General features: G+C 31.6%; 9 protein-coding genes and 1 long non-coding RNA gene across 22 annotated transcripts; 4 read left to right on the top strand and 6 right to left on the bottom strand.

Annotated features, from left to right (window-relative positions):
• Positions 1 to 1,800: 1,800 nt before the first annotated feature.
• LOC126736263 (PHD finger protein 14) lies at positions 1,801 to 48,035 on the top strand. 2 transcript variants are annotated; one of them, XM_050440532.1, is made up of 16 exons: positions 1,801 to 1,962; positions 11,156 to 11,317; positions 11,453 to 11,604; positions 11,659 to 11,807; positions 11,866 to 12,023; positions 23,921 to 24,092; positions 24,150 to 24,424; positions 24,495 to 24,799; positions 24,966 to 25,236; positions 33,397 to 33,822; positions 33,882 to 34,068; positions 43,835 to 43,949; positions 44,004 to 44,188; positions 44,249 to 44,446; positions 47,724 to 47,832; positions 47,891 to 48,035. In XM_050440532.1, exons 1-16 carry the CDS (start codon positions 1,902 to 1,904, stop codon positions 47,900 to 47,902), a joined length of 2,937 nt encoding a protein of 978 aa, XP_050296489.1. In that variant the 5' UTR covers positions 1,801 to 1,901; the 3' UTR covers positions 47,903 to 48,035. The 2 variants fall into 2 exon arrangements, with proteins under 2 accessions (XP_050296489.1, XP_050296490.1); XM_050440533.1 differs by lacking the exon at positions 1,801 to 1,962 and adding an exon at positions 2,041 to 2,174.
• A 16,030-nt stretch (positions 48,036 to 64,065) lies between these two features.
• Positions 64,066 to 75,077, bottom strand: LOC126736266 (uncharacterized). The gene is made up of 11 exons (XM_050440539.1): positions 74,935 to 75,077; positions 74,519 to 74,747; positions 68,155 to 68,334; positions 67,855 to 68,038; positions 67,660 to 67,796; positions 67,381 to 67,546; positions 67,227 to 67,323; positions 67,124 to 67,168; positions 66,911 to 67,019; positions 66,739 to 66,857; positions 64,066 to 64,452 (listed from the first exon to the last, which is right to left on the bottom strand). Exons 1-11 carry the CDS (start codon positions 75,057 to 75,059, stop codon positions 64,089 to 64,091), a joined length of 1,755 nt encoding a protein of 584 aa, XP_050296496.1. The 5' UTR covers positions 75,060 to 75,077; the 3' UTR covers positions 64,066 to 64,088.
• A 466-nt stretch (positions 75,078 to 75,543) lies between these two features.
• Positions 75,544 to 93,029, bottom strand: LOC126736264 (uncharacterized). 5 transcript variants are annotated; one of them, XM_050440535.1, is made up of 13 exons: positions 92,861 to 93,029; positions 92,604 to 92,776; positions 90,558 to 90,750; positions 90,246 to 90,482; positions 89,965 to 90,193; positions 89,709 to 89,891; positions 87,698 to 87,881; positions 87,427 to 87,563; positions 87,204 to 87,372; positions 87,028 to 87,142; positions 86,862 to 86,970; positions 82,268 to 82,386; positions 75,544 to 82,193 (listed from the first exon to the last, which is right to left on the bottom strand). In XM_050440535.1, exons 4-13 carry the CDS (start codon positions 90,464 to 90,466, stop codon positions 81,803 to 81,805), a joined length of 1,857 nt encoding a protein of 618 aa, XP_050296492.1. In that variant the 5' UTR covers positions 90,467 to 90,482; positions 90,558 to 90,750; positions 92,604 to 92,776; positions 92,861 to 93,029; the 3' UTR covers positions 75,544 to 81,802. The 5 variants fall into 5 exon arrangements, with proteins under 5 accessions (XP_050296492.1, XP_050296495.1, XP_050296491.1 ...); XM_050440538.1 differs by lacking the exon at positions 90,558 to 90,750 and having other exon boundaries at positions 92,695 to 92,776; XM_050440534.1 differs by lacking the exon at positions 90,558 to 90,750.
• Positions 93,030 to 98,411: 5,382 nt separating this feature from the next.
• Positions 98,412 to 162,218, top strand: LOC126736267 (AN1-type zinc finger protein 6). 6 transcript variants are annotated; one of them, XM_050440544.1, is made up of 6 exons: positions 98,427 to 98,560; positions 116,129 to 116,264; positions 150,977 to 151,151; positions 153,248 to 153,376; positions 156,721 to 156,952; positions 161,406 to 162,218. In XM_050440544.1, the coding sequence occupies exons 3-6, from the start codon at positions 151,053 to 151,055 to the stop codon at positions 161,552 to 161,554; spliced, it is 609 nt and encodes a 202-aa protein (XP_050296501.1). In that variant the 5' UTR covers positions 98,427 to 98,560; positions 116,129 to 116,264; positions 150,977 to 151,052; the 3' UTR covers positions 161,555 to 162,218. The 6 variants fall into 6 exon arrangements, with proteins under 6 accessions (XP_050296499.1, XP_050296497.1, XP_050296501.1 ...); XM_050440542.1 differs by lacking the exon at positions 116,129 to 116,264 and having other exon boundaries at positions 98,412 to 98,560; XM_050440541.1 differs by lacking the exons at positions 98,427 to 98,560; positions 116,129 to 116,264 and adding an exon at positions 136,825 to 137,290.
• Positions 162,219 to 179,677: 17,459 nt separating this feature from the next.
• LOC126736309 (cation-independent mannose-6-phosphate receptor-like) lies at positions 179,678 to 210,473 on the bottom strand. Of its 2 annotated transcripts, XM_050440603.1 has the most exons (17): positions 210,235 to 210,473; positions 209,994 to 210,157; positions 203,283 to 203,443; positions 202,344 to 202,429; positions 198,631 to 198,976; positions 198,414 to 198,571; positions 198,184 to 198,337; positions 198,016 to 198,129; positions 197,808 to 197,962; positions 197,542 to 197,756; positions 187,993 to 188,125; positions 187,732 to 187,938; positions 187,564 to 187,675; positions 187,353 to 187,408; positions 185,280 to 185,376; positions 182,203 to 182,318; positions 179,678 to 182,147 (listed from the first exon to the last, which is right to left on the bottom strand). In XM_050440603.1, the coding sequence occupies exons 2-17, from the start codon at positions 210,137 to 210,139 to the stop codon at positions 182,133 to 182,135; spliced, it is 2,271 nt and encodes a 756-aa protein (XP_050296560.1). In that variant the 5' UTR covers positions 210,140 to 210,157; positions 210,235 to 210,473; the 3' UTR covers positions 179,678 to 182,132. The 2 variants fall into 2 exon arrangements, with proteins under 2 accessions (XP_050296560.1, XP_050296559.1); XM_050440602.1 differs by having other exon boundaries at positions 209,994 to 210,473.
• Positions 210,474 to 222,192: 11,719 nt separating this feature from the next.
• LOC126736097 (eukaryotic translation initiation factor 4B) lies at positions 222,193 to 239,377 on the top strand. The gene is made up of 11 exons (XM_050440307.1): positions 222,193 to 222,243; positions 222,468 to 222,599; positions 226,197 to 226,372; positions 226,872 to 226,994; positions 227,052 to 227,332; positions 227,391 to 227,446; positions 233,429 to 233,578; positions 233,659 to 233,903; positions 234,459 to 234,564; positions 238,893 to 239,004; positions 239,063 to 239,377. The coding sequence occupies exons 1-11, from the start codon at positions 222,234 to 222,236 to the stop codon at positions 239,169 to 239,171; spliced, it is 1,500 nt and encodes a 499-aa protein (XP_050296264.1). The 5' UTR covers positions 222,193 to 222,233; the 3' UTR covers positions 239,172 to 239,377.
• Positions 239,261 to 253,653, bottom strand: LOC126736098 (transmembrane protein 138). The gene is made up of 4 exons (XM_050440308.1): positions 253,372 to 253,653; positions 250,322 to 250,394; positions 249,119 to 249,290; positions 239,261 to 239,517 (listed from the first exon to the last, which is right to left on the bottom strand). Exons 1-4 carry the CDS (start codon positions 253,500 to 253,502, stop codon positions 239,399 to 239,401), a joined length of 495 nt encoding a protein of 164 aa, XP_050296265.1. The 5' UTR covers positions 253,503 to 253,653; the 3' UTR covers positions 239,261 to 239,398.
• Positions 240,846 to 244,221, bottom strand: LOC126736096 (general transcription factor 3C polypeptide 3). Its single transcript, XM_050440306.1, has one exon. It carries the CDS (start codon positions 244,054 to 244,056, stop codon positions 241,762 to 241,764), a length of 2,295 nt encoding a protein of 764 aa, XP_050296263.1. The 5' UTR covers positions 244,057 to 244,221; the 3' UTR covers positions 240,846 to 241,761.
• A 7,023-nt stretch (positions 253,654 to 260,676) lies between the features above and the next one.
• On the top strand, positions 260,677 to 263,220 carry LOC126736522 (uncharacterized). Its single transcript, XR_007660685.1, has 3 exons — positions 260,677 to 260,846; positions 261,317 to 261,560; positions 261,659 to 263,220. It is a non-coding gene; the product is annotated as an uncharacterized LOC126736522 (long non-coding RNA).
• Positions 263,221 to 264,419: 1,199 nt separating this feature from the next.
• On the bottom strand, positions 264,420 to 282,620 carry LOC126736376 (importin subunit alpha-7). Of its 2 annotated transcripts, none has more exons than XM_050440702.1 (7): positions 282,479 to 282,620; positions 281,692 to 282,081; positions 281,503 to 281,628; positions 271,858 to 271,952; positions 271,168 to 271,770; positions 270,931 to 271,106; positions 264,420 to 267,921 (listed from the first exon to the last, which is right to left on the bottom strand). In XM_050440702.1, the coding sequence occupies exons 2-7, from the start codon at positions 282,079 to 282,081 to the stop codon at positions 267,731 to 267,733; spliced, it is 1,581 nt and encodes a 526-aa protein (XP_050296659.1). In that variant the 5' UTR covers positions 282,479 to 282,620; the 3' UTR covers positions 264,420 to 267,730. The 2 variants fall into 2 exon arrangements, with proteins under 2 accessions (XP_050296659.1, XP_050296660.1); XM_050440703.1 differs by having other exon boundaries at positions 282,415 to 282,547.
• Between the last annotated feature and the right edge of the window lie 5,738 nt (positions 282,621 to 288,358).

Genomic DNA, 288,358 nt, shown 5'->3' on the forward strand with positions numbered 1-288,358 from the left:
GTACTTTTTCCTTAATATTATATTTAAGTTTCGCATTTTCCATAATATAGAAAAGACCTATAATTACCTTTAAAAAAGACGTCTTACTAAAGACATATTTAGCATATTGTTTTTGTGTTATTAAAAGGTAATATTTTAAATAAATCATTTATTAATTATTAAATTGCATATAGAAAGGCAGCACATAAATAAAAAAAAATATATTTTTTATTTTGATTTACTCGCCCTGAAGGAGCCAATAAGTAGAAATACGCGATGGTAGCCACCTACATTAACAGTTTTTCCCAATTTTTCTTTTGTTAGTGGAAGCCTATTTATAGCGCTTCCATTTCTTTATAAATCGATTATTTCTCTTTCAAAGTTCAAAAATAAAACTGATCAACTTTTACAAAAAAAGTTTTTAAAATGTACTATATTATATTTTTAAATTCTCAAAATTTTAATATCAATATCGTTTTCATCCCAAAAATATCCGTTTTGAGTTTTAATCATTCAGGCATAAAAAAGGCTTTAAAATATGTTTTAAGATTAGCAAACGCTTAAGTTTTAACATTTATACCTGCCCTTATCAACAGGCCATAATAATGGAATTATAGGATTATATGGTACTCTGTAGCTTTGAAAAAAATATTATATACTCTTATATAAAATAATACATCACTTATATATTTTCCTAATACGCAGTAGATGGTAAATAGTAGGTTGTTTCAAGACATAAAAATATTGTAAGTGTATCTTTTCCGTAATTATTAAACTAAAATGCGAAAAAATTCTCGAGCCACTCCTGTACTATCATATATTCATGTGGTGTTGTATATTTCAATCAACAGTATAAAGACAGAGCAACTTTTGTTAAACTATTGCTCGTTTCGAAGATGTAAGCAAAAATTTTTGTATGTAGCTAAACACATTTACCTTTTCTATAATTTGACAGAAACTGCCGTTTATTCGATAATGCAATCCGAAATAAATATATTGTCAATGTCAAGCAATGGTAGCCACGATTTGTACTATATTCAATTAACCAATAGAGTTGGAAGTATTCAAGATATCATATCATCGGTTATACTTGTTTACTCATTTTTCGTATTTAGAAAACAGTAATGCAATTGAACGTATTTTTTGTTGATTAAGACAAACCTCGGACATCTTATGATCATTGCATCCGACTATTCACAATCTTACAAGAGCGACTCCATGCCAAGACCCAGCTTAAAAAATCAAAAGGCAGCTCTACAAGAAACAAAAAAGTAAAACTGCAGATAAGCCAAGGAGGCGTTATCGGACTCCTCTAGAGCTAAATTGTCTTGTTGATGTCAGAAGTAATATTCGAGGAGTAATAAAGAATAACGTGGGTCCTTTACGCGCGGTAGTAGAAAACAAAATTTATAGCAATAAAAAAACACTAAGAAACATTAGCCCGTGACAATACCTTAGTATATTTTTAATATTTGTGGCCATAAGTAAATAGGATCATAGTAGTTCGTATACAACATAAATATTCATTAGATTCGTCCAAGGATTTTTTACTGTAGTATAATGATATAGAGTAAACTTCCTAAAAATATCAAAAAAACCAGCCAAAACAAGCCAGAACCCGTTTGGTCGTAAATTACTCAATAAATAGATAAATGCTTTTATCCACATACATGTTATTATATAAACAGAGATCTTAACGAAAAAATATTCTAATAAAGGAAAAAGCCTAGGACGAATACATGCGAAACCCCAAAATTAGCGCAATTAATTTAATGCACCGCTAAAGTACGGTCCTGTGCATCTCAGCTTCTTCAGCGAAAATACGTCCGGGTTTTGGTAGGGCACCAGGCAGGTAAATTTTGGACAACAATCGCCACAAAAAAAAACAAATCCGGGGTTGATTTAACCACCTGGGTGCAAAAATGAAGTTAGCTCCCTTATTAGAAAAAGCCAAAGATGTGGACTTTATCGTTAAAACTGCGAGTAAGTAAGAAAAAATTAAAATGAATTTATATCTACCTTAAATTTCACGTTGGTTTATAAAATACCAAACAAAACATGGGGATTTCGACTAAAGCCGGAACTGTGTGGCGGCTGACGCGTAGAAATTAGTTAGGTTATGTTTTACGTCAGCTTAATAAAATAATCAACAAAAGGGCTGTAAAAAAGTGGTTTTATAGAAAATATGAGTTCTGGTAAGAAAGTTTTTTGGTGTTTTGCTAAAGTTGGGCGGCTATCCATAAAAGCTTTTGTCTTTTTTGCATTGTGATCTTGCGTATTTTTTTTGTGGCTGCACTTGTGGACCAAAGAAGGAAAAAGCATCTCTAATCAATACTTTTAAGTAAATAGGACCAATCACGTAATTTCTTGTTTTGTTTGTCTTGCTTGAGTTTTTTTACAGATAAGTGGAAAAGAGCTTATTTATCTTTGAATTGATTAAAAGGGTAGTTGTAAGCAAAAAAAAGAAAATGATTGATCAACAAGTCCCGGACCAGAATTATTTCTGCAATAAATGATAATTTTACATTTCATTTTGTACAGGAGTACCTATCTGTTCAGGATGTCCCCTATATGCTCTACAAGGAATACAAGTAAATAATATATTTTTAAAAAACCTAATATCAGAGGATCATTTGTACCTACCTCAATAGCTTAAATATCAAACCTGATATTATACTTGGCACAAACTGAGCGAATGGAAAAGTAATGATTTTACAGATCATAGGTTTAATAATAGTATTAAATCTAACAGTAGACACATAACCATAAATAAAATATACACAGTCCAGCGTAGGAAAAAAGAAACTTACTGCTTGAATTTATAACTACAGTACTGCCATCCTTAGTTAGAACATCTTAACTTGCAAATCGATAAAGCTGAGCAAATTGAGATTTTATGAAAACTAATATGAGGTATACATAAATATTTTGAAATACTTACCTGATTCTTTTTATATGCTTAGAAATTTGTTTTTTACATTTGTGGGTAAAGTTTAGTAAAAGACTAGATTCAAAATTTGGTGAAATTTTAGAAAAAAAAGTTAGATAGGACTTTTTAACTTTTCAAATTAACATTATAACTAAATTACTAACTAATAAAACATTAGAACAATAAAAACAGTATGAAAGTAAATCATGAAATCATTATGAATGGATATCAGTTACTCAAAAAGTGCTTTACTCTTACTGGACATCTACATTTTCTTTATTGTAAGTATCATTACTTTGGGACACCACTAATTCTTCCCAGAATATCATTCAGTTCGCCAGAATAATAGGAGGTAGCTTAGAAATCAAATTTACATTTCTCTCCAATTTTAACACCTCTACATTGTGTTCGGCAAAAAGATTTTGGTAACTCATCTTTATAATACTTAGCACTTAAAAAGTTCAAGAGCTTAAATTCTTCTGAAAAGGCATTTTTGTAGTAGAACACATTTTCTCCCCTTTTAAAGTGCAAATGTACCATATTCTGCAAGGAAGGTTTGGGAACAATTTTTTGAAGCTTAAACTTGGATGAACAATCTTTCCATTCAAAAAAGTTTTGTGTTGTTCATCTCTTTTACATGGACCTTAGATGAGGTTGTCTTTTCTACAGCCAAATTAAAATCATTAAAATCGAATACTTTTTCGTGCCTTTTCAATGATGTTCTACCTGGTGATGGAACGAGTCCACGGACATAAAATAAAACTGTGACCAGATTGAAAGTATTTACTTCCAAATTCTCCAGTTCAGTCCCAGAAGAGTTTACAATGTAAACAAAATAAGGCCCAATTTTTGTTTTGAGCTGCACAGTTATCAAGCCAGATCATAAAATTACGCATGTCTCAGTTATATAAAAAAAATTCAAAAAAAGTTGAAATTAAATCTTTCTTATTTCGACCTGCAACCCCTTCATCCTACTTAGGACATTTTAACTTAGAAAAAGATAGATAGGACATTTTAATTTGAGATTATCATCTTTTCTGCACATAGGACAATATATTTAGGTGAATTTAAGGCATAAAAAATGTATTTAGGACTTTCTAATTTAGCCAAGGAGGTAGATACCATTTGATAGGTTAATAAAATGTAATAAGCCAAAAAAAGAGAATTTTGTAGTTAGGACATTTTAACTAAGGAGGGCAGAGTAGATGTCTTAAAGCCTCAGATAAGTAATCTAACAATTATTTTACAACAAATTCTAAATAAAATGATAGAACTTTCTATAAAAGTAAGTGGTGTTAAATTCTGCAAGCTTTATTTAAATGTGCAGCATGATGATCTTGAAAAAAACAAAAAAAATTATATTTTTTTTACTTCATAAGAAAAAAGTGGCAGTATTCCATGTGGAAGGTTAAAAAAATAATATACTACCTAAAGGAGCTCTCAGTTTTCCCTTGGTTCTCAGCCAAGGCAAAACAAAAACTTATAGTAATAATAATTTGGTAAACTACAATTAACCAATAGTTGATCAACAAAACACAATAGACATTCTTATCAGATCTAATATATCAAAGTCAAATATCTTATTTAAAAACCTGTATGCCAACAAAATAATTGAATAAATTAAGCATCATACAAAAAACTTATGTTTTGCCTGACTTAAAGTCAGATAAATAATTTTAAATCTATTATATTTTTTATATAAAAAATAAATAAAAGCTTATTTATAATAATTACAACTAATAACATTAATAAATCAAAGTACACTAAGTTAAAAATATGAATAGATGACTTTAAAGATTTTAAATAAGACATGCATTAAACCAATAAGTATTAACCAACTTTTTAAAACACCAACTGGAATCTACAATCTTAAAAGTCTTAAACTGTATATTAGGTTTCTTGTGAGCGGGGGACCTTGTGTCCCTCCACTATGATCCTAGGTCTATTGTGGCTGTCTATGGTTTAAATCAATTAAGTTTTTTTTTAAACATTTAACACAAGAATAAGTGAGTCCCCGTTCTGTTGCAGTGAATCTCTAAGTTGGTGAGTTTAATGAGACAAATTGTTAAGAAAGTTGAGCTGATGATTACATGTAGTCCATGTAATCCTGTAGTTATAAAGAAAGTGGATCCATAGACTCTATCTGAAATAGTAAATGGGGCTTCTATGTATTCAAATCCTTGAAGGATTGTGAAATAAAATCCTAAAATAACAGTAATAGCAAGACTCATAATAGCTTGATTATAATTATTTTCTATAATTGAGTGGTGGGATCAAGAAATAGTGATTCCTGAGGAAAGGAGGATTATTGTATTAAGAAAGGGAATTTCTAATGGATTAAAGGTAATGATTTGTTTTGGAAGTCAGTTTAATCCTAATTCAATTCTAGGTGAAAGCCTAGCATGAAAAAATGCTCAAAAGAAAGCAAAGAAGAAAAATACTTCAGAGGTAATAAATAAAATTTTTCCTCATCGTAGACCTAAAGTTACCTTTAAAGTATGAAGGCCTTGAAATGTACCTTCTCGGGTAACATCTCGTCATCATTGGTACATAATTATAATATTAGTTAATATTCTAAAAACGATTTAATAAGACCTATTATTATTGAAAAGGTTCTTAGTGAGCCTAGTAAAGGTCATGGACTTTGGTCAGCTAAATGAAATGGGTGATTTTTATGTATCAACGCTGAGTGAGTTTTATGTAAATTGGGGTTTGCATAATAGGGAAGGAATATTGTGGTCATTTATACTCTAGAAATTTATTTATATTTTTGAATAGAAACATCAAGCAAAGAGCATACAATTCAGCAAGTGTGAGAAGCTGAAGATTTCTAAATATTCCTCTGCACATGAGTATTTTCCTAAGATTGAATATGGCCATGGTATAGATTGAACAAATGCTTGGTTTGCATCTGTACTCCTGCCCCAGAATTATGCCATACCTGAGCACCAAGTAAATTCTTGGAAAATGGCCACTAAATAATAAATGTTAAATACATCAACATTAGCTTTAAGGAGTAACACACTGTGCCGACTCCTCTGCAAATACTCATAAAATGCTCATTTCAGTTCAGATGCTGATTGATATGAATGCCTAAGAATTTTGTACTTTTTGCCAGCTATACAACTTATTAATTAAAACCTAATGAAGAATCCCTCTGTTTCTTTGTATGATACCAAAACAGACAAAGTTGTTTTGTCATTGTCATAACCAGTTTGATTTTGAAAAACTAGTCTCTGCTGATTTTAATCTATCCCTAGAGATGTCAGGAAGTTCTGAGATAGTTGCCGCTATTGCCAAAGGTTTGAGTCATCAGGAAAATTTACAAATTGTGATTGATCATTTAGTATCTTACTGGCTACATTATTTATATAAATGAAAAAAAGTGGTCCCATGACACTGAAAAAATGAATGAAAATTTGTTCCTCTGAAAAGAACTTCCTTCCATCCCTCAAAATAACCATCTTTTGTGGCCTGTCAAATATACAGGACTATCTATGTAAAAGCTGGACCTGATAGCCCATAGCTCTCCAATTTGTCTGGTAATTAAATGGTTTATGCTACTAAACACCTGAATTAAATAGTTTATGCTATTAAACGCCTTGGACAAATGTTAAAAATATATCCATGGAGATGTTTCCATCTTCCCAGCTCTTTTTTCACTTTCACTTTTTGTTCAGATTTTCTCACCAAAATTATATGTGCCTGTCTGAACAGATGTTCCACTGAGGTGACCATGTTGAGATTTACTTATTAGCTTCTTAGCAAAGGAAGAGTGAGTCAATAGTGTGCACATAGAAATCTTAAATATTTTAAAAAACATTGGTAGTAAACTGGGTCTGTAGTTTTGAAGACAAGACTTATACCTTCTTTATACAAAAGTCTTACCAAAGCTAATTTTAACTCATGAGGGAAAGTGCCATACTTAAAGGAGTTTTTAATTATGTGACACAATGGCTCTACATCCTCATAGCACAAAAGTAGCTGAATTCTCATTACAACCTGCCCTACTCTTGTTTCTTCATGTGCCATCACTGGTGTTAAAATGAAAGATTTGTTGTTAAATGGAATGTTACAGGAAAAGGTTTTTTTGTTCTTGAATATTTAATAAATTTATTGTTGCCTTACTAATTAAGTCCTAATGATTAAGTACTAATCTATTGGAATCAGACCAAATTTTACTGGTTCTGGTCAATTCTTTCTGTACCTGTACTACTGATTTTTTTAGCAGTTTGCTGAACACATTTTGATTTGTTCTCACTATTAGGTACTAATGAAAATTCTACAAAGTGATTTCCTTTTATTCCGTTCAATCGATATTTTTAGATCTATAAGCCTGCCATTAACCCCACTAAAAGCAACAAAACATCAAGTTCTTTCTTGCAAGCAATAACTTGTGGACTTTCAGATTTTATCTTGCATTTCGACTTGTTTTCTTTGAACTGGAAAACATTTATCCCAAGCAGATCCAAAGAGTCTCATAAATACTTACCATACCCACTGCCGGTTATAATAGTTAATTAAATATAAATAATTATTTGACTAATGTCATTAACAATAATCCATATGATATACTCCAAATTAGTCCCAAAAAAAATATGATAACTTATTTTTTACTTAAATATCAGCAGTATTGCTACTAACTCCCCTTTTTCTCATCTCAGTAAAGTTTTTTTAATTCCAAATTCTCTTTTTCCTACAGCTCTTATATGGTCTGGTAATGCATTCTAAAATTGGATGCAAAAGTAGTCTGTATCTCTTCTAGTTCTTGTGAACCTTGGCTCCTAAAAACCTGCAAGTTTGCAGCTACATTGAGCAACTGAATATATCTAATGATGAAAAAGTTAATATTTACAAATCACAAAATGATTTTTGGAAGTTTTCATTACAGTGCAAGCATACAAATGCACAGCATATAGCTGTCATATCCTATAATGGCCAATACAGTTATGGATAAGGCACACTGAGAAAGATATCAGACAAGATAGATCACCTTTGGAAGCATAGAAGAAAGTTTTGTAATGTGCTCCTTCAAAGATGCAAGCTAAAATTAAGATTTTGTGTTTTTTTTCCAATTAAGGCTTAATTTATTTACAGTAAACCAATCAAAGCTGACTCTGTGGGTTTTATTTTGTATGATATTTCCTCATGTGCAAAGACAGAGGGTACTTGATTATACCGTTTGTGTTGTTTGCAATGAAAACCAATTTAAAGTCAGACATGTAGAACAAAAATAAAGGACCCAGTATTGAACCCTGGTTTACTTCATGTTTAATTAAATTGAAATCAAATACATTATTGTCATAACATACATATTAATATCTGTTTTTAAAGAAGATCTGAGTATTTAAAGACGGCCAGTCAAAGACTTTAGTGATATGGGTCTATGGCTCCAGATATGCTACTTGCTGAAGGATTTATTGCCAGATTTGTGGAACGTTGGTTTTAAAATCCATGCTGATTTTGAATAAAATAATTTTGTGCATCAAAAAAGTCTGTTAGTTGACTTTTCAAATGGTACACAAATATTTTTCAAAGAATGGGTCTGTAAAAATGAAATTTATTTATTGAGCTCTTATTGTTTAACACTCTTTATTGTTAAGACTCTTTTTTTAAAACGTCAGAAAACAAACCTTCCTCAACCTCTAACACAGATGTTGATTAGACTTGTGAGAAATATTAGTAAATTCTTTCAAGATCATGCTTAAATTTTTAGCATCCTGTATGATAAAGACTCTAAAATAATAAATATAGATAGCTTGAACTTTAAAATAAAGAAGAAAAGGCACTCTTGTTCATTATTAATAAAATGAACGTTTTGGAGAAAAAAATAATTAAGGAATTAATTTTATTAAGATTACAAAGAACCATATTCAAGTTCTTTTTTTCAGTGATGTGACAGTTATTCAAACAACAGAAGTTCCATTTTAAGTCGTTTAATCTAAAAAAGTACATGTTTTTAAAAATGCAGTGTGGTTCTTAGAGAGCACCTTAATGAAATTGTTTTAAAAAAATGTAAACCTATGTTTTTCTTGAAACGAAAAAACAAACTGAAAAAAAAATTAATAAATAAACAAGCTAATAATGTGAAACAATTAATTAAAAGCTTCGTAAGTATGTTCAACTTGGGCTCTTAGATTAGAACCCTGGATTGTTCACAATGAATCCTGATTATCTGTAAAAGTATGAACAGGAGTTGAATACACCAAGGTTTTGAGGTGACCCCATAGGTAAGAATCCAGTGGCGTTAGATTGGGAAACCAAGGAGACCAGGCAATGTATCCTCCCCTACCTATTCAACAGTTTGGAAAAACGTTATTAGGGTGGTTACTTACAGCAAGGCTGAAATGAGGTGGGGCTCCATCATGTATAAAATACATGTTTCGGCGGATTGCAAGTGGCAAATGCTCTATTAAATCCAGAAGATTGTTCTGAAGGAACTCCGGTAAAGGTAATACGAATGGCCCAATCAAAAAATTGCTAATGATTTGTGCCCAGATATTAATTGATTGGACCTGATGTTGATGATGAGAAACAACAGAAGCATAAGAAGCATAATTTACAATACCATTTTTGGTAAACCATCTAATAGCCAGTTCGCGAACTTTATTCTATGAGGTAAATCTTCAGGAGTTAGTTCATATACTTTTTGTAGATGATATGAGTATAACAGCTGTTCTTGAAGTACTTTATGTATTATTGTTTTTCATGTAATAAGCTAAGCAGCTAATTTTCGAGTGCTCATTGAAGGAGTATCGGCTACAGCATCCAAAATATTTTCCTCCAATTGTACCGTACGTAGTCTTGTTCTTTGACTAGAATCAGTACTTTTTCTCCAAAACTTCCTAAAACTACAATAAATAGAGTCAATAATATCACCTTAATAAGTGGAATCGCCTACCAGTTTCCCTTAGACGTTGGTCATTTCGTTAAATGTCCTTTCTTCCAGCGGCGTCTTTAAAGGGCTGTATCTTTGTATGGAGTAAGTTTTTTTTATAAGAAATAACTTTTTTATAGGAAAGTTCTATAATATTTTCTTATTTTCTACCTGAATCAACATTTTCCGGGACACTCTATATATGGTAAACCATATGGATATGAGAAAGAGTATGGAGAGATATGGAGTCTCTCACATGTCTCAATTTTCAGCAGAAAACCAATTCAGCTTCTCCAAGATGCCCATACAAACTGGGTCTTCGGGGAGAAACAATAGTTGACAGTTTCCATTATAGTATTAATAAATAGATCAAAACGGACATTTCATTAAAAGAAAAGAAATGTCATAATAGTTCTCTATTTGTAATCTTCTAAGTGAAGGACTCAAAAAGGGTAAAATATTCGTTTTTCAGATAATTGATTTTATGTTTGTTTAAAGATGATTCCTTGGATAATATGTAATTCCTTCCATATATGTGTCTTTTGTATGGTATTTTTTGGAAGTAGTATCAGATTGTTTTAAATATTTGTTAGTTATAAGTTTTGAATTCTTCGTGTTGTTTTTACGATTTTAACTGGACGAGACAATAATTAGCGGACTAATTTGGTATTTTATAAGTAAATATTTATTTTGTATATTCTCATAAAATATTAATTTTAACTTAAAATTAATAAATGCTTTTAGCAATTATGTGCTAAAACTACTCTTAACAAACATTATTATTGACTCTAATGTTAATGCATTCACTTTCAATAAAATGTACATATGTATTTTAACGGAATAATAGAATTTGTTGGTTAAATTGACTTAAATCTGCATCCATTATAATTAGAGTGAAAACACCATACTTTAAATTTTTATACAATCCCATTGAAAATAAAATTTATATTAATACAAACGGTAGTAATGTAACATCCTGGCTATCCTTGAATGATATGAAAACTATGTTTTAATTGTGATAAAGTCTTTTATATTCGTTTAGTCATTTTGTAGATAATAACTATTCTATACTAGTTTTCAAAATTTTAAGTGATTTTCTGTAGGTTTCTAAAATTCAATAAGAAACTTTTTCATTCTATTACAAAAAATAAATAGTATTTTAAAAAATTATTATGTAGACAGAAGTATTATGTACTTAAATTTTCTTTGTAATAGTAATGAAGAAATAGGAAGCATAGACTTAAGTTTTAATTCTTCACATACAAAAATGACGCTTAACATTGAAAAGTGCATATTTTTAAATGTATTTCAATTTTTCATAAATCTTCATCCTTAAATAGCAATTTTGTATCGACACATTTTTAAATTAGTTGAAAGAGATCCGAAGAAGCGTCGGGTGAAACCAATAGAGCAACCATGCGTCATAGATTTTGATGAGGAAAGTAGCGACGATTCGGATTTTCGAATTGAAGACCATCCAGATGTTAGCGATGACGATATTGACTCTTTAGACAGCGGTGGCGGCGACAATGGTAAGTCAAAACCAATAAAAATCTTTGGTTAGTCTGTAGACAAAACTGTTTAAATATGTTGCTACTATTTTGTGCTTGCTGCTTGATGTAAATATGAGATAAAAGCTTAAATAAAAGAAACACTTTCTTTTCCAGACAATGACAGCAGTAACAATAGCGAAGCTGAATCAGATGATTCTGAGTTGGATAAACTCGACGAGTTGCGGAATCTGAACCCTATAAGTACTAATGGCCTGTCTTCAGTTGGAAGTGTACTTGAACAAGCCAAGCGTCAGTCAAAACTGAATGTATGTTACTTATGCTAGGTTTTATAATTACTTTTTATGTTCACTTTTTTCTAGTATAATGAAAAAGATGCAGATCTCTTGATCTGCTGTGGTTGTTTAGGGGACCACAGCGACGGCATTAACGAAATAGTTGAGTGCGACAGTTGTGGTGTGACTGTTCATGAAGCTTGCTATGGAATATCTGATTCCAGTAGTTTAGCAAGGTATGTATAAGTGTATAGTTCATAAGTGAAGAACATAAACTCATTGCCTATATTTTAGTACTAACTCTCTATCACCAACAGCACCATGGTTCTGTGAAGCCTGTAAAGCAGGTGTGAAGGAACCTGTATGTGAACTTTGTCCAAACTCTGGTGGAATTTTCAAAGAAACTGACGTAGGAAAATGGGTTCATTTGATTTGCGCTTTATATGTTCCAGGTACGAACATTTTTAAATATTGTACTATAATTAGTATCCTTATAGTAAATGTTGTTGCTTTAGTCTTCCTATTAAAAGACTGCCAACTTGTCAACTTTATTGAAGCCTCGAATAGAAAAGATTATATCCATTAGAGCATATTAAACAACTCTTAAATAACCAATAACCCAATATATAAAAACTTTACTATTATATACCCATGCCTGTTCTGCCACCCTAACATGAAAGGTCCTATCTGCAAAATGTAGTTTTTTGGGAAATCAGTTTTTTGTTTGTTTTCATTATACAAGAAGAGGTATTTTAGCAAACTCCTCATGGTTTATTTTATATATTAAGTCGGAAAACAGGATCTAATTGGTAAAAATAATTTTGAGATACCTCTTACGAATTATTAGATTTTTGATTATATTGTCACTTAGGACAATATAGCCTAGTATATGAAATAGATATTGTTAATATTTTACTTAGGAAAACTGTCCTAAATGAAACTAATATTCTAATTTACTAAACAATTTTATTTATTATTCCAATTTTTATAAACTTATTACGTATAATAGGTATATAACGAAATGAACATACTAAAAAAATAGAAATATTAATCCATTTCTTCCTCAAAACCGTCTTCGCTAACCGGCAGATCTTCCCAAAATTTCATACGATTTTTAGGAATGTGCGCTTTTAATTTGGATGTAAGATTATTTTTTCAAGCCACACCGCGACATACATTACGAGATTGCGGTTGCGTTAGCGTGCCCTTAACATACTTCATTATGAAAATGTCTTTCAAGTCAGTAAAATCGTTCTCAAATTCTGTTTTGTAAGAAAAAAAGTAATTTGCTCTTTTAAAAAGAAGACAAACCTTATCTTTTAAGTAAACGCGAGAAATAAGCCTTTGTAACTTATATTTGGAGGTATAGTCGGTAAAGTTAAAAAATTAAGCAAGTTGCATTTTTATTACATTAACTTTTGACGAATTGGCTTGTTTTACCACTTCACAAAAATCGTCAAAATCGTGTACTTTTTTTTTCCTTTTGAGGGCAAGCTCAACTTGGTGATGAAACGAATCGGCTGTCATAAAATTATGGCCTGGCTCAAAAAACTTAATAGTTATGTTTTCTACAGCAACTTCTAAACTGTTAACCAAATACATAAAGAAACTAAAAAGGGACCAATTTTTTATTTTGGCTCGAACAATTATCAAGCCAAATTGTTATATGTTTAATGTCCTTATTTGCCTGAAAAAACGCATAGAAAGTAGAAATGATATCATCTTTGGATCTGCCAGCGATTCCCTCATGCCAAGGGTTACAACACAGCCAAAGGGTACGTACTGGATTTCTTACCAAGCAAAATGAAGCTCTCATTGTATGCTACTATACGTGGCGTGAAAATAATTTCCTTGAATGTTTCCAATCGGGGAAGCATGATCACCTGAAAATTAACAAAACTGTGTTTAAGTAATTATATGCAAATTCTTAAATAAACATTTTACCTTTTGCAAATCAGCAGCTACATAAATTTCATCATCTTGTTTTATTTTCTCTGCATCTTCCTGATAATTTTTTCTCACGTTAGTGGCCTTTACTTTATGAATTTTCAATTTTTTGCACACATCACAGTTGGCAACGTTTTTCGCATCAGCTTCGTGAGATGTGGCTTTTTTGTGTATATTAAATTCTTCGCAGTCCCAGCATTCTTCATTTTCTAGGTTCGCGAAGGATATATTTTAGGTCATTAGTAACAATTTTTCGGTATAATTCGTAAGGAAATTCGGTATTTGGATATTTCTGTCGAAAATCCTTGTACATCAAGGTTATATTTATATCACTGGGAAGGTATTTTCTAAGAGGAGCGTGCTCTCTTCTGTAATGAGATATTGTGGGGTTGAATGAATTAACATGCCAATAATTGTGTCCCTGTCTACTTTGTGTGGGTGTGATCGTTTTCTTCCATCTTTTTTAGGTACTATCAATTTTGAATCCGTTTTACGAATGTTTTTCAACATTCTGTCATTATCTTTCTCATAGCCCAATGTCGCTAACAAAAATATCTTGCAAACACACACCTTTTCGGCTTTCTCTGATATTAAATTATATTTATAGGAATAAACTCTTGGTGAAGTTTGCTTTTTAGTTGTATTTCGTTTTTTTTTTACTTGGTTCTACGCAGCTCAAAACAAACTGCTTTTGTTGTTCTTTTGGCAATACCCAGTATTGTTTATTAATGTCTTTTTGCCTACTATACGAGATTTTCCTGGAGCAATTGAGTTTGCATTAACATGATCTTTTAACTTCATGAGCTCTTACGACTCTTACTACTCTCTATTTCTTGTTTCTTCCTTTCAACCAGTAGTTCTTCAAATTATTTATCTTTTTCTTATTTCTCCAGTTTTTGTATAACGTTTACACTCAGCTTTATCAATGGCTGTATTTATAATATCTTGTAAAATATTATCCCGAATGAAATCCTGAACAGAGTTAAGTTCATTCTCTTCTGGTTCTATATTTGATAGATTCTCTTTACGTTCTTCTACTTCGATATTCGAATAACTTAAAGTACTTAAGGTTACCTGATTGGAACATCTGGGGGATAGCAAAACATTGGACAATATGCGTATTTTTTTGCTTGGGGGCTGTATTCGCAACTAGAATCCGACTTATTTTTACTTACATTTTGGTCGTAATCATTGGACAGTCCTGGCACATAATCCGGATCTTTATCACCTTTTTTGGCTTTATTCTGTTTAGATTTTCTGACAACATTTAATTTTTCTTTGAGTTGGTTATTTGAAGCAAGAAATAGCATACGTTTACACCTACTATTGCTGTTCTGGATACCAGATGCACTACGGCTACTACAAACCAGAATTACAATCAATTATTGTTTAAATATAAGGTGACATTGTTAAACTTACCCTGCATCCATTTCTCGCAATATTAGTTTGCTTAAAAATGCAAAAAACTCACAAAGTCTGACAAATAACTGTATAACAACACGCCTTTTATTATCAATAATTTAAGGTTATGTTACACCAGGTGCTTTTGTCATGCTACGCTTAATAATAATTGTCCTTACTGATATCGTTTAACACAAAATGCTAGCTTAAATAGTCCTAACTGCATTTTTCAAGTAAAAACGGACATATTTTCTTAGTATATTTGAGATCGGACAATTTATCTTAGCAAACCTGGGAATTTATTCAGTTAGGATAAAACATTTAGGCATTAAATAAAGCACTTAAAACGCATATAGGACAATTTGACTTTGTACACGTATAAATAACTCGTGTCCAAATACTATGAGCCAAAAAAGTGAATTTGCCAAATTTTGCAGATAGGACCTTTCTTGTTAGCAGCGCAGTGTTACCTAATATCTTTATTGATCCTTCAACTAATGTACTGATAACATTTCTTGTTAATACCCCTTTTTAATTTAATTTCTTTAACTAATTTTATCGATAAAAAAATCTAAAAAAAATATAATAATTAATTAGATTGATTATACTAATCGAGATATACTTTCGATATACTCCACCTTTATTATCATTTTTTTTTGGCTAATGAATGCAGTAAACATTATCTGTATGTACATTCGCATCTTCAGTAGGCGAAGTACGTTCTCGTTAGTGTGTCAATTTTTTAAAATAAGAAGACATTTGTTGAACAATGGTCTTCAGTTTTCGTCTAGGTTCGTTCTAGTAGAGTCGCCTTTAACGAGTGGGTAATTTTTAATTTTGTTTGGTTACAATTTGTATCCTGTAAAGAAATAAGCGGGAATTTCAATTTTAACGATTTTAAACTGTTAGCGTTTTTACGAGTCTTACCCCTGATGAGATGGCCTACGGCCGAAAGCACTAGGCTGATATTAATATATTTCTTACGCTGAATACGTGTTGGTGTTCTATTTTATTCTCCTGATAGTCAATTACAGCGTACAACTGACGAAATTTAATAAAGGGCTATTATTTCTATCTAAGCAAATCGGAAATTCAGTCATTAGTTTAAGCATCTTTTAACAACACAAACGAAAAAAAAAATTTTTAAAAGCCAAAACTAGATACCAAAAAAGAACAATAGAAAGATGACTGTTGGTATTTAATATGAGTATCTTAATAAAAGCTATTAAAATATTCATATAAATTATTTTATCTATATAGTATTTCTTACTTTCAAATGCCTCATATCCCATATTGATGTTTTGGACCATTACCTTTTCTGTGATTGTTTATATTGTGAAGATGCTTTAAAGATAATAAATAGTCCTTGAGTGATCTCAATATAATTCACATAAACATATATGTATTATTAATAAAAACGTTGATGGTCTGTTGGCTTATTTTGAAACTTTTAAATTTAGTTTTGATTTTATTGGCATTTCAGAAACGTATAAAAGCATAAGGGGTAGAAAAGTTTGAAATACCGGGATATGACTTTCTTCCTAACGAGAGATTTATAAATAAATGAGATGTTTTATTCTATACAGAGTGTCCCAGCGAAAACGAAACAGAGGTATTTTTGGCTCTTCGAGGGGGTGGGATCACCCCTAAAATCTTAAATAGAAAGAGGGGTCGTGCGTTGCCATTAAGAAAAAAAGTACATTCATCTGAAAAGCAATTGTTGTAAATAAGACGCAGATTAACAGTTATCATATCACTAAGCGATTCACAAAATTGCACTCGTCTGTCAAAATCGTCCTCATTCAGTTCTTGCACCAGATGAATTTTGTAAGCATGGAATTTATTATGCTTAAGTATCCTATGAACACTACTTTTGCTTACTCCTGTACTCGTTGCAAATTTTCTGACACTTATTCCTGGCTCGGCATGAAGTTGACCTAGGACAGTTATTTGCATTGCTTCATTGACAACAACAGCATTTTGAACCTCACGCTTTTTATTTAAGACACTGCCAGATTCCCTAAATTTAGCAACTATTTCTAGAACGTATTTTCTGTTGACTCGTTTTTCTGGATGAAGGTCATTAAATTCTTGTACCGTTCTATTGGCACAATTGTTATGCCGAAAGAAAAACTCTATCATCTCAACTTTTTCTGCAGTAGAATAAACCATTGCTAACAGTGTTTCAACACGTAAAAGACTGGGTAATAATTTAAAACTATTTATATAAATGCTGAAAAAAGTACCAATGATATTTAGCAAGCTAAATAAATTCTTCAGATATTTGTGTTTGCATTTTATTTGGTATTTTGTTTTTATTTATGATATGCTGATAAGGTGTAGTAACAATAATATTAACAATACTAATAAATTTTTAATCATGTTTTAATGATTCAATAAAAAAATTGAAAGAAAGGGTTTCAGGCATAAAGGTTTATTTAAAGCATTTTTTCCAGAATTTTATTTGGCTTTCATATCCAGAAGAAATCCATCAGTCACTCAGAAGTCACCATTTAAATTTAAAGTGAAAACGCTTTCAACATAAGGTATAACACGATCCCTCTTTCTGTTTAAGATTTAAGGGGTGCTTTCAACCCCTCGTAAAGGATTCCAGGTATTAGGTGGCCTCTTAATTAATAAGTGACCCCTTCGAAAATAGGATTTCCTTGTTCTTTTAAAAATATTTATCATTTTATATTTTCATTTTCGCTGTTTCCGCAATTTTGACAAGCTGTTTTATCCAGAGAAATAATTTTAGCCACTTCAAATTTGGCAGTTATATTCAGAATTAAAAGACCTTTAAAATAAGGTATCATACGACCCCTCTTTCCATTTAGGATTTTAGGGGTGATTCCATCCCCTCGAAGGGGGTTGCTGGTATGAGGGTGCCTTGGTAAGGAAAAGTTGTCCCCCTCAAAAATAAAATCGACGTGTCCGAGATTTTTGAAAAAAAATTTTTTTTTCATACTGAAAATAGCTCTGTTTCGTTTTCGCTGGGACACCCATGTTCAAGCCAATATTCTTAGAGAATGTTTGGTGATTACAATAGATGGCGCTAAATGTGTAAGGATCATATTAAATAAAAACAATAATACAATAGGATTAATAGGGTACTATCGACATCCATCATTAAACAAAGATGATTATATAATCCAACTGAACAATTTTTTTAGGAATACCATTACAAATGTTTTTGGTATAGAAGTTTTTTTGGGAGAAACTAATATTAACATAATGCAAACAAGTAAGGATGAAGTTATGCAGTATTTAAATCTATTGGGTAGTTTCGGTTAAGAGTGTGTTGTATGTAAGCCCACTAGAGCGCAAAAAGAACAACATTCGTCTTATGACCACTTTTTTGTAAAACATATAAAGGATACTGGCATTTAATTGCAAATTATGTATGTTGTATTTTTCCCCATTGTGTTAAATATTAAATTAAATCAATTCAAAGAAAAAATTAACAATAAATTAATTAAAAATTTAAATCATAAAAAACTTTACTTAAAAGCTTAAAACATTAGATACCACTAATCAAAGCAACAAAGAATAGGTATTATTCCGAAAAATTTAATATTATATTATAAAGAATAACATTAAACAAACATGCAAACTAATAAAACAGGCAACCAATGAGAAAGGAGCAAGATTAATAACTATAATGTTATTACTGATGAGAAGAAAGAGTTAAAAGTACGAATTCGGCAAATGCCATAAAAATTAAGAAAACTATTTAATTCAAATCTGAAATCAAAAGTCTGGACAGATCCATGTATTTAAAACCAATAAGTAACAAAGAACTTGTACTACAAATTCGCCCACTTAAAGATCAGGTCTCTCCAGGTAGTGATCGGCTTTCTGTAGAAGTTATTAGGGATAATCATTTGCATACAGTCAAATCACTAATTCATTTCGCTAATCTAATAGTTAAAAAAGCCAACACCAACAAGTATTTAAACATGGCATCATTTCCCCAGTATATTAATCTGGAAACAAGGTAAAAAAAAACAACCTAGCTGTTCTGTTGAGTTTGGTATGCTGCAAGGTACAGTTCTAAGCCCAGTGTTATTTACCATATACAGCGCTTTCATTTTAAAACGAACCATCATTAAAAACTGCTAAAAAAAACGTCAATTTAGATATACAGGGGGACGTTTAATTTTATATTTGACAAAGTTCTGTCAATCACCTCCTCACCTCCATCTAACCTCACTTTGATATGTCAAATGGGAACCCCCATCGTGTAATAATATATCATTGTAAGCAGCATTAAAATGTCTATTCAACAGTGCCAAAAAAAATTAAATTGGTTGACGTACCAACAAATAATGCCCACAAATGTCCAAAAAGAATGGATAATTTATCGAACTTAATCTTTTGTTTCAAATGGAGTATTTTAAACGGCATACAATCTCCTATCTAACCAAACTGAAAAAAAAAACAAAATCGGTAGACGCGATCAGCGAATAGTAAGCAAAAATGTGTCGTAATAAAAGACATTTTATCAACTTAAACTTTGGTAGGTCAAATGGTGGCCTCATAGTGTCACATTATTTTCAATGGCAAACAATTTTCCATCTTACTTCGTCAAAAAAATTGTCGCAAGTTGAAGCGATTTACCAATAAAAATGTATGGTAATAAACATTTCATTGAGTCCAAATATTTTTTTTAATATACGTCAAAATTAACGCATAATTTAGCAAATTGTTTTGAAATATTTTTTATTTATGAAATCATAGAAGTACATGTATTGTAAAAACTGGACTATTGACGTTTGATTTTCGATGAATTGTAAACAAACGCAAACTTCTTTGCTGGCAAAAAACGATCAAAATAAGAAGTCTTTTTGTTGATATGTCTCAATAATTTTTAGAATTTCGTGCGTCTTACTTCAGTAGAGTTTCGATATTCGACGTGATTTTAACTTTACATATTGAGTTCTTCTTGCAAAACGACTCCTCCGCAATGAGAAAACCGCAATTCCGCAGCTAGAGTTATTTCTCTTCACGAAAAAGGGTATACCCAAATTCAGTCAACTAACTCCAGAGTTTTGAATCGGCTTTGCACAAAGTGGTAGCAACACTAAAAGACCAGGCCAGCGTCGTGGAAGTCTTTACAAAACGAGTTCCTGGAGCGTTACAATTTTAGAATAGCGTAGTGCAATATAGTGGGAACCGTTAGTTATTATGGCGCGTCAGTAATGGTGTGGGACAGGATTAATATGAAGGGCCGCACAGAATTAGTACCAGTATAAAGAGGACGGCTTACTGCACAGAGGTACATTACGGACATTTTAGAAGATCATGCGATCCTATTCGCCCCTATGTTGGAGATAATTTCCTGCTTATGCACGATAATGCGCCTCGATAAAACCTCGGTGGTATAGGAGTACCTTGAAGAAGTCTAAATCGCTACCATGAAGTGGCCACCCAGAAGCTCGGATATGAATCCAATTGAGCACATGTATCATGGGGAGACGACTGCGACAGTTGCCAAGACCCCCAAGCCTTTATTTGATATTTGTAGTAATTAGGGGTCAGATAGACCAACATCAATGAAGGACCCTAATTATCAGTATGAGGGAATGATCCTTATACTAGTTAGCCGTCAAGCCGTTATAAACGCCAGAGGAGGAAATACCCGTTATTCATTTTTTTTTATGTCACAATTTATATATTTTGTAATACAATTATTTGAGTTATTTTTTGGTATAAAATTTTTAAAACACATTGTGTATTTTTATTTTTATTATTTATATGCAGTAACTATAGCATTTTTAATACGTTTTAAAACCAGTTGATTATTATTGTTAACATTGTGATTCTGACGCTCAGTTAAAAATTAAGAAGTCCGAATAATTTAAAATGGTGTATACGCTAGCCGAAAGAATAGAAATTATTTTTCTTTATAGCGCTGAAGATCGGTGCGCTCGTAGAAAAGCCAGGGCATTTAATGACAGACATCAAGACAAAAAAGAAGGCCATAAATATGTACTAGAATTGGTAAGGAATTTTGAGGAAACCGGGTCTGTTTCCAATAAAAAGTGTACTGAGGAAAGGGTTGTTAATGAAGCATGCCAAATGGGTCTCATCTATCCCCAAAGTCGCAGAGTTAACTACGTCAACAGGTTCTGTACACAAAATTTTGAAGGAAAAAAGTTTTTTCCCTACAAAATTCAAATCCTTCAACAACTAGGAGAAGACGGTTTTGATAGGAGAATTGAATTTTGCGAACAGAAGTGCCAGCGAATTGACGAGGAGACCCCCCATTTAGTAAAGAACATCTGCTTCAGGGACGAGTCAACTTTTTTTTTATAAATGGACTAGTAAACCCGCATAACTGTAGATACTGGGATAAAGGAAATCCACACCTTTTTCGAGAGGATCATACTTAGTGTCCTGAAAAAATTAATGTATAGACAGGAATTTAGGGTAAGAAAATCATCGAGCCATTTTTCTTGGAAGAAAATTTAACTGAGCAAATTCATTTAGACTTCCTCGGAAATATAGTAGATTCTTCAATCGTCCAATCTTTGGAAAACCAAATGGATAAGAATGGTGTTTGGATATAAACGAAAATAATTTGTATTTCCAACCAGATGGAGCTTCCCCGCACTACGCTTTGACAGTTTGAGAGTGGCTTAATGAACAGTTTCCAGGAATGTGGATTGGCAGGTGTGGCCCACACAGTCACCAGACTTAACACCACTAGATTTCCTCCTTTGGGAATTATTCGTGAATGTGGAGATATTAGCGGACTAACACTTCTCGCGAATAACGAGCATTTAATAAAATAAATTCTATGAACTGATTAAATTGTTTATTTTTTAAACACCTTTTTTACACCCTTACTGGTTATATGTCTATAAACTTACATTTTTTAAACACTGTTGGGTGGTACATTGCCATATGATATACCAAAGTATAACACCCATAAAATATTATCATCAGACTATGTTATTTCTATGTTATTATGTTAGCTTTATATACAATGATGTGTCACACGATGGGGTTCCCATTTGACATATCAAAGTAACGTAGCTAGGAGGTGATTGTCAGAACCTTGTCAAATATAAAATTAACCGTCCTCTTGTATATCTAAATTGACGTATTTTTTTAAAGAAGTTATTAAGGGTGGTACTTAGCCAGTGTAGAATCGATCCTAAATTATTGCATTTTGGAGTGAGGAGCATCACGTCCTGAACCTATAATCCAAAACTATATATTGAAGATAATAAATAAAAAAAATAAATATTTTCCGACTTCTGAGATCTTTAAAGAAACAAAGATTCTACAGATTAATCAGATCTATTATTTTAACACCGAAGAAGTCGTCAAAAGAAGTTTTTGTACCAAAAATCATTTATATAAAAGTTGCATAATAAGCGAGTTACTCCACATTATTGCGAAATATTTTTTTTTAATTTTTATTAAATTAAAGAGTTGCCGTTTTTTACAAAAATTGTTCAAAATTGTCCCCATTTGTTCGATTAACACACAATCTTGATCGGCGAATCCATGACTCTACAAGTTTCGAAAATAAAATCCTGTTTCAAGAAGCCCTACAGAAAAAAATCGCAAGGCTTTAAATCTGGGGAGCGAGGAGGCCAAGAAATAAGTCAAATGCGCCCTATCCATCTATTAGGCAACTCATTATAACTTAAATAGTTAGTTGTAAAACATTGTAGAATATTACTTAGTTAATATTATTCGAAGCACACATGTACACATACAGAGCCATGTGCTCTATTGTATACTGTTCTTGGAAAAATGTATTTGTATATGTAACTTTTTGAAATTAACATCTTGACATAAGAGTTAAGTTATATCTAAAACTTTAGAAAAATCTAAAACTCAGAAAAATCATTATAATGAGGCTGGTTAAAATGATGGTCGACAACTGCCGTATTATCCGTTTTATTACGTAAATGGGACAATCATACTGAAACTTATATATTATTTATTTTAAATATTGCCATGCCTGCCCTGGTGGTTTTTAATTAAGGTTACTTATGAAAGGGAACTTCTTATCTTTGAATTATAGAATGTCTATTTGATTGAACGGTTAACTTTCATTATAGTTACCCTTAATATATCTGAAAGACCCTGCATAGTTTATCTGAATAATTTGAGTAATAATCCCATTAACTAGACATCTGTGGTTAGTTATTTTTTTGACATAACTAAGTTGTAATCCGTAATAATAAAAGTTGGACCGCTAACATGATATTAAATGGCAAATATTTTATGAGTCGAAAAAACAAAGTAGAAAGCTAAATATTACACGTAGTCATGATCGAATTATTAAGTAGTAGTATATATATAGTTTTGAGATATTATAATAGTGCACTAGTTGGTCTATGTTATGTTTTGAACTGGCTAAATTATTTTTGTAATCAGCAATGTGTCTTAAACATGCAATTCTGTTATTAATGTTAAATTGTTAATATGTTACGAGAACCGGGCTTTCTGGATTGCAAATGGTCAATCCATCCAGTTGTTGAAATTAAACATTTCTAAACGCCAAATATGTTTTATTTGGCATAAATAGGGTCAAAAATCGTTCAATCAAAATTATTAAAGTAAAATGTTGATGCGAACTGCAAGTATCCCATGTAAAGGTCAATATATGTCAGCATCAATATAATTGTAACCGTATTAACAGAAAAGGTAAAGCATCATTTTAACCAGTGTTATGTCAAAAGTAACCAATAACTAAAGAACAGATACTAATAAATTAAGTATTTATTCCCATACCCAAGTTCTTTCGTATTTCGAAGCCATTGTTTGAATGTAAGGACTATATCGCCATGTAGTGTTTTAGATACATAGATATACAGTTGTATCAAACTCGATTTATTGCTTGTATTTTTATTTGTAACAATATATTTTAATGATATATTTAGTATTTTAATGTGCTCTGTTCTATTTTGTCGTGTACTTGTGAATATTAACGCAACATATATTATTTTAAATATTTTCTTTTATAATTTTGTTTTAGGTGTGGCGTTTGGGGAAGTAGACAAGCTAACAAGTGTAACCCTGTTTGAAATGCAATATAGCAAATGGGGTGCCAAGACTTGCAGTCTTTGTCCAGACGGCCGATTTGCTAGAACTGGAGTCTGTATTGGATGTGATGCTGGAATGTGTAGAACTTATTTCCACGTTACTTGGTAGGTAATTTGCATAACGTATTCCTAGATGTTATCTTAATTTTAACTTTATTTAAGTGCTCAAAGAGAGGGCTTTTTGTCAGAAGCTCACTGTGAAGAGGCAGACCAAGCAGATCCTTTCTATGCGCATTGCAAGTTACATTCTGATAAAACTTTAGTAAAAAGAAGAAAAAGAAATTATTTAGCACTGCAGCTAAGAAATGAATATCGTAGGATAAAATTTCAAAAAGAGGGCCATATGGAGACCCCTGAACAAGTCAGAATACAGAGGAAGCTCGCAAAGCAAAGAGTACATTATTTGGAGTATAAAAAGAAGAAAAATGCACCCTGGGGTAAGTTTAAGAGTTAAATGTGAATTTAATTTTAATTTAAATTTAAATAATTTAACCAATATTTTATCAGTCCCAACTCAGAAAATGCCAAGGCTAATAACAACCAGTGCTTCAGCTTGTCGGAAATTATTACGTAAAGCAGAACAAATGGGGATTGATACCTCAGAGTTGGAGATGCATGATGCCCAGATAGCAACATTGGCTGATATAAGGAAAAAATGGCACATTCCTCCAGCTTTTACTGTAGAATTTATTGCCTATTATCTAGATCGAAATGAAAGACTCAGGGGCATGAAAGCTACTCTTGAACAGTTTATGGAAGAAAACAAGGTGCTTTTAGATGAGCAGCAAAAACTAAGAACACAATATGATGAAGTAAGTAGTGCCGCGAACTTACCTACTAATCAAAGTAACGCAAGTAAATGTACTGTCCTGTATCCATCAATGTGTAATTATTTTGAAAATGAAAAAAAATATAAGTTCACAATCATATGAAACCAATTTATTACAATGAAGGTAACCATTAACATGGATCTTCTAGGTTCTTAAAAGGAGCAATGAAGTGACATCAAAAAATGCAGATTTGAAAGCCAGTATACAAAAATATCATTCAGCAATATTAAGCGCGTGTCCAACGAAAAATCTGCCGAATATCGATGATATTGGCAAGCCTCCTGCCCCCAAGCCGATCCAGCAAACCATGGCAGTACCTACGGCAGCAGCACTGAAAATGGGTGTTGGGTTTCCACTAAAAAATATACCTTTAAGGGAGAGAGAGGATCGAGTTCTTAGTAGTCAAGCGAAACCGACAGGTAAGTAATGAGCCAATAGTGGTCATATTTTTAAAAAATTCCTGCGTAAGGTACTACACATTCTCTAGCTTATCTTTTTAATGCAGTTAATAAAGTAGTTCTTTTTAGGCACTAGTGCTTAAAAAGTCAATCTGAATAATTTGTTAAAAATAGCAGAAGCATAAAATTACCTTTAATTTTATTGTGGACTGCGATTTGCGGTAGCGGAGGTACTTAGAATCGACGCTTTAAATAAATCAAAATATAAATTAAAAAAACAAGAAATAAAAACTATATACCATTCGCTGTGCTCTAAAAATTACTTTTCAGTTTCCTTGGGGTAGTTATTATGCTATCCTATTTGCATGAGTTCAATCGGCTTAATGTTATTTAAACTTTTTTATTATTTTTTTGCAATATTTCTACCAGAATTGACTGAATTCTGACCAGAATTTGGTTTTATAATATCAACATTATATATTTTTTACTATATTATATATTGAATTAATTTATTTTAAATGTCTTATTTGAGACTCAGATCTCAGATATGAGCAATTGCATAAGGAAGTAATATTTTTCCAAAGATCGTCAAGTAAAATGCGCAAATGACTTTCATCTAAGAAGAAAACTTATTTAAAAACAAGTAAAGCACCAAAAATAAAACTCGATTATTACTGTCGCTGCAACAATTATTTCCCGCGTCTAAAGTTAAATTTTTATATTTATACATTGCAATACTTGGTTGGCACCTGGATGCGCAGACGACTTAGCAGTCTTGCGATTGAAGCGCCACCAGTCGTCTCTCTCTCTCCAAGTATATTAAAAAAGTAATTCTCAAAAGTTAGTTCTTCGCAAGTTCTTTTTCGCAAAGGTCTACATTGTTTTTAAGAAAATCTAATCTAAGTAAATGCTAATGTAAATGTAAATGAAACAAGCAGAATCCAGTCAAGTTCTCCAGAGGAAATCAGGGATCCCTGCGACACTCACATCCAGAAATTCCAAAGGTAAGGTGCCATTCATCATTTTTATTGCCAAAGTATACCCTTTTCACGTCGAATCTCAATAAAAAATTTGTCTTTTAATAGGAACCACCTTTTCGCGACATTTTCTGGTCCTTCGAGCCAAATTTTCATTTGCATAAAAATTAAAATATTCATGTAATAATTCCTGATTAATCCATTTGACTTTTCATATTCCACCATAACAGCCATTTTTTAAATCATTCGTGTCCGTCGGCTCTCATCGTATTTAAAAACGTGTAAGCCGTTCAATTTTCGCTATATATATTAAAAAATCGACCATCTGACCGTCTTTACACAGGTGAACAGTATTTGACCCATCACCTTGAAAATCTATTTTTGGTAATTTGAAATTTTTATAAATAATAAAGAATAAAGCCTAATACGGCTGAGACGTTGACGGCGCGACGGGTTTGTTTATATTTTTTGAACCTAAAAGTATATCGTTCGGTTGTGGTTCGCGTAATATTAGGATGCATAAACATTTAAACCTAAATTTAAACCTAAAAGTAATTCATTTTTTGGGCTGATCAGATTGTAGCTAATTATTTAAAAAGAAAAATGTCTTCAAAACATAAAGTTGCTCAAAAACGAAATGTTTCTGTTAAGCGTATAACCGACATTTATATTTTTGCCGAAAAAACTGTAAATAATCGTCACGATATTCCATTATTTAAATCTATGTATGAAAGTTTAGATGACGTTTATACCGTGTTTAAAAAATTTCATAATGATGTGGTTGATTTCTTAGAGAATGATGAAGAATTCGTTGTCGAGGATGTTATTAGACAGCAAGTGGATTTAAATTATTTTAAAGGCAAAACAATTTATTCACAAGTGTGTCCACCTGAAGAAAATAGTTTTTCGCTAAGCACTAATGTAGCTCCCATAGTAGCAAATCACACTGATCTAAATGCTAAGTTACCAAAATTAACCGTACCTAGTTTTGATGGTAATTTGAAGTCATGGCCTGTTTTTTTTTATATGTTTAAGTCAATAGTTCACGAAAATATAACTCTGACCAACATACAAAAATTTCAATATTTGATTTCTCTTCTAAAAGGTGAACCATTAAATCTGATTAAGTCCATACCCACTATTGAAGCAAACTATGAAATTGCGTTTCAAACATTGTTAGATCACTACCAAAATAAAAGAATTTTAGCAACCACATATTGGAACGCTTTAAATACTGCTCCGTTTTTAAAATCAAATTTTCTTGAAGGACCTACGCAATTTGTTAGACTGTTTTAATGAAAATACTGCAGCTCTGCATATTTTAGGCTTTCCAACTGATCAGTGGTGTTTTGTTTTATTCAATATGTTGCTTCAAAGGCTCGATAATCAAACCAGAACTACTTTTGAAATGGAGTATAGTAAGGTAGAATTACCCACTTACAAAAATTTAGTTGAATTTCTGCATAATCATTGTAAAGCCTTAGAATCTGTTCAGATTATGCCTTCCCCTCGACACCAAAAAATACCCGCGTCATCCTCGAATAATTTCAAAAGTCAAAATAGTTCATTTCATAGTCCCAAAAATTATTCTCAAACTTTTGTCGTTAATATTCCTAGTAACAATCTTAACCCTTCAGCATTAGCTAGTTCTTCAAATAATATAGGTTCAACAGTTTCTTCATTCGCTGAAAAATTGCAAAAGTGTCGCCTTTGCAATCAATCTACACATAATTTGTCGCAACGTTCTTTATTTCTTGCTAAATCCCCGCATGATCGTTTTGCTTATATTAAACAGAATAATGCCTGTATAAACTGCTTAAGGTTTACGCATATGTTAAAGAACTGCCCTTGGACATTTAACTGTCGCAACTGCCGATCTCGCCATCATACCTTGGTTCATTTTTCGCCAAATTCCAGACATAATAATTCAGTGCAATCCAACGTTTCCAGACCTTCTACTTTAATAATTCATGAGCTCCCGATTTCATCTCATCTCGATAATATTTCGCAATCACACTCGAACCAACAATTGTCAAATCAATCTGAAGAAGTGACACAGGTTAACTGCGCATGTGCCTGTCTAAAATCTGTTATACCTAAAAGCACAGTACTTCTATCTACCACTTATGTGGACGTTATCGACGTACGAAGAAACATTCAAAAGGTTCGCGTACTCCTAGATTCTGCTAGTCAAGCTAATTTCATAACAGAGTCTTGCCTAAATCGATTGGGCCTTCCAAAAAAGAACTACGTTATCCCTCTTGTGGGAATTAGTCAATCAGCGAGTACTACTAGTGGAATTTCCAGTTGTACAATTAAACCTGTTGATGCGTCATCACCATTGTTTACTATTGAGGTTTTTGTTTTACCAAAGATTTGCTCAGATATACCCTCTTTTAAGATTATGTCTCCACATTGGAACGATATTTCAAATTTAAAAGTATCCTCTTCTACTTCCCCGTACTCATCGACTTACTGACCTTTTAATTGTAAATATTCATAAAGAACATTTTCACCCTGGATTTAATACTATTTTGTATTTACTTCGTCAACAGTATTGGATACTTTCAGCTCGCAGGGCCATCCAGTCTGTTTTACCAAATGGATTCGCTGCTATTGCCGACTTAAACCAAAATCGTATACCCCCTATATGGGAGATCTATCCTTTTTCGTATTTCACAATTGAAGTGTTTTTCACATGTCACCTTAGACTATGCAGGTCGCATTAACATATCTTTAGGAAGATATCTTGGTTCCAAGTTGTCTAAGGCCTATATTTGCCTTTTTGTCTGCCTGTGCTGTAAAAGCAGTACACATTGAGTTAGTATCCGACATGTCTTCTGAGGCTTTTATAGCGGCTTTTCGGCGTTTTGTCGCCAGGCGTGGTCGTTGCTCCGATATCTACAGCGATTGCGGTACCAATTTTATTGGTGCTAATACCCAATTGCATGACTTGTCCAAACAAGCATCTGAGCAATTAAAAATCACTTGGCATTTCAATCCCCCCGCTGCACCTCATTTTAATGGACTGAGTGAAGCTGCAGTAAAATCTGTAAAGTATCATTTGTTCCGTGTTATTGGAGATCAAATCTAAACCTATGAGGAGTTAAATACTTTTCTTATACAAATCGAATCGCTCTTAAATTCTCGTCCGCTTTGTCCTCAAAGTTCGGACCCCAACGATCTGGTTTCATTGACCCCCGGTCATTTTCTGACCTTAGAACCCCTTACTACTTGTCCCAGTCCAGACATGTCTTCTCTTAAATTGAACCGTCTCTCTAGATGGCAGCTAATTCAGCGTATGAATACCGATTTCTGGGTTCGGTGGAAGAACGAGTATTTGCATACATTACAACAGCGTTCTAAGTGGGTCCAAAAACCAAGTGAAATTAAAATAAATGCTTTGGTTCTCATAAAAAATGAAACCAAGAATCCAATGAATTGGTTACTTGGTAGAATGGTAGAAGTACATCCCGGTAATGATGGCCATATACGAGTAGTTACGGTGCGAACACAGAACGGATTGTTCAAACGGCCCATCGTAAAATTGTGTCCCTTGCCGATAGATTAGCTTCATACATTCATACATTTAAATACCACTTTTAGTTTATAGTTTTAGGTTTAGAAATTAGTATTAAAATTGTTAATTTGGGATTTTTTTTTCTCTCTCTTTATTTATTTTTTTTTTGTACTACTTGGATAGAAAATGGTGAAATGTTAAAGTGGTAAATAAATGATTAATTTTCGCAATTTTTATTTTCTATTTAAAATTTTTTGTAATATAAAGAAAAACGTCCGTTTTGGTGGGCGGAAAATGTCGCTGCAACAATTATTTCCCGCGTCTAAAGTTAAATTTCTATATTTATACATTGGCAATACTTGGATGGCACCTGGATGCGCAGACGACTTAGCACTCTTGCGATTGAAGCGCCACCAGTCGTCTCTCTCTCCAAGTATATTAAAAAAGTAATTTTAAAAAGGTAGTTCTTCGCAAGTTCTTTTTCGCAAAAGTCTACATTGTTTTTAAGAAAATCTAATCTGTGAATGCTTTGAAACAAGCAGAATCCAGTCAAGTTCTCCAGAGGAAATCAGGGATCCCTGCGACACTCACATCCAGAAATTCCAAAGGTAAGGTGCCATTCATCATTTTTATTGCCAAAGTATACCCTTTTCACGTCAAATCTCAACAAAAAAATTGTCTTTTAATAGGAACCACCTTTTCGCGACAATTACAAAGAAAATTGGGATTTAACCGGTATTATCATTATATATATATATCATGGATGTATACATAATGATATATCATGGATATTTGGCAATGGCAGTCAATTAATTTTTGTCATTTTTGTCAATATTTTTTATTGAAAAAAAAAAGGACAGCAAATGTGCCTTGGGATGGAATATGCAGAAACAAACACAGAATATTTTTTTTTAAATCTTCAATATAAAAATCTCTGATATCATATACAGTGGTGGAAAAATGTATGGCACCTTTTTATTTTGACAAGTATATTTCTTTCTAGAATACGATTTCTAACTATATTTATTTATGTTTTCATATAAAATAACGATTATTCATATTAATTATTTTAAATTATAGCTAATTTTCGTGTAACAGTTGGAAATAAGTATGAAAATTTCTACTATTTTATAAAAAAACGGTATTATACTTTGTAGAATACCCGTCAGCATCTAAGCTGCCTGACATCGTCTAGAGATATAATTGACCAATTTTTGAAAAGTTTCGAATGCACTCGAATACGACGATCCAAGATGTCTCAAAGATGTTCAATGGGGTTCAAGTCTGGGGATTGAGACGGCCATTGAAGAACAGTTATTTTTTCTCACGAAACCAATATTTTGCTAATTTGACGAATGTTTCGGATCATTGTCTTGTTAAAATATCCAACGCAATGGCATACCTAACATCCCCAGACAATTATGTTCTTGCCTCCATGCTTCACAGTTGGAATTTGGTACTTTGCTTTGAATCTTGCACGCACTAGTCTCCTTACAGATTTCCTGCCATCAGATCCAAATAGAGAAAATTTGCTTTCATCACTAAATAGAACGGTATTCCATTTTTCCACGATCTTCCATTAGTGTTAAACCAACAATATTGCTTTGAAAGATATAAAATTTTTCTATATTTTTCTTGATTCATATTTCCTTTACATACTATGATAAAATTAATTATTCTCATTTCTTAACAACAATAAGTTTGACTTTATTCATTTTACCTATACAGGGTGTTTCAGAACTATGGGATCAAACTTTAGGGGTTGTTCAGTGCAACAGTAGAATCCATTTGAGTATAGGAACCCATGTCCGGAAATGTGTCACTACGCCACTACGGCCCTAAGACGTTTAAATTTAGAAAAAATAAGCCAAACATCCATGAACGGAATAAATAAGACCAAGAGAGATAAGCTTTGGGAAACTTGTTCCGAGGCTTTCTATTTTTCTTTGATAAAAGTGGCTTTTTAACAACAACTCTCTCAAAAAGACCTCTATCAAGTAGACGGTTTCTTACAGTTCTACTTGTCACGTTAACACCAAATTGCTCCGAGATTTCATTTCTAATTTGTGTGGAGGTTTTTCTAGGATTAAGTTTTGAGATCCTTAAAATAGTTTTATCCAATCGAGGAGTAGTTTTACGACGTCTTTCTGACTTGGCGCATTTCTTACATCACCACGGCTATCGAACTTTTGTATTATGTTTCTTACAGCAGTTTTAGAAATATTCAAAAATATAGCAATAAACGACTTTTTTCTAGCCATTATAAATGAATACACAAGTTTTTGTCTAAGATCACATGAAAAATAATGGCCTTTTGGCGTGATAAATTAATATTTTACACATATTGCACTGAAAAACTAAAAATATTTGCGCTGAAGAGCTTAAGACTGAATATTTTAAACACAGAATAAAAATAGATTTAAATTTTGTTTTATCCGGAAATTCCTTTTTGCCGAGAAAATATAATCCAAATATCTTGTTGAATTATTAAGCCCAATAATTTGTATATCAGTGGCGTTTCTATAATTTACCAAAATTTAAAAAGCAAAAATTTAGTATGAAATAATACAAGTATTATTAAGAGTTTTAATAAATTTTTCCACTACTGTATATAATATCTACTATACTCAAATTGCATCAATCTTGAGTCATGTTTTATTTTTTATCAGCAGACCCAAATGCTAATATTTTAAATTATTTTGCTGTTAGTTTATAAAAAAATTAATATGATACATTAGCTTTTTCGAATTCTCTCTAAATTTCACGTCATCTGTAGTGAAAAAACTCCTTAAAAGTTAAAGGTACAACTATAAGTTAATATAGGCCAGCATGAGGTAATATCAAAAATATATTGACAGTTTTTTTCTCTTAGTATTTATAACTGCAAAACTATTTTCTTCAAAAATCAATCAGCAGCTAGCATCACAAATAATAAATGTTTACTAATTTTAATCAAAAGACTACATTTTCCAAAATTGGAATGACCGCGATTCCCGTTGGCCTGAATTGCCACATACCCCACTCTTAAATGGTATAGAGACAGCCGTATTTTGGTGTTCAAAATGTTTAGACATGTTTTGTGTCTATTTATTCTCTTCGGTAGTAGAAAAATTTAGTTATATGTGTATAAAAAAATTTTTCCTTTTTTATTCTTGACGATAGTCGCGTTCACCTACGGCTCATATGGAAATAAACGCTAAACTATTTTGAAAAATATCGACGTTATCATCATTTTCTTACATAACTAATAGAATGGAATTTTTTTCTGCCAAAACGTATAGTTTTTTGTATTTTATAATTTCTAATTATTACAGCAAATAAAAATGCTACCTAATAGACTAGGTATGTATACAGTATTATAAAAAGAAATAATAATTTAACATAAATTTAAAAGAAAGCAGAATAAAACGAAATATCTACCCTAAATATGTCTTGCCCCCATTTAAATTAGAAGACTCTTTTTAAATGAGAATACGATTTACTTATAAATTAAGTGTATCTTCCAAACAATTATTTTGCTTTTCACAAAAGCAAGACAAATTTAGTCTACGTTAAATTGGTAATTCATATCATATTAGTAACGTTTTTCAGGTTATATTAGTTTTTTCTATGGCATGCAAAAAATCACATTCATTCATTAAAGTATTTTTTTCCGAATTTTATACATAAATTACTCTTTTCCAGAACCTTTACAGCTGAATGAATGTGGTATCTGTCGTCAAAGAAGAGACCAGCATCTATTAGCTAAATGTGACACCTGCCACCTATATTATCACACTGATTGCCTAAATCCTCCGTTAGCTCGTTTGCCTAAAAAATCGAAACTTTACGGATGGCAGTGCTCTGAATGTGACAAAAGCTCTGATTCAGAAGTAGAACATGTTAAGGCACCTCGTAGAAGTCGTAGCATATACAGCAGAGATCGTTCGGAAAACGAAATCGGAAATGTTCCCGCTATCACCCCAAAGCTAATAATTAAACCAGTGGATGATCCTGAAGTGGCAACCATATGTAAGGCAGCGGAGACAAGTCAGAAGGAGGGCAAAAAGGAAAGACGACATTCACACAATGACAAATCCAAAACGGGAAATGGTCATCAAGCGAAGAAAGGTTTGGTTAAAAAACTTGGTTTGCGACAAAATAATAACATCTTGATTCTTTGATAATAGCGCGAAAACATTCTTCTGCTAGTGACACAAATATGGTAAATGAGCATGCAGACCAAAGTACGGCAGATCTTTTAGCAGATCTCGGCAGCAATGAAGATATCGAAGTTATAATGGAAAACAACGTGCCTGTAGATGGACATGAGGGACACAAATCTAAAAAAAGGCGTAGGGATAAACATAGAAATAGGTGAGTTAAAAATTATTGACATACTTTTGTTTAACCAAAAACACAATATGCAAATGCTTCAATCTAAATTCATAGTCATATTTATTTATTTTATAGCCCAACAAATAAAAATATCAATAGAGCTTATGCAAAAAGTGTAACAAAATAATAAGAAAACAACACAGCTGATATTATATTACAAATATCATTATCATATATCTATACCAATTCGAATGAATCTAGAATAAGGCAAACTTAAATCAGTTTGGTTTGAAAACTTCTTAACCCTTAACTCCAGCTCAAAAAAGCTAGATTTAAAAAAATCGTAATATAATGATATATTTTAATAACAAAGCACCACTAATTTGCATATATTATCTATTCAAAAAGAAAAAACTAAGTTATAAGTGTTGAAATAAATGTATACATTACCATTACCAAAAATTATAATTTTTTTAAATTTTAATATGAATTTTATAACAAAATAATGTAAACTTTGTGTAAACTGGATATATTTTATATAAAATGTATAAAAAAACACCAAAACAAAAGTTCTACAGGAAATCTGCAAATAAACAAAATAATGTTCAAAATAGTTTATTCTCGTTCTTTCTTAGTGCAATGTATACACAACTTTCGGGAACATTGCAAGCAAATTGATTTCTCATAATACAAGTACATAAATATGAAGTCTTTCTCCTTAATTCTGATGGACATATGAAGCAATATTTTCGTATTTCGAGTTTTTCTTCATGTTCAACAACTGTTTTTGCGTGTAGGTAAAGAATGTTTCCTTATTAATTCTTTAGTTTGCTTTTGTAGCGTTGGCATTTGAAATCTTCAATGGAAATGTAAAGAAACCAGTTCACCTATTTTCCGGTAGAGAAGTAAACATAATGAACTAGTTTAACTCCACAAATATTTACTAATGCATAAAATACTGCCATGGGCTATCTACGTGTTCTGTGGCTGCATGAATATTTTACACAATATTTTTCGAGTCCACACCTCCTTTTGTTAAGTTAAAGAAAGAATTTATTTCTGGTAAATTAGTAAATTCTCTTGATCTACTTCTATGGAGTGATGCATTGAGGACATGATTATTAGAGCTCTGTTTTTTTTTTAGTGGCACGGGATAAAAGGGTTAATATTTTGTAAACCCATGTCAAAGGTGTCACCTTCATTACTATTTACTCGAGGGAGGAGCTAAGGAGATGTTTCCATGTTATTTTTCCTTATTATACCAACGTAAGCTAGTTTATTTTTTTGCAATTATTCTGTTATCTGAACCGAACTAAACCATTTGTCCTCAGTCACATTTCTATTGGAATCATAAATATGTTTTACTAGTTTTATAACTGCTTGGGAAGGTACACTCATTTTCTTTCCTTCATTTGAAAGACCAACTCCATCTGAACCTTTTCCAGCATTCCTTGCATCAGTCATGCAAAGAATCTTTATCCCGTATTTAGCAGGTTTGTTTACTTCCAACTTTATAAGATTCTTTTGCATTGCGGGTAAATTTATCGAAAAACTCTTGAATGGCAGCAGCTGAATTATCTTTTGCTCTTAGCGCTCTATTTGAGGCATCAAGGTCAGATAATCAGTTTTTTTTTAGCAAATTTTTTATACTCGGGTCGCATGGCAGCCAGTTTTTCATGTGTTCTTTTTACAACCAAACTAGTAGATGTCTGGCGTAAACATTTTATTAAAATAGTACACAGGGCTATTTGATTTTGCCAAATGTGACCGAGAATTATGTTGTACGCGGGCGATCGTACGTTTTTTGTAGGTTTCTTACTCCATTTAAAAACCTATTGCCTTAATAATAGTTATCAGAAGCGATAAACTTATCTGCCTCTTAACTAGATATTACTTCTACTTCATTTTTGTTCATTTGTTGTTCACAGTCCGTCAAAGAGTCACTTTCTCTGTAATATTCCACATCCACTTCTTTGTCACTATTTGCCTCATCATACCACTTTTGGCATCTTTCATAAAAATTTTCATCGAATGTCATGGCAGTCTTATGGAACCGATCCATTATATTATAACACTAATGACCTTGCATCTACTAGACTCCCGGACGTAAATATTTTGAAAATAGTAATATCTTCGGCGCTAGAAAGCATACTAAGGACTAGGAAGGTACACGGAACAGTGGTTCCTTGTGGTGGGGAGGGAGCACGCGTAAACGATTGCGTCTATCAGGTGCATGGTCACCATTTAAGAGCAATCATCAGCACGTGACTTTGCTCGATATGGATTTAACGCGCTAAAGGGTAGAATCAACCCTATAGATTGAAAAAAAATTTGTCTTACTTCCAGGTATGCCTAACACAATTAGTTAGCAATCAAAATATAAAAAATAAATTATAATAGTAATGTACTTTAATTACCAACAACATTACAAATTAATTTATAATGTACAGCCTCAAAAAAAATCTAAATAAAAATTACAAAATAAAGATAATAAAACACAAAATAAATTAATCATAACAAAAAATAACTATATGAGAAAAAACAGACACAACACAACACACATTTAAATGGAATAGTGGAGAGTCGAGTCATATTTTGTTTGAAAGGTCTTTCGATTCTCTCTACGGCTATACCTAGTTTAAAAAACTTTACTTTAGCGGTTCTCAAACTATTGACTATTTTAACATTTAATCCAATATTTTTAACAATAATACAGATTTTGTACAAATCGACGTCGCATATTTTGTAGCATATCAGGTGTTATCTGTTGGCTTTCAAATGTAATCCTTTTGCGCAATTCTTTTATTGAATCTGGTTGGGTAGCACAGATTTTACTCTTTAGATCAGGCGACTGCGCGGACCATTCAACAGAGCCTCTCCGTCCAATCTAGCGATCAGGATAGTTCTAATTTAAATAATTGCGGACAGCTATTACGTATTGAGGCAATAACACCTCTATAAAAGGACAAAGCGCTCCAAAAAATTTTGCTCGTGACGTCACACGTTTGGGCCATGCACTTCGGGTTGATTTTCGCGTGAATTCAGCTGTTGACGCTGCCGTTGTTCGTCCACAGAAGGCTGCCTGCAACGCTGCCAGACTTTGCAGATTGCCGTGAACGTTAGGATGATCTATTACTATCTTAAAATAATTAAATCTATATCTTTAACTGCTCTTACTTTACAATTTAGTTAAAAAAATAGTGCATCCTTATTTCTCTTTTTATAATTTAAACTTCCATTTTTTCAAATTTTATCATTTATCTAATACCACAGATGTAAATAGCTACTTGTCAATAGGAGTTCTTTCTATATAAATCTGACAACGGCACATCTACTAGTTGTGCCACCTGATGAAACGAGAGGTTAAGTTGTTTATATTTTTGTTCTGTGGTTGCCGGTATTTCTGACGAGATCCGCAGTAAACAATTTTGTGTTTTTTTCATTTTTTCACAGCTCATTTTTGTGTTTTTTTCTAAAATCAGATTTGTTTATTTCCGCGAAACGTGTATGTTATATTTATGTAAACTCTTCGCGTACTTTTAAATCGCAAAATCGTAATTTCGGACTAGAAAAATCCTCGGAAAAACCGGTTCTGGGTGGCGGTTTTATTTGTTTATATCAGACTTTAATACTTTAGTTCGTGTTTAATTTAATGTTTTTCTCCTAGTTCGGCTTGTAGTTAATACCAGAGTGTAAATATGCCTCAAAAGTGTTATGTTCCGGGTTGTAACGGAAACTATAAAAACGGACCTAAAGTACATGTCTTCGGTTTTCCTAAGGTACCTAAATCTAAGGGGAAAATGGGTAAAAGCCATACACAGAGATTACTTTGAGCCCACAAACAACACCAAAGTATGTGAAGCTCATTTTCCTGAAGGTAGTATAATAAGAGTACTTTATTATACATATTAAGTTCAAGATTCCAACACAGGTAAAATTTTTACAATAGAATTACTAAAACCACGGCTGAAACTTTTGAAACTTTTTTATATAGCGAGCCAGTTTGTGTTTTAACATCAAAATTTAAAACCCCATATACTTCTCTTCATATAGTTTAGATGATTTATATGCAATACTTTTAAAATAAATGCCTTTGGAGGAAAATGTTACCAATAATGGCAACCCCGATTGTGACTTAAATCCAAATACTGCTATACCGAGACTGCTACCAATACCCTTGGCAATACTATTCTCGATCATGCCAAACCATTAAATGACATAAATAAAATGAAAGGTGTGTTCGATTTTGTGTCAAACATACTAAAAAGTTTTAAAAACATTGAAGACAACAAAATAGTGCATTCTTTAGATTTTATTTGTGAACAATTAGCTTTGCTTACAACTGCAAAGGAAAGGTACAGATATTTAAGTAGTACAATAATTTTGACTTCTATAATCTATACTATTAGTCCTCATGCTTACAAGTATTTAAGAGATTACGGATCCCTAATTTTACCACATCCTCAAACTATAATGGGTATTTGTAACAAACACATGACCGATCCCCACATAGATGAAAAAAAAATGTTTTTAACTTATGCCCGAAATGTGTTTAGTTTACTAAAGGATCATGAGAGATTTGTGACACTACTTTTGATGAAATTCATATTGACCCTTACATGGACTATAAAGGCGGTAATATCACTGGAACATCAGTCAATAATAAGTCTCTAGCTTCCTCGGCATTTACTTTTATGATTACAAGTGTGTGTTCCAGCTTTAAGGAAGTAGTTCACATAGCTCCCATTTCCAAAATTACATCAGACATACTTTATAATTTTATTAAGACAATTATTGAAAATTTAGAGGAGATTGGGTACATAGTTTTTTAATAGTGTTATAATAATGCCATTAACGGGAAAGCCATTAGTCATTTTTCAACTGCAGACCAACTTAGCATTGTTTATCCTCATCCCATAAAAATTTTATTTTTCTGATTTTGACACCTCGAAGTAAAAATTTCCTTCATTTTCTTTTTAAAAAATTACATGTATATATATACATAGTATACCTAAGCTTTTTAAGCTTTTAAAGTCAATTTATGTGTATATAATAACATTTTTTACTACTTGATGGTATAAAAAAATAGCTAAATACATATGTTCAATTTTGGCGCAGATGTAGGGGAGTTGGGAGTCTGCATTTAATATTACACCATAATATTTAACCTGACATTCAACCAGAACTAAAACATACCTTTGAATGTTTCCTGAACTCTATTCTATTCCTAGCATTTTTTAAAATAAGCCAAATATTGAGATATTAGCATATGAAATCCCTTGGTTTTTAAAAATCGGTGGCCCACATCGATGACGTCACGCGCCAAGCACTAAGGCCCTGTCTTTGAGTGGCTGTTGATTGAGGGGACGCACCATCCTGCTGAAACATCAACTCGTCTTCAATTTATTGATTGTTATTGTCATTTTCAATCATGTTCGTGATTGCTAGGTCGATAGCTTCTTGTAATAACCTAAGGTTTAATTTTTAACCACACCAAAAGTTTAATTTTTGGGGATGTTAATTGTTAAAAAAAACCAAAATTCATCTGAGAAACAAAAGTAAACACATAATTGGGATTATTTAATTCTCTTTCACTAATTATCTCACAGAACTCCAAGCGCCGATTCTCATCGTCTTCATTTATTTTATGTACCAGATTTATTTTATAGGGGTGTAAATCATGAGTTTTTAGAATCCTACAAGGGATTCCCCGATTTTCCTCGAGCAAAAAATAGCTTCACTATTTCTATTTTTTTTTTTAGGGTATAAACCATTTTAACTATTACTTGTTTTAACACGATAAACTAAAAATTAATGATCCGATTTCACTCTGATTAAGTCGAATTGACCTTAAGTAATATTATTTATTGTTTATTTATATTTTGACATTCTTATTTTTTTTCCCTCCGAAACGTTAATGTAATATGTATATAACGATGACCATTTTCAGTATTTGTTGGACTAACGCTTATGTATAATTGTTATAAGTTCATAGTTTGATAAATTGCGATTTAATACAGTTTTTCCAAACACCCAACATTTAATACAGATTTTCCAAAAAACTATAATAAATGTTAAAATAATCAATAGTTTAAGAACCGCTGAAGTAAAATCCTTTAAATTAGGTGTAGCCGTAAAGAAAATCGAAAGACCTTTCAAACAAGGTATAACTCAACCCACTATTCCATTTAAAATTTCTGAGGTTAGTTCCACTCTGGCTAAGGGATGGATGGGGGTAGTATTATACTCTGAAAATGTTTCCACCTGGTAATTTAAATTGACGTGTCCGAGCGTTTTCTTTTTAAAATCTACGAGCCCGACATGGTCGCCGTCTCGTTTTCGTTTAGCCACCCTGTAAATACAGCTCTCGTCAAAGAGATGTAGAATGTTAATCACCTTTAAATATGCCTTAGACAGTTCTTAGGAATCAGAATACAAAAAATAAATTGTAGACACACGCGTGAGCTTCATCAAAGGGGGATAAAATAAACTTTTTTTTATTTTAAATTAATTGAACCCCAAAGTTGCAAATACAACATGCTATAACTTGAAAATTGATGTGTAGAAGGAAAATAATAAACAAAATAACATGTCTCAGAGACAATAATAACATGACACAAGACAATATTAAACAGTTATGTAAGTAATTATACAAAAATGAAAATTATAATATAACGAAGTAGTATATTAAAATAGAAAAACCAAACAAATGTAATATAAAAATTGCCATTTATAGCTCAAGTTCTAGATGGGTTTCGAATTTCCATGCCTCTATTATGCCTAGGATCTATGATTTCAGTCAGTAGACATTTAAAATAAAAAATCTTTAATTTTTCTCATCAATTTTTTCTTTCTAAAATGAATCATTTATTTTCATTTATATATAAATTGTAAAAGCAATGTGGCATTCTTACTACATATTTGCAGCCATTCTAGGCCTAAAGTGAGCCTTTTTTTGCTTCCGTTTTTTCGTTTAAAATAATAAACTTTTAATTTGCCTTTTTTTGTTTTTCCCATTTTTTTTTTAAATAAACATAAAAAACTTAATAGTATAAAGAACAACGTGCAAAAAATTGGAACACCTTCGCAATAAAATACTTCTAAGTGAACTCCCATTTTCAACATTTCAATTTTACATAATATAGAATTGCTGTTGACTAGTAGCCGATACGGCCGTTTGCACAGATCGGGCCGAACAAGCGTCGAGCGTTTCTTGATTTGATTCCCGCTAGCCCGGCCGTGTGTTGTTGCCAAATGATACTAAATTTATCGGCGGTTCAAGAAATTGTAAGAAAAATGCCTGAATTTTGTATTTCTATTCTCAAAGATTTATTATTAATTTTTTTGAAATGGTTTTTTAACATAATGTTTCTAAAATCGATGTATCTAGTGACGTATGGAAAGATTTTTTTATTTATCTTTTTGGTTTTTAAATTAAAAATCAAAATTTTGGAAATTAAAAAAACTAGCACCTATCAACTCTTGAAAAGCACTCTTGAAAAAAATAATATGTACATTTCACTAGTGAAAACCGCATTAAAAAATATTGTAAAATAAAAAAGTTTTCCAGGAAACAGGAATTTATGCGTGAATAATCCCCTTAAGGATATAGATCAGATTGCATATACTGGGGAAATATACCTAAAACCTAAAGTTTTATCTATCGACCTCTCAGCTGTTTCTTCTTTTCAATGCCCTTCCTAACTTTATTTTTTTAACAAAATTTAAAAAAAAAACAATTTTAAGAGTAGGAAATTCTAAATTAAATCAAAAATATTGCGAAATCTAGCACAGCTAGGGATCTAACTTACAAAAGTTTCATAAAATAATAAATAAGCCAAGTAATGCAGTCTGCAGGCGCTCGCAATGCTTTATGTTTCGATCAATTGGTTAGAGGTTGGATACGTCCAATGGGGAAATATAATATTAATAAATGTTATTTATTAATAATAAGAATAGTAGGATGTCCTAGTTTGGAGCCTTAGGGAACCCCCGAGGTGGTTTCGATTTTGAAAAGATTTAAAACCATTAAAAAAATCATTTAAAGCACTAAAAGTTTTCAGTTTTTAAAGTAATATATTAGACCTTTATTTAATAATATATATATTTAAACATATAACATATATTTAATAATTAATAGATAAACTAATTGTCTTTTGCTATGATACCTTTTATTTAATTTTATTCTATTGTAATAACTTTTTGATTTTTTTAAATTTATTTCCTTTTTTTCTGAATATTTCCTTGTTAGGGCCAAAAAAGAGAGTTGTTTATTACGTATTGAAATAGGGTCATTTTTATTGGCTATATTTTTTGCTGTATATTTAGAACAAAGGGATATTTAAAAGTGTTAGTAAATCCCAGTATTACCAAAATAATTTAAATTTTTTCTTCTAGTATATCTCTCAGCTAAGCTGTTTTCTATTTAAGATATGCTTATATATTTTCAACTAGATAAATTTAGCGTACAATACCTACAACCTACACCAATACAATAATCTTATAAATTTGCATCCAAACATTTATTTAATTGGGTGACGTTCCGACAACAAACTTATATCTTAATATTAAAATTAATATTAATTTAAAATTAGCCTAAGAGCTTCAACCTATACCGTACTAGAAGCAGGTTGTCCCATTGTTTAAAATGGAAAAATTTTGTAATTAATTATAGATCTTACTACCTTAATTTGCGTTTGATAGGACGTACGAAGAAGTTTGACTTATCTGAATGCGAACACAAATTTCTATCCAATTTAATCACAAGGGATTTATCAAGAAAAACCAATTTTGTAATAGATACTGATATGGAAAATACATACAAGATTACTCTTGTCTTGAACAGAATAATACAATGGACTTAATTAGCATTAAGCTTAGAAAGCTTTAGAAGAAGAGTGATAGTGAACTGTAACTTAGTCTTTTTTGCACACAACATGGAATGACAATGAAAACTGATAACTTTCTGATAGTTTGGTATTGCCAAGATTAAAGTATGGGAGCGTAATATGATATCCACAATATTAAGTATGTGTTAAAACCATAGAGTTTAGGTATTATTCACAGCAAGGGCATGATCATATATGATTATAGTTTTGGAAACCGGCGTATTATAACTTGTATATGTATGTTTAAAAAGTTTAAATTAGAAGCAATAAATTCAGAATATTTTTCAATGATTCCTTTCTTTATAAATAATGGAAATACATGGAAGAAAAATAAATATACCTGTATATAACAATTTACCCGCTTTGCAAAGTTTTAATGCAAATGCAGCATTTATACTTGTGATTTAAACAGTTTAAATAATTTTACAAAATAATTGAAGATATACTTTATGCTTATTAGAATCTGACCCAGTAGGAAGTTATTTATTTTTATTTGGTTTTATTTATATTACCAGAATATGAAGTTGTTTATTAGCACTTATAGGTTTTTTCTTCTAGAAGGTCATACATATGTATAATTTTGTCCTTTCTTAGTTTCTTTCTGAATATCTGATAGCTACTCTCTATCAAAAGCCTTTGTTATATCAATAAAACATGCATACTCATATATTAGCTGAAAGAATAGGTAGAAATTCAAGAGCCTTCTCTTTTACTTGTCTTAAAATAAAAAGTCATCAGTAGTCAATCTGTTCAGCCTGTCTGTTGCAAAAACATGTTGACCGGCCTCCTATTCAACAGTCATCATTGGCTCTGGCATAAAATATTACATCCAATTTCAATCCCAACAGTTTGACTCACTTTTTTTTCTTTAAGCTTATTGTTAAAAGGGAAACTGTAATCTAGTAAAAAAATTATAGATATAGTCCAGAACTTGGAATGTCGAGCAAAGAGCACAAACGCAAACGTAAGAAGAAGAGCGTAGAGATCGAAGAAAACTCATCAAACATTCCTCATCCCAGAATAACCATAAAGGTATTTTAACTGCCAGTTGTTTTTAGCATCTTGTTGTAATGCGGTTTCTTGTAGATAAAATCCATTCCTCTACCAGCTGGAGAAGTAGCCTCTGAATCTAATCCGCAGTGTTTTTATGTGCCCAACGAAGCAGACGATAATGCCCCGGCTCTGTCGGTAGTTTTAAAGTCCGATAAACAGCTAGAAAGTCGAAGAGTTTCATCTGATGGGACCATTTCAAAGAAAAATCGTGTTGTTAGGTAAGTGTGCAAGAATATTTAATCTTAATTTGTTGTTAACATATGTATTTATTATTTTAGGACTTCTGTGTCCGAGACTAGTGCTCCTAAAGATCCCTTGGCCTTAGATGATCCCCTTGAGATCCCAGTAATGCCATCTAGGTCGGGCAGGGGTAGCGCCTTCACTAGGTCTTCAGCACCAAAGCCTAGTGCTGTACCTGTGGAAAGTTTGTATTGTGACGTTTGTCAGCAAGAGGGCAGCAATACTACAGCTGTTAGGTAAGGATTACTTTCTCTTATGACTCTGATTACTGAATCTAATAGATGCCATATTGTATGTTACGGTTTTAGGAATACCACTTTCAGATCTATGACTAAGTACCTGCCGGTTCCAGTTTAAAATAATATTTTAATTAATACTGATATTGATTTGGGTCTTTCTCCGTTCTATGACATTCTTTATTACGACCTGCGTTGAGCACTTTTTCAGTTTGATTTACTAGAAAACTTCAGAGTCGAGTGATTAATAAAAAGAAACGGTCTTTTCAACAACTATTGACTGAAATGCCTCTTTCTCTAAAAAGTAATTTTAGAGAAAGAGGCAATCTGATATCCATTTTATGCCTTATATATGTGAACTTCTATCTTCGTTTTCTTTCTATGAGCATGCGCTAGTTTTAAAGATTTATCTGTACCGAAATACTATAATAACATGCCTGAACAATTTATTCGATTATACATGTATACAGGGTGTCAATTTGAAAAGGTGCCACTCTTATATTTCTGCCCATGTATAAAATTTCAAAATTTCCAAAAACACGTCAAATTTGTTTTTGAGGGGGACATTGTTTAGGTTAGTTTACAATCAGATTACAGCAGCCTTCTGCAGGGGCGGACATAACCTCTAAAATCTTAAATGTGTCGAGTGATTTTAAAGGTCTTTTAATTACCTTTTCAAATATACCACATACTTTATCTTTTTCTTAATAGTTTATAAGAAACAAATTAAAACCGTAAAGATTATTAATTTTGTTAAGTAATAACTATTGTAATAAAATAGAACATAAAAAAGTAATAAAAGGTAACTTAATTTATAAAATGTTCAAAATGTCCATTATTTTCTAAACAGTAATAAAGTCTGCTCTCAAACCTGTTTCTAACATTTTGGAAATCTTCTGCCTGGAATTCTCTACACGCAACTGTGATTCTTCTTTTTAAATCTTCCAAATTACTAGACTGTGTCTTAAAAACAATTTATTTTAAATGCCCAATAAAAAAATCTAAAGGTGATAAATGATAAAAAGATTGTGGTGGCCATTCAATTGCTCCCCGTCAACCAATCCATCTGCCAGGAAATCTATCATTTAACCACTCTCTAACCGGAAGAAAATAGTGTGGTGGAGCTCCATCTTGTCGGAAGTGTATTAAATTTTCTTGCAAAATCATATTACCCACTACATCAGTTTGATTTTTTAAGCTAGATGTTATTAAGGGGTCTATTGTGTCTTCCAACAGATTAAGCTTAGATTTTCTTCAATAAATAATGGTCCTAAAATAGAATTTCCAAGAATACTAGCCCAAACATTCATCTTCTCTGGATACTGCGTGTAACCTTAAAAAACTTCTAAAAATTCGCGGATTTTCATTATTCCAGTAGCGACAATTTTGTTTATTGACATTTCCATGTAAAAAAAATAAACATTCATTAGTAAAGCAAATATTCTGTAAAATATTTTGGTTTTCGTTTATAAAATTAGTCGTTATTTCACAAAATTCTTTTATCAAAATCGTCATCAAAAAGCTGTAGAAGAATTTGCATTTTATACGGGTGAAATTGATGTAATTTTAGTGCTTTTCTTACTGTTTCGTGAGACCTGGCGTGACACACTGCAAAGTGATGTAGAGAGCTCTGCAACTCGCCAGGGGGCTGTTGCAATTTGATTGAAAACTAACCTAAAAAATATCCCCCTCAAAAATAAATTTGACGTATTTTTGGAAATTTTTAAATTGTATACAGGGGCAGAAATATAGAGGGCGTATAGGAGACACCTTTTTAAATTGACACCCTGTATATTAAAATAGAGGATTTTTTCGATTTACCTTATTCGTAAGACTTGCTGATTTTTAGTGTCATGTATTGCAAAGTGTAAATTGAAATATTCTTCAGAACTTAATAGGATCCCACCGCTATTTCAAAAGGCCTATACAGGGTGACAATTCAAGAACTTGAAATAGCCATATCTTGGAAAGAAAAACTGAACAAAAAAATGCCGAAAAAGGTTTCTATAAAACGAAGGGGAAACAAAAGCATATTATCTTACCCTTATCTGCAACCCATGCACAGGGTGAGATACACCGGTTAAATCTTAAATAGAAAAGTGGATCGAGTGATACATCATCTTGAAGCTCTTTCAAAATGCTTTGTAATGATACCATAAAAAGCCATATATCAGAAAATTCTTCTGTATTCAATTAAATTTTAAAAATAATTTCCGTTATTTTAGAGACAATAATAAAGCCTACTTTCAAATTCTTCATGTACATTTACAAATGTTTCTCTGGATATAGCACAGCATTTCTTAAATATTGTGTTAGAGCTACTCCAGGGACTCAGGTTGCGTTTTAAAAACCACAGACTTTAGGTGACCCCGCAAAAAGAAGTCAAGAAGTGTTAAGTCCGAGGATCTAAGACTTTCAAGTTTTTAAATCTTCACCCCGTATACAATAATATTAGCCACATCAGACTCAAACTTAATTTTTCAGAAAAAAGGAAGGTCTTAATTTGATTTATAATTAAAAATACCCACTGAAATCACTCAAAATATCCGTTTAATACTAATAGTATACGAAAGGTCAAGAGAATATTTTTGAGAGAAATTTGCAGCACTGCCGTTCTGTGTAGAAATTTGGTGATTTAAAGAATCTAAATTAAAAATATTTATTTTATTAGTGATTTTTATAAATATAGTACAAAATAGTTTCACTTAATTAACGAATTTCACTCTTACTTTTGCTTTATAATAAAGAATGCAATTCAGTTTCTGCTATTATAATAATTTATTATATCACTTTATTTTTTCTGTTAAAATTGATTAATCACTGGCAGCATGGAATACTATGCATGTTTATCAACAAAATATCCCCTCTGCCTTCTGTGTAGATGTTGCGCTCAATCGAAAGCAAACAATGTTTATTCTAGGATATTCAGTGTTCTAAGAACTAATATCAAAATACTTTTCTTATAACACAAAAATTACATCCTAACAAAAATTTAATAGAAATGAGAGATCTTATGAAATATGTAAGTTCCAAATCATTTAATAGTAATATTAATAAAAGAGCAATTTCGCAAAAACAGTCTCTTATAATATCCTATTATTTGGTACTTTATGTCACTGTCACACTAATTACAATCAATTTTATACACGCCCGGTCAACGAATGAAGTCAATTTATTAAGTTGCTAATTTAAGTCAAGTTAAAAAACGATCGCGTTTTTTCTATTTTTTTGTAATAATTAATTCTCCCTTTTCCTAATTCAATTTATTTTCTTTTAGATGCGACGAATGCTTAAAGCTTTATCACTTCTCGTGTTTGGATCCACCCCTAAAATCTTCTCCAAAGAAAAGGGGATATTCTTGGCATTGTGCCGATTGTGACCCTACAGTAAGCATACCCTGATATTGCAGAGATTTTTTTCTAACATTTTACATATTTTTTTTAGGGGTCAGAGTAAATATGATACCAAGGTCTGTATTAAGGTACATGAGTTTTATTTAAAATGTTACGGCGTGCATAAGGTTTAATTTTGGTTACATTGATGTAATGAAATGGATTAGTTGCTAATAAAATTAGGTTAGACCCACAAAGACGTTTTAATTAAGCTTTTCACTAAAAAAAATTATTTTTGCTTACATTATCGAGGATTATTTTAAGTAGTAAATGAGTTTTGTACTAAAGAATTTGACTTTTTTATATCAGTTTTAAACATAGTTAAATCAATTGCTCTCATTGCGATACTAAATAATCTTACCTCTGTCTGCTGACTATTCTGAAGAAAGTTTCCATTGACAAAATCTGTTTGGAAATTTTTGGTCGTATCATATTGAGAGAACATGTTTGAACGGAAACTATGGAACTATTAATTTAGACACAACCAATTCAACGGTATAAAGAGATGTTTTTGGGACTGATTTTTTTTTCCATAGTTAGACTCCGTAAAGGTGTTGGAAGTTGAAAAAGATACCTGTTATTCCGACATTTGTGCATTGAAGGAACAGTTACAGATATCTAAATCTGTTTTTTATTAATTCTCCAACACAGCTACCAACTAGGCCAAATACTCCCGACGATAGTCGACCTCGGCTTCTCTTTGTTGGTGGAAATTGTAGCAGAGTGTTTCTAAAACATTTACGTTTGAAGTTTGAAGCTTACTACAAGGTCCAGTGTTTCCTGAAGCCGGGCAGTTCAAGCAGTGAAGTGATTAGGACAGCATCAAATTTAGTTAAGGACTTTACGAAAGAAGATTTTTTAATAGTAATGTTAAATGGAATATGTTTTTCATCTGATGTTTTAAAAAATTCAATTCAAAATCATGTTGATACAAACACTTTAGTGATGACAAGCCCTTATACTTATTTAAACCATAATGTTATCTATAATAGTAATAAGGTCCTTTATCGTATTTTCATGCAAATAATATTAATCTGTATGGGATTTTAGAGTCTAATCACGCCAGTAACTTTGGTTCAGACTTGGGACAGGCATCATTACATGCACATATTTTCAAATATTTTAAAATTAATATTTTATCGAATAAATTGTCTTTGAATCATCAAATTAATGAGTCTGAACTGATTACTGATCGTGAATTGAATTCTTCTTTTTTATAGACATGTCCACGAAGGTTGAATCTCATTCATGTTCATATTCTACTAGTAAGATTGAAATTAGCTCTTCGAAAAGCTTAAGTATCTTTATTCTTAATATACAATCCCTAAGAAACAAGATGGATGAGCTTCATCTTTTGCTGGACACATGTAATTTTCCAGATATTGACTTTCTGAGCACTGGTTAAGGCCTAGTGAATGTTTTTTAATATCTGATTATGTTCCTATATCAAATTTTTGTCGTCAACAATCTATACATGGTCCATGAATGGAACCATGATCTTGGCTAGACACACAATTGAAACGATTTTTTTGTAATATTGATAAGTATGATAATCTTCTGTTAGAGAATGTTTTTGAATTCTCTCTTTCTTTTTGTAAGCGTTTTAATTTATATATTCTTTGTGTTTATAGGCCACCTACAGGAGATATTGCTATGTTTTTGGACAAACTTGATTCTCTTTTATCCCAGTTGTCCCTACACTCTAAGGTTCTATTGGCTGGTGACTTTAATATCAACTACACTGATGAAACCTTGCCACGCACTTCTCTTTTAAGTATTTTAAATTCTTACGACTTGAAAATGCACGTTCTTTCTCCCACACGAATAACTTCTTCATCTGCAACTACAATTGACTATTTCTGCACAAATTTTGATGACGTTTTATGCACAGTACTCCCATCTGGTATTTCCGACCATGAAGCTATTCTTGCTAAAATGCCATATAATACTGTATTATCTTCATCTCATTATATGGGAAGAATTTTCAGCAGGAGAAATTTAAATGCTTTTTCTGCTGCTACAGCTTCGGTAAATTGGAATGCACTTGAAACGGCTTCTGACCCACTTACTTTATTTTTTCAAGTTCTGTGTGATAAGATCAATCAGTGCTTTCCTAAAATGAGGCTTAAAACTAAGAAACGAAAACCATGGGTTACAAGAGGCCTTAGAATTTCAGCTAAAAACCTCCGTTTTTTTACCAAATTGTGCAAATAAACCACTAATGAAAATATCCTTGTATATCATCAGAAATACCGTAGTCTGTACAGAAAGACAATTAAAGCAGCAAAATCTATTATAGGGATCGCTTAAATATGTCATCAAATGGGCAAAGAGAGTGTTGGTCGATTATTAATGATTTTAGACATTGCCATAGAAAAGTATCTGAACCGGAGTTAAGACCTGACATTTTAAACGACTATTATTGTGATATACCTAATATCTTGCTCAAGGGCATTCATAGTAACATTGATCCTTTACACTATCTTCAACAAGTGTCGGTTGAGCATTCATTTTTCTTTCATCCTGTCGATCTTTCCGAAGTAAAAAATGAAATCAAACGCCTAAAAAACCATAAATCATCTGGAGCTGATGGGATATCTTCGAGGTTGTTACTCTTTTTGCCTGATTCAGCCTTAAATGCTTTAGTTTCTGCCATAAACAATTCTCTACATATTGGCATTTTTCCTTCATGTTTAAAAGAGGTTGTGGTTATCCCTCTTCATAAAGGTGGAGATTTGGATCAGCCTTGTAATTTCCGTCCCATTTCTATTTTGTCTACCCTCGCTAAGATAGTTGAAAAACTTGCAAAAAGCAGAATTTTGTCCTTTTTACATCATAATGGCATTTTGTCTGCAAATCAGTTTGGATTTCAAGCCGGTAAAGGGACTCATGATGCTGTTTTTAGCTTTTTGGAGAGCGTCTATGTGTCCTTGAATTCTGGAGAGTCATCGGCGGCAGTGTTTTGTGATCTATCCAAAGCATTTGACTGTATGGATCATGGAATACTGTTATCTAAGCTCGATAAATATGGTTTTAGGGGCGTAGCGTTGCTTGGCTTGAGTCCTATCTATCAAATCGTACTCAGAAGGTTACAGTGTCTGGGCGTTTGTCTGCTTCTAGATCCCTAAAATGCGGCGTTCCCCAGGGTTCAGTGTTATTTTTACTGTATGTGGATGACTTGAGTTCATTGAAACTGCAGGGCAAGGTGGTTCAGTTTGCTGATGATACCACCATAATATGGAGCCATAAAAATTCTGATTATATTCAGACTTGTATCCTTGAAGACCTTCAGATTTTATCAGGGTGGTGTGCTTCCAACAGACTCGTGTTTAATGTAAGAAAGACGTCTATTATGGGGTTTAAGTGCGATGTTCAGGGTCTGAGGATGACGAAAATTCCCTCCTGCAGAATAAAGAGTGCTGCAAGTTCCTAGGAATTACCATTGATGGTCGCCTTCGGTTTGAAGATCATATTTTACATTTAGCTAGGAAATTATCTTCTGGATGTTTCGCAGTAAAAATGGCAAAACAAGAACTGGGAGGGGTGGTTGCACGTTCAGTGTAATTTTCACTTATTGAATCTCATATTCGGTATGGCTTGCCTTTTTGGGGTTTAACCAATAAGGGGCTACTTAACATTATCTTTGTTATTAAAAAAAAAAGCAGTTAGATACCTGTGTTCTGCTAAGTTAAGAGATTCTTGCAAACCCCTCTTCATTTCTGAAAAAATCCTAACTCTTTTTTCACTCTTTATCTTAGAAACAGCTGCTCTTATTCACAAAATTCCCAAACTACCCTCTGACACTGGCCATTTGACTCGTCGTGTAAATGATGTTCCCCTACCTATTCCTACGTCTTCCCTTACCAAAAACTCATTAATTTACATAAGTAAAAAAATTTACAATCATGTTCCTCTGTGTGTTAGACATATATCGGATGTTAAGAAATTTAAAAGGGAATTAAAGTCGCTTTTATTGGCTAAGGCATATTATAACCTGGATGACTTTTTTAATGATAGGTTTTAACCTTGGACATGTTGGAAAGTTTTCTTTTTTTCCTTTTTTCTACTCTAGTTTTGTCAACAAGTTTACCTTTATTTAGTAATTGATTGTTTTATTTAGTTATCTTTAATTTAAGTATGTTCAAAAAGTTTTGTCTTCTTGTGTTTAATTTTGTTCATTGTTTTGTCAATTTTTGAAATTGTATTTGTGTTTTGTTTTTTTAGCTTGTAGGATGCTTGTACACAAGATTATTCTTACGTAATACAGCACATTTTCTTTCTTTCTTTGTCTTTCTATTTGTAAAGTTAGCTGTTGAGATAGTTTCGAAATCAGACAAATCTATAAAGCATTTGTAGAATCAATAAGCAAAGTATGTACTTACCAAGGAAACTAGAGAGAGGAGACTGATCTGTACCCAAAAATGAACGAAAACTAGATTAATTTTTGTTGGCGGTGTTGGTCACAAGTGTACCTAACTCTGGCTGACTACCTTTTGATAATGTTATTGTTTTCGAAGTATTGTGATAATCTTATGGTACGTGTGCGAGTGTTTGCGGTTCCCAGCTGCCTAATAATAATCTGAGTAATCCTGTCAGACATGACAAAATTAATGAGACAAAATAATTTACATGAAATTATTTATGTTGTAATCTAGATGTATTTCAAGATTTCATTAACAGGTCACTGTTAATGAAATCTTGAAATCACTGTTTGATAAATATATGATAAGATATGAAATATTGATGAGAAAATAATTTATATAAAAATATTATAAATTTCATTAAATAATCATTTTCATTCGACAGTGAAAAGTATGAAATAACTTTTATAACAGGAATACATTAAATTCATGAAATAACATAAGATATATAATTATTTTCTTCAACACTAATTTTGATTTTTCATTTATTTAATATATTACATTACGAGAAATATTTATATTCACATTACAATTTTACCTGCATTTCTAAAATAATTAATTAAAATATATACTCTATGAAATTAATTTGGAATTCCTTCGTTGTTTTGTTTTTTTTTCGTGATTGGTTATTACGCCGGTTGAAACATTTAGCTAAAAAATAAAACCTCATCTTCAGGTACATGTCTATTGTTCAAATGCTGAACTCTTTGCAATGATTTTTCTATCCTATAATTGGAAAGTCAGTGAGATTGTCTGCGAATTTTTACATTACCTTTGTTCGCGGTGACAGTCCTGGGCAAGTTCAGAATTACTTGCATGTGCATTGTTAAAAAGAGCGTTCGCGGTGACCAGTCCTGAACTTTTAGTTCGAAATCCTGCTGTTCGCGGATGTTTTGTTACTTGTTCAGGACCAATCTGTAACTAGTTCAATCGATCCTTGGCTCCCATTAGAATTTTGAGTTCTGGACGTGCGCAATAGATTTTCAATGACATACTTGATCTTAGAACATTGAAAGACAACAAAGACCTTTTAATATTCTAAGTATTTGATGTATGTCGAGTATTTACTCTTTTTGTGTTTATTTTCTGATAAGTAATGATTATTTTATTTTTAAATTTAAAACCAATAATAGTTACTGTTACAAATAACAATTGTTTTTTATTACTTTTATGGGTAGTTTGTTGCTTAAATAGCAGTCCCTGTTTTAATTAAATCGATTTTGTTAGATTAGTTGCCCATGATAAATTTATCATGTCTGATCATTTAAGTTTCAGTGATGAGGACTTGGAGAACCTCTAAGAAGTTACCGTACCGTGCCAAAATTGGAAGACTTAGAAGTTCCCAAAGATGTTGGATATTTTGAAAACATTGTCTCACAATTTGATGATATTGATTTGATGAACCTGTATTTTCAACATTTTTGAATGGGCTCAGCACTGACGAATGAACTGGCAGATCATTTTGTTGCATTCTTATATTATAAAAAATAGGAAGGATACTCAGAAAAAATAACTCCATCGAAATTTATTACAGTATTTCTTGTCCATTTCTCTGCTTTATATATTTACCGTTTAAAGAAAAATAAACTCCTTACAAACCCTAAACAAAAAAACAGAACCTATACTAACCCAAACAAATTTAGATGTTGACAGTCCGTGGATCGTTCGCGGTTGAAATAAATTTCGAGCAGGTTATGAATCAGGCATGCGCATATCCTTAAAGAACGAAGAGTTCCCGACTGATGAGGGATGCATTTAGAACTGTCACCGCGAACAAAGCTATTACCTTGTCACAAATATCAAAAGTAATATTTTAATTTCCAACGACACTTAAAAATATTTACTTTAATGTGGAAAATAATTGTAGAACCGATGCGCTTCGTTGCGTGAGTCTTTTGTATTTTTCTACAATGTCAATAAACTCATTCCAAGGTTTTTTCTCATCCCTTTAAGGCTGCATAGATGAGATACAATTTGCACAAGTCTTGACATTTCTTATGCAAAATCCAAGAACATAGGTTAGAATTTCAATTGGCGAGATCTTCTATTCTATCCTGAGTTCGAAACGTAGAATGATGCTCGACAATTTGATCTCCTATATTTGTATCACTGCTTTAATTTTCATCAACATTTAATACTTCGTCTTCATCTGTTTTTGAGTGAGTAGCTGATTTTTGATTCATTTGTTTCTAGATAGCTGTTAACAAGCTTTTCAAGACTTTCCAACAACTGTTTTTAATTTTCCCAGTAGCACCTAACCTTTCCTTTGTGTTTATGAATGTTCTCAAAAGAGTCCGCGGACCCGAGGGTCTCTCGGGACCACTACTAACATTGTTACCTTTGTTTGTTTAATCAAAGAGTAACAACACAGTAATCGAAAAACATTGTTAATCGTGATGATCACTGCACCCGCACGCACATCTTAAGTCCAAAAAAGTGCTGTGATACAAGAAATATATTTATTAAAAGAAAAAAGCGACACATTAAAAATAATACCAGTTTTTAAAAAACCTTACAATTTGCAATGTTTTTATTATACTTTAAATTAGTATTTTTTAAGATTTTGTTTAACAATTGCGAATATTTCAAGTTAGAAAAGGTTATCATTATTTCTATTATTAAAAGGTTATCATATCTTCTGTTAATTCTATTATAGATAATCTGATTCGATAGAATGGAAAATTGCGAAAATTTGTATTAAAAGTTAAAAAAAATGTTTTGAAAACCGTAATAGGGAAAATTCCATCAGGTTTGAATTTTAGGAATTTGATTTCTCATCGGACTCGGTTAGGACTATATGAGCCACGTGATTAACAATTACATCCTCAACTTAAACATTAAAAATTTGATTGCCCATTACATTGCATTATTTTTGTTGGTATTGGGATCTTCTTCGAACAAAGAATCGTAGATTGCCTGAGACTTCGAGCTTTGCATTAGAATTTTTCTGGGTATTTTGCTCATCCTCATTCTGTAAATACTTTTTACTTATTTAGATTTTAAGATCATCCTGCATACCCAGTCCAAACAATCACAAATCATTCATCATCGCCTAGTATAAGAAATAATTCTCGCAGTAAGAAATGAATGTAAAAAAATTCTATGAAATTATTTGCAAAATTTGGCTTTAAAAGAAAACTAAATTAACAGGAAAAAAAGTTTTATTAGAAAAAAATGTTTAATGCTACTGTGAAAATAATTCAATATTCTATAAAATTGATTATTAACAAATTATTATTATTTAAAATATTATTATTACAAATTATTATATTATAAAATTGATTATAATCAAAAAATTACTGTATTCTATATGAGTTTTAATATTTATATATTTTTTATTCTTTTAATAAAAAAACAGGAGATACAACGATGACTTAGTATTTCCTGGTTCATTGAATGACGATTTTCGGTATTTTCAAATAATGGATATGCCATTCTTCGTAAAATTGTCTTCGTGTCTGGTAAGAATTTTATACTTCAGGTTTAATTACTTTAACGACATATCCTGATATTTTTTTCAAGAAAGTGCAATTCCCATACATGATCACCTTTTTTAATATAATCAAATACTCTCGCCACTTAATTTCATCCTGCACAAGCGAAACTGATGCGAAACAGTTTTTGGTATATTAAATTATATACTCTATATATAATTCATATACGTAGTATTCATATTTTAGTTATATAATAACGTACTGATCAGTGGAGTCTTAAAAAGAGTTAAAATCTTTCTTTTCTTTTTTCCCGATCAGAACGGGAGCCGCTCGTGCAACCGCGAACTTTAAAGCTCCTAATCCCCTTTGAAAATGAATTTAAAACGATTTTTTTATCAAAAATTCTCTTTTTGAAAAATTTTCTGCGGCACCCTTCATCCAGACAACACATTCCTTTCCAATTCCTCGTATTCCTTTCCTACCCTCTGCCGTTGGTGGCTGCTTCTAAATTTACGGCGATAGCCAGGCCGAATGATGCCGGACGCATCGGGGGACAGGCGACAACGTGCATTGAGAAGTTTTTTGGAGAACCCTTAATCTCACTACATGCGTGAGTGTAAAAGATTGAAATAGAACCTTTCGCTCAGTATACATCAGAGTTGCCAGATCCGTGAAAAGAAAAAGCGGGACATCGAAATTCACGTTAGTCTGTGTAAATGTAGAAAAAGGAATGGTCGGGTGGGAGCTTCGATTTTTTTAAATTTCATTTAACATTCTCTTCTTTTTAGCATTCCCTAAGAATTTTTTTGGTAGATCTCCCTAAAAAGTGTTGTTTCATCGATAATCATCCCAGCTCAATGATGAGGATTCATCATCAGGCGAAGCCTTTCAGCACATTTTATTCCTGTGCGAGTCTGATCTTCAGGGTATTGGTCAAAAACAACTGTCACGTTCGATGTATCGGGTATACAATTAAGAAAGATCGCCGGCCATGTCTCAGAAACTACTCATTGCACAACGAAAGGAAAAAATATATAAAAATATAATAATTTCATTTGTCATATAAAAATATGATAAATGAAAAAGTGTAGCCAATATAACACATATGCGATGCCAACATTATTGACTGAATATCCCTAGATGTAACTAAAATCGAAATGATTGAGAATCGCTACCAAATTCGAGTGTCATGACAGAGTCGCTTTGAAATTTCGACATCGAAATCATCGTTAACCCTTATAATATTATTGTTGATTGAATATTCAATCAACGATATTCTTCTATGATCAAAATGAAATAGAATCAACGCCCTGGTAAGAACATGTTGAACTTTTAACAACGGTTACTATCAAAAATGTCAAATGACATCACGGTTAAGGCTATCTATCGCTTTAGGTGCATTCATAATCAATCCGCGGTCCAAGTGCACTTTCAAGTGTAAATTCGGCATACTAAAAGACTTTCATAACAGATTTATATATTGTGAGTCTGGGCATTCTGTAATTCATCTATTTCGATTTTTATTATTATTTTGTTTACGTTTTTTTTCGGTTTGTGTGTACTTGTATTTTTATTTTATATATATTATTTAAGTTTTAAATGATAGGTGGTGAGGTAAGTTTTTGAGGAATTGCAAGTAATTTAACTTGTCCCGTCAAATTATTTATAAAAAAGCAGGTACGCCACTGTTTTTTTGAAAATAAAATTTTTTTCTAAATATTTTATTTATATCTCACAAAATACAGCCCTTGCATTTTTGCGGTCCGTCGCATCGTTTTGGTGAAAAAAAATAAAATCCATACCAGAGTTCTTTATTTTATAATTTTTATTTTATAAGTTTTTTTTTATTTCCCGAAAATTTTAGGCAGTTTATCTTGGTAATCTCCATAGAATAAATAATAATAATAACAAAGTGGAGATCGGATCGGAAGTCAATTTTTGCAGAAAATCAAGATACCATACCCAATTGCAAATATTGTTGTCAGAGAGAATATTAGAGATCAGACAGAACTCTGGTTCCAGCACGATGGCGGTCTAGCGCATTTCGCGAGTACTGTAAAGGCTTTCCTAGTTCAGAACTACAGCAACAGGTGGATTGGTAGAGGTGGTCCAGTCCCTTGGCCAGCAAGGTCACCTGATCTGACACCTGTAGACTTTTTTGTTTGGGGCGCCATGGAACAGCCTATGTACGCAACACCTGTAACCAACCGAGAAGACCTTGTTGCTAGAGTTGTGGTGGCTGCGGACTTTCTGAAGAAACGATCCCAGGTCTTTGCTCGCGTCTTAGGTCAACAGGTGCAGAAAATGTATGGAAATGCATGGAAGACACTTTAAGCATTTGGTTTAAATTGTTTTTTTGTTTAAATTCTTTTTTATTGCTTAAATTGTTTATTGTTTAGTTAAATTATTTACTACCACCAGACGCATTGGAATATGTACCAGATCTAAGGACAGATACTCATCAATTCTCATCAAAAATATAATATAGAGGAAATAATTGCTGATATCCACCAAAATACCATTTCAGATAAAGAGCAGGTTACCTTAGATAAAACTTCTCTAAATATTACACCATTCACTTAATATAATCATTTTACCTATATGTATAAATAATTCTGAAGGGATTAAGTAGCTTTGGCATATTAATTGAATTCTCTTTTTTAACCGCAAAAGTGCCAAGACAAAATATGCAGCACATATAATGCGTTCTCTCCTTTATCCATATTTTGTTTTATAAGCTTCAAACTTATTTTGTCGCACTCACTATTTACGGAACATGACAACAGGATAATTCTCAAGATTAAATTAAAACAAACATAAAATAACAGAAGAGTAATAACTGCGCATGCCGTAACTCGGCACGATTCAAAAAAGTTTGCAGCTTGCAAACAATTTTGTTCGCTCCAGCTGGCACACAAGCTAAAGTTGAATTTTATTGTGAATGGTCCTATTATTTATAACATACTTAGCATGCGTGTCCAAATGTCACTTTACCCACGGATTGATTGTGAACGCACCATAGATGGGATGCTTTAAAATTGCGGTCAATCGGTTATTTTACTTGTTTACATGTTTATTCTGCGGCGCTGTATTGTGTACATGGACGTTGTTCTTAAAACTTCATTATTTTTTTTAGATGGAATTTGAACAAAACCCACTTGTGGTTTTACAATTCGTAAAAAATATTGGGCCTAATACATTTTTGTCTATTTTGACAAGTATATTTATTATTATAAATATATATATCTTGACGGCCGGTCCATTCTATAATGTCAGTGTGTATGAACTGTAGTTTTGGTTTGTTTATACAATCCGTTTTCGATTTTTTTTATTTGTCACCTGTCAACCGCTATAACTTTCCTCCTAAGCAGGGTTGCTGGTGGTTAAAGCGGCTAGGCTAAGAGAGTAAAAAACATAAAAACTGGCGCAAATCAGAACTCAATATCTTATTTTATTCCAAAATTATTAATTTAAATGTTTTTGAACAATAAAATCCGTCGCCCCACTGCCATTATTGCATCACGGGTTAGTAGTTGGCTTTGAAAACAAATGAAAATTAATTAATATTTTCGGGGCCATGATAAAACGTTTATGATCGGTGTGAAATGTAACGTCAAAGACAGTTTTTGAAATCATTTAAGTTTTTAAAAAGGCCAAACGTAATTCCAAACGACATAGCTTTTGATATGCTAGAAGTGTATTTTGAGTTAATGCAAAATGCACGCATTGCAGCCCCTATATATGCCCAAAGATATTCTGACCGAAGACACTATAAATATAGAGTCTTTGCCGGTATAGCTACCAGGCTAAGAAATACTGGCAGTATTCGCGGCAATATTCATCGAAGACGAAGGCGAGGCCGCATAGAGGCAAGCGTTATAAATGTTGGCCTATATTGAAATAAACCCTCAAATAAGCATCCGAAATATTTCTAAGGAGTTAAGAATATCCCACGGTACAGTAGAAAATATTTTAAAAGAGCACCCTTTTTTTATTTGTTACAACACTAATGCTTCCTAATATCTTATATTTATTGTTTTTTACTTAGACTTCATCCATATCACGTGGTTCCGCACGAGGCGCTTCTCGAAAGAAACTTTGATGGCAGACTTAATTTATGTCATTGGCTATTAAACATGGTTAGAGAAGATCTCCGGTTTATCTCGAAGATATTTTCGACAGACGAGGCATCATTTAGCAGCGATGGTGGCGTAAACCTGCATAATCTGCATTATTGGGTCGAAGAAAATCCCCGCTGGATCCGTGAGATTCAACACCAAGGGAGATGGACTTTAAATGTGTGGTGCGGCATTATAGGCGGAAAAATTATTGGTCCTTTCTTTTTCAATCAAGCACTTTCTGGTAAAGTGTATTTAATTTTTTTGCAAAATGATCTCCCGAGGTTACTGAAAGATGTTGATTTGGAAACAAGAGGACAAATAATTTTTCAACATGATGGTTGCCCTGCACATTTTGCAGTTGAAGTTCGTCAATACTTAACCAGGCAGTATCGTGTGTGGATAGGAAGAGGAACTATATTTCCTTGGCCTACTCCATCCTCAGATCTGACTGTCCTAGAATTTTATCTGTAGAGAAGGATTAAAGATTTAGTTTTTGCCACCCCACCCACAAGTGACAAAACGACATGCAGGACCGAATACGCAATGCAATAAATTCCTTATCCACAGCAGAAATCCAAACAGCGGTTCTGTCAACGACACAACGACTTCGACGTGTATTGAAAATGAAGGAAAACAGTTTGAGCATCTAGGACACCATAAAAAATTAAAAACAATTTATTAATTACAAAAATTTGAGTGCTGGAGTTTTATTTTTATTGTTCAAAACGATTTTGATTAATAATTTCGGAATAAAATATCATATCAAGTTGCAGTTTGCGTCAGTTTTTATGTTTTTTCATACTCTTTTAGCCTAAATGAAAAAAATAAAAACAAAAATCGCTGAAAAAGTCCAAATTAACACAAACCGCTCTCTAGCGCTCAACAAAACAACTAAGTTGGCCAAGTAATTATACCACATAAAAGCCTAATAATTACCCTTTAAAACAAAAGCAAGTTCGTTAAAATTCGTTAGGCCAATCAAAAGTTATCAACAATTTTAGATATAAATATTAAACCCTTCCCCCATCTATTATTTGACAGATAAGAAAAAAAAATTGAAAATAAAAAATATTTAGAATTTATCATATTTTAAAATGGCATCATTCTTCTCTAGGATTTACTTTGAATATTTTCAATAAAACCAATTTTTTCCATTTCAATATTGTATTAGGCTCCCTAGCGGTCATCGTACGAACTTGTAAATAATTTCCAGCGTTTTCTCTTTGCCGCTTTTATGAGAAATATTTTTTCCTTTCGTTGTGTAATGAGTAGTTTCTGAGACATGGCCGGCGATCTTTCTTAATTGTATACCCGATACATCGAACGTGACAGTTGTTTTTGACCAATACCCTGAAGATCAGACTCGCACTGAAAGGCTTCGCCTGATGATGAATCCTCATCATTGAGCTGGGATGATTATCGATGAAACAACACTTTTTAGGGATATTTACCAAAAAAATTCTTAGGGAATGCTAAAAAGAAGAGAATGTTAAATGAAATTTAAAAAAATCGAAGCTCCCACCCGACCATTCCTTTTTCTACATTTACACAGACTAACGTGAATTTCGATGTCCCGCTTTTTCTTTTCACGGATCTGGCAACTCTGATGTATACTGAGCCAAAGGTTCTATTTCAATCTTTTACACTCACGTATGTAGTGAGATTAAGGGTTCTCCAAAAAACTTCTCAATGCACGTTGTCGCCTGTCCCCCGATGCGTCCGGCATCATCCGGCCTGGCTATCGCCGTAAATTTAGAAGCAGCCACGAACGGCAGAGGGTAGGAAAGGAATACGAGGAATTGGAAAGGAATGTGTTGTCTGGATGAAGGATGCCGCAGAAAATTTTTCAAAAAGAGAATTTTTGATAAAAAAATCGTTTTAAATTCATTTTCAAAGGGGATCAGGAGCTTTAAAGTTCGCGGTTGCACGAGCAGCTCCCGTTCTGATCGGGAAAAAAGAAAAGAAAGATTTTAACTCTTTTTAAGACTCCACTGATCAGTACGTTATTATATAACTAAAATATGAATACTACGTATATGAGTTATATATAGAGTATATAATTTAATATACCAAAAACTGTTTCGCATCAATTTCGTTGGTGCAGGATGAAATTAAGTGGCGAGAGTATTTGATTATATTAAAAAAGGTGATCATGTATGGGAATTGCACTTTCTTGAAAAAAATATCAGGATATGTCGTTAAAGTAATTAAACCTGAAGTATAAAATTCTTACCAGACACGAAGACAATTTTACGAAGAATGGCATATCCATTGTTTGAAAACACCGAAAATCGTCATTCAATGAACCAGGAAATACTAAGTCATCGTTGTATCTCCTGTTTTTTTATTAAAAGAACAAAAAATATATAAATATTAAAACTCATATAGAATACAGTAATTTTTTGATTATAATGAATTTTATAATATAATAATTTGTAATAATAATATTTCAAATAATAATAATTTGTTAATAATCAATTTTATAGAATATTGAATTATTTTCACAGTGGCTTTAAACATTTTTTTCTAATAAAACTTTTTTTCCTGTTAATTTAGTTTTCTTTTAAAGCTAAATTTTGCAAATAATTTAAAAGAATTTTTTTACATTCATTTCTACTGCGAGAATTATTTCTTATACTAGGCGATGATGAATGATTTGTGATTGTTTGGACTGGGTATGCAGGATGATCTTAAAATCTAAATAAGTAAAAAGTATTTACAGAATGAGGATGAGCAAAATACCCAGAAAAACTCTAATGCACAGCTCGAAGTCTCAGGCAATCTACGATTCTTTGTTCAAAGAAGATCTCAATACCAACGAAAAATAATGCAATGTAATGGGCAATAAAATTTTTAATGTTTAAGTTGAGGATGTAATTGTTAATCACGTGGCTCATATAGTCATTGGGGTACCAAGATGGCACTTTTTGCCTTGAGTGCAGCCAGTTCCGCACGAGCCATGGGAGGTCGTGCGGCTCTAGTTCCTATTCCGTAAGTAAAAAACATGGCGATTATTATTTGGGGAAGTTGATAAATAATTCATATAAGCAAAACTAAATTTTAAGGGAAGGTAACATAAAACATAACCTCAACTAAGAACAGCCAATTTTTGAATTTTTCCTCAAGGCTAAATCCAAAAACCATTGGCAATGCAACAGTGCGGTTTTTTACCTGAACCGAACCAGTGTCGGTGCCACAATTTTTTTTCCAATGGATTTCGCTATTATAGTACTAGGACTGAGTGAGAGAGAACTATCGGACTGTAGCGTTATAGGATGTAAATAAATAAATGTGTGTTAAATATGTTAATAAGTTAAATCAAATGTTAGTGTTACTGTTAGGACTTAAGGAATTAAAGAAAGTGTTGCTGTCGAATTTAGATTGTTCATTAATGCAAGTGTAAACCGGTGATTTAATGGCTTTATTTATTTCCAGGATTGTCAAAAGATCCGGTATCTCGGTATCCGCCTCAGGCTCGAACCTATGTCCAGTACCGATAATATGATTGGCGAAAGAAGAAAAGGTATTGGTTATAAATCGGTGTGTATTCTTTTCAATGAGTTTACTATGTTCTTTGTCTCTTGTTTCGATTCTCCTTTCGCTTTGTCCAATGTAGCACACATTGCAGTCAGGATGAGAACATTTTAGTCTGTAAACACCAGATCTGCGTGTTACGGGAATTTTATCTTTGATGTTGACTAGCGATTTAGACAAATTATTCAAGGTCCTGAAACAAACACGCAATCGCTCATTGGAATCCCTCGACAAACTCTTGGCAACTTGATGGGATATGTTTCCAAAATCTGATAAGCGACATCATATTTAAATGTTTGTAAAGATGTTTAAAATAACGAGAATTTATTATTTTGTCAGGATAACCATTGTTCCGAGCAATTTGAAAAATTCACTGGATGTCGTGCAATGTACCATTCAAGTATTATTTGTTATTGTTTAGAATTTGTGTGTGTCTTAAGTAACTCTGTAAGTATTTTACAATTTTGTCTGTATTTTTTTGTCACTTGTCAGGAAACAATGTTCGTAAATGTTTTTGAACTGTTTGTAATATATTTTAGAGTTTGATGATGGCAAGAACACTTGCCGAAATGCATCACTCTTAAAATTAGAGGATTAGCATTTTATTTGTGTATTATACATGCTTAAACTATATTAAATAGTCGGTAATTCCCAGTATTTGCCTAGTGCCCGATGATCTCCGTCCTCTAAAAACACAAAAACTTATTATTACTCAAAAGTATTTAAAAATTCTTTATTAATTAATAATCAGTAAAATGCAACATAGAAACATCACTTTTAAAGTACAAAATATCTTTATGGGCTTCTGGAATGATAATGTCATCGTCCGGAGTTATTTCAGTTTTGGCTACATAAATCTTAGCGGGGTGATCCTTAAATACGTTGAGTAAGTCCTGCAACTTATTTATTTGATGTCTATTGTACTTTGACACCATAATAGCGACGAAAATTATGTCATTGTTTCGTTTAAGGAGTTTCTCGAGCGGCCACAGTTGGGTTGAATGCTCGTAGTTGCATTTTATTACGACTCTTTCAAGTTTGGATTTTGTTACTTTGTTGAGTGCGGAGAATAAGCGGTCCAGGTCAATGTGGACGTTTTCGAATCTAAAAACAGAAGTTTTTACAAAAATTGGCGTTAAAAAAAAATAGAAATCAAGCAATTTTTCTTCTATTCGATAAATAGTGCATGAAACTCAAGAAAGAAAAAAATAGAGGAATTCAGTTATTTATTTGTTTTTTTATTTCATATTTTAAAATAGAAAAAGTGAAACTTAAAGACTTGAGAAATTATTTGTAGCATATTAACCAGAAACTATTCTAGAATCAAATAACTTTAAGAACAGTAAAAATAAATTGCATATTACATTCAGTACGGAATTTAATTTAATACAGTGATGTCAAATCTTTTCCTTAAATTATAAAATTATATTTACTTTTTTTTTTGCTTCTTTATAACCCAACCCAGCCTTCTGACTGTGTTTTAGAAAATATGTAAATCGAATGAAAGCAGTTTTTTTCCTGAAGTTTTGTCAGTTTTAAATAATACTTCAATCCAACGTTCTTCGCGACTACGACCGTAAAAGCGACTTCGATGAACCGATTTTTTTGTGATTCAGTGTAATAAATCTGCATTCATTATACCAACACCGTTGCATCAAATCACAAATCAGTTTTTCCACTCTCAAACTTTTCTCACTTACAAACTTATCTCAGTTTTAAACGATGATGCTAACATCGTAAGCGAAACACGTGTCGAGAATAAAATAAAGAGCTTTGGTTAGTGGTAAAACTGATTTGTGATTTGAGTGTCACACCATGGCAAAGGTTCCAACCGTAGGACAATACAGTTGCATGTTAGTTTCTAAGTCTTCTAATGGCTATGGTTTATTTGAAAGACTTAATGACTTAATAGAACTCCGTAAAAACCATCCAAGAGTGTTATGTAATAAAGATAGTATGTATTAAGCCGCGTGGGACATGGCACCATCTTGTTGAATAAATGCCATCCAAATCCATTACTTCTGCTTCGTAAAAAATCCGTCATTATCGTTCGACATCCTTCCCGTTGACTACCATATAAAAAATAAGGTTCAATGAGATCGGATAGTGAGTTTTTATGGATTGAAAGGCGTTTCAAAAGTCACGTGGAGCATCTTCAAAAATTAAAGTTTTGTTTTTTTTTTACATACATACATTTTCAAAATCGTTACCCTCAATAAAAACTTAAAAACTTCTAACAGTCGGTAAATCTGCTACAGTAAAAACTAATCGAGATTTAAAGTTCCATCGGGTTTGAGAAACTGTTGGAATCTTTCTCGAGTCAACTTGGTCTAAAACATTAGTGCGTTTGGGCGATGTTAAGAAAAAAGAGGCAAATCCGGATAAATTGGTAAAAAAAATACGACATTATTTAATTTTTTTACAAGTATCTTGAAGTACTAAATTGTGGTGCAATAGTTTTAATTTTTGCTTACAATGCAATAGATAGATAAGTAGAATAATAGATAGCATAACAATGACCTGATAATTTTGTTTAAAAAATCCAGAAAGGTATTGGAGTTGCTATTAAGCCTAATTGCCATCCTGGAGAGGTCAAAATTATATTGACACATTTGCTTTATTATCTATATTTGCTCTTACAGCAGTAATGGTATCATTTTAATTTTTTATCGTAAATGAAAAAACGAAACAAAAGCGAAATTTGGCGACGCATGCTTATCAGAAAATGTAACTTTTCTGTAATTAACATAAAGGACTAAAATAAATTGGTTAATAAAGATAACATTTGAATGTTATTATCTTTAAAAAAACCTTCAATAACTCTTTTATGATTTGAAAACATCTTATATAAATCTTAACAACTGTGAATGATAAAATTTTAGAATCAACTAAGGAAAAAAAAAGTCTATAACTACCTCATGAAATACAAAGAGCAGATAGATCTAGAAAATCTAATTTATGGTAAAGGATAAAACACAGCACATGCTGATAAAGAAAGGTTGTTTAAAAATGCTTCCGGTTGTGAACTTTTTTTTGGCTCCGTGTTTAAAAATTTGACGAAGACCCCATCAATTGGTCGGAGTAAAATCTAATAATGCCAGCTTACAGAGAAGAAAAAGTTGTAATAAGAAAGTCACTTGTTTCCAAAATTCTCTTCAAATAAAGCCGTGAAGTAATTACTGAATACCGGTTTTTGTCGAAGTTTTTTCCCTTTCTAAACAGCGTGACACATGAGATTTGACACCAAATTGTGCAACTTTATCTCTGTTAACTTCGTTTTTCTGACTGTTTCCCAGATCCCAATGATCTCCACGATGATTCGATAGAAAAATTTGAGGACTTTGGAACAAATAATAAAATAAATTTACAATAATAAACATTCTTTCTTACCTGAAGTCTCTTAAATGTTGAGCATAGTTTAAATGCGAATATAGGACCGAGTTGAGATCTTCATTAGGGTCTTTGCTTAATACTTTCAGTGATTGGAGTTCCGGGCATTTTAAGAAAACCTGAAAATCATTTTTTTAAATAAAATATACATGATGTGCATAGACCATATTACATCTTTAAGAGGAGTCCCGTTACAATATGCCGGAATTTCCAAAGATAAATTCGTGAGATTTCGTATATTTGAGATTTGTTCGTAAGCTCCTAGGATGGCTGAGCTATAACTAAAATAGTTTAATTTAAATAATAGCAGGGGTAAAAGTGGAATATAGGAAGTATGTAACTTGAGAAGTATATGAATATAGTTTCAAAACCTACTTGTACGTACCAAGGAACTTTGAAATTTTCACTTTCTATCTCCATTGGTTCCAAACTAAAAATGACTTAAATATGAATAAAAACAAAATTGAATCACAGTCATTCATACTTACTTTGTACACATCACAATTTCTAAATCAGATAAATGCTGGCAATTATTTATTATATGCCTAAAAACATTTTTCTTTTCAGCTTCATCTACAATATCCTCTAAAACATTAAATTTTCTAAATATTAAACTGCTAATAAGACGAATTTCTAAGTTACCCTGCAGTATACAAAACGTGAGACATAATCTTTTTAAGCTTCTACAATGTTTTGATAACAAAATGTCTATTGTTGAGTTAGTAAACGTGGCGTTGCACGTTCTTGTATGATAAAACGAGAGCTCTTTAAATTCAACATTCTTTATGCGTTTTGTTGTATCAATTTCCTGAAATTAAAAGTCTCCAATGCCGATAATATGTCTGACTGAGTGTTATTAGCTTTAATAAGAGCTTTTAAGGAACATTTATTAAGGTTAGTTAGTCATTATGGATTACTTACAGTCGACGTTTCAAAATTGCAAGGTGTTTCAGTTAAGAAAGAACGGATAGTGCTCCAAGATTTTTCTGTTCTGCTTTCAAATATCTCGGACAATGACGGCCGCTTAAGAGTTATAAGTTGTGGCAAATCAAATTTTACTACAAAGATGCATCTCTTTAACATTTCTTTTCTTACTGGTTATATGAATGCACGTACCATAGCCAATCATAGTAACGTTCTGTCGTCTCTTTTCAAAGGTTTTTAAAAGACCAAAAGGCTTATAATCAAGCAGTGTTAAATTACTTTTAGATTTGATGACCAATCTTTTAAGACACCTCAGGTTGCACACAATATAATCGTATCGTATGGATTGAGATTCTGTTTCGTCGGCATCATAGATCTAAAATTATAGATATCTGCATTTAAAAGAATATTATCAACTTCAGGCAGATAGCATAGGTTAATATCTAAGGGTAGTAAAAATCATAAATAGTGTAAACGAATTTAGTGTCTTACCCATAGCTCATCAAGCTTGCGTAATTCATTAAAAAACATATAATGTATTCTTCGGAAATCTGCTTTGTACTTTGAAACAAACTTTATACAGAGCGACTTCAATTGGGTAAAGTTTTCCCTATAGACCTCACGAGGTGACGTAAACTGGTCCGCTTCCACTGATACTGCTAATTTTCTTAACTACAAATTAGAAAATTTGCCACAGAACGATCACTATTGAACGCGATGATGTATTTAACATTATTAATATAATTTTATGCGGTTAAGTCAGAGAAGAAAAGTACAAAAAAAGTATAATTTTCAGGAGAAAACACTAAAAAAAATTGTTGTTTTTTTGTGACTCAAAAATCTTTTAAAATTTTAGGTTAAGAACAACAAGATATCGAGATACGGTTTTCACGAGCCTGTTTGGGCATCATCTAGCTACATTTTCATAAAAAAAATTAATACCAATGCATTTAATTTTTCCGAAAAAGCTTCAGATTGTCCTCTACTTTAAAGATCAAGTATTTTATTGTTAGGTTAATATATCTAAATTCACAAAAACTTTATTTGTGAATTTAGATATAGTATTATTTTCAATTTTATTATTCAATATTTTAAACCCCCATTTCTGAGTCAATCAACAATGTAAAAATTATTAACACCTACTTTATAGACTGTTGCAAAGCAAAGTTTATTTCGAAACCATGACTTCTTTTAAGTCTAATATTAAACGGGGAATTATCGATCAAGCCTTTATGTGAATAACCGTAAAATTCTCTGAATAAGATGTTCTACAGGGAAACTTTTTCGGATTCTTTTTTAAACATTTTTTTACAACTCAGGCTATTCTTCAATCTTATTCATTAAAGATTAATGAATGTCTCGAAATCAGTAATGTTTGGTAAAGATTCTTATAATACTCTAAATATTTTTATGGATGGTGACAAATACTTTCGAAAGAGAATTGTAAGAATTAGTATATGTAGTAGTGGATAAGAAACCTAAACACACATAACATCATTGTTAAGAAAAGCTTATGAATCTCTTAAACTAATTCAGTTTTTATTATTTCGCGCCGAAATCCCATCTCTCATTAAACTGTCAAATGTAGATTTATTTAAAAAAAAAATGCTTACTTACTTAAAAATAATTAAACTTAGTAACAAGTATCTTCATATCACAAAACAGTTTTGTCTATTGATTTAAGCTACTACCAAGTATCTCATAATACGCTTTGTTTTTGATGACCTAAATCATAGATACAACGTGACAAATTGTTTTATTTAAAATTGATCTGGTTAAGAAATATTCAAAAAGTGTTTCTCAGAAAATATGTTCCAGTTATTCAAAAGTCTGTATCCTCATTTGCTTCAGCTTGTAGTAGTTCTAAAAAAACTTCAAGACAATGATAGGTTAATTAACAAACTCAACTATTAATATGGAAAATGTAGCATTGATAGTTTCAAAATGTTTAATGCTCTTGCTGAGCAGAACCATATGCTGACTGGTCCATTGCGAAAATGCAACAACTAAAATGTTCAGTCACATAGGAGGAAGACATTTTGGAGCTACGGGAAGAGATTGGCATATTAAAAAATCCATCCATGACCACCAAAGTAATTCCCAGAAGATGACGCAGGTGATCTTTATTTTGAAATCCAGCTCTAGGTCAAACAATGTATTATTTTTTCTTCAACATGTGTAAAATTCTATCAACATGTGTAAAAAATAAGTGTCTTTTAAACAACTCTGAAATCGTATAAAAGCAGATTTAACTGTTTTGCAGCGCCATGAAATAAAAAAATGCATATGAAGAGCTCGAAGTCAGGTCTGCAAGAAAACTTGTGTGTCTATTACATTAATGGGATTCCCAGGGGCTTGAAGAATTCCAGCCACAAAAGAGAAAAACAGTCAAAAAAGTAAATATTTATTTTCAATGCGCTGGTGGTGTTCGCACAGAAATTACTCAATTGCGGCAGTGTTAAATCTTGCGTTTATGACATTTTAATGATTGTCGAGTCCTGGTTTACTGCTGATATTACCGATGTTGAATTGGGATTTCAAGTATAACATTTTTAGGAATAATCGTAATGCGATCATAACATGGAAGGCCAGAGGTCGTGGACAATGGTGGCGTTGAGAAAGTTTGAAATTAAAGTAAATAATTCCTCGGTTGAACAACTAATTGTGCAGATATCCTATGGTGGCAAAATGATAGTTTTAGCTGCAGTTTATATTCTACCGGCGCCTTCTATGTCTGTCTATGAGGGTTGGGCTCAGACTATGTTCGGGGTAGCCTATACTTGTCCGGAATGTGAAATATTGGTTTGTGGTGAATTTTGCCAATATGTCACAAATAAATAATATTCCTAAATCATACGAGAACTTTTTAGGCCTTGTGTGTCAACTACCTATGTTTACAGTGATCTCTGCTATTTTATTGAAATGTTTGTTTCAGTTTAGCATTATAAATGATCTAAATTTCCTCCCTGCTTCAGTAGTGAATTAAATTAATCATAGAGAAAAAAATAGCACATAAAAAATATAAAACTTCCAATTTCCAAGTGGATTACATGGTATTTTACACTTTAAGAAGTAGGTGCAAGGTTATACGTGATAATTGCTATTAATCTTACGTTACTAAAATAAATCATGATATAGCATAAAATACTTACCTTTGGAAACATGTAAACAACTTACGAAGATCAAACTCCTATGTGGTGCAGATATAGTTAATTTGTTTGCCCGTCATTTTCGCCAATTTACAAAAAACATAAAGGTACAGTTCCCAACTATAATTTTGGTTATAATCTTGATTTTAATTCTATTAACATATCTCTTACTGATGGTTTTAAAGCGATTGACAGCCTCAAAACTACATATTCTCATGGATCTGATGGCATACTATCATTCTAATTAAAAAAATGTATGTGTTACCTAATCAAGCCCCTACATTATCTGTTTTGCCATTCTTTTGATTCAGCATGTTTTCTAGAATTCTGGAAAACAAGTTTCTTGACTCCGATATATAAGAGTGGGGATAGATAGTGACATTGCTAACTTCAGGGGTGTAAGCATTCAATCCGAAATAACCAAAATTATTGACAGCCTTTTTGCCCAAGAGCTCTTACGGGCTAGTCGGAAGGTAATTATACATCAGCAACGCGGTTTTTCTGAGGGTAAGTCTACCGTAACTAATGTGCTTACATATCAGCAGTACTTGTTGGACGCCTTTGAAAACGATAGTCAGGTGGACAGTATTTTCACTGATCTATTTAAGCTGTTTGACAGAGTAAGCCATAGATATATCATTCAAAAAATGAAATTGTCAATGAGGATATGCGTAATCTTGGTTTTGTTGCGCGTAATTGTAATGAATTGTCTGTTTTTTGTTTCAAGATGCTCTACTTTTAATTGTTCGTTCGGGGCTATATGTCTGGCCTGTATGGTAACCTTTTTATTCTAACCATGTGGCAACAATTGAAACCGTTCAGAAAGCATTTTCCCTAGCTTTCAAGGCTGATATTCAAATTAACCAGAATTTTCATAGTAAAGTTAAGTAAAAGATAGTAGAGGATATACTAGGATTCGTTCGGATTTACTCACATTTTATAAAATATTAAATCGAATTTTTTATTACCCTGGTATTATGGAAAATGTACCATTTAATGTTAATATAAATAATAGATGTCAGAATCCTACTACGTTTCATTTGCATTTCCATCATGCTAATTACGGTTTCTTTTCTCCAATCAGCAGAATGATATGAACATTTAATGAACTTAATCTTGATCCCTTCGTAGATAAGTCCGCTAATTTATTACTAAAGTGCTGAAATTGTCTCTAAGGTTATGTTTTACGCTTTTTTTACATATTTTTTGCTCATTATCATTATGTAATCTTATTATATTCTTGTAAATTGGCTTTGCCTTTGAAATAAATAAATAAAATGACGCAGATGATGCGGATGTGTCTGTATCTTACCAATTATTTTTTTATATTTATCTTTTTGAAACTTTATTAGATTTTAGTAGCTCAAAGAAAATAAAAGCTTGGTTGTCATTTATTATGTTTGTTAATTATAATTATTTTTAGTTAGATTGAATTGGTTTGGCACATGATTCCCCTAGTTCTAGTACCTATAGTTCTTGCACTTAATTTGTTCATTCAATCAATCCATTTGTTCTCCTCTTATGAATGCTCAAGCTATCCCTATTGTTCATGTAATATTGTATACAACATTGCAAAAGAAAAATGGTTTACTTACTATTATTATTTGCGTTTTTTTTTAATTTTCAATTTTTTTTTTGAATATCTCATTTTTACGCTCTCTGGAATATTAGAAACATATTCATAGAATATTCAGAAGCACGTTCATGAAAGACTCTGCGAATTAATTGTTCAAACAATGTTTTATGTTAATCAGACTAAGAATAGCAATATCATGATATGCGGACGGTGAATGGTAGTATTTTTTTAGCATGTAGGAATGCGCTTAGTACTTCTTCAGAATCTTCTTAGCAGATGTTTGACGTATGAAGGAATTTTCTGAGAATATGATGACAATTAATTTGTATTTACTGTGTTGTCTGAGCACCAAATAGTGGAAATAAACAATTTATGCACCAAGATAAAGCTGAAAAAATACTATATTTTTAATGATTTAGCGAAAGCGTTCGAGACCGTCAATCATGAAAATTCACTTAAAAGATTGGAAATGACGATGACCTTACTAAAATTTTTAAATTTTTCAGCATTATTTTTTAACCGTTAACTATGAACAAAAGTTTATGTCTTTTGGTAGTCATAAAATTTGTTTTTAAAACAGGAAATAAATGTTTTACTACCTAAATTCTGATACGACAGTAATATCAAGATCAAAATATTTAGGACTAGTTTTAGATCCATATTTAAAATGGAATGAGCACAAAATATATTTCAAATAAGCTTAGATTTATGGCACGATAATTCAAATAATTGAACAAATATTTTGATATTATTCCATATCTGAGAACATATTGTATCTCTGTTATACGTCATCTTTCTTATGGTCTTTTAGTGTGAAGTGCAGTATTAGACATCTTAAACCCGTGGAAAACATCCAGAAATGGATAATAAAACTAAAATAAATCAAACCTAGGATGTGCCCTACAAATCTCATTTTTCCAGAAAGTAGAATCCAGAATATTAGAGAACTGTTTGTGCAAAGTACTTCGATTCCACAATGTATAAAACGTGATACATTATTATAACTCAAGACAAAACAAACTAAAACCGGCCTCCATCCTAAAAATAGAAAATCTATGTCCCAACGTTATTTTCTTAATATCAGCCCTTATCTGCACAAGAAACTTCCACCCAGTCTGAAGTATAATTTTTTTATCAAATCATAACTACAATCCTGGATTGTAGTTGTGGTCCTGACTTGACCAGGGTAGAAAAAAGATTTACGAAATTATAAACAAAGAATACACCAGATAAGATATAGTATTATTATTAGAGACAATATATTTCCCCTACTATGACATTTCCCAATGTTGACCTTTACTAACGATTAGTGAGATGTTTTTTCCTAACTTTCGACATAAATTCTTGGTTAAGTTATCGATGTGCGAAAGATATAATTAGGGTTTAGGAGATATAATAGGAAAGTATATATTATTATTATTTAATGAGTTCATTAGGTTCAGTTAAGTAAGACTAGATTAAAATTTTATCGCAATAACTTTTTAGAATAAAAAATAAAAAAAAAAATTTATGTTGGAAAAATTGAGGTGGTAACAACAAGTTTTTTTAAGTTTTCTAGTGGGTAGGTATTAACACTATAATTAGTGCACCGATAAGATTAATTTCTATGTTGTCAGTACTGTCTTTATTTATATATTTTTATTGTCTTTATTCTAATAGCCTGTATCTTAAACATGAATAAGCGTTTATTTTATTTTATATTATTCTTAATCATGGCATTGCGTTTTAAAGTATCCTGTCATAATACTCAAAAAATAAACAATATTTCACTTAATTAGAACTTAGTTCACTTAATTAAAAATCTCCATGACAAAGTCGCACATAATATATGAATACGATTTAAATACGACACACTTATCATATGGCTTCCAGGAAAAATTTAAATATTTATATCTATATTGTTTCCTTCTTTAAAAAAAAATATTGATTTTGAGAAATCAGTACTAGTACGTCTTAAATAATAATGTGCTACGAAATAATTTTCACTTAAATATATTAACTTTGTCAATTAAATTACAAAAAAAAAAGTTGTTATATTATAATTTTTTGAATTATCTTACGACCTTCTTCACTCTCAATTTCACCACGAATAGCCTTTAGCTTAAACGTTTTTCTTTTGTATATTACATACCTTCTTGTAAAGTAAAACATCTTCATCTCTCATTCCTATTATTGTGTCTAAGGCCCGCAATTCTTCCAGCTGAGGTAAGAGCCTGACAATATCTCTGATCTCATCCAGATCTAGCCAGTAGAGCTTATTAATATTCAAATATTTTATATACATATAACCGATTTCTTTGGAAATATATTTGTAAAGCGGCACTTTGTAAATTTGAAAGCAGCTGCCTAGATCAAATTTTCTAAAAACAAAATCTATTTAGTATACTACAAAATAAATTCGTTTCACTTAAAGTTGCAAGATTTTTTTCTATCAAAGTTATTGACTTAAGGTGTCAAGAATATGATATGAATATTAAATGATTCACGTCTATCAATTTTTAAGTGTCTTTCGTTGCATGTAAACATTTTTTTCTTAATGTCACTTACATCACAACATTCTTATCCTTCAACAGAAACGAAAACACCTCCGAACTGTTGCAAAAATTAATCAAGTCAATGGCTGGAAGATGTTTAACAATTTCCTCCCATATTTCATAGGGGAATATATCCATGTTAGCTAAAATTGCGAACTCGGAACTAGAGGTGATACTGCACACAACGTTACAGAAAATTTCCTGGTGTCGCTATTTTTGTACTCGGACGATTATAGAACGCATTTCAAGATCATTCGCCTACACGAATAGTATATGAGTTCGAAGTATTATAAATACGTTGTCGAATTAATTTGTTTATTGATGATATATAGTTATATTTTTTTATTTGGTAAGTGTGCGTTGTTGTTGTAAGTGTGTTGGTCTTTAACAGCAGACATTATAAATACAGGATAAATTTATAGTACCTGCTTATGACACGAAGTGTGCCGATAATCGAGTTTCAAAGTGAAACTTGTTATGAAATTAACAAATATTTTTAAAAATGAACTTTAAGCGTTAAGATATCTGTGGTTTAAATTATCTTACCTATCATCCAATATCTAAAATACAAAAGAGGGAAACTAGGAATATTTTCTAGCAAAGCTTTAGTAATAACCCGACATAATAAAAAAATAGTTTATTTTCAACATATCATAAATTATTATAATAAAATAAATAAAAACTCTAAATATGTATAGTTATAAAATAAAAACTAATTCTAGATATATTTAAACGAGCAAATTGCAAACATCTAATTTTCTACAATAATGAACACCACGATCAAGCAAAATACTGCTTTTTAGCTTACATCAATATTAAAAAAAGATAATTGTACAGAACAGGATAGCAACTGAAAGCAATTATTAAATAAGAAGTAGGAGGAAAACAGTCGAGCATTTACGGTACGTAAAATGTTTCACTACTTCAGTTCACTACTCCATTCTGACAAAATTGTTAATTCTCACCTCCTTAAAAAATACACAATTTTCTTTCTATTTTCCAATTTAAATAAGTTTGATAGATCTTCAGATTATTTTCTAGTCTAAAACTTAACCTTATATGGAATAATATAATAACCAACAGTAATATACCAACCCAAATCAGCTATGAAAATCTGGTAAATGAGAAAATATCTGAAGAAATGTTAAAAGCGCTAGCCCATGAAAAAAGTTATGAAAAAAGGTACTGAAACAAAATAAGAAAATAAAGAATAAATCAAATAAAAAAATGGTAAAGGCTTTGGATTATTAGATCTTTTCTAAATATGTAAATTTATGATTGCTCTGTAATGTATTGATTTATTAATATTAATTCCCTATTAATAATAATAACAGGTTCCTAAACCTTTTATAGAATTTGCAAGTTTTACTTAAATATTTCTTACATGCATCATATTTCTTTCTGAATTTGTATTTTGCGATTAACAATCGGAATAGTAAAATACTTAAACAAAATTTACAATGATTTGGTCGAATATTTGAACATAATACCAACTAAAATACTTTCTGGAAAATAATTGTCGATTTAGAACTGTGTTTCATTGAAGTAGTTAAACTACACGAGTTAATTTTTTTGTTAATACATATTATTTAATATTAAGGAAAAAGTCCATTCTGAAGTGGAGTCAATATAATATTGAAAAGTTAGTAGGGAAAGTCTTTTCTCCATAAATAAAATGCTAATCCTCTAATTTCAGGAACACTTGCCGAAATGCATCACTCCTGAAATTAGAGGATTAGCATTTTATTTGTGGAGAAAAGACGTTCCCTACTAACTTTTCAATACATATTATCTAATTTTAACATAGGATATCGTTTATAATAATCCATGAGACCTAATATAACAACATATTTATTTTCACTATTAAAGAACCTTTTAATTAATCAGATTTGCAATTGTCTATCTTCTTCTAATAATCCATTTATACCCTGCATGATATTTATTTTGCTATTTTGACTTATTTTAGCATTCCATAGTTCAGATTGGGAAACAGATGCTTGGAAAACTGCACAATTCTCATTAAAATCAGCAACAGATGCAATACCAAAAAGGGAACTTTATAGAGAAGGGAAGGTATATCGATTAAACGAACATTGGACAAATGATCAATGATAATACTGTTATAATGCTCCTAAATTACTTTTAAAGTTCTAGGTCAATGTAGGGGAGTGTAAGGCAAAACGGCATATCAGGCAAAATGATATACTTTCCCATTCTACGGAGATTTTAAATATATTCGGCAACACTGTTCCCAATTACTATAAGCTTACTCGCGGATGCGATTATTAGTAATGATCCGGCCAAACAGGGTTGTAGTGCTTGTCAAAAAAAGTTTTTGTTTACACGTGTTGGAGCAGGCAGAAAAGATTAAGGTATGTTATTACGTTTTTGTCGCTTTTTGGCTAAATATAAATAAAACTGTTCACATTTGCATATAGTTTTGCAACCATAATGTAGTGAAGTAGTTTTTTAATAGTGTTTTGTTTCAATAGATTATAATGAAATAATTTAAAAAATGTTACCAAGAGGCAAAATGACATAGTATGTCGTTTTGCCTTTCAGTGTGAATATGCCGCTGATTATTCATTAATACAGGAAATTTGTTTTAGAATGGTGTCTAACTACTCCAGAAAATCTAATCGCCAATCCTGGTCAACGGCAGACATGCATGAGGCAGTTCGAGAAAAAAAAGGAATGGGTTGGTTAAGGGCTTCTAAGGCATTCAATGTTCCACAGGCAACCCTGCGAAGGCATTATAATAACAAGAATTTGTACGCTCGTGAAGGGAAGAAAAGTCTGGGAAGATTTAGAAAATCCTTAAATGAAGAAATGGAAAAAGCTTTATTAAAGCACAATTTGGATTTAGAGTCAAAATTTTTTGAGTTAACACAAATAGAGCTCCGTACGGTTGCAAACGAGCTTGCCGATTGTAGTGGTATGCCACACCAGTTTAACAAAGTGAAAAAAATAGCTAGCAGAGGGTGGTTTCGTGATTTTATGTCAAGACATCCAATAATATCGCTCAGAAAGCCAGAAGCAACGTCGGCAGCACGGGCCCGGGCCTTCAATAAAGAAGAGGTAGCAAAATATTTTCAGAACTTGGAAAAAATAATTAAAAAGGAAAAAATAAACCCGACGATGATTTATAACATGGATGAAAGTGGAATAACCAATGTCCAAAAAACTCAAAAGATTGTTGCTCAAAAAGGCAAGAAGCAAGTAGGGTCACTAACAAGTGGAGAACGCGGATTTCATACAACTGCCGTGATTTGCGTAAGCAGCATTGGTAACTATATCCCTCCAGCTCTAATTTTTCCTACCAAAAAGAAAAATGAACTACTTTATGATGGAGCACCTCAAGGAACGCTTAAATTGTATAATAAACCTGCCTATATGATAATACCATTATTTTTTAAATGGATTAAACATTTTGTTCAATATGTTAGACCACTGTCGATAATAAAGCCCTGCTAATTTTGGATGGGCATACAAGTCACAAAGATTATAGTGCCCTAAAATATGCAAAAGAAAATTATGTAGTGGTTTTTTGTTTACCAGCACATTGTACCCATAGACTTCAACCACTAGTTGTGTCATTTTTTGGACCTCTGGGATCCTATTATGATCAAGAAGTAACGAACTGGTTAAAAGCAAATCCTGGGAGGATAGTGTCGATGTATCACATTTCTTCACTGTTTGAAAAGGCGTACAATAAAGCAGCCACTGTAGGAATTGCTGTTAGTGGCTTTAGAGCAACCGGTATTTGCCCACTAAATCCACAAATTTTTCCGGATCATCTTTTTGCCCCCAGTTTAGTAACATCGCTGGTTGAGGATACCGAAAACACGGATATTGAAAATGCAGGTAAAAACTCACCTAACAAACATAATGATGATAAGGATGACAATAACCAACCCGGATGCTCGAAGGACAGTGGCTGTTCAACTTTCGGTAAGGTCCCTACTTCGAATAATAACGGAAATAAAATGGCAAATATATCGAAAATAGATAAAATTTTAGAAGAAATACACCCCAAACCTGTAGCTAAGATAGCAATAAAAAATCAAGAAAGGAGTCTCAAAGTGTCTTAACAATTTCTCCATTGATTAACGAGTTAAAAGAATTCGAAATAAAAAAAGAGAAAGAGAAGTCAGGAAAAGTAATCGAGCCCGGGTTACCAAACAAGTTTTTTATGATTCAGATGAAGAACTTGAACCTTTTGGAAATGAATCAGAGGACGAGGATGATCCAGCGTACATCTACTGCAATGAAGTTTTCAGTAGATCTAGGTCGAAGGAGCAATTGATAAAATGCCAACTCTGCAAAATGTGGGCTCACACTGACTGCGCAGATGTGTCAAAAAAAACCAAGCAATTTATTTGCGATGCATGCAAAGATTAGTTTAAGCAAATGTATTTTTTAAAGAGTGGGATCTTTAGAATAATGTTTTCCTTTTGTTCTTTATGATTTTATTTGTTTTCATTAAAAGTTTACTTTATATACATTTGTTTAATAAATATTTTAAACCATACATATTTTTTGTTTTGAAATTTAATGTCATTATGAATATGTATGTCATTTTGCCTACCTGCCTATGTTATCTTGCCTACACAGTGGTGGGCAAAATGACACTTTGAGGTATTTGTTAAATATTTTATTTCTGGTGAACATGACCTGCTTTTAGTCTTAAACTTTTGTATATATAGTTTACATACACCAATAATATTTTAAACATTAGAATGCGTTTAACATTTTTTGAAAAAAAATTATGCGGTCTTAAACACAAAGTATGCCATTTTGTCTTACACTCCCCTTATATAACACGAAATTTACTTATACATACAACTGACCACATATTTGAAATTTGACAAAACAAGAAAAAAGGAATATCTCAATAGTAAGACTAAAGTGAACTAGTATCTACAAACTAGTGTAAGCTTCATTAAAACGTCAGTGGCTTTTGCGATAATCGAAAATAGTTAACCTAACTAAAATTTTGTTTTGTTTACACTTGATTTTTAATATTAAGTTATTTTAGTCTGTACTGTTATTTGTCTTCTCTTCCATGTAATTTCCTTTTTTCCTTGTCATGAAAATCTCTACGTTTGAAACATATCGTGTATGTACATAACTTTATATAAATTTCATTAAAATATAAGTGGTAAGAAATTTACTGTCTTTTATTTATCTTATAAATTTGGAGATTGTTTAATGAAGCATATCCAAAATACTATTGCATAGTCAACGGTAAGTACTTTGAACCTATTACATGTTAAAAATTTACAAAAAAGCGATCAAAAGTCCTTTCTATCCAAAGATAATAACTGCCTCTAGCTTTGAAGATTAAATAAAAAGCATATGCTACTTTAAATAGACTGATGATGAGCCCTTAGATTGATGTGTTCTGGCACCTTGTAGAAATAAAAAGAACACTATCACCCTTTCAAGGTTTTCTACGTATAACAATTTCTAATCGAATTTTCTTCGGAAAAATGTATCAAATTTTGTAACACCGAAATCGGACTGTATGATAAATTTTTTTTTGCCAAATATAATATTTACAGAGGAGGCTGCCTTTTCATTAAATGAGGAATTAATAAAAACCTTAATCATTGCTGATAAGGAAAGGAAATAAGAAAAATGATTAGATTATGGACAAAAACACGCATTACGCGTAAAAGGTATGGATGGACGAGGTTAATAGTAGATTTTTATGACCGCATTATTTAAAAAAAAAACCCAAATAGTAATCCCCATTTGGAATTTTTATCATTCGAATTGATTTCTGCATGCTATTCCAAATGGTAATGACCTGGATATTACACAATCACAAACATGGTTACAACAAGACGGTGTTCTGCCTTTTGAACGAAGTACACGGGAATATCTCAATAGTAAGACTAAAGTGAACAGCTAGAGGAGGTGCTGTGAATTGACCGACGGAATAAGATTCCTAAGCTATAGTTCTTTATACATTATTTTCCATGGGTTTCTTTTAAGGATCGCATATACAATTTCGTCTACAAAATTTAGAAGAATGACTAAGCGAATAAAATCTCTTGAAAGGGATATCTCTTGTGATAATATACAATCTAATATTTCTATAATCGATTCAGCTTTTGTCAAATTGTTTCTGGTGATCACTTCAAACATTTATTGAAATCAAACGTTTTTGCATTAGTTTTTTGCACTGAGGAAAAAATGTTAAGGATTTTTATTAAAAAAGATTGCAAGTAACCATGTTTATAATTTTTTACGGTAAAAAAATGTGCAACAAAAACATAAATTGCTTGGTTCTAGTCTTTTCTAAAAATATACACTTTGGTAAAGATAATGGCTATATTCTTTTCTTTACAAAGACTCCTGTATGTAAAATATATCCAGAAGATATTGTGATTAAGAATAACCATTAGATTCATCAGTGAAACCAGAAAAATATGGTCATTTAGCTGCATAAAAACAAGCTGCAATAAAATTTAAAAATCCAACCTTATAGAAATCTTCATGAAAATATATCAACAGAAAATAAAAAAAAAAACAAACAAAAAATTCTCATTTCCCAAAAATAAATCTCAAAAATTTAGTATAACTTTTGTGGTACAAGCAATTAGTTTTATGTTAATGCAATTAACAGTTACTTTTTTTCCTACTGATTGGACACTTACAAGTGCAAAAGATTTTAAAAGTAACCAAAATGGAAAATTTCGTATAAGTTTAAATGTAAGTAAATAAAAACGCAATTTCAAATTAACCTTAAAATTAACTTAGCCTTACATTAAATCACACTATATATTTTCACGACCTTAACACTCCACATAATATGCATCATCAGCAGAATAGTTCCCTTTTTATTGCTCCCCTGAATATTGGGAATCAGCCCTCTATTTGAAGGTATACATATCAATAGTGGAAACTTCACTATCATAAGTATACAGATCTTTATGAACCTCCATAAAAACAGTTTTACTATTTAACAATTCCGAGTTCTTTTTTACACGAAAGAACTTGGCGGGACGATCCTTCTGGAATGGATTTAATATTTCTTGCAACTGCTGTAAGTCTGTTCTCGATTTGTTTGCTAAGCCGACGAGCAGAAATAGCAGCTGCGGATTTCTTTCTATAAACTCTTGCAAAACAACACCAATATATTTAACATGACAACATTCTTTCACCATGTAGTCGCAACGCAGCACTATTCGTCTTAAATTGTTGCTGTTTATTTTCAGTAGGGATGAGAACACTTCTTTCAGGTGTACGTGTTTATTCTCGAAACTAATGGAAAATTAAAAAATAGTAAATAATTATGGTTTAAAAAATTAATTTACGTAAAAACGTGATATACTTACTGTAAATCTCTCAAAGCGGTGGCATGTGGGAGGGCGTGGCAAATATACCTGTTTAAATTCTCGTTAGTGTTGTAACTAATTATTCGAACAAATTGAAGGTTTTTGCACGTTTTAAACATCTACGGATAAAAATTTATATTAATCATCAGGTTTCCATTATAACTTAATGCAATACAAAGTGTGGTAAAGTAATTTTTGTTTGTTTGAGAGCAACTGAAGGAAGTATAAGCAATCTATGTGATATAGCTTAACATAATAAAAAGCGTATTTTTCTGGATATCCCTATTATTTTCATTAGATAAGACTATACATTGTAGTAGATTTATTAGACATTAATAACATTTTTTTTAATGTACATTAAATGTTGCAATAAAAAATAGCCAGTTTAAAAGCTGCCAAAAAGCTAGGTGTGGCAAGAAATGGGTACACCTTAATAAAGAAGTATACAGGGTGTTACAAAATTCGGTGTAAGTATTTTAAGATCTCATTGTTAGAGTCAAAATAAGACTTTTTTTCCTATAAGCATGTATCCTAAAATGCACACCTTCAGAGCTACAGCTCGCGCAAATTGCTTGAAGAAAATCTATTCTATTTCTATGGAACAGTGATTACAGTAAGTTATGCATTTAATCTTGGAAAATGTGCAAGTTCTCTCTTTTGTAGGGGTTCTTGACATTTTCCGTCCCAACATTCCAATTTTAGGGGAATATTTAAGGGCGCAATGATAGCCCATATCTATTTAAATTGCGGTAATTTCGTTTGGATTGTCCAATGCTCAAACATGTACATTGCGAAAATTCACAACCCCATCTCCCTTAAATTGGGCTTCGTCCGCGAAAAAGATACGGGATAAAAAATTAACATTCCTCGTGGATAGTGCCCAGTGCGAGAATTCCAAGGGTAGCGAAAAATCCTGAGGCAGCAAACCTTAGATGCGTTGGATGTGATAAGGGTACAAGCCGTATGGATACAAAAGCCTGCCGACACTTACTTGACAAATACCCAAACCCTGCGCTATTTGTCTAGTACTCAAGCCAGGATTGACGTGGATGGCATTCAAAATCTGCAACTCTGTCGCTGGGTTGCGGACTTCTCGTGGTCGCCTGGAAGTCTGAAAGCTCCCGTATTCTTGGAGGTGCCGATGAGAATTTCTAAAAGTTCGCTTATGAAGACACGGTGATTAGGAAATCTTATTGCGTACAACCATCATGCTTCCAGCGCACTACCATCAGCCACCCCATGTATTTTGTTTATAACAAAACGAATGTCAGCAAAATGTTCAAACGAATATGGTTTATTTTGCATTTTAATCTTATTAAACAGAAAAATGAAATTAAAACAAAAAACACAAAAATTTTTAACAATATCGTGACAACAACTAAAAACGCCTGTTTACCTATTTGACATAACACATCGAAAAAATTAGTGAACAAAAAGAAAAATTAACGCAGTCATGGCCTACTTCATTTTTTCTAATTTGATATTTTGACAGGGTTTAATAATGCTCCTTTTCCTTTTAACAAAAATTTTAGATTTTATCATGGCTAACTAAATGACGTTGTTAGGTTTTTAAATTTCTTATCGGAAACATAAGATAGAAGCCATCAGAAGGCTCTCTGAATCGTCCCCTAAAATTGCATTTACACAATGTTTGGGACAGAATATGAAAAGACCATCCAAAAAACGAGAACTTTTCTGAAGATTTGACGCATAACTGTGGTCACGCGAAATAATCAATTTTTGGATAGGAGTGGCATTAAAAGTTTTATAAAGTCAATTTTGCAAATACCTATAGCGGAAGTTTAAATTATTTTTCTAGTAATATCGGAGTAATCAGACACTTAAAGTATTCTTGCATTATCATTATGAAGATGAAAGTTTATATGCAAACTACGTATTTTTAGATAATTTCCGAATAATATTAATAAGAAAAATTGCTTAATTTTTCTATTTTCCCTTAAAAATAACGAATGTTAATATATATACATTTAATTTAATAGTATTAATTTATATAATAAAAATCTTATAAATATAAAACAACGAGAAAAGTAATAATAAAAAAAGTAATAAGCCTAAAAAATACAATGTAAGATATGTAATTAAATGTAGAATACAATGCGACAACGCACCTGATAATATTTAACTGTAGCTTGGCCGAAATTATAATTATGCCATTAGGTTAGATATCAGTTTATTTCTTAATATATATTTTTACCCTATTAATGTCATAAACTTTTTGTAATTATTTTTCCATGCAAAATCACTCCCTGAAGTTTGCTGCACTTATTCAGTAACAGTAAAGTTTAGTGAAAATTAGTTTTTGAAGCTTTTAGAATAATGTTCACTTATGCCTGACTGGTATTTTAACTGGGTTTTTTTACATATGATTGTAATAATTGCATCGGGATGTATGCGATTTACTTGCTTAAATCAATCATTTAAAGATTTTTTTTCCGTTTGTTTAACATTAATTTCAGGGTGTATTTTTGAAAAAGCACGTAGAGTTATAATATGGTGAAGAATAATCCTAGGAGTTGCATCCCATGCTGTATTTTGATTTTTTTTTAACTGCGTTTATTAGTGTAACTGATTTTACTAGTGCTAGATAAATCATAATAAGAATATTTTTACATAAATTTTCCACTTTGGATCTGAAAAGTGAATACTGTCAGGTTGAGTTGGCTCCTGAACATCAAGAAAAGACGGCTTTCCCGATGGATGCTGAATCTCTGCCACTTTTGAACGGATGATGGAAATGATTTAAACTGAACTGTTCTGGAAGACTTGCTTTGTTTACCTTGATGATATTATTGTGGTAGGAAAATCGTTTGAGGATCACATGAAAAATCTAGCAGAAGTGTTTTTGAGGCTACGAGATACTGGTTTAAAGATGAGCCCAAAGAAATGTCATCTGTTTTAAAAGACTGTGCAGTATCTGGGTCTCGTCGTAGTTTTCAGGCAAGAAGTAGCGCTTAACAAGGCAAAAGCCCAAACTGTCAAAGATTAGCCAGTTTTTAAAGACACATGAACTATACAGCTTCTTGGGATTATGCACTTATTGCAGATGCTATGTGAAGGGATTTGCCAAGATTGCCAAACTACTGACTAGACTGACAGAAGGAGAATAAAAGTTCCAATAGTCCAAGACTAACAGGAAGCTTTTAACCACCTAAAAGTGCTTATGCAGATGCTCTATCAAGAAGACCCCGTCTAGAGGAATGCAAACATTGTCAGTGGGCAGAGGAGACTACTCAGTTGTTAAAAACCACCAATGTCGATGATACTTGACAAAATGGGGATCTTATAAGAGACCAAGAGAAAGATCCCAATATCCAGAGAATCCTAATGAATCCTATGAATAAAGAAAGGGAAGAAGCCAACTTGTATTCCATTGTGCCCAATATCAACTCATATTGGGCACAATGGAACTCCCTATTTTTGGAAGATGAACTCTTGCGGCTGAAAATAGTTAACCACGACGGCAAAGACGAAAGAAGGGAAATCGTTGTGTCTAAATATCAGATTTCGGAGTTGTAGAAAAAATTCCATGACAATATGTCAGGATGACATCTTGGATTAACAAAGACCTTAGGAAAAGTGAAGGAAAATTTTTACTGAATCAAGAGCAAGACAGACGTAAAGGACTGGTATAGGAAATGTGTACCGCACATATAGCAGCAAGTAATGGGCCGCAGAGAAAGCAGAATCTGTCTGTCAGTGAAACTTCAAACATCGTGGGATGGGCTATACAAAGTGCTGGAAGCCATCAGCCATGTTCTTTGCCGCATACAAAAGGATAAGCGGATAAATTTTGAGTCATTTACTTTAACCGATTGGCTTCTCATTATGAAAACTATGAAGACGCTGAGCTGCGGCAAATCCAACCAGATTTGACATTCGATGAATTCATGACCCATCATTCTAATATCCGAAAGAGTCGGTATGGCGTGACCTGTAGTACATTGTGTGGCTAAGGATTTAAAAACGTCTGGAGGAATAGCTGAAGTTTTCCTTACAAAGTTCAGAAAAATTCAAGAGCTGCATCAGTCTAACCCCAGAGTTGGGTAAGCACTTAAGAACACCGATGAAGAGACCGGTAAAAAGATTTTCTACATGGTTGCCAAAGAGGCGTCACACCGAAAGCCAACGCTTTGTGTTCTCTTAAGGAGTAGTTGCTTGCCGAGTATCTGAAAAGCCTACCAATTCACAAACTCATGCAAACTCGATAACCTGGACTGGAGGACGATTCGCAGCATGTTAGAAGTGGTCTTCAGGTCTATAGGCTTGCAAGTTTGGGTGTGCTGTTAAACTTCGTTCTCTGGAGAAAACCGTTGATTGTTATTTCTACAAGAGATTCAGTTGTAAGAGGGGGAACCTTCTGCCGATATTGACATCCACTATCTTAGGAATCATTTCGGTACGATATTATCTTAAAAAGGCAGCAGCGACGATATTGGCAACGCCGCCATCCATCCGTTATTCCGGAATGATACAAGCAATATAATCAGTTAGGGAGTAAATCAGTTGACTATTTTTGTGTATCGAATATTTTAATTCAGACCTTAACGAACAGTAAAAACTCTACAATACTTACTTCTATGAGAAACTTGCCATCCAAATAGGATGGTACCTCCAAAGTAAATCTTTCCAGTTTAGTCCAGTTAGTTATGTAGGGATAAGCATTCAAAATTGTCACATTACAACTAAAATAATAAATATTTCAGTCCTGTTTCAAACACTACACTAATTATAGAAATAACCTGGAACACTGCATTAATTCTAGTGTAGTTAAATTGGGACAATTTTTTATTACTTCCACTATTCGGTATTTTCGTTCTAAACGTTCCACTGAATATCCCTTTGGGACAGGTGTACCTTAAAATAATATATAATACTACAAACGATTGTACTACTACAAACGATGGTAATGCCTTACGTTGCAAGATACAGGTTTTAGTACTGAGTTTCTTTAGCCTTTTACTATTCTTTGATCTTAAAAAGACCAAAGTTGCGTTTATATATTCCGGGGTACAAAAGCACTTATGATGGAAGAAATTGAGCTCCCTAAAGTTGACTTCTGTAATTTGCTTTGTCATATATATCACCTAGAAAATAATTAATTAAAACATTGTAATCAACTAATTTTATTTTATGTTTACCCGATGAGCTTCATCGTCATAAGGCATTTCTGATTTATATGTCCGCAACAAATCCCAAGCTTTTTCCAGTGTTGATTCAAACGGTTCAAATATTGATACATTTTTTAATGGAATAATTTGATCAGCTGGAAGACGCTCTAAAAAAAATTTTTAAATTCGTATGTAATCGGTGCCTTTTCTATTAAGATAAAGTTTGTTTGGCAAAAGTCAGGTTTTTTGTATTCAAATAAAGCAACTATGCCAAACAATCTTTAATCTTAAATAAAAATACCATATTTCATAACAATTGACTTAAAGCGTCTACTCTCGAAGTACTTCGCAAGCCCGAAGGCTTTGTAATCCAAAAAAGCAATGTTTGCTCTTGATTTAATGACCAACTTGTTCAAAAATTGCAGATGGACCACGAGTGCATCATATTTAATGGCGACAGTATTCATATCGTCCGTGTCACATATCTAAAAATGTATTAACACTTTGTTAAATATGTAGTTTTTTTTTAATATGCAAAATGCCGATGATTTGGAAAATATTTATTTAACATTGCTTAATGGAAACCCTACAAGTACTTCTTCCCTTAGTCCAGTCGCTCAGAATAACCTAATATAACATATTATATAAAATACATAAGACAATTAGATAGATATACTAAGACCTTAAAATAGTGGTATAAAAGTATACGGATTACATAAAACAGGTTTGGTTGGAATAGAAGATTTCACCGGTACGTCGTATCAATGGTACATACGTCCGAAAAAATGTATTTATTATTATTCATTCACACAGCTTAAACTATTTAAAATACAAATTACAATTTTGGATTATTTATAAAAGTCCACTTCTATGACATCTGTTAGTATCAATAGTACGGGATTTAAAACATAAACTTGCTTGGGTTGCAAGATCACATTTTAAATCTGTCCTTTAAATTTTATAAATAATCTTAGAGCATCTCTTAACGATTTTTTCTTCCTGAATATTAAGTACTTCATTGGCTTGGCAGTGAAAAATATCATCTCTTCCACCTTCTAGCAATGAAAAATGTCATTGAAGTAAAATGCCATGTATCAATTTGACAATACCGATTATCTATTACTATGGTTCCTAATATATTTTTCGGATCAAGTGGCCCTCTAACTACTCGAGGGAGTAGATTAGATATTAAAAGGATTTTATTTTTTATTGCTGATTTTCCGCGTTTTTTGTGCAGCTCACTTTTAACCCACAATTTTCCTGACGTAGAGTGGCAGATTTACCGAAAGGCAACATGGTCTGGGACGGCAAAATTCTGGGCAATTTAAGAATGGAAAAGTATTTATGGTAAAACCTTTTGTTGTATTGCATTGAGAATGTTTGTTTCAAATTTCTGTAGTGCTGAAAGATCATAGATGTTTTTTTTTCTTAAAACATGTTTAGGTTGAACATGTTTTAAGGACAACAGTTGGCAGTTGCACATTACTGTTAACAACGAAGATAAATGCTCTTGCGTTGTTGACAGTCATTGCGTCACAGATTTGTTGCTGTCAATAGATTATGTTGGAATTATCCATGATCTTGCAACTGAAAAATCAGTACACAGAAATGTGAATGTGTGTTGGAAAAAGAGGTTCATGACTTCGCTGTAATAATATAAATAAATTAAATGAGATGACGAGTAAATTAGATTTAGATAAAATGGATCATGATTTACTTAAAATAAAAAGCATGACTTTTGTATTTGATTTTTGTCTAGTTAAGGTATATAGTTCCATATAAAAAATCAAATTTGTTAAATTGGCGAAGTAAAACCATAACTCAATATTTTGTTGGAAAAACATATTTTACATTATAGCGGGTTGGGAAGGGCGGGAAGACTTTTCTCCACAAATGAAAATGCCAATCTTTTGTCAAGAGTTATGCATTTCGATGAGTTCAGTCATCATCATCATCAGACTGTAACACTACATAACTGTGATGTTTGCATGAAAAACAATATTTTTACATAATTATAATTATATATAAAACATTATCATAATTATTGTTTTTCATGTTCAAATGGAGTCAATGGAGTGACAAAAAAATCAATATTCTGGTACCCTGCTTCTATGACAATTGTATAATATGTCTATAGAGCAATGAGGCTCTAACATTAATATATACGCTGTCTACAAAAATATAACAAACACAAAAAAATACTACTAAAGTAAAAAAAGTAAAGAATATTTTTTTATGCTAATAATCAAGAGAACAAGTAACTAGGAGTTAGTGTATTAAATAGTTTTAGAAAAAACTTGAATTATACTTACCCACACTTCTTTAAGTGCCATAAGTTCAGGAAAAAGGGTGCACAATCCAGAAGTCACAGTTTTGTTCCTCGTAGGCACATGACAACACAGTCTCCTTAGCATATATAAATTATTTTTATAGTAGCTAATATCCATGTTATGCATAAAGTCTGCTATGTGAACTGATACTGCGAGAGTTGTTAACTAAAAAATAGAAATATGTTTTGAAAACTTTTATGTTTTGATTATTTTATTTCAATATTAAATAAGTGCTTACTTTCTTATATAAAACTATATCTTTTGGTTTAAAACTTAATTTTGTATTAAGGGCTAATAGTTCTTCTAAGTTTGGCAGTTTTTGAAGAACACTTCTAAGGACGTTCACTTCAACCCAATAAATTTTATTAATATTAAGATGTCTGATGTATGTGTATGAAACATGCTCATTTAGATATTTAAGCAGACTCTTTTCAATAAATAAATAATTGCCACTTATATCAAAATTCCTAAAAAAATCACTATTATTGAATACATATTTTTAAAAATATAGAAACTTACCTTATAATATTCTTGTCTCTTAAGAGAAAATATGTTTCTGGAAAAGCCTCACAAAAATTGATGACATCATTTGTTGTTAAGTAACTGAATATCTCTTCCCATACTTCTAATGACAGATCAACAGTCAATGAAGAATTTTCTTTTTCAGACACACAATCTTGGTTATTATTTGTATATAATGTTATAGGGTCCAGTTTTTTTGTTTCAGTCAGATTAGCCATTTGGAATTATGTATTTCTGTAAAAGATTTTTCTAAATGATGCATGGAAGCAGTTCAATTACCAAATTAGTTTAGTTTAGATTGATATTTACTTTTTATTTTATTCATTAAATTCCCATTACAAAATGTAATCTCTTGCACCAATTTTAATTTGGGTTCAAGTGTTCATTGAAGTTACATTATTCAAACTAGATTAATCAGTTAATAATTTTCAAAGCTTCATTAGCAGCTTTGAGACATGGATCTGGTGACTTTTTCAGGTTTAGGTTAGCAAAACCAACTGTCCTACATTAAATTTCTCAGATTAAGGATTGAAAGGTATCTGAATTTGAAATGAAATTAATAAGTTAAAATGTAAGAAGTAGAGTAACATTTTTTATGATGTTAAGTACATTATACATTAATAAATATGACATGGATACAGGGTTACTGCTCCTTCCAAATTCCCATAATAACATACATTGGACACTAACATTACTAAATGCTCTTCAAGAAAAGGAACAAATTTAAAAATCAAATAGGTTTTACATTTTAAAAACATACAGCTTATCACACTTTTTTTATCTGATAAAACGTGGTTTTAGTTAATAAATTAATTAATTTTGTTTGCAGATCATAGCAAATAAATTAAAACAAAAAATCTCAGGCTTTTCAGGACTTTAGGTCCTAAAAAAAGGAAAATTAGTTTTAGTGTCAGTTACTCCATGGGCCACCAAAAATGCATGGGAAGTCACCCATGCATTTATAACATAATATATCAACATAAATCACATACATTGTTGCAAGTAGTTCTTAATTTTAAATAAAGTTAAAATGATTCAGGATTTAATGCACAAAATGTGAGTTTATACAAAAATGTCAGATATCTTCTATAACCTACATAAGTATTATGTTGCTATTTAAATACATACCGATTTAGAAAATACTATCTCACATGCTCAATTATTGAAAAGAAGACGAAAATTAACTTATTCACATATTTATAAGAAATATAAACTTAATAGATTTTTTTTATATACCCATGAGCTAAGGTTTTTTCGCTGAGCTCATTTGTTCCTTTTAATATCCTACCTAATTTTATTTTTAATTAAAATAAAAAAGAACAAAAAAATTTGAACCAACATTTTATAATCAATATCAGATATACTTATTATCTAATCCTAATTACTAAGACAAGATATGAAAATATCAGTAATAACAATGCATATTTAATGAAAAATAACACTAATCATAAATAAAAACATAACTAATAGGTAAATCATAAAATATACATAATATGACATGACATAAAATATAAATATGACAAAAAAAAGTACTAGAGGTACATCAACTAAATAGATTTACAACATTATGTGACAATAATTTTTTTACATGATGAGGAGACATGTTAAAGAGGTTGACATCCAAATTCAAATTGACAAAGTTAAACCAAGCTATTCTGCATGCAAGCATATTCTGTATAAATGCTCTTTCTTTGCTAAATTTGTGATATATGTTTGAAAGTAAAAAATGTTTTGTCTTTTAGTATTAATTTAAGGCACAACAATGCTGATAGGAATTCTGGGCAGTTAATATCACCATTTCATAATGAAAAAAACAGGCAAACCAGCACAAATGGCTTCCTGATGAAGGAAAAGCATATTGAATCTGCTGGGTAACAAGTACCGATTGTATCCTTGTTCAGAGAACTCCTTAGAACATTGAATACTCTAAAATAAACACTGGCTGTTTTGGATTGAGCACATCTACACAGGCGGCAGAGGGGATATATTGTTGATAAACATGCTTAGTATTCCATGTTGCCAGTGATTATTCAATTTTAACAGAAGAAAACAAAGTGATATAATAAATTATTGTAATTAATAAAACCTAAACCATAATTTATTTAAGGTTCAACTCAAAACCTTCATTCTTAATGGGTTTTTCTGATATAATCATTGTTCTATCTCTGACAATCTTAAATGTTAATTATGAACCTCTAAAATTTATTACACTCCTTCTTCTCTACTTATAATTATTATAAATAAACTAATACAATACACTTTGTATGGCCCACATAGCTCTTGTTCTTGGCTTATACCTATAATTTATTTTTTTTTTATTTTGTAATATATCTCTTTTTAACAGTTAACATTTACCTTTATCTCTTTTTTGTAAATAAAAAAAAATCTATGGGGTACAATAGAACTGCAACAGAGCAGCCTGCAGTGTATGAAATCAATCACATACCATCCAATGGGTAAATTTTAATGAATAACTGGCATCAGAGTCCCACACTACTGGAGGTTCAGAAACTACTAATAGAGTATTTCTTCAATAAACAAAGAAAAAAAAATTAAAAAGAGCCTAATAATCAATGAGCTTTTAATTTAAAACAATAAATATTTACACTTACCACAATGACTGCTATTCAAAACAATATGAGGTGACTAGTAATTAATAATTGATAATTATTTCCTTCTATATTTGCAATTACTCTATTTTATTAATACTGAAATGGAAAGTTTTTATACATTTAATATTCCATCAAATTCCTTTGTTTATAGATATCATCTGATCTAATATCTGGTGACTGGTGGATCAAGACGGAATGACAGGAATTACGTACGACAAGTTTTAAGCCTCCTTTCCAACCCAGAGTAGAATTAATAGCATAGTGGCAAAATGCGTTTCTTTTTCAAGTTTCATTATTGATTGAACTACGTACGGCACATTTTTTTATGGCTGATACCACATTATCATTTTCTTATACAGTGTGGTGACTTTAACTGGAATAAATTTCAGTTAAAACTAATAAAAAATTATCTCGCAAAATTCTTGAGACCCGTCGATTTTTGTTTATTTTTTTTTCACATTTCAAGATAGTTTTTGTATTTTTTCACCTATAGGGGGGTCCAAATTAACCCCAACTTTTTTTTTCCAAATGGAAAGCCACTTTGTTTAGACTCTCATTGAAAAGAGCCCTTTTTCTTGATTAAATTGCCCTATTTACTTTTGTGATTATCTAAAGGAGAAATACGGAAAAAAAAGCCATTAAATTATTAAAAGTTGCATTTAATGTATAAGATGCTCAAAATGAGCACCATTTACTTGTTGGCAAAGCCCAAGACGATAATAAAATTCGTTTCTGACATTTTCTAACACTTCTGGAGATATTTGTCGGATTTCTTGCCTAATAAATTCTTTGAGTTCGTCTAGGTTTCCTGGTTTGCTCATATAAATTTGACTTTTCAAATGTCCCCACAGAAAAATTAAGTGGGGGTGAGATCGGGAGAACGTGCCGGCCACTCGATTGCACCCCTTCTACCAATCCATCTGTTTGGAAAATTGTCATCTAAATACTGGCGTACATTATGAGCATAATGTGGGGGAACACCATCTTGTTGCATCCAGATTCTTTCATCATACAAATCTGGATCGAACTGACTCGGATATAAGGCACGTAAGGCTGGAACTAGTTCATGTTCAAGAAATTCTAGATATCTTTCCCCAGTTAAAGTATCATTGAAGAATATGGGCCCTATAAGTTGCCTGCCAATTATGCCAGCCCAAACATTAGTTTTCTGGGGATATTGTGTATTAGTTTCCCTTACCCAGTGTGGGTTCTCGTCAGACCAGTACCGACAGTTCTGCTTATTAACATGGCCATTTAGGGTGAATGTAGCCTCATCAGAAAAAAGGATCTCTGTGATCTGGATCGTCTTCCAATAACTCTTGAACGGGTTGCATTTTATAAAGTCGTTTGTTTGCACTTTTTCAAAATTTTTAGCACAAATTTATGATGAATAGAGTTTTCGCGAGCTACTCTTCTGGCTGCAGTTACCGGAGTTTCTTTCATCACTGACAATACATTTAATTGGGTGTTTTCATCGATTTTAGACCTTTGTCTTGAAACATCCCTCACTTGCCCAACTTCTCGAAATCTGCTTTCGATTTTACTAACCGTACCTTGGTTAATAGGTGGCAAATCTGGATATTTCTGCCTGAATAAGTGGACAACCTCTAGCTAAGTACGACTTCTGTCCCCATAACCAATCATCATTAAGATTTCAATCTTGTGGGATTCGGATAAGTAAGGCATTTTTTCAATATAAGTTAACTTATTTAACAACTGGTTAAAATTCACTTTAACAGTGACACTACAACAATGTCAGGAAATATACCAATAAAATATTTCGAGACTTTTAATAATTTAATGGTTTTTATTTTTTTTTTCGTATTTCTCCTTTAGATAATCACAAAAGTAAATAGGGCAATTTAATCAGGAAAAAGGGCTCTTTTCAATGAGATTTTAAAAAAAGTGGCTTTCCATTTGAAAAAAAAAGTTTAGGTTAATTTGGACCCCCCCTGTAGGTGAAAAAATACAAAAACTATCTTGAAATGTGAAAAAAAATAAACAAAAATCGACGGGTCTCAGGAATTTTGCGAGATAAATTTTGATTAGTTTTAGCTGAATTTATTTCAGTTAAAGTCACCACACTGTATAAGAAAAACTAATAATAATGTAATCTTGTTGCCTGCACACCAGTACTTCGATATATACAGGGTGTTTCGTTGATCATGTTACAAACTTCTAGGCTAGATAGAAAACGTCAAAAAATAAAGAATAAAAAGTTCATAAAATAATAAAATATAATAAAATAACATAAAGTTGTATGAACATGTATCCGGAAATGCTTCTTTAGGGAGCTAGATCTCTTTGAAGATAACCTTCAAAAGCTATAGTTTTCGTGTTATATCTTTGGAACTAAATTTATACTGAGATACCGCAACCAATTTTGCGACATAAATTATTGTTAGTACGTTTATCCTTTTTACCCTATTAAACAAAAAATATTTTAACCAGGTTTGTGCGAACCAAGCGGGGTATTGGGTAAATTTAGCTTTTGCTGATACTTTTGTATAATCTTCCATTACTTAACCGTGATGAAAACGAAATTAGTACTGTGTAGAATCGGTTACTGACAATGAAAAATTTTAACAATGAATGTTATTCCATTTGCTAAAAAGGGAAAATAATAGGATGCATCCTAAAATACAAATCTTTTTACAGATTGTAGGTAGTTTCTAATCTAGGGCAATATTAAGAAAATTTAATTAAATATATTTATGCGTGATTTTACTAAATTTTAAATATGAAATTTTATAGGCGTTGAAGGAATTTTTGATAAGGTGGATATAAGTTCAGCAGAAAGTTAGACTTCAGTCCTGATTAATTCTCGAACCTTGTTAACATGATCTATGGATGGCTTTTTGGCAAATAAACTTTAGCATTATTAAATAGCGTTATAAAATAATTAATTCTGGTGCTGTATCTTCATTTACTTTTAGTAAATTTTTATCAAAACGGTGATACTTGTCCGTTAAGGAGATTGCCCAACCTGTATGGTTTAATTGCTTTATATATTTATAAGATAAATATCTAGGCTTATCGAGTATACTGAGAGTGGTGTTTCAAATTAGCAATCTTAGAGTTTATGAAGTATGAAATTCCATCTCAGACAGTATTCGTAATTAGAAGTTTTCTGAGGTAGAAAGCTTTAGGAATAAGAACTATTTAGGATTATGGCTTATTAATCACAAAACCATTGTCAAACGGATTTTGAGCAAATAAATTCTATTGAAGTGCTACATCTAAAGTAGTCTAATCTTATCTAAATATGATGTGCATCTTGAAACTAGTAGATTTGATTATACACTTAACAAAAAAATCTTAGATAAAAGGCCACATTACAAATGCGAATCATAAGCTTAAGCCTTGAATGACAAATGGTTTATTAATATCAATAAGAATTAATTAAATTAAATAGTTTCTTGTGTCATTACAATGTTGTTTACACTAGTCAAAAGAATTTTTTTTTAAATTATTACAGCTAGAAAATAAAAACTATTATAAATCTATATTTCAGATAATAACATATAGGAATGAATACTAATTTAAAAATACACATTAAAAATTAGGTTAAGAAATATATTAAAAAACGTAAAGAGGTATATACAATTACAGATTAAAACACTAATAGATATATTGTGGTGCCAAGACAGACACATGATTAAAACTGAAAATTTAGGAATTCTTCTAGGATATAGAATGGATTTTTTTTCAACAAAGTTTGTATAGCATTTTTACTCTTTTATATGTTTTTCTTTCACAGGATGAGGCAGCTTATTAAAAAGTTGAATACCTATATAATGTGATCTATTTCGACTTTTTCCTAATAGGCAATGCACTGGAAATAGTTAGTTATCATGTCTATCTTGATGAGTAACAAAACTTTCTTTTACCTTGATGTAAAATAGGGTTTCCAGAATATATTAACAAGGGAGTGTCAATATGCCTATTCGAGTAAAAGAACTTCGGCAGTCCCGTCTATCGCCTATACCAGACCAAATTCTAAGAGCTTTCCTCTACAAAGATCTTTACAAAGACCAAAGATTCTTTGCAAGTGAGGGAATCCTCCATACCAGCCCTCCATAAGCCTTGATACTTTGGAAGATGCTTAAGTACGCGATTCTTAAGGTATCAGCAAAAACACACCCATACAGATAATGTAAAAGAAAAATAGTGCTGCCAAGCCTCTTACACACACTTTCAATATAGATTTCCTATTTGAATGTTGGATCAAAGAAATTTTATTTGAATGTTGGATGCCAAGGAATTGAACTAATAGTGTTTTTATAGTTTTTGTTAATGTAAAGATAATATTTTCGGTCTGATCTTGATTCAACAAAAATCTGTTTGCCAGAAACCAATCCTCAACCTGCTGCCTTGCCTCACATAGTTTTGCAAGTACTTCTGCCTATGATTTATACAAATACAAATGCAGTGGTACCATCAGGAAAAATTACAAATCCCCATACCTGCCTTCCTAAGGGAAATGAAAATTAGAAAGAGAACCGGGCCTAGCACGAAGCCTTGAGATCCCACAAACTTTCGCTCGAGCAGAGACTTGACCATTGACTTGTACCTTCTGCCAGCGATCCTACACGTAATTTAATATCAGTTTTATGGTGTTTCCATCAAATTTATAATATTTAAGTTTTTTTAATAAGATTGCTTTAAGCGAATAGTTATTACTATTCGCTTAATGTGAACTTATAATAAATTTTTTAAATATTTTGCTAAGATCGCAAAATAAGGCAGAGAGATAAAGCTGGTCTTTATACTCATTCATAATGATATGCAAAATTTCGAACACAGCAAGTTCGGTGTTTTATCTTGCCTAAAGTCGAACTGGCAATTGGTAAATAAGTGATTGGACTTAAAAAAATTAATAATTTGAATAGCAATAACTTTTTCAATTTTTTTAGGGCAATTGATAGTAAAGGAATAGGTCTGTTAGTGATCCTGTAGGGAGATATAGGAAGTTTTTATCTCTTATTTTAAAAGGTGGGGAGACCAGAGCTTGCTAGTGATTACCACCACCATCAAATCATCGAGATAAATCAAATCTTGATAAAATAAAAGAATACAAAAACTTTAGAAATAAACTAAATAAATTGATTACACAAACCATAAATTGCTATTATGTAGAAAAAGTAAATCAAAATTCTATTAATTAAATCATTTTAGAAAAAGAAAACATATAATTGATGGATGTGATTTGTTCTTAATTTTGGTTTTAACTTAGTTGTTTATGTACATGATTAGGTTTGTTAGATTAAATATGTAATGTATTTATCATTTCGATATGTTCAAATGGATAATACTTTTTGTTTTGAATTAAATACAAAATACGAATTTATTAAGTTTTACTACCATGTATCATAAAACTGTCAATTAAAGTATTTAATTTAAAACATTTCTCGGAATTTTAACAAATTAGCGCATTTTTTAAAGAAACGATAGCTTTACGTGTAAGCGTCAACTCTATTACGCATAAGTCAAATTGCAATTGTACCTTAACTCACTTGTTGACAGGAGTGTTGCCGTCAATTAAACGTCACTTGTCACCGTTTTACGTCACGTGACCAATAAATTTTTGTGAGCAAGAAAAGGTGAAGTGAACGGCGTTTCGTGTCTGTGTTTTTTTTGTGGAGAAAATTGGGAAATTCTTGCCTTTCCCCAACAAATTTAATAATTACATACTTTCTGGTAAGTGGCCTTTTGATTTTAAACAAGTTATTTAGGTATAATTTGAGGTACTTAAAAATTTGGTGCTTTATTTAGTAATAAAGCATCCATCACAAAGATCCTTCATGGCGCCATTGCCTTCTACAAGATTATTTTTATCACTTGATTACTCTAAGCGGCAGATCATTTATTAGGGTAGAGTATAAAGTAAGAATTGTTACTGGAAATAATGATTTTTGGTAGGCAGATTCAAAAAAGAAACTGTCTTTTACAGTACTATATTCAAATAACATATTTTCCTGATTGTCATCCTGATATCCAATTAAATCTAGGCAATTGCCATGATCCACTTAACTTAAGCAATCACAATGCTTTTATTTGCCATATTTATATAGAATTCCTAAATATACCTATTGCAAGAATATTAAAATCCATTCTCATTAAATATTCAATAAAAAAAATTTATAATTTCAATGGAAAAGATTAAGTATTTGAGGTACAAAGTATGAATGTCTCAGGCAGAAGATGAAATTCATTTATTATGATCATGATACTACTGAATCCCTCACTGAAAATCACATATATGCATATTTGTTTATCAGGAAGTTTTGGATGATTTCAAGAAGTTTTATAGTAAATTTGAAAATTGTTTATGTATTAGCTAATACTCCCACCTTATTTTGTGACTTCTTTAGCTTCACCGACTTAATTTTGTTAATTTTTTTAAGACATTAATTTTGGAAAAAAATTATATTTTGAGATTGGCTGTGCAAATATATTTTTTTATTGAATATGTTTTTAAAAGTTATGTTTGTTCTTATTTTTTATATTTAATGTTACATGTTTAATGGTGATTTCCAGACCCAGGTTGTTAGTAAACCACAAACAATGGCTTTGTTATTGTTGTATGCCATTTACCACCAGAGTCTGATAATGTCTTTATAGGGCAAAAAATGTGATATTTGAAATAAAATCAAACAACTTTACTTTTGTGTTTAAATTAAGTTAATAACTTGATGAAGATGAATTTTTGAAGTAAATACAATAATGAATGATTCCATTGTTAGTGTTGAAATTTCAGAAATTACTAAAGTTGTGCTTTTAGCTTTGTTAGGGACTAAAACATTCTTTGTTTGGAATTCCTTTTCATTGGTTCCAATATAAGTATTTTAAGCCTTGCTTTAATAATGCAAATTGTTATGCTTTCTATGATAACTATTTTTCTTGCTTTTTAAATATTAAAAAAAAAAATCATATGTTATATTAAAAAAAAAAGAAAATTCATAAATAAAATATGATATTTGTTATAAAAGTAAAGTTATAAGATGGTAAGCAAAATTAAAAATATTTCTACATTCCCATTTTTTTGGAGTTATTTGGCAGATAGGTATACAAACTTGTAAGTTAATAACAATGACAAACATAATTTCTTTAGCAAGCAAATACTTTATAATTGTCTAAATATCATAAATGCATTTCTATAAGGATATAAGAAAGGCAAAGTCTAGCCATGTGGCTATTCTTACTAACCGACCTAACTCTTCTAAAGAGAAAACAATATATTTTATTAAATTTATGGAAATCCCCATTTTACAAAATAAATGTACAAAATAGATTATTACATAATAGATAACTTAACCAAGTGAGTTGATACAATGTAAATATATATATATATATATATATATACATATATATATATATATATATATATATATATATATATATATATACATATATATATATATATATATATATATATATATATATATATATATATATATATATATATATATACATATATATATATATACATATATATATATATATATATATATATATATATATATATATATATATATATATATATATATATATATATATATATATATATGAACTGAGTTGACACCATTACAGCCATAGTCTGCTCAAGCTATTCTTAAAAACAGACAGTGAACTACTACATAAATCAATGTTATGAGCGTTTAAGACAGTCAGAGATCTATCGATAGGAGAATGATGGCCATATTCAGTTCTGTGCATAGGAACATGATAGAGGTCAAAATTGCATAGAGTTCTATTTGGAACATTGAGACCCACATTAGGAAGAAGGTCAGGAGCATTAATCATGCTATTAAGCAGCTTAAAGATAAAACAAAGATCAGAGTTCACATGCCTTTTGGCCAATTTATCCAGGTTAAGTCTTACTCTCATGTCCTCACGATGGCACTCATCAAAGTTAATGCCCATTTTAAATGCAGCACACCGTAAAAATCAATCTTGCACTCTCTCAATCATATCTATTGAATTCTGATATAGAGGAGACCACACTACTGAAAGAAATTCAAGATTAGATCTAACCAGTGAGACATAAAGGAGTCTATAGGCTTGAAGAGAGAGATGAGAACTATACCTGTTTACAGCACCCAACACTCTTAGTCCCTTTAAAGTTATTTTAGAGATGTGATGAACAAATCTCAGATGCTCATCGAACCACACACCCAAATCCTTGACTACATTCACATGATACTTATACCTTAAGTATTACCTCAACATGCAAATCATTAATGTCATTTTGTCTTTAAAAAAAAATCTTTTCTTATTTAGAGTTAGTGAATTTATTGATATTAAACATTTTAAAATTATTTGGTATGAAATTATACTGCTGGTTGCATTATATGAAAAGGATCTTTTCTGGATAGGTATTTTATCTATGAATGCTTGTCCTTCACAGATTGACTGCATATAAGGCTACCATAGTTAAAACTTGATAGCACTAATGAATCCCATAGAGTTTTTTTAATATGTCAATTATTATATAATGATCTTAGTGGTTAAAAGTTTTTTCTTGATCTTCTAAATGTGTGAAGTAAACCTAAGATATTATCCTATAGTTAAACCAGAATTATTTACTATTTATACAAATTTTAATTTGTTGTGATTTACTTGAAATTATTGTTAATAGTTTAATTTTACTTATAATACATAAGAGTCTAACTTTGTCAAAATTTAATTTTAGGTTTAGTTAAGCAAAAATTGTATTAATGGTACAAATTATAAAGAGTAGAGGGGATAAAATTACTTCTTGCATTATCAGGAAAGTCAAAATGAAATCTATTTTCTTGTGGTATATAGGTAAAATAGAATATCCAAAGTATCCAACATGATAATTATAGGCTAGCTTTTGTGACTGGTTGCTTACAAATAAATTTAATACTTAAGTTTTTGTTATGAACCCTTAACTTATTTCTGTCACCCAGAAGATGACCTAAAATACACTGAAATGTTGACATAAAAAAAAAGTTTGGAGGTTATTTTCAGAGTATATATTATAGACTATGTTCAATTAATGTTATTTTAGTGACATTAGTTTTTTAGGGTTAGTTGAATATGGTACCAAAATAACCTCCAAACTTTTAAAAAATTTCTTTATGTCAACATTTCAGTGTATTTAGTAACATTTCAGGGTAACAGAAATAAGTTAAGGGTTCATTACAAAAACTTGATGAAACCATAAAATTTCAGCTTAGGCAATAGGAGATAGAGATTAAAAATATCAATGGCTTTTGAAAAATCTAGAAATACCAAAATATGTATATATCCTTCATTTCTGAAAATATTATCAAGAACAGATGATGTACTAAAATTTGAAGTTTTATTAATAGTAAAATAGATCAATATTTGATTAAATATAAAGCATTCACTTAGAAGTCTTTGAGAGTGTGGAAAGAATACTTGATTCTTAACTCAGAAAAATGGGACAGCTGACAACTATTCTAGCTTGTTTGTTTTCTGTAGCCTTATTAATAATGTGTAAAGAAAATTAAAAGTGAATTTAGGACGAATATTTAGAGTGTTTGATAAAGATGTAAAATAACTTAATTCCATTAGAGTTTGAGATGTTACCAGTTTTTCTATATTTTTGACAATGATTGCTTATCTTTTAAGACTTAGATGGAGACTCACCATTTAAGCAAGGATCTTTTGGCCAAGGTGCATGTTTAATAAAAATTTCTATAATGGATAGATTGAATTGTTTTAGTTTAGTTTCTAAGCATTTTTTCCATAAATTTTAAAATGATCTTATTTGAAATTTCATTGATTAACATTTGTAAATAGTTAAAAACATTTTAGGAAGTAGTTTTTGATATTAGGGATGTATGCTAAAGGTATGGTCATGAATTTCTTGATTTTATAACTTATCAATAAATGCTTTTCTAGAGCCACTTTAAATGAATCTAAATTTTCAATAGCTCTAATCAGTGGTAGTTAGAGATTATATTTGTTTAGGCCATTAAAAAATAATGAATTTTGAGTATGAAACTTTGATTAATAAATATTGAGGTGCTTGCCCAATTTTAATTTGGTGAATAAAAGTAAGTGTGTTCAAGCCATAAATGTTCTTTAACTAGCAACCAATTTAAAGTTTGCACTATTTCTTTAGTAGGAGTAAATCTTTTATCTAAAATCACATGCAGTGCTCTTTTTTTATATTTTTTGAAGCTTATAGATAAATTATTTTGTTTTAAAAGAAATAATATGTTGTACAGGAATTGAAATGTGGTACTATAACTAACATATTTATAATAGTGTATATAACTAACATAAAATGAACCTGCTTTCTGCCATCTTTATATTTATATCTATTGCCAGCAATAGGTTTGTCCCTCACCACAAACCTATTGCCAGCTGCCTATAAAATGCTTAATTAGTTTTTGTGATATTGACCTTTAGGTCAATATGGCTGCACCAACTGATTATACTGACTGATACTGACATAATTTGATTTTATGTTTTTTGAATGGAAGAACATCTGAAGATCATTTGAAGAAAGGTAGCTTGTGCAATTATTAACATCATGTAATTGAGTGATTTATATATCTAATAAATGCAATATGATTGAAATGCAATAAGCTATGATTATATTTACTACTACTTTAATAATTTCCCAATTTTAAAGACTACATATTATGTATTGCCATATTTATGTTAATAATTTAATGTTTTAGGGTAAATTCACTCTCAGCATTTCATTTTCATGTGTTGTATGATAGGTTTATTTATAAAGTATAAATGTTTATAAATAGAGTAACTAACAAAAGAGTTCCCTGAAACATATTCTTCAATACTGACACCCTTTTACTTCAGCACATTTCTAGTATTAAAACATTGTTTCAGTGAATCCATGCTACTAAACTAACTCTTTTCAAACCAATGGCTGAATTAGAATTGCTTGACCTTACTGCATTACATATAGCAGCAATACATGGACAACAAGACACCATAAGGAATTTGGTAGAGGCTGGAGCAGTCATAGATGCAACTGCAGAAGATGGATGGACTCCACTTCATCTGGCTGCTCGCTATGGCCATAACAGTGCAGTTGTTGAATTGCTTGATAATGGTTCCAATATGTATTTAAAGAGATTTATTGATCTTACACCTTTTCATGAGGCTGCAAAGTGGGGGCACCTAGAAGTGGTTAAAACTTTTGTAAATAGGGGAATGGATTGCAATGTTAAAAACTGTATGGGTACCACCCCTTTACATGAAGCAGTTGCCAATAACCATAAAGATGTTGCACTTTATCTCTTAGAAATTGGTGCAGATGTTAATGTTACCTGTTCTCTAGATTTTACACCTTTATATTTTGCTGCCCAGGAAGGCAATATTAGTATAGTAAAGGCTTTGATTTGGAGAGGAGCTGATGTAACTTTGAACAATACTTTATATGTAGCCTCTTGCGAGGGACATGTCAATGTTGTTGCTGAACTTCTGAGCTCGGGTGCATTGGTAAATGGTAAAAATGAGATATCTCGCACACCATTACATGCAGCTGCAGTTAATGGCCATTGTTCAGTTATGCAGTTGCTTTTAGAATATGGTTCAGAGGTTAATTTAGTGGATAATAGTGGATTATCAGCTTTACATCTTGCAGCATCAAAGGGCCATGCCCATGCTGTATCAATGTTACTGAAAAACCATGCTAAAGTGAACTTGGTTGACATAAACAATCAATCTGCATTGCATTTTGTAGCCATAGGTGGTTGCTATAAAACTTATGTATACCTAATAGACTTTAGTGCTTGTGTAAATATATCTGACATAAATTTATTTACCCCTTTGCACTTAGCTTGTAAGCATGGACATGTAGATATTGTAAAAGGTCTCATAAGTCATGGTGCCTTGGTAAATAGTACTAATAGAGATTTGCATACTCCGTTGCATATTGCTGCTGAAAATAATCAAGTAAAGGTCATGGAGATTTTGGTAAAAAGCACTGATTTAGATGTGTTAAATATTGATGGCAGAACTGCTTTACACATTGCATCATTAAAAGGCTATTGTTCTGTAGTAGAAACATTAATTTCTGCTGGAGCTGATTTAAGTTTATGTGATAAAGATGGCAATACAGCCCTTCATCTAGGCTCTAAGCATTTAAGTATCATAACTGCCCTTATTAACAAAGAGGTCAATATAGATTGTAGAAATGCTGATGATCAAACTCCACTACATTTGGCTTCAATACAAGGATATGTTGGTGGTGTTAATGCTTTACTTGAGAAAGGTGCAAAAGTTAATGTAACAGACTCCCATCAAAACACAAGTTTACACTATGCAGTTAAATATAATCAATTTGGTATTGTTAAGGCTCTAATAGAGCATGATGCTCAGTTAGGACTACTGAATAGTGATGGAAATTCACCTTTGCTTTTAGCAACCAGCAAAGGGCTACGGAAAGTTGCAAATCTTTTATTAAGTCATGGTGCAGATTAAGTTTTAGTTTGTGAGACTAATCAACCTATATTATAATTTTAGATATAATTTCTCAGTTATCTGAATAAATTTAAAACAAAAGTTTAGTGAAATTTTTCTCATTTGATTTTAACTAACCCCTCATGTATAGAAAATGACCTAGAACCCTTACATTTGGCTTTCAATTCAATTTAACTGTAAAATATAGTAAATTGCTTTGTTGTTACTACATAAGAAATAAGTTGTTCTAAAGACAATAGTAAAGACATTAACTAAACAAATGACAGAAAGGTATGAAACACATAAACACTAAAGTCACATCACATAAATAATATGATTTACTGGTCAGAAATTTGTTTGTTTCCATAGGTAGTCTTTTTCCAGTCTCAATTATAATTTAATAAATATTTTTGTTATCCTGATATGTAATAGAGCCACAAAAAAGTTCTGAAGATGGAATAGGCAACATCAGCATGAATTTCTCATACTGAAATTTTCTAAAAACTAACAGATCATTTCCAAAATATAAACTTAAATTTCAATGGGTTTCAATGGATCCTGAGGTTTGGTTCCATGTGAATATCTAATAGGTCTTTTCTGCAGTAGAAAATACTGATAACTCAACTGATACTAATAAATAAATGAACGTGTACATTGGGCAAGTTAAGCACACCTGTTATTCCCAATAACACTTGAGAAGCAGAGTAACCAGACAAGATTTTAAAGTTGAAGAAGTAGTCATTCTTGCAGTGGAGTTAATAGATCAATGGGTAACTAAAAGTGTTTCGGTCATCCTTCACTAAATTTATTTAAAAAAGATAAATCATCATCAGGGATAACAAATTAAGGGGCTTTGTCAATTCATTTTACAACTTCTAGTGCCTCAGACAAGGTTAAAATACACTTAAATACATGAGAAAGGGACATAACTATTCAATAGTTGTATTACTATTGACCGGTTGATAAGTATGTAGTTTTAACATTTTGTAAATCCAAGTTATGTCATGTATTTAAATGTATTTTAACCTTGTCTGAGGCACTAGGACTTATAAGATGAATTGAAAAAGCACATTAATTTATTATCCCTGATGATGGACATGTTATATGTCTGAAACATGTAGGATTTATAGTTTTTAAAATAAATTTACTGGAGGATGACCAAAACACTGTTAGTTACCCATAAACAAGATTTTGTTGCTTGTAAAGGAATTTGCAATGGTCAAATTTGAGAAACCTCTCTTAGAAAGTTAATTATCAAATTAAATGTGGTCAATAAGACATTTAAATATAGTTTTAGGAATATTGAATATTAAAACATTTAAATAACCAGAGTTAACCACCCAGATATTTAGTCTCTATTGCAACAATGTCTGAATTATGCAAAATATGGTTGTATTATCTACAAGGTATTTTAAATTGATATCTTTTAATAATAATAATAATAATAATAATAATAGTTTATTAACGGTGATGAGATACAACCTTTTCTATGTAAAAATATTTAATCATTGATAATATAAAAAAAAATTGGAACAATTACAGACTTGATGACATACTCATATATTCACATTTATCAGAGATATTTAAAATAAAAACATAAATAATGCAGGCTAAGTTCTAATAATAAAAATGAAAAACATTACAAAGGTTGACTATTTAAAAATATTTTGACTTTACTCTTAAATGAATTTAAGTAAAGGTTAAAAACGTCAATGATTTCCGGCGGTAAATTCACCTCCCTACACAATCTGGCTAATGGGGAATTAAATGCATAGTTTGTTCTGAAATGTGACTCATTAAAAAGAGAGTGAACGCGAAGCACCCTTTGAGGTACAGAGAATCTAACAACACCTAAAAGCTCTGGCATGTCAGTCAACGAATTTACAATTTTATAGAACAGAAGCAGATGTAAATAAATACGCCTAGTTGTTAATGTTAATAACTTTATGTGCTCATTTCTAAAATTTAATGGAAAATCAAGCTTTAAAGCAACAAAACGTAAAAAATATGAAGATCCCTTTTAATTTTGCTTTTATAGACCTCATAGCTTGGAGACCAGACCCACAGTCCCACACTGATAGAATGGAACAGTATACAGATTTGAAGCATTGTACACTATCAAAATCCGCAAGTATGTATTTAACAAAACCAACAAGCTTTATAGCACAGCCCGATATGTGATCATTGTGCAAGTCAAAACAAAGTCTTTAGTCAAAAATAACACTAAGGTCTTTTATATGGTCTAAGTGAATAAGTTTCTTTCTTGAAAAGCTAATTTATAGAACATTTAGCAAGATTAAGGTGCATACAATTCAGGTAACACCACCCTGCAAAACTATCCAGAGCCCTCTGCAAGGCCACATAGTAGTTTTAATATGTGTGTTAATCTGTAGTTTTAATAACTTTAAAAATTCTTGTCATCAGCAAATAAAAGTAACTGGCTTGCAAATATACAACGGAAAGGTGACAAATGAGCGCCCTGGGGCACTCCAGATGCAACATATATGTTAGAAGAGTCAAACTTTAAAATCTTCACCTTTTGACCACGATCGGAAAGATAATTACCAATCCATTGCAGAAGAGGTCCATGAACTCTCAAGCCCCCAAATTTACCCAAAAGCAGTTGATGATTCACCCCGTCAAAAACCTTGGAGAAGTTCGTATTAATAAATAAACGGCATCTACCTGACATCGTCTCTACAAGGCCCCTAACAAAATCTATTCATATGCGAGCAGGTTGGTAACAGTAGAGCGACCAGGAATAAATCCATGTTGGGCTGTAGAAAAAATATCCTTAAAAGCTGGATACATTTTTTGGCGAATAATTTGTTCAAAAATTTTGCCAAAGATAGAAAACTTAGAAATACCCCTATAATCCTCCACATTTGTTTTGTCTCCACTGTTAGGTATAGGAGTAATATAAGTTACCTTCCAGATATCAGGAAAGAGACCTGTGGACAAGTGTATATTAAACATTTTAGATAGTAAACTAGATAGAATATACTGGCAGTTCTTAATAAAACAAGGTGGAATGCAATCGGGTCCAGCCCCCAACTTATTGTTCATATGTGATATTGCATTAAACACATTTATAGGGGTAATATAGAATGAGCCTAGATTGATGGTTTTTAGATAGTTATAGGACTGAGGAGTAGAAGGTGTATTGCAACAGACAGGCAAAATAATGTTCAAAAAGCTCTACAATATCAGATTGCTGTCAGATGAATCACCAAAACCATTAAGTTAGGAAAACAATCTTTTTTATTTCTATTTTTGACATGATCTGATAGTAGAACTTCAAAAAGTTCTACTATGAGAGCCAATAGACTCCTGAACATCTGAGATATCTGCATGATAAGCATTTTCGTATAAATTATAACTCAGAGAATACTGCATAGTCTTCAACAGACTTAGTGACTTTAAAAGTTCTGTGTGCCCTCTTTTTTTCAAAAATCAGTGCTTTCATGGTAATATGGAAATTCCTGAAGCTCCTGAAGAACCTCGCGCATTTCAAACTTCAAATCTAAGGCTGGATGGTGGACATCACATCCAGTAATAGGTGTATTCGAAATGCTTACTTTCACCTTTAAGCTACTACCGATTACAAGGTCTAGTACATTGCCAGATATATTGGGAAATGAGTTTAGCTGATATAAATTTGAGTACAATAAGAAGTCCAATAGGGCATCAGCACTATGAGGTGTGCTGTTTAAGGGGGTGGGCACAGCTTCATATTCATCATTTTCCCAGCAGGCATTAGGCAGGTTAAAGTTACCACACAGAAGAACATCATCATGGGCATTATTGTTCAGGATGTAATTTAATGAACTGCAGAACTCGTCATATACCGGGTGTCCCAAAAGTATGGACACACCCAAAAATCTTGGGAAATATGGGCGCTAGAAAAAATCTTTAATACAAAAGTTTCGGGGAATCAATCGGTGCATCTGATGGTGACCTTAAACTTCAAGCGATTTTTTTAAACGGGAACCCCTATTTTTGACACCGGATTCTGAAAGAGCAGAAAATTTGACGTCCGGGTATGTATTGAGGTATGAGGTTGAAATAATCCTGAGAGGTCAAATAGAGGTCAAATAATGGCTTCTTAAAAATCTCGCGAGTTCAGTGGTAAAAGAAAACAAATAAAGGTCATGCCCTAGGTAAGTCTTAACGAGGAACCCAACGGTGACCTTGGATTTGACGTTGAACCTCATTTTCAAGTTCATTTGAAGGTCGACCTCATTTCTTCAAATGGAAATCCTTATTATTTGACCTCTTGTGATTACTTCAACCTCATACCTCAATACATACCCGGACGTAAAATTTTCCGCTCTTTCAGAATCCGGTGTCAAAAATAGGGGTTCCCGTTTAAAAAAATCGCTTTGACCTTTTAGCGCCCATATTTCCCAAGATTTTTGGGTGTGTCCATACTTTTGGGACACCCTGTATACAAGGTGTCGAGGCAGAAGGAATATATATATATATGCTGCCAATTAAGAGCCTATACTGATCAATAGTAATCATATTTCTGGTACCATACAAATAAATATGGCTTAAAAGTGACTACATAAAAAATTTCTTTAGTTGTAATCTAGAAACCTTTAAATATAAAAAAGTAACAATCCTTAATGACATTTTCCTTACGGAAAACAATTTGAAATTAATGTCCCAATGAATGCTATATTTATGTCATTGTTTAGTGCTCAGTGACGTACGTGTAAAATGTTTCGAGGAAATAGAAAACAAAAATGTTAATGCATTTGGTCGAATACCAACACACGCCATTTATCAGAAAATGCGCGTAACCAGTCGCCTTGGAATTTTTTTTTAGGCCGTCTAAATGCGAAACGCCTTCTCTTTACAGGTTTTGCACCAGTGCCTAAATCGTAGGCTTTTACGCACTTTCTGCAGGCGGCCTTCGGCTCGTTTTCTTAACAAAGATTCTGCAAATATGGCCGGATAACAACATTTATCGTTCACCACAATACATTATTATTTCGGCTGTAGACAAAGAAGAAAGTTGAAAGCAAGCTTGATGGATATTTAGGTTCTATTATCTATTAAAAAAGAAATTGATTAATGTTTATCTTAGAAACACATTTCTTTGAGAAACCTTAGCATAAAATTTAATTTTTAAAGATTTTACAAAATTCACATAAATGACCATCATAGTATATTATTATTCATTAAATGGTTGACCATGGTATATTTACGAAATAAATTTTCAGACCGACTAGTTTTTGATGAAGTAATCTGTTAGGCAAACAGAAATACATTGCAAGGATGATGTGCTTTACACTTAATTCATCACTATGTAGAATGTTATGGATTTTTTATGGCCTGTCAAAGATGTAATATAGTTTTCTGTGATACACTAATACTTCCCCTACCTAACATGCAAAAAATGGTCAACTTATAATTTTTCTTCTATCAATATTAAATTCATGAAGCAATCACCTTCAGTATGCACAAGGAAACTTTTTGATTTTCTCTGACTAATTTAACGACCAGTCGATCTGCGTCGTGATTCTGTTAATTTCTGACAAGACTAAATACGTCCTTGGAGGCCACAGTCTAGTGAACCGGGAAGTCGCTGACTTTGTCCGCGTTTCAGCCCGCTAGTTCATCCTAAAATAACCGGGATCCGCCTTTGTATTCGCCTCCACGAAAACCTAATTTGAATTCAGGTCTTGCATGGTCAAATATTTTTTGATTGCTTTGTTCAAAAGTTGCTTGTTCATACCACTTTTTGTCTTTGAATTAACGCACGTGAGTACATTGATTTTGTATAGCGGAAAACAGAAACAAATAGTTTTGAACTAGATGTTTGCAGTGATCATTGGTTAAGGCACATATTACTCTTCAAAAACTAGCATACATGATTACTAATTTAATTTAATTTTATTTAGAGTCATTATAAATGCAAAAGGTGTGGTTGCATTTTTTCTAAGCATAATTTCAGAAGCAGGTTTTTTAATGTATTATCATGCATTAAGATTTTCTGTTTATGTCTCATACATTTCAAGTAGGTCTGTGGAGAAAATAGTCTGCGCTAAATTAACAGTCAAGTTGCAATAAAATAAAGCGAACATTCTTGATTTTTGCTTATTTGCTTTAATATTTTTTGAATTCTTTGGCAGAGAATGTCAGTGTGCGGTCTTTTGGGTATTGAATGACTGATAATTAAAGTTGACTAAGAGAAGTAAGATTAATCAATGAAAATTATTTAAGTATGTTAACTGAAATTTAGCACCACTTTTGAAGAATGAATATGATTATTATTCTTATGAATTTTTATTCTTGACACAGGATACTTGATTAGGTAGTATGGCAATATTTGCCCTGCTAACATGTACGTAAACCAGAATACTCGCGACTCGAATGGTAAAATTCTAATGTTGGTGTTAACATGTAATATATAAGAGTTTGCATAATTCAAACAAAGGCTTAAAACATATACATAAATCCAACAATAAACAATCAAAATCCTTGCAGATTGTGTGCAAATTCTAAAAAATTCATTATGACGTATCTCATGATATTAATAAAACGTAAAGTCATCGGCAATGACGCGGCTCGTTCAACTATAGCTAATTTCAAGTCAGATTTAAGTGCCATATTCAGGTATTATCGCTTACGTATTTGCGGTTATGATACTCGTAAACCAGATGTCAGATATGGACAAAGAACTGGTATTTTCTTTGTATCCATTTGCGATATTAGATACAAGCTATCTGGTACAAATTTATTTACAAAAAAAATTATAATACAGATTGGTACAAATTTGGTAAATTAAAAGATATACATACATACATACCACCTTTTCTAAAGTATGGTAAAAGGTTAAAGTTCAAAACGAGTATACATTATTGCCATTTAAAATGTTCTCTAGTCAGCTGAGAGGCGCGTGCTTTGTGATAACACACTGTAGCCAAATACGAATTTATATTCAAGGTTTACTTATTACCGTAACATCATTAGACAAATACGTATGTGTGGGTTAAATATATTTATGTTTTATAGGGCGAATATTTACTTATTTTAGTTTTCGTTAGAGTTCGTATCTAACAGACGACATATCTCGGACTGTTAAAAACGAACTATCAAAAATCTATTAATAAGTATCTATCTATTAATATTATAAGTATAGTGTTTTAAGAAAATTAGATTAATAAATTTGCATTGACGCAAAAGTCGAATGATTTTGGTGTCAAATTTTGTTCTAAAAATTTATAATTGGATTGTTTGATATTTTTTCATTAAATCGTTACTGGCGTTCACGATGTTGGTCATGAGGTTTTTATCTTTTCTTCCAACAAAAAATGTAATATTAAAAATAATTTTAAGAAAATTTTTAATGAAGTCAGAGTATTTAAATTTTTAACGTGGTAAAAATATATGTGATTATGGAATTTCAATAAAAGGTACTAAAGGGTATTTTCCAAAATATCAATTAAAAAAAACCACAAGAGGCTAAAGTAATAAAGCTAATATATATTAATATAATAAAGTTAAGTTAAATAAAGATTAAATTTAATAAAATAAAGTTAAATAAATCAAAATAAATAAACGGCATTTACTCGCAAAATTTAACTACTAAAACTTTTCCTATTAAACCGTTTTTCGTTCTCTCTTTTCCAGCTCACAATTGATACATTTACATATCTGTATACATTTTATGCTGAACAAATTAAAATTGATTATCTTGTTTATTTTCACGGTTTTATTGGATATTACTACTGAAATACATGCATAAGCACAATAATTTAAAAATAAATTATGAATGTAACAAAAATGTTTTACAACTAGCAAGAGAGAGTGGCTTATAACGTTTTATATAGATAAATAGTTTCTACTATGAATTTTTGGTGGGTAATATTTAATTGAAGGTCTAGTATATGTAGCCTAAGGTGTACCCTTATTTATTAAAACATTGTTTATTATTAAAGCAAACTGAACTCACAAGGTTAGATAGTGCTTAAATTGGTAATTCATTCCAGCTTTTTTATTGCTTCTTGCCAGTCATTTTCTAGGTTTCATACATAACAATAATAAAAATATTTGCAATTCACCAAAGGCAAACTCCAACAAGTGATTAAAGAACACCAGTCTTTGAAAGTTGTAAATTTTGTTTAGAAGAATGTTATATATTTTCAAATACCTGTACAGTTTTAACATTAAATTTTTTACAGAATTTTACCAAAGAATGTATTTTTAGTATTCATACTTATTTAACAAAATCCTCAGGATAATGTTGGGTCCTATAATATCGTTATTTCCTATACATTAGGTTGGTGGACCCTAATGTCTTAAAATTAAAATGTATTGTGCAAATAAAGTTGCTTGTTAAAAAGCAGGAATTCCGCAGGAATCCCACATTGTGTCATGTTTGTTAATCTATTGAATTATTAAAAGATTTACACGCTGTAAGGCACTATTATTTGCTTGCTCTTGGATTGTTAAATGTAATATGAACTCACAACAAATGTGTCTATATGACACTTCAAATATGACTTTATTTATTTTTTAGTCTATTGTTTTTAGGATGGTAGTTATCCATATTATTACTTTTATAAACACGATTTATCACTTATTGAGAGTATTGAAGACTACTGTCACAAACTTCAGGCTAATATTGATGCTTTGGGTGAATTGATTGACATTTTCTTGACACTGGCAAACGCCATAATCATTTTCATCAAAAATCCTAGAGGATTGAGCCAGGCTTGACTTCTTTTGTGAAGTTTCACAGAATTATCTGTTCTGTAAATTTCAAGTACATCCTGATAAAAATGAAGCTATACATAGTTTCTAAGGTACTGTGATTTTAGCCTTTATATTCCAAGAGGACAATGTGAGGATATTGTATTATCATGATTATGTTGAACATGATTGATCATGATTATATGAAGAGATCGAAAGTTTTCTTTTATTTATCGACATTACTAAAATTAATTTCGGGTGGCTTACTGGAATCTGTTTTTCAATTTAAGTCTCGAGTTAGTTTAATTTTATTTATAGCATTATGAATACATGATAGATTTTTTATTAATTCATGGTTTAAGGTTCTGTTAATATCAGCTGTATTGTTTAATGAAACAATTTTTTCTGAGAAGTTTAATCCTAAATATTAAAATTACATACATCCATAAAAAACGAGCAGTCAAAAGTGGTACAAAAAGAAACAATAAGCGACCATCTGTCGTCGATATTAAATTAAAATACTGATTTATATTATCAAAAATGGAAGTACGCCTTACATGGAATTAGTGGATTTTAACGAAGCATTCGATAATGTTAAACGCTGTCAAATTTTAAAACATCGTATTAACGACGTTTTATATTATTTCCCAAGACTGACGTCCGATCTGACCCTATTTAACTTCCAACAAACTATCATCTCCGCAATACTTAATGTAAATGGCGAACCAGATATCCCACGTAGGATTGTCGTAATAAAAAAGCAAACACACGATGACGACACGTTTGGTAAAATGCGATACCCAGGCGCATCGACCAAACAAACGGTGTGGCGGTGGAGGCGGCATCACCTTCGTTGCTGCCGACGACCTTGCCGCCTCTCGGTCCTAATTTACCCGTCCGCTCCCTATTGGAAATCAATAGTTGAAGAGGAACGTGATGAGCATTTTTTTGTCATTAATGCATGCATATTAATGAATGCTCCTAAAAGGAAGGTCATAGAGTGGGCCACGTTTTGGCATTTAATGATGTAATGACATTATTGAACCATGAACGTCAAAAAAAAATCGTATATTAAGTCTTGTTAGGGAAATGTATAGTTTTTTAATGTTTTCTAGCATTATGTATACATGCAATCCTCGATAAAAATTAAATTTAATTAAAAGAACGTAAACCAGTCTTAGAAGTCTTAGAACAAAGGAATAAAACGGATAAAAACATTAGTGAAACTTATAAAAAGGACAAATACGGGTGTTTGTCGAAAATTATAAATAAAAAAATGTTAATTTCATAAAACATCTTTTCTAATTTTGTGTGTAGTTTTAGTGATCCAGTCCAATTTCTTTTAATTTTTAAGGGCTTAGTTGGATAAATGGTCAAAAAAAAATCCAAGCTTTTCAAATTTTTTCTTTAATTTCCAACGTTTCGGCCTATATTTAGGCCTTCTTCAGGCCAAACAGAAACATCAAAGCTTATTGTTTAATTGTGATAAATAGAACATAGTGGTTTCACATCATCGTATTTGGTTTATTTATTGTTGAGGAATATTTACCTGTTGGTGCGTAAGTAACAATGATTGTGTACAATTGTAACGTGTAATAACAATTACTGTTACTTACGCACCAACAGATACATATTCCTCAACAACAAAACATACAAATACAACATAGAGCTTTGATGTTTCTGTATGCCCTAATATAGGCCGAAACGTTGGCAATTAAAGAAAAAATTTGAAAAGATTGGATTTTTTTTTGACCATTTCTAAACTCTTAAAAATTGGCTCTGTTATTGAATATACATATCCTTAAGCATGTGATTTTAAAGCAAATGTGCAGCATGTATTTGAATGTGAGGTGTGTCTTTCTGAAGTAGTTCTCAGTCTCTCAAAGGTACTGGACTGGTAATCGAAGAGGGTGGAGGTAGCTTTTTTTGGTTCTTACGGATTGACCGAAGTGGTCTTTTTGGTGTGAGGCTCTAATATAGACTTATTTACCGACGGTCTTACATTTTTTCTATAATTAAACAAAAATATAGCTTTGCAAATGCGTGGATGCAATAGATAACATAACATGACCTATAATAATAGATTTTCTTGTAAGTTTAAACGATATTGAAAAGGCTCTAAATCTTTTACAGAAACCCCTTAATGGAATGCAGTATCATAAGTGTGATCTGATCGGTATGAAAGAAGCCTTTCTTGCTATAGCGATACCACGTTTTTCGGCACTATGACAGCCTGAAGCTAGTTTTTTATTCCAACAATTAAAGTGATGTGAGTCAAATTTTAAATTTTATCGAATAGGTTAAGGGCAAGGAGACTGGATATAAGGAGGCTGATCTCCGCGCTTCCTAAATGAGATGACGCGTACGCAAAATTGAACGATAACTGGGTTCGCTCAAGAGTATATCCATCTTGGCGCTGTTGGTCAGAAGTGTTTCTATTTTCACTCGCGTCAGTTTGACGTTTTCAAAAGAGAATTTTTGATTTATTTTAAATTCATTTTCAATGGGAATAAGGCGTAACGTTCGCGGTAACAACCGGCTCTCATTCTGTTCTGAATTCTCATTCTGAAGAAAAGGATTTTAACTCTTTTTAAGACTCCACAGATCAGTATATTATTATATAAGTATGAATAATTTTTTTAAATTCTTCATATATTTTTCGAATATTATAATATATCAAAAACTGTTTCGCATAAACTACGTTTTTTTTTCGTTTGTACAGGATGAACATAGATTTCGAAAGTGGCGAGAAGTATTTGATTACATTAGAAAAGGTAAACATGTATATGTGAATTGCACTTTCCTAAAAATGATTTATCCTAAAGTAATTGATCCTGATAGGAGTATAAAATACTTGTCAGACACGAAAGCAACGTTATGAAGAATGGCATGTCAATACTTAAAAATGCCGAAAATCTCTTTATCATTAACATTATCAAAAGGTGAGTCTCGCCAATCAGAGTGAGGTACACTTCTGACTAATAGCGCGGATGTGGCAACTTTCGGAAACTAGTTTTCGTTCATTTTTGAGTACACAGATTTAGCATACAGATCAGTCTCCTTGGTTAACGAAAACTTGATTACTATCACACTAATTCTTTTTTAGATCAGAAACTCTTCAGATCATCCTCGTATTGTTTTTGTATTGTCCCTCATTGGTTAAAAAATTAAAAAAGTGTAACTATTACTAAGTTTACACGTAAAATTAATGCGAATTAGAGCAAAAACGCTTTGGCATGTGTTTACCCAACGATTTTAAGAAGAGGTTTTAACGTTGACGTTAACTAGCTGCTTTTATTGCCAACCTAAATAATTTATTGATAAATTACTTAGGTTGAGAATATTGAGTAAAAATATATCCAATGAAAGAATATAATTCTTTAAATTTTTCGGAAAACACGATAAGGAACACCAAATCAAAATCGAAGTGAATATTTTTTCTGTCTAGGTTTTCACATTTTTGTTAGTTGGCAGCACTGAAAATTAATGCGTATTCCGATCTTCTCCCGTATACACATCGATGCGCATTACAGCAAGATTGTCTACATATTTAAAACCATAGAGTAATTAAAAGTATGAGAGGGTTCAATCCCATAGTGACAAGTAGGCATCATCTTTAACCTAAACTCGATTGCAGCGTACGGTTGCGGTCTAACCGAACTAAAATAATTGACATTTGTCACAGTCGGTAAAATAGTCTACTGTAATACCGATCCGTCATAGAAATCTGCCTTTCATTTCTATGACGGATCGGTATTACAGTAGACTATTTTACCGACTGTGACAAATGTCAATTATTTTAGTTCGGCTATTCAAAATTTTAGAATGGCGCGAAATTTAAAATTATTGACCCATTAAATCAATTTTTAACAGCATTCTCAAAATAGGACTAAATATATTATACTTAATCTCTAAAATATTGTCTTACATAATTGACCCATTAAATCTTTTTTTGATAGCGTATTGGGCTGTGAATCTCGATCACAAACTCTAAAAAATTATGAAATAGTGCAAGTGTATTAATTTAATTTTTGAAGAGGCTAAGAGTGATAATGTTTGTAATTTAAGTTTATTTTATACATTTTTTAATTGAATACATTAATGTTTTGACATTAAATTCATCAAATTTACTTTTAAGCTGTTAAATTAATGCATTTAGGCCCTTCAAAAAAATAAATTGTTAATTGCACATTTTCACTGATTTTTAGAGAATGTGAAAGAGATTTCACAGCCCAATACGCTATCAAAAAAAGATTTAATGGGTCAATTATGTAAGACAATATTTTAGAGATTAAGTATAATATATTTAGTCCTATTTTGAGAATTAAATGCTCAATACTAACAATGTTAATTTCACTGTTATCAACAAATTAACAAGGGTAGGGGTAGAATTTAAGTCAATTGTAAAGTAAGTTTATAATTTATTGTCTTAAAAGGGATCCTGATACAATTTGTTTTTGTGCTGCTTTAGCACAACACTGTCCATGGTATGTATTTTGCTTTTTACATTTTGAGGATATGATACAAAAATTACAATTTATCAAATTTATAAATTAATTATTTATAGACATAAGAACTATAATTCTCAAAAATATGCCCTAAAAATTTTATGTTTACTACCTACTTTTTTGTACAGAGGGTACCCGAAAATGTTAGGGGCATGGTAATATATAAAAACTAACCCTGTAATTAAAATATTCTTTATGGAGAGTATGATATTAAAAATTAGTTGACACTGATGTATACCCTTAATTCTAGATGTCATCGGTCCTTTTTCTTAAATATTCAATGAACATCCCTGGATCTTACTCCCATCTTATCGAGGTGAGGTACCTCCTTGAGTAGTGACGTGGTAGAATGGAAGTTGTTTTACTTATTGTGCTTTTGGTACTTCCTAGCAGCAAAGCACTGATGATACCTTTCGTCAGACCTAGTAAAAAAAATTTAAAAAAACTATGTTAAAAAAACTACTATATACAATATATATAAAATGTTTTGAATTGATTGATTTGAAGGGAGTTTTAAAAGAATTTTGTATTTATATTAATTAGTATCTAAAAAAGTTTTGATTAAAAAAATATATTTGATTATGATGAAGTATATATTATGTAATTGCCAGACTAAATATTATTTTAATTTATAGCTAAAAGATAGAGCAGTTAATAAAGCAATAATCAAAAAGAGTAAAAACCCTATGGTTGTTTATATAAAAGTATGGACCCGGTCGAGTATTTTCTTTTGAAAGTTGTTTTATGGTAGAGCGATTATTAGATGCCTGGTCACATACTGTACATAAAACTGTAAGTCCAGTTTCCTCAATTTTGGCACTGTTTTATTAAAACTTTCAATTCTATTGCAAGTAAGTCCCTAGTAAAAAAATATGCAATTGGTTGCTTCCAAGTTTTGTGGAGGCCATTGACCATAAAAACTAAAGCATGATTTGCAAACTGATTTCTTCTACCTATGGGCCCTAGGTCTACATAGCCATCAACCATATCATATAACCGATTGTACATTAATTGTTCTGACAGTGAAATTTCATCAAAAATTAATGAGCAATACCTATCAATTGCTTTCATTTTATTCACTCTTAATTTTAATTTACCAAAAAGCTTATCATTAATGTCCGCTTCAAAGGGTGCACTTTTTAAAAGTTTTTGTAGGGTAGATTTACTTGGTAAAGCTAGACTGCTTTTTAAAAACCTGTATGATTTTGGACCTCTTTTGTAGAGTGCTAGGGCATATACCTTATCTTTGGTTGTCCATGTTGGTCTTTTTGTTTTTAAATTTGTAAAGCAATTTTGAAAAAAAGAGGCTACTGAACAATCCATATTTTGCTCTAATTCTTTAAAAACTTGGGTTTTTGACAACTGATATGCCGCTTTCAATTTTTGTTTGCTCGAAAACAGTTTGCTTTTTAATTTGCAGATTCTGTTGCTTTGGGTTTTGTTTAGATAATTTTTTTTTTCTAGGAGTAAGATTTTTAACCCTTGTTTCAGAAATTTGACTCAACATACTAAATCTCTGTTTTTTTTGTGCCATTTTCTCCATCAATATGCCCTATGCTTCCCACAACCTTTCTTTTCAAATTAAGGTGAATGACCATTGGCCTAGCATAATTATGTTCATTCTGAATATTATATTGAGATTGCTGGATTATGACAGCAGGTAATATAGTCAATGTATCTTCCCAAGGTACTTGTGCCTCAACCAGTACTGGGGCATTTTGAATAATACTTGGGCCAGCAATTGGGAGAGCACACTTTCTTAACCGAGTATGTGTAGTACTAGTAAATGAAATATCATCAAAATGGTCTTGACATAAATAACACCTTGTTGAGGTAGCGCTTAAACCAAGTATTTTAAACCATTGGGACCTCCTAATAATGTCACTTTCAGGAAATTTAAAGAAAATTTTATTTTTGTATGAATCTTCAATAGGACAATAGTATGTATTAGAACAAGTGGGTGCCTTGCATTTAAAAATTAATTTTCCTGGTGATGACATTATTAGGGCAGTTTTAAAATAATAAACAACAATTTTAGGTGACTAGGACTTCCGGCGACAGGTCTTCAATTTCTTCTTCGGCTTCTGAATGTGGTTGTGCATTTTACTACAAAATACTGGGGCTTTTGATATGATTCTAAATAGTTTATTTTGACGGTTCTTGATCACACATTTTATCTGTGGGTTTCGGCCAACTTCCTAAATTTGGCAAAATTAATATCGCTATAACTTTTTCATTTAAATTTTAGGTTTAGGCTATTAGTAGTAAGATAGAGTAAATAAACTTTTTCATAAAAAAAATTATTTTCATTTGTATATACAATATACAGGGGATTCCATTTAACAAAAGTACATTTTTTCAAAGAAATTTTTTGTTTTCACCATTTTATCAGCAGAAAAAATCCTAGTTTGCAAATTTATCCGACCCTGTATCCTTAATATTAACAAAGATACCAATAGTGTCGAATTAATCGAAGGTATCCTGTATAGTGTCCTGTTGGCTTGGATCTCTATTGTTTTATAAATTGAGAAAATGATGGATTGTGTTTATTGCTAGCCGGAATTGGTACATTTTTTTAATTAGATGAGGTTTTAGTAAGAAACTCGAAAAAAGTATGTAGTGATAGAAGTTTACCGAATGATGGAATTAGTTTCGCAAAATTGGTTTATGGCTAAAGTTTTTGGAATGTATTATCATCTGAAATCTATTTAGTTATGGAAATTTCTCATTAAATAATAAAGGAGTTTACGCTTTTTATTGCTCAAAATATTTAACATTTAGATATTATAGAGTGTGTTAACAAATATTTTTCGATTGTCATCTGTGAAAACTGAAAGTGATGATAAGAATTTTTTTTTGCTAATGCCTTGGAGAAGTTTAGGAAAAACGAATATTAGACAACGACCACGCAAACTCGTATATTTTCGCTTCCGCTAGACCTTGTTTACATGCCAATAACAATTTTGTTTGCCAACATAAATATCGTTTGCGTGATTCAGGATAGAAAAAAACATTCGAATTAAATGTGTAAATCACAAACATAAAAATTCAACGAGAAAGGGGAAGAGATTTCTGACTGTCTACAAAATACACAATATATTATATCTATTTTTCCTATGAGAAAATTTGCCAAAAAATATTAATAATGGATCTTTTATGCGATTTTATTTCTTTATAAAAACCCGAGAAATATAAAACGTGTACACAAAGCAATGCAATGACCTTGTTATTTTTAAATAGTCATATGTCAGGTTAATATGGAGGTCAGAAATCTCTGGCACGTTGATAAGATAATTTGTTGCATTTGTTATTTGTAAATTTAAGTTAATCAACTGTCTAGTTTTACCCAAGTCGCAATACTTTGTAACTTTGTCCAGTGTATAAAAAATCTATGCCATAGAATGGTGACGTCTGTCACCTATTTCGTAACCCAAAACGAAACTTTTTCTTACTAAATTTTGGCTCAGGTGATGCAATCTTCATAAAACGTTGGCATAGTCTCAAGCATATCTCGTTATCTGACTTTGTCTTAGCATAATTGCGCAGTCCGTTGATCTGTATAGAATATAAAAATACCCGAGGATAACAAAACTTTCCAAACGAACATTTTTAAATTATTCTGTTTTAATAAATGAGGTGTCCAATCAATATTTGGTGTTGCAAAAGATGTATGAAATGTTAATTAGTTGTATACCATATACAGGGTGTCTTAAAAAAATCATTGTTAAAAGTTTTTTAATTTTACGAATGACATCTCTAAATGACATAAGTTAAAGAAGAATAGAGCTTATTACAACAGAGTCTGTAAGACAAACATATCTATTATTTAGTAAATCAGTTAGAAACTGAAGCAGTGACCAATGTAAAAAACTAAAGGTGAAAGATGGCAAGATTTGAAAGATAGGTATTTGTTTAATGTGTAACATAGAAACGTTTTCAGGAATGCTGCGTTTAGAAAAACAAAAAATGCCGATAAAAAGTTGCAAAACATTTTCGTTTACATTCTTTTTCAGGTTGTTTTTTTAAGAACCATACTGCATTTTTAAAAACATGTACTTTTTCAGATTAAATAACCTAAAATGGAACTTTTCTGTTTGAATAACTCTCGCATCGCTGAAAAAAAGAACATATAATGGTTCTTGTGATAATTAGAAAAAAAAACAAAAGGAATTCATAAAAATTAATTAAATACTATAGGTACTGTTTAAATAACACAGTGACAATTCATAATTTAAATAAATTAATAAATAGTTTATTCAATGAAAAACAATTAGTAATTAATAGTGAAGAAATAGTCCATACTTGCAGTGAAGTCGTAGGTTAAGGTAAAATGAAAATCCTGCAGTCTCCCTCCACTTATTTATTAAAAATTTAGTTATTTAAAATTCCCTAAAGGTTTCGGACACAGTGGTGTTCATCATCAGGGGGTAAAAGGTTTAAAATTGGTATTAGATATAGGCCCCAGGGTTTGATTACATATAAAAAAATAAACCCTCTGTTTATTATTATTGTTTTTTTTTATTTTATTTTTTTATCTTATTTATTTACATTCTGTATTTCATTCTTTATTTGACAAATTGTCAAAAAAAACAATAATAATAAATAGAGGGTTTTTTTTATATGTAACGAATAAATTAGCCAGTTACACTGTGAAAATTTAAAAGTACTCAAATATCGAATATAGTTAAAACATCTTATAACCCTACGTAATGAAAAATTAGAGGAATTATTTTACTTTTACGAACTCCCTAGAACAAGTTAAACAGCTAAGATATTTTTAATAAACAAAGCTTAAAATAGTATAATTGTTAGATTAGACACATAAGAAACAAAAGGATGAAGAAGGAAAAACCTGAGATGTTAAGGAGAATATACCTACAAGAACTTAATTTCTAGTAAGAACTAACAAGTTTGAGGAGCTTTATTTCCTTTCCTTCCCTATTATTTCCTTTCCATGACACTGATCTGTGTCATGCAGGTTGCATTTTTTATTTCCCATTTGTAGATATTTTTAAAAGTCAATATTTTGAAGAACTAAACCTAAAATATTGCTATCATTTTTTTCTTAGCAAGGGAGTTTGAATTATCACGAACGTTGGCTATATAGAGATAGTACTTATTTTCACTGTTTTGAGATTCTCATCATTTCATCATGTACATCTATGAATCTCTTCTATTCTACATTCCTTAAACATCTTATTATGAATTGTTAATGTAAATGATTTTTATCTGATATGTCTAAAATTTTAAGTATGTTAAACTGTGCGCTCTACTCGAGATCTTTGAAGTAACCACATGCTAACTAACTATAGGAATGAAACTCGTTATACAGAAGTACTTCTATTTACTTAATATAAACAACATAAAATCCCATTTTTGCAGACTATTTTGCCAAATTTACTGGTAGACTTTCTCATTTTTTACATTTTTTGGTTGAAAGATCCTTTCTCGTTCTTCATCGGTTCGATGTCCATTACATCTGATTTTAATGACTTCCGTGGATAAAACAACAAAGGAGTTAAAATTCAATTAAAAAATACGACAGAATGAAAACAAAGACTATTGAAAAAACAATCGAGACGAAAAAATAAGAATCAAAATATTAAGGTTTCAATGCAAAAGAAAGGATCAATAAATTAAACAATAAGTGCAAACTTAGTGAAATTCAAAAAATAACACCATTAAATAAATAATTACGTACTTATTTACGACTCATTACTCTCATTATGACTGAAGAGCAATTCAAGTAAAAAGCTAACATACATAAGCTAGGTAAAGATTAAAAAAGTTAGATAGGGCAATTAAGAAACAAAAGCAGTAGGAAGAAAAGAGGCTCAGAATTTAACTTAAAAAAGAAATCCGCTTCGAAGAATTTTGAAAGTGTCATGTGGGTTGCTTTTTTTTATTTCCCACTTGCAGAAGTTTTTAGGAGTAAATATTCGAGATAATTTATTTTGTCCTCCTATTATTGAGGTGTGATCTAATTGTTGTTTGTGTTGTTGTGATCTAATTGTCTAACACTCCTAACGATCCAATTGTCTAAATTTTAAATTAAAAAAGGATGTTATTAGAAATACGAATTCAGGCTAGTATTTAAATTATAAAGTTATGGTAAAATCAAACACTGACCTTCTGAAATGCTAAAAAACTACTAAAAAATGTTCTGCCTAATTTGTTGTTTGGCTGCAATTATCTAATAGATATAATTTTTGATGGCCATAAAATGAGGACCCTTCAGTGTTTTATTGCATTGAATTATTGCAATAAAACACATGATATGATAAATACTGTAAAGATGACCAAAACTAAATTGTCATTACTGTCCATTTATGAAATAATGATGCAAATAAAGTATTCCAAATATCTAACTTCAGAAATTGATCGTAATTTAGTACAGAGTTAAAACGAAATAGCAGTTTTTACAGGGTGTTAATAAAGTATGTAGACAAACTTTAGCCATCGAATCCTTGGTCACTTTGAAGATGAAATTTAATTTAAATATGAACATAAGTCCGCAACGACTTTATTTTCAAGCTAGCGGATATTAGCACTAGCAGAAATTATGATTTTGTTCTGAAGAATTGTAAAAGAATGGAATCTATTTTATATTAATTACGTATGCGTGTGATTAATACTCCATGCATTATAGTTGCTTTTAAACCCTTCGTGAGAGTAGATATAGATAATATTATGCAGCTTTCTTCCAAAAAGACTTTCGAAGAGGACCCTACAACAAGAACACAAAAAATTGTGCACCAACTAAACTTCATGTAATGTTATGATAACGTGTACAAGCACTTTGGTTCGACATTTTCCTATAAGAGTTGATTTTTGCTGATCACGTGAAAAAGTAACTTTAAAAATGAAATTTAAATCGAATACTATTCTTTTTATTTTTTATTATGTTTTTTGCGAAAAGTGATAATAAAATTTCATAATAATCATGATCTGAAGAAAATCCCCATGTCATAATTGAACAATATGCAATACGACTTTTCGATAAATACTTGGATCGGAATTATTAGTGACCACTTCATTGGTCCCCATTTCCTTTCCACCAGACCACCAGACGAATAGTACCAACGATTTTTAGAATTTGAGCTACCTGGATTAATGGAGGAAATTCCTCTAAGAGAACGACGTCGCATGTGGTACATGCAAGACGGTGCTCCGCCATACTTCAGTGTCGTTTCGCGAGAATTTCTATATAATAATGAAGTTAAAGGTGGCCACTTTGAACATTTATTGTAAAAAAACTATTCTATATTTTCTTTTGTTGTAATTTCTTTCCAAAAATACAGCATATTATTATTTTCATCCAGTTTCATATTGAGCCTCAGAACCTTGTAAAACATGCAATGTATGCACATCAAAGGGTATACCAACTGTTCAATAAATACCTTTCATTATTCTGGAAGCACTTAGAACGTAACTTGCATTTCTTTAGTGATCGTGCTCGTGCTCGAAAACAAAGACATTAGGGACCCTTATTCGTATGAAAATTTCTTCTTCAAATTGACGAAAGATTCGATGGTTAAAGTATGTGTACATATTCTATTAACATCCTGCATGTACCTCAGAATATGATACCTTTAAATATTAGGGAATTAATGTTTATTCATAATAAAATGATACTATACAGTGTGAGTGTGTAACTTGGATTAAATTCAGTAGTTCATATCCTTTTTTTCTCAAAAAAATCCTCGGACCCGTCGGTTAGTATTTTTAGTTCCGCTTGTTTTGGTTGAAAATAAAGTTATACAGTGTGTCCCAAAAATAAGAAAAGACGTCATCGGCGATTTTTATATATAGTAACTCTAATTTTTATTGCGTATTTTTTAAGAGCATATCAAATTATACATATTTGAAACATTTCAAGTTTATGTGATTAACCCTTTTCAGGATAATTAAAATATATAATTTTTTATTTAATATAAATTATAAAATCTGGTTTACTCAAAAAGTTTTTGTAACAAATGTTTAAAATGTAGTCCATTTACCATTTAAATTGCTTTAAACGATAAACTAAATATGTAGTGTGTCCCAAATTATATATTAGTTATATTGAATACGGAGGAGATTCAGAAACACTTTTCCTGATTAACCACTGACATCGCAAGGTACAGTAAGCAAATTTGAAAATCAGTTTAGGGAAAATGATCACGTTATAAGAACAGCTATTTGCCGTAAATCTGCACTCAATGAAAATCCCAAAATGAATGTGTTATTATAGGTTCAAGAAAATCTTAACATTTCCACTAGACAAGTAGCGCGGGAATTGGAAATGGATCGGTCTTTAGTAGTAAGGGTTCTGAAGGCACAGAAATTTTATTGCTTTAAACTAACACTTTTCCAGGAACTCAATGAAGAGGGTGCAGTGTTAAAACAGAAACTATTCTCTCTTCTGATGAGTCAAACGTTTTTGCTGAACGGAGAAGTAAATCGACAAAAGTGTCATTATTGGCCGCAAGAAAATCCATGTTGGATGAGGCAAGGCCACACTCAATACCCAGAGAACGGAAATTGTTTGGGCAGGAATTGTAGGCTAGCAAGTTATATTCCCGATTTTCCTTGAAGAAAATTAAATGGAGCGGGATATTTGCAGTTTTTACAAGAAGAACTAATTCCAAATCTACCTGCTCAAATAGAAGCTGATATGCCGAATAGGAACATCTGGATTCAGCAAATTCCTCATTTTGCACGTCCTGTTCGAAACTATCTGGATACTATATTTCCAGGCAGATGGATTGATAGCACATTTTGAATGGCCGCCAAGATTTTCCGATCTAACTCCTTCAGATTTTTTCCTATGGACATATTTGAAATCCAAAGTTTGTGTCCAACCCGCAAACATTCAGGAGTTGAAAACCAGAATAGGGATAAGAGACGATAAAAAAGTTATAATAAACGTTCAAAACGAATTTCAAGTATAAAAGGAAAAAAAGTTGTGTAAATTTTTGTTTTTCTTGAAAACAAGGAGTTTCCATTATCTTGGAAATCGTAAGTCATAAAAAACCTGAAATTTTGTTTTTTTGTGTGTAAGTCGATATGATCTTTATAAATAAGCAATAAAAGCCATTTTCAAAAAGATCCTCGATAACTGAATTTATTCCGAGTTACAGACTCGCACTGTATAGCGATGACCTATATGGGCCCTGGGAAAAAATAAGTTCTTACATAAAGAACATTTATTGAGGTGTCCATACAATTTATTGCCTTTCCCTGATAATTGCAGGATATTAATAAAGAAAAAAGATGGATTGGGAAACTTTATTTGGATTGTTCTCCAGATAATAAAGCTTTTCACACACATTCATCCATCTCTTCATCATTCATCTATCCATTTTCTATACCACCGATCTTCTAAAATTCACCCGTTCGTTAAACCCTTGTCTAGTTCCATTATACATAAAAAAAAACCGTAGCGCAAGTACGGTCTAGCGTGACCGCACGTTGGCCCCGGGCATCCATCAGAGCAGTCCGGGGCCGAAGTCTGTGTCCCCCTGGGTGGATGGATATCTATTCATCATGAGGAGCGGAGCCCCACGCAGATCGGATGGGATGGGACGCGGGCTACGGGAGGGTCGATGACCTTATTTCGCGCCCGGGGACCGCATCGGGTTTCTTACACGGATTTCACGTTACAGGACTTCAGTAGATTTGAGAATAATTGATTTTTTATTGATATGTAAGAATTGAAGTATCATATAATATTATTAGATTTAGGGGTCGGAAGTCTTCAGTAAATTATATGAAGTCAAGGAAAGTTGTGCACTTTGTCAAAACTATTTCTTTGAACCCTAAATTGCGGACTGTTATGAAACTAGTTAAGGCCTCCAAAACATCTTTATAGACGTCTAGTAGTCAAGTTTCTTTTTTGGATCTTTTTCTTCTTTTAAGAGATTTTCCATAATTTTCTTTTCTCGTAAAGAGATCTTTGTAATTAAGTTTAATACTTTAGTGTCTGAGGCTTGTTCAACTTCTTTTACCATGTAGATTATTTAATTTTTATTGTGTATTATTTTTAGCATTCGAAATAGGAAGTAATATAAACTTATAAGATATATTTGGGAATTCAGACAGCCACATTTGTTTGACATTTAGCTTAAATCATTGTGCCGATGTGAATAGAAACCTTAATGTATTCCGGTGTAATGGTTTGAGGAAGATACTGAACATTTTAATATATTTTTTTTGTACAAAAATAAGTTTTAACTTAAAAAACAAACAGAATATTTACAACAAAATAATACATTTTGATATATATGTATTATTCTCATAAATCCGCAATCAAATATTCTAGAAAAAATCATAAGTTATCGTAGCCTAATTAGAGTTGAAATTAAGTTTTTTTTTCTTAAATTTTCCTTAAATTTAAAGAATCTAACTAGACACAAAAATATCAAATTTATGTGGAAATACTACTTTTTGGAAGTGTTGTTCTTTTGGAAGTCTTTATGTATATGCATGAGACAATGAAAATATATGATAATATTTTTATTATAATAGTCCTCAATCATTTAATAATTTTCTCTATAAATAATATAATATATTTTCCCATTTTGAGATGTATAAATTAAATACTTGTAAAAACATCTTACTAAACTCATTTATGAATTTCGGGAGATCTCCTTTTTCGAAGTAATGTTTCTACTAATTTTACTTCTAGTAATTTTTTGTTGCATACATGTAAAAGAAACTACTTCAGGCGGCTGATTTACGTGTTTTGGTCGACGTTTTGGTCTTTATGAGATCATCCTCAGAACTCATAAAAGATACACATACAAACACAAAGAAAATCATATATTCCGGCATAATTACAAAGATTACTTTTTCGCGCACACTAAAGTTTTCTTCATTCTAATTTAAATATTTTGAAAAATAAATAAATTATTTTGATGAATTGATTGTTAAGGTGTAAATCACAACTAAAATCTTTTAAAAAAACTATAATTTAAAACAATTTTGAAAATTTTTAAATCTAAGAACCAAATGGTTACCACAGATAACATGAGAAACATTCAAATGAAGACCTACATATATCGTAGATAGTCTTCGTTAATAATAATAGTTGTAAAATCATAATACGTATAAAGATGTATAGGATTTTAGTAGTCTAGAGTTTTTTTTTTTTTAATTTAACCTTGGGAGATGAATTTGGACAACAGCTGTGAGACAATCGTGTTTCAAGTAGCCAATTTTCTTATTATATTTTTTATAGAGGAAAAAAAGCAAAACATTGATTGAAGCTGTATGTTATAAATTGTTAGGATAAATCTACCTAGGGACTCACATAGTATGGATCTTAAGGCTATGTACAAAGTGTTCTTAGTTTTTTTTTGTTTTTGTTGCTAATTAAGTTGAAATAAGCATTGTCTCCATTAAGTTATCTTGCAATATTTTCAAAGAGATTACTGTCATAGTGCATTTTAAATTAAACTGGCTTTAAACTTTTGCTGATAATTTGGGGCACTGATAAAGCTTACTATGGGTCTCAAGTTTAATTGATGGTGCCTTTCAGAGAGATCATCACTCTACAAAAAAATTCGTTAAAGTCAACTTATTGCAAGATTTTCAGTCACCACCAAATTATGTCTTAGCAAAATCGGATGTTCTTTCTTTGTGTACAAATATTTAAACAGACCTTGTCATTGCAATTTTCACAAGAAAGTGAGACCTCATAAAAGACCGACGTACGTTATCATTGCAAGACATTATAGAACTCTTAAATTTTGTTTTTGAAAATAATTATTTCAATTTTAGTAACAAGTTTTGGATTAGGTATGGGTAATTGTTTATCACCTATTTGCTCCGACATCATTATCAGTGATCTTGAACATCCATTGGTCAATATAATTATCTTTTAAATTGCCTTTTTTCAAGCGATACGTCGATGACATTATTACTAGCTTGTCTCCTGACCAAATTGATTGTTCTTCTTAACACATTTAATAATTTTCATTCAAAACTGCAATTTAAGATTAAAATAGAATCTAACAACTCAGTCCCTTTCCATGTCATTTTATTTTTTAGAACCAACCAAAATATAATAAAAACAGATTGGTATCAAAAGCGAATGTTGGTTCAGAAAGATTTTTAAACTATACAACTCTATTCGCCCTTTCAAACAAAAAAAATATTTTATAAGAAATTTTAAAAGTAAATCACTACAATTTATTGTCAACTACCACAAAGCACTACAATATCGCAACAGCAAATCAAAACAGTTGAAAAAAAAATTGGTTAAAATACCATATGTCAGTAATATCTCTGAAAACATTGAAAGAGATCTTAACATTGACATATCATCCCCCAAAACACGAAGTGACGTAACTGCAATTTGCCAAAAATGTTAGTTATGTCACGTCTTTTTAGGGAACGATATATTAACATTACATTTAAGGAAGGAAACACTACAAAATGGTACTTTTCAAAATGAAAAACAAGGCCCTAGAAAGTAATACAATGTATACAATTAAATGTTTTGCGATGGTGTTGTTAGTGCGTGACTTCCGGCACACGTCAAGATATTTAAAAGCTAGAATTTCTGAACATAAAAAACTACAAGACCTCATGTACGTATTAAAAGTAATTCAAAAACTGTTCTTGCTGAGCACTTAAAAAAAAATTTCAAAATCCATTTAATTTTGAAAAAATGGCAATTCTATGTAGACAGCAAAATTATAAGAGACTCCTATAAATGAAATGATAGAAAGAAATGAAATTAATGAAATGATAGAAGTAATGTTTATTTCAATTTAATTGGCATCATAAAAAAAAAACTAAAAAAACTCAGAACAACTTGGACATAGCCTAAGATCCTCGATATGGTATATTTATCCTAACAATTCATAACAATATAGAGATTATCAACGTTTTACTTTTTTTCCTCTATAAAAAAATTGATAAGGACATAGTTGTTTGAAAGTCGATTGTCTCACAGCTAATGTCCAAATTCATCTCCCAAGGTCGATGATTAGTAAAATTTAAAAAAAAAACTGTAGACTACGAAAATTCTATAAATCTTTGAATTTATTACAGTTTTACAATTATTATTATTAAGGAAGACGATTTACAATACATGTAAGTGTATATGCAGTCTTTTCATATTAAAAAAATATTTTTTATGTTACATATACGTAACCTTTTGGTTTATAAATTTAAAAGGTTTAGAAGTTGTGTTAAATGCTAGCTTTTTAAGTTTAGTTGTGATTTACACCTTAATAATCAATCCTTGAAAAGAATTAACTTTCTGAAAAATACTTAAACTAGACTGAAGAAAACTGACTTTTAATTGAGCATTAATTATTACTTTTACTGTGTGCGAAAATTTAACATTTGCCTGAATGCAGTTTATTTATGTTTTTGTGTATCTTTTACAGTACTGAGAATGATCTCATAGAGATCGAAAAAATATAAATTGACCGTCTAAAGTAGTTTTTTTTTAACTATATCCAACAAAAAAAAATCAATCTTACAAAGTGAGGTCACGAGAAATAACTCACATCGTAATGTTTCTTTGCAAGTTTTTTAGGCGCGTTTTTGAGAGTGACGCCACTTAATATGTATAGGCAATAAATTATGGTGTTATCGACAGTCACTGTTTTACCCTTGCTCTTTTTAAAAGGTTATCCTTCCTATTTTTGTAATATCATAAATTTGTCAGCAAAATTTCAGCAACAGTGAGAACTTGTTGAAATTTCGTACCCGTTAGAGAGACAAAAAATTATTTCTAAAATGACGGAAGGATTTAATTTTCACGAAATTTATTTGATTGGTCTAAAATTCTAGACAAAAATGTTCAGACTAAAACAAAATAGTAATAATAAAACAATAAAAATAAAAAACAAATAAATAATAAAATAGTAACAAATAAGTTCTATATTCTCAAGAGAATATTTTAGAATGTGCGATGCCACTGAAACGCATAACGGAGTTCTTAACTCCGTATTTAATGAAAAGTAAATCAAAATGTTACATTTTTCTTTAAGCATGTCAAATGTTACATCTTGTAGGATTAATAATGCTATTTTTACATAAGGATTAGTGGTGGTTGAGACATCACAAGCGTAAACTGTCACCAATAATTGAGACAATTCTGCTTTTGAGCGTCGTTAACCGTCGTTTAATGTACTACGAAATCGGTGCCAGATTTATTGCCCGCGTAATGAAGATTTTAGGAAAATTGCAAATCTTATTAAATTGTTTTCGACAAAATTTTATCTCAATTTACGAAATAAATTTTTTGCCTACAAAATAATTTGCGTCGTTAACCTGACCTTGGTAATCATCATGTTAACGATGATTTGATCCTGTTTGTGAATAAAAATGCAACAAAATAAATGACTAAACATTTTCAAAAACACTGATCCTTAAATTTGCAACTTATATATTTCATTCATTTCGACCTTATCATTTTTCCAATAGAACATAACAATTTTGTTGTCAAAATAAATTTGCTATTAAAATATGTAGATACGTTTTTCTTTCGCGTAAAAACTGAATGAAACGGATTTTCACAAGAAAAACACATGCCAAAGATAACTCTACAATTCAGGAACTTGTTTGCTAACAAAAACTGCAACACAAATTTTTTGGTAAATTTTGAAGCAGAAGTTAAAAAATGTGTATACCCTTCGAGTGTTCAGAAAATAACGAGAATTTAGTTTTTTTTTTAAATATTTTTACTTGTCTATACTAATGTTTTCGCCTTCAAAATAGTCCCCATTAGATGTAATGCACTTGTGCCAGTGCCTGCAATCCTCAAAACACTCCTCAAATTCGATCTTTAAGATGGCGTTGAACTTGTCGGTAGTACTCTTTATTTACTTTGTGACCTCGGGCAATATTCCATGATACACTCTGCCATTAAAATCGAAGAACACAGTCAGCACTTTCACGTGCGACTGCACTGTGAACACACTTTTCCGCCCTGGGCGATCTAGACCTCTTTCATTGGGACGATTGAGACTTAGTTTCGACGTCATATCCATAAACCCATGTTTAGTCACCTGGTATATTAAGTTGCGTAATTCTGCATCGTCGTTGACTGCATTTAGGGACCAATTCGCTGCTGTTTTGATTCCAAATTCAACAATTTTGGAACAAATTTTGTTGCCACGCGTTTAAAATCCAAAAACATTCGAAAAAATTTCAGGGTATGAGCCAATCGATATTCCAACATCATGAGCGACTTCTCTGATTGTGATTTGGCGATCGTTCATAACCATTTCTATCACTTTTTCTACGTTTTCATCGGTTGTTGATGTGCTGGGAGGTCCGAACGTTCAACGTCTTCACGGCCATCTTGGAAACGCTTATACCACTCGTAGACTCTTGTTTTACTCGTTGCAAATTCACCGTAGGCCCTTGTTTACATTTGACACTTTCTTACACTTTATTTCATTTTTTACGTACAATTGGATAATAACGAAAATTGCCGAGTCTATAAAACCACATCTAACCTTAGCAGCTCCACTCCGCTGTGTCCGGAAACCCAACACATTCGAACCGTCTTCCTCCTAACCAATGTGTCCATTGGTGCACTCTTGGACCAGTTTGGAGCTGGTTCTGGGTGCTTGGAGGCAGCTGTAATTTGGTGCTGATATTTTGGTTGTTCCGAATCTACAGTTTCTTTTTTTGATTCCTATCTTAAAAATAGATCACATTCGGTGTTGTTAAAAACTAACAATGGAAGTTTGGAGCACTCAAGGTATCTTGACTTGGAAGTTGGTGTTCCTCAGGGCTCCATATTGGGACCTCTTTTATTTTCGATTTATGTTGCGGATATGCATAAATGTATTGAACATTGTAAATTACAACAATATGCTGATGATTCTCAGATATACATGCCATTAAATGTTTTAAATTTTAATATTTCTGAGCAAAAAATTAAATCGGATATACTAAACATAGTTAATTATTCCAATGAGCATAACTTAAAAATTAACCCTGCTAAATCTAACATCAATTTATATGGCTGTAAGTCAGGAATTCTGAGACACTTATATGAAAGTATAAACATTGAGATTAATGGAGAAAAAATTCCAGTTGTCAATGAAGTGAAAATATTAGGATTGACTTTAGATTCTAACTTTTGTTTTGAGACACACATTAAGAACAAATTAAATATAGGCTATATGCGTCTTAGAAATCTGTACAGATTTAAAAATGTCTTAAAGAGTAAAACCAAATATTATCTCTGCAATAGCCTTATTCTCTCCTTACTCGACTACGGTGATATCGTATATTCTAATTCTATAACATCTAAGCTTCCTAGATCTATACAAAAATTGCAAAATAGCTGTATAAGATTTTCTTATAGCGCTGCCTATCGGGAGCATATCACACCTTATTTAAACATAAATTCTATTTTAAATATGGAAAGTAGAAGAAAATTACACATATATGCCTTTATAAATAAAATAATAAAGTCGGGTCAACCCCCTTATTTAAATAAGTTATTTACTACTCTCTCGCATTTACACAATACTCGTAATGCTGGAAATTTTAGGATACCTCAACATAGAACAAGTAACTTCCACAAGTCATTTTCGGTTGTCGGAGTTACAATGTGGAATAACTTGCCAAATAATATTAAAGATTTGTCACTGAATAAATTTTACACCAAGGTTAAGCAAATTCTTCTCGACTCCCAACGAGATGCCTAGTAGTATGACTAGTAGTAGATAGCTAGTAGTATAAACTGCAAAATCAACTAAGACCAAAGATAAGCTGGCCTGTTCAATCTTTCTTTTGTGGTTGTTTTTTGTCTATTCTTGTTGCCTTCCGTCGCATGCCAGCCAAATTGCTTTGCCATTATTTGTTTCTGCCCTTTTTAGTTTTAGTTTTGTTCTTTTTTAGGTTAATTAGGAATTTTTTTTTTGTGTTTATTTATGATATTTTTAGGAATTTTTTTTTGTTTTTATTTATGATATTTTCAAGGCCTGTTTCACGCAAACTGCGCTATCGGTTTTATATAATCGCAAAGCAGTTCCTTTTACCAAAAATTGTCAATTTTTTTTCTCATGTAGCTAATTATATTTATAACTATTTTTTTGGTAATAAACTTTTTTGACTTTGACTTCCCCTTGAAGCACTGTCGAATCTCTTCCAAGCGAGAAAAGTTTATCCTTGATCGGTATCACTACGATACGATCTTGCTATGTCAACCTTAAAGGAATCTCCTAACCATACAGTATCCTCTGGCTTTGCATTAAGGGGCAGCAGAATTGGCATTTCCTTCTCTACCACTTTGGTAAAGAATGAATCTAGCTGAAAATTTTTCATATCTAGGAACATGTGTACAAACACCATAAAAAAAATTGACAATATCAGCCCAACCCAACCTCAAAGTTTAAAAATTTTAATTATTTTCTAACATAATATAACCTAAAATCGTAAATATTATTAAACAATTTGGGCAAAATACTTGACGCTTTTAAAATAAAATTAATTACTGGAGACCGATACTTTGTGGTTTCTTTTGTTTTGAATTTAAAGTAAAGAATGCATCCAGCTGAAAATATCAATTCACAAGAAAATTCAAAATTGGACTCTCCAAACTCTCGAAGTTTAAAAATGCTGGTTATTTTCTAAACACACCTGGTACAATATAACCTAAATAGTAAATTATACTAAACGGCTTGGGAAAAATACTTGTAGCTTTTAAAATAAAATTAATTACTCGAGACCGATACTTTGTGGTATCTGGTTTTTTGTTTTGAATTTCAAGTAAACAATGAATCCAGCTAAAAATTGTATCAATTCACAATTGGACTCTCCAAACTCGCGAAGTTTAAAAATTCCGGTTATTTTCTGAACACACCTTCTGAACACGGTTTGGGGCAAAATACTTGTACCTTTTAAAATAAAATTAATTACACGAGACCCATACTTTGTGGTTTCTTTTTTTTGTTTTAAATTTAGCCCTGCTTGCCAATGCTTATTACACCAAAATATCATTGATTGAAAATATTAATAAAAAAAAAAACAAAAAACACACGCACTCAGAAAATTGCACATGTCTTATTCCCCATTGTTTTAAGCTAACAATCAAATTAGCATACGGAAGGTTAAATCGCGTTTTCATTATTATTTCACAATTCTCCTTCCCTATCTACGCTACTGCCGCAATCCGAGCGAGGCAGCTTTCTAACTTCACCAGTCTCGGCAGCCATGTTGATTACAATACGGTTTCTGGCTCTGTCCTTGTCTGTCGCGCGGGTTTTCCGATTAGAGCGCTTTGTCAAAGGCCCGGGCGCAGTCTCAGAATACCGCTTCGAGCAGGATCGGACCCGCGACCCAACCCGAAATCAACATTAAACGTCAGTCGGGCGACGGAGATCGGTGGTATCGGGACCGTGTGCGTCACGTAGTTTTGCAATATATACTCTTTCTTCAGTGCGATTTTTTCTTTATTTCACGGTGTTCTTTGTTCCTGGAGTGATTCGAGGGTGTTCGAGTCGAGTTTGGAGCGTTCAGTGAACAGTTTACGGTGAGATATCGAGTTGTTTTCTTAAAGTAATTAATCACAGTGGGCTGTGGATTTGGCTGACACTTCACTGGCGTAGGCAGTCACTTGCTACCTCGAGTGTTTTAAGATTTATTTCAATTATTATAGTGATGGTAACAGCTGGTGCACTCACTATTAGTGTTTTTAAGGATTAGCAGTGGGCAGTGCTTAATAGACTAACGGTATTTATCAAAAAATAGCTAGAACCAAGACACTTTATTATTTGACAGGAACATTTTTTTCAAGTGCGTAGACAGGAAATTTTGGTTAAAAGTAAGTACTTAAACTTGGCATTTTACAGTTTAAAATTGGGTTTTGGCCTTTGTTCTTTTGGTAAAACTTGGTAATTACGTAGTGCTATTCGGGGAACTGACATTGGTCAACGTGACGACGTTATCGTCATCATTCTACGCCGTAATAATACTAAACCAAATCGGAAATATGCGTAATACCTCATATCTTTGTGCTAATGCTAATTAGCTAATAAATAGGAAGTGTTCTAGAATTTGATTTTTATTTGTTTGTCTTTTGTGGTAAAATCTTAAAGGCGTTTTATTAACCTTTGGACTTGTTTTATAGTCTGATAATGGATAACGATTTGAATCGTTAAAGACGAACTAAAATCCCAATTAGTGTGGGTAAGCTTTTTCATATACGAGGTAACGGGAGTTACAGGAAAGTGGTAAAAATGGGTGCAGTAAAGTGGTAATGAGAATAAATTATAGTTTGCGGGCCTGCGTAAAGAGGCTTTTCCCGTCAGCTGTTCTAGTAAACCAAGGTGACTAACTTAATAGAGGTTTTTTTAATTTATTAAACGAGGTTGATGTTATGTTGTTAGTTTCAATGGGTCCAACGTTAGAAATGTTTACACTCTTATTACCTACATACTAATTCAGATATGAAATGGGGTCAATACGTAGTAATGATTTTTGATGTTTTTTTCATTGATCTTAGTATTCAAAGATCATACGACCTTATGCATGACATGCTATTAAAAGGTTACTTTTCTTTTGGAGTCTATAGTCAACTAGTGCCAAATGAATGTTAAGAAATTATTTTAAAAATAGAAGATGCCTTACCTCTTCCATAGACTTCAAAGAAATAATCTTAATATTAATCATTTTAATATTAAAAATTAACCTCATTAATTTAAGAATTAATGACTGTAAATATGTTTTAGTGATAAAATGGCTCGTTCTATTTATGAATAAATAAATATTAGATAATATTATAGCAACAAATATCCCATTAATTAAAAAATATGAATTGAATACAAAAATCATACTTTATTAGTTAGGTGCTTTTTTTAGAAGCTTTTTTTATATTTACATATCTCTTTGGCCTGAACTGTTTAAATAATTTTAATTTTTCAGAGCTTTGTTTTTTCAATCCCATAGGCTTTTGATTCAATTAAGATCAGGTGGCTGTGAGGGCCAAAATAAAACATTTTTTCACCACTCTCAAGAAAGTTATTATCATGCTGTAATTTGTAAAAATGACATAAATTCCTTCATTTTTCTTTCTGTGCAAAAGGCTTATATCCAGACCAAAAAATAACCCCACCCTTCATTGAACCTTCTATGGTTACCATTCATGGTACATGGATGGATCCTCTTACTGCAAAATATTTTAATATTATTGATTCTAGTAATTGCAAAAGTGGTTGATATTTATGTTTTTTGTTACCATTCTGATGCCTTTCAACTATTCTCAGTTTTTGTAGGATGAAGTAAATCAATATCCTTTGTATCACCTTAGTATAATTTAAAAATCGTCATAATGCCAAAGAGATTTAAAAGAATAGTTAAACTGGTCAGCATTCAATTGTATTCTAAAATTATTTTTTTGCAGCAATTGTACTTCTTTGAGGCTAAGGCCAACTTCTGCTATGTATTGTAAATATGATAAAAAAAGTAGGAAACATATCTGAAAAACTAACATTTTACTCATAACTCTGCCAATATCAGCTTTATCAATATTACTCATGTTTCACATTTACATCACACTCACGAAATATTTAAAAATATCTGAATTTAATGCAAAGACCTTCAAAGAATGTTCAGACCTTCAATGTCCTTTATTACCTAATTCTTGGCTATACATTTCTATTCATATTTAAAACGTTTGGGATAAGGAGGAAGCTTATAATGGCAACAGGCCAAAGTACAGTTTATGCGCGCAGGTTTAGATCAAAATATTTTTGTTTATTTCCAAACCCATTTTATTTGTAAAAATTGATTACTGTAGTGTCATCTGCATTATGAGAATATGCGCATAAAGTTTTGGTTTTAGGTGCCACTAAGATTGTTTGCCATTTTATTAATAAAATTAATAATTTAGTTTTATTATTATTTGAAGTTTGTTTCATGACTACATTTTGGAAAAATATAGTATACAGATGACAATGAATGACCAATTATTTATTATAACATTGTCTTCCTTTCAGTTTAAGTTTCAAAATGAAATAGTCAGTTAACTTATTTTTTACTTAAATTCTTTAAAAAAGATAATAAATAATTAAATAATAGTAAATTTAAATAAAAAATATATATGTTTTTAGATTAATGTTTGCCTATTTGTTTTATTTTAACAGTTCTATATATTTCATTAATATTTATTCAGCTTTTCCTTTTATTAATAATTAGCTAAAAATTAATTGTTATTTTAATTTTTAGCAAATTTTGCTGAAAGAAAATTATACTGTAGTCAATAAACTGTGGGGTTTGAATAAATAGATAAATATGTGAATATTAAAAGCCAAAAATGCTTTATTATATAAAAACTGCACTCAAATTTCTTTCCATTAAGTATCTGAATCTATAAACACTAGATATATATAAGATATATATAAACTTGGTCAATACTGGTAATATTTACAGATATTCATGCTCTCTATACAGAAAGAATTGTTATGATATAAAAAGTTTTAAAACAGTTATTAATAACTCAATATTAAATTAAATAATAAATGTAAATCAAGCAGAGAGAAAAACTACAAAGGAGCAAGTTAAGAGGAATATAATAGTATTCACATTACAGTGAAATTGTATATATATCTCCTGTAAACTAAAATAAACTTTTTTAGTAAAAGTTTATTTACTTGATTTCTAAACCATCATATTTTCTAAAATATTTACATTTCTACTAAGGGCAATAATTATATTCTTTATACCCATCTTATAGACAATTAAATGTTTAGTAAAGGGAACTTCTGGAACTTAGGAGTGCAGTAAGGAAGATTGTTAGCATTAAATCTCACATACTGTCTGCGACTAATCTCCTTATAACTCTTATATTTTTTATGCATCATCTTTATCAAAAATTCAGACCAGTCCCTTATTTTCTTTAGTCCCAACATCTAATTAAATATCGGTTATGGATTTCTTAAAATTAATAACGTTTGTTGTGTTTATGTGCACCATCTCTATGGTCATGAGTATAAAAATACCAAGCCTAGAAATTCTCCAATATTAAACTGCATATCTTGGTCATCATTGGTCACTAACTATAAAAACTTATTAATTCAAAATAACTTTAAAATAAATAATGAAATTATATATGAAAATGCAACACAAATGACAAAGCATAGTCATACTATTATTGATCATGTTTTGTATTTCATATCAGCTCACATTTAGTTGAAAACCTACATGTTGATTCTTGTTCTTTTTCTGATCACAATAAATTATTATTTCATATAAATTATGACAGTAAAATATATAAACCAAAGGTAAGTCATAAGATTAGTACAGTTGATTATATAAGTGCATGTATATATTAAACAAAATATTCAAAATGTATACATATTTATCATCATTTCATCTGACCGAGCTGATCCAGAAATCAAAAAATGAAGCTCAATGCTTTAAAGTACTTAGGATAAGGGAAAATAATTCATGGATCAATGAGGAGGTGCTAGAAATGATGAAAAAACATGACTTTACTTACAAAAGAAAAATAAAAAAATCAGTATTTTTATAAAGAATAGGAACATGAAGGCACCAGCCAAAAGAAACAATGGCAATCTATTAACAATTTTTTTAAAAATAAATCAAAACACTCAAATTAATTTTTAAACGTAAATGGAACAAGAAAAAAAGGATATTGTCAATAATTCTCTAAATAAACATTTTTCACCAGTCGGAGGGAATATTGTTAATGAACTTATTAGCCAGAGTCAACATATTGATAATGGAATTGTATTTGATGAAGTTGATTGTAGTGATAGTATGTTGAATGTTGCACCAACCATTTGTGATGGTTGGTGCATAGGTTTCTAAAATTTTCATGGGATTAAAGTGAAATTGTTCTCCGGGCGAGGATGGGGTCAGAGTGTTGGACATAATTAATTTAAAAGATTATAAATATCATTACAAAATTAAAAAAGAATAAAATTACTCCAATATTTAAATCTGGCAACAAAGATCAGATGAATAACTACAGACTTATTACTGCTGTAACACCCTATCAAATATACTACAAATAATTATTAAAAAAAAGAATCACATCTTTTATAAAAATACATTGGTGGATAATTTTCAATATGGTTTCATTGAAAATAGCAGTACTCTCGCTGCAACATTTGATTTTATTATATATGTCTCAAACTCCCTAGATAGGAGGGAAATTGTATTTGTGGTATTCATTGACTTACAGAAGGCCTTTGACATAGTAAGTTTCGATATTTTGTTAAAAAACTTAAGGCTCATTGGATTTGGAGACCTCCTTTTAAATCTAATTCAGAGTTCCTACTTATATGACAGAAGTCAATATGTTTCCTGGGAGGGTGCAGCTAGTGAATTGTCTTTAAACAGGTATGGAACAAAGCCTTGAGGCACGGCTTTGTATTAGGCCCATTATTGTAAGTTTTGAGTTTGGGGGTGTGCCAACCTACGAGCTCGATATTTTGCGTTTGCGGATGATACGGCTCTTGTATATACAGGAGGAAATGAACAAGAGTTGGCACAACTTATTAATGCTGATCTGAGCTATAAATGACTAGTTTAACAGATTAAAAATTAATATAGATAAAACCAAATATATGCTCTTCAAACAAAAAAACAAACAAGTATAGGTAATATTCAACTAAACATAAATGGGATCAACCTGGAGAAAGTTACTTTCATGAAATATCTCGGTCTGAATATTGATCAGTCATTGAATTGGCAAACTCATAGAAACAAAATAACATCCAAAATAAATGCAATGATACTCTGTATACAGTGGTGGCCAAAAGTATGGAAACTTTAAACTTTTTCGAAAAATGCAGAAAATATTGCAATGCGAAAACTCTCAAAAATATGAATAAACAGCTTATCAGCAAATAAAGAAATTCCAATGGAGGTAAAGCAAAAGAATGATGTTTATTAGTTTTGATGAAAGAGGAGTTATTTCTCTGTGGCCAAATGTATGGAAACCTTTAATAAAATCATAATTATTGTTTACTACAAGCTGTTTAATGGTACGATTTTGTTTGAGTGAAGACAGGCACCATGCCTAAATGTAAATACTTATCTAGTGATTTAAAAAGTAAAATAGTTGAGCTATATCAGAAGGGTTAAAACAAATTGAAATATGTAAAAATTTAAACATTTTAAAAGGCACTGTTTCAAAAATAATAAAAATTTTTTTTAATTATTAGAGAGAGGAAATGTTTTGGTAGCCCACAAGCAAGGAAGACCAAGAAAGTTGTCCAAAAGGGTTATGAAGGTAATGTCAAGAATATTGATGAATGACCCAAAGAAAACTTCTATAGATATTTCTGGAGAAATGAGTGAAATGGGGATTTCTGTGTCTGCTCGCATGGTGAGAAAAAGGCTAAATGAAGTGGGGCTTTTTGGAAGAGTTGCTGTAAAGAAACCACTAATATCAAAGAAAAATAGAAAGGATCCCTTGAAATTTGCACGAGATCATCTTACCTGGTCTCACCAAAATTGGAATACTATATTGTTTATAAAGTAAGTTTTAATTATTTGGGAGTGACGGGAGACGTTATGTCCGGCGACCAAAAGGTATAAAGTACAGCCACAAATACCAAATCCCTACGGTAAAACATGGTGGTGGAAGCGTAATGGTTTGGGGTTGTTTCTTCCGACCAGGTGTTGCCCCCTGGTTAAAATTGATGGAATAATGGACCATTTTCTATACAAAGACATATTGGAGAACAACATGTTGCCTTATGCTGAGGAGGAAATGCCTCTGAGATGGTTGTTTCAGCAAGACAACGACCCTAAACACAAGTTCCAATTTGTGAAAAACTGGTTAAATGAACAGAGCATTGCTTTAATGGATTGGCCTTCACAGTCCCCAGATCTGAATCCCATAGAGAATTTATGGGATCATTTGGACAGGAAGATTCAAAACCATTCAATTTCAAACAAGGCTCAACTGTGGGAAATACTGCAAACTGAGTGGGCTGCCATTTCCAGTGAAGACTGTGCAAGACTTGTCGATTCTATGCCACGAAGATGTAGAGAAGTAATAAATTCGGAGGGATATGCCACAAAATATTAGCAGATTTTGATTTAGATGTAATTTATATAAATAACTTTCTTCAGTTTCCAAACTTTTGGCCAAGAAAATATTAATTTTATTTCATTTTCTTTTTATAATACGTTTAATTTCAAATTAATATGTTAAGTTAGGTAATATATTATATATACTTTATCACAACATAAGTTCCTTTAATATAGAACCTGGTTTCTTAAAAAAAAAAATTACAAATTAATAAAGTTTCCATACTTTTTGGCCACCACTGTATATAAAAGCCGAAACTACCTAACAGATAATACAAAAATAAATATCTATAATGCCTTTTTCTTGTCCAACCTCAGATATTTGTTGCCTATATGGGGAACCTGTTCTAAGACTAAATTTGACAATGTCAAAATATTACAAAATGAGGTTCTTAAAATATTATTTCAGTATGATATATTTATGATTATGATATACTTAATACAGAGTCGCTTTATAGAGAGCTTAAAGTTTTTAAATTGAATAAGTTAATAAAGTTTGAAAAATGTAATACAACTGTTGTATTCTCAAATGACAGTCATAGACACAATACCAGAGATCAGTTAAATTTATATGTCATGTATATATGTAATAGAACTATAATTGGATTGAATAGCCCAATGTACTCTGCATGTAAAGCATTTAATGGGCTACCTAATAATTTGAGAAATATTCAAAATTTTAAAACTTTTTGTAGTGAAACTAAAAAAATACTTTTCTATCTAATGGGATTAATTATGTGGCTACTTTTTCTAAAATTTATTTATAGTAATCTACTTACAATTTATTTGTATATACCTAACTATGATTTTTGTGAACACTGTTTAATTGTTATTCTTATTTTTCGAGGCCAGCGCTATAAGCACTGCTGCTTAGAGTTTTAGGTAAAAAATTGTATGTAATATTTTTGAGTAATATAAAAGTATTTCAGAAAAAAAATATCTAAAATGAGGTTCTATCAGGGTTTAAATTTAAATTTCTCTCAGCTTCTATGTCAAGCTGACCATTACAGTAAACTATAAGTACTTGTCTAATTAAATATCTGTTATGAATTCCTTAAAAGCAATAACATTGTGTTTCATGTATGAGGCATGTATAGCCCATTTACTCCATCTGACCATTATATATAATTATTTTCTTAAATAATTTTTTATCAATTATTTGTTTAAAACTTCTAAAATAATTAATTTAGTGTATAATCATGCTGTATTTCCTGTTTACTGTATATTTTATATTCAAGAAATACACAAAACAAAAATATTTCACAATACGCCAAACTAAATGCAATAAACCTGTAGGAGATGCGAGAAAGGCACCATCTGACGCTTCAAATTGGTGACCCAGTTCCCGTAATCCAGTAGTGACGTTATTAAATTTAGTAGTGACCTACTTTTCCTTTACGAACGCGCTGCCCGATCACTCGTTATGTGGGAAACTGCCGAAAATGTACGGTGAGCGGCAATTCTACGAAAACGAGATAAAAAAAGTTAAAAAACTTATTTGTGATTAAACGTGACCTAGTTTCTGATTCCGGCTCAAGCAAAGTGGGTTCTTTAGATAGAGTATTTTTTATATTTGTATTGAATTTTTATTTTGGACCATTTGATTTGTAGTAGAGTCCAAAGCATCACACAAATTTGTAATAATTGTTGTTATTTTTGTTTCGCTGATGTTTTACCTCATATGATATTAATTTATTGCTTAGCTAATTGTTTCGAACACTAAGCATATCTCAGTAAATAGTCCGTGCACTTCGATCATTATTCTTGCGAACATTATATCCAGAAAGACCAAAAACAAGTTGAAATCTTGAAACCTGTTAAACAAAACAAACAAATCTGAAGAAAATATGAAACTAACTCGAACCGATTAACATTCCCGAGAAACGTGAGTTGAACGCCCTTGTAAAAAGGAAAATAAACATGCGGCGTGGCACGGCCTTGGCAGGCTATCTTCTTGTTTCCGCTACAAGGACGGAAAAAACGGTAACATTAGCCGGCCAATACCCTATAAGTTCAGTTGAGATCACCCTTTTGGATAACCGATATTTCAGGTTTTGCGCCATTGTTTCTTTTAAAACATTTCGAAAATGGTGCGAAATAAAGGTTATGTTCAATTAACGTTTAAGATGCGTTAGTTCCCTACCTACTTTGTAAACAATTTTTGTGTTTCAGATATCAATTAAAACAAATAAAAATATTTCGATAAAAGTGCAGAACACTTGATGACTCAAACTTCGAGCAACTGTAGAACAAAACATGCGGTTGCAGGAATTTTTAAGGAAGTGACTCATAGCACCATTAAATTATAATGTTTTAGCTTGATTTAATTTTTGATATAAATTCTGCCTCGTAAATAAATACCGAGTGTTCAAGAAGACGCAAGTGCCTTCAAGTAGAGAAACCCCTCTAATTGGAAGATTATAGGTCTAGGCAATGAAAGATTAATGTATTATTATCATATGTATACCATATTTTGTAAAACACTGTCTTTCATTTTTAGTATAGAATATGAAGAACAGAAAATTGTATGGAGAGTGATTGTACAGATTTTTTTTCAAAAATCAATCTGAATTTTAAAAGAAGATTCAACAATGTACTCTTTTTGTATATGAAGGCTAATGGCCGTCAGTTCTATGACATCAAACGAAAAGGTCTTGATATGGTATAGGTACTACATGTCCTATTCCCTCCATTTAAAACATACTGTTTGTAGGTCAACCGTCATTGTTCTCATTACCTTTTCATTCCTTTAAGAGTGCCAGTATGATTTTAAATATTTTATGTTTTTTTGTCATACATGCAACAATGGCTCTGTTAATTCTTGCCTACTACTCCCTTCCTATCTAGTTTAAACAACCAGACTAAAAGAATTCCAAAATTGTATCGTAATTAAATGTTAAGCAAACTGTTAATAATTAATAAACTAGGTCCAATCCACTATTTTTGTATGAATGTAACGGCCTCCAGTCATATGATATTAAATGACCTCGAACCTGTATTTTATGTGGAAAACAATGAAAAACCATATGCATATAAATAACAAAAACAAAAAGGTCTTGATATGGTAGACCGCATGTCCTATTCCCTCCATTAAAAACATACTAACTATAGGTCAAATGTTATTGATCTCATTAACTCTTCGTTCCTTTAAGAGTGCCAGGATGATTTTAAATAATTTATGTTTTTTTTCATACATGCAACAGTGGCTCTGTTAAAACCGATCTGACACTGATTTACAGCAGGTTGTTTCAGGTCAACTTCAACCTGATTTGTTTATATTGGCAAGCCATTTATCACTTGCCTGTGAAAAATTATGTAAATTCCTTTTTTTCTTGCAATTTCTTGCCTACTACATCCTTCCTATCTAGTTTAAACAACCAGACTAAAAGAATTCCAAAATTGTATCATAATTAAATGCTAATATTAGCACAAACTGTTAATAACAAACAGGGGTCCAGTTCTTATTATTTGTTCAATTTGGGAATGAAGCTTATTTTATATGTAGTTAATCCCTGCTACTTCCGTTAATGTTTGTCACCAAACTAAAAATACCTTTTAAGTTTTGACCATAAAATTAAGTTTTATAATTAATTATAATCAACCTAACAAACTAGCATTTCCTGTCGTGAATTCTAAAATTATCTATTGAACATTAAATTTATATGCTTTATTAAATATATCTTCTAGGTTTTAACTCAAAAAAATACATAATATTAATTTCTATAATAAAATAATATTAATTTCTCTTATACAGTGCTTTCATTTCAAAACGAACCACCCTTAATAACTTAAAAAAAAAAGAAAAAACACATGTGAATTTATATATACAGGGCGACGTTTAATTTTATGTTTTTTATGACAAAGTTCTGTTAATCACCTTACCTCCAGATCACCTATATTGTTTTTTTTTTGTTTGGTTAAATAGCAGATTGTATGTGTATTGATTGTACTTAAAAATGATGTGTCACATTTAGGGTAACCATAAGAAATACAAAAAAAAAACCCTTATTCCCAGACATGTTTGTTCACTAGTCGCTGGTACGTCAACCAATTTAATTTTTTTGCCACTGTTGCGTAGACATTTTAATACTTAAACTTTACAGTGTTCGAATCGTCACAAAGAAGAACCTAATTGGTATTGTCGTCATTGTAGAGCTCTATTGTTATGAAGACTATGTCTTAGTGTTATTGTTTTTTTTTCACAAGTAATAAATTTAGACTATAGTTAAAACATTCGTTTGCTTTAAAGTTTCCCCAAAAGAGCATCTCTACCCTCATATAGTAATTGACTCTGAAACACGATAATTTTCTTAATTAAAAAAGAATGTCTTGTTTAAAACTTAAATCTTTCTTAAGATACCCAGAAATATAATAACATTCTGAGAAATGTTATTATCAAGTCTTAAAAATAATTAAATATTGAAGGTTTTTATTATATTTAATAATAATGAATTTGCACTAAACCACTTTTTTGCCATCTTTAAACCTTCTGTCAGCATACCCAGGAAGGTCTCTAAAGTTCACTATTAATACTATTGGGTTTTCACAAATTGGCAAATTGAAGAAGTCTCCAGATCTCAACTTTAGATCATTTTTTTTTGCAAATGAAGCTGAGGTAAATAGAGATTTAAAAAAATTATATTTTACAAGGAATTTTAAAGATGTGTTTAAAAGATTTTCACGCTTCTTGTAAAATACTTATAGATATCTATTGAGCCCCAAGCACTGAGGAAAGGGCCAAGTATTGAAAAGGCTAAGTTATTTTAACGTAACACGTCGCTGGAAAACTCTTGAATGTATCGAAACTGCACTTTTTGAGAAAAAAGTTCTCAAATGCAAAATAAAAAAAAGATCTATGAAAAGAATTGATGAAAACAATAATCAATGCTTTTTCAATTGCTTGACCACTGTATCATCCTCTAGATCTGGTTCATAGTGACTACTGAATGTTTGCAGGTCCCAAGAGAACACACCATGGAAAGAAATGTGGCTCCAATGAAGTGATTCCCGATATTAAAGTATATTTGTATTTATATGGATTAAGTCGAATTTTTCAACAATAAAAAACTCGATACCTCCGAGATTCTGTAAGTGACATGTTACTTTATGTCTCCCTTAAGAATAAACGCGGCATTATTAATGAACAAAATTATTTCACATGGACATTAGGTCTATTTTAGACCATTGTATCGTATAGGCATTTGTTGAAATATTTTAAATATACGCCGTATCCACCATATTATGATGTCTGGTGAACCAGAAGTCACCAATACCTACGTGCACCACGTCAGCACAGTACACATTTAAGGAAGCAAAGAAAAAACGCCAGGTGTTTTATATATAACCAGTAAAATATTAAGAGGCCATTTGCCCCTGGTTGCACCTTTCGATTTTTCTTTGTTAGAGCCCGATGGTCAAAGTCTCGTAGAACTTACACCTGACCCTATTAGGCTGTTATGTTTTATGATCTGTCTACTTGTATTAAGTAATCATTTCATTATATGAAAGAATTTAAAGAAACGCCGTATAGCGTATAAAATTTATAAAAGTGGGTTAAGAGGTCAGATTACGAAATCGTTCTGTAAAATCCAAGTTCCGTTGCACTTGTTTCATTAACGAGGAAAGTGATCGCAAACTGAATTCTTTAGATTAAAGGTCATACATCTCCGTGTTACGGGTGTAGATATTTTATATGAGGATTTATTTTTTTACGAATAAACCATAAGAAAATGTGACTTATTTTTAATGACTTTTTTGAATTACGGATACCGGCCAATATATTTCTAACCTCAAAATCGACACAATATTAAGCCCCTGCTTAAAAGGATTAGGAACTATTGGCTTAACACAAGGCATGCATATAATATGCATTCTTCAATGTATTTTAATATCCTTTTATATGTTTAAACTTACCATTCAATTCAAGTTAATAATCCAATATCGTTAGTTCTGAATTCCATGTTAAAATGGGTCTGTAGTAGAAATAAAAATAATTTCTTATTATATGCCTCAGTTATTGTACAGTGTAACTTTTTAATGAATTTTAGTTCATTTGAACTGCTCACAATTGTTGGTAATTTTATTTATTTTTTTTCAAATTTCCCTTTTGATACCTAAATCTGAGTTCACTGAAATTAACAGATGGAACTATTCTTGCCAAATAATTTAAAAGCTCTTTTCGATTACGATCTCATATTTTAGTACTACAATATAATATGAAAAACCTTAAGGTTTTATAGAAACTTGATAAAAGTATAATATTAACATTATAAAAGTATAACATTATGTATTATATATACATTATATAAAAATCAAATTTTTTTACTTTCATAAATTGAAAATAACCAATTACTTTTATTTTTGAGGATTTTTTGTGATTATTTTTGTGGATATTATATATATTAGGTTATTTTCAATTTATGAATATAGATATATCATTGATTCGTCAAAAAAAAAAAGAATAAATTAAGATGAAAAGCTGAGTTAAGCCTTAAATATGCAGCCAGCATTTTGATGTTTATCAATTTGAGAGCTCGAATTAAAATATAATGATGTAAGCTAAATACTAATTTTAACAATAAAAACATTAACTAGGCCAAAACACCAATGATCTTTTAATCTAACAGTTGTCCACTATCCTAACAAATTAAAGTTTGTGGTTTAAGATTTTAAATAGATTTAGTAACAATTTGTAATTTGGTAACAATAGGACGATGAATTATTTAACGCACTACTGCACTAGTGACCTAGAAATGCTATAGCGAGGCGTCGAAAAATAGAGAAAAAATTCTAGACTCTGTTTTATGCCAGTAAGAGTGTGATCAATTACTTTTTTAATTGAAAACTTTAATAATATAGATATTTCATGATATTAATATAATAAATTAATGAATTTCTTTAAATATTTTAACGTAAAAAATATGGGTCCTATGGTGGGCACTATTGGTGTGACACTCAAATCACAAAACCAATAACCCAACCCAACTCAATTCCATAAAGAATGTATATCAATGTGTTGGGTGAATATGTGGCTTAAATTATATACAAAATTTGACTGTCAATTAAAAACGTTAATGTAAATGTGTAGTCTAAACAAACAAAAACTGCAGAATTATCCTATTGTGTAAAGTGAGTACTTGTGTCGCAGTAATGGAAAAGACATTTTTGTGATTTGCAGAGCCGTTTAAACTGAACATGATATATCTTACATCAACTTCTCTACAAAATACCTTCTCGTCCACACAAGGTAATAAATTACAACTTGTCACGCCTGTCAATCAAAACAATCTGTCAAATTTGACAATTTATATACAATATACAATACGAATTTTACCGGGGACAAATCCTCTTTATACTATGAGCTAACTACTGTGTTAAACCTGCCCCTTAAAATATATAAATATCTGTTCGAGCAGCCAAACTAAGATGCATATTTTTCTTCCAGATTTTGACAACGCTAACGGTGGTGCCTTGGCGGCCCTAAACTAGCCGGAGAATTCGAGTGCGCGCCCAGCTTCAAGATGGAGCGCGAATCCAACCCCATGCAAGCCCTTTGTCGATCGGGATGCGGCTTTTATGGCAGTCCCGCCACAGACGGCCTTTGCTCTTTATGTTACAAAGTAAGTGCCCTCACTACTTTATGATGGTGATGTATGAATCGTTTGCGTGCTTGAGCTTGTTTATCGATCAGTCCACGAAAAGGCTGCCAAAGGAGCTACGTGTTATTAAATATTTACCAAACAATTTCTAAAACCTCTGGGAATTTTGGGGCTTGAATTATAAATCTCAACACCAATATTTAAGATTCTACGAAGATATTTAATGAGAGGTTTTTTTTTCAATAAACCACTTTAATCTGCCGTTATTAAATTTTAGTCATTAATAAAAAGAGTGCTGGGGGCCGGTAAAGTTAAAGGGACGTCTAAAAACCGATTTTTTTTTGAAAATTTTTACATAGAATGTTGAGTTTGAACATTTTATTCATAAAAAAGTGAGGATGAAGTAAAAAAATGCAAAATTTTAAAAATTATAAAGGATTTTCTATTTACGTATAATTTACAATTACACCCGGCTTAACTACACCCTAGTTGCGACTAGCCATCCCGTTATCAAAAGCCTTAAGTAACCAAATTCTGTAACTTAAAGGGATTTACATCACTTACATACTAGGTCATAAACACAAATTTTCACACGCAAATCAAGAATATGAAATATGTAATATGGATAAATTCATAAATAAAAAAGACTGTCAAATGTCACTTACGTCAACAAATATTCTTTTATTATTTAATGGGAGTGGCTACTGTACTAGTACGATTATCGTAATTTTCTGTCGTGTCTCATTATAGGTAAGTTTTTCTTTATTTATATAATCATTATAATATTAAGTGGATTGATGCACATGTGGAGTTGGGATTACAAAAAGGGATTGAAACCTTGAGTTGACGCTAAATAGTGGCTGGCACCCCTTGTGGATGTGCTTGTATATGCTTGTGTACATACAAGCGTACGCCCCAGGTGCATGCAAGTCCCAATCTAATATCTTTGACATGCGAGAGGTAGCCCTGTTAATCATTAGATTATAGTTTTGGTTATAGGTTCTTATGGTTGCTCTTAGTTATTTATACCAATGTTTTATTAATAAAGATATTTATTGTTTTGACTATAAGTTAATTTACATTAAACCTCATCATTATTATTTACCTAATAATAATTCAATATCTTTAATTATGTTTTTTTTTCAAAATGTATACTTATAATATATTAAATTACATAAAATGTCAAATAATTTAAATAAATACTGCCTATTTTATTAACACCTGATAAATGTGTTTTGTTCACAAAATAAGATAAAATCTAAAACTATATTATGCTTTTATTATCTAACATCGAGTCCACAGCCAACCCATTTAAGTAAAAAGTGTCTCAGACAAAACAAAAAAATACTACTGGGGACATACTGAAGCCACTCCCATTTTTGTCAATAAGGTTGTTTTATTTTTCGTGTGTATAAATTACAAAATATGTAATTATAGAGGTACAAAGCAAAGAAATCTTATAAATTTACAATTTTAGCCCCCAAAAAGTTCCTAAATTGCCCCAATATATATATTTTTTAATTATAGCAAAATCACAGCTAAAAAAACCTTGTGCAAGCCGGCAATAATTACGTATTTAATGTATGTAGAAAAATCTTCACAATTTTCAAAGTTTTGTATTTTTTCCAATTATTCTCACTTTTTTATCAATATTTTGACCACGCTCAACATTCTATTTAAACATTTTCAAAAAAAAAATCGGTTTTTAGACCTTAACTTTAACGGACCCGAGTGCTGAATTTCTGGTTTTCGAAAAAGTGGATTCTAAAATATTTTTTCTTGTTTTTTTGTTACTTAATATTGGCTCTTAAACTAGAACTGCACTGAGAAAAAAAATAGGCATTACAGGGTGTTTAATTAAGGCCAGACACTGGCCTGGAAAACTGATTGGTCCTTTCAATTTGAAAAAAAAATGAGATAAGTATTTAGATACTAATAGTATGAAATATGGTTTTTTAGGACCAGCAAACCATATTCTCAACTTCCTCTTAATACATTTCTGTATCGATAAAACCTATAGTTTCTGGTATATGTCCAACCGTAATCAAACATCCTGTACAATGACAATGTGAACTGTAGTATTTTTGTCAGACTTTAACTGAAATTTACATTTTTAGGAACAATTGAAAAAGAAACAACAACTTCCTACTAACACACCAGCTAGTCTTTCTTATAGAGAAACCTCCACTGCTCAACCTACCATAAGCCATCTTCCATCCCAGACTGTATCTGAACTACCAACCCAGGTAAGCCTAATAAAATGAATATTCCATGGCCATAATTATTATAATGTTAATATAAATGATTAAAACATATCATTTTTAATATTGAAGCTGGTAATTAGTTTTTATTCGAAAATTCGTATAGGAATGCTCAAGTTACTTAAGATTTTTTTAGTGTTAGTCTTATAATTATTAACATTGTAAATTTCAGTTTTTTTTGTGCTTGTATGAACATAAATTTCATAAAATAAATTATCTCTTACTTCAGAATTATATTCTCTCGGGCTTACCTTGTTTGTATTTTTCTGTTTATAGTAATAAAACATATTTTTGTCACTTGAATTATCGGTGCCTCGCCAGTTCTTTCATTTATTATTCCCGTCGTCGTCGAGTGGACTTGGCTTTCATGTCATAAATGATTCGGCCTCTTGTATCAAGTAAGTTATTTTTTAGATTAGTCACAGAATTATCGCAAAATATTTATTATTAAATTTTCGTGACATTCTGGAAATAAAAAACGTTAAAACGGTGTTTTCTAAAGAGAAATGCAAACTTGCTTTTTTAAATCGACTTTTATGAAAGGTACCAAAGTATTATTTTCTTTGTTTATCCTGAGGCATTTTATTCAAATTTTTAGTAATTTTTTCTTTAAGAATGCACCACCTATTAGGTAGAAGTTAGTAATCCCTTTACAAAGAAACTATATATATTTCATCCATGCCTAACAAATAAGCTAGCAGTCCTTCCTCAAATACATATATCGAGAGAAAAATATATATCGAAATCTACCCACTTTGCAAAAAACCCGACCATTTTTCGTTAGTTTTGACAAAAGCCGCTAAACTGCAGAATTACCTAACCAAATATCTGAGATATACGCCATATCCGAGACCATATCTAATAATGTTAGTTTCGAGGTCGTAATTGAACATATCATTTCACCGAACTTATTTTAAAAGGTATTACGTACCTGTTGTTGACTTTTATTTAATCCTTCAGTGTCAAAATTATCAAGTATTATGTCAAAAGAGAATTTACGAAAGTCGTCCTCAAAAACATCGAATACCAGCAAAAAGTCTAATTCAAATGAGAGTTTTTCCGGAACCGCAAATTTTGTCGACTCGAGCGCGTTTATCCGTTCGTTCATCATCGAGGATTTGGAGGAAATCTATGAGAACGTTACTAAGGTTTGGTTTTCATTTGTTATAACTTATTTTCTATTTCACTCTTAAGTGTGTAAAAAAGTTTGTCTAGCATAATTAAAAGACTGCGATCCATCATGTATTATTTTTATATAATATATTTTTTTTTAATCTTTGTCTTTATTCAATTTTTTTTCATTACTTAAAAATGCCGATCACTGTACAACTCTAGCACTTTTCTTTAAATCAGATGTAATTTAAAAGTCCTTTTATTGTTTCTAAAGACTGAACAGTATTATATATACGACCCGCAAATTATCTTTACAAAATCTACAATCTGTTCCATCTTTCTGGCAATAAGATCACCCATATTTTTGTTAAAATAGGTCAGCAATTTGTGTAAAGAAGTTCTTGTTTCTTAAATTCATATAATTTTTCTAATAACATATTATCTCTCGGCAGTAGTTCGTTTATAGTAATTACATACATTATATAAAAGTTATTTATGAGCAATATAGGAATACAAACTTCATCTATTTTTAGGAAATCTAGTTGTGAAATTATTTCTAGCTTAAACAGATAATCAATTCAATTTTTATTTTAAATTACATACGCTAGTTTATCATCAAAGTCCTTTTCCTGATGTGCTGATGTGTGAGGAAAATCTTAATAATTAAAAAATCTTAAATTAAATCTTGTGACAGAATCTGACTGGACAGTTGTATTATACTTAACAAAATGGGAACATTAAAATCTCTCAGCATGATAATATTCTTATTAAATAAATACTTGAGTGAAAAAAAATATTCAAGGAAGGTAAGAACAACCCAATCACTAGCAGTAAGGGGGCATATAAATTAAAAAATAATTAAATGTACAGCTAATTACATCTATGAGTGAGGCTTTCCAAGTTACTTTGTTATTTCCAGTAAGACCAGACATTCGGAGTTTAAGCTAATTGATAGTCCAAGCAGCACCCCCTAGAATGGAATATATTAGGCTGGAGCATTGACGCTGGAATGGCAATTATGTCATCACGTGGACCCGCGACAGCAGAAAGAAAATTCTCTGTTATAACAAACTGTAAGATCATCGCTGAAAGTTGTTTCTATATTTTGTACCAATACCTCCTTTGGATAACTTGAGAACAAGATGACCTTACCAATCTCTCTTCGTTGTTTTAGCTCATGCTTAATGTTATGAAGTTCACTTTGTTGTTGATAATGAGATCAGCTTTCCCTTTGTGAGTGACAAAGTAAGTGTCTTCTGGACTTTAATATAGTGAGGACATCCAGAGAACTAGATAAAGTCCCAAGAGTATTTTAGCAATTGCAATTGGACTTCCTCAATTTTATAATAGAGGATACTTCAATTTGTTTACTTATACTCAACTCAAGAGAGTGTAAACTTGGTGTCCTTCAGGTTCATTAGGTGCCAAGTCAATCCCATATTAAAAAGCATAACATTTTAAGTGCGTTTTTGCATCTCAAATAGCTCTTGCATTAGAACAGCATTGCTCTTACGTTCATTGTAGTTAGTATAGGGAATATTGTTGGATTGTGGCCTAGATGGCAGCATGTCTTTCACACTGGAAAATCTATCATTTAGTTGGTTGATTAAGTTCTTTTCTAAAGATCGTTTTCCGCTCAATTTATTTATTTAACCTATGGTAAGCCCTTGTAGAAAATATAATAAATTAGAAAAATTTATTAACTAACAGACAGTTGTATTATGCTTACAGATTTGAGAAATTTCAAAAAACATGTCAGTTTTTAAACACTTTTGAAAATTAAATTGTAATATTTCATAAACCTGAACAGACAAAATACTGCACTATTCAAGTAGTATTAACTTACTAACATAATCGTCGAAAACTTCTCCATTTAAAGTTTTTTGTATAATTTTTATCTAGTATTCATAGATTTATAGTAATTACTATAGTGGGACACATTGTATAATATATGAAGCAACGAAAATGTCCCACTGCACGACATTTTAATCTGTAATGTATCCTTTTAAACATAAATTCCCATCTTAAAACTGGTATCCCTTCAAAGCGCAGATTACAGCCCAGTATGATAGAAACTGCTAGGTTCAAGCGAACTTCGTTTATACACTGTAATCGGCTATTATTAAAATTTGAACTTGAACTAGGAACTTACAAACTGGACATAATTTATTATTATCATGTGGAGTCAAAGTTTTAGTAAGTTTTTTGTTGTGCAGATTGTTGATGAATCACAGTCACCCTCACACCAAGCGTCCGTGGCAGCGGCCGCCGTAGCCGCTGTGGTCATTCCGGCCGCGGACGAGCCTCCCTCGCCGAACCCCTCGTCGCCGTCCGGCGGCCCGGACAGCGAAGCAGCCGCCGGCAGCAGCGACGAGAAGGACAGCGACAAAGATGCGAAGAAGAAAAAGAACAGGTGCGCGACGTGCCGCAAGAAGGTCGGACTAACCGGTAAGTTTTTTTTTATCTTGTTAGGTGGAAATAATGGTACAATTCACAAAACAGTTTTAACACTAATCAAAAGTAATAAAACGCGTGTTCGTTAAAAAAAAAACATTAAAACCTCTCTAACCATGTATTCGTCTTCTCCCGAAGATGATAACATGGTTAGCGAAATACGCGAAATTTTTTAAAGAATAAAATAGAGAATTATAGTTATAAAGATTGCAAAATGGGGAAGTCTTTATCTCCAAGAAAAATGCAAGTAGGTCACTTAGGTAAATGTATTATGCATTTCGGCTGTGTAAACAGCCATCATCAGATACAGAACATTACAAAAAATACAACATTGTTGTTTTTATTCCCGATAACGGGTAAATTTTTGTTTTATTTGGTGAACGTATATGTTTTTTGTAATGTTCTGTATCTGATGATTGTTGTTTACACAGCCAAAATGCATAATACATTTACCTAAGTGACCTACATGCATTTTTCTTGGAGATAAAGACTTCCCCATTTTGTAATCTTTATATACACATTTTCCTACAAAATATGGACTGTATGCCGCACCATATAAACTTAGCCTTACAAAAACTGCCCAAAACGGAAGATCGGGAGATCTTACAGCCAACCTTATGGGACCATTGATTCATATCCATTTTTGCGAAAACGAATCCTCTAGGAATGGGCGAATAATATTAGCATTATGTATTGGTTCACCATCTTGTTAAAAATATATATTGTTTAAATTTGCCAAAGGAACATTTCTTAAAAGCTCGGGAATGACTTCTTGCAGTAAGTTTAAATATCGGTCTGCTATTAGCACCCCTTCAAATGTTCTAAAAAAAAATGAAACATGCAACGTTAAACCTGACCTTCCTTGCCGTTTTTGTTTTTTTTTCCCTCTTGGGGTTCGTCCATTATGCCCGAATACACCTCAGCCTAATTGTGCTCACCCCGATATACATCTATACTACCCAGCCTAGCACCTCGCTGCCCTGTACCAGCCAGTACAGGTATTTTGCTGCTGTGGTATGCAATGCTTCTGGGCCCAGCTCATCTCTCCCAAATATTTGTTGCCTTTTGCGGCACAAGGCCTCGCAATTGCAAATTACATGTCGGACTGTTTCTGGTTCCTTTTGGCACAATAAAGCGGCAGTTAAGGTCTCCATTATACATTCCAATTACCGTTTAGGTTCAAGAGTAATATGAGGATTTTCTTGGTGAATTACAATTACAAAAAAATAAGCTATGTGCAGCGTCTCCAGGTTGTAACGATTTTTTCCTTGTAAGGGTGAAATTTGTGTGTTTTTGGAATCAAATGAACCTTGCTTCTCTTAACGCCGAATTCAGACTCATTGACTCTACAAGATGTAGATAGATTTGCAGCTTCGCATGCCAAAACATTAATTTTAACCAAATGATTCTCTTTTTAACATTTTTTTGGTCTTGGCTTCGAAAAGGCGCCATAATGATTAATTAAATTTCTTTTGGTTTTAAAAACCTGTCGGGAAAAGGTTATTTTCTCTAAGAATAACGACAAGAGATAATGCAACCCGTGAATAAGTTGAGTTATAAAATGAATAAAAATATTGCAGGTACCTGTTAAGATATAAGTCTGCCAATCATTCATTACATATTATGTAGCCAACTAGCACATCATATGATTCAAAATTTTCGTGATTTCTTTATGCTGCCATTCTGAATCTGAATAAATGTAATTTGCACTGCACACAACTTTTTTTAAAATTGATATTTTTTTATTTATCTGTCATTTTGTCACGGTCTTAAGAAGAAAGCCGCATTGTTCCATAGAGATGCATAAAAGTCCTAAACCTGCGATACTTTCTTTCCATTTTCCACACTAAGGATGGTAAACTTTATTAATAATTGTACTATGTTGACAATTTACTTTTTGTTGCCTTCTAAGCGATGCGAATATTATGCATTCCTACTCAATAATGGTTGAGTCTTTAATGTAATAGTATTAAATTTTCATTAACAGTGCAAATATCCAAGTTTCTTAGCTTTTATTTGATACATATGACACCAAACATTCGTTGATTAAAAAACATGTTATGGATGTAGTTATGTATAACTCAACCAAACGCTCAAATAACTTTTTAAGCTCATTTTGGCAACTTGCTGTTAAAAGTTACATGTTTATTGCATTTTAGTTTTTGCAAGCTATATCCAAGGCTCTTTCAAAATTGACCTATGTAAGCTTTTGACAAAAAAGAATATTTTAGAGTTTGAATGATAAAAAATGGGGCATAGTTTATTTATGCTTTTTCTATCCTATTGTATTTTGATATATTTATATACATATCTACTTGTCGACAAAGCTATTTATTTTATTTTTAAAGAATATGTTTCGACTAAAAACTATCCCAATAATGAAAACGGGGCTATTTACATTGCTGATAGTTTACAAACGACTGAGATATTAGTGTAAAATGCTGTTCTAAACCATGTTTTAAAGCTCTACATTGAAATTAAATTGTAAGAAATTACAACTCCATCCATTAGCTTTCTCTTGATACTAGATAAAATGACAAATCTTTAAAACAGAATATCACTATATTCATATATGGAATTAAGAAAATGTAGATCTCTATTTTACAAATATAAAGAAAATTAAATCAATATTAACTATTATTATTCTTAAATGGAGCAAACATAACCTGTACAAAACACTAAAGAGGCTGGAATGCTTAGCACTTATTTGCATATGTAATTTGGTTTACTAAACCAACTGGTGCTTGGTGGCGTTTATTTGGTTTTGATTGTCTATAACTTCTTTGCTTTTTAAGCTAAAGAAGTTAAGTTTGGTAGGTAGGTATATGGAGGTAAACGCACATCATTTGACGTATTACATTGTCTTTTGTCACATTCCGTTGAACAGGAAATTGCCTTCATTTTCTAATTTTAAATGTGATACCCAATATGTTCTTAAAATTTTAGACACCTCTTCCAAAGAAATATTACTTTATCCTGAAATAGAATGCTACATGAATATTAAAAATTTCTTCTTTTCAAATAGTATCACAATGGGCATAATCGATTTTTACGGGTACATTTTTTATCGATTATTTTGGTGTTATTAGTCTGCCAAAAAAAATCGCGGAAAGAAAATTATCTTACTTTATTATATATAATAATAAAGTAAATCCGGTGTGAGGTTTTTATATAATAAATCAGCGTAACAGGGAGCTAAAATGTTATTAATTTTTTTTTAAATATGATAATAATGGAAAGACCTGCAACTTAATTTGAGATTCCTTTTCTAAAATGGGCATATTTGATTTGGTTATTTTCGTTCGTTATGACGTTGTTTGTCCACGGGTTGTAATTAAGGTTACAGCAAAAATTCGGGAAAAAGTCCAATAAGTGCACTATTTGAAAAAATTGGTTACTATTTTAATTTACCTACTTTTCATTATACGGGAAAGTACATAAAAATAAAGCACAATAGTATTTTTCCATAGTTATACAGGGTGATCAAAATTGAGTGCAAACATTTCAAGGGCGTATTTACCAGCCAAAAATAAAAAGTTTTTTTCATAAAAACGAATGTCCTAACTTGTTTCGTTTTCTAGATACAGAGTGTAAAAGTTTTTTAATATATATTTTTTTTTTGTTATAAAAATCTGCTTTTGTATGTATCTGTTACTTAGGCTAAGTTAACTTTTGAAAAGAAATTAAATGAATCTCAATAATCGATGCTAATTTATTATTTGTTTTAATTGGGCCAGGCACAGATTTTGATTTTTTTTCCTGGAAACAAAGCTAGATATGAGTAAGGCTCAAGAGGCAAGAAAGTTACATTATTGACCGCTTAATCTAAAAAAAAATAAATTTTGAATAATTGATCAAAAACCGATTTTATTAAAAAACTCTGTATCTAGAAAACGAAGTTAGGACATATATTTATATGAAAGAAAGTTCTTATTTTTGGCTAGCAAATACGCCCTTGAAATATTTGCACTCAATTTTGAATCACCCTGTACAATGAAAATATCATATTCATTTATCATGCTTTTCACTTATTAAGAACACTATGTCAAAATTAAAATAAACTTTTTTGAAGTTATGTGTTAAGTAAATGGGGTACTATTGTAAAATATGGAGTATATCGGATATTCCATTTAAAATAAGAGAATGAAGAGATTTTTCGTTAAACCGGAAGAGAAAAAGCAACTGACTACGTTACAAAACAAACATCTACGTAACACGCTAAATATTATTTGTTTTGCTTAAAAAGTAAATAAGTTAAGGAGTTCCCTTTATCCTGCGCCGCTTGATAGATTTGTAATGTTGAACAAATTTTTCGTAGGCATGTATTCTTGGCAGTTAAATAGGGCAATAATAAAAAAAATCGAATTGACGAATTGCTTCTAGATTCTTGTCCCATTTGATCTAATAAAAAGTATATTAAACACTCATTAATATATTTTTATTTCAGGGTTCGAGTGCCGTTGTGGAGGTCTATTCTGCGCCGTACATCGATACAGTGACAAGCACGACTGCAGCTTTAACTACCGAGAAATGGGGGCGCAAGAAATTCGACGTAACAACCCCGTCGTTGTTGGAGAGAAGATCCAGAAAATCTGAGCCCCGCCACACAGGCAACTGTCCGAAGCTTAGGACACTTGCTCCTAAGCTTTAGATAGGTAGTCTCATACAAAATCGTCGACCGAATTCGTACCGGTTAACATCTTGAAATCCAAACAAAAACGGATTTTTTTTTGTAAAATCGTCTCGAGAGCCGCGTCCGAATTAGGTCAACGGTTTTTGAACGTTTTTAGTTAAATTTAGTGCCGCTCGCGTATTATGGACGATGTTGTGATCGAGTGCGCCGGGTGGACACTGATTGTGATGCGGCCGAGCTGACATATATGGCAGATCGTCAGTTTTCTTTTTGTAACCGTTATTAAATCCAATTTCGGGTTTAATTTCATCATTTTATGGTTTCGGTTGGATTCACGTAATATTGTGCCGGGATATTCTAGTGCTGGACACTTGACTAGATTGCAGTAATATGCGTTTTTATACACAGAAACGTTGGAAGAGCATTTTAGCTAGAGTTAAAATTGTGACTACCTCCTAGAGATTGTGCAGCGGGACACCTAATACTGGATAAAATTCTCTTCCAAGACTGACAGACTGCCTGTGTAAAGAAATCGAAGACTTGTTCTATTATTACCACTTACCTTATTGCCACTCAAATTATATTTTCAACGTTTAGTTTTATTAAATAAATTAAAATTTCTAGATATGTAATGTCATTTTAGCCTCTTTGTTATGTATATAGCCAATATCTATTGTTTACTGTTTTTGGCCTTAATTGGAGGTTTTTAACATGGCAAGTTGAATGGTTTGGATAGTTCTTGGTACCAGCACATTTTTGTGATTAATTTAATTTATCTTGTAATAGTGGTATTTTATCTTTCGTTTGTTATAATTTATTGCGAAGTTCTTGCTAGTTAAATCTTATTTATCTAAGCCATTGAAGAGTAGACAAAGGACCAATTAAATATTTATTAACATGTCTTTGATTAATTGATTTTTTTTTTATTTAAAAGTTTTATTTATTAATTTACGACTGAAAATTTAAATATGTTAGACAGTTTTCTTGCTCTCACTTTCAATTCAATGCTACTTCAAGCTGATCTTGTGGTATTCTTTTTCCTTATCCTCCAACTTGCCATAACCGCCATGTTTTCTGTTAGGTTTGCAATTTTTACTTTGTAGGTATTTTTTCATCTTAATCGGACATAACAACCGATGTCCCTGTATAGGTAGTTACTTCTAACAAAATATTCGTAATTAAAAAAAAAAAAGTATATTCGTACGGCTTTGTTTATACACGCAGACAGAATCCTTAAATATATATATTTTAAATGTTACCATATCGGATTTTTTGAGAACTTAGAACAAAGCTATAAATTAGTTCTGCCAAAACAAGAAAAAAATGATTTGAAGACATTTGCTGCATTTTAAATCTTAATGCTATCGAGTCGCTATCTTATCAGGGTGTTGCGTCCAACGAGTTATTATTTTTCAAGAGATATGGTTAAATTTTAGTTTAATGTTCGTGCAACTAGTAACAAATGGGATTTTTTTTTAGGTTAAATTTTGACATTAATAATTTTTGTTATATCGATATACAGGATGATCCATAATTATGCTCTGGAATTAAAAAACAATTTTTAAAGTTTTAATGTGAAATTTGGCCCTTAAAGTCGTTCTGTACAAACAGTCCCCATCTTAATTGGCTGGACATGTTGGCAAGTTGATCAGCTGTCGAATTTAAGACGCGTAGAGAACTTTGCTGTCTTCAGCTGACTGTTTAACTATTGGGCATCCTTTAAGAGGAAATGGGGTCAAATTTCCCTTTCGCCTATTATGCAGAATAAGTTTCATGTGTCTCGTTCTTTGATCATAGTAAGGGATAACATTTTATTTCATAAATCTTATCATATACGATCAAATTGTCCAAAGTAAATCAAATATGGCATAATTTTGGCACATCCTGTGTATATAGACATATGCTGTAAGTTGTTTTTCTTATATAGAGGCTCACTTAGTTTCAATTAAATTCAGTTTAGTGGTAATTCTTGTAATAGCATATGATATTGCCAACAGAGAACAAGGAAAGAAGCTGAATAGTTTATTTACTCATGGTTGTAGTGTTTTTGGTGTAACTGATTACAAAAATTCAATTCTAACAGGTTCTAGTCAGCTTTATGGTTCATAATTATGAACTTTCTTCCCTTCGCTGCAAATTAAATTTTTTTCATATCTGTTTTGGATGGGTGTACGTAACGTGTTGATGGATTTTTCTTATTAACTTTTTCTTGAGTTAATAATATTAATTAGTGATATTATTTTTAAGGTGTGTTACTAGCGCCCAGAATGTTTTATTTTGGCTTCATATTCGGTGTTCTTACTGTTGGTATTAAGGTCTAACATGGGCAACTTTGTCAATTTTAGGCCTGCAAAACAACTGGAGTTCTCAGTAATTTTTTTCCTCTAAAGTATCTTAATAGACGACGTGGTTTGTTTTAAATCCTCAAATAATTATTTCCTTCTGTAATAAGCACATTTATTTTTCAGTGTATAGTTTGAGCCATATTATATATCGTGCAAAAAAATTAGTAAATACCAAAAAAAGTTTGTTTTCTATCCTTATAAAAATGCAAACTGTTTACATATTATAATACTAAGTAAAGCCTTGTGTGGCAATGTCTAATAAATCTTATTATACAAAAGAATTGTTTTTTTTTCACAACCCTTGTATAATCGCTTACTGCTAGGTTACCCTGGTAGCAAACCAAATTTATTCTTTTTAATAAAAATCACTGTTCAGGCTGTTTCAATAATTATGGAGAGGTACAGGCAAAAGACCGTAGCCCGGCTTCCGAGATGCCGCGAAATAATAAGGAATTAGTATGCGACCGAGAAACCATCGGTAGTATAAAGAATTAGATTTATAATCTCTGCGTGAAAATTATTAAAGTTTTGGGAATAAATCTTAACAGATTTTTTTAAAATTATATTGCCACAATTTTATTGGAATTTGAATTTAAGTTACGATTATTTTTGCTTGTTAAAAGTAATTCATAGTATATATAGTGTTTTCAAACCTCAGTAATTTATTTCAGTACCTTGTAGAACTCGTCAAAAGAAGTTAATATACCAAAAATCACCTATATAAAAGTTGCATAAAAAGAGGTCACTTATTGAAAATTATTGTTTTAAATCTCTATTACGTTTACCGTTTTTACAAAAATTGCTCAAAATTGTCACTATTTGTTCGATTAACACATAATCTTATTGGCGAATTCATAACTCTTTTCAAGCTTCGGAAATAAAATCCTGGTGTCCACGAATTAAATCACAAGAATATTCAATGCGCTCTTGAAGTTTTCCGGAGGTCAAAAAAACTGGTCCATTGCGGCCCATTTATTCAAAAACTCTACAAAATTATTTAGACGTTCATGAACTTCTCGTCTAAAATGCATTGGAACGTCATCACCTAGGAACATCACATTACATATTCTATTTCAAATTTGGAGGATAATAATAAAATAAATAATTGTGTCGAAGAAAGTATAAATAAATTACACCAGTTAGTCGAGGTGGGAAAAAGTATCAATATAAAATCAATGTTGAGAATTAGATATTTTTACGGCATGCGGATTTTCTACTGCCCAGACATGATGCACTCCATCTCATGTAAATATGGCCTCGCCGGTATACAAGAATTTCGTAAAATCTTCATTTCTGCCAAATTGTTCTAAAAGCCACTGGTAAAATAAAACTCTTTTAATATGATCTTTAGGTTGTAAGGCTTGTACCCGTTGATAATGATAAGGATAATACTGTTAATGCTATACTACACACTCTTGGGCTGTCTTCAACTATTTCTAAAACGTCTCAATTTGTACCATTTCAGATTGGACCAGCTCTTCCAGTGTGGCATTATGTCCATGTCCACTAGTTTATTGTTCATACGAAACCAAAGGTACGAATACTCGTACCGAAAACTACAATAACACAAATTTTGATAAACGGTAAAAGCGATAAACAAAAATGGTAAAAATTTATACGGTATTCGCCGAGAATATCAAAAAGTTTGTTTATTAACATTCTTATTTTTTCAAATTTTTAATGTTTTATTATGCAACTTTTAAATAGGTGATTTTTCGTATATTAACTCCTTTTGATGAGTTGAAATAAATGAGTCAACTTTGAAAACACTCTGTATATTATATTTAGAAGAAGCGAGATAGCTCTGCTGTTCTTGGAAATTTAAGATTATTTTTTGTATTTAGAGCAATGGATATATTGTTCGGAAAACCGTTTTCGGTCCTTACACCATCTTCAGTGCCAACTAAAAGTGAAGTGAGAATTAGTACAAATATTTTTGAAAAAATAGTTTTTAAAAATAATAGAGTGAGGGATTAATCTGCAATAAATATTAAGATACTTTTAAAACTCATTTGTCAATGGACATAAGAAAGCTGTTAAGAGACAATTGTGAAGATGCGCAAGGCAATTGCGTTTTCTTTTCAACGATACCAAGTTTGTTAAAATAGGTCAAATCGTTAAGAATAGCTATAGTTACTCTAAGAATAGCATCTTCTTTTGTCATAGTAAAACAATTATTGTTTTTTTTTTTAAATACGTCGGCTTTTCAAACATCGTATCTGTATAGTAAGTCTATAGACATTATATTATCATTCGTCAAAAAATCTTAATTTTTCTTCCCCAGCAACGGTATTTTTTTACCCTCCAATTGTCGACCATACCGAATTTAGTCTCTTTTTTTATTATAGCAAAATAATTATAGTTTTTTTTTAAATACGTCGGCTTTCTTAAACGGTATACATATAAAGTGCGGCTCTTAATTGTCCCCCTCCTCTTATCTTTTGAATGCGTTTATATAAAAATTTGAAATGTGGCACATATTTTATTGGCTTTCTTTAGTACACCTCTTCAGGTGTTATTGTCTTGTTTTTTTTTTAAACATTGACAAAAAATAAACCACCTGAAAGGTACCCATTCCTTTTCTCGCTCTTGTTGCCTGTCGATCGTTGCTGGCTCTATTCTCTCGATCGGTTTGTTTGGAACTACTAGTTTTGGTGACAGTATAGGTAAATGTACAGAGTGTCTCAAAAACACAAGTTTTCATTGTCAAGTAAGATTTTTGAAAATGTAAAGCCTGTATGTATGTATTTTAACTCTTCATTTAATTCTACATAAAAAATTTATACGTCAAATATTGATGCTTTTTAGATAATTGCTTATTATGATATTATTTAATTTACTATTAAAACAGTTAAACACGATTATAAAACTAGAATAATTTAAAAAAAACTTATAGTACTTAAATGTGGTACAGGCGCTTGTTATTACTTCTTCCGGAATTGCTCTACAAGAATGTTTTATTTGTATTATGTAATTTTGTTTTTTAAATCCTCCAAATTTGTTAGCTCTTCAATGTTAACTTGTCTTTTTAAATATCCTCACAAGAAAAAATCTAGCGGTGTTACGTCAGGTGACCGGGCTAGCCACCTGACGGAACCTCTTTTTCCGATCTAGTTAGTACCTTCCAAATCTATTGTCAAGGAAATCTGATACAATCTGCGAGTTGTAAGGTGGAGCACCATCTTGTTGCAGCCACATATTACGTCGTTCTGCTAGAGGAATTTCTTCCAGCAGCGTTGTTAGGATCTCGATTAAAAACCTTAAATACCTTTGGCCAGTCAAGGTGCTTTCATAAAAATATGGTCCAATTATTCGATCATTAGAAAGTCCAAACCACACTATTCCCCAAATTTCTGGGAGTTTCTCGAACCCAATGTGGATTTTCTGTAGACCAATAATCATTATTATGTCGATTTACGATGCCATTATTGTGAAATCGTGATTCGTCGCTCCACATAATATTTCGCAGAAAATTTGGGTCATCATGTAACTGAGTAGTAGTAGGTGGTAGTATGGTAGTCATTGGCTGTAAATGTTGCACGAAGCACATTTTGAAAGGGTGGTATCCGTGGTTAGCCGAATTCGCTGCACTGAACTTCTGGGTATATTAACCCACAGATGTAAATAGCTCCGCGGAGTATGTGTATAGTGCGGAGCTACTTACATCTGTAATTAACCTCTTCTGAGATGTCATGTACTGACATAAAAATGGTGTGTAAATAGAGTTGGGACATCCTGTATATTATAGATGATTTACATGAATGGGTTGTCTCGTGATTCATTCCAATCCAAAGTTCGGATTTAAAAAAAATTGTCTCAATTTTTTCTTGACAATCCTTTAAGAGGTTTAGTGAAATCCATTCAAATTCTCAATCAAAACGAGAAAAATTAAAAGTCAAAAATTATGAATTAAAAAAATTTAATAGACACAAAGGCCAGAAGGAAATTGATTTTTCCAATGCAAAACGTTGAGTTGTACCATCATAGAGTGGTTATGAAAGACGCTTGTGGAGTGGTATGAAATATCTGTTGAGATTTATTCTTGTATTTAAGCAATTAGTATTAGATTTGAGTTTTTCATTTATATAAATGTCTTCAAGAAAGTCTAAGCGATTATAATTTCCGGAATTATAGATTAACTTTAGATAAAATTATATGATAAGAAATAATAAGGTTTTTTCTTAATATCTTCCATCATTTTTGCATGCACAAGTTATCTATAGGTCTGTATTAATAAATTGATTTGCACATATTTTTTATTTACAATTCTATATCAAAAAAATGCGTGTCCGAATTGTTTTCAACTTAATTTCTAATTTCACAGGGCTAAAAAGATTTAATGTGTCCTCCAAACGCAGACGATGATCGAATTTTGAATATTCACACATACAGATCTCAAGCTTTTTTTAATTAGAGGAAGAAAACATTGTCTGCTCTAAATAATCAAGAAAAATTTTAGTTTTAAGTTATGATGTATGAAAGGAATTTATTGTTATTTTTAATGTTTTGATGAGGATAAATTTCATTTTTAAGATTTTTGGTTTTAACCCTTGAAATAAATTTATCAATTAAACTGGGATTATAATCATTATTAAATGCAATTTGTTCGAGTATATTGACCTCTTTGTTATAGTTTTCTGAGAACAGGGATAAGAATGGTAAGATAGAACATGATGCATAAATGGTTTTCTGTAAATGGAAAATTGCATGTCTTTTTGTTAAAGTTAAATCGAAGAAATTGATGGTTCAATTTGATTTTTGAAATTGTTGGTTCAATTCAAGGGTGGAAAAAATATTTGGATGTATTTGATTAATGAGCAATTTTTTGGACTCGATGGCAATTTAAAAAACAGAGGCGATCAATATACTAGTGACAAAATCTCTGGGTTGTTGCCATTCATTATGTGATTATTTTCCAAAAAAAAAACCATGAACACATTTGCCAGCATAAGTGATAAACTACTTGCCTTTGCTAAGCTCAAGAATTTGAGTAGGTCGATTTAACATTGCTACAGTACTGGAGTTGGTCTATTTTCTATTTTGAAAGTATTTTGTTGATAAATGATATCGTATTCTGACTATATTTGAGAACTCACAAAATAGTATAAAATTGTTTTTTGATTATTTGCTTTTTTATGTAGACATAGATGATCTGTCGTAATTTAGTTCCTTCAGGTAAATCCAGTTTTTGAAAATAAATCAATTTTTAAAAACAAAAGTAGTCATAATATAATATAATAAAAATAGAATCATACTTCCTGTACGAATTAATCAGAAATATGACCTGCAAGGTGTTTCTACCTATGAAGTGGCGCTATAATTATCAGCACCCTTTAGAGAATACAAGTTTGTTTAATTAGGTAATAATTATACCAAGGCACTCTTTTATACCGACCCGAATCTAGAGCCACAATTAATCCGACATAATACCGTTATCTCGTGTCTCATCCTTGAAAAATTTTACCACCTATAATAAGTCGATGAAAGGCGCTATCTTAATTAAATACAATATTAAAATGGTATATTACCTACAAAATCATTGAATGCAGTGGTTCCAAAACAAAAACTGGCATTATTAATTTATATCCATCAGAGGGATGTTTTTCAACGGCCGGTCGCACAAAATATATAAAATTAGGAAATAACCAACCAGTAATATGATTAAGATCCATAATTCAAAATTAGCCACATCAATGCATCGCCATTGGCTTAAGTATAATGATTTGTGCAAAAGTACCATTAGTTTTTGGCCAATAATAACTAAACAATTGGCAAATTTTTTCAAAAAAATAATTAAAAATGAACGGCAAAGTGACTAAAGTAAAAAAGCAGAAACTTATATTTAAAATAAACTTTTTTCTTTTCGTTTAATGGAATGGTTAGCTTTTCATCTCAAAAGAAAAATCTTATGTTGATTTTATCTAAATCGAGCCCCATTATTTCACTTTCAGTTCATTTCAAGGAAATTTTAAATTGATGCTTTCCTGAAAATTTTAATTTTTTAGTGTATAAGTAGGAGTGTGAAGTAGGAAGTGAGAGTAGGATACTGTAAGATAACATAAAAAGGAACACTTCGAACTTTTTACTTTTCTAAGGGAAAGGGTTAAAATGTTTAATATTGCATAATTTTTGACCCATGTAATTACCCTAATTTTTATATTTGAAGAAAAAAACAAATTTTTAATAGGAATATCAAATACATCCTTTTTGCTGATGACACGACTGTGCCATGTATATTTGACACAACCAAGAGTTATGGAGCATTCTGAAAGAGTGGTTTTTCGCAGAGAGAATGTAAAAATGTCATGTAATCTTTAATTGATCTATGGTCCTCCGGAAATTGATTTTATATTCTGGCAAGATCAAGGACCAAAAACACATTATTTTTTCGATGACAGTCAGTTTGCCAATCAAAACTAAAATTTCAAATAAAATTCTATATCTATATTAACATATTTTCTACTGTTGGGGACAAAAAATATAATGATGCCTGCGATAGTAAAGGTTTGTGGCCTACATCGCTAAAAGGGACGAGTGGAAGGGAGACCCAGTTTATCAAATTCGGTTGGGCTAAGCTAAAACTATAAATACTTTTACCAATAGATATTGCTTGTCCCCAGACAGATAGACCCTGATGATCATAAGAGCAGGGGTATAATAATACCCTTTTATAGCAAAAAGTGTTAAGCAATAAGATCAAGAATAATTATAGCGAAATTATTGGCATTTTATTTTCCTTGTATATTGATTTTCTTTAAAAAAAATCGCCGTTTTTCTTGACCATGGCAATTACGCCCCCTAGTTAGGAACTTAAAAATTATTTCCAGAAATTTATTGTGCAATTTAATTAACCGATTTCCCCTCTATTATTCATTGCTGGGAAGTGGTAAATCACCCTTAATGCAACATCCTGTATAGCGTTTCGTAAAAAGTAGATTTGTTTTTAATGGGACACTATTTTTAAATCCAATATTGTGTTCATATTATCTCTACTGTTTTGGAAATATGGACAACAATAAATCTCAAAAACCAGTAAGTTTAGGAGGTGTCGTAATTGCCATGGTATTGTTTATAATTTTATATGCATGTAACAGTTTTTATCACTGGCAGGGTTTGGCCACAGATGTAAATAGCTCCGCACGTGTACGTGTACGCGCGGAGCTATTTACATCTGTGGTTTGGCTTAATTGCACGAGAAAGGATGTGGAATGGAAAGGAAAGCAACATCCACTGCTTTGACATTGGGGTTACTTAAAATCTAATGCATAAAGTAAAAGCAGGAAATTAAACTTTGACAATGAATTTGATAAAAATAAGGTCAGTTGGGGCAAGAGCGATCACCCACCCTAAAAATCAAACCATGTGCAATAGTAAAATTGGATATAAATTAACGATATCCTACAACGTTTGGCAACGACGCATACTAGTACCCGCCACGAACCGTGCCGAATTTTTACGTTAGTCGATTCTTGTCTGCGGTGGCTTCCGTTATACTAATGAAACGAGTACATGCGTTTTTTTTTAAACAATTTTCGTGCCAATATTTTTTGTGACTATTTGTGCTTGATATAGTTAAGGTAAGTCTTTTGGTGCATATATTGTCATTTGATATTGCTTGTTGTGTTTTCTTATCCAGTTCGCAGAATATAAGTAAGGTCGCACTTGCCCCTGCCAAATCACTAAGGGGCAAGTGCGCTTTTGGCTATTGGGGCAAGTGCGTTTAGTAGGCGCACTTGCCCCCTATTTTTTTTAAAACAAAATTAACATTAACTTAAGTATTGTTCTTCTTTTCAGATAATTAAAAATGGTACGGAATTACAAGAGGAAAAGCACACGGGGTATTACTTATAGTAAAGAGGACCTGCAGCGGGCAGTGAATGAAATAAAGGCATCTGTTTTAACATATCGCATGGCCAGTAAGACTTACAAGATACCTGAAACAACATTAAAAGATCATGTTAAAGGGAAAAGAGGCACAAAAAGTTTAAGTTACACACTGATTTAACCCTAGAGGTGGAGACAAGAATAGCGACAAGTCTTGCTACCATGGAAAAATGGGGGTTTGGACTATCCAGAACCGAGGTATTGAATCTTGTACAGCAGTATGTCAAGGCAAATCATTTAAAAACGCAATTTAAAAATGATAGGCCGGGTTCCGACTGGTTATTAATTTTCGAAAAAGAAATTGACTTTTCATTAAAAAACCTCAAAGCGTAGAAATCGCAAGAAAAAATGCGTCGACCCGTTTATTATACACCATTATTTTGATCTTCTACAATCTACATTAGATGAGTTTCAATTAGATACGATCCTGAAGCTCTTAAAAGGTGGAAGGCTTTTAGGATTCAGCCACAAACTCGCAAAATACTTCAAATCCCTTCTGCATCTACTTCCAACCATGAGTCTGTACCTATTATAACGGTACAAGGAGAAATTGAAGAACTGTAAAATGAGAAGTCCGATATAAATACTAATGTTTCCGCAATTTCTTTTGAGAGTTTATTGCACGACAATATGAAAAGATCGGTTCAATCATCAGGTGAAAAAAAGAGAAAAAATAATGGTGCAGAAGTTATAACAAGTGAGCAGGTGTTGGAACGTCTAAAAGACAAAGCAAAAACAAAGACCAGCAGATCAGAACCACCTCAGAAATTGTTCGACGCTGAAGACGAATTTCCACTCTCCAAGTTTATAGGAGTACCTGTAAATAAAAACAAAAAAAATAATATTAAGACTTAAAGGAAAAAAGACGTGCTTTAAGGGATACCTCTTCTGAAGAAGACCTAAATGATGTTCCTCTTTTAAGTGAAGATGACTTGGATGACATTGAATCTTTTGAAGATTTTTTACAAAATGATAAAGACTTGCTTACCTTTTCTAAAGCCATTTCTAGTGTAGAAGCTAATGAGTGGGTGCTTGCACAGTTTTTAGGAAAAAAAATTATTAAACATTATGTGGCTCAGGTAATCAAGGTAGAACACGATGAGGTTACCGTTAAATACTTGAGAAAAAGCAATTTTCTTAAGAACAAAACCGTTTTTATCTTTCCTTTAATCGAGGATATTTCAGATGTTCAGAAGGCTGATATTATTTCGATTTCGCCTGCTCCAGTATTTGGTCGAAGGGGTGAAGTAAGTTTTGCTATTTCGTTTGACAGTTACAATATTCAATAAATTAATCATTTACTGATAAAACATATGTAAGACCCTGTTTATTTTCTAAAGAATTGAAATATTTTTCTTAGTCATTAAGATGAAATTTATCGGTCTGACCGAAAAGAGGTCCAGGATATTTACAAAACTAAAGCTAGCTCAGCGGTACCGTAAGTAACCAAATACGGTTTACACTTAGCGTTTCCCCTCGGGAATTATTTTTATGGGTTTCGATAAAAGAGTGAGATAAATATTTGGTTTATAAAATTCATTTGAGTTTTGGTCACTAAAGAGTGAAGTTATTTAATAAAAACAATAAAGGGTGTTGCGACGTGAAATAAGCTGTGTTGGTTTGGTGTAGTGTTTTACTACAAGAAAGGGTGAGTGTTATCACAGAGTATGCTTATTTCTATCTTATTGATTACACCGATATTTTACCTTTTTAATTAAAAATGTGATTAATGAAATATTTTAATGACCGATTGTTGTTTGTCTTGCTTGTGTTGTTGTGGCGATTGTTTATTATTTCTTGTTAAGATACTGAGCTGGTCTGGGACCATCGCACAGCTCGTTGTATTTAACAAGGCTTTGTATTTGGAGAGGACCCTCGCGTTTTGGTGTCCATTGCACCCCTCAGTACAAAGTGTGTTATCGTCAAGTGGTCTAGATCGGGGATTGCTGTCTCAATCTCATGTTTTATGATAATGTTTTTGGTAGCATTGTGGCTACGGTTTGTGAGTAATGTAGTGCTCACGTTTTGGCATATTGAACGATTGTATATCATTCAATATCAGTACGTTGTCGTTACTGGGACATTTAACAATCGGATAAAAATAATAAGTTGGTGAATAATGAATTTTGGGATATTTAAGTTAAGTGGTTAAATGTTGGTGAACATGAATTAAATGGTTATCGTAAAAGTAAAATCACTGAGCAAGTTTAAAACATATTAATTCATATTTTTCATATTAATGAGTTTTGCTTAATATTTTTATTATTAATTAATTTTACGGGAATAAGTGTGCTCAGGTTACTTTTATTATTTCAGGTCTACACGTCACCATCTCTACTTTGGAGTAGCCCAAGCGCCCAGTTGTTTTACAAGGTGTTTATTCTATTTTTATGATTTATTTTGATTATTTTGGACTATTTTGAATTTATTTAACGTATTAAAAATTATAAAATTATTTAAATGACGCTCACAGGTTTTAATTATTATAGAATTTTTCAGAAGTGGGATTAAGAACAAATAAACACCGGGCGTGACTCTAAGGTTTGATGGTGTTGGTAGACATTTATGGTTTATAGAAAAAAAAAAATAAATAATAATAATAATATTTTGTTTCTGTTGCATTGTTATGAATATTACGAGTATTTATTTTGTTTTTTTTTCCTTTTAAAGATTTTTAAATACCGCATACATTTACATACTTTTTCTTGGTTAACATGAGTCGTAAACGAGCGCATGATCTTTCATTGTCTGATGACATGAATAACGTAGGTAGTAGTACTGGTAGTGGATAGGGTAAAAATCAAAATAATGATTTTAATCGATTCACTAACATGATGGAAGAATATTTTAAGAGCAATTCCAATTCTCGTAAAGCGGAAACATCTGTTAGGGGAGATGTTATACCGATTTTTAATCCCGAAGATAGTGATCAGCTTGATAGGTTACAAGGTGGTGTATACTTTACCAGTTTAGATATGAAAGCAGGTTACCATCAAGTCCCAGTCGCAGAAAATTCCAAACGATACACTTCATTTGTTACACCTTCCGAACAATACGAGTTTAACCGAATGCTATTTGGCTTAATGAATTCACCCCGAACTTTTCAGCGATTTATGAACCAATTACTAAAACCTGCTGCTAGTTACGCTGCCGTTTATTTAAACGATATTCTTTTACATAATAGCACAATAGATCAAGCACTTCACAGTTTAGAAAATATCCAACATATATTTCGCGCCGAAGGTTTAACTAAATCTAAAAAAAAAATGTTCGTTTTTAATGAGTTCAGTTTCATTTTTGGGTTTTGAAGTGGGTCAAGTGAAGTACGCCCGAACAATTTCAACCCCCAACATCTGTGCACCAAGTGCGACAATTTATAGGGCTGACAGGGTACTTTAGGCACTTTGTAAAAGATTATGCTATAATGGCAAATCCGTTAACCACATTAACGAAGAAATCTGTTAAATGGAATTGGGGTGAACATGAGATGAACGCTTTTAGAAAATTACAATCAGAATTAATTAAAAGACCAATTTTAACATTGTTTGATCCAACTTTACCTACCGAAGTTCACACCGATGCGAGTATGTTAGGTTTAGCCGGAATTCTTCTACAATTACATCCAGACGAACGTTTTCATCCAGTAGCTTATTATAGTAGACAAACCATAGGGGCAGAACAGAATTATCATTCTTACGAGTTGGAAACTTTGGCAGTTGTTGAAAGTTTAAAGAAATTTCGAAGCTATCTTCTAGGAATTGATTTCACTGTGGTTACAGATTGTAATTCTTTAAAGGCAAGTAGTGAAAAGAAACAAATTATTCCAAGAATTGTACGATGGTGGCTTCAACTTCAAGAATTCCGTTTTGATGTTAAATATAGACCAGGCAATCGAATGAAACACGCGGACGCTCTGAGTCGTAACCCTTCTTCTACTGAACAATCACCAAATACGTTAAATATATTCCATATCGAACAAGCGGATTGGGTGCTCTCTGGACAACTTACCGATTCTAAGATTAATGAAGTAAAACAAGTTTTATTGAGACCTCCACAAGTGTGTGACGTAAGCCAGAAGATCGCCAGTGGATCTAAGCTTTCGGAAGCCGTATTGATGATCGCTGATTAGTCTAGATGATTCCAGATATCTTAACAGTTGTTGGTTGACTGCTTTCTCCATAATCTTCGATATAACTGGAACTAGTGCAATCGGGCGGTAATTGGACGGCATCGTCTTCTTACCCTTTTTGGGTACAGCTTGCACTTGAGCAGTTTTCCAGCTTGTTGGAAATGAGCCCTGTTTGTACGATGCCGTGAACAGTCTACATAAGGGAGGAGTCAATTCGTCTGCACAACGTTTTAGTACTAGGGCTGGAATTCCATCGGGTCCAGAAGCTTTGTTTGTATCTACGCTTTTAAGAATTTTATTTATAATTCGTTGGGGAAACGAAATTTCTCCCATCGATGAATTCACCCTTGGTAAATATGGCGCTGTTTTGCCTTGCGAGTGCACAGTAGAATTGGACGCGAAGAGTTTACCCAGTAAGTTGGCTTTTTCCCTTGCTGTTACCGCGATAGAACCATCATCTGCTGTTAGGGGTGGCAAGGCCGACTTAGCAAATCCTTGACTAACGGCTTTCGATACCGACCAGAAAGATCTTGTTCCATTTGGGCAGTTTAGCAGTTTGTTTTTGATCCTGTTGTTGTGACTCTCTTTGCATTCATCAATAATTCGCTTGCAGCTATTTCTGGAGGTTAAAAAGTTTCTCCAATTTTCGGTGGAAGGATGTTGACGCCATTTGCGATATGCTGCGTTTTTAGTGTTTACTGCCTTTTTGCAATTCAGGTTGAACCATTGCTTGTTGTTTGATCTGCATTTAGTAGAAAAAGGGATATAAGCTTCCATTCCTGCCAAGATCGTCTCTGTAATTTGGTTTGCACATTCTGAGATGTTATTGGTTCATTCGATTTTTGTATAACAAGCGTAATTCTGGGAGAAAGGATTTCTTTATCCAATGCGAAAAGATTGTCATCCATTTAATATGTTTCATATTGATCATCTAGAACCTTTCCCTAAAAGTAAAAAATCAAATGTGTATCTGATTGTTGGCATTGATGCTTTTACGAAATTCTGCTTTTTACAACCTGTCAAATCCACTAAAACAAAATATGTTATTGAATACCTCAAGAATATTTGTGCAACCTATGGATCTCCTAAGTTATTAATTACTGATCGAGGAAGTTGTTTTACTGCTTATCATTTCAAAAATTTCTGCTTACAAAATAATATAAAACTTGTACTCAATGCTGTTGCAACTCCACGTGCCAACGGACAAGTGGAAAGGCTAAATAGAACCATATTAGGGGCTCTTCTTTCTTCCACCTTAGAAGAAAATACTTGGGATGATAACGTTAAGAAAATTCAATTTGCAATAAATAATGTAGTAAATAAATCAACAGGAAAAACAGCCAGTCAACTTTTATTTGGATATTCACCAAGAGGATCTAGTGACAGTATTTTACTTGATGAAGTTCAACAAATTCCGGATGTTATTAATAATTTGTTAGAAATAAGAAGAGAAGCTGCTGAAAAGATCCTCATTACAAGAACAACAAAAGAAATATTTTGATAAGAAAAGAAAGCGTCCGAAGAAATATAAAGTTGGTGACTTAGTCACAGGAACGTTCAGGAGCACAAGAAAAATCAACCTGCCACAGGAATGAGCAAGAAACTATCTGCACCATATGACGGTCCAATGGTCATAAAAACAGTACTACCAAATGATCGCTACATAGTAGTTGATATGATGGGGTCACGTCGTCTCACTTGAAAAGCGACATATGAAAATGTTATTGCGGTTGATCGTATGCGACCCTGGGTACCAGCTGGTGGAGTTTCATCTGGTGAGTCGGATCTGAGCAGTGATGAAGAAGGGGTAGTTCTGTCCGATCCTGATGCTGATCAACTCGAGACGAGTTGATAGCAGGATGACCGAATGTAAGACCCTGTTTATTTTCTAAAGAATTGAAATATTTTTCTTAGTCATTAAGATGAAATTTATCGGTCTGACCGAAAAGAGGTCCAGGATATTTACAAAACTAAAGCTAGCTCAGCGGTACCGTAAGTAACCAAATACGGTTTACACTTAGCGTTTCCCCTCGGGAATTATTTTTATGGGTTTCGATAAAAGAGTGAGATAAATATTTGGTTTATAAAATTCATTTGAGTTTTGGTCACTAAAGAGTGAAGTTATTTAATAAAAACAATAAAGGGTGTTGCGACGTGAAATAAGCTGTGTTGGTTTGGTGTAGTGTTTTACTACAAGAAAGGGTGAGTGTTATTACAGAGTATGCTTATTTCTATCTTATTGATTACACCGATATTTTACCTTTTTAATTAAAAATGTGATTAATGAAATATTTTAATGACCGATTGTTGTTTGTCTTGCTTGTGTTGTTGTGGCGATTGTTTATTATTTCTTGTTAAGATACTGAGCTGGTCTGGGACCATCGCACAGCTCGTTGTATTTAACAAGGCTTTGTATTTGGAGAGGACCCTCGCGTTTTGGTGTCCATTGCACCCCTCAGTACAAAGTGTGTTATCGTCAAGTGGTCTAGATCGGGGATTGCTGTCTCAATCTCATGTTTTATGATAATGTTTTTGGTAGCATTGTGGCTACGGTTTGTGAGTAATGTAGTGCTCACGTTTTGGCATATTGAACGATTGTATATCATTCAATATCAGTACGTTGTCGTTACTGGGACATTTAACAATCGGATAAAAATAATAAGTTGGTGAATAATGAATTTTGGGATATTTAAGTTAAGTGGTTAAATGTTGGTGAACATGAATTAAATGGTTATCGTAAAAGTAAAATCACTGAGCAAGTTTAAAACATATTAATTCATATTTTTCATATTAATGAGTTTTGCTTAATATTTTTATTATTAATTAATTTTACGGGAATAAGTGTGCTCAGGTTACTTTTATTATTTCAGGTCTACACGTCACCATCTCTACTTTGGAGTAGCCCAAGCGCCCAGTTGTTTTACAAGGTGTTTATTCTATTTTTATGATTTATTTTGATTATTTTGGACTATTTTGAATTTATTTAACGTATTAAAAATTATAAAATTATTTAAATGACGCTCACAGGTTTTAATTATTATACATATATTTTTAGAAATAATTTTTACGTTCCTTAATTATTTTTGTTAGTTCCCGAAGTTTTGTGAATTTAGAAATAAAATTGTTAATTTTGTAAAAAAAAATTAGTTTAATTTTTTAAAAGTTTGTAAAATGGTAACAGTAAAAGATAAAATTAAGCAGTAAAAACCACATAAAAACTTACAGTGTGCAGAAAAACGCTCTTCCCTCAACAAAGGCTCCACAGCATTAGATAAGTCGGCAGCATGTAAAAACGCACTTGCCCCGTTTTTAGGGGGCAAGAGCGATTTATGACATGATAATGAAAAAATTGCATTTAAAAAAAAATGTTTGGTTTTTATTTAATATTTGTTAGTTTGATTACAAACATTCCAAAAATATACAAAAAAAACTATCTGCCCTATTTAAAATATTTAAAAAAAAATGGTTTTTTAAGTGAAGTTACTAATACAAAAAATGGTTGCTAATACAAAAAGTGGTCGCACTTGCCCAAACTCACCTTACATATTTTTTGTAATTTTTATTTAAAACTATTAAAGATATGTCTGCTTTATATGACTTATATCATGTTTAAAATTTTCGCGGAAATCAAAATTAGATTTAAAAAGTCTTTTTATTGGAAAAAGTAATGTTGACATCGAATTTACTATTTGATACACCCTATAAAGAAAGCTAATAATAATACTTCGGTCTATCCATTATTTATTAATAAAAATAACATACTTAAAGGCATATTCTATTATTACTATGCATTATATAAATAAAGTAATAATTTATTATTCAAATTAATTAAACAAACTAATAAATAAATAGATTAAGGTAGAGAAAATAAATAAAAACAAAAACAATTTCTTATTCTAAAAAATATAACATTTTACCCGACTTCAACAACTCAATGAAGACCTAATTTTAATAAAATAAAAGGATAATCCTAGATTTGCCTTAAAAAACATAAAAATAAATTTAATCCTAATTAGAATAATATAACTAATAAAAAATAGAATTAAATAACCGACGAGAAAATAAGTTAAATAAATTTAAAAAAAAAACAATTCCTTATTCTAAAATTTATGCAACATTACCAAGCCCACTAGAAATTAATTAAAACAAGTGTAAATAAGCTTTAATAAAAATCACCTAAAACCGTAAAACTTCCTAGAGAACCACTATAAGTACATTCCGTACTTAAAGGCAATGGAACCTTTGTAATTTGAAAAACTCTACGCTATCGATAACCAGTTTCAAGAAAACAGTTTCTCAGTTTCAACCGTCCTTCAACTGTTGAGTGTTTTTACTTTTGGTTTTCTAATGAGTTAAAAAAATGTTTTTGAATCTTTACTCTGTGAAAAACATTTATGGGAATATAGAATTTAGTTGCTGGATTTGGATTGCTCGCCCCCAAGAAATGACATTCGAGAATTTAATATGTAGTTGTAAGCCCTTCAAATAAGGGTATAAACTGTGGATTAGTAGAGTGCCCTAAGAAAGATACGCCACTATCTTGAATTCATATTTATACTTTTTTTTTTAGGAAAGCTAAGTGAAATTACCGAACATTTACAAATCAAGGGTTGCGATTAATTTAAGCAAACTTGTTTTGGCATTTTGTTGATTTGCATAAGGAAAATACTTTTATGATTATAGGGCGAATGACCATTGCAAATGGTTCAATTTGGAGTGACTTAGAGCCAGAAGTTCAACTACTTAAAAGAGTAGACAGAGTTTTGAAATAGGTAATAATATAGCCTTCAAGTGCTTTGAAACGCTGTGTAAGCAATGTAGGCCGTGCGCCAGTCCATCGGAATAAAACCCCATAGAACCATATGGATCTATTCATGCTGCAACGGAAATCTCTGCCTTACATCTACTTAACATTTTGCTGTTAAATTTCACAAAAATGTTTCTGTAGTCTTCACAATAATTGTGATGATCAGTCCAGTATGTTAATATGACCGAATTGGCAACATCTATAACAGGTTATTAATTTTAGTAAAGATTGCACTAGTGACGTCAGTCCTATGGTAATGCCTTTACAAAATTTCTCTCTCACACTAAAAAATGCTAAACATAATAAAAAGTTTTAATTTAATAGCTTGAAAATGTTAAACGATTAAATTAATGAAACACTAATATATAGAGTTTGTCAAAGTATGGATAACAAATGTCTAATTTTTTTTTAAAGGAACACTGTTTTTAAATCCACTAGAATTAACATTGCCAAAAACAAAATACATTTATTAAATTAAAGCTTGGTTAACCAATTGATCTATTCAAAGTAAATAGGTTTAACTCGAAAACGATAAAATCACAGGAGAAAATTTTAAAAAAATTGAAATTATTACTAAAACTAAAATCTATAAAGCAAAATATATGCCCTGTTAAAAATCATGATTTAGTAAGCTGTAAAATTTATATTTTTACTATAATTATGTAAAAAATATATTTTTCGAAAAATTTATTTATAACCATGAATTTAAAATTTCAAAGATAATATCATCTACATACAAACATATAGTTTAATATGATGAGAAAGAAATTTATCTATAACCAAACGAGATTTTTCCAAAATCCAGTCCTAACTAAATTAAAGTCTAAACTAAATTAAAGGGACGGCACATTGCAACAAACTAAATATTCTTAAAACAATAGTAGTTACGCGTAAAAAAGTATTATTTATTAATCTAAAAACTAGAATTAGCCATTTTTTAACATAGCTTTAAAGAAAAACGAGAACACAATGAACTCTTTCAGAGATATTAGGAACTAACTTAAAAATTAAATCGTGAAATAAACCCTGTTGTACAAAAAAAACTATTAACTACAATAAAAAAGGCAATATATCCTAAAAAATTCGTCATATCCATTATACGGACTTTTATGTACGACCTATTTAAAAAGAAACAATAAGGAAATGCTGCTTTGGCAATTACCGTCGGGTAAATCTTGACAAATAATACTTTTAGGTTTATCTACAAAAATATTAAATAATACGGCTTAGTTACCTAAACTAAAATTCGACTCATAAAAACTATCTGTAAAGCTTTGTATGTATAATTTGGTATCTCTTAGTTCGAGACCCAACAAATCACAGTGACACTGGGATATTCTCAATTAATATATCTTTTCTTTAAAGGCCAAGTCCATTTACAACTCGGTATTCTACAAATTATTTTACTGTATCAATAATTTAGAATGTCCTAAGGTAAAAGCTTACCCGTTCATATATGTTTATCAATTCGTCTCTGTTGATATAGAATACGCAACGTCTCCTTTTCCAAAAACTTATTCCTGCTATTGCAGCAAATGCAAATAAACAACCTATTGACGATCCTAAAATATTTGTTTATACAGTGCATCTGTAAAGTAGCGGATAAGTTCTATAAAAATTAACCGTTTCTGAAAGAAATGACCGAATTCGTCGATTTTAATATTTGGTTTAGGGTTTTTCTACGCGGAAATTAAATATACAGGGTGACTCAAAAAAAGATATGACGTATTTTTTTTACAAAGGACTTGGTACAAATGAATAGGGGTTACATAAGCAATTTTGAACGAAAAATGATGATAAAATGTAAAATTAAAGAAATACCTATCTAAATTAAATATGGGTATTTCGGTTTTTTAGCTTGTCAGTGTCAAAACGTGAATGTATTTTGGTGCAATTATTTAAAGTATTTTTACATTTGCAAGGGGTGTTTTTTATTCTTTTTGAGCGGCAAAAGCAGTGTCATCCTGCGTATTATTAACTGCACTTTATTACCTATTGCAATAGTATGAAATATGAGAAAATTAACCGAACGTGAAAGAATCGAAATCTTTTGCATGATTGGTTTCGGAGATATGTCGCATACTTAAAAGGAGGTGGTTAGGTTATTTAATGCAATTCATCCTGATCGACCGCCTAATAACCAAAGCATGCTAAGCAGTTGCTAAGAGTTGTTCGGGATACTCAAAAAGCTGGTCCATGTTCAATAGCAATGAAGCAAGTTGAATAGCAATAGAAGGGCTTAACGTTCTGTTAACGGTCCAAGATAATCCCAAAGCCACAATCACAGGCACGGCTTCTAATGTTAATTTATCGCATAAAGTATTGAAAAAAGCAAAGTTCCACCCTTATAAAATATTCTTACTTCAAGAGCTATCAGAAGATGATTTTGATGAATTTTGTAGCAAATGCAACAATTATGTAATGATCTTATCCCCACTCTGACAACTTTGTATCCGGATTTGGAAGAACCCGACATGCACCAACGTGATCTTTTTTTTCAGCAAGATGGAGTCCCGCCACACTATGCTTTACCCGTTCGCAATTATCTAGATAAAGTTTTTTCAAATCGTTGGATAGGTAGAGGAGGGTCCATTGAATGGCCATCCAGATCGCCAGATTTAACTCCCCTCTATTACTTTTTATGAAGATACTTAAAAAGTAAAGTGTATGTCACTAAACCAGCGAGTTTAGAAGATTTAAAAGAACAAATACGCCAGGAAATTAAAAGTATTACTCCAGATGTCATTGACAACGTTCAAAAAGAATTTTTAAATCACCTTCTTGGTTATTGTCAGGTTGTTAACGGTGCTCAATTCGAACATTTAATTTAGATAGATATTTCTTTAATTTTACATTTTATCATAATTTTTCGTTCAAAATTGCTTACGTAACCATTATTCATTTGTACCTTATTCTATGCGTTTTTTTTGATTCTGCATTAAAAAATGGCGGTTTCCATTTAAAAAGCATATTGATAAAGTCATATATTTTTTTAAGTCACCCTGTATATTTAATTTCCACCTAGAAAAAACCCTAAACCAAATATTAAAATCGACGGGTTCGGGCATTTTTTTCAGAAACGGTCCATTTTATTTTATTGAATTTATCCACTACTTTACGGCTACACTGATGTCAATTTGAAAACTTCGAATGCTAATATATCTTTTAAACTAAAAAAGTTAGAAAATTTGGTTATAGGGCAAGTTACACCTTGGGCCCGATGCACGCCAACCTCAAAATTTTAAATGGCACCACCGCTTTTGTGATACCTTAAATTTAAGGTCTTTTGAAGTAGTATTCACCTGCATAAGAATTTTTCCTAACTTTTATACAGCTTCAAATAAAGGTATAAGTTAAATAAAATAAACAATGTTTTATAAAGTACTATTTTATTCAATTAGATGCTCAAAATGCTTTTCATTTTAGGATAAACAAAAATAATATTTTTTAAAGTCATTTCTAACATTCTGAAAGCCTTCCCTTGGAATAGATGCACATTTTTTAATAAATCCGTTGCGAAAGATAATCCAGTACTCTACGTTGAACTGTTTTTTCTTATTTGCTACTAATCAATATCCAATTTAACTGAAGTATGTCAGATTGTTTTTCACAGTCAAAAAAATCAAAAGTAACAATAATTTTTCTAATCCGATAAAAAAGTTGGGATGCACGTTTTAAGCCTTACCAAAAAGTGGATGTTTGTGTGAGGCAAATAGTTCTCAAATTTGAAGAATCAGGATCGATAGAAAACAAAAAAACTGTATGTTCAGCGTAGAGTACTTGAAGAAGCGGCACAAGTAGAAATATTAGGACATTTTACTATGAATCCTACATTGTCTCTACGCCAAGCTTCAGCGATAACAGGAATCTGTCATGAATCTATACGTCAGGTACTTAAATTAGTTGGAAATGTTGGAAACCACCATTGAACCTTATATATATAGGGGTAGAAACCTAAGAAGATTTATTACAGTTTCAACGAGATGGAGCGCCACCCCACTATGTTCTTCCTATGAGGCAATTGTTACATGATGCGTTGCCAGATCAGCGCATCAAGCTTCACTCGATGATATTCTCCATCGGATTATTATTCCAGGAAAAGTTTCCAAATGTGAGAAATTAGTTATAAGAATAGATTATACTTTATTTAGCCCAAAATGGAATGGATTTTAAGCAATTAAATAAAATAACACTTCCATAAAAACAGAGTTTATTTAATTTAACTTATACCTATCTTTGACCCTGTCTATAATTTAGAAGAAATTCTTGTGCAGGTTCTCCAAAAGACCTTTAATTTAAGATATCACAAAACGAATGGTGCTATTTAACATTTTAGGGTGCCTCGCACCCAATGGGTGACTCAACCTATAACCAAAATATGGTGGTTGCCGTTCCCCTACTGTCTAGCATTTGTACCAATTGCGCTTTTCCAACTTTTTTAGTTTTAAAGATGTTTGCATTAAAAGTTTTCGAATTGACACCCTGTATGTAATATTGCTAATGTGCTAGTTCAGTAATCTTACCTACAATCAAACCAACATTACTATCATTATTTTCCCTCTCGAAGAAATTGCAATATTCCATCTTGTTGTAGCCGAAATAGAATTGACAGTCATTGTTCTAAATTGGTAAAAAATGTTTTAATAACTTATCTTTTCCCAAAAAGAGGAAATATATTCATGTTTTTTATATATAAATAAGCTTTATCTTCTAGTTAATATTAAATTAAACGCATAATTGAGATTGGACTAGCTGCATAAAAAAAATGAAAAACCAACCGACTTTCCTTAAGACTAAAAGCTGATGAAACAATTAAAATAATATAAAACCTGGAAAGTCGGTTTACTTTCGTTAATAATAGGAAAGGTGCCTAATGCTCTAAATGAGATAAAAATTTGGGTACCCAACATTTAAAAGCTTTAAAATGAACAGAAAAAGGACACATGCAATATGTCTATTGATACCATTTCTTAACATAGCACAAGCAAAAGTGGTAGAATATTTCTGGAATGTTTAAAGAGATATTATAAGAACATTCGGTGAGATTCTATCAGTATTTTTTAATAATAAAATGTACGATAGTAAGTACACTAGATGTACTCTTTATGTCGGGAAACCCACCGCATCTATAAAAAAAACTTTTTATGCATGAACTTATTAATATTAGGAGACAATCCAATATTTTTGGAAGAAATCAACAGCAGTTTTCAAAAATCAGTCAGTTTAATTGTAGAATTGTTTTCTTCATATTTTTGAAGATTTTTCTTTTTACGATTTTAAGAAATATACAGGGTGCTCCAGTTTAAACGTCATTAATTTTAATACCTGATAGAGAATTGAAAAAAAAATAGTTTCATTATAATTTTTTTCTCAGAAATATTTAATAACACAGATACAGGGTGTTAAAGTTAAGAATAATTATTTGTTTATTTATCATTACTTTTAAACTACCAGTTAAATTTAATTAAATTTCGCATGCAGGTTATTGTAGTGAATTGTCCCTCCGTATGTTACGCCACTGGCAATTTTTTTAAAAATTGGCTTCATCAGTAATTAATAATTCACTACAATAAGCTGCATGCGAAATTTAATTAAAATTGAGGTGGTAGTTTAAAAGTTATGATAAATAAACAAGTAATTATACTTAAAACTGGGCCACCAGTTTAAACGTCAATAACTAACTGTATATAGTAAAATGTACGCGCAGTTTATGTCTTACAAAATTATATATTTATTAAGGTCCATGTTAATTGGGTTTTTGGATGCTTTTCATTTAGGTAGTTTCAATTTTACCCTTCCATTCTAGTTTCTTTTAAATATATTATGTATACCATAAATTGTAAGGGATGTTTCCTCTTTTGCATTTCCCTGATTTAATCTTTTTTTCTAAGAGTGCTAAAAACAACACTAGAATAACCGACTTAATAAAAATTCTTGCAGAAATGTTTTTAAATAACGACTGTTACAATCGAGATTCATTCGTATCTACTAATTTGGATTAAATCATACATCCACAGACAGGTTGTCTACTAAATATTCGAACGGTCAAACATCTCTGAAAATATTAATTTTCGTGAAAAAAAATTTAAACAAAAGTTACATGCATTATGTTCGGTGATGCTCACAAAGAGTTGAGAGTTGAAAGTCCGGTCGTGAAATTAGCGCGTTAGTGTCATTCCGCGGCATTTGTTCCTAAACATCCAACCCATTCTAACCATTTTTTTCTTTCTATACCTACAACATTTAAAAAATCTCTAGTATGACAGCCAATTAAAATTCAGAAATTATACGGAAATCTTTTTATATGAAGGATTTATTTGTAAGTTTAGACACGGAGCAAGAAGCGATTGAAGATTATCACGAAATATCTGAAATTCTATCTTGTGCAAATTTTGGTTACAGAAAATGGTCCAATGTTAAAAATATTTTGCATTACATTGTAAATAATAGTAATAGTCAAGACGAATATCGCATTACACGAATGAAAATAAAATCAGTAAACGTAATATTTTATTACCTATTGCTAAAGCCTAAAATTTTCCTTTAAATTAATTAATTATCCTGTAAAACATTTAGCTATTTTTCTATATATTTACCTTTGGTATCACAACGTTATCGTATTGGCAGATAAGGTATACTTGGTAAGATATATCTAAAAAAAAATGCTTAAAATAAAAAGATTAAGCAATCTTACAAAAGAAGTTACAAATATACGTTTTTTTACATACAGTTTTTAAGAGTTTACAGTATATTTACGTACATACAGTTTTAACAGTTTTTTTTAGTTTAAAAAAAAACTATGCTTACTTGTAGAAGGAACTGATCGGCATATATCAACACTTGAATAATATAACTTTACAAACTTTGATGTTTTGTTGAACTCAACCCTATTTGGACATTGCTCGTGTTTCAAAAATGTCTAAAAACAATTTCATTTGCATGCTATTTCTATTATTTAAACATCTCGTCACTTACACTAGAAACATTTTGTAAATTGAGCTCGAAATTATTGAGCTGACTGGTAACTAAACAAGTGGTGACCGTTAGATTTGCCTGAGATGAAACATTAAAATTTGTTCTTTTACTTTCGATCGTCTGTTTGGGCAATGGACATCCATATTTCGTTCTCCATAAAAATATATAGTGGCATTTTTTTTGATGATCGGCCACGATTGGTTCGTACTGTAAGTTTTAGCAGATTAAAACAAAAATCTGTTTTGATAAAATAAAGCAAACCTCAATATCGGAACATTCCACGCGAATTTCACTTTTGTAGTCACCATACTCGCAATAATGGCCTGTGTTGTATTCAAATACTAAAGTTTTATTATTTATGGATACATTGGATAATTTTCCGAGGGACACAATTCTATAAAAAAAAGAAATAGGGAAATAAGTAAATTTAAAATTTTTCATGTCACTAGACAAAGAAGATATTATTTTAAAAAGAGACAGAGATGGAATTGCGTTAGCAAAAGCAAATTTGTGCAATTTGTTAGCAAAATTATGCTAACATATTATTGTTGGCATAATTTTAAATAAATTAATAAATATAATTAAATATCACACAAAGCAATATGTTTGTCAAAAGGGTAAATCATATAAAATACTTTTATGTAGACTAATAAAAAATATTATTTAAAAGTTAAGTTCAATATAAACATGTGTTCTAAAATGATGCACTTTAGACCTAGAGCCCGCGAAAATTAAAGAAAATCTATTATTTGGAACCGTGACCACAATTATGCGTCAAATTTTCTGAAAATTTGAAAGTCCCAGTTTTTTTTGATGCACTTGTTATTTTCCGTTCCGAAAATGGTGTTAATCTAATTGTAGGGGAGGATTCCGGAAGGCTTACCCTTCTTATGGCCCTATATTATTTTTCCGTTAGTTTTAAGAAGTTTAAATATCTAGTAACGCACCATCTAGTTAGCCATAAAAAAATCTACAATTCTCGTCTCCTGCATTTTTTCGATACGATTAATCGTTTCCGAGAAAATCGCTGGTAAATGAAACGGTGCATTACTAAACCCGATTAAAGTATCAAATAAGACATAAAAGAAATGGGCGGTGACTGCTTAGATAAGCATACCTGACATAACATCCTGAATCCTTCCCTAAAATTATGTTTACGCCATTTTTGGGGCGGAAAATGTGACGAGCACTCAAAAAAATGGGGAAAGAATGCACATTTTCAGGCTATTTGACGCATTACTGTAGTCACCGTTCCAAATAATTTATTTTCTTCAAGCAGTTTACATGGGCTGCAATTCTGAGGGGATGCATTCTAGGACACATGTTGTTTATAGGAAAAAAAAATCTTATTTTGACTACAACAATACGCTCTTAACATATTTACACCGAATTTTTTGTAACACCCTGTATATTTGGGTAAATACGCACATTCTGTATTTTAAACACTTTCTGAGTTTTCTTAATACTTTTCCGAATATTTTATTTCCTGTGGCAAACACTTGTGTGTATGTATTCAGTGTATGTACTGATCGAAGAACCTCATTTTTAGAAAAACATGTATTTAATTGAAATAAATATTATTATTTTTATAATAAGCACTTCTGAACTGATTTGGAGTAACATATACAAATCATTATATGATTAATTTCACCCAAAGAAATCGAATGATAAAGGTAAACAGCTGTTCGGAGTCATTTTTTGGGTACATGCCGGAGGATGGTTTCGACAAGTACCACGACGAAGGTTGCATTCTTCAAATTTAAGAGCAAGAAGGCCTTTAGGTCTAAATATAACTATATTATAGGCGTAGAGCAAAAACCTGTTTTAAAATGTAACCGCTCGGCAAGGGTGTTGTTTAAATGAGCTGTGATTTGGCGTACATTTATAAATCAGATAACAACAATATAATGGTGTAATTTAAATAGTCAAGTACAGTTTTTAGGAGCAGAGGGACGCTGAAATCTCTTTTAAATTAAATGTTGTTTTCTTCATTCTGTATTCAACATTATCAAGATTTTAAATAAACCTTGACACAATTTTTTCACTTCATTTACTAAAACCTAATGGATTAAAAACATTGAAAAGTAACTAAAAAAAAAGTTAGAGCCCTTTTGAGTGAGGGTATTAATAGCAGGTGGTGCCCTCTATAAAATACGGAAAATACACATTTTTTGTATTTTATGGCCACACATTTTAATTTGCAATACAGACAAACTCTTAATTATCAATTGTTACTACTATACCTACTTAAAACTAGAAAGTTAGTACTAAAAAGAAATAAAATAAAAATTTTGTTTAAAGAGCCTACAGCGCGTTTATACAGAATGCGCAGTATGGGGATCTCGGAAACGGTAAGAGATACGCGGTCGGCTAAATTAGATGAAAGTTTCTCATATTACTTGAATAAATGCAATCCAAAATCTCTCGAAAAATGCCAAATATTTCGTCATAGTTTTCGTATAAGTTTTAGGAAAAAGTTTGGAAAAATAGTTTTTAGTTTTTTTCTATCGTTATTTGAAAATTATATATATTTTAAAATAACTAATACATTCTTGTGGCCACTTTAAATGAAAAAAACTTTGTTTTTCCTTGTCGGCGCGATGTTGGATTTTTGCAGTTTTGAATAGCTCTTTTAATCACCTTTTCCACGATGTATCATGTATTTCCAATGGGTAGTTAAAATCACCCCCATTAAAATGATATACCTATCTTCTCTTCGCTCATGGAGCTCTTATGAGAAGTACCCAAATTAAGTGTTGGAAATGCAAATATACATTGATGAAAAGGTAATTAAAATTGCAAAAATCCAATATAGGGCCTACAGTTAAAAACAAAGTTGATGAGATGGGCCGCTAAAGACGGAACGTCGTATTTCAAATTTAAAGTATTATGTATTTATATTATAAATTACGAAATATTATTAATAAATTAAAGAAAAAGTGGCCATTTAACTTGTTATTTGTTTCGACTTATCTTTTAAAATATCGTTCGGAAAAAAAAAATTAGATTTTTTTTTTTTAATTATTTAATTGCATTTATTCAAGCACTAAATTGCGAAACTTCTCTTATTTAAGCGATTTTGTATCTCCGAGATCTCCATGCTCATCCTTTTCTTGAATACCCCCTATTGTCAATTATTTGGAATTTTGGGAGTAAGGCTAAGTTTAGCTAAACCTCGATATTTTTTTTGTATCTTGAGCACTATCATTTATTATCACTACTAATGCCAATAAAATTAGTAAATCGATTTGAGATTTTCTTGAAGAAGTGATAGGGAGGAAAAAAATATTAGTACTTATTTCTTTCAGACTTTGGTTTGGTTTTTGTAGGTAAAATGCATAATTTTTCTTCAAGAGCCTTTCAATGTTCTAAGTAATTTTTAGTGATGTTTATAAAAAAAAATTTCTATAAATAAAAAAAAGGTTCTAAGATTCCCATTTTAGGTTATTATAAATCAGTCTTTATTAACTATAAATATTTATCAATGTGCGAAGACATAGGTTTGGTTTATTTATATTTATTTTCCTAATAATATTTTATAAATTGACTTGCATACTTTATTATAACTTATTTTTAGAGTTTGATAAAGTTCATTAAGATCTCTGATTTATCAAAGCTTTTATTAATTAAAAACCTTTTTTTTTATAGCTCATACTGATTTTTTCTTTATTAAAAAAATATTTATAATTGTTTTCACACTTTGTTTTCCTATTACGATTTTTGCGAAATATCCTAAATAACACTTCCAAACAAGTTTCCAAATAAAAACAAAATCTTGGAAATCTTCTTCCCAACTTCCACTGTCAAATAATTTTTACAGTCTAATATTAATGTTGAATTGCAAAAAATTCGAAACAGCTGCACGCTTGATTTATTACCAAAAGTAAATTCTCTAGAGAATCTTGACTAAAATGTCTACTTAAAACATATTCACAATCAAAGGAATTTGTAATATATTTAACAAAAAAAAAAAGCTGAAATAAGGCTCCAAATTAATCCGTTGATGCAGTGAATATTTTTTTAAAATTATTTTCAAATGCTTCAATTGAGCTAAAATAATTAAGACTAAATTAAAAAAAAAACTAAAAACTCAAATTTTTATTATTTTAAACAATCAATAAATACTAAATACATTATTTTACTTTTTAAATTTGCTTTTGTAAAACTATATTTTTTAAAATCAAATTAGCTCAGAAATAAGCTTCCTAAAAAATAATACCTAATTGATAAAATCAGGACTTTCGAAACTCCTTTTTTTAAATTAATATCATGAATAGCACTGATCTATAAACTCTAAAGTGTCTATAAGAAACATTGAAACGAAATAGTCCGTATTAATATTAATTCAATCAATATCTATTAGTATATCTTTTATAAAAATTCCATAATAATGAACCTAATCTCTATTTAGTGAACAAAAAATATAAGAATATCTATCTTTTTGAGATAGGGGTACCATATTTTTTAATTTTTTCTTAATAACCTTTTTCTACCACTTATGTATATGTATATCAGTGTAAATATAGCAGTCTTTCTCCCATTTAAAACATATCCAAATGTCCACAGTTCTGAATCCACTCAAAAACTATATTTGATTTGGAACTGGGAACTTAAAGAAACTTACATTACTATTTTTGTTTCTTTTTATTATGACAACCCCCAATAAGTACACGATTAAATAATGAATTAAATATGACAGCCTTGCGTCACATACGTAAATTTGCCATGGACAATGAATCATTTCGCGTCTATTTCAATAATTATAGGAGGATTTACAGGATTATTGCTGTTTCTAAAGCTGTGACCTATCGTAAGAGAATGGAGGACTCACCAAATAAATCAAAAGAATCATGGCATATTGTTAACGAGTTGATGAGGAAAAGCCGCACAACTCTTGAATTGGAATCCAATTTACATGCAGACACACTGAACTCTTACTATTGTAACATTGCTTCTGAACTCACCAAGGATGTTTTTAGTAGATATACAGCTCAGGATTATATAGGATGTGTAAATATGGAAGAGATATTTTTTTTAATCCTACTAATATTTTGGTTAGTAAGTCAGAGAAAATTTTGGAGAAAAATTAAAAATAAAACATCAGCAGGTTGGGTTAATGTCTCTTTAAGAATACTCTCGGCATTCCCACCCAATGCCCTTCGGGCATTTGTAGAATCATTAAATGAATCTTTCACTTCAAATACATTGTCCCATTACCTTAAACAAGCAATTATTGTTCCGGTTCATAAGGAGGGAGGGGGGGGGGAGACTGCAGCTGTCCTTCTAATTTTCGACCAATAGCTTTCCTCCCTACCATATCTAAGATTGTTGAAGGTGAGAATGATATCTTTTTTGGAGAGATTTAACATTCTAAGCGCGGCACAGTTTGGGTTTCAAGTGACCAAGAGCACGGGTTGAGCAAGATGGAGCACAGTTGAGCAAGATGGAGAGATATGGTTTTGGAGGATCTTCTTTGGGTTGGTTCAGCTCATTCATCTATAATGTCTATAATGTATAATGGTTAATTTTGGAGGTCATTGCTCTGAAAAACTTAAGACTAGTACAGGGGTTCCCCAAAGTTCTGTAGTGGGGCCGTCATTGTTTCTTTTTTATGTTAACGACCTTCCTTTGCTCCCCATAAAGAGTAGGGTTATTATGTTCGCAGATGACACCACCATAATTTGGCATGGCAAACACATTGGCCAACTGAAAATGTTTCTGTATGGTGACTTGCTTATGATTAGGGAATGGTGCAATGCAAATCGAATTTGTTTTAATACGTCGCAAACAAATCTGTTAAGTTTCAAATGTTGAATGAATTCTGTCACTATCAGTGAGGAGCTGATTTCAACTCCACAGTCTTGCAGGTTTTTGGGATTGACAATTGATTGCAGACTCAAATTCCAGGAACACTAATTAAAGTGTGCTGTAGGGTGTTATCAGGTTGCTATGCCCTTAGAATAATTTATAAGAACTTATATTGCAAAAAATGCTCATTATGTCCTTGTGGAGTCACATCTTCGCTATGGGATTTGTTTCTGCGAATCATGAGCCCAATCTCTTTAATACAGTATTTGTTCTGCAAAAAAGAGTAATTAGAGACCTTTATGCAGTGAGGTGTGTTCAAAATAGAATCTTCACCCATTGTTGCTCATATATGCTTGAAACAATAACTATGGTTTTTAAAAAGCACCAGCAGGAAATTGTAGGAGGCAGTTCGTTTAAAACTTGTCTTACATACACCCTTCGGTTGCCCATTCCACATTCAGAGTAAGTAAGAAGTTGTTTTATTTACATCGGTAAAAAAATGTTCAGTCACCTTCCTCTTCATGGAAGAAAACTTAACTCTTATATTAGATTTAAAAAGATTGTTAGTTACTAAGACATTAGACAAGATTTTTAAAATATGTTTTGTCCTGATTACCAAATATGAATGTGTGATTTGAAAAAATATTGTAACTCTATTTGCTTTCTGATATCTACTAGTCCTAAGTTTTACTGACTTTAATAAGGCTTTGTCAGTAAAACTACTTTTTGAATTTGATTGATTTTGATTTATCGCCAAGATAACTATGTATGTTATGCTAGGGAAGCAGCTTTGAGTACGCTAAGAAAGTTAATAAATTGATCATTGATGGGTTTAATCGCCTCAAAGGGCGGGAGTTTTTAAGGCGAATTATGTAAAGCAAGCACGCATCGCAAAATTCTCGGGTTCATCGAAAATAACGTTACGGTGCCATGATTTTATTGTCGGACACATTTGAAGCCTCATTTTCGGCCATAATATTGCGTACCTCTCCAAATATTCAATTAATGGAACGACTTAATTTTGCCAGTGAACTTGTTCGTTATCAAGGCGGATCACTGGGGTTTTGAGGAAGGTATAATATATGGTAACGGTACCCCAGTTATTCTGATAGAGGGAACAATAACAGGTGTCATATACGCTGTTAACATTCAGCCATCAACAATTATTTAACCTTTGCATAACGAATTATAATAATAATTTTTTACACAAGACGTAGTGCCAGACCATATCGCATGCAAAACTTGTTACTATCTTAATACTTGTTAATATCCAGAGAATGAACTGGACAGCGAACTCTCCAGACATGAAACCCGTTAAACATGTATGGGATTATCTTGGTAAAGCAATATCCAATCGAGACAATCCTCCTTCAACGCTTCAGAATTTAAGGGTAGCTGTTTAAGAAGAGTGGAAAAATATGCCGGAGTTCATCAATAATATGATTCGTTAAATTCCGATACGTGTTGGTCTATTGGTTGAAGGAAAAGGCAATAATATATACTACTAAAGTTATGTTTTTCGTGCCTATCACAGTTTTAACACAAATAATTTTTTTTTATAAAGCTTTCATCAGTTTTCTTTTTCTTGCAGTATTCTGGTTTATTTGGAAAATCAATTAAAGCAATATATTTCGAAAATTTAATTTTTTTAAATATCTTGAGGAGCCAAGACTTTTGGAGTGTGTTATGAAGTGTGTGTTGTGAAGTTATTTTAAAATTAAAAATACGTTTTTTTCTATATTATATTTCAACAGGATCGTGTTCTGGCCAATTATTTTATAGAGACATTGGATGCCACTTATTGGGCACCCAGTTTCAACAGAATAGCCAACTCGCTCACCGGTCCCAAAACCACTTTTAGACTTTTTTATCCATAAGGTCAAATTTCAAATTTATAAAATTGTTTGGGATTCTTTCAAGTGTTTCGATAACGTGATGATTATCAGTCGTGCAGGAATAATCTGCATACACTGGTAAGGAAGAGTTGTCTAGAGGATGTTTTTATCGAGGTCCGCGGAGGGTTTAACTTGAATTATTTGCGTCTTTTATTAGTTTTACTTTGGCACATCTCAAAATATGTTTTAACTTAAGTCCAACCCTTGTGGGTTTGAAAAATCGTTTTTTTATTGCTTCACGAATTATTAAGGACATCCGGGACTGCTCTAACACACGGTATATGCTGTTTAAACAATGTTTAGAATAGTTATAAATATATATAAGAATGTTTTACAATTTTTTTATCATTTTGAGAAAAATACAAATTTCAAACAAATGCACCATTAGTACTAAACTGGCACAATAACAAATCCAACTGCTAAATCTTTTATTTCAGTTAGCCAGGTACAATGCACTTCTGCCCACTGGTCTCGAATTTTTAACTTGACTACTTTCAGTGCCTATTACAATAATAAAATTTAGATTTTTATATCGAAGACATTTTACAAGAGATTCAATATATGAACAATAATAGTTGATAATAATAAGTTCCCTTTAAACAGAGCTCGAAAATTAACCCACAAAGTGTACGATGTTTTACTTTTTGCAAGAATATTTCCAATATTCCAAAAGTAAAAAAAAAGATCAAAAAAATAAATAATAATGAAAATGATAAGTTCTAAAACGTTATTGGTCGTCATTTCAAAAAATCTCAAGTAAACCGTTTTTATATCATCGGGGCAGAATTAAGCAGCAGATATCCTTTAGAATAAAGTGGACCATGAGCCATTACAAAAAAAAAATATTTTAAATAATGCCAAGCTTTGACATACAGTGGGACAAAAGTATTGACACACCATGATTTTTAAAAGATATGTGTTAATATTTCCAAATTTGTAAGCCAACTTAATATTTTAAAATATTTATATCATAGATATCACCATTGATATTTATAATATATAGCAATAAAAACACTGTTTCAGCAAAATAAAGATAAAATTCAAAAAATTAATAAACCTAATTGATATCAGGCGACCAAAGTATTGGCACACTTAATTCCTTATGTGAAAGATTAGCCCCCTAATGGTAAAGAATTGAAATAAAATTTAACAAATATTTTAGGGTATTAACCAATACGAAAATAAACATTGTTGCTTTTTTGCTATGCAGATTTAAAGGCAATAAATTGTTAAAATGGGTCGTAAAGGTCGAGAAACCACGGAATCTGAACGTAAAATTATTATTAACAGGAGAAAAGAGGGTAAACTCTATTCAGCTATTGCACTAATAATTTTAAAAAAAATTCGGTGCGAAGTGTCGTAATAAGGTTTGAAAATACCGACAATTTTAAAAATAAACCTAGAACTGGGCGGCCGTCAAAATTTTCAGAGAGAAAGAAAAATAGTGAACTGTATTAAAAAAAATCCCCGTATTAGTGCCTCTGAAATTAACTCGTGTTTTCTATGTTAGCAGAAGAAGATAATATAGTTGTGCATCCAAAAACATTCCGCAGAGTCCTTCACAGAGCTGGATACAGGTCAAGAGTTGCTAGGAATAAGCCTTTTATAAATAAAATAAATAAGAAGCGTGTTGATTTTGCTACTGCACACTTCCATTATGATCTCGTTTTGGGATAAAGTAATATTCTCAGACGAGAGCAAATATAAGATTTTCCAATCAGATTGCAAGGTTATAATTATAGTGTATGGAGGAAGCCCAATACAGAATTGGATTATCAAAATATTCATAAAACAGTGTCTTAGTGTGGGCATGTATGTCATCAGCAGGGGTTGGTAATCTTGTCTTTATCAATGGTACTATGAATAAACAAGTGTATTTAAATATATTAAAAGAAAAACCTAAGAACTAGTGCATTTATTATCAATTTATTAATAATTATTGGAATTATTAATAAATTGCTTTTAAAAGTAATAGTCTGCCAATATTTTTGTCCCTCACTGTATATTTTCCAGATATTTTTAATTTGATCTAAAAACAGAAAGTTTCTGGACAATATAATCCACATTTCAAATAAAAGCGACATATTACTTTTCCTTACAAGATTACCTTCGTTTTACATTGGGCTCACTTAAATTTTTCATTATCACAGAAAAGCCTCTCATACACGGAGCTTCTTTTTCAATGACTTCCCCACATAGGTTAAACTGAAAAACTAAATTTTCACCAATGGGTTTAGGGGCATCGAATTCGAAGTTCTGCCCCTCCACAGTCATTTTACAGTTATGAATCTGTTTGTGATCCGAATTACAAGTTGAAGCAATCTAAAAAAAATATTATAAACATAATTTATTTAAAGAAACATTTGTGCTTACATAATAAGGACAAGCATATTTAGTCTTCCAAGAAAAATAAACGGTACAGTTATCCTCATAATCATATATAGGATCAGAATTTTCAAAGGAGCAACTAAAATTAATGACCGTCATACGCTGCGATTCTTTTTGACCTATACGACATTTTGCTCCATCTACAAGAATATGAAATAATATCTAATATCCTTAATATTAATTAAAATCTTACTTTGAATAGTAGCTCTTATTATATTATCGTTTTCGACCAACTGTAAGTGCGTTAAAGTAGATCCAATATTTATCTCAGTGCCATCAACAATCTCACATGTTTCAGTGTATTTATCTAAAAATAAAAGTAATGTTGATCAATGGCGGTTATAATAAAAACGTTGTTTACTTTTGCAACCAGATGTTTTTTCAGTAGGTGCGATAGGATTACACGTATTTAGGTAAAATGTTCTAGATTTGTCTTTAGGATGATGAACCATCCATGCCTCAGGATGTTCGATATAGAGTCCTGTTAAATTATAAAGAAAATTTTGATCCTGTACCTAAAAACCAAACAATGTTACTAATACGGTTTTACTTAGAAATTGAAAATTTTCTCTGATTATCCGAATAACTTACCACACAAGGCATAGACCTTTTAACGCACCCATATAAAGTGTTTAGTTCAAAAGTAAACTTATGACCTTGCTTCGGTTTGGGCACGTACTTTAAATCTTCACTCCTTACATGTATCTTATCCCAATCGCATTTAAGAAAAACTTCAAACTTTTTGTCAGCTTAAATTCCAAAAGTGATTTTCTTATAGTTTGTATGTAAAATGTTTCTATAAACTTACTTCTGTTATTTGGATTTTTAAGAGTTTTACCATAAATAACAACTATATTTTCCTCGCCCAAAAAAAAACGCTGCAAAGAACTTGTTAAAGAAATCGGCGTTAGTGTATCGTTGGTAATTTCACAAGCGTTGTTGCCTTCACCACATTGTGGATTTAAGCCGCAGAGTTTGATACTAAAATTCTTTTCTTTAGCATTTACTGTGTAAGTTATATCTAGCGGATCAAAGTCAATGTATTTGCCATTTATGTAAAGTCCACATTCTGTCTTTTTGAAGATTTTTGAATATTTGGTGGCCACTTTATAAGTGCAAGTTTTGTTATCGTAGGCAATAAATGATGATTTATCCTAAAATTTGAGGAAATAAAACCGGTTTACAAAAGTCAGGTGTCTAAAACAAGACTTGTTTCTTGTTGATAAAATAAGATTTATTTACTTACTAGTTGTAAAGTACCTAAAGCTTATACTATATTAAGAGCATAATATCATATATTAATACTCAAATGATAAATAACCCAATAAACCAATACAGTGACTTAATTGACAGACTTTAACAGCATTATAACTTTATCAGCTGCTTGCTTTAATATATCTGCACTATACTATTTTATTATTTACCATGGTCATTAATATTATTACGTAGAATAAATTTATGACTTTTTGTCTGAGTAATGCTTATTGATTTACAGTAACCCTTGATCGCGGCTCTTAAAAAAAAACATTTTTTTTTAAGTTAATAAAATTATTCTTTTTCCCAAAAACGCCTGAACCTAATGAAGATATCGAATTCAATCTTCTACATTTTTCATTAGAAATGTATTTTACATTTGGTGATAAAATAAAAATTACATCATTCAATTTAAATTGCCAGAAAAAAATTAATAAGTTTCCCAAATAGCGCCTCTAGCGAGAACCACAAAAATCAGGCTGATGTAACAATTATTTCTCTGTAACGACCAAACGTTTTTTTCGAAACCAAGCTTCTCAAATTCGGTTGAGCACATCTAAAATATAAAAAATAGACTGACGACTATGAAATAAACAAAAACACAACTTCATACAACATAAAAAAATACCAAGATTCTTATTTCAGGTCAATAACTCAAAAATTATACAAACTGCATTGAATAAAATCATATTTAGTTAAGGAATCTTAAAATTGGGACGGATACATTAAAAACATCAATTTCTAAATTATTTATCAGGGACGTATACAGACAGTTGATATAAGGACAGTTCACACGATAAGTTGTTCTGTGAAAGGAAAGGTGAAAGGTATCACGATGTAGTAGCCCTTTACTTGAGGGCTTCCAATTCATAGACAAACCCTTTGTTCACTAAGCCGTAGTCATGATCCACAATTGTGATGCCACTCCTAGTTACATAAACCCTTAAAAATCTAGTCTGGAATCTTACTATGTGCCTGAAAATAAGACGACCAGACAACAGAACAGTATTTTACTATTGGAAAATTTCTTATAAAAAAACATCTTTGAGCTATTAACAGATACAGCATTTATATAGTCCACAAATGAAAGCTTCTAATCAAAAATAACCCACAAGTCTCAGACTGTCGAAACAGATTTAAGTGGCTAATTATTGATAAAGTAAACAAATTCAAATTTATTCAACTTACGTGTAAAACTAATAATACAAACTTTTTCACATTCAAAAACAACGTTCTTTACACACCACTGAGTTAGACGATTTAGAGAATTCTGCAACAGAATTTGATCACAAATACTCTCAATCGTTTTCCAAAACTTTAAATCGTCAGCAAATTTTAAGCACTTACTGTTGATAAAGCACTGGACAATATCATTAACAAAAATATTAAATAAGAGCAGTAAACTATGCCCACCTTGAGACACACCAGATGTAACAAATAAAACTTCCGAGAAATTCCACCTTACTTTAACATATTAAGTACTTCCTGTAAGAGAACTCCACAACATTGAACCTACTTGAACCACATTACAAGCTGAGAATGAAATACAACCAAGTTGAATTAATGTAAAAGAAACTGATATTACGATTACGATAGATACATTAGACTCATACACAACCCTTTTAACTGTTTGCTAATGAGACAGTCAAAAAGTTTACCATCAATAAAAAAACAAGTATAGCATCAGTCCCAGTGTAAGCTTCTTAGGAAGCTTGCTTATTTGTTGAAATATCTCTACTGACTATTCAGAGCAATTAATATCTTATTACTATGTTTATTATCAATAAAGTTCCAGAGAAATCTAAAGGAACATAGATATTTATGTCAACTGTTCGAAGATACTCGCTAAACAAATTAGAAGCCGACCGCCCTTCATAAAATAAAGAATTTGGAAGGCTGTGCTTATTTCATTCATGTGATTATTTGTGATCTTTTGTCATTTATATATTTTTCGCTTAGCTTCGCCTCAACGTGACAGTTTGAATAGGAAAACACTAGAAAGCCTTTTGCATTCTGAACATAATTGCAAAAATTTAAAATAATTATCAGGTGAACGATCTTTAATGACAACAAATGACCACAATTTTTCTGCCGGTCAACCTTCGCAATTCTGCAGGGAACCATTTGGGAAAAGAAGAAGTCTTGATTTTTAGAGGTTCAAGATAAGGAACACTTAAAGAAAGAATTTCGTCCCAATTTAAAGATACCAAACAGTTGTTAAGTTCCCTCTAGTTGGCGTTTTTAAAGTCTTCCAAGGGAACATTCACAGAACTTCAAAAGGAACATTCATAGTCAACAAGTTGCAAATTGGACCTAAAAAGCATATCAGAAGCTCGACCAATATCAAGTTCAAGTAGAAGATTATGATGGATAAAACAGACATTATGCACCTGGGACAGCACAAACAGCTGCTCTACACGGTAATTTTTTTTACGAAAACTATGACTTTGCCGGATTTCTTATTAGTAAAACATTACGGTCATTTCTGTACATAAACGAAAGACCTTTTTAGAGACGACATTTTATTTCATTATGTGAAAAATTCTCGTGTAAATTACTTTCAACTAGTACAATAATATCATAGACAGAAATTATCATGGAATCCAAAAGTTGAGATATTTTAGTCCGAAGACCATTAATATATTGAAAGTGGATAATGTGTAAGTCGATAATAAAACCAAAAAGATGTAGAATAATAGTGAAATTATCGACACAATATTTTTTTTAATAAAAAGTCAAACTTTTATGGAAATCTTATAAAAAAACGCCTTTTTTCTCGACCAAAGCCATTACTCTCCCTAGCGGTTGAGTTGGGAACTTAAAAATAATTTCCAGCAATTTCTTTTGGCCACTTTTATCACTGAATTTTTTTCAAAGCTCTTGAATTTTGGATTATCACTACTTAGAAAAAAGATAAAAGATCCTACATTTAAAAAAATATTGATAAAAATTTTTTCACAGCCACATCTTAACCTATAAAAAATATAATTTAAAATTACTATTATTTTCTCTGCAGACCTTGTATCACAAAGATATGAACCAAGTATCATTGAAAATTCTATGACTTACTCTATTCTTTTTTAGACAGATATTCAAATGAATTGGTTCATATAAATAACCTAGAAACTAAAGTTGGATTTTTTTATGAATTTATCCATTCAATTTCAGAATTAACACTAACCAAAATAAATAAGGTCATCTAAAGGCCTTTAACTTAGCCTGATTTGTACGTAATATTACTATAAGCATTAATAAAAAGAAGGGTACCTTCCTTGACTCCAACTGTATCGCTATCGAATATTCTTCACATTTTCCTGCATTCTTTGATACCAATAACATGGAAATGCCTTCATCTAAAAAAAAAACATCAGGCACCTCTGTTTTTTCAAACTGAGAGTAACATCAAACAAACAAAAATCTATATATATATATCAAAGATGAATTAGCTAAAAAACAGATTTTTTTTAAAAGCACACTAATCAAAATAGATTGTACAAAAAATTTCGAATTTAATCGAAAAATATCATTGAGATGACTTTTGTTCTGGATAATTCAACATATGTAAGCCAGAAAGAAAAGTACCGCATAAATTGTACTAAAAAAATTACAGGGCCATCAAGAATACTGTGAGCAATGAAGCAATTTAGAAAACAGAGACCATCGTCCATATCACACTAATCACACCATATGTTTTGTGTATGGGCTTTTCCACACACGGTATTCTGGGTTGTGATTTTTTTCTTTAATAAAACACCAATTTTTCGGTAAATAAGTGTAATTAGAAGAATGAAATAAAGCACTGCACTAACCGTACAATTCTGTTAATTGTTGTATAAAATATACAAATAAAAATTTTACAAAGTAAAATTCTGATTCTAACCGAATCTTGTGTTATATACTGTTTAATGACCTGTTGGCCTTAAGTTAAAAGTGTGAATGTGATAAAAATATGGATGGAGTGGAGAATGTGGCTGTGTAAAATGCTTACATAATGAAACGTTGCTTTTTTGATTATAGGAGGATCTTTGTACTATTTGTCGGCTTTAGTAAGGAAATTGAATAAGCGGTTTTAAGAAATTAAAATCTAATAACTCTGTTTATAAAACTTAATATGCCGCCTGTAATAAAATATTAAATTTATATCATGCGGCTGGCGCGGCGACTAAATAAATTATAGTCTAAACACCATATATTGGTTTTTCTTACCTGAAAAGTTGAGATGGGTTCCCAACCCATATGTTTGATTTAATTCAACATCTTTAATGCAAGCTACAGATTTAGAGGGACATTCTTCATGTGTAACAAAACTACCACACGACTTAAAATAAATTAAATGTGTGGAGTTTACTCGCACTGCTTGAGTTTTGCTAAAAAGCATTGGTCAAGATAAATTTTTCAATTTGGCTATTAATATAATAACTACAATTTTCTTAACATTTTAATTGTAAATTTAATTTAAAACTTTTAATACAATACATCATAAATATATAAATAAAAATAAGGTAAGTCGAGCCAAATACTAAGTAAAATCAAACAATTTCGAGCCATTTTATCAGATGCTTTTAATTAAATAATCATAAAGTAATTGTAAAAATTTTTTTTTCCATTTGAAAAATTAGTTGTATTATTATATTATTTTTGTTTTATAAAGAATTCTAGCCTATACAAATTACAATTAAAATTAAAGGCAAACCTTAAGTTGTTTTGAACTAAAAGTTGTTTTTCGCAATTACGAAAGTAATTACCAGTTATGTCCCTTACCATAAGCCAATTTGTTGCTTCACCCACAAAAAAGTAATATTTTATTAATAACACCTGTTTTTTGTATTTTTTTATTTAATAATGCGTTAAAGCAATAATACAAAAGAGCATATCAAAATAATTCCCAAGCTTAGAGGATGAAATGTTATAAGCAGGTGAAGAAAAGGAAGTTACATTTTTACTTAAGGTTCTAATTCTTCTATAAAACCTGTATAAAATGTTTTACCACTTCTTTTGGGACAGTGAAATTATTACAATATATTATGTTATATAAATTTCTTATATTTTATGAAAAATATTTTTATACAAGTCGGTATATGAATATAAATAGCAAGAATAAGGTCAAAGTTCATAAATAAAGTCAAATAAAAATAATTGATATAAACCCACCAAATTATATCATAAAGTAAATAGTAACTCTTATAAACACACAATTGATATATTTATAATAGCCAAGTATAAAATATAATAACTATTCGAATAATTCAAAATTGGTATTAATTAACTTTTAGACTAAAAATCAGTGTTAGAATTATTAAGAGGGAAAAGCTGCAAAGATTATAGAAATTGTTAATATATTCTTAAAAAAAACCAATACACATCAACAATCACTCAAAAGACAATCAAGTCCATAATTTTAATTCTAATATTCAGTTACTCAGTAGAAAACATTATTTATATTTAATAGGTACTTAGTTTGAAACTGTTTAAAAGGATAGCCTCCATATTTCTTGGAAGCTTATACAGTGAACGGCAAAAAATATAGAACAAATTCAATGAAAAATAAATGTTCGAAAAAACGCTCGCACACGATATTTTATGGATGCGCATTTTTTTCAACAAATATTTTGTATATATATGTTATATGTTGAAATACAAAGCCACACACGTGTGTTATTTTCCAACGAACCAGAGTCAGCAGTTCTAGGAATTGGCAACAATACTATTTCCGTAGATTAGCAAACCGGTGGCCTGATTCCTTTACCATGGGAACCGCTGACACCGCTGTACTATTTTGTATAAATACAGCACACATAATAATTTTAAGTTAATTAATAATAATTAATATAATTAATAATTTACTCACTCATTGGCACAGGCAGTGGTACATCGTTGGAAAACCTCTGTTTGTTCTGACCAATAGAGAACAAGACAACTCCATGCATCTGGCTTTAATGTAAGTAATCGAATCATCCCGTTTTCTTTTATATATAAGCGATTTGATGATACCATTTGTTCGATAATCTGATATAGGTTACCAATTTATTTAAATATTTAATATATCTTTACGTTTAATAATTTTAATATTTAAATATAATAAAATCTATTTACCAAAATGCCACCGAAAGAAACTCTTATGGCAACAACCGCTAAAATAGATAACGAAGAAACAGAAATTGAACCCTATAAACTTTCAGAGATATTTTCAATTATCCCTGAGTATGAAGGTGATCAAATCTCCTTAAACATCTTTATTAGTTCGTGCGATTGTGCAAATAATATGGCTATAAATGATCAAAAACCTTTACTCACTCTATTTATAAAAAATAAACTTAAAGGCAGAGCTGCCCAACTAATAAATTCAAGAAATCCCCAATCGTATGCAGAAATAAAGCAACTTCTTAATCTTCATTTCGGAGATTCTAGAGATTTATCGTCTCTTATTCAAGACCTACAACGACTTAGGCAACTCCCAAATGAATCCCCTCTTACATTTTTCAATCGCTTAGAAATTCTAAACTCTAAAATGCATGCTTCCATACAAAAATCTTTACTAAATGCTGATCAAAAACTTGCTCAAAGCAATCTAATAGATACTATGGCTCTAAATACCCTACTTACTAGTTTGGAACCTAGATTAGGCCAAATCATTCGTGCAGGAAATCCAAGAGATCTTTTAGATGCTCAATCGAGAATTCGTAGAGAACTGCAACTCTCTTATTTTGAAACCCAGAAACCCTCCCCTAGTACGGTCATACTTCCAAAACCTCAACAACAAACTATTAGAAGACCTTTACTTCAACCACCTAAATGTTTAAATAGTGGCCGTATAGGACACTATACCAATGACTGTCGCGTTTCTCAAACACAACGATCTAATTATTCTTATAACAATAATAATATTCATAACCAGAGTATGCAACAACGACCAAATATACATCAGCCACAAGCTGAACGCTTTCCACCAACGCAGACTCGTTACAATTGACCCCAACTTAGCTCAACTCAATACCCCTTCCATTCTTCCGTTATTCAGAAAAATCCAAACTATGTAAACAACAATCAACATCGTACCCATCATATGAATTCTAATAATTCTGATATACCAGACTCCAACGAATATGATAATAATCAAGAATCCCACTTAGAAGAGGATCAGAATTATTATTCTTATAATAACCAAAACGAGGAAATTAGTCAAGACACCATAATACCTGAAAGCGACTACCAACATTTTCGGGCACTTTCAGATCAAAACCACCCTCCGGAAGACAACAATCTATTATACATCCAGAATACTATTCAAACATTGAACCTAGACGACTTGAACCCACACCTGAACTTCCCAGAACAAAAGTTTCCCTAAATCCACTTCTTACCGTCAATGCGAAAAATTTATATTACATTAAAGATGCTTCCAATACCTTTAAACTTTTAATAGACACGGGAGCAGGAATATCGATTTTCAAAGAACTTATTGTAACACAATTCCCCCATAGATTTAAAGAAAATATTACCATACAAGGCATAACCAACCAAAAATTTCAAATTACCGAATCTACTCTAGTTCCTTTTAATGCAAAAGACCCGCATAAAGTTTTCATTTTTAACCTGGACATATTCGATGGAATTTTAGGTCTTGATTTTCTAGAACATTATCAATGTACAATTGATTTAAATACAAAACAACTTTTTACAAATTTTAAAACAATACCCTTGCATAAAGCAACTTCCAACACCCTTCCATCGGAAGCTTAACCCTCTTCAAATACCATTTCAATTGACGCACGCACCGAAAAAATTTTTAAATTAATATGTCATCTTTCCAATACCGATGCTGTCTTGTTAGGACAAGAAAAAGAAAGAGTTAGGCTTCCTCATGCCTCATACACGTTAATGAAAAAGGTGAATTTCTAACAACAATTATTAATGCAAATGCAATTCCTAAGACAATAGATTTCTCCGATTTAACCGTAGAAACATTAGATTCATCGAATCCAATCATGCCCCTTAATGCACAAGACAATGTCATACCCGAACCAATAGACAGAAGGCATATTATAAAAGATTAATTAAGAACTGAACATCTTAACCCGGAAGAAGAAGAAGTTATAGTAGAAATCTGCTTCGAATTTGAAGATATTTTCTATCTCGAGACACCTTAACATTTACCAACGAAGTTAAACATGTAATCGAAACCAATAACACCAAATCTATCTTTACCAAATCTTATAGGTACCCACAAATCCACAAAGAAGAAGTGAAAACACAGGCAGGAAAAATGTTAGACCAAGGCAACATACGATCAACAGTTCCTCCAAGGTGCCTCCAGGATGCCCGTCTGAAGACAGGCATCGTTATGGACCTCAAACAAAGAAGAGACCATTGAGCTTCTCCTTAAAACTCACTTTCCTGGAGAAGGAAAAGCTGCACCTTGGGGCAGAAGGAACCAGATCTGGAGCCAGACTGGAACCTCGCCAAAAACATACCAACAAACGAAGCCATAGCTTGGGCAGTGGGTGAGTTTAGTCCATATAAGGCTGCGGGACCTGATGGAATCATACCCATGATGTTGCAAGTAGGCCTTGAAACCACACTGCCTTAATTAAGAGAGTTTTTGAAGCCAGCATTACAATGGGGTATGTTCCACTAACATGGAGGGTGGCAAATGTGGTCTTTATTATATTATTTTTTTAGTAGTTTAAAATCAGATTTAGTCCTTAAATATGAAAGAAAATTATTGTTGGTTAAACTTATCTGCATGATTCTGGAGTGGAGCAACACTAAAATTGTCTTAAAAAATCAGAATTTAATAAATTTTGCTTTAGAAATGTAATTTTTTGCTGTGTATAAACTATTTATAATAATATTGCTGTATTCTTTTTGTGTTTTTTTTACATATAATTTGACTTACCTTTACATTAAGTAATTTTTTCATAATATTTACTTATTTAATCTTTTATTGCAATAGAAATAGATATTGGAATTGTGAAAGAAATTTGTTTACAAGCTGAGTGAGCTTCGTGCAGGGTACATATTATTTATTTGTTTTCTTGATATTATATCTCCTCAAGGTTTATATTACTTTGATTATTGTAAATATAACATTCAGTCTGAAAATAGTTATGATCTTTTTTCTTACAAAAACTTGTCAACAGAAAGCACTATAAGGAATTCTGTACATAGACCTAACTATCTCTGAGCAAATTATTCCAAATGATTATCTCTTAGTATCCCTATCTGGTGGGATGACAAAGAATGGTTTTTAATTTAAATTTTACCTTACCATACTTTTTTCTTATTTTTTTTTACATTCATAGTGGAAAACATATTATAGCTAATCAATATATACCTGTGGTTACTCTAAGTTATGTCACTGCTCCAACCTTCTTTCTTTCATTCAACTTACAACAGTGGTCTAGCTGGTATATAAAAAGCTGTCGCTGCAGAGAAGGTAGTTTAAGTCAGAATATTAGTGCGACTTTCAAATTCAAAGTAAATAAATACAGTGTAAATAAATATTTCTAGTAATCTTAAGTAATCCTGTTTAGTGTGTAAGAATAAATTAGTTGGCTATTTTTGTACATCAAGTGTTAAATTCACATCTTAATGAATGGTAAAAATGCTACAATATTTTTTAAGGCACATATAAAATATATGTAAGCAGTCAGTTTCAATAGTCTTATTAACAGTATTTTGTATTGACTCTTTTAACTTCTTATTAAGTTTTCTCCAAAAATGAAAAAGGGCTAGTGTAACTTTTGAATGTAGTATGAAAATAAGATTTTAATGCACTATTTGTATTAAAATAAATTCTTCGTTATGATTCATGAAGTTTGGCAAAACATATTTGTTTAACATAGATGTATATAAACATGTTACTTGTTATAAGGTCTAAAATAGGACCTTGGGTATTTTAAATTTATTTTAAGTTCATAAAATTAAATTATTATGTCAATTGTATTAAATTCTTTCTATCAGATTAAGAAATATAATCTATAGATTATTCGAATTACACAATATAATTCATTTTCATAGTTTTCTCAATTATATGTTTTGTTCATATTCTTTTATAAACTTAAAGAATTTTAAGAGATTCTTATATCTCAGACAGTGGACTATGGCAACTAACTTGACAGTCATGTAACCAAGTTCTGCTTTAAAGTGAGTGAAATTTTGTAGGGTCAGTCATCTTGACTCTTAAAATTTATCTAAAGAAAAATTATTTCTGTAAAGTGGTGCTATAATTTTTTAAAACTATTTAGGAGTGGTGTACACTCCTGCATCTTCTGAAAAAACTTGTTCTCAAACACTTATGTTTTGTTTGGGAAAAAACCTACACTTCTTTTTTCTATATGTAATTAAAGCTCTTTCTATACCTCTCAACTTTATTTTAGAAGTTTAATATCAGATTTAATCCATAAATATGCAAGAAAATTATTGGCGGCAGAACTTACATATCTGGGTGACTATAAAAATTTGATTTTTGTTTTTGATTTCGTTGGTAACTTCCATGATGTTTGGAATTGAAGTGAGTAATAATAATATGTTACAATAATAGCACTTGGTATTATTAAATACCGCTATTGTAAACTCATCTTTTATTACAAAACTTCTATTCAGAGTATGCATTATGCATTATTAGTTTTTAAGTTTTTACATGCAGTTAATTAACCTTATAATTTCAAATATGCTTTTACTATCTCCTTAAACTAATTTATTATTAAAATAATGTATTTGCCATTTTAGATACCAAATTTCATTTTGTCAAAAAAATTGAGAAGTCGGAAGGGAACATCTTAGTTGATAATTCATATACTTCCAGGAGTAATTCAATATTTAAATCTCTCTTCCTCACATACACATTAACAATAATTAAAGATGTTAAAAACGCAACTAGGTAATATAGTATTTACATCACGAAATATAACTTACCTCAAAGTTTCAATATACAGATGTCTTGTACCATCTTGAAGATAATTACAATATTTAACAGACTCATCAAAAATCCATGGGAATGCATTAGCTATTATCAAAAAAGGAAGTATATACACAAACGAAATTGAAGAAGCCATTTCCATCTTTTTATCTCATGGGCTCTATTCACAAATTATGAAACATTAAACATTTAAACACTTCAGAAATGTGAGCTAAGCAATATGTATTTTCTACATACTTTTCTCCATTCAGTCAAGAATTTTTTTATGTTGATATTCTATATTTATTACCATGCTAAAATAAATACATGTACAAAATAATTACTCAATCCATAACCCAAAGTTTCATTTTGACCAGCCTAAATATTTGACCAGAAAGTTGTTTTGATTTTAAGAAAATCATGCATCTCATGAAAACTAGAACTACCGAAACATTACTGGTTAACGGTTATGTTTAGGGAATGCACCGATGGTCAAGGAATGCAACTGACTAGCGGTATGACAATTGACAAGTGGCATTCGCCTCAAACGTCGAAATTTCAAAATTAAGGCTGCGATCAGAGTACACCGTTTTCGGCCGAATTATTACAAGCGGCTAGCTGCAGCCCTCTTGTATCGAATCCAAAATTTCGCGGTTGAGGAATGGCAAGTTTTAATACACAAATACCGTATGATGTGGTTTTTTCACAAAATAATATAAGATTTCTTCTGATGAGTTAAAGTCAATATCAAATATAGCTTTATTATCATAACATAGTTATTGATAGGGCCATTTAAATGTGTATATATTATGTAAGATATAAATTATTACTTGTAATAGGAACCAAGAAATACAAAAAAAAATTTAAAATATGAAATACTAAAAAATACAATAAGAACAGTTATACATTAAAATTACATACTTAACACAACATAACACATAAGTAACCTAGATTTAATAAAATTAAAATTTTGTGAATGGCGATAAACAGAAACATTGAAAGAAGCATCAGATAAAATTATCTGCATGAAACTCCTCCAAGCTATAAAATCCCTTATTTTCCAAAAGTCTGCCTGCTCCTCTCTTAAACTTTTTTGTGCACTTTAGTTGTCTTATGTTTAAGGGTAAATGGTAAAAAAATTTTTTATCTTCAAATACAAATTAAATCCTAACTAGAATGTTTTAAAGGTGAGCTAAGGAGTTATGTAAATAACTCATAAGTTCATCCAGAAAACGAGTTGTTCGCCAATAAACAAAATGTTGGAAAAGAATAATATTAAGAGTGTAATGATAGGACTTTTTTAATTTCTTCTAATCAAATAACTTTTTAGGTTATTTAATTGTAGGTAGCTTATGTAATAGATATTGATGTTAAGTTGTATTGGCAAGCATTTTTCAAATGTAATTACAAATGATTTTCTGTCTTAATAGACAATAAATAAATTTAAAAGATCCGACCCAAATCTATTTAGTAACTTATTAACTAATTTAACTTAAAGTAACTTAAACTAAATTAGTATTTAGTATGGTAAAGTTGTGGTAATTTCTCGTTTCCATTATAATAACACATTTTATGAAAAAAGGGACTAGCTGTTTTTGAAGTAAATAATAAAAAATTTTGAAACTGATATTAAGTACGTACTATCAAATTTTACACAGTAGATTAGAGTTGTATTTGCACCAAACTAAAATGTAGATTAAAAGACAATAATATCAATTTATTCAAAATCTAAAATATTTCAGTAAAAAATAATAGAAACTAAACAGTACTTATATATTTTAACAGCAGTGTAAAAATTTATTTAAAACGATTTTATGAAATGAGACGTAAATGCGCTAACAAACTCATTATGTGTTATTATCATTATACTCATCTGTGCTCTGCTGGAAAGGAATTTCTTTCAAATAGGCAATTTTTTTTCTCTTAATTTCTTTTAGTTGATTTATCGAATCTTTTTGAAGGTCTGTTTCCTTTTTCTCTCCTAAAAGTCTTGTTATTCGTTGTTTTAAATGGTGCAACAAATATCTCCTTTTCCAACATGTTTTGTTGTTGCATCAGAATGTAATGTTCTTTTTGATTCTATTTGGAGAACGTCTTTATATTCTATATTTAGATCGGATTCAGAATTGAAAATTTCATCATGTGGTTGAAGATTTTGAGTATACCATTATTTGTGTATGAGAAACGTTACTACAAGTCTCAATGATGCTACACTATCATTCATGAACGATAATAGCTCAAAATATTTTTATTTAGAAATAGGACGTTCTGTGCCAGAACCGATTGACAAAGTTTTCTTAATATTCAGTGCTATAGGTATTTTGCTTGCCACTTATTTTTGACAGCCTGACCTAAACGCGGCAAAAATATGATTGGTGCATAAAAATCTTTTCATTTCGACAGAAAGTCATTCTTAAACTAGTTCGTTTCTCTCGTTTGGAATAAAGCGATTTTCGAATTATTAAGCTGTATAAACATATATACAAACATATAAACATATATATCTATTTAAAATGAATTCGAACAGCAAAAAAAACCAAATCACAATGAATAAGCGGCATCTTATTTATAAAGCATAGGCGTGCAAAAAATAGAGAGCTATTATTTCTTAAAATATTTTAAAAATCCATTAATTGTTTATATTTATTAAAATTTTAATGGCCATATGCACCATGGTATTTAAGCTCCGCTTTAGGCTTAAGCCTTCGATTTTACATGTAAAATCAGTGGCTTAAGCCTAAAGCGAAGCTTAAAGACAACGGTGCATATGGCCATAAATCACTCTATTTTAGGATAGTTATTGCCTGTAATGTTACGCATGTTTTATTATTTAGCTAATATTTTATATACTTTTTTTAGTAGTTTTGTTATAACATATTGAACTTAAATTTGAATAGGTACCCTGTATAGATAAAAACTAGTTATATTCAGTAAAAGTAAGCGATGTATGGAGAATGTAATTCAATTATACGAGGATTTATAAACTTATTATATTTATTATTCATTATACTTAGTAATTAAAATATTAATAAAAAAACTCAAAAATCACTGTTTGAATCGTCGGAACTGGAGTCCAAACTTAGATTTATAATAATGGGGTTAACATGAGGTAAAATACCATACTCATTCTCTTTTTCCATAACACTCCGAACACAATTCCTCCATAGGTCTGTGTTATTAATTTCTTCTACAACTGCCCTTATAGTTTCTAATACGAAAGTATCGTTAGTTGGAGATTGATTATATTTTCTAATTCGGTCCTTTAAAGTAGCCGAAATCATCTCTATAGGATTATAAATTCAGTAGTACGGCGGTAGACGTAATACGATGTGGCCATTTGCCTCGCAGAGTTTATCGATAACGATTTTTTTTTAATATGTTAATTTTTTATCGATTCTAATAAAATTTTCTTTGTGGCTTTTTTTGGAATGCTTATATTTTTGCTTTCCATAAATTTAAGAATTTCATCCTTTTTTGTGGAATTATTTGGGATTTTTTGATGTAAACGCGAATGGTACGACGCGTTGTCCATCAAAATCACCGAGTTTTCAGGCAAATTGGGAATCAATTGCTCAGCAAACCATTTTTCAAACAGATTGGCTGCCATGTCCTCATGGTAATCAGCCGACGAATCCTTTATATTTTTGGCCGACAACAACAACGCATTGGGGATAAAGCCGTTATCACCACCTGCGTGTAAAATTATAACACGTTTACCGCGAGAACTTGGTCCACTTAGTGAGCACTTTTTAGTGTCGTCCACTCAACCATACTTAACGACATCATGAGTATCATACCAAGTTTCATCTAGGTAAAGCATGTTCCTGTTTAATTGACGGTATTCCTTTATTTTTTCTAAATATTCCTGTCGCCATGTTACAATTCGAGGAGATTCCATAATAACCATCCTTTTATCTAACTTTTTATTCTTAAGTCCACATTCTACTAATACACAACGTAATGTAGCAAGACTTTTATATTTCTAGTTGGGATAATCCGTTAGTAGCTTTCTTTGAATGTCTTCTAATGATGGAACTTTGTTTTTACTATAAAATTGATAAATAGATCGACGAATAACATTTTTGTCGCTATCATCAATTTATCTAAGTTTTTTATCACATTTTTTTCGTTTTACAGAATGATTAATGACATTTCCTGCTTTTATCACACTGTAAACGGTGGTACGAGCCAGCTTAGTAAGCTCACAAATTCTTGTTAAAATTTGATTTTGTGAGGCTTCAGGCATTTCACTTTTCAAGCAATTAAAAATATTTAACATTAGCCGCTGTGATTGAACATGTAGGAGTTAGAGTCTTTATTTAAAAATTCGTTATGTTCCGGCCTTTCAGCTTCGTTATCTGACACATCAAAGGGTCTCCACAATGGTCGTATAATTTACGAAAATTAACGACAAAAAAACGTATTTAGCAACAAAAACAGCAACACAGAAGCAACAACAACAACAACAACAGCAACAACACAGCAAAAACAGAACAAAAAACAGCTTATAAAAAGAACTGCCAAAAACTACAAAATAAAGCGATAAAGAAACGACAATAAGAGAGCACACTTTTAAGTACCTGCCAAACAGATTTAAATATAAAATAATAGAAATTAGAAATAAAATATCATCCCCAGCCGCCCGCACATGTAAAACCACGGCCCGTCCAACAATCAAACCCTCGAGCTCGACTTCGCAGTCTTTTTCCTCGTCTGTTACAAGATATTGCGCTCTCATCGGCGTATTTCTTTCTGCCAAAATACCAGGACGGCTCGCATATATTTTGTTTATTTTTTTTAGTACCTTGTTGTAGATTCTTGACCGTTCCCCCATTTTAGCGCCGTTCGAATTCATTTTAAATAGACTATACTAACTCTACTAAAAATATATGCTTATAAGCATGATTTACGTTAACATGGGCTGTATGAAGACTTAAAAAAAATGAACAAATTTAGAGAGTGCCAATCTTCAATCGTCCGTAGAAATGTAATAAAAAAATATAATTTAAGAGTAAGCAGCAAAAAAAAAAACATAACCCATATAACAGGTATAAATAATTATTATATTTTCATTGGAAAACGCCCATTTTTTCTTACCAGATTTTATTTATGGATATACCCGCGATCCCTGAAGATAAGACAAGTTTTATACTGTTCTGATATAAGGATACCATAATAGACACAATCTAAGGCCATCGCAAAGCTGATGAAGGATGGCCTGCACTAAAAGAAAAGTCTATTTATCCGGTTTGTCTCAAACAATTAAATAATTCTAATGGCCGTGCACTTCTCTACCCAAGTAACAATTTGCAGTCACCTAAGTTGATTTACTTTTTTTTCAGTGCAAAATTTAGTTGCTTTTGCAACGACGTTTATTTTCGACCAAACTTCGCCGTACTGCACCTGTATCGCAACTATTGTAAAACTCTGCTGTTTTTACAACGTTTTTTTCCCTATAGGTGGTAGCAGTAAAAATTTACACTTAAAACAACGACCTGCAGACGTGTACAATTTTTAGAATCAAAAACCCAGTAAGAACAACGTTACCTCATCGTTAGCGAATGGGTATTACATTGCCTGATCGTCTGTGATAAGCATTTTTCGCTGTAGAGGGAGCTTTTTGATATGTTAAGGGTTTTAGGAAGAAGATGAATAACAAAGGTAGAAAGAATAAGAGGAAGAAAAAATATTCAATTTAACATAACTACGTAATCTATATTTTTATTTTAATAATTAATTTTTTTGCTTGCAATTATTGGGATTTATTATTTTCGTTTTGCTTGATAAACAAAAAATGAAGGGATATAAAGACTTTAAATATTCTGAAACTTCAGACGCAAAAAAAAACTTGCAATGGAAGCAAAAATGCCTACAACTAGCTTAGCTGAAGTTGATATGGATTATGTAGAATCAATGGAAGTGGCGGAAGATAGCAGTGCAAAGGTTTGTAGTAAATTTTACATATTTAAAGTTTAAAATACTGGGTTTACTTTTTCTAAATGTTTCCTCCATGATTCCTGTATCCTACTTTATAGCCTTTCTTTACACAAGAGACTAACCAGTTTGAAAACAATGGTAAATTTAAAAAAGTTTTATTTTTTAGGAGTTATATCCCTTACGCTACCCGATGTCACAATTGTAACTTCCTTATTTACTAGTGTTATAAGGATCAAAAAATGTTTAATCTGGCTAGAGAATCGTGCGACATGATTGTAAATAGTGCATTTTATAGGTGTGCACGCGCAAATCGTTTATTTTACCGGGAGTGCATTCTTGTCATAACCTGAAAAGTTTCAGATTATTTTCAACAATGGCTCGTGGAGGTAAGTTATAATTTATTTATAGAATTTAGGGAAAAAAAGAAGTGCTTAATATTAAATAGGTATAATAAACTTCAATTAAGTGTATTGTTTTTAGAGATTGAAAATATCTTTAAAATTGTTGATTCCAAGAATGGTTTTGTTATGTATACCACAATTGTGAGCCATGGGAGTTAACGTGGTTTGGTTTTAATTAAGTTGGATACAATTAATTCTTTGTTACAGGAAGAAGTAAGGAAATTATTGATTTGGACCATCTAAGGGATGACGAGGAGGCATTGTTCCAACTTCTGAACGAAGTTGGGTCGGATTTAGAGTCCGAGGATGAAGAAGATGAGTTTGAAATTCTCGAAAAGATTCCAATTGTAGCACCAAATGAAGCTGATAGATCTTCAGATTCAGAAGATGATTTACCCCTCATACATTTCCAGACTCTCCAGTGGAAGCATGGAACCTTAAGAAACATGGATTTTTCTGTAAAAGAGGACTATACTCCATCCATCGTAAAAACTCCAAACGAATATTTTGCTAAATATTTGGATGATGATTTTTTTGAGTCAGCCGCAAATTTCACTTCCCAGTATTTCTTGCAACAAAATGCAAAAGAAAACAACTTTACCTCTCAAGAAATAAAGAAATTTTTCGGAATGAAGGCTTTGATGGGATGTATTATTTTTCCAAGGATACATATGTATTGGAATGGAAAATATAAGTTCCCATTAATTGATGAGGTCATGACCCGACAAAGGTTTTACATGATACATGTAAATTTACATGTCGTTGACAATCTTAGCGTATCAGAAGAGGAACAAAGAAAGAATAGATTGTAGAGAATACAGCCGGTAATTGATTTGGTTCGCAATAGATGTAAAGCCATTAAAAGAAAAGAGAAGACAGTTTTTTCTATTGATGAACAAATGATTCCTTTTTTGGGAAGACCAGTTCGACAATTTGTTAAAAATAAACCAAGACCAGTGGGACTGAAGAATTTCGTTCTTACGACATCCGACGGACTGCTATTGGATTTTGAAATCTACCAGGGCAATACTACCCCACTAAAAGATAGGGATTTAGGCTTGGGATCCTCAATAATATTGCGTCTAGCAGAAACATTACCTCAAAATAGTTACCTGTATTTTGACAGAGATATTGAGTTTGAATATAGATGCAACTGCTACAATTATGTCCAACAGAGTGAAAGGATTTGATTTTAAAAAAGACAGTTTAATGAATAGGGGAAAGTCAGAAGAAGTTGTTAGAACCGATAATAAACTTTGCATTACAAAGTGGAAAGATAATAAATTTGTTTTAATGATATCCACAGCTTTTGGAAGACAGCCGGAAATTGAGGTGCAAAGATGGAATAAAACAGAAAAAAAAACGTTCAGGCATGCCCAGCTGTTGTTAAATCATACAACGAAAACATGGGTGGTGTAGATGTTTGCGACCAAATGATGGAATATTATCGATCTTTCTTTCGAACCCGGAAATGGACTCTTAAAGCCATCCTACATTTGTTCGACTTAGCAATAGTAAACAGCTGGATGGAGTATCGAAGGGATTGTTATAGTCAAAACCTGAGAAGCAAAGATATTATGGATCTTTTTGAGTTTAGACTTAATCTTGGGGAATATCTCATTGCGGGTACTAAGAAGCGTGTATTGGAGGAAACAGAATGCCAAGAAAATATATAGGAAGAGACTACCGTTGAAGGAAATGAAATAAAAAAGAGAAGAATGCCTTTCAGTTTGCCCTGTGCAGACAAACGCTTTGATGGTTTTGAACACTGGCCAAAGAATGAAGAAATGAAGAACCCAGTTAAATGCAGGTTAGAAGGGTGCAAAAGTCGGTCCAGAATGCGTTGCCTAAAATGTAATGTTTTTCTTTACTTAACCAAAATAAAAACTGTTTTATTTCATTCCATACAAAGTAATACATTTTGTTTCACAATTGTGCTTTTCTAACGTTGGCTCCCTAGACACACAATTGTGTACTCCCTAAATCCCTCCCTTAACCCTTTCGAATATTTTTTAAAATAATTTTTCGTACCTTTTGACCCAATTTTATCGGCGTAAAATGAATATAAACCCCAAACTCATTTTTTTTTTATCTCGGTACTGTAAGGGATATAGCCGCAGCAGCAATGAGAACTCAGGATGTAATGTTAACATTACATTTTGAGTTTATATTTTTCGAAGTTTTTGTTTATTAAAGTTTGTAATAGAAAATGCTGCATACGCGCAACAAACTGCAGACAATAATTGAAATATTAAAATTTCAGATTAGGTCCATCCGTTCTTCCTCTTGCTTTTGGCCAACCAGGGACAACGACAGCGGGTTTTACGTAAGAAACACGCCAATAAAAAAAAATACTTATTTTTTTCGAAATCCGCTATAAATTCAGGGCGCGCGTGTTATTTAGGGCTAAAATAACATGTTTTCACAGTAAACTATGTTGCGTTTATAAATTACGTACTTGTAAATCTTTCAAAACGGGTATTTTACCCGTATAATTCACTATATTAAACTACATACGAAACAAATATTAATAAGGACTGTTCAAAAGATGGATTAAAAAGGTTGTATTTTTGGAGTAGCTGCCTACTGGAGTCATCTATTAGTTTATTGTTAGTTTGTTGTTTAAGTAATTAATTTTTCTATCGCCATGGCGTCCATCCGTCCAAAAATCAGTAACTCTAAAAACGTTGCAAAAGCGTTTAGGAAGTTAACGGGTAGTCACTGCGTAACGTTGAGACAACCAAACGAATCTCTTTCAAATTGGTGTAAAACGGGGTTGTCTCTACGGTTAAGACAACGTAACAAGGCAACGTTACGTTGCAATTTGCAACGTTATCGCATCGAAAAAATGCTAATTGGGTAGTGTTTTAGGCAAAAGTAATATTGATCTATAATTTTCTGGCAATAAATATCACCCTTTTAAAAAAATGGGCCTGTAAAATCATCATAGCTTAGTAAAGGGATTATTAAGCATTTTGTAATATGTATATGCAATCGTTTTTCATAATAGGTTTTATTAGTATAGAGTTTAACCCATATATACAGTGCTTTTCTTTGAAGTCCCCCCCCATTTATTTTTTGACGGGTCAAAAAAAAATTTTGAAACTTGGCATAAGTAAATTGGTCTATAGATACTATTTTTCACTGTAAACTAGGTAGTTGTAAATTCCAAGATGGCGGCTGGGCGACATCTTGAGAAAAAATTTTAAATAGAAAGGGGGGTCGTGTGGTACCTCATTTTAAAGGTCTCAATGACCTGTCTAAAAGTAACAGCCAAAAAAATACACTGTTGCGATTTTATTAACGTTTTTAATAGAATACAATGAAATACTAATTTACAATTAGCAAATAAACAATTTATCAAAAGAAAAACAATATTTAATTTAAAAGATGCTGGAAATGATTTCCTTGTACCTCTTGACACATAAATAACCTATCTGAAAATTCACGTCATACATTTTCAAATACATCTGCCTCAATATTTTAACAAATGTTAGTGATTCTTTGTCGTAGCTCAAAAATTGGGGCAGGTTCTGTTTCGTATACCTTTGGTTTTGGTATCCCCACAAAAAAAAGTCTAGCGGCGTTAAATCTGGTGACCGAGCTGGCCATTCAATAGGACCCCGACGACCTATCCAACGACCAAAATAATTATCATTTAAATAATTTCTCACATTCCTGGCAAAATGCGGAGGAGCACCATCTTGTTGAAATGTAATTTCCATGTCAAATTCATGTACATTAGCCTCAACAATTTCTGTTATGAGAGAATCGATAGCATTTTCCAGCATATTTAAGTACAATTCACCTGTTAAATTTTCTTATAAAAACAGCGGCCCTACGATATGATTCCCTAATATTCCTGCCCATACATTGATTTTTTGCGGATACTGAGATCGGGTTTCACGAAAAATGTGTGGATTGGTATCACTCCAATATCGACAATTTTGTCTGTGGACATTTAAAAAAAAAGTACATTCGTCACTAAAACAAATGTTGCGCACGTACGTAGGTTGCCTTTCTACTCTCTCTGCTATAATTTCACAGAATTGCACTCTTCGGTCAGGATCATCTTCAGTCAGTTGATGGACCATTTGGATCTTGTATGGGTGAAACTTTTTTTTTTTAAAACTCTCCATGCCGTCGAAGTTGAAACTTTACAGATATCAGCAACAGTTGGAGTAGAATGTTGGGGATTTTCTATTATTTCGCCAATTATTTGGACTTGCTTTTCTTCTGAAATAGACATATGGCCTGGGCGTTTTTTATCCTGGACAGTACCAGTAGTTGTAAATTTATTTACAAGTTCCCTTAAATATTTACGGCAAATAGGACGATCAGGAAAACGTTCGTTGAAAACCCTTTCAGTCTCATGAAAATTACGCGTTGCTCCATAAATAAAAATTGCTTCTACTTTTTCCTCCAATGGACGAGAATTAACCATTTTGAAAAAAACAATAAATTCAAACTGCCAAACACACTAAACAATATCTAACAATGACCGATACAAGAGTAATTTACCGGTTAAGGAAAAATATCTTAAATTTTTTTTTCGAGTTTTTTTAATAGCTATTTGGTTTTTGGAATGTCTAGATAATGTTCAATAACCTTTAACGTGAAATGTGACATACGAGGGCGGTTCAGTAAGTCTTTAGAAACCAAAAAGTTAATCTTTAAATCCAAAATTCAAAAATTATAAATTATTTGTATATTATTATTAAAAACGTTAATAAAATCGCAACAGTGTATTTTTTTGGCTGTTACTTTTAGACAGGTCAAAACGGAGTCCACCGAGTCCATGTAATAAATATTAAAAGTACTCAATAAAACCTTTTAAATAAGGTAACACAAGATTTCTATTTAATGCATTTATTCAAGATGGCGCTTATGTGTTATTTTGACATTTAGAACTGTCGTTTTTATGTCAAAATAAAATAGTGACGCATTTATTTTCGTACACTGATTTTTACCTATTCAAAAATCATAAAAATGTAAAACGTTAAAATAAAAAAAAATACTTTTTTATTAGGCCGCCATTTTGAAACGAGTTAAGATATGGGTGTAATATTTCAGGGTTATAAAGTACTCATTGAGACCTTTAAAATGAGGTACCACACGACCCCCCTTTCTATTTAAAATTTTTTCTCAAGATGTCGCCCAGCCGCCATCTTGGAATTTACAACTACCTAGTTTACAGTGAAAAATAGTATCTATAGACCAATTTACTTATGCCAAGTTTCAAAAATTTTTTTTGACCCGTTTAAAAAATAAATGGGGGGGGACTTCAAAGAAAAGCATGGTATATCACAGTTTGGATTGCCTAGTTTAGGTTATCAATAAATACAATATCATTTTATTAAAAGTTACCCCAGAAAAAGAAAATGGAGGTAATGTAAAATATTTAAGTGAATTATTATTTGAGACTGAGATATCTCGTATTGTGCTTTGAGTTATGCTGAAGAAAAAATGTTAAAGTCATTTGTTTAAGTGTAAAGTTTTTATGGTCCAATGAATTCTTACTTTTACCTTGATGTCTGTTTATTATTTTTCACATAGTCTGGGCTGAATTTTAAGAGGAGCGAATGGGATTATTATTTGGTCTTATTTTAGCTTTTTTATAGCTTCTTGATAGTTTTCTGTAATTTTTAAGTTCCAGTTCGCTCTTCCAAACAGACCGACACCCTGCTCTCTTCAGATTTTCACTATATATTCTGTATATTGTTATATAGTATTATGTATATATTCTGTATATATTGTTGCGGCCATTGAGTAAAAATGCGAACATACCTTTAAGGATTTCTACGAAGCAACCAGCTATGAAAACCTATGGCAACACCGCTTCTACGATTGCATATCATAAACGTCATCGTCAAGGACGTCAAACCTCAAGCTTGTCAACGTCGTTCTTTTCCCCTAAATATGGCTTCAGGTTAGTTGCCCCAATTCTTCTCTGCTTAAAATTTTGTTAAAAATCCAGTATTTCTACTATTTAACTTATCGAAATGTGAATACCCATCTTCTTATATCCATTATTCCTGACCACCTGCCTTTATAATTAAAGAAACCTACGTTTAATCTCACCAGCCCCAATGACGACACGTCCTCGTGTCCCAAGGTCCAATTTTTATTAATTTACAATTTTTCCGTTTTAAGGCAAGAAAGGAAAGAAAACAAAGGGCAAAACTATAGCCCTCACGGAATTTTTGCAAGACACCCCCGGTAGCTTGCCAACTCAACCTGTCAGAAAATCAACCACTAGCTGGGCTGATGAAGTCGATGAATATGGTAAGAATGTTAATTAATAGACCACAATTTAAGATGTATTGACAAAATCGAGATAATTATTCGACACAGGATTTGCATTACACCCAGTTTTTATTGATTAATTCAAATTCAAGCAACCATTTTTTGCTACCACAGAGGCCTAACCTTGTACCAGTTTTCAATAAATAGAAAGGTGCATGCTTGGTGGTAGCTTATTATATTTAGCTTTCTCATAAAAATCAATATCAGCATATTAATATTAATATATATTAATGTTTCATTCACAAGAATTATCATCACTTAATTATTTCCCAGTTTTTTTACCTAAATTTACATTTCTCTTTGTAGATAAGCTAAGAAGTCTTTATTAATAGGGTGGCATATGTTGATATTGCATATTGCAACATTAATTGCTTTGAAACATATCAAAAATATTTATATTATGGGTATACAGATGATACTTTTTTCAATTTTAATAATTGTACATTTAAATTTTTATTTACTATATAATTAGGCAAAACAAATACAATAAATCTATGTCCGATTTGGAATAGAGCTCAACAATATCTTATTTTACAAGTCCTAAACATAAACGTAAGATTTAAGCAAATGGATTGAAAAAAGTCACTTTTTAGAAGTAGGGAACTGAAGGAAGAAAAATAAAAAATAACAAGATTAAAACAACCCATTTAAATGCTCCAGGAAAACATTTTTTTAATACTAACCAACAATATATAATTAATTAATTATAATAACATTAATTTTAACATAAAAAAACCTATTATTAAATTTAAATCTTCTGATGAGTACTGACCAAAAGCACAATATAAAGTGAATGTTTCTTATACAAAAATACTATAAAATTAAATTAAAAGTAGGTATTCAGACAAAACAAAATTAAGACAGGTAAGAAAGTGAAACAACAATCAGTTGCAAGTCAGCTTTTTAAATGTTGCATTTTTGTTTTCAGGTTTACTTTTTTTTCAGTCCCACTCAAGCATTTTTTAATTTTCTTATTAGTTTTTCCTTTATAGTATGCTGGCAATTAATATTTATTTTCTTCTCAATACTTCGTTTGAGTTTATATTTAATTGTATACAAATTTCTTAATGCATCAATTTATTATATTTCTTATTTAAGTTTTATGACAGTGGATGATGAAAATATTTACCATATATTTTATGTGTTCCATCTATATATTTATTCACTTTTAGTACAATAAAAAGGTTATATTGCCAGAAGACAATAATTCTCTACCTATACCCCTTTTTTAAATAATATTTTTATTATATATTATTATTATTTTTATATCACAAACCAATGTTTTTATAGGTTTATTTAATTGTTAAAATGTTGACAGCAAAGCTAGCCAAAAATTGAATGCAGAATTGAGATTTTAAAATCATCAATGAATGTTGCACCACTTTACTATAAATCTTAACTAAATTAGAAAATATATTTTATTATTGAGTACTTAACAGTTTAAACAATGCATAACATTATTTTTTTTGTGCTAAAGACTTTAGTTTAAAACAAATTTATCCTCTTGAGTATAAATAATTTTTTTGCATAGCATTAGATTATAATAAAGTACCAGCATGTAAAAAAAGCTGTTATTGTGATCTGGCACACATTGTTTTAATTTGCTCATGTTTCTATTTATGAGTATTCCTTTTTTTTAAAGGACAGTCAGTAATACACAAATGTTTTTAGTATGTTTGAAGATGCCATACAAAAAATTTAAAAGAATATATTGTATTCAAAGCATCTGACAATTTTATTTTCAAATATAAACTTTCAAAAAAGTAATAAATATGAAATTCAGAACCAACTATATATATATATACGCAAATAATCTACATTTCATTCTCATTATCAACAAAATTCAATCAGAACTTATTTATAAAATAGGAGTAAGTTTCAGGAAATGAATAACATTACTATAAATATATAATATGCTCCAAGTTTTGCTTATGTTTTATATGAAAAATCTGATTAGCCTCCTGTATTAGGTTCTATATATTTAAACATAGGCAAGGACACAGTCCTATTAATTAAACTTTGTTTATATGATAAGTTAAATTCGATTCTTATCAATATTTTTCATCAGAAATACCTATAGAAAATTGTCTTACTGCATGAAACTTCAGGAAGTGTATGCCTTAAAATTAATTTTTTTTTAATGATTGGTAAACTGGTGACCTTTCAATTTGAAAAGCCTATCATAACAGAGCATTTGGTAAGAGGATACCTAGTCCATATTAAAAAAAATATATAGTAAGTAAATACCACTTTCCTAGTAATGCGGTAACATAAATGATGTTATACATCTTTTAACTGGTTACAGAACATTCATTTTATTTCTTTTTTTTTGTCATTGATTATTGGTTCAAATCCCCTTGTTATAGTTTCTAAAAAAGCAATTTCTATCTAAGTTAGGTGGTGCTTCTTATTTTTTGACCTTAATTAAACATTATCTTTCTTTTAGCACATCCTAAATGTATAATTAATAATTCTGTTAAAATTTAAAATTAATAATTTTCCTATAAAAAAATTAGCTAAGCTTAAACCAATATCATAAGAGCAAGCAAGAATTAAAAAAAATTAAAACCATTTCTCTTTCCAACTAAGACTAAATTCCCTATCAGTGCTTTTTCTTGGCAGTTAAGCCTTCAGAATTTTTTTGAATATTTTGCACAAGTTCTGAGAACCAACCACATACTTTTTATTTTACACAGCTTCTTAGCTCATACTTGCAAAGCTATTTTTATTTCTTATTGAATGAACCTGCCGTTTAAGTTAAAAATATTCTACATGTAATGATTTTTATAAGTCCTTTCCTTATGAGTTTTTAACTAATAGCTTGAAAAGTTTATGCATGCATCATTTTATTAAGGATTTTATAACTGATAGGAATATTATTATTCCTGATTTTATGCCCTTTATAATAATACCAAAAAAAGTAAACACCCTGTATAATATAGGTATAACAAAAATACATGTTCATTCACAATCTATCTACAATAATTTAAAATATTGTCTTTTTTTCAAATATTTTCTTTGTATTGTGACAGCTTGACTGAGTATATGTATTGCGTTGGTATGGATGTTCCCAAATATTTGGAAAGTTACATGTTTGGGATCATCCTTACAGGATGTTAAGTTTAACATGATGATAAGGCATGAAAATCCAACTAGTGCAGTTCAAAGGCCCACGGCAATCTCGCACCTGGAGCTCACATACAATGTACTTAGTTACACCCTCAGCAACGGGAAGGTCTGAGAAAGGCGATAATCCTCTAGCAGGGGACTTGCATAGTAGCAAGGCGGGGGAACCAGAAATATGCTAGTCCACACGCGTAAGCCGAGGATTGCCATTTTGGCATAGGTGTTGCGTGAGGATGAGTTGGAATCTCCCGTAGCCGGCTGTTTTAGTTCAATCTGCGAGTTGATCATTTAATTTTTTTGATCAAAACTCAATTCAGACTAATCTGCCGTAGGCCTTGTTCTGTTTACATAGTTGGTGTTGCCATTCTGATTTTTTAAAACATTTATTAGTTACTTAAGGCTATTTTTTTATCACAGTTTGCTTATCATTGTTTTTTTAAACTTTTTAAGATGCAATTGATTCAAAAAGCATCAATGTTGTGCTGCCTACTGCACCAAAAGCATCTAGAGATTACGATGATATCGCCAGCAAAGTTCCCAAAGAAGCACCATTTATGGCATACCTTTCCAACTTGCCCTATGATGTAGATGAAGAAGATATTACAGATTTTTTTAGAAATTTAAAGGTAAAGTCATATTGTTAATTCTATGTGCAGATTATTGCTGGTTTTTTGACTTCGACATGCGCCACAACCGGCATTGTGTGGTGATTTTTTTAAACTCCTAGCAACATTTAATTTATTATACCAGATGGTCTAGAATAAATGAAACATGACAAAAAAATCTTGATGTAGTTATTTTCTTTTGGTGAAGTTACTTTTTGACAGGTTTCAATAAAAGTTTACAACAATTTTATCTAAAAAAATATTGTTTCCTTTAAGAGTGTCATTAAAAAAAAAATCATTAAAAATTAGATGTATATTTTTAATACTCTATAAAGCAGACATAAAATAAAATAATTTCATTTTATCCTACTTTCTGAATATAAATAATTGAGTAGTAAATAAATCAGTTAAATAGAGTGAATTGTTTAGATTGACCCAACAAAACTTGCTAGGTACAAGTCTGTCTAATGTATATTTGATATTATCAAAAAATTTCTTGAAAAATAATTGTCAATTTTAGATTGTAAACATGAGAATACCTAAAGATGAACGTTCAGGCGAAACCCCCAAACTAAAAGGTTATGGTTATGTGGAATTTGCAGACAGAGACAGTTTATTGAGTGCTCTGATTATACCAGATACAGTATGTTATTAAATGTTAACTAAATGATTACATATTAATGTGTTTTTTATTTTCTAGAATTTAAAAAATCGTAGAATTAGAATAGAGGTCGCTACAAATACAGAAAACGATAGGCGACGGGGTGGTAGGATGATGGGCGATAGAATGGGATCAGCAGATACTGGGGGTGATTGGCGCTCTAGTAATAGGCCCGAACCCTCCGAAGATAGAAGAGATAGAGGTGGCTTTAATAGGGATAGGGAGGGTGGTTTTAACAGAGACAGGGAGGGTGGTTTTAATAGGGATAGAGAAGGTGGTAGTTCTAGTTTTACCAGAGAGGGAATGAGAGATCCTGGCAGGTAGGTTTAAAAAGTAAAAACTTAATTTTTTTTTTTCTAAATTATTAATTTTTTTCAGAGATAGGGACCAAGGGACTTGGAGGGATAATGACAGGTCCAGTAGCTATAATGATAGTAAGTAATTTCATCCTTTCCCTCAATTTTATTCAACATTGACATCAAGTAAAAATTAGGTCGGAATCAGATTTAAATACACAATATATATTGTCTATAACAACATTAAAGTCAGTCAACATCACCAATATTTTGGCCAATGTAAGAGATGGTACTTACATAAAAATAGTACTATCTCTAGACGGACAGTTATATGTGATAAATACTGAAATTTTTACCTAACTAGGATGGTATTGGTACACAGTATTTATGCAAACATTCATTTAATTGGGCGATGTTTCTACAATCAATTTGTCTTTCTTAAGTAAAAAAAAATTAATGGTGACATGTGTTAAATAAACATTAAAGGACAAGACAAAACATTAAAATTTGTATCAGACAAATATATGTAGATATGTTGGACTACAATCCACTGTCATGTAAAATTATGTAATAACTATCGGTGAACTTTTAAGGAATACTAACTATAGTTGGTTCTTGTTTGGTTCGCCTTGTTTTGTTGTTTATTTAAATATAAACTTATAAAATATTAAATTTTTTCTTGTACTGATTTCTTCAATAAGATTCTTTACTGTATCTTGTGGAATTAAATAATGCTATTGTTTGATATGGCTTGATAAAAGGTGAGCAATTCTTGTAAATTTTTTTTTTTTTAATCACCAAATTAAAGATTTTGTTATTTCAATTTGATAGGAATGTTTATCATTTATTTACATAGGATTTATAAATCTAATTATATATCTTAGGATTTATAAATTATGATTCTTATTCTATTTTTACTCTTTTTGTTATTTATCAAAAAAAAAATTGTCAAAAACGATATAATATCAGAAATAAACATAAATAAGTTCTTAAGCTACTATAGCTTGTAGCAAATACTCTTCAAATTACCTAAATTTATCATGAAAGTGTTAAAATAATCCACAATTTATACCACACATTGTGAATAATAAGTCGATACATCTGGCATATCCATTTTTTTAAAATATATTTAATTTATTATGGCCTCTAGATCTTTCAAATATTATTGTAAAATTTTGTGCCCAAATATTTTTGTGATTTGTTTGATTTCTCTTTTTTATAAGAGGAACTACTATGTTCGGTTCTGTAGCGTGTTTGTTATTTTGTTATTATGGAACAAAATGACAAAACACTGGTTAAAAAATGATTGTTACTTCAAACCTCAAATTAAAAATCTTCAGTAAAAATTTATTTACTATATCTTTTTTTCTTACTGTAAATAATTTTTAATATCTATTCTTGAATCTCATCTGAACTTTTCAAATAGAAATTTTATCTGCTGCTCCACACATTAATTCTTTAATTGGGACAACAAAAGTATAATAGATCTAAAGTTTTCAACTTCCAAGTATGTTCTTGAATAAGTAAATCTTGTCCCCAGTTCTCGAGTTTTTGTAATAGCTGTTTAATGTGCTTGTTCCGTCTAAAATGACTGTCCATGATAATATTTTATGCAATCTGCTTTTGAGATCTAAAGTTCTTTGTATATAGGGTATTAAGTCATAATTTAAAGACTTGCATCCGTAGACCGATTTTAAGTCAAAAAGTTTATATAAATGCTTGGTTTTTAAGATACAGGATGTTTATTTTTGAGCTGACCCACAAGATTCATGCGTGATAGCATTAGTAACACTCACATCTCTCATGTATGGTCAGATGAAAATCCACACACAACAGTCAAAACTAATTTTCAGCACAAGTTCTTGGTAAACTTGTGGTGTAGTATGGTCGATAGCTATTTAATTGGCCCACGCGTCTTAGAAAATCATTTTACAGGAAAAAACTACTTTTTTTTAATGAAATGAGTCAAAAGCATTAGAGGAAGTTCCTCTAAACATCTGTAAATGTACGAATGCAAATGTATTATCAGCACTATGGAGCATACGAGAATGTCGCTCGTCAGGTCGTTATACAAAATTCTTTTGGATTTAAAAACAGAAACAGTCAAAACTTAAAATAGTACTCACTAGAGGTTATAAATGGCTTATTGAACGAAGTTATGGCAATCTACAATAACTAGCCAACAAAAAAAATTCATCAAGAGTTATTTATTTTGCCTAGTTATCTTTGGATTTTTTACAAACATCATAATGTGGTAAATTTTTATAAAAGCCATGATAATCAGGATCCATAACTTTTGTGGTAGCAAGAAGTTGCTCGTATTTTTCAAGGAAAATTTTAGGTTTAGAAGCGTAAAGGCTTTTATAAGTAACATTATTTATTTTAAAAGATTTTTCACTTGGTTTTTCTTAAAGGCAAATAATCAGAATCAAAGTCTGTTTTGAAATATATGGCTCCCTCTGCTGTGTATTTTAAAGCCCTTAGTTCAGAAACTGTGGCTCCAGGTGGTCTAGATGGGCGTCTGAAGAAAATTAAACAGCTTGCAAAATGTAAGGCTTCAAGCCTCCCTTCACCTTCATGCCACTAAAAGTTTGTGGATTGGTGTGTTGCCACACTGTACATGGTAAAGTTATGCACTTAAGTTTTTGTTTATAATAAAGTGCGGAAGCCTACATTCTAGGACATAGTTATACCGCCTGAAGGTCCATTGTTACAAGATGGCAATTTTCTTTGTAAGTAACATTCCATTATCTTCAGTATTGCATCAGTTTCTTACACTCCATCTTCCAACATAAAAGAGTTGCTAAAAACATCTTTTTACATACTCTTAGTTGCTGATCAACAACCCTCGAGTAATAAATAAAGCTAGTCGATTTTTGTTTCTTTATTCTCCGTTTTTCTTCTTTTCGGTTCTGCCTTCTGAGCATTATTTACCACAAACATTTTTTGGTCCCATGTTGTCATTCTAAAAGTTCTTTTGTCATTCGACACTTTATTGCAGAAATAAACGTTTGCTTTTCCAATGTTTATCATTGCGTTTTTCCTTATTTTTCTTTCTTGCCTAATTTTGTTGTTTTTCCATTTTCATTTTTTTGTAGTAAATCCAAGGTACGCTTTTCCTTTTATGCGCTTGATTTTATTTTCGTTTTTTTTTTTCATTTTGTTTAAATCTAATTCCTATTTTTTTTATTCCCTCGTTTAATAGGCATGCTTTCGTGATCTGAATATTCATTTCTACAGAATAACCAGGACGGAAAATATCCGAAGATACCTCTGGTTCTGGTAGATTCTGAGTGGAATCAGGTTGTTCAATTTGCTTAAGCAGTGCCTATTTTTTTTGCCTCGATTCATTTTGAAAAATAAAATTTGTTCTAATATCCCAACTTAAATTAAATCTTAAAAAATTAACCCATCCTAATAAAATCATACGTTGTTTACGCAAATCGTTCATTAAAAAAATCGAATTGTTAGGCAATTTGACTTTTTTAGGGTAATAATATTTCGAAACTGTTATAAAATAAAAACGGTTTGGCTTAGAGAAAGATTACCATAAAAATCTTAAAATAGCAATAAACAGTTTAGCAATAATTACTTAATTTTAGAAAATTTTGTGACAATTAAGAAAAATGCAACACCACGTATGTACACAACGAAAGAAATAGGGTAATATTAATATGGTATAGAATAATTAAATTTAGAATTATATATAAACCAACAACGTGTAAACTACTATTTCTCCTATCGAATTAATCAAAGATATTTAAGAAACAATTGTACATACAGTATTGACCATCATAGTTGGAACTTTTGAAAATTTATTATATTTTGTGTGCCTTTTAATTAGCATTTTATTTTCTTTTATAAAGTTGTTGTACACGAAAAACTAGTGTTAATTAATTTAAATGTTGACAAAAATTCAGCACCAGTAGCAGTTCGGAATAAAAATTTAAAAAAAGCTGGACAAAATACTTGGAACTAAATGATTTTTATTTAAAAACGACATAAAACATAACTTAGAAACCATAATATTATAATTAATATTTGGTGTGTTAACCCTTAGCATTAATTACTGCCTGCATTCTTCTGGGCATTGATTCAATCAAATTTTCAATTATTTGTCTGTCAATGTGAGTCCAGGCTTCAACAAGCTTATGAAATATTTCATCAGCATTTTTCACTGTTCCAGATGCCCGAATTTTGCTATCCAGATGTTCCCATAAATTTTCAATCGGGTTTAAGTCTGGACTTTGGGCCGGCCACTTTAAAACTGTGATATTTTCTTGGTCCAACCATTCTTTTACCAATTTTGAAGAATGTTTTGGATTGTTATCATGCTGGAATACAAAATTTACTGGCATAGACTCAAATGTGTTAGGCTCCATTATATTTCGCAAAATGTCCCGATACATAAATTGATCCATTTTCCCCACAATTTTATGTATTGGCCCACCATACCAAGAAAAGCATCCCCATACTATCACATTACCACCTCCATGTCTAACCGTAGGTCGGATAAACTTTTTCTTGAGTCTTTCACCTTTCGGTCGTCTTACATGAAGTATTCCATCACTGGAAAACAGATTGAACTTAGATTCGTCACTGAATAGCACTTTTTTCCAATCTTCTACAGTCAAGTTAAGATGATGCATCCATTGCAAATTGTAGGCGTAACTTGACATTTTTCTTCCGCAGCAAAGGTTTTTTAGCAGGTCTGTAGCTGTTAAGTCCACCAGAACACAATCGCCTTCTTACCGTTCTTGCAGAGATATTGGAAGGCTCACCTTCATTTAATTTTTGTAAAATTTTGGAGGATGACAAAAATGGGTAATTCTGGGAAATATTTAAAATTCGCCTATCTACACGGGCAGTCGTGGCTTTAGGTCTTCCAGTGCTTTTACCTGGTACCACATTTCCAAATATACGATATTTCTTAATTATCCGTGACACGGTGTTCTTAGGAACGTTTAGTCTTTGAGCAATATTACGCGGCCTAACACCCTGATTGTAAAAATCTAAAATTCTTTGGCGAATGTCGCTGGAATATGCCTTGCCTTTTGCCATGGTAACACTAAATAAAAAGAACCCACTTGCACACTGGTGTGTCAAAGACTGCCTGTAAAATACATGTTTTATAAAAAGTTCCAAGCATTTTGTCCAGCACAAAAATTTAAAGTATTTCTTATTGTCTGAAACAAGATAAGGTTGAAATTCTGGTATGCTTTTTTGTTTACTTATAAATATGTTTATTGATTGGATGTACAATAATAAAATATCAAAAATCTGGCAACACAAACTTTAACGCCATTGAAAACCACATAAATACTTACGAGGTATTGCAGGCAAAATTTTTACGCGAGGTATTGGCACGTAACAGAAAGTAGTATATTCATTGGTTCGTGGCGCTACGCGTCTTGTGATTGGTGGACAGAGTAGTTCTCGATATGATTGCGCCTTGGGCACGATTTTTGAATTTTTTGTACTTACGAGGTATTGCCTCTGGGCCATCGTTATGGGTTTTTTAAACTTATTTTCACGTGTACAATACTCATCTGGAGTTTGATTCCTTCTCCCGACTCACCCTGTATAATAATGGATTGATCATAAATTCATTTTAGATTTTTACTTTACTTTACGATCAATGCCGGTGTATTTTTTTTGTACAATTTTATTTATAACTAGTTTAAACTACGCCACCATCTAAAACGTGTGTTACCAAAATATCTTGTGCCAAAGTTCAGTTAAATATCTTAATCCATCTTTGAACATTTTATTAGAAAACTGGAAATAAAATAAATGTACATAATTTATCTTAAAAATCGCGGAGGATCGCTACCATTTTTCAGTACAGGCCTACGTTTATACATAATTTTTTGAAATTTTATTTTAACTTTTCTAAAATTAAAATCGATGCAGGAATCACCTCTTCAAATTATGACGTACTTAACATTAAATTACGCCTTGTATAATAAGTGTCTAGACGAGTTATCAAATATGTGACCTATAGTGACATCCATTCCCGATTTCGACTTTTAGCTCGAATACGCAAAAATGTTTGCTTTAAAGCTTTTCTTGATTCTTCTTGCTTATTAAAAATTTGCGAAATAAAATTATTCTTTGTAGGATACTATAGATGTGGAAACCGAGAAAGAGATGACCGAGATGATAGACGTGGAGGATTTAAAAGATTCGATGATAAAGACCGAAATGGAACATTCACAAGGAGCAACAACAGAGGAGATCGAGATGACAGGGAATCTGATGCCCCACCTTGTAAGTTAACCCATTTTTTTTCCTACAAGGTGTATTAACCTAGTTTTGCTCAAATACCGATTAATACATTCTTCCTACAGCTGAACCTCGGCAGCGACCGAAATTAAATCTGGCGCCGAGAACGAAACCGTTGGAACAGGTAGTGAAGCCCGATGCTCCAGCTGTGCCGACGGCATCGATATTTGGTAACGCGAAACCAGTCGACACGGCGGAACGCGAAAGGCAAATTGAAGAAAAGTTGTTGAAGGAAAAAGAAGAAAGACTGACTGAAAATGTTAGGGACAGACCTAGGGAAAGCGCCGATGATCGAACTGAAGAAAGACCAGTGAGTGCTTGATACAAACTTCTCCGATTATTCAAATTCTTTATTTGTTCAAATACGCAAGTACAGGGTGACTTATTGATACTTAGACATTGAAATGTCCAACTCCATTGATCTAACTTAAGATTAAAAATGCATATAAGACTTTTTGCTTATTAGGCTTTTTTTATTACTATTTTAATCAGTGGAAATAAGCCATTACACTTTGCTTATTTAACGATACTGCTATGATCACAATAAAGAAGTTACCAATGGTGCAGACTTTTTCAGGCGCCCTCTGTAATATTGAATATGTCGCGTTTGTTAATGCATAAAGGACCCATAATAAATTCCAATCCAAATGGTCCATTTAAATGCAAAAACAAAACAATTTTGCAGGTTAACTTAAAAATGTTAGTAAACATAATATATACCTTGCATGATGAAATAAAACCTTAAACATTTTCTGACACCTCTTCAGAAAACAACACTGTTGATTAGTGCAATCTGAATATCTTGTGTCAAATAACCCAAAATTAAACAAAAAAAGTCGGACAATATATTAAGCTCTTTTCGCAGATTGAGAGAGGCCGTCCGACTAGACGAGAAGATCAAGACAGTTACAGAGACAAGGACATAAATAATAAGGAAAGAGGGCCTCCTTCACGGGAGCGAAGGAGAGATGGTAAGAAAATAGATCATAGATTATTAACCTAGGGAAAAAAAAGTTTCGGCTTAGGGGCTAAATTATATTAAGATTAATTTTTAAATTTTTAACGAAAAGTATTTCAGCCTCTCAAGAAGGGACTGCATCAGGCTTTATATTACTACATGAACTGTATTTAATAGTTAAAAGACTCCATAGAGATGCATTTAAAATACTAACGATTTTTTTACCAAGTTTTTATCCGGTTTTAAGTGTACATTTGTGTTTCTATGATATATTTTTAACATTAATAATAAACGACATTGTATTAAAATATCAGTTACTGTATTGTCACGCCGTCCAGTCGACTTGGTCTGGCGGACCTCAAACTCCTCTCAAATAAAATAGTTCCTGCGCAGCTGCCTCGATTAAGGACTAGTAGGCCTTTCTGGCTCCTTGATTATGCGCGGCGTACGGGGATCAGGGACAGATAGCTCGAGGAAAACGACTTAGTTTGTTTGACAAAATTTATTGTGTCACTTTAGACTGTTCAAAGGGCCTTGCCACAAAAGACCAAGGGTAGTACGCGGTGTAACTTTGACCATCGGTTTTCAGTTGAGGGGGCGTTATCAACAATAAAAATACCTAAATTAAGAAATAGTTTTTAATCCAACCCTTTGGATAACTGTGCCCCGGGATTCCCCGGAACCTAGCTATCCGAGCCAACTTTTCCCTCCGGTAGGAAGACCGACTGGGTAACTGCAGGTAAAGGGCAGAGTTACCCCCTTACAAGGGTATTCCACCCTTAGAGGACCAGCGGTTTATGGCGCAACCGGTTCCTACTTGAGGGTAGAGGAACAGCACGAAGTGGTTATAGAATAACTGATGATTTCCCTAGATTTCGAACTTGTATTTATACCTAAAAATGATGTCAACGACCCACATAAAATAAAGATGAAATACGCACAATTGCTAAGGTTGCATTTTGTGCTTCGCAAATTCAGTTGTAAAATTGATTATACTCTATTTCAGAAGTGTGTAGAGCAATAAAACCTCATTAGGTATGCAAAAGTGGTACCTGGTGATCCACCAATATTTTATGCCACTACCTTAGTTGGGTATTAGTTTCAATGTAAAATTCTTTCTTTTCGTTGATTGCAGGTAGTGCCACCCGGTTTTGGGTCAATTTATAAGTTTTGCCCATTGTTACCCACTGATAATCATTGAAAACGGTTCGCCAAAGGCGTGCAATGGGACTTGTTTTTTACCTTATAATTAATGTACTTAAATGCTATTTTATTTTAGAAAGTTACTTTTGTTTAAATGGAATAATATATTTTTTTCACAAATTTATTGAACATAATATGTAGAGTAAAACAGTTGAAAATGTCACTTTTGGATCTGGCACTTTTTGAACAGTGTATAACAATTTTAAATTATAATAGATTGTAGTCTTCTTCGTCATCTGACGAACTGTCATCACCTCTTGACATTATAATTAAAGGATCGACTGTCTGATCGATGAGGTTGTCAAGATCCCACATTTTGTCCTCTTGCTTAATTACATGCTGGACTGCTTTTCGCCAATTCTCTGGTGTCGCTTCCGTAATGGCTTGATCAAACAGTAGCTTAACATCTTTCATTTTAAAAGTCGTGTTTTGTCTTGCTACAAATCCTTTTACCTGCGCCCATATCAGTTCTATAGGATTTAGTTCGCAATGATATGGCGGTAAGCGCAGTACAGTTATATTATATTTTTCGGCTATATCTTCCACGGCGTATTTCATGAAACGAGTTTTGTGTAAGTTTGCTATTGCCAGCAGTTCTTTTTTTATCAAATTTGCTTCAAACGCAATACCTTTTGCAGTCAGCCAATCGATAATTTCTTGCTTTCTCCAACTTGAAGTTGGCGTCTTCTCTATTCGCCGTGAATGATAGCTTGCGTTATCCATAACCACCACCGAATTAGCCGGAAGAAATTTTATCATTTCACCAAAATAGTCCTCGAAAACGTCTGAGTTCATGTCTTCATGGTAATCTCCTGTGCAAGTCGACTCAAAGGTTAGCAGACCTTCTTTTAAAAATCCCTCTTCGCTTCCAATATGTGTGATTATAAGTCTTTTTCCTTTTCCCGAAGGTACTTTAATACCCGTAGACAGGCCTTCTATGAAAGCTTGGCGAGCACTGGTTATATTTTTGTCTTTTTTTGCCATATTTTTTGGATATTTTTGGACATATTTTTCGCCACATTTTTTGGACTATATAACCTTCGTTAATCGACGTCTCATCAAGATAAAAAACTTTCTTTTGCTCCCTGCGGTACTGCTTGATACTTCTCAAGTATTGTCGTCTCCAATAAACAATTTCGTCGCTCTCCAGTAAAAGTGCTTTGCGGTTATGCTTTTCCCAGGCAAAATCCATATTTTTTAAAGTTTTCCATAAAAGTTTTCTACTTATCAACGGAATACTGTCATCTCGGCCAAGCTCCATTAAAATTTTGTCTAGGGTGGGTATTTCCTTTTTAAAATAAAAAGAGTGAACTTTTCTTCGAATTATACATTTAGCATTTTCATCAAGGACTTTTGTAGGTCGTCCTGGCTTTTGCTTGGGAGATTCCACTTGACCTGCTACTTTTCTTTCCCGCAACAATTTGAAAATGGTGGACTTTCCAATTCCACTCATTCGAGAACATTTTTCAACAATTTCTTGCACAGTAAAACTAGGGTAATCGTGTTTTATGCAATCATGTACATTTAAAATAATAACTTTTTCACTCAGCGATAGTGGAGAATTTTTAGTACATCTTTTCGTTGGACTGAATACCTCAATTTTTTAAATATTGGGATAATAATATTGTGATTACACTACAGCGTAGCAGTGACTACTAACGTTTAAAATATGATTTAAAAGTATTTATAGTCTGTATATATTACCTGACCCCATTTTTGCATGTTACAAAGCGTTAAAAGATAGGTACCTATACAAAAGGATTAAAAGTATTTATTTAGTATTTAATCTCTTTCAAAATAAAGGCATTTAATCCGTGAAAATTAAATTCATAAATATTATAAGTACCTGCGCCTATGAACTACCACGAAATGTAGCCAAACAGAACGGAATTCCCCAGTTTATTGCTCTATACACTTCTGAAATAGAGTATAGTAATTATTAATTGTTTAGAAATTATAACAGTGGAAATTATTTGTTTTATTCTGAGTGTAATTAATTGGGCTGACAATATTACCATATCATTTTTATTCTTGACATTATGGTTCTTATTCTTATTTTTTTTATAATTTTCGTTATTTCTTCAGCGACAGTTACATCATGCGCCATCGCTTTGACTTGGTGAGTTTTAAAACGTCTCAAGATGTACGAGTTATATCGGTTATAATAGAAAACTGCAGTCACTATCAAGATTCTACAACCGAACAAAATAACTGCAACCGTTCTTCGTAATATCACCGGATAATTATTTTGATAAAAAAATTTGGAATTACAACAAAATCATACAGGGAGTTTTAATAACGAGAGCTTTGGCAGTGACTTCAGGAGCTTATTGATTTAGCTAAATATAACTAAAAAACAGATGCAAAATGAAGGGGAATTTAAACCCTAAATAGACAAAATAAAAATATATAGGAGTTATTTAAGCTATTTTGCTAAAATAGCACACAATGTCAAATGAGCAATTTCGCCTAAAACAATAAAAAATAATAAATATCCTAAAAAGGAGTAAGAATTTGTATATAAGTCTATTGATAAAAATTCTTTAATTGCAAAATAGAATGCAAAATTAACATGGTTGTTGGGATCAATCCCCTAGAGACCAAACACCAAGATTTATTCAAGAATTTGTTTAAAAATAAAACAGTTGATAGCGACAACGTTACAGGATATTAAAAATTCTATAAAAAGCATACCATTTTGGTTCCTAGTAAATATAATAGGGCTTGATATTTTGACGTTGACAAATATCACTTCTAACAAAAGTAATATTTTACTTTTAAAATACCTTTCCTTATTACTTCGCTGTTTGAGTTCCTCGGCGTAGTACAAACCCATTCAGTCAGAAGGCGGTTTAAAAAAAAAAAATAAGTTCAATTAAACATAGATTGATAAAAAATTCGACTGTAGTGAATTTTAATCCTTTTTCGCGCAACTTATAATTGAATTTCCTTATAGATAAAAAAAGAGATATAAATTGTTTCATAACTTCACACTCGTCCGAAACTTCTTTGACCCTAAGTATGTAATACTCTGTTTTGATTTTCCTGAAAAAAAAATGTTTCGTTTTGTGGAACGAAACGATGTACCACTATTATATTACAATAATTTTATCAATAGTAATTTCTGTTCGATTATAGAATCGGGGGACGATAACCGAAGACCACCTGCACATAGAAGTGAACACAAGTCGCCGGAAAATAAACGGAAAGTCGAGAAACAGGAGAGACCCAAACAGCGAGAAGAAAAAAAGTAATTATTTTCTTGTGTAGTTTAATTTAGTAAATTTTTTACCATACTTACCTTATAGGGATCGACCTGAAAAGGATATGCCCAAATTCCAAGAACCTGAAGCTCCAAATTTTCAAGGAAGCAATAAGTTCGCCGCCCTGCTAGGAGATGATGAAGATGCAGATTGACGAGTGAATTAAAGAGAGAAAAAATCATCATGTAATATTTTATACTAAATTTAATCAGAAATTCCCTATAACTAAATATAAGCGAAACAAAATATCTAATTATATTTATTTCGATTGTTAAATACGGAAAACTTTGTATGTGTATAGTTTTTGTTAAAATGTTAAGGTTTGTAATGTGTAAAAATTACATATTTATTTCAGTATAATGGGATTTTCATTTTTTTACATTAGTTTTCTATAGATCGTCTAGTTTGTTTGTCTGGCTTGGAGTCTAAATCTTCATAGAATCGGTGGTCGGCGATTCGGAGGGAAGCTCTTTTGTAAGTGTAATAGTAAATGGCGGCAGCTAAAACAGTATAAAGATCTATTTAATCGCAATGTGATAATATTTATTATAATATAATTAAATACAGCAAAATAAAAAACTGCTCATCTTACTACAGTATTAAGCTATATCATGCTATATGTACAGAGTGTCCTAAGTTTGAGGGTGATCTCGGAAACCGTAGTATGCAAGGTCAGTTAAATTCAATAAAAATTATTTATATTCATAAATCTCATGCTTATAAAAAAGATATTCGGAATTTCAAAAAATCCTTTTAGTTTATTCCTACCCTTGATTACAGAGGGCATAAATGTGGTCTGAATTACACTTTTAACGCTACATAGATGGATAGACTTAAAAAGTATAATACCACATTTCGTTTTTTAGCGACCATCAGAGAGACCAGAATAAACAGTCATTTGAATTACCTTTTCAAAATATTCATTTGAACATTTTAAGCTAAAAATAGTCTAACCAGAAAGTCACTGCAATGGGACGATTGCATTTGATCTCCCGCGAGTTCCCGCTTATTTTTTCGCTTTCATACATTTGGGAAAAAATGCGATATTGCATAAATTTTTTTTAGGGGTGCAAAGAAGTAGGTAAGTAATTTTTTTTTTATTAAGTTGAATTTAAAAAATCTATTATATAAATCACATTTTTCTTTAGAATGCGGCAGGAGTTTTAAACTTAAATATTCCCATGATCGCCAAAATTCCAAAGAAAATAATTAACCATATAGAACATGGCTTTCAAATCGCATAAAAAACTAACTTTGATTAATAATTAACTGAACCGACTGAACGTATGCCAATTTATACATGTCATGTTTTACCAATATACAGATTACTGCTATAAACGGTTATTTTTATTTTAATATGATATGTCTTCAAGCTAGCAGAGTAACTAACTTAATTAAAGTGAGTTGGTTAAATTAAATATAGCTAAATATATGAGAAGAAAATGAAGACACTAAAATTATTACAGCAAGCAGAAGGTTTCTTTGAATATTTTATCGTATACCAAAAATATTCCCCCTATTACTTAGGTAAGCGACATTTCTAAATTGTAATACAATGGTAAATATAGAGTTATTACCAGTTTTAGGATCATATAATCCACCTATGTCTAATTATTATTAACATTGATAATGAAACTGGCGCTAAGAAAAAAGGCACCTTTATCTATTCTGTTTATAATATGCCACCTCCAATATTGAAATCTAACATTTAACATTAAGACAAATATAAAACCGTATGTTTTTGTTCTTGGCTATATTATCAGTGATTGATAACTAAAAATATTTTTAAACATTTAGTCAAGCTATAACTTTCTATCTGATTGGACGTGAATGCCCAATAGAAACACCCTTCAAAACTCTTTAATTCTTTTATTACATACAGCAGTTTCTCACTCCGCATTATCACATAATCCGTGCGTGACATAAGAGGCTACTTGTCCGTAGAGTACATACATAAAAATTATCTACCCATACCTTTCTTTCTCATGGAGGTCTTAGGGAAGAAAACGCTGTAACAGAGTTTTTTAATTTTCGTTTTGCTTTTTATAACTCCACAAATATATAGATTTTTTTTAGATTTTCAGGTTTTTTTAATAGCCATCAAACTACTCAACTTTAAAGGGCGATTCTTTCAGGGATTTAACATAGGTATGGTGATGGTATTTTTCAGTACGTAATTCCCGGCAAAATTGGATCACCATAGGGTAGTTTGCTCAAGGAGAGAATGACTTTTATTATTTCGAGTGATTTTTTATTGAGGCATAAAAAAAAAGTGGAATTGAGGTGCATTAAAATTCGCTTCTCAGAATTGAAACCTCGATACACTTGCTAGAATTAAATGGGGGCAGTCATTGAATTTTGTTTTCACAGATGTACTTTTGCACCTTTTTTGGCTGGCCAGTTGTTTAAACCAGTGTCTAAATATTTGTGCCATTGGTTTTGAGAAATTGTAATTAAATTGTATGGATAGGGATCAACAAATCAAAATAATCAATTATTTGTATTTGATTTATTTAATACATACAAACAACTAGATATAACAGATCGATTTAAAACTCTTTATCATTAATTCAGTATTAACAGAGGGCACAATAGATGTTAAAGGTCGCAATGCAATCTTTCACCCTTTTTCTAAACCAGCCTACTAGAAGTATACTAAAAACTGAAGAATGTCCAACAGAGAAGAATAGATCTTGATGTAAATAGATTGTATTCACATTCAAGTCAGTTCTTAATAATTATTTTCAGTCTATCACTATATGCTCATATAAAATTTTCCTAGCAGCTATTAAATTACCTGATGCCTTATAAATTAAATGCAAATTAAAAGCAGCTTCTCTTTTTAAACTGAAACACTCAGAATGTTCTGCCAGCTCATTATCATCCTTTAAAACTAACTTATAATAATGTTCTGCTAAATAGAGCATACCAATTTGGTGGTACATTCTTCCTAAATTATAAAATATTTCCTGCTGGGCACTTTTTGTACGGAGTTTTCCATAGTTGTAAAACAAGTATGTTATCACTTCTAAAGTGACCTTATTTTTTAATTCTGGCTTTTTCTTTTTACAATACTGCTGTAGCATAATTAAGGCTATAAGAAAAGCATAGTAGGGTTCTGGTTTTAACCTGTACTCTTTCAGAAAGTAATTTAGACATTGTTGCAGATTAGAAAAAGTACATAGACTATTGGCTTTAAGTAAGTCCTTCTTTTCTAGAGGAATTTTATTTTTTAATGTAAATGAGTCTAAAAAGCGGTTTAATTTTGGTGCCTCTGCTAATCGACTTGATAGTAATGATATTAAATTTATTGCATTATTATTATTTCTGTATCGAATACAAATATCTTTGGCAATTTGGTACCCATGATGGTAATCTCCACTAAATACACAAGAATAACAAGCACATAGTAGAATTTCATTAAAATGATCCTTAAACCTCTTTGAAAGTAGACCCATGAAAGATAGTTTTTGAAATTGGTGATATGCTCTCTTCTGTATGGCAAACTCCAAGATCTCTCTATACAATTTATATTCATCTTCAACACTAGGTTCAAAAATACAGTCTATATCCAGAAAAACATCCTCTGTATCACCTATGATGGTCCTCAATTTCATAATTCTATGTCTCTTCTCTCCAACTGACTGGTGTGACATAGCAACCCTCATTTCAGAATAGTTTTTTATCTGCATACAGTGCCTTGACAATAGTAGCTCACAACATTTCCAATAGTTATCTAAATCACCAATTTGCTTAAGCAGCTTCATTTGTTCCATTAAAACAGCCACATGAAGTTTACCTGAACTCAAATCTTGTGACAGCACATCCAAGGCATCTTGTTTTCTTTCTAGCTTTAACAAAAGCATTGCTAAAGGATAAAGAACATCAATGTGGTTTGGAGCCATATTTATTACAGTTCTATATGCATCTACTGCTTGTTCATTTAAATTTAATTTTACCAAACATTCTGCATATTTTAACCAAATCCCTGCTAATGAAAAATTTTTACTTTTCACCAGAGGAATAATAACATCCAGGGCTTCCTTGTAGTAATGTGAAGTAATAAGAGCTTCTGTTATATCTAGAAAGAGTGTTCCAAATGTTTCAACATCCAGACTTTCTATGAGGTCCTTAAGAATTCTATCTATGAGATGGTAGGATTGAAGTCCTATCATACAGACAATAAATTTTGCTTTTAAATCCATATGCAAATTGTCAGGAAGGGAGAAGGAGTTGATATTAATTGACATATCTTCCCCAACAGTGACATCAAACTGGAATCCACAAAACTGAGTAAAAATATCCAGGCATTCCGAATATCTTTCATTAAACAACAATAGCTCAAGCATCATGTTTAAGACATCTTGGTTAGTTTTGTCTGGTATTTTTGTAATACATATTTTTAATGCTTCAATAGCTCTAATATAGTTCTTTTCCTTGTAGAAGTGATTGGCAACTTGGGTGCAAATTTTCAAAATCAGTTCATATCTCCTTTTAGACAAATGTCTTGCCAACTGCATTAAATGTTGTGGTATTTTATAAATTCTCTTTTCACATTTTTCTTTTACTAACTTCAGCCTTTTTAAATGCAATGGTATATAAGAGGGTTTGTGTTGTATTGCTCTCGAATAGCAACTAAGTGCTTCTTCTATTTGATTTTCTTGTATTTCACACTCTGCCAAGCGACACCAAATATCATAGTTACTCGGTTGCAAATATGAGGCAAGCATTAAAAATCCTTTATATTTTTTTGTATTAGAGTTTTCATACATTTGAGCCAAAGTCAAGTAAGGTTCATAAGCATCTGGACATTGTCTTATGATTTCAAAACACATTTTCTTGGATAATTCTACTTCTCCTCTGGCAAATCTTAAGTTGGCCTCTCCCATAAGGCCTCTAAGGGGCACTGATAACTTGGAGACGTATGACGCTTCTACATCTCCTGATCCTGTGTTGTCCTCATCAGTCTCCGATTCGCCGTCCAAATTCGACAGGGCTAATTCAACGCTTTCTAAAATGTTTGCAATTGTTGCATTCATTTTAAGACTGCTTTCTTGTTGCGAACACTTTTTAAAGTTTGTGTATCATACCAAAATATTTTTACACTTTTACAATGCTCAGTCGTAAATATTTATTAGTTTTTGGGGTATTTTAAATATCAAAACGAACTAGTTTTGTTTGGAAATAAAACTTAACCTCTCAAATGTCAAATTAAACTTTGACAGCAAAATCGTCAATTGATAGAAGACAAGGCTTAGGCACGATTCGCAAAATGCGGAGCGGATTGGCGGACGGAATAGGCATGTTAAAATAACTAATAAAACATCTATCGATGTCTGATCTGATTTAGTTTTATAACTCAAGAATAAGCAATATCCAAGTGAGAATTATGATTTTAAGTTCTAGGACAAATAATTAATTAATCCTTAAACTTGGGATAAAACCCATTCCGAGATAGATATTTTAGTTTTTTCGTCCTTAAAATAGATTCTGTAATTTATTAAAATAGATCAAGGGGTGGTGCTTTAAAATAAAAATACAATAATTTATTACTATTTTTGTTTTTACATTCAAGAGATCTTCAAAAGTCATGGATCTCTCTCTGCAGTCGTTGATCGATTTCGAGCATGGTGACTATTTATGGCCTTCGCCATGCTTCTCTAAGCTTTACGATTCTCATTACTTCTGCTATTGACATATTTGTAAGGTCCTTGATTTAGTCTATGAATCTTACAGTGTCATTGGTTATACTATATCGTGAATGGTAGCATTGGGGTTGTCCGAGGTTTATCCATATTCAATATTTGGTTCTGTTTAGTCCTCCTGGTTCCAAACTAGCAGCTTCTACTTATTAAAGTATTTTAAACATTTTCTGTTCGTTTTGCGCCAGAACTATCGTGTCATCCGAATATAGTAGGTTTGACATTCAAAATGCCCTCCATTAACTTTGCATTTTGAAATACGTTCAATAAATGACTGCCGTATTTTAAAAAAAAATTCCTGATTATTTTTTAACATATTTACAAAATTTACAATTTTTACATTTAGTTCATTTAGATTATTTATAGACTATCATTGATTCAAATTTGATTGATTTCCAAATATCTCCAAATACAGAAGTCCATGGGGTTTAAGTCTGGACAACGCGCAGGCTAAAGCAAAGCTCCTCCACTGCCAATCCAACGTTCGGGATATTATTCGTCAAGGTAATTGCGTATCTGTCTAGAAAAATACGCTGGCGCGCCCTATCTTGCATAAAATGCATGTTCTGCCTAACATTTAATGGTATATCTTCTAAAAGACCTCTAAGTTCATTTCGTAAGAAATTTAAGTACGAGCCATAGATTAGGTGGTAGTTCATGGGGGCCTATTACGCGATTTCCAATAATACCACACCAAATGTTAACTTTAAAAACTGAATGGGGGTTTTCAGTATTCCACATATAAGCATTTCTAAAGTTAAATACGCCGCGTCTTGTAAATGAAGCCTCGTCTGTGAATAACACTCTGCTAAAAAGCATTGGATCTGCGTTTTGCATATTTTTAAACTGACGATAAAACTGCATTCTGGCTGGCAAATCTGGTGGGATCAAACACTGAACTAGTGTAAAGTGGTATGGATAGAAGCCTTCTTTCTGAAGTACTTTACCAACACATGATTTGCTTACAGCCTTAGCTGCCGCTATTCGCCTAGTGCTTAACCCGCAATTTTCTGCTACGCGGACTGAAATTTCTACCCTGTTCTTGGGAAATATTTTTTGGGCGGTCCAAAACAGGTATTTTGTCCAGTTTCTCCTAGTTGGTTATAAATTCTTTGGAATAATTTATGATTTGGTTGTTGTCTAGCTGGAAATATTTTCATCTCCATATTGGTAAACAAATTATGCCTAGGTATTACTTAAAATCAATAAACTTAACACAAAAACTTTTTTACTCGTTTTATATGACATTCAAAGAGTTTGAAATGAATAATACAGACACTTGTCTACTACCAAAACGTCAACTACCAAAGATGCGATTTAAATAAAGTAGTAAATAAATATTATTTAAATTTTTTTTTTGAAAAATGGTGATTATGTCGAAAATGGTTGCTTCTAGCGACTTTAATAAGGTATACATTTTTCATGTAAAATTAAAAAAGGAATTTATTTTGATACTTTTTAAACCGATATACGGGCCCGAAAAAAGTTAGGGGTTCTAAAAAAGTAAAAACTAACGCAACGAACGCCCTCTACCGAAAACACGAAAACAGTATACGAAATTTTATTGTTCTTTTAAAAAAACACTTGTATGTTTTAAATTTCATGTCAGTTGGTTCAGGACCTATGAGAAAAAAATTATAAATCAAATAATGCTTTGACACCCTGTTTTTCAGTTACTATTAAAGTTAGGATAAGGCATGTTGACCTCAAACGTAAACGAAAATATTTTTGCATCTTTTTATCGGGATATAAATTTTTCTTAACGCACCGTTCTTGCAAACGTTTCTATGGATAATAAACAAATACCAGTTACAAATTTACGTTGTTAATACTTTGATCCTTTATTTCGATAATATGCCGCCATCGTTCTATGATTTCAGTTTTTGTTGTCTGTCCTTGATTGGAAGGTAATGAGCTTTAAGTGTTTTTGAAAGCATTTTAGCTTTTTAAAAAAAAATGATGCTGGTTTAAGTTAACATGCTTTTCGATGTTTTCGTATATTGAGAATTTAAGGTTTAGGTAAAGGTGTAGCTCATTTATTATTAAGGTTTTTTTTTGTTGCTATTTATACTCCCGCTGAACGCTTTGCTAAGTTTGCTATATTTTTGTTTAGTGTCGCTTTAATTTCGCTCTCTCCTTCCTATACTACTGCGGCATTCTGAAGACATTCAAAATAAACCGCAAGCAAATCCACAGCTTCATTGTACGTAAAAAGTATTATTGCGACAAAAATTATACAAAAGTAGGCGAAACTATTGATAACTATTAACTATTTAAAATATATTTATGTTTTGATTAAATATTTGTTTTTTTTTGTTTTCATGGCTTCCTTTCATAATTGCCAACAAAAATTAAGTGTAGGATTTTCGTATAAAATTTTCTTTGGCGTAAATTTAAGGTTAGGAATAAGATATCGAGATACGGTTCTCGAAAGCCTATTTGGGTATCATTTAGCTACTTTTTCATGAAAAAAATCATACCAATGCATTTAATTTCTTTGAGAAAATTTATCATTTCTGTGGGCCTGTTCAGAAAAGCCCTGTGGCAGCGACATGTGAAACTAACAAAACTTCGAATACTAAAATACACGAATACTACAGTTAAAGCCTAAGAATGGCACTTTTTAAAGAACACAATTATGTTAAAGTCGATTAAGCTATTTGTAAGATACCTTTTTTACAGGAACCTTTGAATAGCCCCCCTCCCCACTATATTTTCAGAGATACAGCAAAAACTGTCGAACAAAAAAGTGTCAGATTTTCCTCTACTTCAAAGATTAAGTATTTCTTTGTTAGGTTAATGTATCGAAATTCACAAAAACTTTTTTAGTTTCAAGATTGCAGTTGGGCCCCCTATCAGTTAAGAAACTTTAAAAGAGTTTCCAGGTTTTTCTCTTGGCCGTTTTAGTAATAATATTTTTTACCATGGGCCTCTGCGATGAGTATGTTCTAAGATATAAGAATATAAGAATAGTACCTCGCATTCTTAGTTGGTTACCCCGTACTTCAATTAACTTATAATAAATTAACTAATTAACACGAATTTACTCAAGTACGAAGATAATCAGTTTAAACAAGCCGAACAATTTAGCTTCTTAAATCCGATTGCTACAGATAATTTACCTTTGTAGGTTATCTACACTAATAATTTAGAAGATTTTTGTTTGAAGATTGCCCCTTACTCTAGTTAACCAGCAATACATAATACATGATTACATTTGTATTTTTGCAATTTTTAGAAAATCTGGGTACTAAACTATATAAACAATTCGATTATATTTGATACAGCTTACAAAATGTGTAAATAGAAAGTGTAAACGGTTACCAAATTCAGTAAATCTGCACACATTTTCTAGCACAAATCAATTCTGACGTTTAAAACATAAAAAATTTGAATTCAAAATGGCTGCCAAACAATATCTCTAAAGTAATATTAAGTCGTAATATTATAAACATACATTTAATTTAGTTAAAATACGTTTAGGGTAGCAAGATTCGACTTTTGCCTTTACTGACTTGATGTAACTCAATCGATTGCAGGATATTTCGTGCAACCTCCGACTGATGTTCGGGGGCGTTAGTAAACAAAACGCATTTATTAAATGCAACTACGACTAAATAGTCAGAGACGTGTGGTCGACTACATGACTTCATTTTACTTCGGTCATCGTATATTCATATTGCATACTGAATAACCAATTTAATCCTTGGGTGTCGAAATACCCATGCATTATTAGGCAGCAGAAATTTATAGAGAAACACTTAAATTAGATAGAGAACGACCACTTGCCACTGAGAAGAGAACCGCAATACGCTACGCGCCTGACCTCAACCTTCTCTACGTTCAATTTAGGTCGAACTCTAGTTAGTAAAAGGGGCAGTAGGAGAAACACTATTGTTTTCTCTTTAACTTGTGACTGAGATTTATAGTTATTTTTATGTTTATTTTAGTTTATACAATGATATCCGCATCCCTAATACCTAAAGTGACCAGACGTGTATATTATAAGTATAACTTTTCAGATACCTTCTGGTCTCTCAAAATATGAACTAATGAAATATGTCAAAACGTCCAATAATAGTCAAAACAGATGCAAATTTAGTCGTATAATTGGTGTGGTGAGAGAGCGTCAACTGGAGGTTAAAAAATAAGATTGATTAAGTATGTGACGAACAGAGATATAAAACCGTGGTATCGATAAAACTCAGTTTTTTGCGTCATATAAGATAATGACTAGTGCTGTAAAAGCGGATACTATGGATTTGTTTACATTGCGACTTAAAATATATTAATATATATGTTTTACATTTAAAATTTTGTTTGTGTAGTCTTTTACTACAAAGAACATATAAATGTCAATAATGGAAATTTAAAAAAATAATATATACTATTTACTTACCAAATCTTTGGATAATAAATAAAATCAAAAACCCTGTACTCCAATGATTTCTTGAATCGTTCCATCTTGTTATCATGGACCAAATGTGTAAGATATTGGTTAAAATAAAGTAAAACATGCAGATCATTAACGTCGTCCTAAATTTTTCATAGAGTAAGTACACAAGACCCATCTAAAATTAATATTAAGAATGATTTTCATTAATTTTGTGTATGTGGTATGGTTTTTAACTAACTGGACTCATGCGGTTTCCAGTAAACTAGGAGTTTGATCATGACTGAACTCTAGAGGTCGTTTTTTGATAAGCTAAGTGAAAATGCCACAGAAACTTGCAATGTTAAAAGAAGTCTACGGGAATGAATGTTTATTTATACAGCATACAAGTTTTTAAGTGGTATAAATGGTTCAAAGAATGTGAACGTTTCGAAGACGATTAGCATCCAGGCAGCGGCCACGTCAAAACCGGATGAGCGTGCAAAGAAAGATCCGGATAAACATAGTAAAAGATTACTTTTGAAAATTGTGAATATCGTCCGAGCATCGGAGGGCTTGCTGAAATGACAGGAAGCAGTCGTATTTGAACAGGAAATCGAAACTATTATGATAAGTATTGCATTGCATTATCTGTAAAAGTTTTCGCAAAATACGACATCACCATATTGGAACATTTACCGCATACTCGCCGGACCTCGCTTCATGTGACTTTTTGAATAGAAAATATCACATGAAACCCAAAGAGCCAACTCGGAGCTAAAGATTTTTAAAGTGTGGAAGCCATTAAAGGAAAAACGAGAGAGGATCTCAGCTAGTTAACAGAAACGGACTTTTTCCACAGCACTGTTTTCAATAATGAAAGTGCCTTATGGAAAGATGGATATATATAACAAAGGAAAGCACGTTAAAGAATTATTACTTAAAAAGTAATAAATAAAAGTATTATGGCTTCAGTCCGGTTATTTAATAGCTACAACTCGCATCTCTGTATTATATTAACCGCACGTTTCGTGTGTGTTTTTTCTAAAATATAAATTAAGTAATATTTTTTTTGTTCGTGATACTTATTTCTTGTATTGCGAATGCATTTTTGAAAAATTAGCTTTTCTGTAATGTCTAATAATTGCGGTCTAAAAATTTTGGACAATGAGATAGTAATATGCCTCTGTATTAGCCTAAAATAGCAATATCATTTAAAACATGTCTTACCTGAAAAACATATGTAGAGAAAAAAGTCAGCAAAAGTATCGACAATGAAATAATAAGTCCAGCATCCTGTACACTGAAAGATGAAAAAGAAAATATAGATATTTTTAAAAATGCTATGATTTAAAAATAAAATATATTTTCAATATATTAAGTATAAAAATATTTCGGAGGGCTCGTTTTTACAATATCACTTCAAAGTAAGTAATTCTAAAGTATCTGTTACCTACAATTTAACCTAAAATATATTTAACAAAAATCTATAAATTCGCAGACATAATTTAAGAATATTCCGTAACTGAGTTCCAATTTTATTAGTCTGCTCTCATTTTCTTTAAAAAAAATGGAAAGATTATTGATGAATATATAGTTAAAGCACTCTGGGCATGTTTATGTGCAATACACTGACGAACCCAATCAATCAAAAATATTCTTGATGAATTTTTAATTATGCTGAATTTTGGGATAGACAAAGGTCCTACACATAGCTCTCGTACGAGCAGTAGCAGATCGCAGGATAGGAAAGTAGCTATTAGTGCTTTCTTAGACATAGGGCGAGAAACTAGTCACTTGTAAATTAATTATCTGTGATTGAATCAAGGTAATGCTAGAAGACATAAGAATGCTACCTGATTACGCGGGATGTTCATAAGGTTCTTTCTCCTTTTTTTTGTGGTCTCCGATTTATTGCCATTTTTCAACCTTGGGAGGTCCAGGCATGTGTTGATGATAGTAATCCTAGTTAAATGGAGTAGTAAGACAGAAGTGCTGAATATCCTGCCTAAACAATGTGAAAGGAAAGAAATCTCGATCAACTCGTAAAATGGTAAATGTGGGCAAAGGAGCGAAATTTAGGATTACTTAAGTCATCCTTCCTTAATAATAAATGATTATTATAAAAGCAAAATAACTTTTTCGCTAAACGAAACTCACATCTCGAGAAAACTATCTTAAAGTCCTGTTAGAAATAAATCGGTCACACTTTTACCTAGCCCTTATATTTAATCCTTGACACTGAAAAGTATTAAGCTCACATACAGGCTGTATCATACGTAACGTGGTATGTTGGCTAAAACCAGCAGCATGATGATAATCAATATAAATCAAACTTATTCGGTCAGCACAAATACTTTATAGGAAGGTCTAGAGGCACAGCAACATGCCTTTGGAATAAGCTGATTTGCATTTAAATTGATGGTACTGGAGTCCGTAAAATTAGTAAATATGCCAGAGCTTATGATGTAATGATTAGTGCTGGCGGTGTAATGTATCAACTTATGATTAAATAAATTTGTTGGCCTTACATTACTTAAGGTACCCAAATAACGTTTAAGAAACAAGTAAACAGGATTTTAAGTACACCTTAGATTGGACTGCTTTCCCAAGTAAGACGTCATTCACCCGTTGAATCTCATCATCAAGTTTTCAAGATCAGTATGACAGATCGAGCGGGCAAGTAACAATTCCAACATCTCACTTTTTCGCATATATATGTACGGTTGACTAAACTAAGTATATGAAGATGTCTTCTTATCGATTTTTTGGTGTTAATATGTCTCTACTAAGTCTAACTCAAGATCAAAAACCATGGGTAGAACGATGTACTGACAAGTTTACATGTTTCAGGCAGAACTGCGAGGAAACGTGTAGCATCACAAAGGGCACTAAAAAATTCTTCCTAATTTAGATACCAGGTTACTCTAGAGTTAAACAGTTTTGGAGATTGCTTAGAATATAATAAAACTCAGAAGGTCTACGAGACCAACAGAAATTATACAGATCCTGCATGAATAAAGGTAAAATGGTAGCACACATCGTATGTGAATCTTTAGCAACAGAAAAAAATAAGGGTCGAACTTAAATTAAAAAGCGAATAGTTCGGCAGTTTCAAGCATAACATAGTAGTCTGTTGCCACCTTAAAATCATAGAAATAGAGAAAGGGTAGAATGGGCCCAGACCTGCGCCGATTCTGTAATGACTAATGACCATAAACGCCATTTATATGGTCTAGTGCTAAATTGTATAAAGCTCACGCTCGGACTTTAAGCTTAAAAAATGCAGTAACTAAGTACTTATAGATAAAAAAAAAACTAACATGCACCTAATACAAAAAAATATATTGAAATTTCGATTTATAGACAGAAATAACAAAGTAAATGACCTCAACTGCTCTAATTCAAAACAAACAAAATTAATTGCCAAAAACAGCTGATCAGCTGTAACAGCAAAATCATACAATTGGCGGCCTCTTATGTCGGCCTATGTTAGCTGCCTAAAATTAGATGCGCAGTGGTCTATGCTTAAGATATACAAAATCAAAATAATGCGCATCAGGTCTCTGAAGTCACGTCGGCTATTGACCTTGGCTATTGGTTTTAAATAAGCCATATACCACTTCACACATATGGTTCTACGAATATTACCTATTAAATTGTTAAGGATTTAACGGTTGTTATTGGTTGACGGACATTGCCTTTTGCTATCGTTTAGATAAATTGTAAATATATTTTCTTTAGTCCAACAAAGATAATGACTTTATGTGATCAAACTGAATATTATACTTCTAAAAGGGGGCCTTGTCGAATTTAAGTATCTCCGAGTTTGCAATATTTTAAAATTTGAGCAGAAACTTCTGCTGTCGCGGCGCTGCAATCTTGATTTGAATCGTCCATGATGTTTAAGTAGGAGTATGGTACTGATATCCAAACATCTTTTACCATTAACTCATAAATAAGAAACTTCCCAAATGGCTCGCGTCTCTTAGTTTGATAAATAAATTCTTTTATTTTATTTACAATCTAAAAGCTGGAGATAATGAGTACAAAATAACAAAAAAACTAGAGCTTCATTAGCATCAACTAATAAATAGTCAATTTAATAAAACAATTCAATCAGGAAGACGTTTAATTACAGAACCAACCTTCATAATTATTCACCTGTCCCAACTGAGACTGTATTTCTTTTAGTTATAGACCTAAAGTGTCAATAGCCTGTCATGTAAAAATAGAGATACTTCACTTTATATTAAAATATGCACCTAAAAAATACTTACATAAAAAATACCAACATAAGGGCATTGCTCTGCCTAGCCAAGAGGGCGAATATGTTAATATTCCAATCAGTTATTAACAAAATAGTCTGAATGGCCAATATGGCTGCATATCGCCCTGTTGTAATCTTCATTTCAGCTAAAAAACCGCGGTAATTTTTTTTAAACTACAATATACATCATATTCAGATTTTATTCAACAAATACAATAAAACATAATTAATTTACAATCCAAACAAACTTATTGATTTTAAAAACATCAACGTCGCAAGGCGGGATTTCGTGCGTTGCTCCGTCATTGACGTCATAGTCATATGACACGTCTAATGCGGAATTCACAATAGATATGCGAAACGGCATAAAAGCGAAGGAAATAGGTTGAATTCGCACGCGACTTATAAACATTAGTTGACATAAATGATTTATACATATACATAACAAACATCTTATAAGCGACTTTTTCGTTGCCTGAAGCCTGAAGATACAAGGCAAGGTATATAAAAGATAGCAAAATAATGGTTTCTTTCATAAGCAAGGAAAACTTTTTTCGTACTACTAAGAGATTAGCTTCCAAAAAATAGTTATATTCCATTATCGGTTTAGCAGTCGTACAGAGTAGACGTCTATACTCGTAGGAGGCGCCGGTGCTCAGTTTTGTTTTGTTTTGATTTAATTTAAATTGTTTTGATCTAGTGTTGCGTGTTTACATTAACGTGCTATATTTTCGCGGTACAAGTGTTTCCAAAAAAACTAATTAAGTTCCTGCATCAGTAAATGTTTTTGTTTTATAATCAGTTCCTGTTTTGACTAAATTTAAATTATCTGGCTACCATTGACCTTAACTTGAAATAATTGAACATTAACCGTAGGACGTGCAATTGTGTGTTTTGTTGTACGTTTGTTTCCTGCTTTGGGTTTAAGTTCAAGTTACTGTTACTTGCAGTTCCTGTTTTAATATTTATTTCAATTTAATAACATTGCCTTATAATCTAAAATGAACCGCAGTTTCAAATGTTGTCAGAAGAGGGATTTTCGAAATTATTGCTGCATCTCTTGTATTTCAATATTCCACCCAAGTTGTCTGGAAAGAAATTCTGATGCCATAAAACTGGGAGGCTATAGGATTTTATGCTCACAAAGATGTCAAGATGATTTTAATAAATGAGATCAGGAAGGAAAAATTAATGAGCAAAAGATTTATGATTTGTTGACAGAATTAAAAGAGAAGGATAGACATATAGAGAGAATGAGAAGAAACAGCATGGTTTTTGAAGATGAAGCGTCGGAGGCCGAAAAGAAGTTTTCCTCATCCCTGGAAAATCTGCATAAACGGAATGAAGAGCTTAAAGTTGAATTGGAAAACTTAAAAATTAAAGAAGGTGAATTGTTGACATTACTGGAAGTGAGCGAAAGGGCAAGTCTTAAGTTCAATTCACAAATAAGCGAGCTAAATATCCGAAATAAAAATTTAATAGTAACGATAAAAACATTAGAAAATGAGTCTTCAACCTATAAGACTGAAATAAACTTGCTACAAAAAGACGTAAACGACTTAACTAATTTAAATAAGAAGATGTTAGACTCCGTAAAGGTGTTGGAGGTTGAAAAAGATACCTGTTATTCCGACATTTGTGCATTGAAGGAACAGTTACAGATATCCAAATTTGTTGTTATTAATTCTCCAACACAGCTACCAACTAGGCCAAATACACCTGACGATAGTCGACCTCGGCTTCTCTTTGTTGGTGGAAATTGTAGCAGAGTGTTCCTAAAACCTTTACGTTTAAAGTTTGAAGCTTACTACAAGGTCCAGTGTTTCGTGAAGCCGGGCAGTTCAAGCAGTGAGGTGATTAGGACAGCATCAAATTTAGTTAAGGACTTTACGAGAGAAGATTTTTTTAATAGTAATGTTAAATGGAATTTGTTCTTCATCTGATGTTTTAAAAAATGTAATTCAAAATCATGTTGATACAAACACTTTAGTGATGACAAGCCCTTATACTTATTTAAACCATAATGTTATCTATAATAGTAATAAGGCCCTTTATCGTACTTTTCATGAGAATAATATTAATCTGTATGGGATTTTGGAGTCTAATCACGCCAGTAACTTTGGTTCAGACTTGGCATCATTATTACATGCATTTTCAAATATTTTAAAATTAATATTTCATCGAATAAATTGTCTTTGAATCATCAAATTAATGAGTCTGAACTAGTTACTGATCGTGAATTGGATTCTTCTTTTTTATAGACATGTCCACGAAAGTTGAATCTCATTCATGTTCATATTCTACTAGTAAAATTGAAATTAGCTCTTCGAAAAACTTAAGTATCTTTATTCTTAATATACAATCCCTAAGAAACAAGATGAATGAGCTTCATCTTTTGCTGGACACATGTAATTTTCCTGATATTGTACTTCTGACTGAGCACTGGTTGAGGCCTAGTTAATGTTTTTCAATATCTGATTATCTTCCTATATCAAATTTTTGTCGTCAACAATCTATACATGGAGGAACCATGATGTTGGCTAGGCAAACAATTGAAACTATTTTTTGTAATATTGATAAGTATGATAATCTTCTGTTGGAGAATGTTTTTGAATTCTCTCTTTCTTTTTGTAAGCGTTTTAATTTATATATTCTTTGTGTTTATAGGCCACCTACAGGAGATATTGCTATGTTTCTGGACCAACTTGATTCTTTTTTATCCCAGTTGTCCCTACACTCTAAGGTTATATTGGCTGGTGACTTTAATATCAACTACACTGATGAAACCTTGCCACGTACTCTTTTAAGTATTTTAAATTCTTACGACTTGAAAATGCACGTTATTTCTCCCACACGAATAACTTCTTCATCTGCAACTACAATTGACTATTTCTGTACAAATTTTGATGACGTTTTATGCACAGTACTCCCATCTGGTATTTCCGACCATAAAGCTATTCTTGCTAAAATGCCATATAATACTGTATCATCTTCATCTCATTATATGGGAAGAATTTTCAGCAGGAGAAATTTTAATGCTTTTTCTGCTGCTACAGCTTTGGTAAATTCGAATGCACTTGAAACAACTTCTGACCCACTTACTTTATTTTTTCAAGTTCTGTGTAATAAGATCAATCAGTGCTTTCCTAAAATGAGGCTTAAAACTAAGAAACGAAAACCTTGGGTTACAAGAGGCCTTAGAATTTCTGCTAAAAACCTCCGTTTTTTGACTAAATTGTGCAAATATACCACAAATGAAAATATCCTTGTATATCATCAGAAATACCGTAGTCTGTACAGAAAGACAATTAAAGCAGCAAAATCTAATTATTATAGGGATCGCTTAAATATGTCATCAAATAGGCAAAGAGTGTTGGTCGATTATTAACGATTTTAGACATTGCCATAGAAAAGTATCGGAACCGGAGTTAAGACCTGACATTTTAAACGACTATTATTGTGATATACCTAATATCTTGCATTCGTAGTAACATTGATCCCTTACACTATCTTCAACAAGTGTCGGTTGAGCATTCATTTTTCTTTCATCCTGTCGAACTTACCGAAGTAAAAAATGAAATCAAACGCCTAAAAAACCATAAATCATCTGGAGCTGATGGGATATCTTCGAGGTTGTTACTCTTTTTGCCTGATTCAGCCTTAAATGCTTTAGTTTCTGCCCTAAACAATTCTTTATATAATGGCATTTTTCCTTCATGTTTAAAAGAGGCAGTGCTTATCCCTCTTCATAAGGGTCGAGATTTGGATCAGCCTTGTAATTTCCGTCCCATTTCTATCTTGTCTACCCTCTCTAAGATAGTTGAAAAACTTGCAAAAAGCAGAATTTTGTCCTTTTTACATCATAATGGCATTTTGTCTGCAAATCAGTTCCGGTAAAGGGACTCATGATGCTGTTTTTAGCTTTTTGGAGAGCGTCTATGTGTCCTTGAATTCTGGAGAGTCATCGGCGGCAGTGTTTTGTGATCTATCCAAAGCATTTGACTGTGTGGATCATGGAATATTGTTATCTAAGCTCGATAAATATGGTTTTAGAGGCGTAGCGTTGCGATGGCTTGAGTCCTATCTATCAAATCGTACTCAGAAGGTTACAGTGTCTGGGCGTTTGTCCGCTTCTAGATCCCTAAAATGCGGGGTTCCCCAGGGTTCAGTGTTGGGATCACTGTTATTTTACTGTATGTGGATGACTTGAGTTCATTGAAACTACAGGGCAAGGTGGTTCAGTTTGCTGATGATACCACCATGCTATGGAGCCATAAAAATTCTGATTATATTAAGACTTGTATCCTTGAAGACCTTCAGATTTTATCAGGGTGGTGTGCTTCCAACAGGCTCGTGTTTAATGTAAGAAAGACGTCTATTATGGGGTTTAAGTGCGATGTTCAGGGTCTGATGTTTGACGAAAATTCCCTCTTGCAGAATAAAGGGTGCTGCAAGTTCCTAGGAATTACCATTGATGGTCGCCTTCGGTTTGAAGATCATATTTTACATTTAGCTGGGAAATTATCTTCTGGATGTTTTGCAGTAAGAATGGCAAAACAAGAGCTGGGAGGGGTGGTTGCACGTTCAGTGTACTTTTCACTTATTGAATCTCATATTCGGTATGGCTTGCCTTTTTGGGGTTTAACCAATAAGGGGCTACTTAACATTATCTTTGTTATTCAAAAAAAGCAGTTAGATACCTGTGTTCTGCTAAGTTAAGAGATTCTTGCAAACCTCTCTTCATTTCTGAAAAAATCCTAACTCTTTTTTCACTCTTTATCTTAGAAACAGCTGCTGTTATTCACAAAATTCCCAAACTACCCTCTGACACTGGCCATTTGACTCGTCGTGTAAATGATGTTCCCTTACCTATTCCTACGTCTTCCCTTACCAAAAACTCATTAATTTACATAAGTAAAAAAATTTACAATCATGTTCCCCTGTTTGTTAGACGATGAAGTTTACCTTTATTTAGTAATTGATTGTTTTATTTAGTTATCTTTAATTCAAGTATGTTTAAAAAGTTTTGTCTTTTTGTGTTTAATTTTGTTCATTGTTTTGTCAATTTTTGAAATTGTATTTGTTTTGTTTTTTTAGCTTGTAGGATGCTTGTACACAAGATTATTCTTACGTAGTATAGCACATCTTCTTTCTTTCTTTCTTTCATTAAAAAACTTTTGAGCATTTTTTCAAAGAATACTTACGAAGATCAATCAACATTGTGAATAGATCTATAAGGAAAGTTGTCCCCAATTACAACAAAATAAGGAAACCTTTAACAGTTCAAGAAGCGACAAATCTTGTAAGCATCATTTATACGCCGACGATACTCAAATATATTTGTGTTTCTTTACAAGCGAGAGTAATCAGGCCGTGGCAGCACTTAATTTTAACTTAAATGAATTCTCTAACGAAGCAAAAAATCACAACCTCATAATTAATCCTACAAAATCTTTAGCTATGCTTTTTGGTAAATCTAACGATAAACTAAATTTTTTAAATAATTTTAATAAATGCATTAAATTAGGAAATAAGATCTTCGAAATTAAAACAGTTATGAAGAATTTAGGCCTTTATATAGATCATGAACTTCGCTTTATTGATCATGTTAAGCAGTCCCTACAAAAAGCATATTTCAATTTAAAATTACTTTATCAACAATGGCATATTTTCAATAAAAAACTTAAAATTCTGTTATGTGACTCCTTAATATTATCACATTTAAACTACTGTGATATTGTTTACGGACCTTGTATAACTGCAGCTGTATCGAGTCGAATGGTGTGTTTATATCCTATTGCTAAAATCTCCGCCATACTTATATAATAAAATTCGATATCGAACTGATATCCACAATATAAACATGAGGTTTAAAAGTAAGCTAACAATTCCAGTGCATTCTAATTCCCTGTTCGAACGATCCTTTTCATATCTTATTGCGAAACGTCTAAATGATTTTCCTGCTGTTGTACTTGCTATGTCTCCAGTTAATTTCAAAAAATATGTAATTAACAAGTTACGGGCAAGGTGTATCGACATTTGAGAGTTTATAAATATAAATAGGAATCTTCTTTCTTTTTATTGTATACTTAAGAATTATAAAATGATATATAAAAATTAATTAAATCAAAAGATTTTTAGTATTTACTTTTGTAGTCTTCAATTTAAGTATTAGAGTAAAGGTTAATTGAACAGTTGTTAGATTTATAATCTGACAAACTGAATTTCGCCTTTTTGAATATTCACTTTTACATATTTTTTTTATTTTGATTTGTCAATCTGTAATCTGAAAGTTAAATAAGTCCTTATTATTATTATATGTATGTGATATTAGGAGGCGTCGACACGTCTCACATAAGTTTAGGGAATACAGCTACGATGAAATAAAAAATCGGTCAACAATAACACAAATGGATGAAAATCTGAAAAAAGGGCTTGACGAGCTTCCGATCGCGCTATTAAGTTTTTTTTTTAAATATTGTAAGGTTTCGGGTCTATATCCGTGAGACTTTTCCTTTGGTAAATCCCCAAGATAATCTTGGTTATCCCGTTTCACAAAAATCTACTAGCCTGCAATAAAAAATGAAGGACGTTTTAAAAAAAATTCTTAAATTAAATTTAAATAAAATCAATTATAACTGACCTGGAAAATATTTAAACATTTCACAATACTTTTTAATTTTCACGATAATTTTTTGTACGTTCCAACAATATTTTAGAGCTCTTTAAATAAATCAGCAGTATTAATCACAAAGCCGGCGCCGACAGCGGCGGTTCCCGAATATTACGGCCGGTGTCTTTTGTAGTTTTTGCATGTTATTTATGCATTTTTTGTTCATTTTGTGTTGAGTTTAACAAAACTTAAGATGTTTTATTTTTGATATTTAATTTAGTCAACACCTTGAATTTGTTGGGAAAGGGTCAGTCAGTGTTTGTGTCTGGTGTCTATCCTATTAAATTATTGTTTCCCCCGAAAAATTTATTTCATTATGCCTAGAAGAAAATGCGAATTATTTGATTTCTTTTCGCATAAAAAACGAGATGGTAAAGATGTTTATGCATGCAAGTTTTGTGATGGCGAATACAGCCGCCACGCGACCCGAATGACAAATCATTTGAAAAATTGTCTAAAATGTCCAGATAATGTAAGGGTTCATTTGCTGAAAGGTAGTGAAATTGTGAAAAGTAAGTACCTGCCTTCTGCCTATACCTTCGCCTTATAAATAATATATAACATTTGAATTAAATGTAATTTACAAAATTATGAAACAAAAAAAGAATAGGAATTTACTTTTGTTAATGTTTATAGAAGCCATCTTGGATGAGTCGTCTAATCAAGATGAGTATGACAAAGGTTCGACATCATCGTCATTTTCTTTAGTGGCTCCTAGTTCATCCTGTGCCACACCCATAAATAAGACCCGAAGTAGTACTGCGAGTGGTACCTTGAAAACATTTTTTGACACCGTCAATACTAAAGAGAAGGTAAGTGAATAACAACAATTACAGCAAGGTACGATGGAAGGGGAAGGGGGTTGGTATAAAGGGTGGGTGGGAGTATATAAATTGCATAAAAAGTTATTTTTTGTGCGATTTTTAAAATTGTGTAAATGTAATGTAAATTTGTTTTACTAATGTTTACATTTTACCATTGTAGGTAAATGCGTAGGTACTTTTTACACGCATTATATTAGCTTCATTTGTATGATATTGTATGCGCCATCGATAATTGATTTTGGTCACCCATCAAAAACCAGTTTTCACTTTTCAAACAATGGAAATAGCATTATTTAAGGTTACATTGTTTAACGTTATTAACTGTTAAACAATGTTAATAGAATTATTTGATAGGTGAGAGGATGGTTTTTAACAGGTGGCCCAAAATCTATTACAATTCAATCAATACAATTACAATTAACTACATTAATTAGAACTATTAAAATATTATATTTTAGGAAGATTTGGATGGATTATTGGCAAAGGCCATATACGCCAGTGGTACACCGCTTTCTATTACGGAAAATCAACACTGGTGTAACTTTTTCGCAAAAATTCGCCCTAGTTACAACTTACCATCAAGGCACATGCTTTCAAACAAATTATTAAATGAACAATATAAATTGGCTCAAAATAATACAAAAGAAGAAATATAACAGCCAAGACTATTGGAATTCAGTGCGACAGTTGGTCAAATACAAAGTAAGTAAGAATAGTAGAATATTACAATGTTTTATTTTAATATTTAGAATATTTTAAAATACGTACACAAAGAAATATATAACAAATAATATTTTTAGGAATAATCCAATTATAAAAGTTATTACAACGCCACGACCCATGCTCTACAAAACCTTTTCATCGGAAACTGAAAAGCAAACAGCAGATTATATAGCAGCATATAAGTCAACTAATAGAAATAATAACGGAAATAGGACAATCAAAAGTTTTAGGTCTTGTTACAGACAATGCAGCTGCAGAGTCAAGGCAAGGAAAATTGTTGCTGAAAAGACTGGCATCATCCAGTATGGTTGTGTTGCCCATTCTTTAAATTTGTTGATTATGAAATGATGATGTTGAATATAAGGAGGTATTATGAAATCTGAATCTCTGAAAAATTTTAAAAATCAATGCAAAACAAATTGTTAAAGAAGTAACAAATTAACATGTTGTACTTGCTACGTTTAATGAATTACAAGTAGAGAAAACTGGTAAGGCAGTAGCTTTAAAATTACCTGTGGTAACTCGGTGGGGATCTATCTTAAAGTGTATGGAAGCCTATGGAGCACGAGACAAATATTAGAAATGCCATTTCGGAAGACATCAGTGACAAATTAAGCACAGCAGTGAAAAAAAAATGTCTCGATGATGACATATATTGGATCAAGGTTGAGAAGGTAATGAGAGTTTTGTCACCTATTGTTAAATGGATAACAAGGCTGGAAGGAGATAACCTGCAAATGTCTGATGTCACAGAAGCCTTTTATGAACTCCATGATGTGTTTCTAAAAGAGCTACCAGTCACCAAAAAAGAGGAAGAAACACTAATCAGAAACCTAAGTGATCGAAAGAGCAAAGTCGTTTGCGGAGTGCATTTAGCTGCTAATATTTTAAACCCGAAATATCAAGGAATACATTTGTCACCTGAGGAACACTCCGATGGTAAGACATTTGCAACTACTAACACGGATGTATTTTTATTTTAGGGATACAATTTATTAATACACTGGCTGCCACTAATGAAAATTTTCATCTTCAAGAAAGTGCAATCGCCGTTGAATTAGCTCAATACATAGCACATACCGAAACATTGGCGAAGCCCTATTTATGGGGCATTGTTGGCAAAATAGATCCTGTAACGTCGTGGCAGGGTTATTGCTCGAAAACAGCTATCAAGGATTTAGCAGTAAGCTTTTTGACGCTTCCGCCTTCTTCAGCCGCGACTGAGCGAACATTTAGTAGGTATTCGTTAGTCCATACTAAACGTCGAAATCGTTTGACGGTGAAGAGAACGGGAATGCTAACCCATATTGCCTGTAACCTTAATCTGATGGCCAAAGAGTCCCAAAGACAAGGTGAATCAACGTCAATGGAGGTAAACCAACCTCAATCTTTAGATCCTTCCACGTCTATACAGACAGCTCCTCCTCTGGGTGATCAGGTCCATGATTTATTATTAACATTAGAATCTAAGAATTCAGAGACTGATGAATCCGATGACGAAGAGAGCGGGGCCTACTGTGTTCACGATTTTGATTCCAATAGAAGCATTGGGCCAGACAATTTCGATGGGCTTGACTACTCTTGATCTTGATCCACAATTAATTAGAGTACCTGAGTTAGGTTAAAACTGTATTTTTGGTTTATTGCAGATTATTTTTTTACATAAAGCTTTTTTCGAGTTTACTTTTTACTTCTTACATCATAAAACGTTTCTCATGTTACTTTACCTACTCTGTATTTGTATTCACATAGCATAGCACACAAACTATGCTCAGTTTTTAAGAATATCAAACCTGATCGGTAACATAAATTCTTGTATATTCTTTAAAAACCCCTTTAGATATAATATTTGGTTATTTATGATGAATATCTTATTCTATCCGGATTTATGAATATTATGATGTTAAGGTTTTTATAAAGTTAGAACAATAATTCAGTGTCGGTATTTTACAAAGCATTAGGAGAATATTGAGCATTTTTCTAGCCATTTTGAGAAAAAATCATGAAAAATAAGTTTTTGAATACTTTACCACATCCCAAACCTAAATTCTCAGGTTTTTTCGTTTATGCTTGTTTATTCTCGTTGATGCTCGATCGTTCTCAGGAAACATTCTTTTAAACGTGCTCGAGAATTTTACATCACTAATAATGAGTGTTTTTCTAAACGGTAGGCGAGTTATTATAGCCCTAATTGAAAAAAATTAACCAAAAAAAGGTTTAACAAATTTTCATTTTAATAAAGCAGACTTTCTTAGAAGAAAGTATTTTCTCCATAAAATAAAATGCCAATCATGATTCAAAAGTGATGAATTTTGATGAGACTTCATCGGAGTAATCATCGGAACGCCACCTAGTTTCGCTGATTACAAAACATAAATTGAAACACATAACTTTTTAAAAAACGATTGGCATTTTATTTTGTGAAGAAAAGACCTCCTTTTAAGAAATTATGTTTCTTATTAATCGTTCACTCCAGTTCAATCTATTTTTTCAAAAGCCTCCTTGACTAAACAGTTACCGTTCTACCATAGTCGTGGCACACAAGACCAGGCTTTAAATGTTTTAACACAAGAATGTCAGAAGGCCGTAATAGGTGAGGTGTTATTTTATAATTAAAATTTCACTATTCTATCTTACATATTTGTTAGAGAATGTAAAATGGTTTGTTGTGCGGCAATTAACTTTACATATGAAAGATAATATACAAAATTTTCCCATAACACAGCAAAAATAGTCTCATTGCCGCTTATACGTATCACTTTGCGTATCCCAAAACTTAAGGTAATGTGAGGGTAATACACTGTATAGAATAACGTGAAATTAATAAAATAACAGCAATAAGCTAATAATTTTATATTACAAACTATTTTACAAAGTTTTGACTAAATTTTACACATGTATGTATTTACAACACACTGAAAAGAATATTTCTTATGCGTATGTGGATTTATTAAGCAAATTGCACAAATATAACTTAGGTAACGACTTAAGTTTTATCCATATCAGCATGTAATACCAAACATTTGGGATGATTAAAGAAATTAAATATTCACTGTCAAATATTTAGTAATGAAGATCTTTTGTACTGAATAAAAACTGAATTAGGAAAGCATTTGCATTTCCTAAGAATCAAATCTACAAAATTGTTTTACATGTCAATAAAATAAAGTCAACTCTCTAGTTGCACCGTGTGTACCATATTTTTGTCAATTCATTTGTGAACTCTTGAAGCGTTATTGTAAAAATAATATTTCCTCAGTATGTTAAAACTCAGATAGATATAATAAATAGGATGTGTTAGGCAACACTGACATATTGATCCTCGAACGAACGCGCAGCGCGTTTTAAACGCAACATACAACAATTTTTAATCTAGTTATTAAAGTAGTCTTTAAGTCTTTCTTCTACATTACTGTAGCCTTTTTTACATTGAGACGCCGCGCCGATATGCATGAGCCCGACCATGTACGTAAGAATTTGTATGTCTTCAACACAAGAGCTGCTAAAATTATATTTGAAAATGATGAATCTATTTCGAATTAATTATCATATCAAGCGGTAATTTTATTCTTTGGGATTTCGAATACAGTCATCACACCCATAGGCTGTGTGCAAAAATCCCGGAACTAACCTAATAATTCGCGAACACAATTTTATCAAAAAGTCTCCAGATAAAATTTATAGAAATCTTTAAAATCTATTTTATAAAAATATTTTTACATGTACAGGGGTCATCACGACGAAAATGTATACAGGGTGTTTCGGTGCAAATATTTTAAGAGCGTACTGTTGGAGTCAAAATTAGACTTTTGTCTCCTATAAACATGTGTCCTAAAATGGTTCCCGTCAGAGCTACAGACTGCGAAAATTGCTTGAAGAAAATCATTTACTTGGAACACTGAGTACATTTATATGTAAAATCTTTTGAAAATTTGCAAGTCGATTTTTATTTGAGTTCTCTTGACATTTTCCGCCCCAAAATGTAAACACAGATTCATAGGAGGTTACCCTTGTGATGGCTTAATTTTGAAAATCTAGAACACCATCTAGTTAGCAATGAAAAAATCTAAAATTATCGTTTCTTGCCTTTCTTTAATACAATTAATTTGATTTGAGAAAAATTAAAGCAGGTACGGCCCACTTCGTTTTTTCTAATTTGATAGTTTAATCGGGTTTAATAATGCTCCTCTTTCGTTTACCCTCAATCTTCTCAAAAATGACTGTATCGAAAAAATGCAAGGAACCAAAAATTGAGGTTTTTCCGTGGATAACTGGTGGATGGTGTTGCTAGATTATTAACTTTCTTTTCGGTAACAGAAAATAGGGGCCATCAGAACAGTAAGACCCCCTGAATCCTCCCTTAACATTCGATTTACATCTTGTTTGGGATGCAAAATGGAAGGAGCACCCAAAAAACGGGCACTCGCAAATTTTCATGAGATTTTACGGATAACTGTAGTCACGGCTCCAAATAATCGATTTTCCTCAAGCAATTTGCTGTAGCTCTGAGGAGGAGCATTTTAGGACGTATGTTTATGGTAAGCAAAGTTTTATTTTGACTCTAGCAATACGATCTGAAAATATGTGCACCGAATTTTTTAACACCCTGTATAATATGGAGATGTATAATAGTAGTTATTAAAAATTAATAAAAGGTAACTGGTTAAAAGTGTTTTTATGTTTTAAATATTAACAAATGTTAAGATTATACTTTTTTTTAACGAGTGGATTTAGGTATAGATTTTATGTAGAAGTCGAAAATGCAAGAAAAAAATTATTTTGTATCAAAAAAGGTAACTTGTCTATAGTCTATACCTACGTTATGTCCCTTGTATATGTAAAAATATTTTTATAAAGCAGATCTAGAAATTATCTATAAACTTTATTTGGGATATTTTTGATGAAACTGCGTTAGCGAATTATTAAGGGGTAATATAAAACACACGATATGAATTAATATAATGCCTAACATTAACCTTAGGTTACTGAATTTGCAAATTAAAAAAAAAAAATAATTTTCTGATAACTTTTGAGCATTGAATTTTTTCAAACAATTTTTGTATCTCTCAAAATGCAGCGAATCGATTTTTTATAGGTTTCTTGAGAATACTTGTATACTTGACTCATATTACAGAATTTTTGAACACTTATTTTGAAGAATCAAAAAAATAGTTCAATTCCAAGTGTCATTTAGGATAGCGAAATATGAACGTTAAAAGTGGACTTTTACATTTTTGTGTGCAAGAATTTTATTGTGGAAAACAAAATTATTAAAAGCATGCAAGTACATCCAGAAATGAAGAACACATTTTTGTACATACGGCCGAAAATAAATCACTGTTATAAAAGTAAAGTTTGGCAAGAATTCCAATCCATTTCTGCACCTTTCAAGATCGAATTATCAAAAATTACGTACATTTTTATTATGATCAATTACTGATCATTTAAGTTGCCATAAATCCCGGCTTTCATCCGTCCCAATGTAATAAACATTTTAAAGCAAATATTAAATATTTTGTTGTATGACAAAATGCAATTATGGTAAAAAAGTACGGGAAAGAAAGGTATTCTTAATAGCCAATAAGTTATACTTTAATGTCTATTTATCAATATTTAAAATGGTTGAAATAATTTATGATTTAAATAAAAGTACTGTACTGCGCGCAGACTGTGCTTCTCAGACAGTCTGCGCGCCTGTCCGAGGGTTAATCTCTTTTTAAACTAGATATAATATCAGTTACTTGCACATAAATCTAAACCAATGTTCAAAAATTTCTATAAAATAAGGATATGACTAACCACAAACAAAAACAAATTTTGTAAAAAACGTATCTGCGAAAGTACCCTGTAACTTTTATGCGTTATTCTTATACACTTTTACTGGCACTAAATAAATAAATAAAAACCCGATATTCCGCAAACAAAAATATTGAAAATAAACATCAACTCGTTCCAAAACCGTTAAATGTGCAAGGACTGTTTTGGTTCTTCTCTATTCTATGGGATAATAACCGTCCTAAGGTATTAAACAGCACATCAACATTGAATTAACGTATACGCGTTATTTAATTGGGATATTATATGGGATAAAACCTAGCTGCTGAAAATCCCAGAGGTAAATTGGATGCACTCTATTTTGTGTTCGGTTTTTAGAATTGAAACCCGCCCATGGGCACTGACTGATCAGAACTAAACTCGTACTCTTCGTGGCTGGGATTTACGGTAGGCGCTATATTTACGTCTTCTTCCTCCGTTCCAAAGAAATGTTCGATTATGTCAAAAGCTTTTTGGTAGATTTCCATATTTTCGTGAGATTGTAGAAATTCTATCTTGTCAAGACCTGAAAATAAAATATATCTCGTTTTAACTTAATTGATAATATAATCTGGCCTGTGATGTTTCTATTCAGTTTGATTTAATTTACTACGGAATTAATTCTTATTTATTCAAAAAAAAAAAAGAATAAAATACCAGAAACTGTATATTATAAAAACATGCCATACAGAGATTGATACAGTTTTGTTAAATTAGGCTATTGATTTTGGGGGGACAGGAGTTTTAGTATTGCGAGAAAATTCAGGGACGTGCTTCTTTGACTGATATAAGTAAAACAAGTTTCTATGTCAAAAAAATGTTTTTTTTTTCTTACAACTTTATCACCCTGAGGTGCAAAATTTAAGACAACTATGATATATTATGTTGATAGGAACTTTTTTATTTGGTTTTAACTAAGGAATTTGATCGCAATATAAAAAAAAACACTCTGTATATTGAAAGTTTGGGGTTTATTTATTTAACTACGTTATACAAAGTATTTGTAGCAAGTCAAAAGTAAAAAAAAAATACAGAAGGCAGAAGAAACTGTAAGTAAATATAAAAAATTATACGACACATAATATTCGAACAGGTAACACAATAAATATGTTGACACGCTTGTTAAAAATTATGACTCAGAAACTCATCAGTTTAATAAAATGAGGTGGTAATTAAAATGCGCTTGATGGTACTTTTGAAGATTTGGTTCTTTAGCAATTTTATCTCAATAGGCAATTTATTATAGATTGACATTTAAACTATTTTTAATGCTTTTATTTAACCTATAACGTGGCATTTGGGATTCTTAAATTGTCAGATCCGCGGGTGGAAATTCCAGATGGTGAACTAGTTATGAAATTTGGAACAATTTGCATGACTCTCCAACAACGTATACAAAATTAATGCTGAAAGCAATGTCATTATTCCCAAGAGGGGAAAGATGTTATGGCATGACTCTAAATGGTCCAAAGTGTGCCATAATTCATACAGCTGTTGTTTGCATGTGAAAAATTCTCAATGCGTCAGAAGAACCACCCCAGAGATTGATACTATATAACAATTTCGAGTGAAATAAATCACTATGCGATATGCGATAAAACAATCAATCAATCATATGCTTTATTGTCAAAAACAAATCTAGGGACCGCTCATTGGCTAATAAAATTGCAGAATTTAAATCAGGCTTAGATTTTCCTTTACAAACCATGTTTGTGTCATCTGCAAATAAATGGTGAACAAGTAAATATGATGGTAAGTCATTTATATAAATAAAGAAAACAAACGGAGCCCTGGGGCACCCCATGCTTCTTTGATAACGAATTTGATAATTTATTGTTAACTAAAACTCTCTGCTTTCTATCAGAGAGATAGGAACGAAAAAGGGCTAAAACATTTTTAGAAAAACCAAGGCAATCTAATGTTTGTATGAGAATATCATGACTAATGCAGTCAAATGGCTTTGAAATATTGTATACTGATAGAGACCTATAATACCCCTCCTCCAAGCCCTCAATGATGTCAGACACAGTTGCTCTTATCGTTTGTGCAGTAGATCTACCTGGCAAAAACCCCCATTGTCTTTCACTAAAAAATGAAATTTTACAATTATTGTAATTTAACATTACTTTATTTCGTCAGCCATTTAGCTGATTAACGGAAAACAAAAGAATCAAATCATGTATACTCTTCCACATTCAAATTATTAGAAATTGAGTAGAATGTCATGATATCTTCTCTGAAATTAAATTTTCTTTTGATTCCAGGAACTACCACATCAAAGAAGACTTTTTTATTAATTTCTCCGTATTAATTTTTAATTTTTCCGTAATAATACTTCTCCTATATACAAAATGTGTTCTTTGTTTAATAGATATGGCCCTGATATTGACATTAATTAAACATCTTTGTCAATTAAAAATCCAAATAGAAGAATAACTTCATGATATTTGCATGTCTTTTTTAGTATTATTGTATGTGTATGTATTTTTATATCTTGTGACTTCTTTAAAAGGTAGATATTTGTTATGACAGAGGACGCAAAAGTAATGGCAATTGGACTTTGATGGGGAGAACCAGAAGTTCGACTGGGTATCTGTTACATTTATTCTTCCTGAGTTAGTATGCAAAGTTGTGTCGCACGAGTGCTCAACCCGTGAACATTGTTTTAGTAAAAACCATTTTTTACTTCACAGAAAACGTATTAGCAGATTGTCGACAGCAAGGCGCCGCTGTAAAATATTGTTTCCTGGTGGTGAAAACAATCGCGGAAAGTATTATAATACTTAAAGTTGCTACTGTGTAAAAACCTAAGTAAAACCAGAGTCAAGCTAGTAAAGCACAGCTGGCTAACGTAATCCCAAAAAAATTTCGATATGTGAAGGCAGACAGACTTAAAAGATTAAAGAAAAGTATCCAGAAAAAAGGGAAGATTTTCACATAGGTGACTGGTTCTTCCATCTACACGCTAGCCCACCCTCTCCTTAAAGAAGTTTCTGACGAAAAACGGCATTACACCTTTTTCCATCTAGTCGCCGGATCTAGGCCCCTGGGATTTCTTTTTTATTCTACAGACTCAAAATAGACATAAAAGGAAAGTGTTATAGCATGGTAGAGTTAAAAGAGAATCGCTGAAACGTCTAAAGAACATCCCAATAAGTACATTTTAAAAATCTTTTGACTAATGGAAGGATCGTTTGAAAAAATGCGTTGTTGTCAGTAGAGAATACTTTGAAGGCCATCAAGATTTAGTGTAAAAATATTCAGAACTAAAGGAGTTATGACGAAATTGCCGCTTATTTTGTTTCTTCCTCGTATTTAATATAAAAGTATATAGTTACTGTAGTTTCCATGATTTTGCTATTGGTACTTTGAAAAAAAATATATACATTTAAAGTTCAAATATAACCAACAATTTTATAAGTATTTTTCACCCAAATGTCACAAAATGTTAATGCTCAACATTTTTATATGATTATTTAACAGTAATTCTTACCTGTATAGAAACCAAAAGTATAATAATTGAGAAAGTACTTACCATAACATTGCTCTATTAAAACTGCATAAGGATTAGTGCCAGAATGGGGCTTCACTTCCTGTTCTCCTAACCGTAAGATATTTTCTAGCCCATTTAATGCCACTTGAACGATCTTAGTATCCATTACTGTCAGCAAATCACAGAGAGGACCTACACATCCCTGATTAACCAAATACCTAAAAACAGAACCAGTTACTTAGATAAATTTAAAAAAAGTAGTCAAGATAAAAAAATTACCTTATCTGATCTGGTGTACCACCGCTAGTAGCGTTTGTAATAGCCCAAGCGGCCTCTTTTTTCGTTTTAAAATCTCCTTTTGATAACACTTCAATCAAAACGGGAAATATGTTGGCATCTATAACAGCCTGAATCTGTGACCTATTGCCCGCAGTGATGTTACTAATGGTCCAACAAGCCTCTTTCCTGACACTTTCCTTGGAAGAAGAGAGCAAATGTAATAGGCAAGGCAACGCCTGGCAATTTAATATTATCTGTGTCTGTACATCATCTCCTGTCACAATATTGCCGACAGCTCTGAGCGCTGCGGAAACTACGTTCGGATGAGTGGAATTTAAATGTTCCACAAGCCTTCTGCAGACCCCTGCATCGATAACAGCCTGAATTTTATCATTGGGACCGTCAGATAAATAACTGAGGGCCCAGCAGGCATCTGATAAAACATCTGGGTCTGTATGGAAGAGAAGGCGGGCCAAAATATGGAGGCAAGGAGATACCTTTGCAAAATCAGGAGGTGGATTTTTGCCTCTGCATAGATTTGATAAAGCCCAAACGGCGTTTCTTTTCATTGTTAATCTTGTGCTTGTACTTTCTTCCAATAATCTACAAGTGCAAAGATAATATTTATTAGGAAGGCTAACAAAATTTTACATTACAAAAAAGGTAGTGTTTAGATATGTAGGTACATACTGTAATAGAGGCATTAGTATGCCAGAGTCTAAGACATGGTCTCTGCATCCTGGGGAATCTCCTGCTATATTCCCAAGAGCCCACACGGCTTGTTCCTGTAAATAATTTTAAAATTTTCTTAGAAAAAGATTACATGTAACAAGAATGAGTGTTTCTATATAATTTATATGAATTTTTTTCAATGTTATATAAAGAATGTAATAAATTGGTTTATAAATCAAGATAAGGTTATAATATGTCATAATATATATATAAATAAAATATATACAAATTCAGACTCGTCAGACTCAGAAGAATCATCTTTAATAGTATTAATTTCAGCCCCAGATTTGGTAGTGAGTTTTTTTTTTTTTTGATTTCGGTTCCATTAAATTGGTAGAGGTGTTTGGCTGGCCGGTATTTGAGCTTATACTTTGACTCTTTAACGCTATGGGAACGTTCACATTTTTGGGGAACTTTCGGATTCATGCTCATTCGTGCTCTTGAGAATAAACGTCACAAAAAAAGTCGTGAACGTTCGCGAACGTTCTTCGAGAATAAACGGGAACGTTCCATTGCTCACAACACTAATCAAGAGGGAAAATTTTTGAGGCATTTGTTGTCGTGTTACTTTCAACCTCCTGATCCCCACCTACCCCTAAAATTTTAAATGGCAAACCCTATTTTTTTTAACCATTTTTGTGTTCATTATCAAATTCAACATAAACTGAATTAACTTTTTATCAAAATTCTGACTTAACCTCACAAATAAGTGAAATGTATTTTATATTGAAAAATTAGGATAATGATATATTGGAAACTTTATCTTTACTACTTTACGAATTGTTCAAAATGGGTTCCATTCTTCTAGCACAAGTACAGCCGGTATTCAAACTGTTCTCGGACGTTTTGAAGAGTTTAAAGTGAAATAGTTCTACACTCCTGTACAATTCTTTGTTGCAATTGTTGAACTGAATCTGGTTGAGTATTAAATAAAACGGAAGTGACCCCATAAGAAAAAATTCAGAGGTGTCAGATCTGGTGACCTAGGTGGCAATTCTATGGATCCCCTCCTACCAATCCACTGCTCTGGGTAATGATTATGCAACCACTCTCTTACTGGGCGTACTTAATGCGGAGGCGCTACGCCCTGTAGGAAGTGCAATAAATGTTTATCTAGAGCAACATTTCCATTGGCGTCCCTTTGATTTTCCACTTCATGAACTATAAGAGGTTCTATAGTTGTGTCTGAACATTTCTGAATAAATTTCACCATTTTGAGTTCCATTGATGAAAAGGGGACTGATGATGCTATTGCCCAAACATTTAATTTTTGAGGGTATTGCATATGTCCCTTTCTAAGAATGTTAGGAAGTTGAAGTTGCTCCAATAACGACAGGTTTGTTTGTTTTTTTTGCCATTTAAGTAAAAAGTGGATTCGTCACTGAAACAGATATTCTTTATTAACGTGGGCTGAGTAATAATCTTGTCCGTCATAATTATCGCAAAACTCAATACGTCGGTCTGGGTTATTATCCCCTAATTCTTGAGTAATTAGGGAGTTTGCATGGATGAACTTTGTGAAGCTTCAATACTTTCCTGACTGACTCACGCGACAGTCCAATTTGATGTGCAACTTTACGAAGGGACATAGTGGGAGTCATAGGAGTCATTTAATAAGTGCTATGAGGCGATGAATGCAATTCGTTTTAAAATTAGATATTACATTACATTTCACTCATTTGTGAGGTGACGATTTTGAAAAAAAGATAATTGCAGTTTATGTAGAATTTTATAAGAAACACAAAAATGGTAAGAAATAGGGGCTGAAAGTAACAAGACAACAAATGCCTTAAAAATTAACCTCCTTGATATGTAAATTGACGTGTTTCGCCTAATTTTCATACTATCATTGGTAGAGGCAATATTAAATGCTGTTCGTTTTCAAATTGTCACCCTGTATAATATGGTTATAATATACTAGCCAAAGTTAATTTTTGTTTTTTTAATAGCTATAGTATCTATTATTTAATTATTCAATATTATCACAATATTTTAGTTTAATAATCAAAATAATTTAAGTAATAATATAATAAAATAGTATTTTGTAAATATAAAATTAGTATGTAGGTAAAATTCGATTTCAATCTGATTTCAGCTTATTTATTGCTCCTAATTTATTACTTTATTATGTTCAATATGTAAAAAGTGATAATAATAGAGAAAACGTGAAAATGAAAGACCTATTAGTATTACTAATTCATTTGGTTGTTGATATATGGTTACTAACTATTCTATAATAACTAAAACTGTGAGTTTTTCGGAAACGTGCTCCATTATTGCATAATTAAGAATACCGTAAGAGAAACAGTTAATAAAAAGCTTTTCAAGTAGATAATTTTTTAATTTTTTTTCCATTTTTCTCAAATACAGTAATATATAAAATTTTAATGTTTTTTAGATACCTATTTGGAATCAAGCTAACTTTGTAATTGAGCTTTGATAATTTTATGCAATTCAATGTTTTGGTTAAAGCTCTGCTAATTTTAGTAAAATTTTTATTTCAGGTTTTATTATTTTGCTAAAGAAAAAATATAGACAGAATCAATAATAACTTTTATTTTGACCATTACATTATATGCAACTAGTTTAAAAAATAAGTTAATGGGAACTTTCTAAGCATATATTTTGAATTTTATTTTGCAGCTTAAATTAAATAAAATTACTAACTAACTAAATGTGAAAAAAACTAATATTATTGGTAAAAGGGAAATTTCACACATGCTCAAATTTGTTCAAAACCACTTTTTATGCTGCAGGGAAAACTAACATCATTAAACAAGAGCTTGGTAGTTTCAACAATTCAACTCAGGAAAGAGAAACCAAGAGCCAGGAGGGTGATATCAAACAGCTTCACAAATATAAACATTTATGAATTAGATTATGGATGAAAAGAGCATGTATAGAGCACTCTAAGTTACCACCTAATTATTCACATAAAATAACTGAACAAGTAAACGCAACAGTATTGCAAATATAAAATTTCTATTTACAGCGGCAGAACCCAGTGAAGAAATAAGACTTAAGAATATTACATATACAATCACAAACAGCCAGCCTTCAACACCAGTCATTCTGAATCCAACATCAAAGCAACCCATGCAAACTAAATGAATCCAGCATTTGTCGCAGAGAAACCAATTGTTCTAAGTTCAAAGACGAAGGAATAGTCATAGGATCCATTATGATAAGTACCTGCAACCATTGCGGAAGCAAATCAACTTAATGTAATGAACCAAATACAAAACTCAACTAAATAGCAAAAATGCTGGCTATTAATATCTAACTATTGAATCACATATATTAACCACCCACTATATGTATGGACAAATACCAAATTGACACAAAACCTTTAAAGTTGCTGTTGATCATGAGATAAATGATGAACTACTTAGCCCTTCCTTCTGGCTACACATAATAGACTTTCTCATAGATCGACCTGTAATTACTACCATAATAAAACCAATAATTCTCTATATTTCTAATAAAAGTACCTCCCTACACCCCATGCAGGGAGTCACAAAAAGACATATCTTCTATATATCTTCCATCTTAACATACTATATGCATGCTATCAAAGTTTGAAACTTGAGCAATTTATTATTGAAAACTAGTATCATGGAGTGTTAATGTATGAGCATTGTATGAATACAGCAGGAGGTATTCAGCATTGATAATTTTCAAAAATCTTTCAATTAATTTTGCAATTCTTTAAGAGGTAGAGGAACCCTACTATTTAATGCCACTGCTTTATCTATGACATCATTTAGTTGATAGCATAGATCAGATTTTTGAATACTGTGCTAGTAGTTTTATAGCAAATAATTCATGTATGCAGTCGCAAGCCAGTATTGTGGTCCTCAATCTGATTTTTCTATATTTCTGTTAGAAATATAAAATCTTGTATACATAGATGGTTTTTAGAAGTAAATGAACAACACTTTTATTCATTACTGGAATGTAAGAACTGGGATGATATTTATAAGGCATGCAATTCTAATGACATGTTGGCCCCATTCTTTGGAAACTTAGTATTTCCAAAACAAAAATTAGAAAAACCTGCCATAAACATATAAACTACTTTAGTATAAAATGTTACTTAAAGATTGTTACAGTGTTAGTAAATGTCCTTATAATATATTGAAGAATATAGCAAGTACATCAAACAGTCTCTTATATCACATATAAGTGAGGAAACATTCACTAATGCTGATAGGATTTGCAATGTTTTCAATCTAAAGTTTTACTGACTGTCTCACTAACTCTGGTACTAACTAAAGTAAATGCCAAAATTAATGGTTTTAATGGGACAGTTTAAATAGGCGTGTAAAAGATTTAAGTCAAAAAATGCAATGAAAACAATTTTTCCGTAATTACTTGATTAAAAATTAAAACTTTCAATGCATTCATTGCAAATCAGTAGATTTTAATATTTCGTTTAGGGTTTTTCTACGTTGAAATTAAATATACAGAGCCACTTAAAAAAAAATGACGTCATCAATATGTTTTTTAAATGGAAACCAACATTGTTTAATGCAGAATCAGAAAGAACGCATTTTTTTACAAAGGATATGATACAAATGAATAGTGATTACATAAGCAATTTTGAACAAAAAATGATGATAAAATGTAAAATTAAAGAAATACCTATCTAAATTAAATGTTCAAATTGAGCACCATTAACAACTTGAGAATAACCAAGGCGATTTAAAAATTCTTTTTGAACGTTGTCAATGACATCTGGAGTAATATTTTAAATTTCCTGGCGTATTTGTTCTTTTAAATCTTCTAAACTCGCTGGTTTAGTGACATACACTTTACTTTTTAAGTATCCCCATAAAAAATAATCAAGGGGAGTTAAATCTGGCAATCTGGGTGGCCATTCAATGAAACCTCGTCTACCTACAAACAAAGTTATCCGAGCGGGGATAAGATTTTGAAGAAAGTCCAAATACCTTCCACCAGTTAGAGTGTCATCAAAAAAGTAAGGTCCTAAAACTCTTCCTTCTACTAAACCGCACCACACACTGACTTTTTGAGGGTGTTGTGTACGAAATTCTGTGAACCAAGAAGGGTTTTCGGTCGCCCATTATCGACAATTCTGTCTGTTAACATGGCCGTTTAGAGTAAACGTTGCTTCGTCAAAAAACATTATCCGTTTTACAAAATTATTCTTATCATTACATAATTGCTGCATTTGCTCACTAAATTTATTTCGGCGATCAAAATCATCTTCCGATAACTCTTGAAGTATGAATATTTCATAAGGGTGATACTTTGCTTTTTTTAATACTTTATGGACAGTAGATGTTTTATGATTGTTCTTGTTTCTTTTTTATATCAAATCTGTTAATTATTTTTAAGTTATATCATCTTCTGTTTTAAATTTAAGGCTTAATTAATCTGTAACTTAGGACTTTATTTATTTATTTATTATTATACGGGATCAACCTCATTACAAAAAAGAATAATATAACATTAATAATTCATTTAACCTAACCACAATAATAAACTATTAAATTTTCATTAACACTGATTTGGCTCTAATAACTTAACTACAACCCATAAATGAATATACTGAGACAATGTAATGCCCAAAATATCCACTTCACCTGAGTTAACAATCTTAAAGTCCTCTCAATCGGAGAGTGGGATGCATAATTAGTGTCATGAAAAGGCAGGGAAAATAAACGATTATGTCTTAGCTTTCTAGTTGGCACCTTAGAGAAAATCATCTTCAGAAGTTCAGGCAATTTATATGACCATTTAACAACTTAAATATAAAAATAAGATCTGAATGTAAACATCTTTGTTTTATTTTTTTTAGATTTAGCATCTTCAATGCATGGTCATATATACGATTATCAGGGATTCTCATATTTAGCTTAAACAGATAAAATCTAACAAACTTATTTTGAACCCGTTCCAAAGTTAAACAGCTGTTCATGTAAAATGGCGACCAAACCATTGAACCATAATCAAGCAGAGAAACTACAAATGAGATATAAGCTCTCTTGGAGTTCTCCAGTGAGAAAGCCCTACACTTGTGAACCACAAAGCCAAGAACCCTGGAGAACTTTAAGAATATATTATTAATGTGTGTATTAAAGGTTAGTTGTTCATCAAACCATATCCCAAGGTCCTTTATTGTGCTGCAATACTGAATATTACGGCCAGAAATACTGCAAGATAAATCATTCCTCTTATTTCTTCTGTAAAAACTCATAGACCAGCTTTTTGAGTATCCCGAACATGCCTGAATTCATGAAACTTTGCTTCAACTCTGCTTACCATAGTTTAGCTAATAGGCTAACACTGCTTTTCCTGTTGTCAATATTAAGAAATGAAATAGAAAACCTTGGTATACTAAGGGTTTACGAGTATCTGGCAAAAATTTGCGCTCCCTTTTTTACATTAGGAAATATGCTATGAACAATGCAACATTTTTAAATTATTATAACAGATACCGCAAGACTTACAGAAACTCAATCAAAATGGCTAAGTGGACCTGCTTTCACTAAGGATAAATAATTCCTCCAACAGAGCAAAAGAGTCTTGGAAGATTTTAAATGAGCTAAGGGGCAAAAATAATGTCTTGGTTATTCCAAGTACCTTAGATTCCAATGTCCTCAATTCCTTCTACTGTGATATTGCTAGTAACCTTGCAGCCAATCTCTCACAAAAAATAGATCCCAGGAGCTATCTCAGCAATGTGGTAGAAGCCGAATCTTTCTTTTTTGCCCCCACAAGTGTAGAAGAGCTTAAACAGTTAATGGTTAATATTAAGAATAAGAGTTCATCAGGTTGGGATGGGCTTTCTCTTAAAATATTGTCTGCTTTACCTCTTGTTGCTTTGCAAGTCTTGGCAGAGTCAATTAACTTTTCATTTATGTTTGGAGTTTTCCCAGAGCGCTTAAAAGGAGCAATGATTGTTCCTCTTTACAAGGGTGGCTATCGCGACTGTCCTTGTAACTTTAGCTAACTCTAACTTTTGCTGATTCTTGTGACATTCACCATGACGATTTGGCACTTATCTTGAATCACCTGCGTATGGTCGGTGGGGGAGGCCAGGTTATTTAGTTTTTAGTTATATAGTTTTTAGCTTGAATACATTTATTTACTCATATTTTTTTTTGGTCTTTTGATTTAAATTAATTCTTGATTCTTATCCTAATTTAGTGTTGATTTTTTATTATTTATTTTCTCAAGTTCACTACTTTTTTTTTTTATTATATAGCAATTCTTTTATAGTTCTTTTATAGTTTATTTGCATGAATCTAATACAATTCATGCATTCGTACATTTATATATTTAATTGATTTTCCTGTAACTGGGTATATGTAACCTGTTGGAAATAAAGCTAAATAAAAATAAAAAAAATTTAGACCTATAGCGTTATTGCCTACTTTAGCCAAGATAGTGGAACGGCTCGTTACGGTGAGGATGGTTTCATTTTTAAATAGGTTTGGCCTATTGAGTCTTCAGCAGTTTGGCTTTCGTGAGTCTGTGAGCACAAATGATGCTATCTTTAGCTTTCTAGAGCACCTGTACAACCGACTGAATGTTGGTGAAGTTGCAGCAGCGGTATTCTGTGACTTGTCCAAGGCATTTGACTGCGTGAGTCACAGAGTGCTGCTAATGAAACTGGAGCTCTATGGTTTCAGAGGAACTGCCCTTGAGTGGTTTCGTTCCTACTTATCAAATCGTGTCCAGGCTGTCAAATTTAATGGTGGTATCTCTAAGGAACTTATATGTGGGTGTTCCGCAAGGATCAGTACTTGGTCCTTTACTTTTTCTCATTTATGTGAACGATCTGCCACAACTGCAGGTAACTGGCAAATTTACATTGTTTGCCGATGATATGATGATGATGATGATGCTACCATCCTTAATTTTAAATGTAATACAAATGATATATGTTTAAATAATGAAGCCATCACCATGCCACCGTTCAGTAAGTTTTTGGGTCTTTCCATAGACAAGTTCCTTAAATTTGAAGACCATATTGTGAATGTATGTAGAAAAGTCTCATCAGGCTGCTACGCCCTAAGGGTTATTGCCACCAGTCTTAATTTCTCCATCGCCAGATCTGCATACTTCGCGATTATTGAGTCGCACCTTCGATATGGAATTTGCTTTTGGGGTTCATGTTCAAATTCACTTCTTAGTTCAGTGTGTGTACTCCAGAAAAGGGCAATTAGATATCTATGTGGGGCCAAGCCTCATGACTCATGTCACCTGCTTTTTGTAAGTCATAATATTTTAATTTCGTGTTTGTGACCCAATATCTTCAATATTGCGGAGGGTTGTTGGGTGGGGTCAGAACCCACCCAACAACCCTCCGCAATATTGATATTTTAACCCTGTGTTTATATTGTATTTTTATTTTGGAAACAGTTTGCTTAGTTTTTAGAAATTATAAACAGGAACTCCACTTAGGAAGCCACTATAATATGCGACAAAATTATTTGTTAAGGCTACCCATTCCTCATTTTGAACTTTTCTGTAACTCTATCATATATGGAGGTAGAAAGCTGTTTAAGAAACTTCCATTAGAAATAAGACAACTTAAGACTGAAAAAAGACTACATACAAGGGCGAAAATATTTCTTGCTAGTAAAGCGTACTATAGTTTAGGTGAATTTTTTAATGATTAGCATTTAAGTATTTTTCAAAGTTTTATATAATTTTATTTTATTTTAAATTAGTTTCTCGTTTTTATTCCTTTAATGTACAGTCTATTGGCTTTGTCTACAACTTCTATGTTTATATTGACAATAAAGCATTCTTGAGTTTGAGGCGACTGATCAGCATGAGTTGCATTAAACAACTGAACTACCTCCTTTTGAGTACAAGAGCTTCTCAAGAACATGCTCAAAATTCATTACTTTTTAATGGTCTAAACAAGATGTTGCCAATAGAAATCAAAAGTAGTATAAAGTTTTTTAAAAGGGCTTGTAAACATTATTTAATCATAAATTTAGTATAATAAACCACTTATTTCTAAAAAAAAATCATGTTTTGTCTGGTTTGTTTATTTTGTTTGTATATTATACATATATTTGTGGTAATTGTATAGTGTTTGTTAGTTATTCAATTCTTTTTTAAAAATGTAATATGATAATTATTAAGTAACCTTATTGTATTAGTTTTTGACTAAATAAACAAACAAACAAATATTTAATTTCCACATAGAAAAACCCTAAACCCAATATTAAAATCGATGGGTTTGGGCATTTTTTTCAGAAATGGTGAAATGGTCTATTTCATTTATCCTCTACTTTACAGATGCACTGTATATGTAGCTGTTATTTTTATCTTATCAACTTTTAATGTTAAAATATAAATTTATTTGTAACAAATATACAACAATAACAAACATATTTTAGAATAAAAAATATACTATTCTAAGACAAGATGATTTTCTACTTCTTTTTTGAGCAATTTTACTAGCAGCAATCAATTTGGAAGCTAGTAAGATAATCAACATCTTTTTAAAATATTATGTTGTACAAGACAACAAATATTAAATATTTTATATACAAGACAAAATCTTCACTTAAAATATATACAAGGAGCAAGTAGAAATAAGTCTGTCTTTCTTACCTGAACATCTTCAAACTGGCTTCCAAGTAGAGCAATAAAAATTGGTACAGCTCCTGCATCAATGACCATCCGAGTCTGTTGAGAAGTTCCTGATGCAATATTTGTCAAGGCCCATGCTGCTTCAAACTAAAATACAATCAAGGTAACCAAAATGGGATTTTTGATTAAAAATATTCAATATTTGATTACCTGCAATGTGCAGTTTGTTGTATCTTGTAAGAACTCAACGAATAGAGGCACAATGCCAGTTTGAATAACCTCATCTATAGGAGGATTAGGCTCTCGACTCAAAAGCTTTCTAAACTTCTGGGTGGCTGCCAACTGTTTGGCAGGATCTGCACTGTACAAATCTTGTACCATATCTTGGGTAATAACAGGTAAGTTGGGGGATGACATATCACTTTCAAGGGGGTCATCATCAGGCACAACTTGATTGATATTGACATTTCTCCTTTTGCTAAGCTGCTGGTCCCTCTTTTGTTTTCTAAGTTGGATGCCCTCTTCTTCTCTCCTTCTACGGAGCTCCACACTATCTAGGGCTTGGTTTTTGTAGCGATGCTTGTGAGCTGATCCAGACATCTACAAAATTATAAGCTATACTTAACAAGTATAAATTTGTGTTTGTATGCAATAGGTATATAACTAATATAAGTTGTGCACCTAGAAATATTGTTAATCGGAACCAAAATTTACATTTTAAGGGGAGTTGATAAACACAAAGAAAATAAACTATAAATAGCAGGAGTCATGTTATAATCACTAATATGATGTTCGTATGGTATTATTTGCTAGATAAAAATTAAGAAAAAGAAAATATTATACACGGAGTTATGGAGTACCTTAAAGACATGACGGATATATTTCACCTATACATTATAAATTAAGCAAAAGCAAGAAAGGCAATGTACTTACATTAATTAAGATATTACTTAATATCTTATTAAAGTTTTAAAACTGAATTTTTCTATTTTATTACCTTGGAAAAGTAGAGTCACAAATTCGATTCTCTGATTCTTTTTCGACAAAACTTCGAAAAGAAAACGAATGTCCAATGTCACCTGTCAAATATTGAGCACACTGGCAGATGACAGATGATGATTTTAGTAGGGATGGAGATGTGTTCATTGAAGCTGGCGTCCGATCGATATTCAGATTGAGAACGCAGCATATGAAGTTTGCCAGCGACCTATTTATAGCCCGTGCTCGCTATTATTTAATTGATATAATGCCCGTATCTTCTGAAATTCCAAGGGATTTTAATAATTTTTTGTCCAGATATGAACAATGATATTGATAAACTAAATTGATTTATATTATAGTGGTCACAAACCTCTATAAAATAAGGTTTTTTTTTTTGTGAAAATTAAATAAATAGTCAAATGTTAAAGAAAAGAAAAAAGCTCTTAACTCCCAAAGAATTTGGATAAAACTTTTTTCTATAATATATAATAAATATCTAAACCGATTCTAGATAGTTGCAAACCTCTACAAAGGAAAGTTTTTTAATAAAAAATTATTTAATTGTATGTTAAAAAATATAAACAATTATAACTTCTAAAACTCCCAAAGAATTTGGATTAAACTTTTTTTATATAAATGGTAAACATCTATATCGATTTGAAATGGTTGCAAACCTCTAAAAACGATTTTTTTTCCTAAATAATATTTTATTTGTATAATATTTGTGTCTGTCCCTTTGCTGAGGGTGCTCGAAAGCTTTTATCTTCCATTTGGTTTTGTTTAAATAATACTGCTTGGAGCATTTTGAAAACTAATCGATAGTTTAAGATTCTGATTTATCAAAAGAATTTAATTAAGAAAACCGTTTTCTATGAAAACCAAACACCAATAATACTCAATAGTAGTTATTTTTTAAAAATGCACATTAATATGCAGATAAATTTAAATCCGGTATGCTATTTTCATTAAATAAGAAAAGAATTAATATACAGTGCATCCGTAAAGCAGCAGATAAATTCAATAAAAATAAAATGGACCGGTTCTAAAAAATGTCCGAACCCGTTAATTTTAATATTGGGTTTAGGGTTTTTTACGTGTAAATTAAATATACAGGGTGACTCAAAAAAAGTTATGACGTCATCAATATGTTTTTTAAATGGAAAGCACCATTTTTTAATGCAGAATCGGAAAGGCTATGGTACAAATGAATAGTGGTTACATAAGCAATTTTGAACGAAACATTATGATAAAATGTAAAATTAAAGAAATACCTATCTTAATTAAATGTAGGTATTTTGTTTTTTTAGTTGTTGTTGTCGTTGTTGTTGTCAGTATTAAAAAGTGAATGTATTTTGGTGCAACTATTTGAAGTATTTGTACATTTGTAAGTGGTGTTTATTCTTTTCGAGAGGCAGAAGCAGGGTCATCCTGCGTTTTATTAGTAACTACACTTTATTACCTACTATTACTGTATGAAATATGAGAAAATTAACCGAAAGAATCGAAATCTTGTGCATGATTGGTTTCGGAGATATCCTGCGTACTTAAAAGAAGCGGTGGTTCAGTTGTTTAATGAAAATTATCCTGATTGGTCGCCTATTAGCCAAAGCATGGTAAGCAGAGTTGAAGCAAAGTTTCGTGAATTCGCATGTTCGGGATACTAGAAAAGCTGGCCGAGGTTTAATAAGTGAAGAAGTGAGCTTAACGGTCCAAGATTATCCCAAAGCCACAATCACAGGCACGGATTTTAATGTTAATTTATCGCGATCTACTGTGCATAAAGTTTTGAAAAAAGCAAAGTTCCACCCTTGTAAGATATTTTTTCTTCAAGAGCTATCGGAAGATGATTTTGATCGCCGAAATGAATTTTGTGAACAAATGCAGCAATTATGTAATGATAAGAATAATTGTGTAAAACGGATAATGTTTTCTGACGAAGCAACGTTTACTCTAAACGGTCATGTTAACAGACAGAATTGTCAATACTGGGCGACCAAAAACCCTCATTGGTTCACAGAATGTCATAGACAACACCCTAAAAAAGTGTGGTGCGGTATAGTGGAAGGCAGACTTTTAGGACCTTATTTTTTTGATGACACTCTCACTGGTGAGAGGTATTTGGACTTTCTTCAAAATGATCTTATCCCGGCTCTGATAACTTACGTATCCAGATTTGGAAGAACCTGACATGCACCAATGTGATCTTTTTTTCAGCAAGATGAAGCCCCGCTACACTATGCTTTACCCGTTCGCAATTATCTAGATGAAGTTTTTCCAAATCGTTGGATAGGTAGACGAGGGTTCATTGAATGGCCATCCAGATCGCCAGATTTAACTCCCCTCGATTACTATTTATGGGGATACTTAAAAAGTAAAGTGTATGTCACAAAACCAGCGAATTTAGAAAATTTAAAAGAACGAATACGCCAGGAAATTAGAAATATTACTCCAGATGTCATTGACAACGTTCAAAAAGCATTTTTAAATCGCCTTGGTTATTGTCAGATTGTAAACGGTGCAAAATTCGAACATTTAATTTAGATAAGTATTTATTTAGTTTTACAATTTATCATAATTTTTCGTTCAAATTGCTTATGTAACCACTATTCATTTGTACCATATCCTTTATAAAAAAATTAGTTCTTTCTGACTCTGTATTAAAAAATGATGGTTCCAATACAAAGATTTAAACACTATACAAAAATAAAATTAAAACTTTTAAAAATAACGTAAACAGAAATGAATTCTTTAAATAAAATGCCTAAGCAGACCAGCTTCTTTGACTCAACAATAAATTAATCTATCATAAAAGGTATTTCGTACTTCCAAACTTTTAATAGTTTCTGGTGAAATGGAATTGGTACAATCGACAATGTTCTTTAGCTTCTTCTTTCTCACACTTTTCGGAATTTGTTGGCCTACTAAATTCGTGTTTGAAAATGTCTCCTTAAGATAACCCCAAACATAATAAGTCATAGGGACAGATCTGGAGATCTAGGAGGCCATTTAATATGGCCAGTCTCACTGATTTTCTTTAAAAATTCTTTTACCATAACTGGATTATGAGCAGGACAGCTGTCTTGTTGAAAATAGACCGATACCAGGGAGAATTCGAACGGACAGAAGAACTTGGTTTTGCAGAAACTCTCTCCCTTCTCCCCTTGTCCGCAAATGTACGAATTCCACAATCCTTTTCCCCCTCATTCAAATCATTTGGAAGTTTTGAGAGTTATAGCCATTTAAATTTTCTAACATCTGAGAATTCGACAATTTTTTACCAAAAAACTTTCATTTGTAGACTTTGCAACTATCGAAAATCGGTATAGATATATATTGTTTATTATAGAAAAAAGTTTTATTCAAATCCTTTGAAGTTTTGAGAGCTATAGCCATTAACATTTTTTTTTAACATCTAACAATTAAATTTTTTTTTCCAAAATACGTTTCTTTATAGACGTTCCCAATCATCTGAAATCAGTTTAAATATTTATTATTATTATTATTATTGTAGAAAAAATCTTTATTCAAATCCTTTAGGAGTTTTTAGAGATATAGCCATTTAAATTTTCTTTTAACATCTAAGAATTCGAGAATTTTTTACCAAAAAACTTCCGTTTGTAGAGGTTTGCAACTATCTGGAATCGGTATAGATATATATTGTTTATTATATAAAAAAGGTGTATTCAAATTCTGTGGGAGCTTTGGGACAGACCTTTTTTTATATCTTTAACATTTGACTGTATAATAATTAATTTTGACAAAAAATTAGTTTGTAGAGGTTTGTAACCACTATAAATCGATTTAGTTATTTATTATTAATATCTGGACAAAAAGTTATAAAAATGCCATGGGAATTTTAGAGCTCTTATTCTAATTGGTATTTCGACTGAAAACAGGTCCAAATATATAGGGCGACATCGAAATGCGACTTTGCGAGCCTTGTGGATTTCGGCTGAACTATGGATATGACGTCAGTGAATCTCGACCAATCAAAATTAATTTCAACATCAACTTGAAGAAAAGAAAGTGGTTGAAATTTTCATTTTGATTCGAAATTATGGAATGGAATTAGTCACCTGTCAGACGTCTATTATTATTGTTTGTGTTTTATGGGGAAAAGTGATTTCTTTTTCAAACCTTTCGTCGTCTAAAGTCGAAATACTGATAACGGATATTATTGACTAAATTTAAAATTTAGTTTTGTGGCTAGACTTATACAGTGCTTTCATTTCAAAACAATCCACCCTTAATGACTTTCTTAAAAAAAAAAAAAAAAAAAAAAAACCGTCAAATTAGATATACAGGGGGACGTTTAATTATGCATTTACTGAAGTTCTGTCAATCACCTCCTTCCTCACTTCCAGCTAAGCTCACTTTAATATGTCAAATAGGAACCCCCATCGTGTGATACATCATAGTAAGGAGCGTAAAATTCTCTATTCAACAGTACCAAAAAAAAAAATAAAATCGGTAAATGTGTAAGCAAATAGTTAGCGAAAAAGTCTAGAAATAATGAATATTTTATTTACGCCAAACTTTGGTATGTCAAATGGCTACCCCATGGTGTGATACATTATTTTAAAGCGCATTCATTATGCTATCAATGGTTGTAAAAAAAATAAAATTGATTGACCAAGAAGCAATTAAAGCGTAAATCGGTAGGGTAGAAAAACAAATTTAATTAGTTTAACAAATTTATTTTATTAAATGTTCAAAATGCGCGCCGTTATTAGCAAGACAATAAAAAAGCCTGTTTTCAAACTCCTTACGAACATTGGTAAGCGTCTGCCCGCTAATTTCTCTGCATTCTTGAAATATTCTATTTTTTAAATTCTCAATACTCTCAGGTGGGGTTTTATAAATTTTGCTTTTTAAGTAGCCCCAAATAAAAAAGTCTAGTGGGGTTAGGTCGGAGACCGTGCAGGCCATTTGATTGCACCACGTCTGCCAATCTACTTTTCTCGAAAATTTTCATCAAGCCACTCTCGAACTACCAAAGTGTAGTGCGCGGGAGCTCCATCCTGCTGAAAATGTATATTATTTTCATTCAATAATATAGCACCATGTTGATCTACTTGATTTTCCATAGATTGGATGATGAAAGGGTATATTGCATTTTCTAAAAGGTTTAAATACATTTCGCTAGTCAAATTTTCTTCCAAAAAAAATGGCCCGATTATTTCATTCCCATAAATTCCTGCCCAAACATTATTTTTTGGGGATATTGGGTATGGCCTTCCCGAAAAACATGCGGATTTTTATTATCCCAGTATCCACAGTTATGTCTGTTCACCAAGCCATTTAAAAAAAAGGTCGATTCGTCACTGAAGCAAATGTTCTTCAATAAATGGGAATCGTCGTCAATTCGCTGCACATCACTTCACAAAATTGAATTCTCCTATCAAAATCATCTTCTCTGAGTTCATAAAGAATATGAATTTTATAATGGAAATATTTGTTAGTTTTGCGGCTTTTGGTATAGACAAAGTTGGATCCATAGCAAATTGTCCTAGTATAGAGATTAGTAATAGTAGATTTTTTTTTTGATGATCTATTATAAAAAATGTAAGAATTTTAAATTGATGTAGGTATCACACGATAGGGGTTCCCATTTGACATATTAAAGTGAGGGTAGCTGGAGGTGAGGAGGTGATTGACAGAACTTCAGTAAATGCATAATTAAACGTCCCCCTGTATATCTAATTTGACGTGTTTTTTTTTTTTTTTTTTTTAAGAAAGTTTTTAAGGGTGGATTGTTTTGAAATGAAAGCACTGTATATATTTTATAGACCTAACCCTTAATCTTTGTTTTGTATTATTAACTTTCCTTTCTTGTATTATTAATAAATAATAGGTTATTGTTTTATACATTAATATGTCTTATTTTACAGTGTCT

Source organism: Anthonomus grandis, chromosome 5, assembly GCF_022605725.1.
Source record: "Anthonomus grandis grandis chromosome 5, icAntGran1.3, whole genome shotgun sequence".
Classification (NCBI taxonomy): Eukaryota; Metazoa; Arthropoda; class Insecta; order Coleoptera; family Curculionidae; genus Anthonomus; species Anthonomus grandis.

Bases quoted from the DNA above. Each gene is read 5' to 3' on its own strand.
- LOC126736097 (XM_050440307.1), top strand. The intron at 222,600-226,196 runs GTAAGAATGTTA...AAACTTTTTAAG, and splicing joins TGATGAAGTCGATGAATATG to ATGCAATTGATTCAAAAAGC. The intron at 227,333-227,390 runs GTAGGTTTAAAA...AATTTTTTTCAG, and splicing joins GGAATGAGAGATCCTGGCAG to AGATAGGGACCAAGGGACTT.
- LOC126736264 (XM_050440537.1), bottom strand. From the start codon at position 90,466: ATGGCTAATCTGACTGAAACAAAAAAACTGGACCCTATAACATTATAT. The intron at 87,564-87,697 runs GTATTTTTATTT...AATTTTTTTTAG, and splicing joins GTCAATTGTTATGAAATATG to AGCGTCTTCCAGCTGATCAA. The intron at 86,971-87,027 runs GTTATTTCTATA...TTATTATTTTAG, and splicing joins GAATTAATGCAGTGTTCCAG to TTGTAATGTGACAATTTTGA.
- LOC126736096 (XM_050440306.1), bottom strand. From the start codon at position 244,056: ATGAATGCAACAATTGCAAACATTTTAGAAAGCGTTGAATTAGCCCTG.
- LOC126736098 (XM_050440308.1), bottom strand. From the start codon at position 253,502: ATGAAGATTACAACAGGGCGATATGCAGCCATATTGGCCATTCAGACT. The intron at 250,395-253,371 runs GTAAGTATTTTT...TTCATCTTTCAG, and splicing joins CTTATGTTGGTATTTTTTAT to TGTACAGGATGCTGGACTTA. The intron at 249,291-250,321 runs GTAAGACATGTT...TATTAATTTTAG, and splicing joins TCTCTACATATGTTTTTCAG to ATGGGTCTTGTGTACTTACT.
- LOC126736267 (XM_050440540.1), top strand. From the start codon at position 103,751: ATGGCTGAATTAGAATTGCTTGACCTTACTGCATTACATATAGCAGCA.
- LOC126736263 (XM_050440532.1), top strand. From the start codon at position 1,902: ATGAAGTTAGCTCCCTTATTAGAAAAAGCCAAAGATGTGGACTTTATC. The intron at 24,800-24,965 runs GTAAGTAGTGCC...TGGATCTTCTAG, and splicing joins TAAGAACACAATATGATGAA to GTTCTTAAAAGGAGCAATGA. The intron at 43,950-44,003 runs GTATTTTAACTG...GGTTTCTTGTAG, and splicing joins ATCCCAGAATAACCATAAAG to ATAAAATCCATTCCTCTACC.
- LOC126736376 (XM_050440702.1), bottom strand. From the start codon at position 282,081: ATGTCTGGATCAGCTCACAAGCATCGCTACAAAAACCAAGCCCTAGAT. The intron at 271,953-281,502 runs GTAAGAAAGACA...AATTATTTACAG, and splicing joins GCCAGTTTGAAGATGTTCAG to GAACAAGCCGTGTGGGCTCT. The intron at 271,771-271,857 runs GTATGTACCTAC...TTGCACTTGTAG, and splicing joins ATACTAATGCCTCTATTACA to ATTATTGGAAGAAAGTACAA.
- LOC126736309 (XM_050440603.1), bottom strand. From the start codon at position 210,139: ATGGAAATGGCTTCTTCAATTTCGTTTGTGTATATACTTCCTTTTTTG. The intron at 198,338-198,413 runs GTAAGTTATTCG...TTTGGTTTTTAG, and splicing joins AAAGGTCTATGCCTTGTGTG to GTACAGGATCAAAATTTTCT. The intron at 185,377-187,352 runs GTAAATATATAG...TTACCAATTTAG, and splicing joins ATAACGTTGTGATACCAAAG to AACAATGACTGTCAATTCTA.
- LOC126736266 (XM_050440539.1), bottom strand. From the start codon at position 75,059: ATGGATATATTCCCCTATGAAATATGGGAGGAAATTGTTAAACATCTT. The intron at 67,797-67,854 runs GTACGTGCATTC...GCATCTTTGTAG, and splicing joins CGTTACTATGATTGGCTATG to TAAAATTTGATTTGCCACAA. The intron at 64,453-66,738 runs GTAAGAAAGAAT...TTCTGTTTTTAG, and splicing joins CAACATTTAAGAGACTTCAG to ATTCGAAAACGTCCACATTG.